This window comes from Bombina bombina, chromosome 5, assembly GCF_027579735.1.
Source record: "Bombina bombina isolate aBomBom1 chromosome 5, aBomBom1.pri, whole genome shotgun sequence".
In the NCBI taxonomy this organism is placed as follows: Eukaryota; Metazoa; Chordata; class Amphibia; order Anura; family Bombinatoridae; genus Bombina; species Bombina bombina.
The window spans coordinates 1,027,201,281-1,027,489,638 of NC_069503.1; the positions used below are offsets into that span (position 1 = coordinate 1,027,201,281).

Here is a 288,358-nt window from a genome sequence, read left to right on the forward strand (position 1 = left end):
ATGTGGCACTGTATCAAATGCCTTTGCAAAATCTAAGTATATCACATCAACTGATTCCCCTTTATGCCTCAGCAGTATTCAATTTCAATGCTTAAGCACTGCTCCTGAAGGTGACCCATAAATTAAGACATAAAACAGACAAGGTACCCTCTGAGAAAAATAATTTCTAATAACACATACAATTATATGTTTTGCTTTTTTGTTCCAAATCTTTTGACAAACTAAATTCTTACCTGCTTTTTAGAGTGATATGTGTATTAGAAATTCATGTGGAAACACGCATGTGATGATGCTATTAATGTCATACGTGACGTCCCACCAAAAATTTCCTGCCAAATTTGTTGTTATAAGCTCCGCCCCCAGCTCATTTAGTACTCTCAGAATATGCTTAGAGAGCTTTCATGCAGCATTATTTTCTGAATCAATTTTCTTTTATATAAATATTAATTTCCCATTGTCTCAAGCTTATAATATATAAATAATATATAGGAGTATGGATATACATTTGCAGAATTAATAAAAAAAATTGATTTTATTTGCAATTATGTCTCAAACTGAACCTGCCTCTTATGTTACCATAGGATTTGAGGATTTGCCTGAACACGTATCTACCAAAGCTAAGTGTGTCTGTTGTATAAAGCTGATCTAAATTCTTCAGCACAATTATGTGGTTCTTGTTTTGACAATTTGATAAATGCTGATCATATAGCTATGAATACAAATGCACCCACTGTTATTCCATCTCAGTCTAATGTACATAGCATTCCTGCAGAAATGAAAGATTTTTTTGCTGCAGCTATATTTGAAGGCAGAATAGCAGTCATTGCCTTCTTTAAACATAAAAGGGTTTTGCATCATTTTCCTAAACCTAGTGAATTAAGTTCTAACCTTCAGCATACTGATGTATCCTCTACTGATGGGGTTTCCTCTGATTCAGAGGGCGCCATGGCAGAGACAGATATAGACAATCATCTTTTTTATTTAATATAGAATATACTCGCTCTCTCTTAAAGGAAGTTTTGTTTACGTTGGGTATTGAGGAGTCTAAACCTCCTGATGAAAAAGCAGGTAATCGTCTAAATTTTGTATTTAAGACTACTGTTATTACTCCTGAAGTATTTCCTTTTCCAGACGCTATCTTTAATGTGATTGCTAAAGAATGGTCTAAGCCTGGTACCTCTTTTTAACCCTTCTTCTAGGTTTAAGAAATTGTATCCTTTACCTGTGGCCAATTTAGAACTTTGGGAAAGAGTTCCTAAAGTTGATGGGGCAATTTCCACTCTTGCCAAATGTACTACTAATCCTATGGAAGACAGTACTTCTTTTAAGGATCCTTTAGATAGGAAGCTTGAATATTATCTAAGAAGGGCATATTTACTTACTGGCTATATTCGTAGACCTGTTATATCTATGGCTGATGTTGCTGCTGCTTCTACTTTTTGGTTGGACAGTTTAGCACAACAGTTGTGTTCAGAATCTGAATTAGCTAACATTATTGTTTTACTTCAACATGCAAATCATTTTATTTGTGATGCTATATTTGATGTTATGAAGATCAATCTCAAATCCATGTCTTTAGCCATTCTAACTAGAAGAGCTTTATGGCTTAAATCTTAGAATGCTGACATGGCGTCTAAAACTAGATTATTATTTCTCTCTTTTCAAGGTAAAAATCTTTTTAGTTCATAATTGGATTCTATTATCTCCACTGTTACTGGGGGGTAAGGGAGATTTTCTGCCCCAAGACAGGAAATCTAAGGGTAAATTTAAAGCTCCCAATAATTTTCGTTCCTTTCGCCAGAATAGAGAACGGGAAACCACTCCTTCCCCTAAGGCCTCTGGCTCTAATTGGAGACCATCTCCAAATTGGAATAAATCCAAGCCTTATAAGAAAAGCCTTATAAGAAACCAAATCCTGCCCCTAAACCTAAATGAAGGTGCGGCCTTCTTCTGGTAGGGGGCAGACTTAAGCTATTTCAAAGAGTTTGGACAGATTCTGTCCAAAATCAGTGGATTCAGAATATAATTTCTCAGGAGTATCGAATAGGATTCAGAATAAGACCTCCCTTGGGAAGATTCTTTATTACCCATGTACCAAAAACCCCAGTAAAAGCTCAAGATTTTCTGAAATGTGTTTCACATCTAGAACTTTCAGGGGTAATTGTCCCAGTTCCACAGCAGGAACAAGGATTAGGTTTTTATTCAAATCCATTCATTGTGGCAAGAAGGAAAATTCTTTCAGAAAAATTTTGGATCTGAAAATTTTAAATCGTTGTGTAAGAGTCCCATCTTTCAAGATGGTGACTGTAAGGACTATTCTGCCTTTTGTTCAGCAAGGTCACTTCATGTTGACAATAGACTTACAGGACCCTTACCTTCACATTGTGATTCATCCAGATCCCTATCGATTTTTGAGATTTTCTTTTCTTAACAAGCATTACCAATTTGTCGCTCTTCTGTTTGGCCTTGCAACAGCACCAAGAATATTCTCAAAAGTTTTAGGTTATTGCGGTATTTCCTTATTTGGACGACATCTTTGTACTAGCTCAATCTTTTCATTGAACAGAATCTCACAGGAAACAACTTCTGTTGTTTCTTTAAAGACATGGCTGGAGGATTCCTCCTTTATTTAAACCATTTCATTACTGTCCATGAACAAGCACATTTCTCTAAAGCTAATCTGTTAATGTCCAAGAAATAGATAGATTTATACCTCAACAAACAATATCTCATAGAAAGTTATTTTTATATTTATTTGTTATATGATACTTTCACATAAATTAATGTATTTGCATTTCTAGAAGTCATGATATGCTTTATCTCATGTTTATTTATTTTTTATAAATGATTATTAATGCTAGAATTTGTACATATATCTTTGCACATACTGCATAATGTTGTCTGTCATATCTTTGTGTTTATTTATACTACAATATGTATATAGTGTAAATGTATTATTCTGAGCAGGAATAATTGCAAATATAGCATGTAATCAGGGTATCATATGTATTCATTTGCAAGCAATAGATTTTTTATGAGACTAGGGCCAGTTTTCTCTCTGTACCTGTGTAACCCCTCCTGATTGCAATCTATTTTAAATAAACACCCCTACACCACAGGTGTTATAAAATGGGCTGGCATATAAGATGACATTTCTTACTGAAAAAGAAATTCAAGAGACGGAAGAAATACACCGAAAATAGCATGACAGTAAAGAGGTGATTTTAATTTCTGCTGTATATGAATCATGACAGTTTAATGTAATGTTGGCTATCCCTTTGAGCTATCAGTTTAAAATTATATTGAATCAATTTGAATTTTAAAATCATTGTTTAAAATATTACACTGTGTGTCCTAATGTCAGCATCAATGTTTATCTTTAATACTAATTTCACATATACATACTTTCAAAGTATAATACACAATGTAACAAATAGCACTTACAAGTTCTGATGAGTGATCAATGACACAAGTATCGAGCAATTTGATTCATTAGTGATAGTTTAAAATGTATATTTGAATCAGATTGGCTGATGTCATAAATCATGTGATTATGCATATTCCAATCAAAAGTGGTTGAAAAATTCACTAGTGTGTGGGTGGTTTAGGAGTTTGCGTCATAATTGGTGTGAAAAGTGTTGCGTCAAAATTGGTGCGAAGTGGAGAGTGTGACTTGTATTACATGGCTTAAACATGGTGCACATAGATTTTTCACAAAAAATAAAAAGGAAGTTAACTATATTATGTTGTGTATTTATTTCATTGTTATCTCTATATCTATTAGTGCAAAAAGTTTGGGGCCAAACTTTTCAACAAATTTGTAGAAATAATATTGTCCCCTTGCTTTGTAATGAGAGACAAATTTGTAACATAATCCATAAGTAGTAATGTATTTTTCATTTTTATCCCTACATCTACTACTGCACCAAATGTGGAGCAATAATATTGTTTGATTTAGGAAGGGTATACAATTTTAATAGAGTTTCTAATTTACTTTTATTATGTAATATACTGCATTCTCTTGCAGCATTGAACATAAGCTTTCTGTGTTTTCAGACTCCCATTGATTTCTATGGCATCCACGGCCTCAAGAGTGGATGATTGAAAACTAGGTATGTTGTGTTGGAATAGACGCGAGCGTACCTGTTAAATGTTTGATAAATTTGGAAAAGGGTCAAACAGAGTCGAATCTGAATTCGAAACATCTGTAATGACGAAAGCATCAATCTGTGTCGGATTGAGATCGCGGGAGTGTATATTATGTCACAAATTTCAACATTTGACGATCTTGATGCTTTGATAACCTCTGCGGATCAACTCACGACAAATACGACGCCGGATTGAAGCGTATTTTAAGTTGATGCATTGATAAATTTGCCCCTTAGTCCTTAGTCATAGGGGTTTCTCTGACTCTGTGATTAACACTATGATACAGGCTCGTAAGCCTGTTTCAAAGAAAATATATCCTAACTCATAGTTATTCTAGGCATTCTTTTATAATTCCTAGGATTCTTTGGTTTCTTCGGGATGGTTTGGGTAAAGGTTTGTCTGCCAATACTTTGAAAAGGACAAATCTTTGCTCTTTCTGTTTTATTTCACAGAAAGATTGCTAATCTTCATGATGTTCACTGTTTCATACAGGCTTTGACTCGTATCAAACCTGTTATATAATTTATCTCTCCTTCTTGGAATCTAAATTTGGTATTAAAGACTTTGCAGGCTACTCCTTTTGAACCTATGCTAGGCTATGCTATGTTATTCCTCTTGGCTATCTCATCTGCTAGAAGAGTTTCTGAATTATTTGCTCTCTCTTGCGAGTCTCCTTATCTGATTTTCCATCAAGATAAAGCTGTTTTGCGGACTTGGTCTAAATTTTTGCCTAAAGTTGTGAATTCTAATCCTAATCCTAAAAATACTCTTGAAAGATCTTTACATTCTTTGGATGTGGTAAGAGCTTTGAAATATAATGTTGAAGCTACTAAGGATTTCAGAAAGACTTCTAGGGGCCCATTTATTATAGTGTGAGCGGACATGATCTTCTGTAGCAGATCATGTCTCCCTGCACATCGATAAATGCCGACAGCATACGCTGTCAACATTTATCATTGCACAAGCATTTCTAGTGAAATGCTTGTGCAATACCGCCCCCTACAAATTCGCTGCCAATCACAGGGGGTGTTAATCAAGCCGTTCGTATATGAGGGCAGATTGCTGTCCGCCGCATCAGAGGTAGCTGACGAGTTAAGAAGCAGCAGGCTTAAGACCACTGCTTCTTAACTCCTGTTTCCGGTGAACCTGCAGGCTCACACGGAAACAGATGCATGCATACAGAGCTTGATGATTCAGCCCTCTAGTCTATTTGTTATTTTTTCTGGTTTGAGAAAAGGTCAGAAAGCCTATACCATTTCTTTGGCATCTTGGTTGTAACTTCTGATTCACAAAGCTTATTTGGAGGTGGGGCAGTCTCCGTCTCAGAGAATAACAGCTCATTCTAGAAGATCAGTTGCCACATCTTGGGTTTTCAAGAATGACGCTTCAGTTGATCAAATCTGCAAAGCTGCCACTTGGTCTTCTTTGAATACCTTTACTAAATTTAACCATTTTTCTGTTTTTGCTTCTTCTGAAGCAGCTTTTGGTAGAAAGGTTCTTCAGGCAGCTCAGGGCCGCCATCAGGGGGTGAAAGGGGTGACTCCTGCCATGGACCCACTGGGATGAGGCAAGCACAACTATTTTTAAAAAAAAATATATATATTTTTTTAAATTTTGGCAGCCACCAGAGGGCGCTACAGCAGACTGCTATTGAGCACGGGAAATGTCATTACAAGGAGTAAAGCATTAGCAATTGAGAGGATTTCTAAATGTGCACTAAACCACTATGCACAGTGTGAGATACACTTGGCACTTGTTTGTACAGTGTGTGCCTGTGTCAGATGGCAGATCACTTTCATTTGCAGTTTCGAATTCTAACTTCAGTGTGGTAGTTATATGGTGGGGCCAGGGGTATATAAAAACACAATTTTTTTTTTATTTGACAATGCTGTAGAAATTCTATATTTAAAGCCATGCAGAAATGTTTCCTCCTCAATACACACATGGTAGGTGCCCTTTTGACAGCTATGATATATATATTTATTTATTTTAATTATATTCCAGTTTACTGCCCCTTTATGCAAGGACTTTCCAGATGCCAGGAGGCATTTTATTTAGGATTTTTTACATCTGCATAAAATGTTATACTCTCAGGCTAAGATTACTCAGTGTTTGAAATGAGACAGGTTAACTTAACACTGTTCAGTTTACACTACAGCTGACTTAATTTTGAAATACATACAAACAAGCCTAAATCCTGCATTTAACTAGATCTAATGCTATGAGACTGAGTACCACAGCTTATGGTTCCACCAAGACCATATAGAGTACAGCATTTTCAAACCCATAAGTGCAGCTGACAGATGGGAACATTTGTACACTGGATTTTAAGTGGTGCTCTTGGTTGGGGAAAATTGGGTAAACCCCCCCCCCCCAAAAAAATATATGTCAACCTTTCAAAAGTACTTTACTTTATCTACCCATGCTGACAGATCATTAATGTACAATTTTGACTTCACAGAAGTATTTTTGTTTGCACATTTGCAACTACGATTCTTTAAAAAGTGATCTCTTAATTTCTGCAATTTTTTTTATCATGCATGTCACACACTGTTAATTTAGGGGATGGCAATGAGCATACATTTTACCTCCTGTGAGTGTTTTTGTGGGTGTCTGTGTTTATGTCTTTGTGCTATTGTTGGTGTCTCTATGAGTGTGTATGTATTTTGTTTTTCTGAGGGTCTCTCTGTGAGGATGTGTGTGTCTGTCTTTGTGCATTTTCTGTGGATGTCTCTGTGAGGGTGTGTGTATGTCTTTGTGCATTTTCTGTGGATGTCTCTGTAGGGGTGTGTGCGTATGTCTGTGCATTTTCTGTGGGTGTCTCTGTTGGAGTGTGTGTGTATGTATGTCTGTGTATTTTCTGTGTATGCCTCTGTGAGGGTGGGTATGTCTTTGTGTGTTTTTTGTGGATGTCTATGTGAGGGTGTGTGTGTATGTTTGTCTGTGTTTTCTGTGGATGTCTCTGTGAGAGTGTGTGCATATGTCTTTGTGTGTTTTCTGTGGATTTCTCAGTGAGGATGTGTGTGTATGGGGCCTATTTAACATACAAATGTCTGTCCAACATGATCCGATCAGCTGTGAACTGCTGGTGCAACGCCGCCCCCTGCAGATTGGCCGCTAGCAGGGGGTGTCAATCAACCAAATTTTATTGGATTGAGTTGATTTCATGCGATCTCTGTCCGCGGCCTAAGAGCAGGTAGACAGGTTATGAAGCAGCGGTGTTTCTGGTGAGTCTGAAGGCTCGCCAGAAACACAGCCTTTCAAGTTTCATACGGAGCTTGATAAATGGGCCCCTATGTGTTTGTACATTTTCTGTGGGTGTCTCTGTGAGGGTGTGTATATGTCTTTGTGCTTTTTCTGTGGATGTCTCTTTGAGGGTGTTGTGTGTATGTATGTCTGTTTTTTCTCTGGATGTTTCTGTGAGGGTATGTGCATATGTCTTTGTGCATTTTCTGTGTGTGTCTCTGTAAGGGTGTGTGTGTGTATGTATGTCTGTGTGTTTTCTGTGGTTGTCTCTGTGTTGGTGTGTGCATATGTCTGTGTATTTTCTGTGGGTGTCTCTGTGAGGGTGTGTGCATATGTCTGTGTGTTTTCTGTGGGTGTCTCTGTGAGGGTGTGTGTATGCGTATATCTGTGTGTTTACTGTTGGTGTCTCTCTCTCTGTGTATGTCTTTGTGCTTTTTCTGTGGATGTTTCTGTGAGGGTGTGTGCGTATTTCTTTGTCCATTTTCTGTGGGTGTCTCTGTGAGGGTGTATGTGTGTATGTATGTCTTTGTGTGTTTTCTGTGGATGTCTCTGTGAGGGGGTGTATGTGTGTATGTATGTCTGTGTGTTTTCTTTGGGTGTCTCTGTGATGGTGTGTGCATATGTCTGTGTATTTTCTGAGGGTGTCTCTGTGAGGGTGTGTGCATTTGTCTGTGTGTTTTCTGTGGGTGTCTCTGTGTGGGTGTGTGTATGTGTATATCTGTGTGTTTACTGTTCGTGTCTCTCTGTGTGTGTATGTCTTTGTGTGTTTTCTGTGGGAGTCTCTGTGTGTGTCTTTGTGTGTTTTCTGTGGGTGTTTGTGAGTGTGTATGCCTTTGTGTGTTTTCTGAGGCTGTCTCTGTGGGTGTTTCCTTGGGTGTATGTGCAAGTTTGTGTTTGTGTGTGTGTCCATTGTCTGTTCCTTTTTAGGACATTTTGACCTTACTACAGATTATTTATTTCTACAGACTTTGAGACTAATGAGACCTTTCTGGAAGTCACTAATCCACGACTTAACATTTAAATTATTGTTAAGGCAGCTCAGGGCCCTTCCATTCAGCCACTGCATATCATCATATAGTTGGCATCTTCCTTGACAAAAAGATACTCAGAACTCCATATTTTGTCTTGTAAATCTCCTTTTTTGACAAAACTGTAGTCTACCTCATTACTTGTCATGTCAATGTAAACAAGTGCTGAGTGTCTGGGTGTCTGAGTGTGTTTGTGTGTTTCTTTGCGTGTCTGCTATATGTGAATCCTTATGTGTGAGTGTGTGTTTCAGTGTATGAGTGTGTCTGTGTGTTTCTGTGTTTGTGTGTTACTACCTTTACAACATTTCCAAGTTTGACTACACTTAAAGGGACATTAAACCCCAAACTTTTCTTTCATTATTCAGATAGAGAATACAATTTTTAAAAAGTTTTCAATTTACATCTATTATCAAAACATTTTCATTTTCATGTTATTCTTTCTTAAAGAGATACCTAGGTAGGTAGCATGCACATGCCTGAAGCACTACAGGACAGGAAAAAGTGCTGCCATCTAGTGCTACTGCTAATATATAACATTGTTGCAAAACTGCTGCTTTATAGTACTGCAGACACGTGCACACTCTTGAGCTTACATTTCTGCTTTTCAAATAAGGAAAACAAGAAAACGAAGAAAATTTGATAAAAGAAGTAAATTAGAAAGTTGTTTAAAATGTTATGTTCTATCTAAATCATAAATCAAACACTCACAACACAAACTCCGGATCACAGTTCAATTCAAAACTCGTGTATAAATAAACCACATTGGCAACAAGGTAATAGTCAATTAATGGAGGAATCGGGTGAAACACAGGGTGCCCCGGAGGGGATTCTCATCAGCTGACAATAGCACGATACAACCCACTGTTGCAATAGCCAATCTTACCGGATTTCAGTAGAATTTACGATGCACAGGTATTTCCCTGTACCTCTCCAAGTGCTTGTCTATCTTCTCCGGCGTGGCTTAGCGTCCTCGTGGAACTGCTACGTGTCTTCAACGTCACTGGGTCACACCCCTTACCACATCATCGATCCTGTTCACCTATGACTTGCCAAGTTGCAGCTCACACCTCCTCAAAGCCGTTATCCACGGTCAGGCTGGCAAAGTAATGTACAGCCAAACAGTATAGAATTGCCAGAAATTGGTTTCCTATAAGCTTTAGTTTTAACTGTACTATTAGGTAACCCTATTATAGTTAGATCCAGATAGTTAATAGTATGTACATTAAATTCATAAGTGAATTTTAAACCCATCTGATTGGAGTTTAAATAAAGGCAGAAATCTCTAGCCTCAGACTGTGAACCTGTCCAAATGAATATCAAATCGTCTATGTACCTCTTATACAGAGATACATAGCTACGGAAGGGATTATTATCCCCAAAAATGTGGAAAAACTCCCAATAGCCAAGAAATAAGTTGGCATACGATGTTGCGAACTTCGCCCCCATCGCTGTTCCACATTTTTGGAGATAATAGATCCCCTCAAACATAAAATAATTGTGGGTAAGAAGGAAATCCACCACCTTGACAATAAATATCTTAAATGTCTCTGTGTACTCAGTGAAGTTTTCAAGAAAAAAGCATATAGCTTCAAGGCCCTTGTCATGAGGTATACAGGAGTAAAGGGAGACTGCATCTACAGTCAACCACTTGGATTAAGGTGTCCAACTCACCTCTTTGATTACTTGTAAAACATGCTTAGTATCACGTAAATATGATGGTAAAGAGGTAACAAGTGGCTGTAGAATGCAGTCTATCCATCCCGAAAGATTACACAATAATGAATCTACCCCACTGACTATAGGGCGTCCCTTCACATCTATGAGTGACTTGTGGACCTTTGGAAAGGGGTGGAAAAGGGGTATCTTGGGATGTTCAGGTAACAGGTATAAAGAGGTGGCTGAATTTACAAACCCCTGCTCCACACCTTCATCCAAAATGTCCCTTAGCTCTACTGCAAAGATAGAGGTAGGGTCTGCTTTGAAGATAGAATACTCATTGCTATTGCTGAGTTGTCTTAAAGCCTCAGCAACGTAGCAATCCCTGTCCAAGACTACAATCATGCCACCTTTATCAGCCTTACGTATTGTTATCAACTGATTCTCCTTGAGCTCCTTCATATGGCTCAAGTTAAGTTTGTTTTTGTTTTTATTCGCTTTGAGGGCTACCAAGTCCCTCTCAACTCTGTTGTAGAATGTAGAATGTCTCAATAATATTCCCATGAACTTGAATGGGATAAAAAGTGGACTTACTCTTCAGCAGTGGACCTCTACTACACTGGCCCTGATTATCATCTCTGGATTCTATCTGTAGTTGTTGTAGGGTAACCACATCACAAGAATTTATAAAAGTAGTTGGTTCTGATTGTAGGGAGGACTGCAGAGGTGTAAGGGGTACTGGCTCTGAGGTGCTAGCAAAATATTTCCTCAGAGTAACATTTCTCACAAATTTGTTCAAATCTAGCAGGGTATGAAAAATATCAAATTCATTAGTTGGTGAGAAATTAAGTCCTAAGCTTAAAACTCTTAATTGATCTTCAGTCAAAGATACTGAAGACAGATTTATAAAATTATCATGTATGGTATTCATTTGTATTTGGACATGGGCTTCACTGTTCTCAGCTGATATCTCGGCTGACCCTGCGATTTGGTGGAATCATGAGTTATAGTGGTGCCCCCTCCTATGACTTGGCAAGTCATAGGAGGAACAGGATCGATGATGTGGTAAGGGGGTGTGACCCAGTGACGTCGAAGACACGTAGCGGATCCACGAGGATGCTAAGCCACGCCGGAGAAGATAGACGAGCACTTGGAGAGGTACAGGGAAATACCTGTGCATCGTAAATTCTACTGAAATCCGGTAAGATTGGCTATTGCAACAGTGGGTTGTATCGTGCTAGTGTCAGCTGATGAGAATCCCCTCCGGGGCACCCTGTGTTTCACCCGATTCCTCCATTAATTGACTATTACCTTGTTTCCAATGTGGTTTATTTATACACGAGTTTTGAATTGAACTGTGATCCAGAGTTTGTGTTGTGAGTGTTTGATTTAAGATTTGGGTACATTGCTGGTGGTACTGACACTCTGGATTTACATCTCAGCTCACACCTTATCTAATCCCCTCAGCATTATGGAGGAAATAGCGCAATCACCATTACAACCATCTACCTAGCTATACTACTCACTTATGCCTTATACCGCAAGACATGCTGGTGCTGTAGACTGTGATATTATCTTTTTAGAGGATAAAAGTGTTTTAGCACTTAGAACTTTATTTGAGATGATGGAAAATCTGTTGGTTAAGGAATCGAAAGTACAGTGGGATATCTGGACTTTGGAAGAGTATAAATCTTTGAGAATAGTCCCAAGAGGTCTACGCATCTTTAAGTTCCCCACTTTTGATGTGGATTGTAATGATAAGGACTTTGTGGAACTGTGGAACAATGTATTAACAGAATGCTCTCTTAATCTAATGATGTTATTGATTCAATTTAAAACCAAGCTCTTAGATCAAGTCAAGAAGGATATAGCAGATTTACAAGCAGAATTAAATACACGGAGTGCAGCAGCAGAGTTTGCAAAGTTTGATAGCATTTTAAGGGGTATTCTAGCCACAAGTAGATCTAATATTATGGAAAGGAAATGCACCAAATTCTTAAGAGATAAGTGTGATTACACGACTAATACAGTATACATATGGAACAAGAAACAGAGAGGCACATAAAGACAGATACAGCCTAGGTTTGGGAGGAGGAGACGTGGACAGAGAAACAGAAATAACAATAATAAAAATAACAAAAACGTTACATTCTCAGGCAGTGACACTGATTATAGCACTGATGAGAACCAAGAAGAATTTTCTAACATTAATTCCACTAACATTAATGGCAGTTCCAATAATTCCACTCAAGTACCCATTTCTAATGAAAATGCAAATTATTCTAATATTCCTAATACCAGTAATGTGATTCCCTTAGTACCGCAGATTAGTGGATCACAACAGGTAGTTAGACCTAGACAAACTGACAGTTATCAAACTATTAGTGTACCAATAACTAATTGTGTACCTACACCTACACATTATACAGGCAATCAGGGCCTAATAGAGCAGGTTTTTCCCCAGGAACAGACCAGTCACAAAGGAGGGGGCACCACTATAACTCACGATTCCACTAAATTGCAGGGTCAGCCGAGATATCAGCTGAGAACAGTGAAGCCCATGTCCAAACTCAAATGAATACCATACATGAAAATGTTATTAATCTGTCTTCAGTATCTTTGACTGAAGATCAATTAAGAGTTTTAAACCTAGGACTTAATTTCTCACCAACTAATGAATTTGATATTTTTCATACCCTGCTAGATTTGAACAAATTTGTGAGAAATGTTACTCTGAGAAAATATTTTGCTAGCACCTCAGAGCTAGTGCCCCTTACACCTCTGCAGTCCTCCCTACAATCAGAACCAACTACTTTTATACATTCTTGTGATGTGGTTACCCTACAACAACTACAGATAGAATCCAGAGATGATAATCAGGGCCAGTGTAGTAGAGGTCCACTGCTGAAGAGTAAGTCCACTTTTTATCCCATTCAAGTTCATGGGAATATTATTGAGACATTCTACAACAGAGTTGAGAGGGACTTGGTAGCCCTCAAAGCGAAAAAAAAAAAAACTTAACTTGAGCCATAGTGAGAGACTAGCTATGAAGGAGCTCAAGGAGAATCAGTTGATAACAATACGTAAGGCTGATAAAGGTGGCATGACTGTAGTCTTGGACAGGGATTGCTACATTGCCGAGGCTTTAAGACAACTCAGCAATAGCAATGAGTATTCTATATTGAAAGGAGACCCTACCTCTATCTTTGCAGTAGAGCTAAGGGACATTTTGGATGAAGGTGTGGAGCAGGGGTTTGTGGATTCAGCCACCTCTTTATACCTGTTACCTGAACATCCCAAGATACCCCTGTTCCACCACTTTCCAAAGATCCACAAGTCACTCATAGATGTGAAGGGACGCCCTATAGTCAGTGGGGTAAATTCATTATTGTGTAATCTTTCAGAATGGATAGACTGCATTCTACAGCCACTTGTTACCTCTTTACCATCATATTTACGTGATACTAAGCATGTTTTACAAGTAATTAAAGAGGTGAGTTGGACACCTGAATCCAAGTGGTTAACTGTAGATGCAGTCTCCCTTTACTCCTGTATACCTCATAACAAGGGCCTTGAAGCTATATGCTTTTTTCTTGAAAACTTCACTGAGTACACAGAGACATTTAAGATATTTATTGTCAAGGTGGTGGATTTCCTTCTTACCCACAATTATTTTATGTTTGAGGGGATCTATTATCTCCAAAAATGTGGAACAGCGATGGGGGCAAAGTTCGCCCCATCGTATGCCAACTTATTTCTTGGCTATTGGGAGTTTTTCCACATTTTTGGGGATAATAATCCCTTCCGTAGCTATGTAACTCTGTATAAGAGGTACATAGACGATTTGATATTCATTTGGACAGGTGTACAGTCTCAGGCTAGAGATTTCTGCCTTTATTTAAACTCCAATCAGATGGGTTTAAAATTCATTTATGAATTTAATGTACATACTATTAACTATCTGGATCTAACTATGATAGGGTTACCTAACAGTACAGTTAAAACTAAAGCTTATAGGAAACCAATTTCTGGCAATTCTGTACTGTTTGGCACTAGCTGCCATCCGAAACATGTTCCCCAGGCCATAGCTAGAGGGGAGTTCATCAGACTTAAACGCAACTGCTCCGATGACAATGACTTCAGGCAATTAGCCACTGATTTGGAGGCTAGATTACATCAAAGAAAATATCCACATAATGCTATCTGGAAAGCCAAACAATCTATGGGTACTAGATCAAGAGAGAGTCTACTCCAGTCATATGGGTCTCACAAGAATACAACTAATCAATTTAAAGGGGTCACATTTGTAACTACGCATAGCAGCCAATATAAACAGATATGCTCTATCGTTCGCAAACACTTTCAGATACTTAAAGCTGACGACAGACTGGTAGAGACAGTAGATAATGGACTGAGGTGTTCATATAAAAAGGGTCCCACCTTAGGATCCCTGTTATCTCCAACTATGTTGCCTGTGAAGGATAGTAAAGCTAGCTCATGGATTAAGCATCAGGGAATGTATAAATGTGGCCATGCCAAATGTAAACCGTGTGAATATGTGAAAATTTCCAACACTTTTTCCAGTTGTGTCACTGGGAAAACATATAGCATCAAATCATGTTTAAACTGTACTTTTAGGTACGCGATCTACCTGTTGGAGTGCTCTCAATGTAGAGTTCAATATGTGGGGCTCACCTCTAGGGATGTCGACACCAGAATTAGAGAGCATCTCTCTTCTTTCAAGGTGGCTAGGGCTACCACTCCTGTTGTACAATATTTTGGAGTTTTCCATGGTCGTAATCTTGCTACCTTCTCTTGGTGTGCAATTGAAAGAGTTGTGAAACCCAAAAGAGGTGGCTCTCTGGATCGTATTTTGGAGTTGAGGGAAGCTTTTTGGATTTTTACATTTGGAACTAAGATTCCTAAAGGCCTCAACTCCAAATATGACATAATGAACATTTGGAAATAGTTCCACTATTATCTCTGATAATAGGCTAATGGTCTCAGCATAAAGCCATTATAGCATTTAGGAGTGTGCCTTTTCCTGTGATGTTCTATTATTGTCATCATCATGTTTCTGCTAGTATCAATTGGCTATGTCAATTATCCTTTCCAATTATTGGATTTGTTTCATTATATAGAAATGGCTTAGAAGTCTCTTGTTTGTCATATTAAGTTATTATGATAACATTGGTAACTTATTCTTGTTAAACTATAACCCCTAATATGATTTGTCTTTGTTATTTTATCTATCAATTTGCTGCACTCTATTTAAGGCCATTGGGTAAGCAGGTATTTTTAGATGGTAAAGTATGGGTTAGATGGTTTGCACGTAGGAAAGTGGGTGTTGTTTTTTATCTTTTAATTAACCAATTGGATCATGTGTGTGATTATTTAAACTGGTGTGACACTAAGCACTGCAGGCTATGATTACGGCTTGATGCCGAAACGCGTAGGCCATTAGTGCTACACCAGCTTTTCTATGTGCATTTTCCTGATCAATGGTTAAGTGAGGGGCCCCAAAATTTCTAGTGGCGGCCCTGGGCAGCTGTCTCAGTTTGGTTCTAGTGCCTATGATTTAAGTTTTTAGAATTTTTTAGAAAACAATTATTTTTTTTGGATTTAATTTCTCAGCGGAAATAGCTGTTTTTATTTTATCCCTCCCTCTATAGTTATTCATGGACTTCCACATCTTGGGTATTATATCCCATCAGTAACTAGCTTGTGTACTCTCGCCACCTATATGAAAGAAAACATAATTTCTGAACTTACCTGATAAATTAATTTTTTTCATGGTGGCGAGAGTCCACAAGACTCACCCATTTTTTGGGGGTAATGATTTTTTTGTATAATGCACATTATTTATCCTGTTCCTCTTTTTTATGCTTTTATTACTTATACACCTCACTAACTTAGCTATATGTTAAACTGAGGTATGAGTGAGGTGGGAGGTGAATTTATAGGCATTTGAGGTTTGGGAAACTTTGCCCCCTCCTGGTAGGAATGTATATCACGTCAGTAACTAGCTTGTGGACTCTCGCCACCATGAAAGAAACTGATTTATCAGGTAGGTTCTTACATAAATTATGTTATATATATATACAGGGAGTGCAGAATTATTAGGCAAATGAGTATTTTGACCACATCATCCTCTTTATGCATGTTGTCTTACTCCAAGCTGTATAGGCTCGAATGCCTACTACCAATTAAGCATATTAGGTGATGTGCATCTCTGTAATGAGAAGGGGTGTGGTCTAATGACATCAACACCCTATATCAGGTGTGCATAATTATTAGGCAACTTCCTTTCCTTTGGCAAAATAGGTCAAAAGAAGGACTTGACAGGCTCAGAAAAGTCAAAAATAGTGAGATATCTTGCAGAGGGATGCAGCACTTTTAAAATTGCAAAGCTTCTGAAGCGTGATCATCGAACAATCAAGCGTTTCATTCAAAATAGTCAACAGGGTCGCAAGATGCGTGTGGAAAAACCAAGGCGCAAAATAACTGCCCATGAACTGAGAAAAGTCAAGCGTGCAGCTGCCAAGATGCCACTTGCCACCAGTTTGGGCATATTTCAGAGCTGCAACATCACTGGAGTGCCCAAAAGCACAAGGTGTGCAATACTCAGAGACATGGCCAAGGTAAGAAAGGCTGAAAGACGACCACCACTGAACAAGACACACAAGCTGAAACGTCAAGACTGGGCCAAGAAATATCTCAAGACTGATTTTTCTAAGGTTTTATGGACTGATGAAATGAGAGTGAGTCTTGATGGGCCAGATGGATGGGCCCGTGGCTGGATTGGTAAAGGGCAGAGAGCTCCAGTCCGACTCAGACGCCAGCAAGGTGGAGGTGGAGTACTAGTTTGGGCTGGTATCATCAAAGATGAGCTTGTGGGGCCTTTTCGGGTTGAGGATGGAGTCAAGCTCAACTCCCAGTCCTACTGCCAGTTTCTGGAAGACACCTTCTTCAAGCAGTGGTACAGGAAGAAGTCTGCATCCTTCAAGAAAAACATGATTTTCATGCAGGACAATGCTCCATCACACGCGTCCAAGTACTCCACAGCGTGGCTGGCAAGAAAGGGTATAAAAGAAGAAAATCTAATGACATGGCCTCCTTGTTCACCTGATCTGAACCCCATTGAGAACCTGTGGTCCATCATCAAATGTGAGATTTACAAGGAGGGAAAACAGTACACCTCTCTGAACAGTGTCTGGGAGGCTGTGGTTGCTGCTGCACGCAATGTTGATGGTGAACAGATCAAAACACTGACAAAATCCATGGATGGCAGGCTTTTGAGTGTCCTTGCAAAGAAAGGTGGCTATATTGGTCACTGATTTGTTTTTGTTTTGTTTTTGAATGTCAGAAATGTATATTTGTGAATGTTGAGATGTTATATTGGTTTCACTGGTAAAAATAAATAATTGAAATGGGTATATATTTGTTTTTTGTTAAGTTGCCTAATAATTATGCACAGTAATAGTCACCTGCACACACAGATATCCCCCTAAAATAGCTATAACTAAAACCAAACTAAAAACTACTTCCAAAACTATTCAGCTTTGATATTAATGAGTTTTTTGGGTTCATTGAGAACATGGTTGTTGTTCAATAATAAAATTAATCCTCAAAAATACAACTTGCCTAATATTTCTGCACTCCCTGTATATATACATACTTACACACACACATGCATACATACATACTGTACATATACATCTTTAGAGATGTATATGTATGTATGTCTATGTTAAAGCCCTTTGCTTGCCTTTTTTTCTAATACCTGAGACCTCCTATCTTTGAGCCCTTATAACTTTTGTGTGCAATTTTTTTTAATAATTTTTATTAGGTGGTGTTATTATTGGTGTAACTGTACTTTGTAATGTATTTTTGATGTGTTTTGTGAAACAGTTAACCACCACAGCTCTAAAGTTAGAGTAATCATTATAGCGCCAATCGCGATTGTACTTATGAGATCGCGTTTACGCTCAACTCATAATACGAGTGCAATTTTACTTGTGCATAAACAATCTGAAAACCCACTGTCGCTTGCGGGCAAACACTCAGTCAGATTAAGAGTTTTGTGTTATGAGTATAACGCTGCTTTTTCCCTACTGCTGCTATTACGAGTCTTGTAGGTATAGGTGTACCGCATACTTTTTTAGCCGTCACGCAACGTCAGTACTGCACTTTTAAAAAAGTCCTTTTTCAATGGGACTTCCATAGCGCCAGTATTACGAGTTTGACTGCCAAAGATTCATACCGCCATCTGAAAGTCAGTAGTTATGAGTTTTACGTTACAAGCTGTACCATAAAACTCCTAAACCGAGACCCTCCCGCATCGCAAATAATAAAATAAAATTATTAATCCCTAATCTGCCGCTCCGGACATCACCGCCACTTAAAAAATGTATTAACCCCTATTCCACCACTCCCCGACATTGTCGCCGCTATGATTAAATTATTAACCCCTAAACCGCCGCCCTCCCGCATCGCAAACACTATTTAAATATTATTAACCCCTAATCTGCCGTCTGCTTACTCCACCGCTATAATAAACCTATTAACCCCTAAACCTAACCCTAACATAACCCTAACCCTAACACCCCCTAACTTAATATAATTAAAATAAATCTAAATAAAACCTACTATTAATAACTAACTAATTCCTATTTAAAACTAAATACTTACTTACCTGTAAAATAAACCCTAAGCTAGCTACAATATAACTAATAGTTACATTGTAGCTATCTTAGGTTTTATTTTTATTTCACAGCTAAGTTTGTATTTATTTTAACTAGGTAGACTAGTTAGTAAATAGTTATTAACTTATTAACTATTTACTAGCTACCTAGTTAAAATAAATACAAAGTTACCTGTAAAATAAAACCTAATCCGAGTTACACTAACACCTAACATTACAATAAAATTAAATAAATTAACAAAATACATTTATCTAAATTACAAAAAAAATAAACACTAAATTACACAAAATAAAAAAAGAAATCATCAAAAGTAAAAACAAATTACTCCTAATCTAATAGCCCTATAAAAAAAAAGCCCCACCCATAAATAAAAAAAACCCTAGCCTACACTAAACTGCCAATGGCCCTTAAAAGGGAGTTTTGCGGGGCATTGCCCCAAAGAAATCAGCTCTTTTACCTGTAAAAAAAAATACAAACAACCCTCCAACAGTAAAACCCACCACCCACACAACCAAACCCCCCAAATAAAATTCTATCTAAATAAACCTAAGCTCCCCATTGCCCTGAAAATGGCATTTGGATGGGCATTCCCCTTAAAAGGGCATTTAGCTCTTTTATATTGCCCAAAACCTTAAGCTAAAAATAAAACCCACCCAATAAACCCTTAAAAAAAACCTAACACTAACCTCCGACGATCCACTTACAGTTTTTGAAGACCGGACATGCATCCTCATCCAGGCGGCAGAAGTCTTCATCCAAGCGGGCAGGAGTCCTCCTCGAAGCCAGCAGAAGTCTTCATCCAAGCGAGCAGAAGTCTTCATCCAGACTTCTGCCGGGTTCGAGGAGGATTTCTGCCCGCTTGGATGAAGACGTCTGCCACCTCGATGAGGATGGATGTCCGGTCTTCAAAAACTGTAAGTGGATCACCGGGGGTTAGTGTTAGGTTTTTTTAAGGGTTTATTGGGTGGGTTTTAATTTTAGCTTAGGGTTTTGGGCAATGTAAAAGAGCTAAATGCCCTTTTAAGGGCAATGCCCATCCAAATGCCCTTTTCAGTGCAATGGGGAGCTTAGGTTTATTTAGATAGGATTTTATTTGGGGGGTTTGTGTGGGTGGTGGGTTTTACTGTTGGGGGGTGTTTGTATTTTTTTTACAGGTAAAAGAGCTGATTTCTTTGTTGCAATGCCCTGCAAAAGGCCCTTTTAAGGGCCATTGACAGTTTAGTGTAGGCTAGGGTTTTTTTTATTTGGGGGGGGGCTTTATTTATTTTGATAGGGCTATTAGATTAGGAGTAATTCGTTTTTATTTTTGATAATTCCTTTTTTTATTTTGTTAGTTTCTACGCTGTTAGTTTCAAAATATCTAAACATTTGTATCTAATTTTTATATATATCAAATGTATTAATTGTTTACTATTTGATGCCGACATCTTCTTTTAATTTATTTTTTATCTGTCATATTAAATAACCATCTTATTTGACATATTCGTTTTTGCATATATTTCAGACAATTACTCCATTTACTTGTTATAGCTACGATACTTCATTGTAATCATTTGCATTTAACCACATCATATTTATGTGCATGTAACCACATTTCTATATATATATAGTACTTCATACACTTTAGAGTTTAGCTATACCACTTGTTTCTATGTGCACAGACACATTGCTATATATATTTTTCTATGTGCACAGACACATTGCTATATATTCTTATACTTTATAAATCTCTTTAGCTGTATAGCACTATCCCCATACTTTTTATGAGCCACTAATTTGGGTGATCCTTTTGGAGGTTAGGTCACTGATACGGGATTAGCCAATAAGAGACAAGAGTGTAATATCTTTAAATCACACCCCTTTTTCATTCAAATAAAAATAAAACCTAAGATAGCTACAATGTAACTATTATTGTAGCTAGCTTAGGGTTTATTTTACAGGTAAGTACAGTATTTAGTTTTAAATAGGAATTAGTTATTAATATTAAGTTTTATTTAGAATTATTTTAATTATATTAAAGTTAGGGGGTGTTAGGGTTACGTTAGGGTTAGGATTAAATTTAGGGTTATGTTAGGGGTTAATATATTTAGTGTTAGTGATGTGGGTGGCCAGAGGTTTAGGAGTTAATAACTTTAGTATAGTGGCGGCGACACTGGGGGCATCAGATTAGGGGTTAATAAGTGTAGGTAGGTGGCGGCGACATTGGGGCGGGTTAATAAGTGTAATGTAGGTGTCGGATATGTCGGGGCGGCAGATTAAGGGTGTTTAGACTCGGTGTTTATGTGTGTGTGTGTGTATATATATATATTTATGTGTGTGTGTTTATATATATATATATATATATATATATATATACATATATATATATATATATATATATATACACACACACATATATATATATATGTATGTATTGCAGTATACTGTTTATGTGTGTGTGTGTGTGTATATATATATATTTATGTGTGTGTGTTTATATATATATATATATATATATATATACACACACACATATATATATATATATATATATATATATATATATGTATGTATTGCAGTATACTATATATATTTATATATGTATTGCAGTGTATATATATATATATACACACACACATATATATATATATATATATATATATATATATATATATATATATATATATATATTAATATAAATACACAAATGTGTACAAAGCACTAGTCCAGGCAAAGATGTAAAAAATAGAAAAGCTTTATTCCAAAATTGATTAAAAGCATAGAGTGAGTTGAACCTTACACATCGCATAGATGCAAGGTATACAGAGTGAAGCCGTGCTCCTCAACAGATATGTTGCGTGCTCAATGCACTTGTTCACTGCATAGAGGAGCAACAGCTCTTCCCGGCCTTTTATTCACTTCAAGACTTAAAGAAACAGTACAAATAATTAATATACACTCTATGCATTATACCAAAAACGTCTAGACTACAATATTTGAAACTAATTCAATTCAAAGTTTATAAATTGTAACATTTATTTCCTCTTACTTTGAGGTTAATGATTATGCATGTAAAAATTAATTCTACCTTTTATTCCTAACTCATTAGTAGTTCCTTAGGATATATAATATCACTACGCTAACCAGTCTGATGTCTACACTTGTATTGTGTCATCTATACATATAGATCTATATATCTCCTAAAGTTTAGACCATCCGGAATGTAGGTATTGAGAGTAAATATCCAGAAGACCTCTCTAAGATGTAATTTGCTCTCCCTATTACCACCCCTTCTCTAATACACACACATATATTTATACTGCTATATATATAAATGCTATGAAATAAAAAAAGAAAAAAAAAGTCATTTTAATTTCTGAGAAAAAACACATAGTTAAAATAGCCCTAAAAGGGTGGGGGCAGCATAATTTTGAGTGCCTAGGGCAGCACAAAACCAAAATACACCACTGGCTTGAGAGAAGCCCTCTGTTGGTAACAAATGTGTTTGGGTAAATTATTTTAGTTTTAGCCAGTCTGTAATTCTTTAATTCATGCCCTTGAGACTAGAGAAAGACAGTCTGTAATATATCACATCTGAAAGGAAAGGCAGCTAGAAGGGCAGAAAATGCAGAAGTAGGTTCTTTCTGATCTTCATTGCCTAGAAAACCAATCAACCTTTCCCTTAAGCAGAGGGAATACATTTGCAGATACAAAGGGCAAAAAGAAAAAGCAGTTTTATCCGTGGAGGGTGAATACACCTTGCAAGTAAAGGGTAGAAAAATTGTAGCAATGGCAAGAAAAGGCCACAAGATGGCGGCAGAGAACATTCTAATAGTGACTACATCATGCATCAAACTATTGTTGCATATGCACATCATACAGATATTAGTATGAATAATAATAATAATAATAGCTGGTTTATAGAATTAATTGCATCACCACCACACACATGTGCAAATATTTTAGTTTTTCAAAGAAATAAACAGTATTGGTGAGTATAGATAACGGCAGCAATAAAAAAAATAAAAAAATAAAAAACAGTTAAAGAGAAATAAACATAGCTTTGAAATAGCAAGATCCAATTGCTAGATGTGATACTTCATGAGTGCAATAGTGTCTTGAACATTGGGTTTAAAAACCAAACCATCCTCTGAAGCCAGCACCTGAAGACACCTGTCATTCTATCCAGAGAGACTACTTTACCCTAATAAACATAAACCATTTTGCAATAGTGTTTCCTAAATGTTGCTGTTATAATTATTGTCTTTCCCCGTTGCTGTCTGTTTTCATTTGATATATGAGATATTATGTATTGGGTATCACATGCAGCTATAGATGTTAATCATAGTAACATCCACTAATAAAAAGCTGAAAATATAGGTAAGTGAATATAGGTAAGTGAACGAGATCATCTTTTTTTTTTATCAAAGTGATTGCAACCTTTTGAAGGAAGGCCAGTCCAGGAGGGAGTCCACGGGGTAGTCCAGACAGTTACAGTGGGGGTCAACATGCTCGAAAAAGGATGAGAGGAAGGAACACAGGGACACCAGGCAAGGCTCAGAGGAAAGCGCCTAAAGAAATAAAGCAATGAAAGCTATAGACATGTGGTAGAGGGGGACACATGGCACAAATCCAACAATCCCATGTAGGGAGCCATCTATATAGGAGGAGGAGGACAGGATTAACAGGACTTCAGGATTTGTTAGCATATGGTATATAACACAGAAGTACAGCAGTTCCACCCCTTGCTCTCTCTCTATCCCCCCTCTCTTCTGCTCTCTCTCTCCCCCCTCTCTTTTGTTCTCTCTCTCTCCCCTCTCTTTTGCTCTTTCTCTCCCCTCTCTTATGCTCTCTCTCCCCCCCCTCTTATGCTCTCTCTCTCTTCCCTCTCTTTTGCGCTCTCTCTCTGCCCTCTTTTGCCGTCTCCCCCTTTCTTTTGCTCTCTCTCCCCTCTCTTTTGCTGTCTCTCTCCACTTTCTACCCCCCTTTTGCTGTCTCTCTCCCTCACTTTTACTCTCTCTATCTCCCCTCTTTTGATCTCCCTCTCCCCTTTCTTTTGCTCTCCCTCCCCCCTCTCTTTTGCTGTCTCTCGTCCTCTCTCTCTCTATCTCGCCTCTTTTGAGCTCTCCCTCCCCCTCTCTTTTGCTGTCTCTCTCCCTCGCTTTTGCTCTCTCTATCTCCCATCTTTTGATCTCTCTCCCCCCTTCTCTTTTGCTGTCTCTCTCTGTCTCTTTTGCTCTCTCTCCCCCCCTTCTCTTTTGCTGTCTCTCTCTGTCTCTTTTGCTCTCTCTCTCTCTCTATCCCCCCCTCTTTCGAGCTCTTTTGAGCTCTCGTCACGGCCCGCCTGGCCCCACCAACGGCCCGCCCGGCCGCCCCAATCACGGACCGCCTGGTCCCGCCCATGTCACGCCCCATCACGCCCACACCACGCCAGGCCACGCCCCCCATTACTCACTCTGCAGTGTTGAAGGCCACGTGTGTTTATCCTTGCACGCAGTGTCTACTGCGCATGACAGCTTCAGACAAACACACTTGGCGTTTTATTATATAGGATGGTGTTTTGTAGATTTATTTTTTATATTCTTAACCACTATGCCTTGTTACCTCCAACCACAATTATTCTTAACTGCAACCCTCCACCCCGTTACTCCAATGCAAATACTCTCTAAACACTTTTAACCCTAGACCCCTTAACCAAAATACCACGTACCACAATTAAAACCGTAACAACCACACTTTAAACATTCTCCCCAAAACTTCATTTCAAATCACCCCATAAATCCTCAATTCACTAGTAAAATAAACTTACAAATAAAAAAAAGTTTAATAAACACATTTTCTCAAATTATTTAAAATAAATTACTTACTATGTGATGTCTTCTTTCTTCCTAACATTAACCACAGGGCCCAATTCACCCAATCCCCTAGCATGGTCTAGCTCCTCCTCTGTGAATACCCGGTATAAATAACAGTGGTTGGACATGGGCATGCTCAGTTCAGCTTGCCCATTATACCTAAATGGTTAAAGTGATTTTCAATAAGGCAATAATATTAGTGGGAAGTATTTAAGGTGGGGCAATAGTTTTTAAAGAGGATATATATATATATATATATATATATATATATATATATATAAAGTGTGCTATATTTTTAAGGGGAAGTGCAGTATATTCTCAAACACAGACAAGTCCAGAAAAGGCAGCATATATCAAGAATGATTTATTCAAGCAAAAAGTGTCAATAGACAAAGCAACGTTTCGGGAGTTGTTCCCTTAAAGTGCCATAAAACAGGGTGAAATCTTTGCATATCCTAAAAGGGCTAATTAATTAAAAAATAGTTTGCATAAAAAAATTGTTTAAAAATTGCTGGCAAGTATTTTAAAATAATTTTCAAAAAAATGCAAATATACTTACTTAGCCATGATGTCTGGAACACTGTGCTCCACCTCCACCCCCCCTATTCAGTGTTTAGACACAGGCATTGTATTTCAACTGAGTTACCAGCTTCTAGGCATGCTCCAGCAGTTTTCTACCAAAACAACCATAGCTATAGAAACAGACATAGAAGGAAATGTGTGGGGGGGAGTTAGAGCTTTACAATTCGGAAACTAAAAAGAACGGGTTAATGACAAAGCACTGCAGTATAAATTTGTAGGTAATGTAATTAAAGTACATATTATATTATTTTGCCTCTCTCCCAACTTGTTTTATGTCCCTTTAATCATGCCAACTCCTGAAACATTGGAGTGTACTGGGTCAAGTGAAGAGATAACCAGTGGTGAGGAAGGGATTTAGGAATTGTTATGCTGGGGAGGTCTTGTTAGGCTTCATTTACTCAGGGTGATTGTAATGGGGGCTGCACCAAGAGTACAGAAATACATTTGCTCAGGGGAGAGTTTGTGACAGCAACTTTTAAATTTCCCCAGCTAATGTGAAATGACTGCATAAGGTAAAACCGTAAGAAAGAGATACAATTTCATGATTTATGTTATGAACAAATATATATTTCTCATGCACTTTGGTTATTAAACTTGTTGGCAATGTAGTTCAACTCATAGGGCTCCATTTATTAAGCAGCGGATGCTACTTCGGAGGCCCCTCATTTCATGCTCACCTGAAACGGAAGTTAAGAAGCAGTGGTCATAAGACAGTTGCTTCTTAACCTGTCCGCCACCTTTTAAGGGGCAGATTGAAATCATCCCAATACAATATGATCGGGATGATTGACAGCTAAAGCTAGTGGACAATTGGCTGCTAGTGATCAGGGGGCAGCATTGTGTAAGAATTTCACTAAAAATGCTTGTGCAATGATAAATGCCGAAAGTGTATGCTGTTAGCATTTAGCGATGTCGAGCAGACTTTAGTAAATCTACCCCATAGACTCAGGATTGTACTGATTACTGAAATCTGTCAATCAAAACTCAAAACCAGCTTAGTACAGACAAAGGTTTAGAGGCAGAACATGCTGTGAGGTCTTTTCTTTTCAATAAGTCCATACTAGCATCCTGTTTAGAATACTCCCGGGCCTTTGTGTACCCAGCCTTTCTTTCTATATGTACATAACTACAGAACCCTGAGACAGTAATTCAAACCCTCTTTTTCTACTTTGCCAGAACAGAAATTAGAATGGGAAATGGCACTAAATTATATCCTAAGTAACCTGATTTACTGACATTTTTATACATGAATCTGATGAATTATTTATCTCAAATCTGATCTCTAAATAATGTTGTAATGATGGGAGTTTTTTCTAAATTCTCTCATGCATGAATTATTCCTTTATTGACAAATAATGACATTATTACTAATGCATGGCCTGTACAATGTGATTCTTGTAGACAGAGATTTTTAGTAAACATTATTGTTTTTATATTTCAGTGAACACAGTCACTCCAATATTTATGCACACTGCAAGCAAACATTGATCCAGTCAGTTCGGAGTCCTTTTATAACTATGTCACTTGAGGTCATTTTTTTTCCCCATTTATTGCTTTTGTAGTTTAATAGAGCTGGGAATCAGAGTTATCTGTTTATGTACAGTATTAATTTGTTACCTTATATATTAACCTCTTAAGGACATATGACGGAATTTTTCCGTCATAAAACAATTGAGCAAACAGAAAGCTGTGTCCTTAAAGGGTTAATATAAAACAAATATTGTATTATGATAACCAGCTAGAATCTAGATTTAAATAAACATGTTCAAAATGGAGTGCAAAATATTAAAGCAAGAAAGTCTCTTTTCCGCTTTTATGTGACAATAACACATACTGCAGAAGATCCGGTGTTCTATAGCTGTTAGGCCATTATCTGAAACATTGTTATTTTCTTTGACCTGTGGGCAAATAAAGGTAAGTTTTGTAGTAAGATGCTGCATATTTAGATATCATTATGTCATGTGACTCTTGTGGCACTCACAAACTAAAGTAACCACTAACTAACCTTACTATATTCACTTACTTGGCTACGAACTAACCATTAGTTGGAGGATCCAGCAACAGACATTCAAAGCCGATTCGCTTTAAAATATGTTGACATACATTGGGCCAAATTACAAGTGGCACACTAACAGTTACGCATGAGCGATATCGGATTTAGCACTCGCATTACAAGTTGAAAGTAAACACGTTCGCATGAGTGCAATTGAATTTAACGCGTGCCGGGATAGCGTGGCCTCAGAGCTCTGTTTAACTTTTTCACAAAACAAAAGTGTCACAAAAACACATCAAAAATAAATTTAAAAATGCAGTTACTCTCATAATAACACAATCTAATAAAACATTTTTTTTAAATTATACAAAAAAATTATAATGGCTAAAAGATATAGGTCTCAGGTTTTAGAAAAAAAAGGCTGCAATGTCTAAACGTATATGTCTATATATTTGTACATATGTAATTATATGTGTATATATGTATTTATATGTTTATATTTGTATTTATATGTGTATATATGTATTTACAGACATACAGTAAGTACTGTGCAAAAGTCTAAGTCAATCATTAGATTTGGTCTTTTAGCAAAGTTTTAATGACCATCCATATTTATTTTGCGGTCTCCTTATTAAGACACAAACAGAAAATGTAAAAATATGTACACAAAATATAAAAAAACATAATTTTAATAACAAAATGGCTTCTTTGGGCAAAAGTCAGTATTTATTCTGACCTCCCTTAGCACTAAGCACATCTTGAACACTTTTGGAAAGACTGTCCTGAAGTTTTCTGAAGTAATCTTCTGGTATATTATACCAGGCTTCTTTCAGCAATTCCCAGCGTTCTTCTTTAGATTTCGGTTGTCTTTTATTTCTTTCTCTGTCCAGGTGATCCCGTACTGCCTTTATAATATTCAGGTCTGGACTCTGTGAAGGCCAGTCCATGACTGTCAGTGTTTTATCTGCTGTTTTTCTCTCCAAATATGATTTCACTGCATTAGCAGTGTGCTTGAGATCGTTATTATGCTAAAAAAGAAACCATTCCCAATCAGGTGCTTTCCAGAAGGAATGGCATATTGGATTAAAACCTGTCTGTACTTTTCAGCATTCATGGTCCCATCAATTCAGACAATATCGCCAACACAACTGGCAGAAATGCAGCTCCAAACCAGGACAGACTCTCCACCATGTTTTACTGAAGCCCTCATTCTTCCATCTCTCTCCACCTTTTCTATTCACATATTGTCGACGATTGGACCCAAAAATGTCAAACTTGGATTTGTCACTTCATAATACTCTTTTCCACGGATCTTCATTCCAATCTTTGTGAGTTTTAGCATATCTGAGCCTTTTCACCCTGTTCCCCTTCTGAAAAAGTGGTTTCTTGGATGCTACCCTTCCAAAAAGACCATTACTGATCAAGCTTTTTCGGACTGTAGAAAGGTCAACTTGGCATCCCGATGAAGCTACCAGATGCTGAGCCAGGTCCTTGCTGGACTTCTTCTGGTGTCTCCAAGAAGAAACTGAGAAGCTTTTCATCAGATTTTGAAAGTTTTCTTGGCTGTCCAGTCCTTTTTTTTTGTCATTGACCTCCCATAATTCTTCAAATTTCTTTAGCAAAGAAAGGTAAAGAACAGTAACAAATGGCAGTGGGGCAAATCTGTCAGGGGCTCCACACAAATCCCACAGAGAAATGACTAAGGACTAGAGGTCCAAAATGTTGTCCTTTTCTTCACTTTGGTGTCCCAATAAACCTGCAACTTTTTTGAATTGGTGAGTGCTGCTGTTTTTCTTGGACTTCAAATTTCTTTGTAACAGTTTGTATACCACATCTTGAGTATCCAGTATGTTTGCTGATTTCCTTTTGAGAGTGGCTTTGCTGATGCAAAAGTGTGATTTTATGTCTGTCAAATTTTGTGATCTTTGGCACTTTGAATGGAATGATGTGATTGAACGTTGGTCTTATTAGCAAGCTTCCAATGAATTAAACTCATAATGGAATGATGTGATTGAAAGTTGGTCTTATTAGCAAGCCTCCAATGAATTAAACTCATACCACATGTGTATGTAATGCTCAAGCATGTCTTTCACATACCTGGTATAATAGAACTTTTCACAGAGATCATTTTGACAAGAAATAGTAGGACAAATACAGGTGTTAGCAATGACATTAATTAGGGTTCCATTCTGTTTAGGTTTATGAGAGCCAGGTTCCTGCTATTGCTCAAGTGTAAGGGGAGGTCACACTAAATACTTGCCAGCTGTGTTTTCTGATTTTGTTCTGTTTTTTAATACTGCATAAAAATATCCTGTATTTTCTAGTTGTATTCTAATAAAGAGACTGAGAAAAAATGACATATGGTCAACTCATTATACTATTTCTAAAACAACAAATCTAATGGTTGCCTAAGACTTTTGCACAGTACTGTATATACATTATAAACACACACACACACATATATATATATATATATATATATATATATATATATATATATATAAAAGTGCATTGGAGTCCTTTGCAGTCAAGTAAATGAAAACATGTTAAAGCATATTTATGCAATATTCATATTTAATAGAGTGTTAGTGTTCATTTACTGTAAATATTTGACATTCCAATGTTCTGCACATAGCAGAATGTTTTTCGTATGTGTAAATAGATATTTCTATATATCTATACCTATATATAATCACACACATACATATATATACAGGGCGTACCTCTGAGTTATTGCGGGTTCGGTTCCAGACCACCGCAATAAAGCGAATATAGCAATAAAGTGAGTCACACTAATTTGTTCATTCCCAGTGAATATAAAAGTTATATTTACACTATAAAATAGTCTATTAAGTTTGCCTACGTTATAGGGCACAGAGAAATATTAATAAGCTTTGGTTAACATTTTTAACCATCCACTTGTAATATCAGATTGTGCGTTATTCTTTGCACAAGGCAGAGAGCAAGAGGCCAATCATAGAATGGGACTTGATAAACAGTATCGCTTGACCTCGTTAACATTAGCATGCAACTTGATATTACAAGTCAGTGATAAATCACATTTACTAGAGAAGGGTTAGCGTGGCTGACATCAATCTAGCACAACCAATATTTTCAATGGAGATCAAGACTGCGCAAACAGAAATTGCGCTTGAATATTTAGCACGACTTGGAGACTTGAACTTAAAGGGACAGTCTACAATATAATTTTTATCATTTTAAAAGATAGATAATTAAGATAAACAGTTAAAAATTAACACTTTATTAAACATGTATACTGAGACGAACAAATTACTTAAATCAGTCACTCAGAGAAATGGGTAATGACCATCCATTTCTATATAATTAATTGAAATGATCCGACTATAAGTTAAAAACAAATCTAAAATAAGGGGCTGTGTTGCCTAGCAAGTGCCACAGTACTGTATGAAGCTAGTATGAGGGGATAGGTATGTGTAGTATAGGGAGATAAATATCCAAACTCTGCACACAGACTATGCGCTCAAAGGCGTCCTCCTGCCTGCGTACTGCTGGGATTTAACCCAGTCAGCCGATTGCTTGCTAGAGTCCCTATTATTTAGCACAACACATCATTCATACAATAGTGTAATCAATTTCAGATTAGTCTTCTTGCAACAAGAAGAGTATCACTATTTTCTCATAATCGCCCCTCTATGGCTTGTTTATAAAGTGTTTGGTACAAACTGGTACAATGTATCAAAATGTGTCAATATATGACACGCATTAAAGCCTATTATTAACAATTGTTTCCAGTTTACATGCGTATGTGTCTACTCAGCCAACAGTTGGCTGTACTACAAATATTATTATCAATTCAAATCTGCGTATATCTCAACACCACCTAACGAGTGCTAGAGTTAGGCAGTTTCAGATAAACACTTATTGCATAATATCGCTTATATCGTAAAACCAATAGCACTGAAAAAATCAAGTTTATCTTAGTAGTAATAGTGTGTAATTCAGCACTTGGCTTCAATGCCACAAATCCTTTGAATTTCCCCTAATCTAGTAAAAAGAGAGATAATCCCTTTATTACCCATTCCCCAGTTTTGCACAACCAACACAGTTATAATAAACTTTTTACCACTGTAATTACCTTGTATCTAAGCATCTTCTGACAGCCCCCTAATCACATTACTTTTTATTTATTATCTATTGATTTGCATTTTAGCCAATTACTGCTGTGTTGTGCTGACTCTTAAATAACTCCATGGGCATGAACACAATGTTATCTATATGACCCACATGAAATAGCAGTCTTCTGTTGAGAAAAGCTAATAAAAAAGCATGTGATAAGAGGCTGTCTGTAGTAGCTTAGAAACAGGCAGAAATTTAGAGGTTTAAATGTTATAAAGTATATTAATATAACAATATTGGTTGTGCAAAGCTGGGGAATGGGTAGTAAAGGCATTATCTATCTTTTTAAACAATAACAATTTTAGTGTTGACTGTTCCTTTAAGTATGATGCCCTGATATTCAAAGGTTCTCCAGCTTGGAGATAAATTGCAGTTTAGACTTCACAGGGGCTGAACTCACTGAATATTCAAAAGAAAAAGGGCGGAACTCTCCAGCACTGTAAGATCTCTCTCATTTCTATATATGGAGAGACAAGCCCGGTGCAATATAGCACTGCGTAATATGAGAGTTTTGTTACACTTCTGTTACTTTAAAAAATTAGAATCATACATTGTATATTTCTGTTTATATATACTCAATTACATTACACCTTGAATTTGCTGCATTGGAAACCTACAGCTTCAGAAATTGGGAGGGACAGGGCTGTTCCATGGGATGAAAAGGGGATTTCCCAGGCTGTCTGAAGCTCTCTCACCAGTCTTTTGAAAATGTCTAAGCATTTTAAACAAGCTGGTCTCACTGATTTGTCTAACTAATTTGTTTCACCGATTTGTCTCACCAGCTGTAACAGGGGACGTTTGCTCAAAATTCACAATACAGTTGTTTTAACTAACACAAAAGTAATGTATACTAAAATATAGACAAAATCAAGTTAAATTGTAGTGAAAAAATTTCAGTTTAATTTGGAATTGATGCAAACTCAGCCTTTCTAAAAGCCCCAGGCGTTCTCCAGTAATGTTCTTTCTTCCATGTGAAATTTTGTATCCCAGAGAGCTTTTATTACTTCCTATCGGCAAGATTACAAGTTGCACGGTACGGCAATACCGCTGAAAAATTGGCCATTGCGCGCAGAATATGCAGCTATACCGCTAGCATTTTAGCCTTTATGCAACTCTCCATACCGCAGTCAAAAATATACTTTTGAGTGTGTAATTTTGAGGTATCCCGTATTACAGGTTGTGTGGTCCGGCTATTTTGTTAGCGTTGTAGCTTATACCACCACGATCCATTCCGTGATCTGAGACCAGTAGTTATGGATTTTGCGGGGGACGGCAGTTTAGAAGTTAAAGGGACACTGAAATTTTTTCTTTCGTGATTCCGATAGAGCATGCAATTTTAAGCAACTTTCTAATTTACTTCTATTATCATTTTTTATTCTCTTGCTATCTTTATTTGAAAAAGAAGGCATCTAAGCTTTTTTTGTGTTTCAGAACTCTGGACAGAACTTTTTTTGGTGGATTATTTTATCCACAAGAACAACCCAGGTTGTTCACCAAAAATGGGCCGGCATCTAAACTTACATTCTTGCATTTCAAATAAAGATACCAAGAGAACGAATATATTTGATAATAGGAGTAAATTAGAAAGTTTGTTAAAATGTTATGCTCTATCTGAATCACAAAAGAAAAAATTTGGGTTCAGTTGCCCCTTTAATAGTTTTATTTAGTGTCAGCGATGTCAGGGATGGCGGATTAGGGGTTAATAGTTTTATTTAATGTTGGCGATGTCAGGGCACGGCGGATTAGGGGTATTTAGACTAGGGGTTTATGTTAGGGTGTTAGGTTTTTACATAACTTTCTTTTTCCCATAGACATCAATGGGGTTGCGTTATAGCGATCGCCAGTGTTAGTTTTTTTCTCTCCATTGATGTCTATCTGGGAAAACGTGCACAAGAATGTAAAGTCAGGCCTTGGCTTTTGTGCGGCATAGAGCTTAACGCGCCATAAAGCACAGCACAAGAAGTTTTTTCTGTAACTTGTAATGGCAGCTCTATGGAAATTGCCATACCGCTCATTTTTTGCGTTATTTACGCACCAGGTTTAGCGCACAACTTGTAATCTTGGTGTATAAAAGGCATCTCTCAACTCCCTGGGATTTCCAGGTTCCTCCCCTTTTCTTTTCAGTAAGTTCTGCCTCTGTGAAGTCTACGCTATAATCAGAATTTGTAAAATCACAATCCTAAATACACTGCTGTACACAAAATAAAAAACAAAATAGAAAGTGCAAAGTTTAAATGTAATAAAATTTAATATCAAGTGCAAAGTGATATAAAATAGAAATCACAAAGTGTAAATGAAGCAGAACTCTAATGTCATTCAGTGCTATATTGCATTGGGCTTGTCTCTCCTTCACATACAGAAATGCAGGGAACGCCCCTTGAAGAAGTAAAGCAAAATCTGACTTTTGAAAATTTCACTAAGGATCTCGCAGTGCTGGAGGATCATTTTACAATATCTTACCTGATATATACACTATATATATATATATACACATACTCCTGAGCCCTTCCCAGTCAAATACCTTATATATAGGATGAAGGAAGGCACTCACTGGTCTTTTAATTAAATATTTATTAAATCAAGCATGATGTTTCGGGGACACACTCCCCTCCCCCCGAAACGTCACGCTTGATTTAATAAATATTTAATTAAAAGACCAGTGAGTGCCTTACTTCATCCTATATATTTACCTGCTGGCACCCTGGCATCTACAAACTTTGGAAGTGAGAGTGCTATACAATAACAATATCTATCTATTTATATTTGTTTATATTTATATAGATCTATAGGTATATATATATATATATATATATTACAAAAATTACCATATATATATATATAGAAATATATATTTAAAAATAAAAAGAATATTTTCTTTTAGTGAAAAACATAGGAATGTGAAGTATTCCTATTAAACCTCTTGCTTAGAGTTAACACCCGATCAATAACTAAAAAAACTTTTTTTAGAGCGCACCATACGGCATAATACTATATGGCTAGCATGGCTATTAGCCAAGAGGTGGAAACATCAACTTATTGAAAAAAAATAGCGTTTTGCTGTGTGCGGCCGTTGCTGCTCAGCTAGGTAAAAAAAAGGGCTTCTGAATCTGGCCTAGATAATTTGTTTAGGTATGTTTTTTAAAACCCATTTAACAAACATGAATTCAAAACAGCATATTTAGGGCTAAACTATAGGTGAGGCACAAACAGTTTTTTGCAAGTGAAAAAGTTATGTATATGTATATATAAATATATATATATATGTCTATATATGTATACATATGTATCAATGTATTATTATGTGTATATATGTATTTACACACATATATACACATAAATACATTAATATATATGTATACATATTTGTCATGTCCGGTATACACATATTACAGTATGCAATAATTTTTGGAATATTACAGTATGCAATCGGGTATGCACATATTACAAAAAACATGTTAAAGAACATTGGAATATGAAATATTCATATTTTCATGTCGGGTTAACGCTATTGCAAATGTCCTGGTGTTTGCGCGAGAGAGTGGGTGTTCGGTTTTTTCAACTTTTTTTTCTCCATTGACTTGGGGGAACAGGATAACCCGATCAAGATTTTGGAATTTCAACTTTACGTGCAATTTGAGTTACCGCTAGCACAAAATATTTTTTTTAAAAACTTGCAATACGAGTGCAACTCGACTTTCGCAAAAAGCTTAACTCTAGCGAGGTTTTCGTGATCACAAAAAAATATATACCAATCCACTTGTAATCTAGCCCATATTGTATAACCAGATATCATTCAGCACAGAGTAACAGGCATTTATTGAGACTTGATATACTTTAGAAAAATCAAGAAAATTGTTTTCAGAAGTGTTTTTTTACAGTGGTAATGTCTCTTTAAATATTGTGTCCAAAAAACGTATCATAAATTAATCTCAGCATAACTTTTATTGATGAAATTCCATTTAAGTTTTGCAGAAAATCGTATTTTTTTACAATGTTTTATATCCAATCTTCAACCAAAATTATTTAACTGTGTAAAAACATATCATTTTTGTTTAGTTTAATTAAGGGACACTGTATTCAAATATATATATGGCCATTCAATATTCAAGCAACAATATTTACAGAATGTTCTTAAAGGGATATTTAAGTTGAAAATGAGAAGTGCATGAGTGCATTTTCATTTTGAATAGAAGCATTTCTGCACTATACTTATATTATCAAAAATATAGTAAAAGCTATCTAAAATGTGCAAATAGAAGTATATTGAAACATTCTTCTATACAAAATTGAAATGCACTTAGACACATTTCAGTATTGACTATTATGTCTCATTAAGAAGTGATTATGTGATAAACATACATTGCCTTGTTTCCCACTGCAGAAAGGAATCCACAGTAAACAATATTTGTGTTGTCCATATGAAATAGCATAATTTAAATGTGTTGACATTTAAATTATGCAAAATCTGTTTAAATTCATAATCGTATACCAGCGTCAGTAGTGCACCTCCTTATAATGTTAATAACCATATACAGTTGCAAGAAAAAGTTTGTGAACCCTTTTGAATTACATGGATTTCTGCATTAATTACTCATAAAATGTGGTCTGATCTTCACCTAAGCTATAATTATAGACAAATACAATCTGAGTAAACTGATAACAAAAACAGTTGTATTTTTATTTTTTTGAAGATGTTGAGTAATCATTCACAGTGCAGGCTGTAAAAATTAAATGAACCCTTGAATTTAGTAACTTGTAGTTTTTCCTTTAGAGGCAACAACCTCCACCAAATGTTTCCTGTAGCTGCTTAAAAAACTTGCACAGTGTTAAGGATGAATTATGGACCCCTGCGCCCTACATATCTGTTTCAGCTCATTAATATTTCTGTGTTGTCTTGATGCCACAGTATCTCAACTGTGTTAAAATTAAGACTCTAATTTGGCTATTCTAAAGATTGAATCTTCTTTTTCAGCCATTCTTTAGTGGATTGGGTCTTTGTCTTGTTGCATCATCCAAACTCTCTTAAAGTGAATGTCAATTTTGATGAATTAGTGCCCAGTTTTAAATAATAATAATCCTATTAAAAACAAGGGCACTTTAGGTCTTTCCTAAGACCTGGCTGATGAGGAGGAGTGGCCATTCCTCTTCTCATCTTTCTTAAAGGGAAGATGCTATTATCATTGTTTTTATTGTTTAAAATGTTCAGTTCTTTTGTTCACTTTCAAGTGTTATTGTTACTCTACTTAGTAATGTGTTATACCTCCACAAGCTATTTACTGTTTTGGTTTAAATTGTTATGTTCTAATATTGTTCTGGACTGGGCACCCACACACCACATTTATCAAGGTCTCTCCCCACAACCACTTCTCACTACGTCTCTCAGATTACTTCCTATTCCAATAACCCACTTATTTCATGGCTCTACAGACACGTAAAGTAATCGACACTAGATCTATAAACTTCATTTCTATCAATTCAAAGGGACTTAATTCCCCCAGAAAAAGGACAACAGCACTCACAGATTTTAAACACAAGAAGGGAGATATAATACTGCTCCAAGAGACCCATTTTTTAAAGGGGAAAGAACCCAAAACATTTCATTTTAAATTTGGTAAAAGTTACTTCGCCTCTCGCTCCCAGAAAAAAATCCAAGGAGTGGGGATCCTAATAAAAGCAGAGATACCATTCCAAGAGATCTCAGTACATAGGGACAGGGAGGGAAGATATATTCTAGTCACTGGATTGCTTTACGGCCTTCCCATTACAATAGTCTCACTATACGCTCCGCACACAAAGCAGCACTCATTCCTCAAAAAAGTATCAAATACCATAACAGAACATCAAAAAGGCATGCTGTTGATAGGAGGAGACTTCAACCTGACCCTCAACCCACTCTTAGATAGCTCCTCACATACCTCCTCTAACGCTAAATCAAGCATAAAGAAGTCCAATAATATTCTAAAACAACTTTGCTGTTTAGACGTGTGGAGAACCCTACACCCAGATTCTATAGACTACACGTTCTATTCCTTCCCCCACAAGACATATAAGAGAATTGATTATATATTCACTGACATCACCAGTATGAGCTTGGCAAGATCAGCAAAGATCTCCCCAATAACATGGTCAGATCATGCGGGAGTACAATGTGCTTTCAGCTGGCCTTCCAAACCCCAGAAACAATATATTTGGAAATTAGACGATAGCCTGTTATCTGACCCCTCCATTACCACAAAACTTCAAACTCGTATAGATGAATTCTTCCTTCACAACAAGCATACAGACACCTCCCCACAAAACAACTGGGAAGCACATAAATGCACCATAAGAGGCGAGCTCATAGCTCATAAAGCTCATCTTAATAAGCAAAAAAGGGAAGCAATTACCACCCTCATTAAAGAAATAACACAACTTGAAGAAACCCATAAAAAAAACACTAAAGATGACACCATACTACAAACTCTTCAAGCTAAACGTTTTAATTTAGCCTCTATCCTTAATAAAGAACAGACTAGATACGCCTTCCTGTCTAGACAGCACTCCTACATGGACCAAAACAAACCAGGACGCTCTATGGCTAGATACATAAAAAAGAAAAAATCCACCTCCAACTACATCCTCCACATAAAAGACGACAAAGATAAATCTCATAGATCAACATAGGCCATAGCGGAGTCATTTAGGGACTATTACCAAAAATTATATAACTTACCTAAACTACTCCCCAGTCCGATTTCAGACGTCACCTCCCGCCATACAATGATAACGGAATATCTCGCCAATTTGAGTCTCCCCAAACTGACCTAAGTGCAAAAAGAAGCATTAGATCAACCCTTTACACTAGAAGAGCTACAATTTGTGATTAAAAATCTCCCTAACAACAAATCGCCAGGCCCAGACGGCTTTACATATAAATACTACGCTGTATTCGCAGAACAGCTAGCGTTACACCTCCTGCATTATTTTAATTCAATAGATCTTACTCACCCCTTCCCGGACTCAGCACTAGAAGCCCATATTACCACCTTACTGAAACCGAATAAATCCCCTGATTTAACTGCGAGTTACCGGCCAATTTCTCTTCTAAACTCTGACACCAAGATATATTCTAAACTATTGGCAAACAGAATTAATGGCTTATTACCGGATCTTATACACCCCATCAAGTGGGGTTCGTGGTGGGGAGAGAAGCAAAAGATAACACAGTAAGGGCCCTTAATACAATCTTTTTTGCACAAAATCGGAAACTCCCACTAATCATGCTTTCGGTCGATGCCGAAAAGGCCTTCGACCGGATAGCATGGGACTTCCTGCAACTGACCCTACAAGCATTTGGATTTGGGGAAGGCATATTGCAAAAGATATTTTCTTTATACACCCACCCAAGTGCAAAAATACTAATAAATGGCACCCTGTCCAATTCATTCAAAATATCTAATGGAACGAGGCAGGGGTGCCCATTATCCCCTTTATTATTCGCCTGCGTAATAGAGACTTTAGCGATTAGAATTAGATCCCACCCTGGGATCGAGGGAATCACCATAGATGATCAAAAGTATGTTATCTCTCTGTTTGCAGATGACATACTATTTACACTAATAAACCCAGAAACATCCCTACCCTTGTTAATACAAGAATTTGACAACTTTCACACCCAATCGAACTTCCTAATCAACATCCCCAAATCAGAAATTCTTAATATAACACTAGATTCTCAAAAAAAGAAGATAGCTGAGACACTTACCCCATTCAAATGGAATACACGTTCCCTTAAATATTTAGGAATCGCTCTAGCCACATCTATAGCGACAATATACGATCTCAACTATGTAAAAATCAAAAAAGAGATTATAAGAGACCTATCGAGTTGGAGATCCAAAAACCTATCTTGGTTAGGGCGTATTAACCTGATAAAAATGAATATATTTCCTAGAATCTTATACATTCTCCAAACATTACCAATTCCTCTGCCATAAAAATTTCTAAACTTACTTCAACGAGCGCTTAGCGACTTCACTTGGCACAAGAAACACCCTAGAATTAACAAACAACTTATGTCCCTTCCCAAAACACAAGGAGGACTAGGTATACCTAACCTAACATACTACAGATACGCAATATTCTTACAAAGAATAGTTGACTGGAATATACATAGAACATTTAAACGGTGGGTTGACATGGAACATGGAATAACTTGCACAACAAATCTTAGCAGATACTGCTGGACATTTCCATCATTCAAATTTAAACTACCACATACTAATCCCATTATATCAGAAACATACACGATGTGGAGCAAAATAATGATATATTTCCCAAATCTCACTTCTAGACCCTCCCCGCTTACGTCCTTAGTGGAAAATGGTGAATTTGACCTAGGCCCAAGCATAGAGAGACACTGTTACCCTTCTCACATTAAAGATTTCCCAATACACTGGCTCATACAAAATGAACAGATTAAATCACAAACCAACTTAATTGAACAAGGTTTTTCCTGCCTCACTAACTGGTTCACATATAGGCGCATCCACAGCTTTATCACACTCCACCAACAATCCCCAAACATGACCAGACCGTTGACTAATTACGAACAATTATGTGTCCGATGCCCACCGACTCGCCACACACTTTCGACGATATATAAGATATTGATCACCCCATTCCCAGGTCAACCCTTACCATACCTAGATAGCTGGGAAAAAGACATAGGAATAACAATCCCACTACATGTGGGCAATAAGATAGTCCAATCCACTCTAAAAACCTCTATCTCCACAGCAGCATTAGAAATTAACCTGAAAATTCTCCATAGGTGTTATTATACACCCCAAAAAATCCACAAATTATATCATAGATCTAATAATAAGTGCTGGCGGTGTGGCCATTTTAATAGTGGCATGACCCACATGTGGTGGTGGTGCACGGTTATCCAAGATTTATGGAGGACTGTGATTACTGAAATAGAGGACATTTTAGAAACCCAATTTCCCCTGGACCCTTTGCTGTGGCTACTAAACAAACCTCCTAAGATAAAACATAAGCCCTTTCTTAAATTATTCTATATTATGGTTAATAGCGTGAAATTTTTAATAGCTAAAAATTGGAAAGCTAAAGACCCCCCCACAAAAGTAATGTGGATACAAAGAGTATCTGAGTCTATCCACCTCGAGGAACTATACTATATGAAACGTGACAGAATGGACATGTACTCTGACATCCTGACAACTTGGGAATCCTATATTAAAGATATATAATCTAACCTCTAACCCATACTCGAAAGTACTAGGTATAGTATCAACACGCAGAGTAACCACATAATCCCTTCACTGTCTAGTGATTCAACGAATGTAAGCAGTAGAGATCCCTTATATATCTCATAAAACTACACATGAATAATTAGATAAAGTGGTTTTACTCAGACGTGGGTTGCACCAGTCCAAAGTTAAATTGTTTTGTTGAAACTAATTAGCCAAAAAGCCTTTTTACATATTGTCAAGCTATTCATGTATAAATATATGGAGCTGCGCCTCCAAAAATTGTAAATCCCATCTTTTATTATACATAATAAAGCTAATTTAAAAAAAAAACAAAAAAAAAAACAAGGGCACTTTAATTCATCAAAATTGACATTTCACTAATTTTCTTCAAAAACTTACCTTTTAATCCTGGCAGCCGCTCCAGCACTTCCTCCGCCCGTCGCAAGCCGTCTTCGCGGGTCCAAAATGATGAATCCGGCTTCCTCCAATCACTGCGTTGCATCAGGTCAAGATTCCCCCGGGGGAAGCCATGATTGGAGGAAGCCGGATTCGTCATTTCTGACGTCACAGAGGCTTCCGACGGCCAGAAAAGAAAACTAGTGAAATGTCAATTTTGATGAATTAAAGTGCCATTGTTTTTAATAGGATTATTAAAAAAACGGACACTAATTCCTCAAAATTGACATTCACTTTAAGCTTGAGGTCATGGATTGCTGTGCTGACATTCTACTATAAAGTGTATTGATACATTTTTATAATGATTGCAAGGCATCCAGGCCCTGAGGAGCTTCAACCATGAAGCTATCTCCACTATGCTTTACAGTTGGGATGAGGTTTTGGTGTTGGTGTGTAATGCCTTTTTCCTTCCACACATAACATTGTTCATTTTTGCCAAAAAGTTTAACTTTTGTCTTAGCAGTCTGATAGTGGACACCAGAACAAAGGCTTTCACAGCTTGTAGTTTTCTGTAGTGTTTGCTGTTACCATTGAGTAATTTGTTACATCTTTCAGGATTGCCCATGAGCGGTGAGTAATCTTTGCAGGATTCCAGTACTGAATTTTGTACATTTGTAGACAATTTGCCTTACCATGGATTAATGCAGGTCATTAGCAATGTAACCTTTTCTAGCTTTGTGCATCTCTATAATGCATCTTTTAAGGTCCCGTTTGAAGTTGTTGGGAAGAAGACATGGTTCACTTTAAACCTATCTTTCTTGAGAAGAACAGATTTGTCAATAGTCAGGCTTTGTGCGCCTTTATTTAAAGGGCAGGACACCTGTGCAACCCACACTTCCAATCTCATCTGCTCAATTGGAACACCTGACTCCAAATAATCTTTATTATAGGAAACCTCATAAACATGTAACACGAAGTTGAACAGAGGTTCATTTATTTATTAAAGCCTGCACTGTGAATGATTAATGAATGTGAAAAGTGCAACCATTTTTGTGTTTTAGTTTAGTCAGATTGTGTTTGTTTATAATTGTGACTTAGATGAAGATCAGACCACATTCTGAGTAACCAATGCATAAATTCAGGTAATTCCAAAGAGTTCACAGACAGCTTTAACAGGAATTGCCTATCAAGCAATGATTAGTCAACGAGCATTAGTAGAAAGTACAATACAGCTGTATTAGCTTGAATTTAAATATAAAAAAGTTTTACTCATATTTACACATATTTACATAATAGAACGTTTTTGAGTACAGTTCCCCATTAATAGCCTTCCAAACAGAAATCTGAACTTTGACACATGCAATGTGCACACCACATGGGTAGCAAGGGTTATGTACATTTTTTAAAGCATTATTATTTCTGGGTTAGTAAAAAAAAAACCTCAACAGATATAGAACTGATTATTTCCCTTTAAGCTATTATGTCAATTGTTTCTTCCTGCACTAATGTGTTTTCATTTCCACCAGACTTCGAATGGTTAAAATTAATAGATCCATACAATTTTGCAGAGTCTTTAGCTGCTAATGCTTTCCTTCTGTATAATTCCCCTTTCCATAATGACACCATTAATAACACTGATAACACTACACCACCAAGTGTTAAAAGGCAGAGCCCTGCGATTACACATCTATCCAAATGTGCTCCAATTCTAGCATTTTCTTTTTCAATCTTTTCCATTTCTCTGGCTGATGTCAGGTTTGGATCTGATTTTACGTCCTTAGGGACAAGGTATGAAATGATTACAAGTAAAATCCCAGTAATTAGGAAAGTAACTGCACTGATGAAGCCATAATCAACCGACTTTCCTGAGGCTTCTGACACAGCTTCATCATCTGACATTATGGAGGCTTCATGTATCCCTTCTGGATGAATTTCTGTCTCAGAGTTGTGGTATAGATTCTCATTGTAGTTGTTATTGGAAAGTGGATGGGTCACAAGTTCTATATTGACATTCTCATCAACATATGTAAATGAGGTTTCCAGTTCTTCAACACAACATGTGTTTTTTCTTCCTTTGGAGTAATCATCTTGAAAGGATTTGAGATGCTCTGGTCCTTCAAAAGAGGGTCCTAATGGTATTGATTCATACTGATCTGGTGAAACTGCAGAAGCCAAAAATTGATTGTCATAACATTGAGCACTGGAATTTTTGTCATCGTTCTTCCAAGTGTTATAACTCCAGTCCACATTGTTACATTCATCAAGTGTCTGTGTCTTTGCTGAGATGTGTAATAGCTCCATGCGAGCAGTAAGTTTATTCTACATGTCAGTGATGGGGCTGGTACAATCTATTCACAGCTGTGCTGAAAAAGATGGAATACTTAATGTTAAGTTTGGCAAAAATATAGAGATAAACAAACTATGCAAAAAGGGCCAAATAATGTAACAGACATAGAAACACAACTATAGCTAAAAAATAAATAATGATAACAATAGCTATAATTTAATTCATAATTGGAATACAATGCAGCATATAGAAATTCTCACTATTTTTTTACAATTTAACAAGGGTCACGGGAAAGATCAATACCCAAGTAGTTTACAGTAAGTCAATTATTTGAATTAGGGCTCCAAAATACAGAATTCTCACACAATTGTGCAATGTTGTCATAGTCAATCATTGTTATCTAAAGTAAATCAGTACAATGTGCTTGATCTCATCTTCACCATGGCTTGATAACCATGCGTGGCCGACAAATTAGGCAACTGGAAAATTGTCTTGTGCCCTTCTTTTTGTAAGGCAGGATGTGATACGTTGACCAGTGCATCCCAGGCAATGCTGTTCATCTCTTCTATCTGGTTGCTACATCTCACATAGCACCTAGTGTTAGTATTTCCTCATTCATCTACTTGGAAATTATGTTGGTAATGCTAATCAGCAATCATTAAACCGGCTTATTTGCTGGGATAGCCTGAGACACTGAGAAGCATATAGGGCTACACTGAGAAGCATATAGGGCTTATAAATTCTACCTGACATTGGGTATGGATCATGTTATGGTTTATGCTGTATGTCACACCTGTGAGAGGGAAGTAGCGTATGAATAGAACTCTGTGGTGCAATTAGTGAGTGGTGCTCAGTGTGAGGCAGCTGGATGAGGGTTGGCTTCTAGAGGAAAACTCTGTGCTGCAGATGAGTGTGTTTTAGTGTGCTTGAAAGGGAATATGGCTGGTAATGTAAGAGTAACCATATGACATTCATGGGTAACTTTGTATAAGGAGATAAAATAATGTAATGATTCTTGTAGCATAAGTTCAAAGTTGCTTGTATGCCCTGTTAAAGGGATATGACACCCACATTTTCTCTTTTATGATTCATGATTGTAATTTTAAGCAACATTCTAATTTATTCCTATTATCATTTTTTCCCGTTCTCTTGGTATCTTTATTTGAAAACGCAAGAATGTAAGCTTAGGAGCCAGCCCATTTTTTGTTCAGCACCTGGGTAGCAATTGTTGATTGGTGGCTACATTTAGACATCAATCAGCAAGCACTACCCAGGTGCTGAACCAAATATGGTCCGGCTCCTTCTTGCTTTTTCAAATAAAGATACAAAAAGAAAAATTAATAATAGAAGTAAATTAGAAAGTTGCTTAAAATTGCATGCTCTATCTGAATTATATAATTTTAACTGGAAAGGGCTCCAATGCGATTATATATATGTGTACATATGTATTAATGTGTGTATATATATGTCTGTAAATACATATGTACACACATATAAATACATATGTACACATATATAAACATATAATACAAAAGAGTTTATATTCTGCGGCTTTCTTCTGTGGTAAAATAAATGTTATGGGGTAATATCTCCCCTATACCTAGGGACTTACTTCAAGCAACCTCAATCCGTATGAAGTAAGTAATCACCATATATAGATTTCTCTCCAGGATCAGTATTGATTGTCATCCGTTGTCTGATTCACTGGTGTAAGTAGAAAAATGTATCCAATGTGCTGTAGACCAAGGTTGAATGCAGAATCCTCGCCACAGAGTATGATGTCTCAAGATATGTATGCGAGAAAGGGAACAGACAAAAGGGCCAGAAAATAGTGAAGTACGCCTTTATTAAGGACAAACATAAACATAAGCCACAGATGTCAGCCCACTCACACAATATGACCTCAATCGTTATGAGGTAAGTACAAGCCAAATAAAATCATCAAAATAGCGGTAATCGAATACTGCAACAGCCTCAGAGATATTGATCACTCAAACTGTACCCGTACTGTGTCCCTGATGCGTTTCAAAGTCGCCTTCTTCCTCAGAGGGGTAGAAGTACAGAATAACTTACATAAAGCAGCGATGAGCGATTTAAAACCAGTGGTGTGTGACCACAAACGTAATTCTCGTTCTCTGATTGGTCACACTATCTCGCGGTTCATTGGATCAGCCTTCCGTTACGTGATTGGTCTAAAAACGGTCACGTGAGTTAATCACGTGACCCCTTGATCCGTGCTTGTCAGATTTTTAAGGTGGACCAATATCGCAACGGGAGGATTATAGCACAATTGGATAATCAAAGGGTATAAAAATATAAAAGTTGATCTCGAATTCCAACAATAAAGAAGTAGAGATAAATACACTTGTGAACTGTAGAACTGACTTTGTCGTATATCTACTCCAATGTGGGTGTGGCCTACAATACGTAGGGCGCACGACACGCCCCTATAAAAAACGCCTACTAGAGCATATTACAAATATAAAAAATGGGGAAAAAATCACACAATTTATCTGCACATTACATGTCTTTTCATAATAAAGATCCATATCGTCTTAGAGGTGCAATTATTGAATTCATTAATTTTGTTCCAAATGAAGATAGGGAACTGACTTTAAGGAAACGAGAAACATATTGGATCCATACCCTAGATACCAAGATACCAAAAGGTCTTAATAAAGACATTGATTTGGCTGCTTTCTTAGTATAAGGTGTATTATGTCTGATCCCACCTCAAATGAAAACATATATTGTATTATAGAGAAACTTAATTTTCGTTTTAATTACCTTTTATAATAGCTATTTTATGTTTTTATTGGATGTATTACTTATGTCTACTTAGTATTTATAAATTTTTACTTATGTTTTTATATATGAACAGATAATATGTAATTTTTAAGAAATACATGTATTGATTAGAGGATTTTATCTACTGGAACCGTTTAGTGTTTTATCAATTTTATAATTACATTTAAGATCGTTTTATTGTATCTTATTGTATGTTACTTATTGCTACACATGAAATACCCCTATTTAATATCAGTATTTATATTTAAATCTACATTTATTTATGTCTACGCTTATTGCACTAAGTGGTATAGAGTGGTCACTTTGTTTTTATATAATTTTATATTTTTATACCCTTTGATTATCCAATTGTGCTATAATCCTCCCGTTGCGATATTGGTCCACCTTAAAAATCTGACAAGCACGGATCAAGGGGTCACGTGACCGTTTTTAGACCAATCACGCAACGGAAGGCTGATCCAATGAACCGCGAGGTAGTGTGACCAATCAGAGAACGAGAATTACGTTCGTGGTCACACACCGCTGGTTTTATATAGCTCATCGCTGCTTTATGTAAGTTATTCCGTACTTCTAACCCTCTGAGGAAGAAGGCGACTTTGAAACGCGTCAGGGACACAGTACGGGTACAGTTTGAGTGATCAATATCTCTGAGGCTGTTGCAGTATTCGATTACCGCTATTTTGATGATTTTATTTGGCTTGTACTTACCTCATAACGATTGAGGTCATATTGTGTGAGTGGGCTGACATCTGTGGCTTATGTTTATGTTTGTCCTTAATAAAGGCGTACTTCACTATTTTCTGGCCCTTTTGTCTGTTCCCTTTCTCGCATACATATCTTGAGACATCATACTTTGTGGCGAGGATTCTGCATTAAACCTTGGTCTACAGCACATTGGATACATTTTTCTACTTACACCAGGGAATCAGCCAACGGATGACAATCAACACTGATCCTGGAGAGAAATCTATATATGGTGATTACTTACCTCATACGGATTGAGGTTGCTTGAAGTAAGTCTCTAGGTATAGGGGAGATATTACCCAAAACATTTATTTTACCACAGAAGACAGGCGCAGAATATAAACTCTTTTGTATTATATATTTATATATGTGTATATATGTATTTATATGTGTGTACATATGTATTTATATGTGTGTACATATGTATTACAGAAGAAGAAGGATGGAGTCCCAGGTTATAATAAAACAAATTCTTTTATTCGATTCTTTTAAAAGTTGAAGTGAGACACAGCTCACACAGACACAACATCAGCCAAAAAGTAAGTGGAGAGATGAGCGTAGCACCAGTGGCTTACATGTTTCGGCGAAATGCCGTAATCATAGCCTAAGGTGCTATACCTGTGCAGTGTTTAAAAAGGAGGTGTGAAGTGATTCAATTGGCTAAAAACACTTTCAAAGAAAAAACAACAAACGCCCATTTCAACACATTTAGCATGAACATAAAAGTTAACCCTATACATGTCAGTATATATTTTATAGCAAGGGGGTAGGTAAAAGAAAGCAAACATATATGATGTATAAGTAAAGAGAAGACGGAAAAGAAGAGAAGAAAGAAACTGGAAAATCAGCAAATGGATAGAGGGAACAGAGAAGCAGCAATATGGGACACTTAAAGTGTTCACATGGAAAAAAGTATATAGTCACAATATATGTAAGATAGTATGCAAGATACTTAATGTTATTAAATAATGTTATTAAATGATTGCCAAATAGACAATGCGTGAACATAGGCGAAAATATCGATATAATGATTTAAACACGCAATGTCGCTATGCAAAAGAAAAGAAGAGAAAAAGAGAAGAATAGAGAATAGAAAGGGGGTGGGGAGGGGGAAAATTAAAAAGGAGAGAAAGAAAGAAAAGAGAATAAAGAGACTAAGAAGAAGAGAGAGGGAAAAATAGAGGGGACTAATGAATACACATATAGCACATATATAAAAGTATATGTGTACGATATCGCATACACCCTATACAAATTAGGGTGCTGTAATTAGTCTGATAAAGACAAAAAGAAAAAGAAAAATGTTGTGTACACAAACTGTAATACTATATTTTTGTATATATATAATATATTAGATTAAAGATTATGTCGGAAGAATATAAAGGAACCACAGCAGATTCTAAGTATAGATGAATTGCAGCTATGAATCACACTATATGAGACATATGGTACATGCGATATGGGCACTATAAACAAGAATCAAATGGACAGCAATATATTGAAGAATAGAAAGTACATTGAGTATGCATGTATTAACAATTAGTCCCAAATGAAAATAGTCAGGGTTAAGGACTACGGACATATGTACTTGAATGTGAATAGGACAGTAGAGGAAGATTGATTTGTCAAAATATATATTATGAATTGACCTATACATTGACATATAGACATCTACTCCCAAAAGTTGATCAAATCAAATTTGGAGTTAAGCCCTTGAGGAAGTCTGGTTTTTAATTGGAAAATCCAAAAGGTTTCACGTTTAGCTAGAACTTTGTCTATATCTCCCCCTCTCATAGGGACTTTGGCTTTTTCAATGGCTGCCCATCTAAACGAATTAAGGCAGTAGTTATGTTTGGTGGCAAAATGTTGCACTAAAGGAGTTGTAGCCGTACCCCTAGTCAGGGAGGAGATATGTTCTCTTATTCTAGAGTTAACGTCCCTAGACGTGAGACCAACATATTGAATATTGCAAAGGATGCAAGTGACAAGATATATGACATTGGTGCTGGTACAGTTTAGACAGGATTTTATAGGATAGATGGTCCCAGTTACAGTGGATCTAAATTCTGTCGTAATTTGAGCATAGTCACATGGCTTGCACTTTTTATGACCACATCTATACATGCCCTGATGTCTCAACCAAGAGCTACTAGGTTGTGTTGTAGATCTAAGTTGTGTAGGTGATAGAATTGAAGCCAAAGTGGCACATTTTTTGTAAGAGCATCTAATGCCATTTTTCACTACATCTGTGAGCTTGTCGTCTGCAATTAGAAGAGGAAAATGTCTTTTGATAATGTTGCAGACCTCGGTGTATTGAGCACTGTACTCTGTGACGAAGTGAATACCCTGAAAATTGCTTGTTGTATTCTTGTATTTATCAAGTAGCATTGACTCTCTGGGGATGAGGTTAACTTGTTGTCTTGCCTGTTTTATTTGTCTTTTAGGATATTTTCGCAATTTTAGTCTGTTTTCCAATAGGTTAGCTTCATGTTCAAAATCTTCCTCCCTACTACAATTTCTTTTAATGCGCATAAATTGGCCTTTGGCCACAGCAAAAGCAGTATTTGTGGGATGACAAGATGTAGCATGTAAAAGTGTATTGCCTGATATTGGTTTACGAAAGACCTTGGTGGAAATGGTGCCATTACAGTTACCAGTAAGTGTGAGATCAAGATAATCTATATTGACTGGATCAGAGGTGAAGGTAAAACTGAGATTCAACTCGTTCTGATTCAGCCAAGAAATGAATTTGGGCACATCTTCTGAAGGACCTGACCAAATACATAGCAGGTCATCTATATATCTTTTATAAAAATATATAGAGGACCTGTAGGGATTGATGTCTCCATAGATGTAGTAAATCTCCCAAAAGCCTAAGTAGAGATTAGCATATGAGGGGGCAAATTTTGCCCCCATAGCTGTACCCCTTTTCTGAAGATAGAAATTGGACTCAAAACAAAAGAAATTGTGAGTGAGTAAAAATTCCAATACACGAATTATGAAGTTTTGAAAGTCCTCAGTATACTCTGTATAATTGGCTAAAAAGAATTTTATAGCCATGATACCTTCTGTGTGGGGTATGGAAGAATACAGGGAGACTGCATCTATTGTCACCCATACAAAGTTGTCATTCCACTTGTGTTTAGCCAATAAGTTGATAATATGTTTTGTGTCCTTGGTAAAGGATGGTAAGGTGTTCACCAAAGGCTGTAGAATACTATCAAGCCAGGATGAAAGTCTTTCTAGTAGGGAATCAACTCCACTAACAATGGGGCGACCCTTGACATTAATAAGGGATTTGTGGACTTTTGGAAAAAGGTGGAACATGGGTATCTTAGGATGTTGAACATATAAGAATGAAGCAGTTTGCTCATTAAGAAACCCATGTTCAACACCGTCATCCAAAATTCCAAGAAGATCCTTTTTGAATCTAGCTGTTGGATTTGTCGTAAGGGGAGTGTACTCTTGTGGATTATTCAATTGGCGATAGGCTTCTGCCACATAGTCCGATCTATTTAGAACAACAATGCTGCCACCTTTATCAGCCGGGCGTATGACAATATTAGTGTTATTTTGTAGTGTACTCATAGCCTTTTTTAGTCTGATAGGCAAATTGTGGGTGTAACCTGTAGAATTATCATTGAGAATCTGTAGATCTCGTTCCACCCGAGAGTGAAAAGTCTCAATAATTTGTCCTCTGGACTGGATGGGATAGAATTTAGACTTATCCTTAAAGGTGGCAGCATTGTTGATGGTGCCCTGACTAGAAGAAGATTCAGAGTATAGGTGTTCTAAATTAAGAACATCACAGGCCTCAGTAAAGGACTCCGTAATGTGTGAATTGAAAACTGTGTTGTCATTGTAAGAAATGCATTCAGAGGTGTTGGATGTAAAATGCTTTTTTAAAGTTATATTTCTGATGAGACGATTAACATCTATCATTGTCTGAAATAGGTCAAACTTTGTTGTAGGGGCAAAACCTAATCCTAGGCCAAGCAATTCTAGCTGATCTTTGTTAAGCTGAAGGGACGATAGATTTATAACTGAATCTACTTGTATTTCGTTTGAGTGCGATTGCCTCTCACTGGGTACCTGTCTTGGTTTTGTAGATTGGAGTGTCGTGAAACCCCTATCCCCTGTGGCATCTGTCCTAAGGGAAAAACCTGTTCCAAGGTTGATTGATCACACACATTATCATTAGTACTCATATGTGTGTAAGGAGTATATGAATGAATGCCTGTATTTGTATTGGTCGCAACATATTTAGTGTTAGATGCACCCACTTGTTTCTTGTCTATAGGGTTTGTGCCCTGTATGGTACCATTAATAAGAGAAGTATGTGGAGGAGCTGTTTTTAGTATAGTACTTGGCTGTTGATTGGTTATAGTATTAGTTCGTGTTAATATATCTACCTCTTCCTCACTAGCAGAGAGATTTTCATCAGACGATTTGTCTGATCTATCTGTATCGCTGTCTGTAAAAGTTACAGATTTGTGGTGTCTATTGCGATTTCTGCGTTTATTTTTCTGTTTATTGGATTTAGGTGTATTGCGTCTATATTCCCTACGTTGTTTCTTATTCCAGAGGTAAACCGAATCTTTAGAGTAGTCAGTTTTGTCCCTAATAAATTTAACATGTTTGTTTTCCATTATCACTTGTTTACCCTTAGCTAAAGATGTTTGTAAAATAGCATCAAATCTAGAGAAGTCAGGGTCTGTACTGCGTTTGTTAAGTTCAAGTTGTAATGTATCTATCTCACTTTTGATGTCATTAAGATGTTGTGTTCTAATTTGTATTAATAATTGCATAAGCTGTAATGAACAATCTGTTAGTACATTATTCCATGCATTCACAAAATCTTTATCATTTATATCAACTTCAAAAGTAGGAAACTTCAAAATGCGCAGACCCCTTGGGATCATTTTGGCTTTTATATAGGATTGGAATGTCCAAATGTCCCATTGTGCTTTGATTTCCTTAAATAGGAGATTTTCCAGGGATTCAAACAATGTAGATAAGGATAAAGTCCCTTGATCATCAGAAAATATAGTGTGATTCATAGCTGCAATTCATCTATATCTATACTTAGAATCTGCTGTGGTTCCTTTATATTCTTCCGACATAATCTTTAATCTAATATATTATATATATACAAAAATATAGTATTACAGTTTGTGTACACAACATTTTTCTTTTTCTTTTTGTCTTTATCAGACTAATTACAGCACCCTAATTTGTATAGGGTGTATGCGATATCGTACACATATACTTTTATATATGTGCTATATGTGTATTCATTAGTCCCCTCTATTTTTCCCTCTCTCTTCTTCTTAGTCTCTTTATTCTCTTTTCTTTCTTTCTCTCCTTTTTAATTTTCCCCCTCCCCACCCCCTTTCTATTCTCTATTCTTCTCTTTTTCTCTTCTTTTCTTTTGCATAGCGACATTGCGTGTTTAAATCATTATATCGATATTTTCGCCTATGTTCACGCATTGTCTATTTGGCAATCATTTAATAACATTATTTAATAACATTAAGTATCTTGCATACTATCTTACATATATTGTGACTATATACTTTTTTCCATGTGAACACTTTAAGTGTCCCATATTGCTGCTTCTCTGTTCCCTCTATCCATTTGCTGATTTTCCAGTTTCTTTCTTCTCTTCTTTTCCGTCTTCTCTTTACTTATACATCATATATGTTTGCTTTCTTTTACCTACCCCCTTGCTATAAAATATATACTGACATGTATAGGGTTAACTTTTATGTTCATGCTAAATGTGTTGAAATGGGCGTTTGTTGTTTTTTCTTTGAAAGTGTTTTTAGCCAATTGAATCACTTCACACCTCCTTTTTAAACACTGCACAGGTATAGCACCTTAGGCTATGATTACGGCATTTCGCCGAAACATGTAAGCCACTGGTGCTACGCTCATCTCTCCACTTACTTTTTGGCTGATGTTGTGTCTGTGTGAGCTGTGTCTCACTTCAACTTTTAAAAGAATCGAATAAAAGAATTTGTTTTATTATAACCTGGGACTCCATCCTTCTTCTTCTGTGATGATTTGACCAGCTTTCGAGTCCAGGTTAACACTCCTCATAACCGCTGGGCCGGGTGAATATACAGTTTGCCTACATACACACCCCCTCCTGACGTCACGCGGTGACGTTCATTGAGCTGCAGACCGGGTTTGCATAGAGGCGGAAGCAAGAGAAGTCGGCAGACACGCTGCCATCGGATATCGTTCCGTATATATACAGGATTTCTCCCTTCAGTGCACAAGGTACACCTCTCATATTGGCTCACTTGTACTGTGTTTTTTTGGGGGGGTGTTCATCGACCTAAGTCCCGGTGCCTGGCTTGGCAATCTCTGTCTACACATGGTCAAAGTACAACTACTTTTCCTTGCCTTTGTACATATGTATTTACAGACATATATACATATGTACACATATATATAAGAACATTGGAGCCCTTTCCAGTTAAAAGGATATAATTCAGATAGAGCATGCAATTTTAAGTAAGTCCCTAGGAATAGGGGAGATATTACCCCATAACATTTATTTTACCACAGAAGAAAGGCGCAGAATATAAACTCTTTTGTATTATACATCTTTTATTGTGGAGACATATTGGGAGTCTTCACATACCTTTACTTCAGCTGCCTTACTTTATATCTAATTGATTTGTGGACTGCTGCTATTATGCACATTTGTATTTAATTTATGTTTCATATTATTTACCTCCACAGGTAATTACTTTATAACATTTGTAGCTTTTAAATTAAATTTTAATTTTTGTATTCTCATTTGGTATACACCACTGAGTTTAGTCAGGACAGTGCGGATATCATATCTTTTTTATATATAAACATATAAATATATATATACAGTGGGGCAAAAAAGTATTTAGTCAGCCACCAATTGTGCAAGTTCTCCCACTTAAGAAGATGAGAGAGGCCTGTAATTTTCATCATAGGTATACCTCAACTATGAGAGAGAAAATGTGGAAACAAATCCAGACAATCACATTGTCTGATTTGGAAAGAATTTATTTGCATATTATGGTGGGAAATAAGTATTTGGTCACCTACAAACAAGCAAGATTTCTGGCTCTCACAGACCTGTATCTTCTACTTTAAGAGGCTCCTCTCTCCTCCACTAATTACCTGTATTAATGGCACCTGTTTGAACTTGTTATCAGTATAAAAGGCACCTGTCCACAACATCAAACAGTCACACTCCAAAGTCCACTATGGTGAAGACCAAAGAGCTGTTGAAGGACACCAGAAACAAAATTGTAGACCTGCACCAGGTTGGGAAGACTGAATCTGCAATAGGCAAGCAGCTTGGTGTGAAGAAATCAACTGTGGGAGCAATAATTAGAAAATGGAAGACATACAAGACCACTGATAATCTCCCTCGATCTGGGGCTCCACGCAAGATCTCACCCCGTGGGGTCAAAATGATCACAAGAATGGTGAGCAAACATCCCAGAACCACACTGGGGGACCTAGTGAATGACCTGCAGAGAGCTGAGACCAATGTAACAAAGGCTACCATCAGTAAGACACTACGCCGCCAGGAACTCAGATCCTGCAGTGCCAGATGTGTCCCCCTGATTAAGCCAGTACATGTCCGGGCCCATCTGAAGTATGCTAGAGAGCATTTGGATGATCCAGAAGCGGATTGGGAGAATGTCATATGGTCAGATGAAACCAAAGTAGAAACACAACTCGTCGTGTTTGGAGGAGAGAGAATGCTGAGTGGCAACCAAAAAACACCATACCTACTGTGAAGCATGGGGGTGGCAACATCATGCTTTGGGGCTGTTTCTCTGCAAAGGGAATAGGACGACTGATCTGTGTACATGAAAGAATGAATGGGGCCATGTATCGTGAGATTTTGAGTGCAAACCTCCTTCCATCAGCAAGGGCATTGAAGATGAAACGTGGCTGGGTATTTCAGCATGACAATGATTCCAAACACACCATTCGGGCAACGAAGGAGTGGCTTCTTAAGAAGCATTTCAAGGTCCTGGAGTGGCCTAGCCAGTCTCCAGATCTCAACCCCATAGAAAACCTTTGGAGGGAGTTGAAAGTCAGTGTTGCCCAGCGACAGCCCCAAAACATCACTGCTCTAGAGGAGATCTGCATGCAGGAATGGGCCAGCATACCAGCAACAGTGTGTGACAACCTTGTGAAGACTTACAGAAAACGGTTTGACCTCTGTCATTGCCAACAAAGGATATATAACAAAGTATTGAGATGAACTTATGATATTGACCAAATACTTATTTTCCACCATAATATGCAAATAAATTCTTTCCAAATCAGACAATGTGATTGTCTGGATTTGTTTCCACATTTTGTCTCTCATGGTTGAGGTATACCTATGATGAAAATGACAGGCCTCTCTCATCTTCTTAAGTGGGAGAACTTGCACAATTGGTGCAAACAAGTGCTTAGTTGTTGAGTATTGTTTGCTAAAACCAGTGCTCTGTTTCTTATAAGCTACATTCTTATCAAGAGAAGATTTACTTTTACTACTATAACATTTGGATTACAAATACCAGCTGCAGTTTGGTCTCATAAAGGGACTAATAACAACTAGTCTCATTCATCCTGAAGTTTACTATTCCAAGAAGTATTAATTTATTTCAACTCTTCCTCTCTACAGGAATTGCTACTTAATTTCCAACAGAAGGATTCTACCTACTACCACTACGGTATTTGTATCAAATCTAATTTACCTTGGAAGCCTAAAGTAACGGCTAATTTCAAATGTCATGTTTTCTCTTGAACTTTTCTAAATTGACTTTGTCTCTCAGATATTACTATCATTTGCAACGTATGTTTCATGTTAATGATATAAATTTTTTTTGATTCATTCTCATACCGGACAGTAACGGACTTTACGTGACGTCACACAGCTACACTCATCTCAGCGTGCTATACAGCTCCTTGCAACTCAGCGTGTCTCACAGCTCTTATTACACTCACTGGTCTGTGTTCAGATATCCACGCTGCAAGCATTATTCAGTGTGCTGTGTCTCGCAGCAGGACATGCCCCTGTCAGCACCTGCAGTCTGTGTGTCTCATATCTCTCACGCTTCAGTGCTTATTACAATGAACACTATACCAATAATATATAACCATATAAGGTCTTACTGCCTTTCCTTATAAAAATCACTCTGAGTAAAACAGTCTATGCTGATGTAATAGCCTGTACTTCAGTTGTGAAACAAATATAATTTATTTAGACTCTGCAGTTGTGATTCAAATAACCAAGGAACCTGATATAACAACTAAGCCCTATATAATGGATCCAGCAGAGCTTCCTCAAATTGTTTATAATTTAACACAAAGAGTTGACCAACTTAGCCAAGCCTTTAGAGAGTTACAATTAGAAAATGAAACTTTAAGAAAAGTAATAAAAGACACTGTCTCTACTAAACAGAGCCTTCCTGACAATCTGTCAGAACCATTTATTGCACCTCCAGATTTTTTCAATGGAGATAGGAATTTATACCGTCTATTTAAAAATGCTTGTCTGCTTAATTTCACCCTTAAACCTAGAACATACCCAAATGATAGGGTTAAAGTCCTTACAATGATAAGCTATTTAAGAGGTGAACCTCGCATTTGGGCAGACACTCTATTTGAGACAAATAATCCAGTTCTCTCATCTTTTTCATCTTTTCTGGATATCATGGATGAGTTATACTATGATTCTAACCTACAGTATACTGCTGAGAAAAAGATGAGGAACCTAAAACAAGGTATCAAACCTGTTGAATGTTACATAACAGAATTCAAGCAATATTCTATTGACTCTCAATGGAACGCAATTGCCTTAAAAAACCAGTTCAGGCTTGGACTCTCTGATGCAGTAAAAGATGAATTAGCCCGAACTGAGTTGCCTGAAACATTGGAAGGCCTTATGAAGCTCAGCAGGCAAATTGATAGGAGATTACGTGAAATTGTTTACAAGAAGGATAAGGTTCTAAACCATCCCACTTCTAACAGTTCTCATACTGGTTCAACTGGTGCTGAAGCAATGGATATAAGTTTTATTAGAGGACCTCTAACTCCTGAAGAATGCATCAGAAGGAAGACTAGAGGCCTCTGCATGTATTGCGCATCCTCATCTCATACTTTAAAGGATTGCCCCTCTTTGCCACAGAACAAGAAGAGTAAGTACCATACCAATCTTTCTCTCCAGTTAAAGCATAACAACCCTCTTTATTGTTCTTTACTTCTTTCTCTACAGTGGGCAAATAAGCAAGTGACCATTCCAGCCATCTTGGATACAGGAGCACAAGGAAACTACGTTGACAGTTCTCTGGTTTCAAAAAATAAAATACCATTGATAAAAAAGTTGTCTCCTATTTTCCTTCGTGTGGTTGATGGCTCTGAGATATCATCAGGGCCCATTACACATCACACCATCCCACTCTCTGTCACCACATTAAAAACACATCATGAACATCTCACCTTTGATGTAATCACTTCTCCATTATACCCAATAGTACTTGGGCTAGCTTGGTTACAGCTACACGAACCTGATATTAATTGGAAATCCTTAAATGTTCAATTAAATTCTGATTTCTGCCAACAGACTTGTCATAGAATCTTTTTTCACAGTTTATCCTCCACATCAAAAACTCTGATACCAGAAATGTACAAGCAGTTCTCTGAAGTCTTCAGTAAGAAGGAAGCAGACACCCTTCCCCCACACAGAATCTATGACTGCCCTATTGAATTGAAACCTGGAACCACACCACCTATCGGACATTTATACCCACTCTGTCAACCAGAACTGGATCATCTAAAGACTTACCTAGATGAAAATCTAAAGAAAGGGTTTATCCGTCCTTCGGTTTCTCCTGAAGGTGCAGGAATGTTTTTTGTGCGGAACAAAGACCAATCTCTTCGGCCTATCATTGACTTCAGACAATTGAACAAAATCACCATAAAAAAACGATACCCTCTCCCCCTCATTCCTGAACTCATAGAAAGACTCAGGCATGCTCAGATTTTTACTAAATTAGATTTGAGAGGGGCGTACAATTTAGTGCGTATCCGAGAGGGGGATGAGTGGCTTACCGCTTTTAGAACTAGGTATGGGTTGTTTGAATATCTAGTTATGCCCTTTGGCTTAACCAACGCACCCGCAACTTACCAGTTCTTTATTAATGACATTTTCCATGATCTCCTTGACACATGTTGTTGTCTACCTAGATGACATTCTAATCTATTCCACAAATCTAGAAGAACATATCAAACACGTTAGTTGGGTTTTAGCAAGACTCCAAGTCCATCGGCTCTACGCCAAATTGGAAAAATGTATTTTTCACACCAACAAAATAGAGTTCCTGGGTTACTCCATCAGCCCAAATGGGATTCAAATGCAAGATAACAAAGTGGAAGCAGTAAAATCCTAGCCCACACCTTCAACACGGAAAGTACTACAAAAGTTTCTTGGCTTCAGTAACTATTACAGAAAGTTCATTCGCAATTTCTCAAAAATTGCGAACCCTCTGACTAAATGAACTAGTGCTAACTGCACTTTCCAGTGGACTAAAGAACAGGATGATGCTTTCAACTTCCTGAATAATTCCTTTTCATCTGCTCCCATTCTGAAATATCCTGATCCAAACCTTCAATATACCCTAGAGGTGGATTCTTCAGATTATGCTCTTGGCGCTGTCCTCTCCCAAAGACAGTCTCCTAAAGAACCACTACACCCAGTTGGGTTCTATTAAAAAATTATGACTTCAGCAGAGATCAACTATTCCATTGGGGACAAGGAACTTCTAGCCATTAAAAGAGCCTTTGAATTCTGGAGACATCTTCTTGAAGGTACCTCACTACCTATAGTGATTTACACTGATCACCGGAATTTGGAATATCTACAAAATAACAAAACTTTATCTGGACGTCAAGTGAGATGGAGTCTCTACTTTAGTCATTTCAATTTTCAAATCATGTACAGGCCGGGATCAAAAAATGGGAAGGCAGATGCACTCTCTCGACGAGATTCAAGACCTGTACAAGAAGACTCTCCTACTAGCATTCTTCCCCCTACTCGTTTCCTTGCTATCTTATCTCAACAAGATAAGGAATACCAATCTGATCTATCTTCAGAAGACCAAACCCTACTAGATAGCCTAAGCCTCCAGAATGGTTTTTACTTTCATGGTTCTAAACTATATATTCCAGAATGTTTCAGACAGAAAATAATCAAAGAACATCATGACCCCCCACTAATTGGGCATCCAGGTATCAAACGTACTCATGAGCTCATCGCCAGAAGTTACTGGTGGCCATCGATGAAAACCAGTATAAAGGAATATATACAACATTGTACAACCTGTACAGTATCGAAACCAGAAAGGAGACCTCCCTATGGCTATTTGATTCCTCTGGAAGTACCAGAATCTCCTTGGTCTCATTTGGGAATGGATTTTATAGTTGATTTACCACCTAGTTCCGGACAAACTACCATTTTAGTTGTTACAGATCATTTTACTAAAATGGCACATTTTATTCCTTATCACAAGTTACCCACTTCCATTGAAACAGCATACTTATTCCTAAACCACATTGTACGATACCACAGGTTACCCTCCATTTTAACTACTGATAGAGGAACCCAATTCACTTCACGCTTCTGGAAAGCACTCACTAAAGCACTCCAAATCGATCAAAGGTTAAGCACAGCCTTCCACCCTCAGACTAATGGCCAAACTGAGAGACTCAATCAGTGGCTTGAGCAATATCTACGTTGCTATTGCTCATATCATCAAAATAAATGGACTTCTTTTCTCTCTATGGCTGAATTTGCTTATAATAATACCATTAACAGCACTACAAATTACTCTCCCTTTTTCGCCAATTATGGTTTTAACCCAAGATTCACTATCCAAACGACCTCTACACATGATTCACCATCTGTTGATGTGTTGAAACAAAACATAGCTGAAAATTTCCTACACTTACGTGATAACATCAAACAAGTTCAGGCTTCTCAGAAGAAATTTTATGATTTACGACGTAGAGCTTCTCCAAAATATTCCATAGGGAACTATGTTTGGTTATCTTCCAAAAACATTAAAATGCACTTACCAAGTAAAAAATTGGCTGGGTTGTTCCTTGGCCCATTCAAAATTCTACACATCATCAATGAAAATGCCGTCCGGCTTGACCTACCTGATTCTTTACCCATCCACCCAACTTTCCATGTATCATTATTGAAACCCTACTTAGGAGATAAGCCTGATGCACCTCTTTTACCCCCTTCTCCTATTCAATTGGGCACTGATGTCTATGAAGTTTATGATCTCTTGGACTCAAGACATTATAATGGAGAATTACAGTATCTGGTCCGATGGAAAGGGTTCGCCCCAGAGGATGACACTTGGGAACCTCATGCACACATTAATGCTCCGAAGCTTATTGCTCGTTTCCATAGACGCTATCCAAGTAGACCTAAATTTCAACCCGGGGTCGGCTTGCTTGAGGGGGGGGGATCTGTAAGGATTCCATTTCTGCTTTTACCTTTTGCCTCAACTCACCTTCCTCACCTGTACTTAAGGCATCACCCCGCCCCAAACAAGTGCTTAGTTGTTGAGTATTGTTTGCTAAAACCACTGCTCTGTTTCTTATAAGCTACATTCTTATCAAGAGAAGATTTACTTTTACTACTATAACATTTGGATTACAAATACCAGCTGCAGTTTGGTCTCATAAAGGGACTAATAACAACTAGTCTCATTTATCCTGAAGTTTACTATTCCAAGAAGTATTAATTTATTTCAACTCTTCATCTCTACAGGAATTGCTACTTAATTTCCAACAGAAGGATTCTACCTACTACCGCTACGGTATTTGTATCAAATCTAATTTACCTTGGAAGCCTAAAGTAACGGCTAATTTCAAATGTCATGTTTTCTCTTGAACTTTTCTAAATTGACTTTGTCTCTCAGATATTACTATCATTTGCAACATATGTTTCATGTTAATGATATAAACTTTCTTTGATTCATTCTCATACCGGACAGTAACGGACTTTACGTGACGTCACACAGCTACACTCATCTCAGCGTGCTATACAGCTCCTTGCAACTCAGCGTGTCTCACAGCTCTTATTACACTCACTGGTCTGTGTTCAGATATCCACGCTGCAAGCATTATTCAGTGTGCTGTGTCTCGCAGCAGGACACGCCCCTGTCAGCACCTGCAGTCTGTGTGTCTCATATCTCTCACGCTTCAGTGCTTATTACAATGAACACTATCTCTCACATTTGGGCTTGAGTTATACCAATGTCAAAAGTTGTTATTAATAATAATAATTATTTTCAGTATCTTATTATTTATATGGTATACCAATACAATAATATATAACCATATAAGGTCTTACTGCCTTTCCTTATAAAAATCACTCTGAGTAAAACAGTCACTCTATGCTGATATAATAGCCTGTACTTCAGTTGGGAAACAAATATAATTTATTTAGACTCTGCAGTTGTGATTCAAATAACCAAGGAACCTGATAGTAATTGATAATATTTGCCAACAAAACCGGAGTCCAGATCGACACCTGCACACACACACTGTTAAAAGTAGCTTAAACTCACAACCAGTTATATATATTATGTACAATGTATTCAAATGGCATTAAATAAATATCACTCTTATGAGGTTTTTACCATTGAATTAAATGTCAATTGAAATGCAAACGCAGATAAAAGCAGTAACAAAATAAATATTATCTATTGTTATTATAGAAACTGATACATTTGATTCAATGTCAAAAGTTAAATAGTCACTTAACTAAAATCCTGTGAGTCAGTTTCTATGACGATCACTTATGATTCAATATTGATACATGTGTATCAGTTCAACAACAAGGTATATGTTTATCTCAAATCAGTTGCTTTTTGTTGGTAAAATTGCCGATGGCAGTGATAAACGTTAATTAACATGCAAGTCTCGTGTTTATCAATGGCAGCTATAATATAACATAACTTGCTAGTACCAGGCTAACAAAAGCCCACTTATAAAGTGTTATTAATTGGCCAAATGATGTTTGTTATAATCTGGTAATGTTGGAACATTAAAAATTATTGTAGATTTAAATAATGCTGAAAAAAACAGCCAACATTTAACGGTAACTATTGATCCGACCACTAGCCAGTACTGAATCTAAATATAGATACTTGCAAAGATTATTTTACATCAATGGTAAGTATGCCACAGTATTTGGGAGTGTATTTTTTATAATAAATATCCCTTACGCTGTAAATACAGCCAACAATTAGTAATTATCAATACAGACACTGCCACTGCTGAAATTGGTAAAGACATGCACACACACTATACTGAAAAAAGTCCCTTCTATAGCGGGGACTTGTATTACTTTTATTTTAACTGCTAATGTATTCAAATGGAATATAAGGTTATAGTACTGAGCAAGCAATTTTAAAAGAGAGGAGGTGCTATGACCTCGTGAGAGTGCCCCTGACGCGCGTTTCACATAACGCTTCTTCGGAGGGGTACGCACTGGCTGGACAAGGCGGTTTATCTCACATCAATGTGCCTGCCTCTTTTGCAGGATAGGATACATTTTTCTGAATCGTTCCTCTCTCATTGGGTATATACTTTGTCAGTTATTGATCGATATCCAGTGGGAGGTATGTTGTAACGTCATCACTTCTTTAGCCAATTGTAAACTGGCTATACAGACTTCTCTTGGATATTGAGAATTCACGTTGCGTATTAATAGGTATATTGTATGGATATACTATATGGGGTTAAATAAAGTCATATAAACACAAATACCTTAATATGGTCACAGTTTATATATAATAATTATAGATACTGAGCTCGCAAAACTCATAAAACTTGAGTGCAAACATAAATTTTATCGCTCTAAATAGACTTTGAGATTGACGTATAGAGTCGACATAAATATTGTTTATAAACATAAGTATTAAAAATGTCTGCTAATTTATAGCTTAATGTTTGCAATTAGAAACATTAATGACAAAAACAAAAGAATGTGAAAAGAGGGTGGACTGTTTGATGATACAGTCGGAGATTAAAGTGAATAAAAAAGTGATCTGATTTACATTGTATCATAAAGAAGGAATTACCTTACCTATATACACGAGGGTGTTCAATAAGAATAAAGTAGTGACAATCTTTAGGTTCTAACATGTAAAGTAAACATGGACATGAACATTCCTGGATAACAGTTTTATTAAAGGATCAAACAAACACTGTGTGAATGATAAGGTATGGTGAAGTGAATTGTGCAAAAGAAAATTATATATAATATATAAATAGATTGTATAATACTATAAATTGGTATGCATGAAAATACATCCAATATGTATTCTTATTTGTGGTTCAATTTCATCAGACTTTATTATTTTGTAAAAGATCTAGTTATAAATAAACCCCATAATTATTATATTCATTTAGACCTAGCGGTTGCACTGCATGTAGTAAATGTATCCATTTACGTTACCACCCCATATTCCCAGAGATACTTTCTGTACCACTGTAAATTTAAGATGATCATATTTGCCCTTATGTGCATGTAAGTGTCTTGCTACACTTGTTATTTTTTTCCCTTTTGAAAGATCACTTTCGGTATTTTTGATGTTTTTGTATGTTCTAAAATTCTTACACGTGCTTCTCTGCTAGTCATACCTACATAGGCTCTCTCACATTTGCAGTATAAAACATAGATTACTCCAGAGGATCTACATGTAAGATGTTGTTGTAGTTTATGAATTTTGCCAAATTTATCTTTCAATTCTTTGCCTTTCTTAACTAAGGGACATACTGAACAAGCGCCACACATGAAGCAAATTTACAAAAAAATACATTTTCTTGATTTAACAATAATCAAAAAGGAAGATGGGACTATTAATACCAAAGTCTTCAGAAAAGAAACATCGACCAATACACTTTTGCATAATACAAGTGCTCACCGACAAGGAACACTAAAGGCTATGGGGCATATTTATCAAGCTCTGTATGGAGCTTGATGCCCCGTGTTTCTGGCGAGCCTACAGGCTCACCAGAAGACCGCTGCCCCATAACCTGTCCGCCTGCTCTGAGCAGGCGGACAGACATCGCTGGAAATCAACCCGATCGAGTACGATTGGGTTGATTGACACCCCCCTGCTGGTGGCCCATTGGCTGCGAGTCTACGGCGAGCGTATTGCTCGGCATATTCAGCGAGGTCTGGCCGACCTGATCCGCATTGTCGGATCAGGTTCGCCATACTTTCATAAATAGGGGCCTATACCTTATGGTGAATTTTTAAGACTTAGGAGAAATTGTTCGAATATTGATATATTTGAAGAAGAAAACAAAGCATTAACAGCTAGGCTATTATAAAGAGGCTATAGCAAAAGATGTGTTAAAAAAGCTACATTCAGGGGCGGAGCTTGGCCGCGCTGGGAGATGGCTGTCTGACTTGTTAGCTCCTAGGCCCCACTACCCAAACCGAATAAAAGTAACCTTAAATAGTTAGAACAGCCATTTGGGGATTAAGCCATAAAGAGCGGAGCCTGCAGAGAAGTAACCCATTTACAGAAATAACTCCTCCAGCACAAGTTCCCAGGACATACCTGTGGCTGCAACCGGGACCACGCCGTAAGCATTTTGGAGTGTGGCTTACCCGGAACGTGCATAAGGAGAGTGTGAACACACCGGCATCATAGGAATCCAGCCACCGTAATCGCCCACACATACAGGCAACAAAAGGGGAAAGGAACGAGTTGTTGCCGGGTGCCGGTTTCCATAGGCAGTTACGTCATCGGGCCTAGCAAGAACGGCCTAGTGTGACAAACTTCAGAGTCACGTTCCGGTGGGAAATAAAAGAATAAGCAGCAGGTAAAAGGGGAAAGCACGCTGGGTATCACACAGCAAGCCTCCACATTACATAAAAAGAGGACAAGAGGTAAAAACAATAATAAAACTAAATCCCATAGACACCCTCAGGTTACAGCAATTTCTACACCGGGATAAAGCAGAAGCCAAACCTGCAGAAAACCCAGACCAAATCGTAAGAGCTGTGAGTTAGGTGCGCATAGCACAAAAGTACCTACGTAAACACTCATAAGTAAGAAGCTAAACAAAGAGCAGGCAGCAGTACCCAGACAGACAAAATATACCTTAATACCCCTATAACTGGCTATGCCAGGCCTCAGACGATAAACCGGATAACCAAAGTAAAACAAAGCTAATACAGCAATATCAATATCAATAGGGGAAGTAAAGAACTGGTATGGAGAAATAAAAAAAGACATTTCAAAAGTTTCCAACAGAGTAACAGCACTGGAAGAACACCACAATACCACATATAATGATGTACAACACATATCAAAAATGGTATATGACCAACAGGAATCAATACATCATTTACTAGAAAAAGTAGAGGACCTAGATAACAGGGGCAGGTGCAATAATCTGGCATACGTGGCATCCCTGAATCAATTCAACCATCTGCAATTGAGGGGTGTTTACAGGACCTATTTCGCACATGTAAAGGCATAAACAGTGCCCCGGATATAAAAATTGAAAGAGCTCATAGAGCCCTGAGAGCTAAGCCACCCCGAAGGCGTCCCCTCGAGATATAATTCTGAAGCTCCTCAACTTTAAGGACAAGGAGGAAATCCTCCGACATGCGAGGCAAAAACAGAAGATCATGCACGCAGGCAATCACATACAGGTCTTTGCTGACTTGAGCCCTGCTACTTTGCAAAAAAAGAGAGAATTACACTTTATCACATCAGTCCTTAGGGACAAGAATATACCATACAGATGGGGCTTCCCAGTGAGTGTCATTGCAACGAAAGGAGGAACCACGGCAGTGTTTAGGAGCCTAGATGACCTCTCCAACTTCAATGAAGCTCTACAACTCAATATCCCAGACCCTGAGGAAGATCATCATAGAATGAAGGATAAACAACCCTCAAACGACAAAGTGAAAGACTCACAGAAGGGGAACTTACAATCAAATGCTTCAACAGGCTCACAAGAAAAAGACTCTACAGACAAATGACTTGGCTCCCCGGGAGAGCTGGACAGTATTTTCAATCGTTATAATAAGGTTAAAGGTCGTATAACATATTACTCTTAGAGGGTTTTTTCTTCCCTTTTATTTTTTATAACATAGGTTTGTGGGTGGGGATACTACTCTTAAAATAACTGTTTGATACTATTTGGGTGAACTGTTACTTGTTTCAAAATAGAGATAGGAATCTCTGACATAGTAGATAGAGAAAAGTTATAACCCAAATAGGGAGAATTAAAAGTTCAATATCTCTAAACTGTTAATATTTTGTAAATTCAGTTGTAACTAATTGTTATCAGCATTGTATTATCTTGTTCTTAGTAATCTTCTGACTGTTGTATTGTGGTCTACACTTGTTGGCATTTAATCACAAAATGTATTTACATTAAAGCAGTACAACCGAGTATAACCACAAAAAATGGCTTCACGCATTCACACGCTTTCTCTCACTACAGTAAACGTAAAGGGTCTGAATAGCCCTGAAAAAAGGTCTATAGTCTTCAGGGACTTATACAAAAATACGGGAGATGTCCTGTTTATTCAGGAAACGCACTATAAGAAAGGCAAATAACCAAAAATATTAAATCACAAATACAAAACAGCATACCTGGCCTCAGGCCCCCTCAAAAAGGGGGGGGGGGGGGTATCCTGTTCAAAAAACTCTGTACATTTTAAAGCTACATATATAGAAAGGGACAAGGATGGCAGATATTTAATTATAGTGGGTCTTTTATTCAATAAGCCGATCACATTCACGAATGTGTACTTACCAAATAAGGATCAGCACATATTTAGAACCATATTTCAATCCTTACTGGTCCATGCCAAGGGAACCCTATTCATTGGTGGGGATTTTAATTTACCACTAGACCCTATTATGGATACGTCAACTGGAAATACTAGTACATCCAAAAAAGTGATTAAGTCAGTTAAAAATTACATACAGCAACTGAGACTACATGATGCGTGGAGGACACTTAACCCCACATACCAGGGACTATACATTCTACTCCCATCCTCACGCATCATATACGAGAATAGATTACATACTTTCAGACCAAACTGGATTAGCCATGATAGCAGACACTAAAATTCTACAGATCACATGGTCGGAACAGCCACCTGTACAATGTGTGATTGAATGGCCAGACTTGCCACAGAAACCATATATTTGGAGGCTTGATGATTACATGTTAGAACATGCACTGTCTAATGCAGCAGTAGAGAAAACACTGACAGACTACTTTAAAGAGAACACCACAGAGGAAATAGCCCCATCTACCATATGGGAAGCTCATAAAAGTGTACTGAGGGGCAAATTTATAGCCTTAAAGGCCAGGGAAAAAAAAGGAGAAAAGACAATATTTAAATTCCACATTGGCGCAAATTGGTTATTGGGAAAAAACAGCACAAACAAGATCTGCAGTCCACGACTATTTTAGAATCCCTGACTAAAGCCAGACAGTCCCTTAAAAACTACCTCTCAAAAGAACACCAACTCAAATCTGCTTTACTTAAACAGAAATACTTTGATGTGCAGGAAAAGACGAGTACCTCATTAGCCAGGGCCCTTAGGAAACAGCAGCTAAATGCATACGTACAGAACATTTCAGATGGTCAGGGTAACACACAAAGAGATAGCAAGAGTATTGCCGAGGTTTTCCGGCAATATTATGCAACACTATATAACATACCAGAAGCGGCTACGTCCCAATCTATTGAGCAATACTTGACAGATCTAGACCTCCCCACATTAGAGAAGGAAGACACAGACAACTTGGACTCCCCCATCACATTAGACGAATATAAAAAGCAGTACATGATATGCCGAGTGGGAAGAGACGGCTTCGGTATGAAATACTATAAAAAATATATAGAACACCTAGTAACGCCTTTGGCAAATTTATTTAATTCATTCACACCAATAACAGGCTTTACAGAAAATATGCTAGAGGCTCACATAACTGTCCTACAGAAGCCAGGAAAACAACCAGATAGGCCTGAACATTACCTGGATTCGGACATCAAAATTTTTGCAAAAATTCTTGCTAATAGAATAAATCTACATTATTATTATTATTATTATCGGTTATTTGTAGAGCGCCAACAGATTCTGCAGCGCTATTAACAAAGGCGGAGTACAAAAAAAGACAAAAAACAGTTATAGGGATCAAATCGGTAGAGGGCCCTGCCAAGAGTTGCACTGTTGTAGTCAGCTCTTAAGAAGGTGATCTACTAACAGCTGGACTCTTAAGCTTACATGCTAGGGGGGTTCAGGGGATAGCAATGGAGGAGAGGAACTGGTATAAAGTAAGGTTAGCGTAGGTTGTATGCATCCCTAAACAGTAGAGTCTTTAGGGAGCACTTGAAGCTTTTAAAACTAGAAGAGAGTCTAGTGGAGCGAGGCAGAGAGTTCCACAAGATGGGAGCCAGTCTGGAGAAGTCCTGTAAACGGGAGTGTGATGAAGTGACAAGAGAGGAGGAGAGTAGGAGGTCTTGAGCAGAGCGAAGGGGACGAGAAGGAGAGTATCTGGAGACAAGATCTGAGATATAGGGGGGAGCAGTGCAGTTGAGGGCTTTGTATGTCAGAGTGAGAATTTTGTGTTTGATCCTAGAGGCAAGACGAAGCCAGTGAAGAGATTGGCAGAGAGGTGCAGCAGATGAAGAGCGACTTGTAGGGAAGATGAGTCTGGCAGAGGCATTCATTAAGGATTGTAAAGGAGCTAGGCGGTAGGTGGGGAGACCAGAGAGGACAGAGTTGCAGTAATCGAGGCGGGAGAGGATGAGAGAGTGGATTAAAATCTTAGTTGTGTCTTGTGTAAGGAAGTGTTTAATTTTAGAGATGTTTTTAAGGTGGAAGCGGCAGGCTTTAGCCAAAGACTGAATGTGAGGAGTGAAAGAAAGATCTGAGTCAAATGTAACCCCGAGACATCGGGCATGTGGGGTAGGGGTAATGATTGAGTTGTCGACAGTTATAGAGAGATTGGGGGTGGAGAGTTTTGAAGAAGGGGGGAAAATAAGGAGCTCAGTTTTGGAGAGATTTAGCTTGAGATAGTGAGAGGACATCCAGTTGGAGATGTGAGAAAGACAGTTAGTGACACGGGTTAGCAATGAAGGAGAAAGGTCTGGTGCAGAGAAGTAGATTTGGGTGTCGTCGGCATACAAATGATATTGTAAACCATGGGACTTTATTAGGGAACCTAGTGATGAGGTGTAGATAGACCCCACCCTATCTTTCTGAGGGTATTTAAAGAGATCTGTTTAGCTCTGCTAAACATTTAGCTCTGCTTCTTAGCAAAGAGATCAAACTAAAAAAGGATCAAATACATAAGGATATTTGAGTTATTTCAGAAAGGTATATAACAATTCTCTTTTAAATTGTTGTTACTTGAATAGTTTGTACTTTCAGATAATATATTTTGTAATTTCTATTAACTTTATATTTTGTTTTTTTCATAGGTGGTAGACCTGAACTGTGAATTAGTTTCAATACAGAAATTGAATAGTTAAAGGTGGTAGACCTGAACTGTGAATTAGTTTCACTACAGAAATTGAATAGTTAAAGGTTTGAGTTAATTTACATTCTTTTGTATTCTGGTTTTTAGTATTGCATTAGATAACAATTAGATGTTTGCATAGGTGAGCAATTAGGAGGGACCCCACCCTATCTTTCTGAGGGTATTTAAAGAGATCTGTTTAGCTCTGCTAAACATTTAGCTCTGCTTCTTAGCAAAGAGATCAAACTACAAAAGGATCAAATACATAAGGATATTTGAGTTATTTCAGAAAGGTATATAACAATTCTCTTTTAAATTGTTGTTACTTGAATAGTTTGTACTTCAGATAATATATTTTGTATTTCTATTAACTTTATATTTTGTTTTTTTTTATAGGTGGTAGACCTGAACTGTGAATTAGTTTCACTACAGAAATTGAATAGTTAAAGGTGGTAGACCTGAACTGTGAATTAGTTTCACTACAGAAATTGAATAGTTAAAGGTTTGAGTTAATTTACATTCTTTTGTATTCTGGTTTTTAGTATTGCAATTAGATAACAATTAGATTGTTTGCATAGGTGAGCAATTAGGAGGGACCCCACCCTATCTTTCTGAGGGTATTTTAAGAGATCTGTTTAGCTCTGCTAAACATTTAGCTCTGCTCCTTAGCAAAGGAGATCAAACTAAAAAAAGGATCAAATACATAAGGATATTTGAGTTATTTCAGGAGTTATTCAGGTTATTCAGAAGTAAATAATACTTTTATTTTCTTATTGTTAAAGTGTTGGCATAGTTTAAAATGTCTCAGATACAAATGCAATGGGTTGTTTTTGCACCTTTTTAATCGTTCTACTTTTTGGAGATTTAGGGGCCTGTCCCTGTTTGTAAGCAGTTTTCCCTGTTAAGGGAGGAAATAGCTAAACTTCAAGCTAAGGTAAGTAAAATACCTGTTACCTCTACAAAGCTGCCCTCAGAAGAAGCCCCTCTACCCCAGAGATCAGCAAGGAGAGGCAGATGGATCACTGTAGGCTCTGGAAGAATTAGAACACGTAGACCAGAAGCATTGCCCCACATCCTCTGCCATTGCAAAACTCCTATGCTGCTCTTGCCGAATTCACTTGTGATGAGGGAGATTGCTGTTTCTGAGCCCTCTGAAGCTGTAACAGGTAATTTAAATCTATTGGTACCTGATTCTCCAGGTAACATAAACAGGAAAGAACTGCAGATGTGTTTTTGAGAAAAAGATAGCTATAACAGAAACATGGTACAATGATTTGCATGACTGGGACATAGTCATACCTGGATACAGGTTATTTAAAATGAACAGAGTAGGAAAGAAAGTGGAGGAGTTGCTTTGTATGTAAATGAAAATATAAAAGGTTACTGAAATTGTAGGAACAAATGATGAGGTGGAAAGTATTTGGGTTGACTTTGGAAATTGGAGATAAAATGTTTTTAGAATAGGGGTTGTATATAGGCCTCCATTGCAGGATGAAAAAACTGGACAATCTGTTATTAGATTGAAATAACCAAAATGACCCATGAAGGTAAGGTTTATAGTACTGGGGGACTTTAATTTGCCAGATATAGACTGGAAGATCTCCTTCTGCTAGATCGGCTACTAGAAGCAGGTATATTCTTGAATCTCTGCTAGGGGAATCACTCTGAACAATTAGTCAAGGAACCAACTCGTAAGGAAGCTATATTAGATCTAATACTTTACAAACAGTGATACAGTTTCAGATGTGTCGTAGGTGAGAACTTAGGATCCCAGTGATCATCATCTGTTTGGTTTAGTAATTCATGTTCAGGAAACTGTCCACCCAGACTAAACAAAAGTTTTAGACTTTAGGACGGCAGAATTTTTCTTTAATGGGAGAATACTATAAAACTATTTAAAGGGGAAAACTCTTATTACAGGGGTTCAAGAACAGTGGGAATTCTGTGAAAGGTGCCATTTTAGATGCAACCGCACACTGTATTAGAATGTCCTGTAAAGTAAAAGAAAGCGGAAACCAATTTGGTTTTCCAAAGAAGTAGCACATGCTGTAAAGACAAAAAGATAGCTTATAAAAAATTACAGACACACACAAGCAGATGATGATATGAAAATATGGAGACTCCAACAAAAAAAAGACTAAGCAGTTAATTAGGAAGGTTTAAAGCTCATGCAGAAGAGAGAGATAGCACAGTCAGTAAAACATGGGGACAAAACATTCTTTAGATATATCAGTGAAAGAAGAAAAATTAAGGTAGGAATAGTAAAATTGAAATCAGTTGATGGTAGAATAATAGAAGGAGATTAAGCAGATTGCAGACTGTCTCAATGATTACTTCTGTTCTGTTTTCACTAAAGATTGTGAAGATACAATGTCTACATTAAGGGATGATACGCAAAATAGAAACAAGCTTAACAGTAATATTTTTACAGAGGATGAGGTTTTGGTTAGCATTATCAAAAATAAATGTTACAAGGCAGTGGGTCCTGATAATATTCATCCAAGGGTTTTAAAGAACTTCGATCAGTGCTAACTGTCCCATTAACTGATCTGTTTAACTCAGTCACTATTAACAGGAGCTGTCCCAGATGATTGGAGAATAGCAAATGTAATACCCCTTCATAAAAAGGGCAGTAGAGAAGAATCTGGCAACTACAGGCAGTTAGTTTAACTCAGTAGTAGGGAAATTAATGGGAAAGCCCTCTTAAAAGAAAGAATTATGACTTACATAAAGACAAAACAATTTAGAGGACCAAAATCAGCATGGTTTTACTTCAGGGAGATCATGTCAGACTAATCTAATTGACTTCTTTGATTATGTAACAAAAGTATTAGACAAGGAGGAGCAGTTGATGTAGCATATCTAGATTTCAGCAAAGCATTTGACACCGTCCCACACAATAAACTTATTCACAAACTATATCTCCTTGGTCTCAGATTCAAAAATTGTGAATATGGGTGGAATGCTGGCTTAAGGACAGAAAACAAAGTGTCTTAGTAATGGAGTTCATTCAGCAGAGGGGGCTGTTACTAGTGGTGTTCCTCAGGGGTCAGTTCTCTGGGGCCTGTTTTGTTTAACATATTTATCTGCGATATCAGCAAAGGGCTACAGGGGAAAGTATGTCTCTTTGCAGATGATACAAAAAATTTGCAACAGAGTGGATGTTCCAGGGGGGGTGGTAGACAAAATGAGAAGTGATATACAACAATTGGAGGATTGGAACAAACGACTGGGATCTAAAGTTTAACACAGCAAAAGTGTAAAAAATGCATTTAGGGAAGAAAAAATCCAAATGTTGATTACAGACTCAATGAACTTTACTGACTGTTACAGACGAGGAACAGGACTTGGGAATTATTATTTCAGATGATTTAAAACTTAGTAAAAAATGTAGTAATGCAGCGAGTAAGGCTAGCAGAATGCTTGGATGTATTGGTAGAGGTATTTGCAGCAGAAATAGTAAGGATTCTTATGCCACCTTTATAGATCATTAGTTAGGCCTCATCTTGAGTATTGTGTGCAGTTCTGGAGACCATATCTTCAGAAGGATATTAAACAAACTCTGAATCTGTGCAAAGGAGGGCTACAAAATGGTACATGGTCCTAAAAATAAAACTTACCAGGAAGGCTCAATGGACCTAAATATGTATAGATTAGAGGAGAGAAGGGAAAGAGGTGATATGATAGCAACTTTTCAAAGTACATTTACAGGGTTTAGTAAAACTGAGGCTGTGGGTATTTTACATAAAATGGAAAATTCAAGAACAAGGGGTCATGAGCTCAAGCTAAAGGGTAGTAGATTCAGGAGTAATTTGAGGAAGCATTTCTTTACAGAAAGAAGTGATTGATTTATGGAATAAACTTCCTCAAGAGGTAGTAGCAACAAACACCTGTGGGGGACTTTAAAAATGCAATGGGACAAGCATGGGCTATCCTACGAACTAGATAAGTTTATACTGTTAGGTAAGGTCGGGCAGACTTGTGGGCCTATGGCTCTTATCTGCCATCATATCTATGTTTCTATGTTTCTATGAGAAGAGAAGGGGGACCGAGGACAGAGCCTTGCGGTACTCCGACAGAAAGTGGTGACGGGGCAGAGGAGGCCCCAGAGAAGGCTACACTAAAGGTACGGTTTGACAGGTAGGAAGAGAGCCACGAGAGGGCTGTGTCACATATGCCGAAGGATTGGAGGGTTTGAGCAAGAGAGGGTGGTCAACAGTGTCAAAGGCTGCGGACAGATCAAGGAGATAAGCAGAGAGAAGTGGCCTTTGATTTTGCTGTAAGTAGGTCGTTGGTAACCTTAACAATTGCTGTTTCTGTGGAGTGATGGGGACGAAATCAGATTGCAATGGGTCAAGGAGGAGTAGTTTATTGTAAGGAAATGGGAAAGGCGTGCATAAGCTAGTTTTTCGAGAAGCTTTGATACAAGAGGGAGGAGGGAAATAGGGCGGTAGTTGGATGGGGAGGTAGGATCAAGGGAAGGTTTTTTGAGGATAGGTGTGACCAGTGCATGTTTCAGCGATGAGGGGAATTATACCGGTGCTGAAGGAGAGGTTGAAAGGTGTGTGTGAGTATAGGGGTAAGGGTGGCAGAGAGGGAGGGGAGTAGCTGTGAGGGATAGGGTCAAGGGGACAGGTAGTGATGGTGAGAGCGCAGTGTAAGTGCCGAAACTTCATCCTCAGTAACAGGGGAGAATGAGCTAAGTTTAAGGTTATGTGGGTTGTGGTGATTGAGAGCATTTGAGGGGGTGAGGGAATGGAATTATGTTGAGAGACGATTTCATTTCCTAATGGAGTTGATTTTGTTATTGAAGTGGTTGGCAAAGTCCTTGAGCTGACAGAGAAGTTGTATTAGGAGGTGGGGGGGGAGGGCGGAGAAGGTATTGAAAGTGGAGAACAAACGTTTTGGGTTTGAAGAAAGATTAGAGATAAGAGTAGAGAAGTAGTGTTGCTTTTAGGTACATCTACTAAATTGATTACTACTGACCAGGTGGGTTTGTGCCAGGAAGAGAAGCAAGGGATAACACGATTAAAAGCCCTTCAAATAATATTTTATTGTCAAAATTAACAAAATCCAGACGGTGTTGGTCTCTACAGATGCTGAAAAAGCAATTTGATAGGGTTAATTGGCAATTCCTAAAAGCAACCATGCAAAAAATGAAATTTGGCAACAAATTTTTAGCCCATGTCTTCTCTCAGTATGCACACCCCACAGCTAAAGTAAAAGTAAACGGCCTTCTTATCAGATACATTTACATAAAGAATGGGACGAGACAGGGGTGTCGCTCTCCCCAGTACTCTTCTGCGTTGACTATAGAGACACTAGCACAGAAAATAAGAAACAACAAACAAGTTACAGGCGTCTTTAATAGGTAATAATGAACACAAGCTGGATCTTTATGCGGACAGACGTACTGCTCACACTCACAAATGTAGAATCAGCTCTGCAAAAGAAATCAAATTGTTTCGTGAGTTCGGGCCTGGTCTCCAACTTTTTAGTCAACACTACCAAATCAGAAATGATAAACATATCATATGACGATAGACACTAAATTCCTGACTGTCCTCTAAAGAAGCAAAATTTGAAACTTAAATATTTAGGTATTTACCTTGCACCAGACACAAAGACTATATTCCAGGCCAACTTTAAAAAAAATGGAGGAGACCTTGATAGCAGACCTCTCTAGTTGGAGAAACAAATGCCATCTCAATGGTGTGGGCAGAATAAATGTAATAAAAAATGAAAGTTTTACCAAGAATACTATATCTGCTCCAATACACTTGCCAATTCACTACCTAACTCGCATACAAACACTGATTGAACAATTCATATGGCAGGGAATTAGACTGAGAATCGCGAAACAAACTATGTATCTACCTAAGGAGAAGGGAGGACTGGGGGTCCCTAATGTACACACATACAAAATAGCCATAACCTTGCACAGGCTGATTCGAATGGTGAACAAAACAGCGAACACAAGCAATGGGTCCAAATTGATAGGTACATCATGGGAGTAAGTAACGCTGGAACAACAGCATGGGTTCATAACAAACAAAGACCTGAACTGATACATCAATATCCCATATTGTCATAATTTTTTGTAACATGGGACAAACTGCTGGCCACTTCCACAAATATTTCAAACATACTCTCACCAATGCTACCTATATGCCATAACACAACATTCCCTTGGAACCACAAAGACAAACATACACAGAAGGGTAGTCACATTAAAAACAGTATTATAGCAATATTTTTCCAGGATGGTAAAGTCAGGACACTGGAAAAACATCAAGGAAATATACCAGATATAAAGGAAATTATACCCAGATATAAACATGAATTGGTACTCATACACGCAAATTGTGCCACCTTCATAAAAACATATCCGCACAAACAGCAATTTACTAGAAGGATAACGCCGTTTGAAAGCTTATGTCTCCTAAAAAAACACACCTAGACACGAAATTTTCCATTCTATACAAACAACTAACAACAAATGACGAACTAGAACTTCCGACATAACTAGAGCCTGGGAGAAAGAAGTAGGATTCAACATAACACCACTAAGGACTGGCACAGAGCATTTTAGGTAACTAAAAAAATCAATCCATTTCCACAGGGTTTTGGAGACAAACTACAAATTCTTAAACTAGGTGGTACCTCACTCCAAGCAGGCTCCACAAGATATACAAGACAGCGAGTAACATGTGCTGGAGAGGGGTAGCTAAGGAGGTGGGAGACCCCCACACATATATGGTGGAGGTGCGATAGATTGGACACATTTTGGGTGGAAGTACTCAAACAAGTGTTGTACATAGTAGGGTACCAGTTACCTAACGACCCTCTAATCCTTCTCTTCATGGCAATTCCGAAACTAACTATAGGCATAGCAAACAACCCTACTGAATACTATAATCAACTGCGCCAAAATGCTAATTCCAAAACATTGGAAAACCAGCATAGTACCCACGGTAGTAGAATGGAGGGAGCAGGTAGAAAACCTAATTCAATTAGAGAGATATCACCATAGAGACACATGAGTTAATGTTAGATATGTGGAAGCAATATACCCAAGACATGTCAAATCAGAACAGCACTCCACCAAACCTACCTACGGGGGAGACCCATTCACCTGAATACACCGAATGGCCACTTAACATTGCACACGTGGGTGTAGTCTACAGGTAATTTATTACCACTGTCTTCATTAATTATTATAGGCTTAAAACCGGGGTAAAATTCAAATGTGTTATGTATTGTACAGGGTACAGGTCTTTGTGTTGTATTGTTATCTTACCTCTCTGACTCACATGTCAATCTTACAAACTCTGGGCTTACATGTGTCCCATATGGTTTAGAAGCAAACTAAATCATGGACACTGAGGAGGTCCCTCCTTAACTGAAACTTGGACATTATTAGAAACATTTTATTGTGGAGAGAATACTTAAATAAGCGAAGAGAAGTGACTCTTGATGTGTGTCACTTGTACACGTTTGGACACTAGTTATGGGCTGACTGAAGCTTAAAACTACTATGTTACACCTTTGCTAAATGCTTTATACATTTAATTATTGTTTTGCATGTATAAATGTTTTCAATAAAGCTCCTTTGAAAATAAAAAAAGCTAAATTTCAGGAGCAGTTAAAAACAGAAAGACAAAACGTCTTCACCCTAAAAGTAAAATGATTAAAACAATATAACCATGATTTGATAACCACCTATAATCCCCCAGATGTACCAGGTAGTTAACATCTTAAATGAGAATTGGCATATTCTCCAAAGTGATCCTGATCTCAAAAGAAATAATTGGTGACAGAGTAATATTGGCTACCGGAGACCAAGAAATTTAAAGGATCAACTAGTGCGAAGTCATTATGTGCACTGTCTTAGAAAAATTGACACCAACCATGGCATGTACCCGTGTGGCACTTGTTCAGTATGTCCCTTAGTTAAGAAAGGCAAAGAATTGAAAGATAAATATGGCAAAATTCATAAACTACAACAACATTTTACATGTAGATCCTCTGGAGTAATCTATGTTTTATACTGCAAATGTGAGAAGCCTATGTAGGTATGACTAGCAGAGAAGACCTGTAAGAATTTTAGAACATAAAAAACATCAAAAGGGAAAAAAAATAACAAGTGTAGCAAGACAACTTTTTACATTCACATAAGGGCAAATATGGGGGCCTTAGACATTCATGCAATAGGAAGATGTCCATTAATAGCTCTCATTATAGAATTTAACAGGAAGAGTCGTGGGAGGTCTGTGTACCGATTTCTCTCTGAGGCTGCACGTTTAGAATAATCTAATTAATATCATAGTCCTCTTTTAAGTTTTTTGTCTTCCTATGTTACGATCAATTTATTCACAAGATTCTGAATATTATTTTTCAAGGCATTCTACTTTTTATCTAATTATCACTTTCTCTGGTTGCTCTGTGATTAGTATGTATGTGTTTCCACAGTTTTTGTCAGTACATCAGCATTATTATCACTGCAGAGTGTGTCATATTCTATTTTTATCACATATTATCACCTCTACATGGACACACAGCTATACATATTTCCAGTGAACACACTTCTTGTCAGTTTCCTTTCCCGCAAAGATACATTTATCATCAACTCTTGGCTCTTCTTCAAAACCAGAAAAGTGATATAATTAATGTCTTCTTAAGGCTAAATGTTAGCTGGCAGATTTAGGGCATGGTTAGAATAAGAATGACACATAAAACAAGGAAATTGTATATATAAATTTGTAAGTGTGTTTATATATATATATATACACACTGTATATATAGGGCCCGATTACGAGTGGAGTGCAAAGTTATGCGCGCAAGCAATGTCGGGTTTTTCGCGATCGTTTGTGCGCAGGTTAAATTGCGCTCATATTACAAGTTGAAAGTAAACACGATCGCTTGAGCGCAATTCAAACTTAACACTCATTGGGTTTGCATACACTTAGAGCTGTGGTTAACTGTTTCGCAAAACAAAAAAGTCTCACAAAACATCAAAATACAATACAAAATACAGTTACACTCATAATAAATATATAATAAAAACTATGAAAATAAATTGCACACAAAATTAAGTATGAGATGCGGGCGGAGGAACGGTACGATATTTACCATCTCTAAATGGTGTATATTTTTTCAAAGGAATCGTTCTTTAAAAAATGTAATGAATTAAGTGCCCCTGTTTTATCAATAATCTTTATTACTGTGTATGAAATACTTAAAGTTTACAATCACTTTAAATAAATTAAAACATGTAAAATCGTATTTATGCAATAATCATTTTTAATAAAGTAAGTAACATAGTAGATGAGGTTGAAACCTATACAAATCTAAAATATTTACAAAAAGCTCTGGTAAGGCTTAAATAATCCCTCAGAAATATATTTATATAAAGTAATCATTGTCACCTCTCAAGCGCCTTTTTTCTAAAGAAAACAGACACAGTTGGCTAGCCTCTCCTAATAGATTAAATTATCCATTACCCTACTTAGCTTTGTGGCACTTCTCTGAACTTTTTCTAGTTCTGCATTAATTTTCTTTTGCAATCGGTCCCCCAGAACTGCACCTCCATAGTGTTAGATCTTACCAGGGCTTTATATAGTGACAGTATTATGCTTTCCTCCCTTGAATCAATTCCTCTTTTAATACATGTAGTATCTTATTAGCCTTTGTAACCGCTGCCTTGCATTGTGCACCCATCTTTAGCTTGTTATCTATTACTATTCCCAAATCCCTTTCCTCCTCTGTTTGGCTAAGTCTTGTATCATTTAAATAATATGTTGCCTGCTTATTTTTAATTCCAAAATGTAGAACCTTGCATTTTCCTGTATTAAATCTCATTTTCCATTTACTTGCCCATACTTCTAATTTTTGTAACAAACGTTCATCCTGATCTGACCTAATGACCTTACTTAACTGATTATCATCTGCAAAAATAGAGATGTCGCTATTTAATCCTTGCTCCAAGTCATTTATAAAAATATTAAAAAGAACCAGGGCCCAGTACTTATCCCTGTGGGACTCCACTGATTACCTTTGTCCAATTTGAGTATGATCCATTCACTCATTGCTCCCCTATCTTTTATCCAATTATTTATCCATGAGCTAACATTTTCAGCTATTCTCAGTTCCTTAATTTTGTGCATTAATCTCTCACGTGGCACTGTATCAAATGCCTTTGCAAAATCTAAGTATATCACATCAACTGATTCCACTTTATCTATATTTTTACTTACTTCTCAAAGAAACATAAATTATGCTTACCTGATAATTTTATTTCCATCAATGGGGAGGAGAGTCCATGGCTTTATTCATTACTTGTGGGAATTAAGAACCTGGCCACCAGGAGGAGGCAAAGACACCCCAGCCAAATGCTTAAATACCTCCCCGCTCCCCTCATCCCCCCAGTCATTCTGCCAAGGGAACAAGGAACAGTATGAGAAATTTCAGGATATAAATGGTGCCAGAAGAATATATTAAAATTTAGGTCCGCCCAATAGAGAAACGTGCGGGGGCCGTGGACTCTCCTCTCCACGATGGAAATAAAATTATCAGGTAAGCATAATTTATTGTTTTCCATCTAAAGGGAGGAGAGTCCACGGCTTTATTCATTACATGTGGGAACATATACATAAGCTTTTAGAGGACACTGAATGAAACCGGGAGGGTAAAAGGCGGACCCTTAATCTGAGGGCACCACAGCCTGTAGAACCTTTCTCCCAAAAAACAGCTTCTGCAGAAGCAAAAACATCAAATTTGTAAAACTTAGTGAAGGTATGCAAGGAGGACCAGATAGCTGCCTTGCAAATCTGCTCCATATAAGCCTCATTTTTGAAGGCCCAGGATGAAGACTACCGCTCTAGTGGAATGAGCCGTAATCCTCTGAGGAGGCTTATGTCCCGCTGTATCATAGGCCAAGCGGAACAAGCTCATCAGCCCAAAAAGACAAAGAAGTAGCAGAAGCCCTCTGACCCCTGCGCTTCCCTGAATATACGACAAATGATATTTAGATTGTCTGAAATCCTTTGTGGCCTGAAGATAGAACTTCAAAGAGCGAACCACATACAGATTATGAAGTAACCTCTCCTCAGGAGAAGAAGGGCTAGGACGTAAAGAAGGAACAACTATCTCCTGACTGATGTTATGGTTAGACACCACCTTGGGGAGAAACCCCAAACCTGTGCGAAGAACAGCCTTATCTGCATGAAACACCAGATAAGGGGGCTCATATTGCAAGGCCGCCAGCTCAGGGACTCTGCGTGCCGAAGCAATGGCTAATAGAAAGAGAACCTTCCATGAGAGATCCTTTATGTCAAGAGAATGCATAGGCTCAAACCGAACCCTCTGTAAGACCTTAAGTACCAAGTTTAAGTTCCAAGGGGGAGCAGCCTGCCTAAAAACAGGCCTGATTCCAGACAGGGCCTGAACAAAAGATTGGATGTCAGGGAGATCAGCGAGTTCAACAGAACAGATAAAGCCCAAAATTTGTCCTTTTTAGAGAACTAGCGGCGAGACCCTTCTCCAAACCCTCTTGGAGAAAGGACAAAATCCTGGCTACCCTCACCTTGTGCCCAAGGGTAGCCATAACTCTTATACCAGGACAAGTAGGTCCTCCACACCTTATAATAGATGCTTTGATGTGACCGGCTTTCTTGCCCTGAACTAGAGTGTCAATCACCTTCTCAGAAAAAAACCTTTTTGCCAAAACTAAGCATTTAATCTCAAAGCAGTCAGCCTCAGAGAATCTAGATTTTGATGCAAAAAGGACCCTGCTCCAGCAGATCCCTGCAACAGGGTAACCTCCACGGTGGAGAAAATGACATCCCCCACCAGATCCGCAAACCACGTCCTCCTCGGCCACAAGGGAAGCAATCAGAATGGAGGACACTCTCTCCTGCTTTATACGAGCCACTACACGGGGAAGAAGCGGTAACGGAGGAAATATGTATACTAGACCGAACCCCCAAGCATCGCCAATGCATCTATTAGCTCCGCCTGGGGGTCCCCTCGACCTGTATCTGAGAAGCTTGCAATTCAACCTTGACACCTTGAGATCGATCCCCCATCTTTGGGGTGAAGAGACTATACCACGGATGAAAAGTCTGCCTGCTGAGAAAATCCACTTCCCAGTTGTCCACACCCGGGATGTGGATCGCAGGGAGGCGAACAGTTGTGGGTCTCTGCCCACTCCAGGATCCGAGACACCTCCCTTATTGCCAGGGAGCTCCTCGTGCTCCTCTGGTGATTGATGTAAGCCACCGAGGTAATGTTGTCCGTGTTGAACCTGATAAAGCTGAAGTCCCCCAGACGAGGGGGGAGATCGCTCAGAGTAGATCGTTCAAAGTTCCAGAATATTTATTGGACGAAGAGACTCTAAGCGAGGACCACTTCCCCTATGCCATCCTGGCACCCCAAACAGCTCCCCATCCCGCCAGACTCGCGTCCATAGTCACAATCTCCCAGGACAGTCTCAGGAAGGATGTCCCCATGGATAGGTGATCCGTGCGGATCCGCCAGGAGAGGGAAATACAAGTTTGCGCATCTATGTATATCGGCCTGTGACAGATCAGAATGATCGCTGTTCCACTGTCTCAACATGCACAATTGAAGAGGTCTGAGATGAAACCTGGTGAATGGAATGATGGCCATGATGGAGACCATGAGCCCAATCATTTCCATGCACTGAGCTACAGATGGTCTCACTGTAGACTGAAGGGCAAGACAGGTAGATGCCATCTTTGTGAGTCCGCTTGTCCGTGAGAAAGATCTTCATGGACACAGAGTCTATGATCGTGCTCAAGAACTCCACCCTCGGTACTGGGAACCAGAGAACTCTTCTCGAGGTTGACCTTCCAACCATGAGATTGAAGTAACTGCAGCAATACCCCGGTGTGAGCCTCTGCCAGTTGGAATGACGGTGCCTGAACCAGGATGTCATCCAGGTAGGACGCCACCGCAATGCCCTGGGATCTGGCTACTGCTAGAAGGGCCCCCAGGACCTATGCAAAGACTCTCTGGGCCATCACCAGACCGAAGGGGAGAGCCGCAAACTGGAAATGCTGATCCAGAAAAGCAAATCTGAGGAACCTGAAATGGTCCCTGTGAATCGGAACATGAAGGTAGGCATCCTTCATGTCTATCAAGGTCATTAGCTGCCCCTCTTGAACTAGGGGCAGAATCGATCTGATCGTTTCCATTTTGAATGATGGAAAAGACAGGAACTTGTTTAAACATTTGAGGACCAGCATCGGGTGGAACGTGCCCTCCTTCTTTAGGACCACAAACAAATTGGAGTAATACTCTAGACCCTTTCTGCATGGGAGACTGGTACGATAACCCCCAGAGCGGAGAGATACCACACACAAACCCAGAAAGGCATCTCTTTTTTCTGGCCTTGAGGACAGGTTTAACAGAAGGAATCTGCCCCTGGGCGGAGAAGACTTGAACCCTATCCTGTAACCCTGGGCTATTACCTCCAGAACCCAGGGGTCCTAAACATCCTGCAACCAGTTGTCTAAAAATAGAGGACAATCTGCCCCCCACTTGGTCCGCAGACCAGTCGGGGGCTGCCCCCTTCATGCGGACTTAGTCTCAGCGGGCTTCTTGTTCTGCTTAGACTTGTTCCAAGCTTGGGCAGGCTTCCAGGCACCCTTTGGTTGGTCCGCTTTCGCTGTGGGCTGTTGGCGTTGCGCCTTATCCCCACAAAAGGGATGAAAATTAGAAACCCTTAGGTTTCGCCTTCTTATCCTGGGTAAGGTAAGGCCGAACAGGATTTTTCCCTTAAAGGCAAAGACAGCAGCCTTGACTTAGAGGTCATGTCTGGCAACCAAGATTTTAGCCACAGAGCCCCTGCGTGTGCTAGAACGAAAACCTGATACTATAGCATTCAGGTGGATAATTTGCATATTGGCGTCACGAATGAAGAAATTGGCCACCTTTAGGGCCTTAATCCTTTCCTGCACTTCCTCAAAAGAGGGTTCACCCTCAATCATATCAAATAAGGCATCGCACCAATATAACGCAGCTCCAGCAACCGCGGCCAGGGCCGGTGATAGGATTTTTGGCTACCACAGGCGAAGACACATTTTGTGGCCCCCCCATAAATTTATCATCATGATATAAGACAGGCACCCCTTATAACCACCAATGGCCGGGGCACTCACCACCTCCTATGATCCGGACTGCAGAAACCATTCGTCTCCTCTGTCGCAGATCAGACCGGAAGTAAGGAGACCCCAGAGAAAACGTGCCAAAAAAGACTGCGCAAAAACTCCCGGAAGAGAACCTGTTAGTTCCACAAAAAATACCAGAGCCGCGTCCCTGCACATAACACAGCCATCACATAATACACTTATCATGTACATATCCGCACAGTTCAATAATCCCCTTATAGGAAGCTTGAAGGGCTACTTAAACTCCTGTCCAATAGCGAAAGGTAGAACCTCTCATAAGAGACCTCTGATTTTCTGGCACCTCTCTGCCACCTCCTGTGATGAAAGTCAAAGAATGACTGAGGGATGAGGGGAGTGGGGGAGGTATTTAAGCCTTTGGCTGGGGTGTCTTTGCCTCCTCCTGGTGGCCAGGTTCTTAATTCCCACAAGTAATGAATGAAGCCGTGGACTCTCCTCCCCTTATTATCTTATTAGATTAGTTTGACATGATCTATTTCTCATAAAACCATGCTGATTTGAACTCATAATCTTGTTCACACAAATGAGCTCATCAATATAATCCCTTATAATCCCTTCAAATATCTTCCCCACTATTGATGTCAGACTAACTAGTCTATAGCTTCCTGGATCATCCCTGCTGAAAAATTAAGAGTACAGGTTTGTCTATAACAGTGCTAAATTCCCTTAACACCCTTGGGTGTATTTCATCTGGGCCTGGAGTTTTATTTACCTTAATATTATCCTTTTTTTTCCTGATATCCTCTATACATAACCCAGTTAATGGTATGGGCTGGCATGTTCTAGATTGTTCCAAAGTATCGTCCATTGGTTCCTGTCTTGTGTATACTGAAGAAAAAAACTGGTTTAGTACATGCCAGCCCATACGATTATAAGTCTATAATTAAGGCCACAAGCCGAAACATGTTAGACCATTTTTCACTGAGCTGTTTTCTATTTTAAGCTGTATCATTAAAATTTTGGATTTTATAAAGAAGATTTGTGCCGACTTCTTTCATCTATTTATATATATATATATATATATATATATATATAATATATTACACATACATACACACACCACCAGCAAAAAGGACTATGGGGTAGATTTAACAAACCCCTGTAGTTTCCAGATTGCTGGAAACAAGAGTTAAGAATCAGCGGTCGTAAGACCGCTACTCCTTAAAGGGATACTGAACCAAAATTTTTTCTTTCGTGATAGAGCATGCAATTTTAAGCAACTTTCTAATTTACTCCTATTATCAAATTGTCTTCATTCTCTTGGTATCTTTATTTGAAATGCAAGAATGTAAGTTTAGATGCCAGACCATTTTTGGTGAATAACCTGGGTTGTTCCTGCTGATTGGTGGATAAATTCACCCACCAATCAACAAGTTCTGTCCAGCATACTGAACCAAAAAAATAGCTTAGATGGCTTATTTCTCAAATAAAGATAGCAAGAGAACAAAGAAAAATTGATAATAGGACTAAATTAGAAAGTTGCTTAAAATTGCATGTTCTATCTGAATCATGAAAGAAAAAAATTGGGTTCAGTGTCCCTTAACTCATTCCGCCACCTCTGAGGTGATTGACACCCCCTGCAAGTGGCCGATTGGCCGCAAATCTGCAGGGGGCGGCATTGCACAAGCATTTCACTAGGAATGTTTGTGCAGTGTTAAATGCCGACAGCATATGCTGTCGGCATTTAGCGATGTCAGACAGACATAATCCGCTACAGCATCCGTTCAACATTTAGTAAATCGGCCCCTATAACTCACTCTAGGCTCAGATGATGGTTAGCATTTTTTTGCAATAAAGTATTTTTTAATTAAGGTATGTATAGTTTTTTTTTAGACATAATGCTGTTGCACACTTAATAGACTACAGTAAAGTGTAAACATAACTTTTATATACACTGGGAAAAAAAAATAGTGTGACTCACTTTATTGCTATCCTGGTGTAGGGCTGCAGACAAGGGGGGTGGCATCGTCATCCAGGATAAGGTTGATTACTTGAAGGAGGCTTTCAACCTTTTGTCTGATACAGACACATATGAGACTCTGAATGGCAATCCCACCCACCGTTATCTGGAGGAATATAAAGCACATATTGATACAAGGATACAAAAACAAAGTATTGAATTAGAAAGAATGAAAGTTTTTGGCAAGTGATGAACCGAATATAGCCATATTCTATCACTTGCCAAAAATCCACAAGGACCAGAAATGTCCTCTGGGTAGACCCATCATATCGGGCATTGACTCATTGACAGCGAGACTGTCTGAATATATAGATGGGTTCTTGAGGTCAATGGTAAGTGACCTCAGATCACACCTACAAGATACACCCCAACTATTACAAATAATACGAGATATAAGTTGGAAACCAACCTATAGGTGGGCAACTTTAGATGTATCGGCCCTCTACACATCCATTCCCCATGGCGGTGGTATAGAGGCAGTGAGATACTTCTTGGAGAAATATGGGGATTACCCTCTAATCCAGCAAAATTTTCTGGCAGAGTCTATAAGATTTGTCCTGGAAAGTAATTATTTTCTCTTTCAGGGCAAGTTTTACCTACAGAAGAAAGGCACCGCCATGGGGACAAAATTTGCACCAAATTTTGTGAATTTGTATGTGGGAAATCTAGAGGAGCAGATGATCTATGAGAATGAAACCTTTAGGAATGAACATCATATTTTTTGGAAAAGGTATATAGATGACGTGCTGGTCATCTGGGATGGGGATTCAGTAAGCTGGTCAACATTTATGGAAGAATTAAATTAAAACAATATGAATCTAAGATTCACTGGTGAATCGAATGAAAAGGAGATCAACTTTTTGGATCTTGACAAGGTAGGCACAAGAGGCTATAGAAAAGAGACAGACACCAGGGGTTTTTGGATGCCCGAAGTGGTCATCACCCTAGGTGGATTGAAAATGTGCCCTTTGGGCAATTTCAGAGGATAAGAAGAAATTGCAGCCGCCTTGAAGATTTTGAGGTTGAAGCCAGTAGGTTAAAAGCTAGGTTTGAGGCCAAACACTTTAGACCAGAAAATATTGAGAAAGCCTATAAAAAAGCAAAACACCAAGACAAGAATGATTTAATTATGGGTAAAAAAGATACAAAAGCTATTACAAATAGGGAGATACAAGGGAAACCCAATAGGGAGTTTAAGAGTTTAAAGAAGGAAAATAAAAGAAGCCTCAGCTTTGTTACCACCTTCAACACAGGTTATACACAGGTCAAATCTATTTTCAAAAAACATTGGAATATACTTTTGAAGGACCTCCTATTAAAAGAAGCCTTGGGGGGATATACAGAAGTCATCTTCAAGAAAAATAGATGTATCAAAGATGTTCTAGCTCCCAGTATTATCAGAGAGCCAAGCAGAGAGAACAATAATAGGGGCATGCCTCAAGTACAGGGATTTTTCAAATGTTTAAAAAAAAACTGTGTATGCTGTAGCCACACACATCCATCAAAAAACTATAACAAAAATACTGATATAGGAGGAGAAGATCAATTAAATTTAATAAAAGGGAAGTTGAATTGCAAATCAGATCATGTTGTATACATGCTAGAGTGCAAATATAAGACCCCATTGAGATATATAGGAAGAACAAAAAGAATTTTGAAAGTGAGATGCCTCGAACACATGAAAAACATAGAGGCTGGAAATTTTACAAAACTCCACTAATTAAACACTTCACAAATGTACATAAAAAAAGATCCTTCACAGTTCTACATTAAGGCCATAGAGCAAGTACAGGTGGGTCCCAGAGGTGGAAGTAGACTTTTGGAACTCAGGAGGAGAGAGACCTTTTGGATCCACGCTTTGAAGAGCTTGGATCCACAAGGCTTAAATAAAGATATAGACTTGGCCGCTTTCTTGTAAATAAAGGATAAGTAGTGAGAAATAAGCATATATACAACAGTTAAACACATAGTAGAAGTGACTGAAGGAGCAATAACAGTAAAAGTAAAAATAAAATAAAACCAAATATAATGGTCACAAGTGTATGAAAGCATATGTGGAAAAGGAAAAAATACTCCAGGGTTTGGAAAGAATACATGATCCAAAAAGTAAAGATGCAAAATGTGTACACTTGTATAGCTAGATATGATAACGGTTGTAACTCTAAACAAGCATTTTAACAACAAATAAGAGCATAAATATATGTGTTTTTAAGACAACAATATAATTTTTAAACTGATGTTTTAGATTGATTGTAAGGTTTGGAAAGAACACACGATCCAAAGAGGAAAGATGCATAATGTGTAAACTTGCATAGCTAGATATGATAATGGTTGTAACTCTAGATGTGCTGTGTAAAGATAAGCATTTTAAAAAATAGATAAGAGCTTAAATATATGTGTTTTTAAGGTAACAATATATATATGTTTTTAAACTGATGTTTTAGGTAAATATAGTAAGGGGTTGCAGTGTGATTCTGAGTAAGCAAATTTGCCCTTAGAAGAAATACACTGAGTGCTAAGAAAACAGAATTTATGCTTACCTGATAAATTACTTTCTCCAACGGTGTGTCCGGTCCACGGCGTCATCCTTACTTGCAGGATATTCTCCTCCCCAACAGGAAATGGCAAAGAGCCCAGCAAAGCTGGTCACATGATCCCTCCTAGGCTCCGCCTACCCCAGTCATTCGACCGACGTACAGGAGGAAATATGCATAGGAGGAAACCATATGATACCGTGGTGACTGTAGTTAGAAAAAATAATTCATCAGACCTGATTAAAAAAACCAGGGCGGGGCCCGTGGACCGGACACACCGTTGGAGAAAGTAATTTATCAGGTAAGCATAAATTCTGTTTTCTCCAACATAGGTGTGTCCGGTCCACGGCGTCATCCTTACTTGTGGGAACCAATACCAAAGCTTTAGGACACGGATGAAGGGAGGGAGCAAATCAGGTCACCTAAATGAAAGGCACCACGGCTTGCAAAACCTTTCTCCCAAAAATAGCCTCCGAAGAAGCAAAAGTATCAAATTTGTAAAATTTGGCAAAAGTGTGCAGTGAAGACCAAGTCGCTGCCTTACATATCTGGTCAACAGAAGCCTCGTTCTTGAAGGCCCATGTGGAAGCCACAGCCCTAGTGGAATGAGCTGTGATTCTTTCAGGAGGCTGCCGTCCGGCAGTCTCATAAGCCAATCGGATAATGCTTTTAAGCCAAAAAGAAAGAGAGGTAGAAGTTGCTTTTTGACGTCTCCTTTTACCAGAATAAACAACAAACAAAGAAGATGTTTGTCTGAAATCTTTAGTGGCCTCTAAATAGAATTTTAGAGCACGGACTACGTCCAAATTGTGTAACAAACGTTCCTTCTTGAAACTGGATTCGGACACAAAGAAGGTACAACTATCTCCTGGTTAATATTCTTGTTGGAAACAACTTTCGGAAGAAAACCAGGCTTAGTACGCAAAACCACCTTATCTGCATGGAACACCAGATAGGGCGGAGAACACTGCAGAGCAGATAACTCAGAAACTCTTCTAGCAGAAGAAATTGCAAACAAAAACAAAACTTTCTAAGATAATAACTTAATATCTACGGAATGTAAGGGTTCAAACGGAACCCCTTGAAGAACTGAAAGAACTAGATTAAGACTCCAGGGAGGAGTCAAGGTCTGTAAACAGGCTTGATTCTAACCAGAGCCTGAACAAACGCTTGAACGTCTGGCACAGCTGCCAGCCTTTTGTGAAGTAAAACAGATAAAGCAGAGATCTGTCCCTTCAGAGAACTTGCAGATAATCCTTTCTCCAAACCTTCTTGTAGAAAGGATAGAATCTTAGGAATTTTTATCTTGTTCCATGGGAATCCTTTAGATTCACACCAACCGATATATTTTTTCCATATTTTATGGTAAATTTTTCTAGTTACAGGCTTTCTAGCCTGAATCAGAGTATCTATTACAGAATCTGAAAACCCACGCTTTGATAAAATCAAGCGTTCAATCTCCAAGCAGTCAGTTGGAGGGAAACCAGATTCGGATGTTCGAATGGACCTTGAACAAGAAGGTCCTGTCTCAAAGGTAGCTTCCATGGTGGAGCCGATGACATATTCACCAGGTCTGCATACCAAGTCCTGCGTGGCCACGCAGGAGCTATCAAGATCACCGAAGCCCTCTCCTGATTGATCCTGGCTACCAGCCTGGGAATGAGAGGAAACGGTGGGAATACATAAGCTAGGTTGAAGGTCCAAGGTGCTACTAGTGCATCTACTAGAGTCGCCTTGGGATCCCTGGATCTGGACCCGTAACAAGGAACCTTGAAGTTCTGACGAGAGGCCATCAGATCCATGTCTGGAATGCCCCATAATTGAGTTATTTGGGCAAAGATTTCCGGATGGAGTTCCCACTCCCCCGGATGGAATGTCTGACGACTCAGAAAATCCGCTTCCCAATTTTCCACTCCTGGGATGTGGATTGCAGACAAGTGGCAGGAGTGATCCTCCGCCCATTGAATTATCTTTTATATTCCTCCATCGCCAGGGAACTCCTTGTTCCCCCCTGATGGTTGATATATGCAACAGTCGTCATGTTGTCTGATTGAACATGTCTGATTCAGTTCCAGAATGTTTATCGGGAGAAGAGATTCTTCCCGAGACCATAGACCCTGAGCTTTCAGGGGTTCCCAGACCGCGCCCCAGCCCACCAGACTGGCGTCGGTCGTAAAAATGACCCACTCTGGTCTGCGGAAGCTCATTCCCTGTGACAGGTTGTCCAGGATCAGCGACCAATGGAGTGAATCTCTGGTCCTTTGATCTACTTGAATCGTCGGAGACAAGTCTGTATAATCCCCATTCCACTGTCTGAGCATGCACAGTTGTAATGGTCTTAGATGAATTCGTGCAAAAGGAACTATGTCCATTGCTGCAACCATCAATCCTATTACTTCCATGCACTGCGCTATGGAAGGACGAAGAACAGAATGAAGTACTTGACAAGAGCTTAGAAGTTTTGATTTTCTGACCTCTGTCAGAAAAATCCTCATTTCTAAGGAATCTATTATTGTTCCCAAGAAGGGAACTCTTGTTGACGGGGGACAGAGAACTTTTTTCTATGTTCACTTTCCACCCGTGAGATCTGAGAAAGGCTAGGACGATGTCCGTATGAGCCTTTGCTTTTGACAGAGACGACGCTTGAATCAGGATGTCGTCCAAGTACGGTACTACTGCAATGCCCCTTGGTCTTAGAACCGCTAGAAGGGACCCTAGTACCTTTGTGAAAATTCTCGGAGCAGTGGCTAATCCGAATGGAAGTGCCACAAACTGGTAATGCTTGCCCCAGAAAAGCGAACCTTAGGAACTGATGATGTTCCTTGTGGATAGGAATATGTAGGTACGCATCCTTTAAATCCACCGTGGTCATAAATTGACCTTCCTGGATGGTAGGAAGGATCGTTCGAATGGTTTCCATTTTGAACGATGGAACCCTGAGAAATTTGTTTAGGATCTTGAGATCTAAAATTGGTCTGAATGTTCCCTCTTTTTTGGGAACTATGAACAGGTTGGAGTAAAAACCCCATCCCTTGTTCTCCTATTGGAACTGGATGAATTACTCCCATCTTTAACAGGTCTTCTACACAATGTAAGAATGCCTGTCTTTTTATTTGGTTTGAAGATAATTGAGACCTGTGGAACCTTCCCCTTGGGGGTAGTTCCTTGAATTCCAGGAGATAACCCTGAGAAACTATTTCTAGTGCCCAAGGATCCTGAACATCTCTTGCCCAAGCCTGAGCAAAGAGAGAAAGTCTGCCCCCCACCAGATCCGGTCCCGGATCGGGGGCCATCCCTTCATGCTGTTTTGGTGGCAGTGGCAGGCTTCTTGGCCTGCTTACCCTTGTTCCAGCCTTGCATCGGTCTCCAGGCTGGTTTGGGTTGAGAAGTATTACCCTCTTGCTTAGAGGATGTAGAATTAGAGGCTGGTCCATTTCTGCGAAAGGGACGAAAATTAGGCTTATTTTTAGCCTTAAAAGACCTATCCTGAGGAAGGGCGTGGCCCTTTCCCCCGGTGATGTCTGAAATAATCTCTTTCAAATCAGGGACCAAACAGTGTTTTACCCTTGAAAGGGATGTTAAGCAATTTTTGTCTTGGAAGACACATCCGCGGACCAAGACTTTAGCCAAAGCGCTCTGCGCGCCACGATAGCAAACCCTGAATTTTTCGCCGCTAATCTAGCTAATTGCAAAGCGGCATCTAAAATAAAAGAGTTAGCCAATTTAAGTGCTTGAACTCTGTCCATATCCTCAAAATACGAAGATTCTTTATTGAGCGACTTTTCTAGTTCTTCGAACCAGAAACACGCTGCCGTAGTGACAGGAACAATGCATGAAATTGGTTGTAGAAGGTAACCTTGCTGAACAAACATCTTTTTAAGCAAACCCTCTAATTTTTTATCCATAGGATCTTTGAAAGCACAACTATCTTCTATGGGAATAGTAGTGCGTTTGTTTAGAGTAGAGCCCGCCCCCTCGACCTTGGGGACTGTCTGCCATAAGTCCTTTCTGGGGTCGACTATAGGAAATAATTTCTTAAATATAGGGGGAGGAACAAAAGGTATGCCGGGCCTTTCCCACTCCTTATTTACTATGTCCGCCACCCGCTTGGGTATAGGAAAAGCATCGGGGGGCACCGGAACCTCTAGGAACTTGTCATCTTACATAATTTCTCTGGAATGACCAAATTGTCACAATCATCCAGAGTAGATAATACCTCCTTAAGCAGTGCGCGGAGATGTTCTAATTTAAATTTAAATGTTACAACATCAGGTTCAGCTTGTTGAGAAATTTTTCCTGAATCTGAAATTTCTCCCTCAGACAAAACCTCCCTCCTGGCCCCTTCAGATTGGTGTGAGGGTATGTCAGAACCGTTATCATCAGCGTCCTCTTGCTCTTCAGTGTTTAAAACAGAGCAATCGCGCTTTCTCTGATAAGTAGGCATTTTAGATAAAATGTTTGCAATAGAATTATCCATAACAGCCGTTAATTGTTGCATGGTAATAAGTATTGGCGCACTAGATGTACTAGGGGCCTCTTGTGTGGGCAAAACTGGTGTAGACACAGAAGGGGATGATGCAGTACCATGCTTACTCCCCTCATTTGAGGAATCATCTTGGGCAATATCATTATCTGTGGCATCATTGTCCCTACTTTGTTTGGACACTATGTCACAATCATCACATATATTTAAATGGGGAGAAACCTTGGCTTTCATACATATAGAACATCGCTTATCTGATGGTTCAGACATGTTAAGCAGGCTTAAACTAGTCAACAAAGCACAAAAAACGTTTTAAAATAAAACCGTTACTGTCACTTTAAATTTTAAACAGAACACACTTTATTACTGAATATGTGAAAAAACATGAAGGAATTGTTCAAAATTCACCAAAAATTTCACCACAGTGTCTTAAAGCCTTAAAAGTATTGCACACCAAATTTGAAAGCTTTAACCCTTAAAATAACGGAACCGGAGCCGTTTTTACATTTAACCCCTATACAGTCCCAGGTATCTGCTTTGCTGAGACCCAACCAAGCCCAGAGGGGAATACGATACCAAATGACGCCTTCTATAAGCTTTTTCAGTGGTTCTTAGCTCCTCACACATGCATCTGCATGTCTTGCTTTACAAAAACAACTGCGCATTAGTGGCGCGAAAATGAGGCTCTGCCTATGACTAGAAAAGGCCCCCATCTGAAAAAGGTGTCCAATACAGTGCCTGCCGTTTTTTAACAACAATCCCCAAGATTATAATAACTATTAAGAGTTATAATCTGCCAAATATGCTTAGCAAAGTAATCGTTTTAGCCCAGAAAAATGTCTACCAGTTTTTTAAGCCCTTATAAAGCCCTTTATTCTTTTACTTAATCTAAGAAAATGGCTTACCGGTCCCCATAGGGGAAATGACAGCCTTCCAGCATTACAAAGTCTTGTTAGAAATGTGGCCAGTCATACCTCAAGCAGAAAAGTCTGCCAACTGTTTCCCCCAACTGAAGTTACTTCATCTCAACAGTCCTGTGTGGAAACAGCAATCGATTTTAGTAACGTTTGCTAAAATCATCTTCCTCTTACAAACAGAAATCTTCATCTCTTTTCTGTTTCAGAGTAAATAGTACATACCAGCACTATTTTAAAATAACAAACACTTGATTGAAGGATAAAAACTACATTTAAACACCAAAAAAACTCTTAACCATCTCCGTGGAGATGTTGCCGGTGCAACAGCAAAGAGAATGACTGGGGTAGGCGGAGCCTAGGAGGGATCATGTGACCAGCTTTGCTGGGCTCTTTGCCATTTCCTGTTGGGGAGGAGAATATCCCGCAAGTAAGGATGACGCCGTGGACCGGACACACCTATGTTGGAGAAAACTCCATTTTCCCAAAACAAAGATGGAGTTGGTGAAATATTTGTGACGTTTATATTACATAAATAAGAGGCTAAGGGGGGGGCGTACCCTACCTCTGATGAAGCGACCAATCAAGTCACAAAACGCGTCAAGCCACGCCCCCTCACCAGCCGGAATTTGAAACAGAGTGCTACAGCACGATTTTGCATCACTCCAGGATTGCTGCAAGTATATACATATTTTTATCACAGATCGAATGTAGGGTGTATGTACAAGGATTGCCGTGAGTGTTTCTTATATGGTACATATGATATATATGCAAAAGCCGTTTTGTTTTTTACTTGGGGCAACTGATTTAGCCCAATTAAGAACTGCATAAGAATAGGATCGTATTGCATGAGACTCTGCAGCATTGCATCCAAGTTTTAACCAAGTTTTTTAATGGTTTTTTAAGCAAGGGTATTTGTATGAATTGTCAATTTAATAAAAGCACGCTTTTACACATAAAGCTCAATTGGTGCTCACAACCATTTTTTTGACCACCCCCTGTGCAAACCTGGTATAGTACTTCCACCTAAAAAAACTGTGCTGACATCTTTTTGAAGTGGTTAATTTTCTGCTGGAAAGGTGAACACACTGTCTGAGGAAAGAGAAGGAAGCTGAAAGCATAAGGGGATTGGATTGCCTTCCCTAGTGGATATTCATCATTCTGTGTCTTATCGATACCTCATAAGGCTGAGGTTGTAGCATGTGAGTGCTCATTTGTCTCTACATCACACAACATAAAACAAGTATTCTGACATACTACACCAGGAGGTCTTTTTGCTGTGCGCCCTTCCCTCTTCTGTTTTAGATTTGTTCAAAGAAGAAGTTTTCCTGTCCACAGGGGGACTTCGTTTTCCGTTGGGATTAGGCTGCTGGTAGAAGAAAGGAAACTTTTTCTACCTCCAGGGATCAACAAATTGGTGTTACTGGAAGATAACAGGGAGATCTACACATATAGGACATTACTGGTACTTTTTTGATTGGGACTTTCCACATTTAAAGCGCTGTATTATCCTGTTTGTTTTATATATATATATATATCATTTTATATATATATAGTACCAAAATACCATCTGATATATATAGAAATATGTATTTTTCAATAAATAGAACATATTTTGCTATGTGAAGAACATTGAAATGTAAAATATTCATCTCTTCATGTCGGGTTAGCGCTCTTGAGAACAGGAGTTCGAGTTAGCACACCAGTAGGGTGTTAGTTTTTTATGACTTCTATGTGGAAGTAAGCTGTTTGCGTGTGTCGGGTTAGCACGAGCGCAATAACTTTTTACTTTCAACTTGTAACACAAGCGTAACCTGACGCTCGCAAAAAAATTACTTCTAGTGCAATTCGCGCTCTAGCGAAACTGCTATATAGTGCTCCACTCGTAATGTGGCCCACAATGGGAATTCAGAATATGTTCTTTTACACGTGTAAAATAGATCTTAACTGTGTAAAGAAAAAAATCTGATAATCATTTGAAAGGTGTGATAGTGTTTCATTAACATATAACATTGTGAATAAAATGATTGATAGGAGTCCAGTTACAAAGTGCATTTCGGCAAAGATTTTGAGCACAGCTTCAAAAAGAAAAAAATGGTAAGGTCATCAATTCAATTGTAAATAAAAAAAATACAGGCTAGTGGTTGATGCCAATCTTTCGGATTATCTCTTACATTATCATTATTTTTTGTTTTGTTTTTAATCAAAGCAATCAAATTCAATGATTCTGGAGATGGGAATGTGAGGCGGTAACAAGAGAGGAGTGAAAGGGGGTCATGAGCAGAACATAGGGGGTGGGAGGGAGAGTATCTGGAGACAAGGTTAGAGATCTAGAGTGAAAAAGTGTGGTGTTATTATGGTCAGGATTTAGTATTTTATTCTGGAGGTTAGAGAAAACAAGTGAAGGAATTGGCAGAGAGGTGCAGCAGATGGTATGTGATGTGTTAGGAAGATTAGCCTGGCATTCATTATGGATTGTAAAGGAGATAGACGGTAGCTAGGGAGACCAAAGAGTATAGAATTGCAATAGTCACTGTGGAAATGATGAGAAAGTGAATTAAAATCTTAGTTGTTTGAGGAAGTGGTAACTTTTGGAAATGTTTTTAAGGTGGAAGCTGTAGGAATTGGCCAAAGACTAAGGTCCTCATGATCGAAAGTGCTGCGAGGCGCCAAAATATTACAAGGGATTCCACCGCAAATTATTCCAAGCTACCGACATTTTACTGTACATCTTAATGGGCGGCGATGCTGGCAAAATTAATTGGCAATGTATAGTAAAGAATCTCTTTGTAATATATTACACAGAGCCTAACAAATATACCTATGTACCCCTAAAATGCCAATAGCCCACTGCAACAAACCATCTACCTTATTAACCCCTAAACGGCCAATAGCCCAATGCATCATTCCCCTACTAACCCTTCTTAACTCCTACACCGCCACAACTCCCTAACACAAGCCCCCCATCTTATAAACCCCTACACCACCACAACCCTTATCGCAATAAACCCCCTAACCTTTCAACCCCTATACCACCACAATCCCCACAACCTATACCTCTACACTACTTAAAGGGATACTAAACCCACCCAAATTTTTTCTTTTATGATTCAGATAGAGCATGCAATTTTAAGCAACAATCTAATTTACTCCTATTATCAAATGTTCTTCATTCTCTTGCTATCCTTATTTAAAAAAGCAAGAATCTAAGCTTAGGAGCTGGCCCATTTTTGGTTCAGCACCTGGGTAGTGCTTGCTGATTGGTGATTACCTTTAGACACCAATCAGCAAGCGAAACCCAGGTGCTGAACCAAAAATGGGCTGGCTCCTAAGCTTACATTCTTGCTTTTCAAATTGTAAAGCTGAAAACATATACAGCAGTGTTATGGTACATAACCAACCTTGAACTCGGCATCTTATTATTGCCCAAAGTTCCTGTGTAAAGCCAGTGAGAGAGTTCCAATAGGTTAATCTGACACGTGTTTCGCTTCTGCTTTGTCAAGGATATCCTTGATGCTGTATACATTTTGAACTTTACAAATTAAGATCTGAATCGCGTGAGTAACAACTTGTGAAGTTGCAACAATCTATTAAGAAATTTAACAAGATTGCACTATTGTGTACCTTTTTCTCTTTTATGTGTTTATGAGGAGAAGCTTTGGATTAAAGGGACACTAAATCCAAATTTCTTTCTTTCCTGATTCAGATAGAGCATGCAATTTTGAGCAACTTTCTAATTTACTCCTATTATTAATTTTTCTTCGTTCTCTTGCTATCTTTATTTTTAAAAAAGGCATCTAAGCTAAGCAGCCAGCCAATTTTTGCTTCAGACCCTGGACAGCAGTTGTTTATTGGTGGGTGAATTTATCCACCAATCAGCAAGGACAACCCAGGTTGTTCACCAAACATGAGCCGGCATCTAAACTTACATTCTTGCTTTTCAAATAAAGATACCAAGAGAATGAAGAAAATTTGATAATAGGAGTAAATTAGAAAGTTGCTTAAAATTGCATGCTCTATATGAATCACGAAAGAAAAAAAATGTGTGGAATCAGAAGGAAAGGCTCAAAAAGACTTTGGACACTGTATCCTCTTTTGAATATATCTAAATATACCACTTATACTACCTTATTTATTTATTCATATTTTTTATGTCACATTGCACATTGGTATTTTTTGACTTGTGATTTATCAGTTACACGTTTACATCAAAAATAAAATGAACAAGCAAAATATATCAAGAAATAATACTTAGTTTTAGCTTTCAACTAGAATACCAAGAGAACATACTGATAGCTCCGGTTCCGGTGGGAGGAGCTAACGCCGCACGAGGAGAGCTGTGTGCTGGCGTTGAGAGCTCGAGACGACCTGAAACCCTGCTTTCCAGCCCGTTGTTGTAGGCTGCTTGCCTGCCTAGGGCTTCTTGCACCCGGAGTATAGGTGCACAGCACGGATTGCCGGAACAAGCTGAGTGGCTCAGTTTCTGGAGCCAGACACGCAGCACTGCTGCTTTTTATTGTTGGCCACTTGCTGGGAGGTCCGCTGCCGGCAACGGATCAAGACGCTGTCTGCAAAGCTGCCTTTGATCTAGAGTTGCAGGGCGGGGAGCTGACAAGCCCAGTGGCCCGGTATTCGGATTAAGTGGAAGAACCAGCCTCCATGATTGCCCTGGTAGCAGGAGACTGAGCACCTGGATGAAATCCCAGCAACCACCCGGTAAAGATTCCTGGGAAACCACAGAGGGGACACCTGGAAAAAGTTTCTGCAGTGGTGTGTCATCTGATTTTTCTATCTTTCCTGGTGCTACCTGACTGGCAGATTGTAAGTAGAAACCCAGGTCCATATAAACTGAGACTGTTGCTAAGAGGGAGAAATAAGCTGAAATAAAGAGTGGAAGTAAAGGGAAAATAAAAGCCCTCAATATATATATAGAGACGCTTTGCTGTACAAACCCCTAACCAAAAAACTCTCTATTATAATTCAAAGCAAGGGAAGGGGAAAGGCAACGTTAAGAAAAGGGAAAAAATTCTAGAGAGGATCATCTTTAAAATTAGTTTCCTGTTGTGGCACACTGACTCTCTACCTAGCTCAGGCCTACAGTATTATTTGGGCCACTGGAAACTAAGCCGGTGGCTATACATTTTCACCCCTCTTGTCTATATTTGGCCGGAGACCGGTAACAAGAGACATTTCACCTTTGGAGCCCCCAGAGGGTTATATGTGTCTAGAATATTTCAACTAGTCTCTCCTCTTTCTTGGTTCACAGCTTAGAGGAGAAAAGGAAAGAAAAAAGAAAAGAGGAGAGAAAAGAAGGAAAAGGGGCAAAGGAAGGGAGGGGGCAAAAAGAAAAAGGGGGCGCTTATTTTGTTCCTATAAATTTAAAGGACTATTTTGCTGCAACATTTTTCTGAGACTATAAGTGTTGAACTTTTTAAGATCATGTTTTTTTTTTTTTTTCTCAGAAATGTAAATACTAATCATTGTAATTGCATGCCTAACAATTTGTGGATACATTCCTCTAAAGCGTTGATACAGTTAAGACTGATATGGTCCTAGGGAGGATCTGCGGCTTGGTTGCAGAAAGTTGCTAACAGTTTGTCTGTGTAGATTTTGCACACTGATTCACACAATACAACACCATTATTAGCCTTTTTACAATACTCAGCTGTAATAAATCAGTAAGTAATCCAGAAACCATTCCCCTTGGTTTTAGATCTAAGTGGGTGATGTTTGATTAGCCCTCAGTAGCACTTTTTATTATATCTTTGAGAGTATACTGTTAGATTATAACAGCTAAAAGCAAAGGAGCTGACTGAGGGTTCTGGCCCTATGATCGGGTTCTTTAAATTCTGCACACTAGCATAACTGAGTTACACTGTTTTGCTGACATGTTTGGTCAGGAAAATTCATGTTTCACTTTTTCCTTCTTATATTATTAAGGTCACTTTCACACTTGTAATTTACATGAAAAGGCGGAGATAAATCGCCTTTACTGCACTAATTACACTTGTCACTGTATTATTGGAACCCTTTTCTTTTTTTCTTTTTTGGTTCCCCTCTGTCACATTTTTTTTTTTTTTTCTCACATACACTTGCACTGAAAGCACATGGACAAATATATCTCTAATATCAAAACAAACTCTCCAAGCATGCCTCCTAAACAGAAAGATAAGAAAGTACGCACTTCTGACGTGCACACAGATACTGCTAGTGAGTCAATATTGAATAAATTAGATACCCAACCATTAGTAACCCAGATGTTGGACCTTTTTTTGCCGCAATTTGAGTTGTTAAAAACTCAAATGACAAACATAATGTCAGAACTTAAGCAATTTTCCAATCGACTCGTAGAGGTAGAAAATAGGGTATCGGCAAGTGAGGATATAATATATAAGCAAGAACAAGATATAGAGGAGAATACTAAAACGTTGAAAATGCTGCAAGCAAAAATATATGAACTAGAAGATCGCTCGCGGCGAAATAATCTTAAAATAATTGGTCTCCCCGACAACGGGGATTATTTAGATTTAATTTACTTCGCTAGTACTATGCTCCCCCTGGCTGTTGGAATTGCACAAAAAGATCTACCAATGCCAGTAGAAAGGGCACACAGACTGGGCCAAATTAGGGACTCCACTAGAGATAAGAACTATAATAGACCGGTGATGGTCAAATATCTTAACTATCAGGATAAGACGAATATCTTAAAATTTTACAGAAAAATGGATAATTTATATATTGGTCAAAGTAAAGTACTAATATTTCAAGACTACTCTAGTGAGACGGCTTTTAAAAGAAAAGAGCTAGCCCCATATTGCACCAAATTGATTAACGCTGGCCTTAAGGCCAGATTAGTTTATCCGGCAAAAATTGTAATTGAGGAACAAGATGGTAAATGTACTCTGAATAATACGATAGAAGCTAGGGAATTTTGTAAAAATAAAAAAGTAGTTTGACAGTATTCTAGGCATTGAATCACCAAACCACAAACATACATGAGTAGCATGACCTCTTTTCCCTTTTTTCGCAACGTTTTTAGTAACTTGTTGAGGCTAAAAATACTGAACTTTTTGTGTAAAGTTCATATCAGTAGCTGGTCCACAGTTCAGAGGGCCTGCGGGCTGCTGTGTGTTTTTTGTGTTTTTAGTATTATTATTATTTTTTGTTTTAACACCCTCCCCTTTTTTCTTCTTTTTTTCTCTTTTTTTTTCTCTCTTCCCTTCTCCCCCCCCCCCCCTCCTTCTTCTCCTTTATTACCTATCTCCTCCAGTGCTCCAATGGTGATTAGATATGCTTTGGTAGTTTTCCACTTGAATATATAGTATAATGGTAGACAAACTTAAATACCTCTCTTGGAACATTGGTGGAGTAACAACTCCTAGCAAAAGGAAAATAATTATTAGGCAACTTGCTAGACATAAACCAGACGTCGTCTGGTTGCAGGAGACGCATCTAAAGAAAGTAGAGATGGAGAAATTTAGGTGTAAATGGATAGGAGAGGTTATTGCTTCAGATTGCCACAGGAGGAGGAGGGGCGTAGCTTTCCTTATCAATAAAAATTTACAATACAACATCCAGAACATTCAAATCGACCCACAGGACAGGTGGATAATTTTACATATAGAGATTGCTGGCGTTTTATATGTACTCGCCAATATTTATGGGCCCAATAATGTAGATCAGGTCTTCTGGGACAAAGTTACTATTAAATTATCTTCGGACTTAGACCAGAAGATCATAGTGGCAGGCGACTTTAACTTAACGGCTATGCCTGCTTTGGATAGATTCTCACCTAAACAGTCTACCCCTTCGCCCCAAAAAAATCGTATATTTCGTCAGATTTGTAAAAATCTTAAGCTCCATGACATTTGGCGCATCCAACATCCCGATACTAAAACATATACGTGTGAGTCTAAATCTCACAGATCCTTCTCTCGGATAGATTTTTTTCTAATTTCCAGTTCCCTTCTTAAAGTTAGAACTAAGGCTCAGATAAATGAGATTGTGGTCACAGACCACGCTATAATTTCTCTGGAAATTGAACTTCGCTCCCCCTTGGCAGGAATAACAAATAATTTCTACTTTCCGAAACAACTAATAAATAATACGCCATTTCAGCACTGGCTTCGACATAAATGGCAAGAATACAGTTCTGATAACTGTCTTTATTTAGACAAACCCGAAATTTTCTGGGAAGCCGCAAAGGCTTTTTTTAGAGGGCAGATTAAAGCCTATATGATTATAGCCAAAAAGAAGTATAAAGAACGCGAATTGCAACTAGCAAACACTGTTACGAACACTTATAGAAAATATGTAAATACTCCGCTAAAAAAACTATGGGATAAATATAATTTAGCTAGACAAGAAATGCTAGATGAAGAAATGCGAATGAATGCCCTTTTCACCGGTCACTATGGTAAATCTACCAAATATCTTGCCAGACTTGACAAAGTTAGAAAGAAGAATAATACGATCGAGCAGATTGTAGTTGGAGATAAGAACTATACTTCATTAGAAGATATCAAGAGTGTTTTTTTTAACTTCTATCAAAAGATCTATGCAAATGCCGTATTTCAAATTAGAAAAAGGGACACGACAGGGATGTCCTCTCTCTCCCCTCCTGTTCAATATTTCCATAGAACCCCTGGCAATTTATCTCAGACAGGAACTGTCCGGAATAAAGTTTGGATTGCAATCCTGTGTTCTTTCACTATATGCTGATGACCTGTTACTGTATTTTAAAGATACTAAAAGAAGCATACCTAAAGCACTAAAAATTTTAGAACAGTAATAAGTGAATGCTCTTAAATCAGAGATATTATGGATTCACAAACACAAGGAGAGCTTTACGCAGCATAACTTCAGAGAAGTAGAAAGTTTTAGATATTTAGGGATACAATTGCATAAAGACCCTAAGCTATGGTATAAACTCAATTATACTGTATTTTTCTCTAATATTACTTCTAAATTTCATCGCTGGAGTCTCTTTCCACTCTCAGCAACTGCTAAGATTATGCTCATTAAATCTATACTCTTTCCTCAATTACTATATATTATGAATAATTTGCCGTTATTTATTCCGGACAAGGACATTAAGTTATTTAATCGAGCCTGTGCGAATCTTATCTGGAACAAAGGTAGACATATGCTCTCTATTAGAAAGCTTTGCCAAGCTAAGGAGTTTGGAGGTCTAGCGCTTCCGGATATTAAGTCATACAATATAGCTATTCTCGCACGGTTTGGAGTAGATTGGTTACTTTCTTCTGATTATCTGACAAACAGTAAATCAGAGGAAAATCTCATAAAGCCCTTCTCCATTATAGCGGCTCTACACTGTCCTCATAAGCGACTTCCTGGAAAAATTAAAATATTGACTAGTATATATAATGTTGTTAAAGCCTGGCAACAATTCTGTCTTCGATTTAAGATTAATTTTCATTTATCCACCTTTCTCCCAATTAGAGGTAACCCGGAATTCCAGCCGGGACTTCAAAATGCAATATTCAGTGGGTGGGCCAGCAAGGGTCTAACTTTGATAGCACAGCTACTAGATGATGGCCTTGGGGTGCGCACCTTCGAGAGTATAGCCACGCAGTATAATCTCTCGAACAAATCCTTTTATGCCTATCTCCAGATACGGCACTTTATACAGGAAAAGTTACAGTTGGGGCCCTGGCATGGGAAATATGATAGAGTTGGCGACTATATTAATCTATACAGTCAGGGGAATCATTCAATCTCGCTACTCTATAAAATTTTGCTTGCAAAACAGGGCCAGTTAATTCTGGATCTATGTTTAGTATATTGGACCAAATACTTTGATGGGATGGATGTTGAAACAATTAGTAGAAGTATTAAGTGGGTGAACAATGCTCTCCTTCCCTCCTCCTGGAAAGAATCTCACTTAAAACTTCTTAATAATGCGTATATTTCACCTAAAAGGCTTATATGCTGGTCTCCAGAAACGCAAGGCCAGTGTTATAAATGCCATTTTCCTGCAGCAGATTTACTCCACTGTTTTTGGTTTTGTCCGAAAATAAATCAACTATGGTGTAAGGTAAATCACTGGTTAAATAAAAATACAAAGGAGAATCTAGTGCTTGACCCAAAGTTCATAGTATTCTTAGTATCGGATGTAGCATCTCATAATTTAGCTAATACTGTTATTCTTATAGTTCGGAACTTAATTCTGAAGAACTGGAAAAATAATAAACCTCCTCTTTTTAGTATATTTTTAAATGCGGTTAAAACACAGATTATGTTTGAGCAATACAATATATGTAGTACATGTGATAAACAAATACAAAGCTTCTTTAACAAATGGCTGAAAATCATAAAGTCATATCCTCTCTCCACACAATATATACTCACTAAATCATTCCATAAGTCTACATACTTCGAAGGCTTAATCTTACGTGACATTTTTCCAGTAGCATGGTATTAACAAGGGGAAGGAGTGGAGGGAGATGGTGGAGTGGAGGAGACATTTTTATTTTCCCCTTCTTCCTTGTTCCTTTTTTTTTTTTTATTAGGATTTTGATAGAGAAATGATGTTAGTAATATTTCTAAAAATCGAAAGATCTGCCTAGGCCCACTACTTCAGTTATTGGGAAGATATAACCAAGCGTGCCTCAGTAATGTCATATATAGTTTGGAAGCACATATTCTGTTTTTTTTTCATTTTTTTTTTTTTTTTATTATTTTATTTTTTTCGACCTCAAAGTAAGAGGCTTATAATTATGTTTAGTATTAGGGGTTAGTCCAGTATTGAAAAAGTTAAAATAAGAGAGATTGGGTATTAATCAAGTGAGAAAAGATCTGATGTCTGGGCCGGTCAAGCATAGGTTGTAATTAATTGTACTATTATGGAATTCACTGATTGACAACTTAATACCTGCTGTGAAGATATTCTGTATCATTACATTTAATTTTGAATTATATGCATGTAATTGTTAATATGTTGTAAACCTGAACTCTCTGTAATAAAAATATATTTAAAAAAAAAAAAGAAACAATACTTAACATAATAAGCATTATACATGACAATGCATATCATTTTAACTTTGTACATAAATTTAGCAACATAGCTCCTATAGTTATAATAGGGAGGGTTTATTTTGTATATTTTATTAGTCAGGTAGATTGCAGACATGACGTAGGTATAGGTGTTCTGTGGGAGTTAGCCTGACGTTCCAGGGGAGTAACCTGCACTTTGATTGGGATACATCGCCAGTAGTGCAATATATTCCAATCTCTGAAGTACATGTTATGAGTAGGGTGTCAGCCATGTTTGTCTCGCCACCTTTTCAGTGCAAAACTTTACAGTGTGAGGCAGGTAGTGTAGGTTTAGGGAAAGTAAGGTCACACATGCATCATTTGAAGAGTTCCGATACAGAAAACGTTGCAGACAGATCAAGAAGATCAACAGAGAAAAACAGTCTTTATATTTTGCTGTAAGTAGGTAACCTTAATGATTGCAGCCTGTGGAGTGTTGTAATGGATCAATGAGGGAGTTTGATGTGAGGAAATGTGATAGACATTTATATTCAAGGCTTTACAGATGTTTTGAGGCAAGGGGGAGTAGAGACATATGGTGGTAGTTGGAGGGGGTTGGATCAAGAGGTTTATTTGAGGATAGGTGTGACTAGTGCGTGTTTATTGGATGAGATTGCTGAGAGACAAATAGAAGATATGTGTAAAGATTGGAGTAAGAGTAGGAAAGAAGGAGGTCAGTGGTTGTGAGGGGATGTGATTGAGGGGGAAGGAAGTGAGGTAGGAGTTTAATATAAGGGCAGAAAATTCATCCTCAGTAACAGAGGCAAAAGAGCTACGTTTCTGGCTATGTGGATTTTGGAAGTTTGTGAATGGTTGAGGGGCTGGAAATTGGTACTGGCAAAATCTTGAGCTGAGAGAGAAGTGGTAATATGAGGTGTTGATGGGCAGAGAAGGGAATTGAAAGTGAAGAACAGACATTTTGGGTTTGAAGAAAGAGTAGCTATAAGAGTAGAGAAGTAATCCTGCTTAGACTGGTTAAGAGCAGAATAGTAGGAGCGCAAGATAAACTTGTAGTGAACAAAGCTGAAAAGTCTGACTTTCTCCAATGTTGCTCAGCAAGTATACTAGGGCTGAGGATGAGTGCATGATTTGATAACTATAGTAAGAGGGGCCAAATTGTCAAGGACCGACGTAATAGTAGAGTTGTAGTGACAGACAGATGGGTCAGGGCAGGAAAAGAAGGTGATAGAAGAGTTTGAGAGATTTTGCCGATCTAATGTCTTTTGTGGAATTTGGTGTGGGGTTTAGTTAGTGGCAGAGTAGTAGAGAGTGCTGTGGTGACATAAGTGAGGAGATGGCAGTCAGAAAGAGGAAAAGGGGAATTTGTGAAGTGTAAGAGATTGCACCAAAATCTTAAAATCAGATTAAGGAAGTGTCCATCTATGTTAGTGGTAGAGTCAGTCCACTGTGACAGATGATAAGTGGAAGTGAACTGGTGAAATTTTGCTCCAGAGGCAGTTGGATTGTCAACAGGGATGGTGAAATCATTGAAAATGTGAGTAGGGGTGTCTGAGGAGAGGAAATAAGGTAGCAAGGCAGAAAAATGATCAAGAAATTGAGTTGCGGATTTAGGGGGCCAATATATATAACTGTGACTCATGAAGAGTTTGTAGTACTGCAGTTTTCTTGATAATTGGGCAGCACTACCCAGTAGTTTACAGGTACGGCTTAAAGTATACAGGCTCATTTTCATTTAACCACTCACTGTTCTGTGCTAAGGAGAGAAGAAACCTATACAGTTAAAACCTGGGAATCTCTATTTACATCCCCAAGACAACACAAACTGTGGGTCACAAAAAAAAATAATCACATGAATATATATGTCTCATGCTATATGATTAAAAATGAAGCCTTATTTCATGATGGGAGTACTTTGTACTATAATGTATCTTAAAAAGAAAACTTTCTTTAGATTTTTTTTTTTACTTAAATAAAATATTAAAAAAAGAAGTTGTTTATGATTTTTTTTTTTAATCATTGATTTGTATCCACCCTGCCTACAATTAATTATGGTGCTGGACATATTCAGGATTTTGGAAGCTTTACCTATTCTAGTGCTGGTGACTCGCACAAGATCTACTGCACCATTGACCAACCAAAGTACCACAATTTTTCAGAAACAAGTCATTGCTTTTGGCTTGGGTTGTAGTTGTGTGGAAGAGGATTAATTTTCCAACAGGACAACAATTCTAAAGACATATCAAGGCTGTTCAAACAGTATCTTAATTTCACACTATGGCCCCTATTTAAGAAAGTCTGGCAGACCTCATCCGACAGTGCGGATCAGGTCCGCCAGACCTTGCTGAATACGGCGAGCAATACGCTCGCCATATTCAGCATTGCACCAGCAGCTCACAAGAGCTGCTGGTGCAACGCCGCCCCCTGCAGACTCGCGTCCAATGGGCCGCCAGCAGGTGGGTGTCAATCAACCCGATCATACTTGATTGGGTTGATTTCCAGCGATGTCTTTTTGCCTGCTCAGAGAAGGCGGACAGGTTATGGAGCAGCGGTCTTTGTGACCGCTGCTTCATAACTGCAGGGGTCATCAAGCTTCGTTCGGAGCTTGAAAGATAGGCCCCTATGACATATCTAGTCACTCTCTGTGATGTTCTAAATGAGTGCTGGAATGATGTGAATTATAAAATTATAAAAACCTGTAGAATCAATGCTAGACAGAGGTAAAGCATCATTAACCCCTTAATGACCACAGCACTTTTCCATTTTCTTACCGTTTGGGACCAAGGCTATTTTTACATTTCTGCAGTGTTTGTGTTTAGCTGTAATTTTCCTCTTACTCATTTACTGTACCCACACATATTATATACCGTTTTTCTCACCATTAAATGGACTTTCTAAAGATACCATTATTTTCATCATATCTTATAATTTACTATAAAAAAATTATAAAATATGAAGAAAAAATTGAAAAAAAGACACTTTTTCTAACTTTGACCCCCAAAATCTGTTACACATCTACAACCACCAAAAAACAACCATGCTAAATAGTTTCTAAATTTTGTCCTGAGTTTAGAAATACCCAATGTTTACATGTTCTTTGCTTTTTTTTGCAAGTTATAGGTCCATAAATACAAGTAGCTATTTCCAAACCATTTTTTTTTTCAAAATTAGCGCTAGTTACGTTAGAACACTGATATCTGTCAGGAATCCCTGAATATCCCTTGACATGTATATATATTTTTTTAGTAGACAACCCAAAGTATTGATTTTTCACAAATTTTTTCACAAACTTTCAGTTTCTCACTAAAATTATTTACAAACAGCTTGTGCAATTATGGCATAAATTGTTGTAAATTCTTCTCTGGGATCCCCTTTGTTCAGAAATAGCAGACATATATGGCTTTGGCGTTGCTTTTTGGTAATTAGAAGGCCGCTAAATGCCACTGCGCACCACACGTGTATTATGCCCAGCAGTTAAGGGGTTAATTAGGGAGCTTTTAGGGAGCTTGTAGGGTTAATTTTAGCTTTAGTGTAGTGTAGTAGACGACCCCAAGTATTGATCTAGGCCCATTTTGGTATATTTCATGCCACCATTTCACCTCCAAATGCGATCAAATTAAAAAAAACGTAAAATGTTTCACAATTTTAGGTTTCTCACTGAAATCATTTACAAACATCTTGTGCAATTATGGCACAAATGGTTGTAAATGCTTCTCTGGGATCCCCTTTGTTCAGAAATAGCAGACATATATGACTTTGGCGTTGCTTTCTAGTAATTAGAAGGCCGCTAAATGCTGCGTCTCACACGTGTATTATGGCTAGCAGTGAAGGGGTTAATTAGGGAGTTTGTAGGGAGCTTGCAGGGTTAATTTTAGCTTTAGTGTAGAGATCAGCCTCCCACCTGACACATCCCACCCCCTGATCCCTCCCAAACAGCTCCCTTCCCTCCCCCACCCCACAATTATCCCTGCCATCTTAAGTACTGGCAGAAAGTCTGCCAGTACTAAAATAAAAGGGTTTTTAAAAATAATAAACATTTTTTTAGCATATTTACATATGCTACTGTGTAGGATCCCCCCCCCCCCTTAGCCCCCAACCTCCCTGATCCCCCCAAAACCGTTCTCTAACCCTCCCCTCTGCCTTATTGGAGGCCATCTTGGGTACTGGCAGCTGTCTGCCAGTACCCAGTTTGCAAAAAAATATGTTTTTTTTTATTTTTTGCCCGGTTTTTCTGTAGTGTAGCTTCCCCCTCCCCACAGACCAACCCCCACCACCTAACTGATTGCTTTTTTATCCGATTTGTTTATTTTTTTATACAATTTTTTTCCATTTTCCTACACTATTTTTTCTGTGTGTAGCGGTTCCCACCCACTCCCTCCCCGTGCACGTGCCCGCCCCCACCCTCCCGTGCACGTGCGCGCGTCTGTGCGCCCCCTGGCATCCCCGCCCACGATCCCGCCCCCCTCCACACCACTAGGGCCATCGATGGCCGCCACCCGCCTCCCGGTCCGGCTCCCACCCACCAACGCTGTAAGCCACTGATCTCCGGTGCAGAGAGGGCCACAGAGTGGCTCTCTCTGCACCGGATGGCTTAAAACGGTTATTGCAGGATGCCTCCATATTGAGGCATCACTGCAATAACCGGAAAGTAGCTGGAAGTGAGCAGGATCGCTACCAGCTGCTTTCCACACCGAGGACGTGCAGGGTACGTCCTCAGGCGTTAACTGCCTTTTTTTTTGAGGACGTACCCTGCACGTCCTCGGTCGTTAAGGGGTTAAGACCATTTCAAATATTAAGAAGTTTTCATCTTTAAGTGTATACAGGTAGAAAACCCTTTATCCAAACTGTTTGGGATCAGAAAAGGTTTGGATTTCTGAATAGTTTATATTTTTCTGAATATTTGAATCTTTAAAATGGGAAAGTTTGGAGAGGGGATGGAACCAAGTGTAAACAACAATATCTTATGTCATTTAGGCAATATTTACATGTCATTATACAGCTACTAAAGGTAGTTTTATATCATTTGTTAATACTTTTGTATAGATATTACCATCAGAAAGATAGTACTGTAATCAGAAATGTAATATTTGTTTTAAATAAATATATTACCATGGCAACACTATTGTGATGAATTGAAAATTACCACAAAGTAAAATAAATTTTAGGTCTACAAACTAAATTGCATGACCAGATGCAGAGCATAGAGAATATCAAGATAATAAAATAAAGTGTGTGTGATGGTAATATAGAAATAAGTCATAAAGCAGCAGCAAATAACTATGATCTATTTGTGACTGTTAAATTAACAATTGTAGGCAATACAGTGAAAATGCTACATACAACTATGTGTAGCATAAAATAGAAAAATGAAGCAAATATAAACAGGGGGCACAGGCTATTTTTATTATATATATATATATATATATATATATTTATATATATATATAAATATATATATATGCTGTATATATATATATATATATGTGTATATATAAATTGTTTTAGAAAACTATGATGTTAAATATAAATTGTAAATAAAAGGTGTATATAATATAAATAAATGCCAATAATAGACCAGAATATAATAAATATCCACAAAGGATGAGTTAGATGGACACTAAACACATTGTAATGATAATACATTTCTTTTGTGTTGCTGTAAAATAACATCAGCCAAGTCTAAACATTTTTAAAACAAATTAACATCCTTTATACTGCAATTGTTTATCAATAGTCAAACTCCAGCCACCATTTACTTTATTTGGAGGAGCTTTAGATAACAAGACTAGTCCAGAGTGCATTATTTTGCAGTTGCTATTTGACAAAGCCAATGAGGGACATATATGTAGCTGAGTTACCCATGAGATGTCAGCAGGGTGCATTCCAAGTTCTTAGAATTAAAAATTGCTCAACTCTCAGATCTAAATTACACGAAAAGGAGACAAAATAAATAATGAAAGTATATTGCAAAGCTGTTCCATTATGCATAACAAAACAATTTAGGTAAAAATATCAAAGGGTTTACTGTCCCTCTAATAACCAATGACATTGGAGTCATCAAATATATATATATATACTTTCTTTGGAAAGGGACAAATGTCTCTGCATTTTGCTATGGGTTCTGGCATAGCTGCAGTATCTGCAAAAAGCAGCCAATTACAGTGCTTTTTTTCTTTCGCCTTCCCTCTTCAACTCTCTGCATGCATCTGTGAAAGAAGCAGCATAATACACTTAATTGTGAAGGTAAAGGTCAAATCATTGCTGCATGTGTTCCGAGCATCAAAGGGATGAATTTACTGGTGTTTTATGCAGTAGTTATATAAGCCGTTGATTGCCCAGGTATGTTCTTGACAAGCAAGGGTTAAGTCACTGCTGTGTGGGTGTTCCTAGGCATTAACAAATTTTATTATCTTTTACTGAATTCCTTGGTTATAGACACATGCACGAAAGGGTAATTTAGCCCCTTTGTGTCAGAAATAAGCACAAAATGGTAATCCAATTTACAGTAATGTATATCTTGGTTACAAGTAATACAGTGATTTAACCTTTTGAGTGTGAAAAACACACACAAACACAGTAAAGTGACATACAGCTAGGGTTTACTTAAACCGCTTTAAGAATATTATTGGCACTACGAGCTATAGTAAGAGGAAAGCCCTAATCTATAGGACCGGTGCTACCCTTCGAATTTACATACACAAATACCTACTTAAAGAAAGCAGGGCAAAGATAGGGTTTGTAGCACTCACCCTCTAACTGAAATATAATATATTAAGATTTAACTTTTAATTACAACATTTTAAAAAAGTAGTACAGGACCAAACATGATACTTTCATAGATACTTATAATTTAAGTGTGAACACAATTGCTAACATTATATTTTGTGATCGAGGATTCTGACATAATCACTGCAGTAAATTAAAGCTGTCAGACATGTACGGCAATAGTCAGACTGTGAAGGAATTTTTACTCTAACTGAATAACCAATCGAAATGAAGGGGGCGTGTAAGACTATCGCTTTATGTTTATTACAATAAACATGACGCAACCACCTTGCTGAGCCAAAAGACTTTGAGAAAGCCTACACAGCAGACACTACTGACGATGTTCTGAATTTAATAGCAATATTAATACTATACACATTGATATGCAATTGCATACTTGATTATGAGACATCGAATGTGAAAGACATCATAGCAACACACATTATTACTTGATTTGGTAAACTTACAACCTATTGAATAACGGACGGTAAAACATACACTCGCACCGGTGAACCTATGGGAATGAAATGGGCGTGTTAAACAACCGATCAACCAATTAGGAGCAAAGAGGTATGACAAGTTATTGGGTGATTGGCTGCTACCTATTTCATAGGGTATTTAAGGTCAGTTTGGTAATGGCTCGGTTTGCTCACATTTTATTAGTCACAATAACATTGAGAAAGGCGTGTTAAACGTCAAAACGCGTTTGTGTAAATCCTCTGGTTCTCACACTTCTGTCACCTGATGCTGGTGTATGCAGTTACCGGCTAGGAAACAGGGAAGTGTGGAACTATTTGAATGAATGATTGTGTGTGTGGTGGGGCTTAGTACTAGGCATGTTTGGTCCTGTACTAATTTTTTAAAATGTTGTAATTAAAAGTTAAATTTTAATATATTATTTTTCAGTTAGATGGTGAGTGCTACAAACCCTATCTTTGCCCTGTTTTCTTTAAGTAGGTATTTGTGTATATAGCTAGGGTTGCCAGGTGTCCAGTTTTCAACCGGGCAGTTCAGTATTTTAGTAAGTTGTCCAGTAAAATGTTTATAAAATTGGATATTTTATGTTTCCATTATTTTTGTGAAGTCCATCAGTATTAGCAAAATGTAAAATACCTGCTATGCTTCAATACGTTACAAATAGAAAGCAGAAATAATTGAGGGCAGCCAAGGGGATCAAATCACTGTCAGAGAGGTAACATTATTGATTTGCTTGTTATTCACAGCCAAGGGGTAAAATGGTTGTTCAGTTCTGAAAAATATACATGAGTGGTGACTAAGGTACAGATTTTGGAGGTGGTATTGTATGATCTTACATGCCATAATGCCCAGTCACTTATAGATTGTAAAGTATTTTTATGGGAGACAGCTGGCAATCCTACACACAGCAGTGATTTAACCCTTTAATTTCCACAAACACACATAGCTGTGAGTTAACCCCTTGGCTGGATAACCATGGCAATTAAGAAATAACCCAGTGGCGTTTTAAACACCTGTTTTGGCTATAACAAATGCAGCAGCAATTTGTCCCTTGATTTGTCCTTACTTTTTCAGGCTATCAAGCTGAGTCAACCATACCTGTATCTATCAGTGCTGCATATAGGAAGATGAAAGAGAGGGAAAGTGGCAGACACAAGGAAGTGATGCTCAGCTGTGCAGGCGCACACTGCAATGGGGAGAGGTGCAGCTGGGAGCCACTCCCTAGCAAGCCAGGGACAAATAAAAATAAAGCCATTTTACCAGATGCAAGGACACATTTTCTAGGCACTATGCAACTTTGCTCTTTGTCAAGCCCTGGTTAAAATCTCTAAGTAAAGTAGAATTCAACTGTAAATGTAATGTTTAATTTATATTAACTTCTAGATGCAAATATTTTAAATATGATATTTACGTTTTCTGCTATCTATAAATTCAGAAATTAATTGACAAGACTAAATGATCTCACAGGCTTCATGAATTTGCTGAGAGCAATAAAATAAGACTATGAGAATCTTTAAATCAGTACTTAATGCATATCTAAAAATAATTCTTGGTAAGAACATTGCTTTAATTGAAAGTCCTCAGCGAAAATGCCTTAAGGAAATATGATAAGGTACATTTGACTTAGAATGTGCCTCGGATATGCACCTCGTTGGTCTCTCTGTCTTCTAGTTCATTTCTTTCAGGTTATTTATTTGCATTTATAACTCAGTGAACTTTTTTAAACATGAAACCAGTGAGATATTTTTCCACTCAATCTGTTTTCCAATTAGCTCCAAAAAAAAACAAAAACGAATGTTTCTTGGCATAAATTGCAAAGAACAAATCATCTTCCCTATGCAAATTACTCATAACAAGACCTGGTTATTCACATTTATATGATTACAATCTGGTATTATGTATTCATATTCTGGTCCGCAAGACATTTCTTAAAGGGACAGTATACACTCATTTTCATATAACTGCATGTAATAGACACTACTATAAAGAATAAGATGCACAGATACTGATATAAAAATCCAGTATAAAACAGTTTAAAAATGTACTTAGAAGCTTTCAGTTTAGCTCTGTTAAAAAGGTAGCTGGAAAGCCCACTGCAAGTGGCAAATAAGACACTCCTCCCTCCCCCTTCTTTTGCATATGAAAAGACCCTTTACACAAACAGGAGCAAGCTGGAGAAGGTAGCTGACGGTATTCAAATAAAACTTTGGGGCTTGGTTAGGAGTCTGAAAATCAGAGCAATGTTCTTTAAAAATAAGCAAAATTATACATTTTTTTAAAAAACAAACTTTATGGGCTTTATAAATAGATCATATACAAAACATTTATGCAAAGAAAAAATGAGTGTATAATGGCCCTTTAAATATGCCTCATAATGTTTATTTTGTGATTCAGACACAGGATACAATTTTAAAAAGTTACCAATTTACTTCTATTATCAAATTTGCTTTGTTCCCATGCTATTCTTTTTTGAAGAGACTTCTAGGTGAGTGTCTGGAGCGCTTCATGGCAGGAAATAGTCTCTTGTAAATGGATAACATTCTTGTAAAACTGTTGCCATGGTACACGTCCTTGAGGTTACGTCCCTGCCTTTTAACAAAAAGATACCAAGAAAATGTAGAAAATATGATAATAGAAGTAAGTTCTGTAAAATTGCATGCTCTTTCTGAATCATGAACGAAAACATTTGGGTTTCATGTCCCTTTAATAGATGAACAAAAAAAACTGTACGGTGCAAGTGAATTCATTTTCACACACAAAGTTGCAATGCTTTTCACTGTGTTAATAAAAGTAAAAAAGAAACCTCATTACACAAACAAATTAAATGCAAATAAAATGCACTGAAAGCCTTTACAGGTTGCTATGTGGATGTTTCAATTATTTATTCATGATTCTGTATTTAGAGCCCTAAATAATATCCGTAGAGAATCTGTTGTTTATATTCAAAGAGCTTCGGCCTTGGCAAGAGGCTAGAAAGTGTCTTTTTGGCTCTCAAAACCTAAAATAGATTAAAAACATTTTGTCATTAGATGGTTTCTCATTAATTGCGGGTAAAGGTCTATAGTTTATTAAATGATTTATCTGACAATTTGTATCAACCTTGAGATTTTTGCAAACATTTAAAAGCAAAGCTTCTATGATTTCAGTGACCGAAAACGCAAGAACGCTCCTTTATCTACAGTTCTTCTATAGTTTACTTGTTGTTTATGAATTCATCTATACATATAAATAAATATACACACACACACACACACATATATATATATATATATATATATATACACATACATACATACATACATACATACACACACACATATACATACCAGATCTCCAGCTGGGCAACAGCAAGCCACCTTACAAACTCAATTGTGTGCCACACCAGTGATTAAAGGGACATGAAACCCAAAATTTTGATTCCATGATTCAGATAGAATATGTAGTTTTAAACAACTTTCTAATTTTCTTCTATTATCAAATTGTCTTTGTTCTCTTTGTATCCGAAGAGCAGGGACCAAAGCTCAGAAACGTGCACGTGTCTGGAGAATTATATGGCAGACACTAGATGGCAGCACTATTTCCTGCCATGTAGTGATCCTGAAACCTACCTAGGTATCTCTTCAATAAAGAATACCAAGGTAACGAAGAAAATTTGATAAAAGAAGTAAATTGGAAACTTTTTAAAATTGGATGCTCTGTCTCAATCACACAAGAATATTTTTGGGTTTCATATCCCTTTAACAAGCTCCTGAAGTAAACCCTGGCCTGGACAACCCAATCCTTCTATCTAGATACTTAACTCCAGGAATCCAGATGAAGTTGGACAGCATCTTAAACTTAAATAAATTAAAATAAGTAATTAATGATACTAAATAGGCCAGCAGTACAAACAAAAAAGTCATATACCATATCCTTTTAATTCTGCCACAAAACATTTTTTTCATTTATAAACATTTGTTTCATAAGTATAAAGTGTAAATGCAACTTAAATCCTTTATTTCCATAGCATTTTCATGTGTTTTGTTAGGCAAACTAGCAAGCGATAATGGTTTACTTCAGGACTCAAAAAGCACTAAATTTTAACGCGGTAATTTGGATTTTATCATTACTTGTAATAAAAGCGCAATGAACAAGCTAACATCACTTCCTTTACTACTAGGGATGCACCGAAATGAAAATTCTGGACCGAAACCGATACCGATACCGAAAATTCAGGATGCCCCTGGCCGAAAACCAAAACGAAACCGAAAATGACTTTTTCTTTTTTTACTACAGTGTGTGTGTGTGTGTAGCTGAGGGAGCTTGTAGGTGGGAAAGCTCCAACAAATGGGCGTGATCTGCAGTGAAACTGGTGGAGCTCTACAAGGGAGAGCGTAGTTATAGCCAGACAAAAATACGAGGTGGACATGTTGTGTTTTGTTTTTGGGTGTAGTTATCCGTGCGATGGGTGTGGCTGCACCTGATCGTCTGATCGCATCTCCGCCTAGTTCCTGATACGGGTCTCACACTGACCCATCAGATTATATGTCCGGAGCCCCAAATGGAGTCTGCCTGTCACCTATCACCAGGACCACCGGACTTAGCTACGACCTTATGTGCAAGGTGGTTATAGAAAGTTACTGTGCTTTTTTTTGTATACACTGTCTGGTGGGTGCCAATTTGTACCAACTGTGTGCGAGCTTGGTACTTATGCATATATAGTGTGCATGCATATTTGCCTCTGGCGAATAGAATGTCTACGCACATGAGGCTGATGTATGAGCACTGTATATAAGGCTTATACATATTTACTGTGTGTGCTTAGGGCTGTGTCTGATAATATCAAGTGTTTATAAACATGTTACTTATCCTCCTTTGAATACTGTATTCAGAACTTTGGTTTCCTTCTAAAAAAAAAAAAAAAAAAAGGGCACTGCTGGTTTCAAATATCCTATCATGTCATGGTACTTATGTGTGTGCTCTGTGTACCATGCCAGTGCTGTGCTGCTCACCTTATGCTAAGGATAGACATGTAACTCAATAGAACAGGGGAGGGCTGTACATTTTTAGCCATTTTTGGTCCTCTTTGGGCCGAAATTGGAATTGCACATTTTCAACAGCCCAAATTTTGGTGCATCACTAGTTTTATTCTTTATTTAGTTCTGTGTAACAGAATCAGATTTAACCATTTTTTTTACCAATCATCCAAATAAAGTATAGTCCTAGAAAACTATTATTATTTGCAAAACAGTAAGTCAAGTAATGAACTCAAACAACAGCTCTAAGCTGGCATCAAATTTGAAATATGCTACACAATAATTTTACCGAAAATAAAAGGAAAATAAACCGAAAAACCGAAATAACCAAAAAATGCCATTTTTGGCCGAAACGTTTCTGCAGCCGAAATTTCGTTGCATCCCTATTTACTACTAATTAAAAGTATAGAGTGCACTAAAAAAGTTTGGCCACACTAAGATGTTTTGGTTAAAATATTTAACCAACCACTTATAATACCAGATTATGCGCTACTCTTTGCACTGGACCGAGAACAAGATAACACACCCTGTGCTATCGATTGTGCTTCTCTGGTAATCTAGGTTAATCTGTTTAATCCCTGAGAACACATAGGTGCCGTTACCAATCTTGATGGTCTCATCTGCTTTGGAGAAGAATTTACCTATGTGTTTATTGGGGTTAAACACATACACCTAGATTACGAGTTTTGCGCTAGGGTGCGAAACTAAACACCAAAAAAAGTTGCATTATTTCACTCTCCATAGCGCTGCTATTACGAGTTACTGAAAAGCCTTGTTGTGCTGTGCGATATGGTGGCGTTAAGCTCCATACCGCACAAAATAAAAGGGCTGCTTTGACATGCTCGTACACACTTCCCCCATAGATATCAATGGGGAGAGAGTGTTAGAAAAAAATCTAACACCTGCGATCGCGGACTGGAGATCGCCGTAACGCAACCCCATTGATGTCTATGGGGGAAAAAAGTTACATTTAAACCAAACACCCTAACATAAAGAGTTCAAAAAAGCGGGGCAGCAGATGTAAATGTTTAAAAAATAACTTTTATTAGGTCATTAAAAACTTCGCACAGATCAAGAGGCCAGTGCTGCACTGGCCTCTTGATCCTATTTGTGCAAAGTTTTTAATGACCTAATAAAAGTTATTTTTTTAACTTTTACATCTGCTGCCCCGCTTTTTTGAACTCTTTGTGTTGAAATTGGATTGGGACTCCACAAAGCGGTTTGCAAGCGGATGTTTTTTTGATTAAGAAAAGTGGGTGGAGCCCAGCCCTGAGCGTGGAACATGGAGACGCTGAGATCGTTTGGCATGATACCGCAGTAAGTTGTGGGGTAACGAGGGGATCGGAATTCTGAGCAGGACCAAAAGAGAGCATGCCCAGCAAGTGAAAGTAAGTCTTTTGAGATTAAGATTGACTGACTTTGTTTCTGCTGATATTGGCGCCCACGGGGAATGGGATAACGCAGAGAATTCCTAACCACACGAAAATAGACTGAGCGCAGTGCGCTGTGTTAAAGGGAAAATTGCTTGCGTTGAATACCCTAACATAAACCCCAAGTCTAAACACCCCTAATCCACCGCCCCCGACATCGCTGACACCTAAAGTTATTAACCCCTAATCTGCCACTCCTGATATCGCTGACACTATAATAAAGTTATTAACCCCCTATTCCGTCGCTCCCTGACATCGCTGACACAATAATAAAATTATTAACCCCTATTCCACCACTCCCTGACATCGCTGACACTATAAGTTATTAACCCCTAGTCCGCCGCTCCCCGAAACTATAATAAAGTTATTAACCCCTATTCCGCCGCTCCCCGACATCGCTGACACTATAAGTTATTAACCCCTATTCTGTCGCTTCCCGACACTATAATAAAGTTATAAACCCCTAAACCTCCGGCCTCCCACATCGCCGCCAGTTAATAAACCTATTAACCCCTAAACCTTCGCCTCCCACACTGCCGCCACTAAATAAACCTATTAACCCCTAAACCTCCGGCCTCCCACATCTCCGCAACCAAATAAACCTATTAACCCCGAAACCGCCAGCCCCCCACATTGCAAAACACTAAATTAAACTATTAACGCCTAAACCTAACACCCCACTAACTTTAAATTAAAAATTACAACTGTATAACTATATATAAATAAATAAAAACTTACCTGTGAAATTAAAAATAAACCAACCATTAAACTATAAATTAACCTAACATTACTATTCTAATATAATAAAAAAATACTACCAATCTCAATTACAAATTTAAAAAAATCTAAAAATTACAAAAAATAATAAAGACTAAATTACCAAAATTCAACGACACTAAGCTTACAAAAAATACGAGAAAAATTAAAAAAATCTAAAATTACAAAAAATAATAAACACTAAATTATGAAAAATAAAAAACACTAAGCTTACAAAAAATAATAAACAAAATTATCACAAAAAAAAACGATTACACCTAATCTTATAGCTGATTTTAACAGCCAATGGATGAAGATGTCGCCGCCTGGATGAAGACTTCTCACTTCCTGGATGGAGAACCGTGAGTAGATATTCTGGGTTTAGTGTTAGGTATTTTTTTTATTTTTTGGGGTGTTTTTTTTTCAGATTAGGGTTTTGGCAATTTGAAAAAGAGCTAAATGCCCTTTTAAGGGCAATGTCCATACAAATGCCCCTTATGGGACAATGGGTAGCTTAGTTTTTTTTTTTAGAGTTAGGTTTTTTATTTTGGGGGGTTGGTTGGGTGGTGGGTATTACTGTTGGGGGGACTTTGTATTTTTTTTTTACAGGTAAAAGAGCTGTTTAACTTAGGGCAATGCCCTACCTATAAATGGCCCTTTTAAGGGCTATTGGTAGTTTATTGTAGGCTAGGGGAGGGGTTTATTTTGGGGAGACTTTTTATTTTTATAGGGCTATTAGATTAGGTGTAATTGTTTTTATTTTTGATAATTTCGTAATTTAGTATTTATTATTTTTTTGTAATTTTAGATTTTTTAATTTTTCTCGTAGTGTTAGGTCTTTTAAATTTGTAATTTAGATTTTTTTTATTGGTAGTATTTTTTTATTTTATTAATATAGTAAGTTAGGTTAATTTATAGTTTAATGGTAGGTTTGTTTTTATTTCACAGGTAAGTTTTTATTTAAAGATAGTTATATTGTAATTTTAATTTAAAGTTAGGGGGGTGTTAAGATTAGGGGTAATAGTTTCATTTAGTGTTTTGCAATGTGGGGGGCCGGCAGTTTAGGGGTTAATAGGTTTATTTAGTTGCAGAGATGTGGAAGGCCGGAGGTTTAGGGGTTAAGGAATGAGAGAAAGAGGGGCGCCTCATGTGCAGAACCACCAAACAGATGTATAGGCACGGTATTCTAAATGAGCCAAATGGATACTCGCATATCGTTGAAGCACCCTAATGTGCTGGTAGATACAGACTGATGTACTTCCGGGTGTATCAGCTTACCCACTCCAGAGGATCCCCGTGTGCTACAAGTGGAAAGTGAAACAGAAAAGCACTACATGTGCAGATCAACCAGAGTCAAATGGCCAGTATAATAATGATACCATGTGCTAGTAGAAACAGACTGATAGATTTCAAGGGGCGTATCAGCTCACCCACCCCAGGTTCTCCCAATGGTCAGGATGGTCAGGATACAAATGCAGAACAAAGCTAATGTTTGTGTTCCAATCAGTATTAAGTGAACACAAACAAGTAAGATGCTCCCACTAAACTTGAATTGTTTAAAAACATACGTTTATTTAAAAATAATATAAAACACAACAAGTAGTGGCTAAGGGGGTATCTAGGTATCCTCCTTGGTAAGCAACTCGTTTCTCTGCACTAAAAGGGCCATTTCATCAGGCATAAAATCACCTTGCTAACTGTCCTGCTATTTAAATCTTTAAAACACCACTCAGAAAATCCTATCAGAAGACCACGCCCATAAAGGGCATAGCTTTCAATTAATTATATGCACATACAAACATTTGTGAAGCTTGTTATAAAATAGTTTAGGGGTTAATAGGTTTATTTAGTTGCGGAGATGTGGGGGGCAGACGGTTTAGGGGTTAATAGGTTTATTTAGTGGCGGCGATGTGGGAGGCCTGAGGTTTAGGGGTTAATAGGTTTATTTAGTGGCAGAGATGTGGGAGTCTGGAGGTTTAGGGGTTAATATCTTTATTATAGTGTCGTCGATGTCGGGGAGCGGAGGATTAGGGGTTAATAGCTTTATTATAGTGTCGGCGATGTCGGGGGGGGGGGCGATTAGGGTTTTAATACGTTTTAAATAGTGTTTGTGATGCAGGAGGGCGGCGGTTTAGGGGTTAATAGGTAGTTTATGAGTGTTAGTGTACTTTGTAACAGTTTAGTTATGAGTTTTGTGAAACATTTTTGTTACACAAAACTCATAACTACTGGTCTCAGATGACGGTACGGATCGTGTCGGTATAGGCTGTAATGCAAGCATTTTAGGCTCACCGCATAACCTGTAATACCGGCGCTATGAAAATCCCACAAAAAAAACGTCATTTTTTTGAGTGCGGAATGGACGTTGCGTTACAGGCTAAAATGCTTGCGGTATGGCAATACCGACATGAATCGTTATATGCGTTCCTGGCCATTACGCTGGAATTGCCATTTTTCCAGTGTTAAAAGTCGTAAAGTAAAACTCGTAATCTACCTGATAGTTATTTAGGGTTAAAAAGTGCATGCTTTTATGAATTAAAGCACATCATTTTTGTACTAGACTGTCCCTTTAAAAGGACATGATTATCTGTTCCATTTAGAGAGAATAATTAAAAAGCATTACAGCACTCTTATACTGTTTTGTTGATCAATGGATGGATAAACCAATTTATGTGCGAGTTGTCTCTATCAACCAAAGAGCAAGAGTACCAGGACTCTAATATACACTGTTCTGTACTTCCTATTAGTTTCACCTTATATTTTAAACATTTTTTACTTATTTTTTTGTAAAAAAAAAAATAATTAAATAGTTATTTTAATGTTTAACTGTGTCTAATTGATAAAAAAAATGCATGACACGATTTTGTTGCATAATATGTCCCTTTAATGCAACAATTTCAAAATTAGAAAAATAATACAAAGTACATTGGTTTATACATATTTATTTACATTTATTGTTAATAGTTGAAGAGGGGCATTCAAATGATATTTAAATTGTTATTTATGCCCCAGAAGTATAATTTAATATAAGATAAAATTGTTGGCGGCACCACTATCTCCCCATCACCCCAAGTCCGCTGCCTTGGAGTCACGCTTGACTCAAATCTGTCCTTCATTTCCCACATCCAATTGTTCTCTTCATCCTGCCGCAACCACCTACGCAATATCTCTAAGTGCTGAAACTACTAAACAGCTAATCCACTCCCTGGTAATTTCCAGACTTGACTACTGTAATAACCTACTAACTTGCCTCCCTCTCTCCCGCCTCTCTCCCCTGCAATCCATCCTAAATGCATCTGCCAGCTAATTCACCTCTCTCGACGCTCTGTTTCTGCTGCACCTCTCTGTGAGTCCCTTCACTGGCTCCCCATTCACAACAGAGTTAAATTCAAAATTCTCACCCTGACCTACAAAGCCCTCACCAATGCTGCCCCACCCTACCTGTCCTCACTTATCAACAAATATACTCCAACCTGCCCCCTAAGATCCAACAATGACCTGCTTCTTGCGTCCTCTACCATCACCTCCTCTCATGCTAGACTACAGGACTTCTCTCGTGCGCCACCAACCCGCTGGAACACACTTCCTTGAGCTGTCAGACTTGCCCCTAACCTCTCCTCCTTTAAACGTTCCCTAAAGACCTTTCTGTTCAGGGAAGCTTAACACCCGACTTATTAACAAACTAACTTCACTTAAAGGGACATGAAACCCACATTTTTTCTTTCATGATTTAGGAAGAGAATGCAATTTTAAATATCTTTCTAATTTACTTCTATTATCTAATTTGTTTTATTCTCTTGATATTCTGTGCCGAAAAGCATATCTAGATATGCTCAGTAGCTGCTGATTGGTTGCTGCACATAGAAGCCTCGTGTGATTGGCTCACCCATGTGCATTGCTTTTTCTTCAACTAAGGATATCTAAAAAATGAAGCAAAATAAATAATAGAAGTAAATTGTAATGTTGTTTAAATTTGTATTCTCTATATGAATCATGAAAGAAAGATTTTGGGTTTAGTGGCCCTTTAACTAACAGCGGCCCTCTATCTCCTCACTAATATTCTCACCTTTGCAGTCCCCACCTCATGTTTCCCATCCTCCTACCCATCTAGATTGTAAGTTCCCACGGGAATAGGGCCCTCAATTCCCCCTGTATTTGTCTTAAAAATGTTGTCTTTTATCGTATTATTTCTCCATTGTACTGTTATCCTTGTACCCATAGGCAGCGCAGTGGAACCTGTTGGCGCTTTATAAATAAAAAATAATACTAATAATAATAATAATAATAAAACACTATGGTTTTATTTTTTTTCTTGGTGTTTGCTAATAGGGGTCTTCAAATACGTAAGCATAAAATTAGCAGGTTACAAAACGGAAAGACAGATAAAAAACCGTTCAAGTTAAATATAACAATTTATTTGCTACAGGTTTTAAAAAAGATTGCATTTAATCAGCAGAAATCTAAATAACTTGAAATCCAAAGCAAATGTCATCTGATCTATAAGGGCACATTCTTGACCTTGCATGTACAGACTGTAAATCACTGTAACATACAGCTAGCCTTTCAGTAGATGGATGGTGGATTATATGCCTTATGTATGCTATAGAGGAAACACTTTTTTTTTTATTACAGCAATTTTATGAGTAAAGCAGTTACAGGGACATAATATGAATTCCCATACATTATTTAGTTATGTGTAGCAAAAACTGCAATGTACTTTCATTATTTATTCTGGCTGCTTTTTTCTTTAACGTAGCTCAGAAAATTGTGTGTGTATGGGGAGGTTTCTTTATTTTTTACTGCTCCCTTAGAGGTTAAGGCACATGCTGCAGGATACAGAATGCCAATACCACAACATTCTGCACAGTGTTTGCTTGATATTAGAAACATTCTCTATAACTACAATGAATAAGATATAGTGCTATTGTTTGTCAAGAAGTATTTCGATGTGTAAGCAGTGATTTCCATATTGCCTAGAACTTTCAAAAACATGGGGGGCACAGATAAAATAAAAACCTTAAAGGATTACATTTATATTTATGGCAATCAAACACACAAATAACTATCTGCTAGATTACGAGTTGTGCGTTATAAGTTAAAAAGCAGCGTTATGGCTCTTTTTCACTACCGCTGGTATTACAAGTCTTGTAGGTACAGCTGTACCGCACACCTTTTGGGCCGTAACGCAACGTAACAACCGCACCTTTCAAAAAGTCATTTTTAAATGGGACTTCCATAGCGCCGGTATTACGAGTTTTGCCTGGGAGGCCAAAAAGTGAGCGGTACAGCCTATACCGACAAGATTTGTACCGCCATTTAAAGTCAGTAGTTATGAGTTTTACGTTACAAATCTGTAACATAAAACTCATTACTAAAGTGTTACAAAGTACACTAACACCCATAAACTATCTATTAACCCCTAAACCAAGGCCCTCCCGCATCGCAGACACTATAATGAAAATATTAACCCCTAATATGCCGCTCCGGACATCGCCGCCACTATAATAAACATATTAACCCCAAAACTGCCATACTCCCGCATCATAAACACTAGTTAAATATTATTAACCCCTAATCTGCCGCCCCCAATGTCACCGCCTCCACTATACTAAAGTTATTAACCCCTAAACCTAACCCTAAGTCTAACCCTAACACCCCTAACTTTAATATAATTAAAATAACTCTAAATAAAAATTACTATCATTAACTAAATAATTCCTATTTAAAACTAAATACTTACCTGTAAAATAAACCCTAAGCTAGCTACAATATAACTAATAGTTATATTGTAGCTATCTTAGGTTTTATTTTTATTTCACAGCTAAATTTGTATTTATTTTAACTAGGTAGACTAGTTAGTAAATAGTTATTAACTATTTACTAACTACTTAGTTAAAATAAATACAAATTTACCTGCAAAATAAAACCTAACCTGTCTTACACTAACACCTAACATTACACTACAATTAAATAAATTACATTAATTAAATACAATTAACTAAATTACAAAAAACCCCCACTAAATTACACAAACTAAATTACACAGAAGAAGATGCTCCGTGCCGGATGTCTTGAAGATGGAGAAGATAGAAGATGCCGTCTGGATGAAGACTTCTGCCCACCTGAAGGACGACTTCTTATTGCTTGGATGAAGACTTCTCCCGGCTTTGTTGAGGACTTCTGCCCGCTTGGATGAAGACTTCTCCCGGCTTCGTTGAGGACTTCTTCCCGCTTGGATGAAGACTTCACCCGGCTTGATGAGGATGGATGTCCGGTCTTCAAAAACTGTAAGTGGATCTTCAGGGGTTAGTGTTAGGTTTTTTTTAAGGGTTTATTGGGTGGGTTTTATTTTTAGATTAGGGGTTTGGGCAAAGAAAAAGAGCTAAATGCCTTTTTAAGGGCAATGCACATCCAAATGCCCTTTTCAGGGCAATGGGGAGCTCAGGATTTTTAGATATGATTTTATTTGGGGGGTTGGTTGTGTGGGTGGTGGGTTTTATTGTTGGGGGGGTTGTTGTATTTTTTTTTACAGGTAAAAGAGCTGATTTCTTTGGGGCAATGCCCAGCAAAAGGCCCTTCTAAGGGCTATTGGTAGATTAGTTTAGGCTAGGTTTTTGTTTTTTTTTATTTGGGGGGGGCTTTTTATTTTAATAGGGCTATTAGATTAGGTGTAATTAGTTTAAATATTTGAAAATTTCTTTTTTATTTTGTGTAATTGAGTTTTTTTTTTGTAATTTAGTTAATTGTATTTAATTAATGTAATTTATTTAATTGTAGTGTAATGTTAGATGTTAGTGTAAGACAGGTTAGGTTTTATTTCACAGGTAAATTTGTATTTATTTTAACTAGGTAGTTAGTAAATAGTTAAGATATTTATTTAACCTAGTTAAAATAAATACAAACTTAGCTGTGAAATAAAAATAAACCCTAAGCTAACTACAATGTAACTATTAGTTATATTGTAGCAAGCTTAGGGTTTATTTTATAGGTAAGTATTTAGTTTTAAATAGGAATTATTTAGTTAATGATAGTAATTTTAATTTAGATTTATTTTAATTATATTAAAGTTAGGGGTGTTAGGTTTAGCGGTTAATATATTTATTTAGTGTTAGTGATGTAGGAGGCCAGAGGTTTAGGGGTTAATAACTTTAGTATAGTGGCGGCAGCAGCAAAGTTGGGGGCGGCAGATTAGGGGTTAATAAGTGTTGTTAGGTGACAGCAACATTGGGGTGGCAGATTAGGGGTTAATAAGTGTAGGTAGGTGACGGCGATGTCGGGGGCGGCAGATTAGGGGTTAATAACTAATGTAGGTGTCGGCGATGTTGGGGGCAGCAAATTAGAGGTGTTTAGACTCGGGGTTTATGTTAGGGTGTTAGGTGTAAACATAATTTTTTTTCCCCATAGGAATTAATCGGTCTGCGTTACGGAGCTTTATGCTCATTTATTGCAGGTGTTAGGCTTTCTTAGCCGGCTCTCCCCATTGATGTCTATGGGGAAATCGTGCACGAGCACGTAAAACCAGCTCAAAGCAGCGCTGGTATTTGTGTGTGGTATGGAGCTCAACGCTGCCATATTGCCTGCTAACGCCGGGTTTTTGCAAACCTGTAATAGCAGTGCTATTAAAGGTGAGCGGTGGAAATAACTTGCAAGTTATTACCGAGCCGCTCATAACGTAAAACTCGTAATCTGGCCGAATGATAATAATAATATATGTCCTAAAAATGCTGATTAGCACAGGATCACATTAAGGTAAGATTGCAGGTTACCTTTTTATCTGCTGTTCTCCCCTCATTTTCAGTTCCATGTTTTATGGGGGCCACAAATATTAAGGCATTCTTTATTTTTGCATTTCCACAGGGGCTGGAAAAAATAATGTTGAGCCAAGTCTTCAAAGATGACGCTGCAGCAAACATGTGGTGACATCAAAAAGGGGCGGGATTAGTGTAGCAATAAGGGAGCTGGATTAAGGGAGGTGATTTCAGCTCCCTTAGAAGTTACAGCAAATCAAGCACCATCACTTGACAGATAATCAGCTGTTATTTTGAAGGGTAGTTGTCTTGATAATCACCAAGCCAAATGTAAAAAATAAATAAAAATAAAATTAATTACAGGGGGTTTTAATGGGGAAAGGACCTATAGTGAAACCAGCTGGGTAGAGCAACAATGTGTTCTGTGTAGGAACATTTCAAATAATGCATACGTAAACTTAGTTTCACTGTACATGCTATCGATTTCTCTCACTGGAAATTCTTGCCACTAAAAATGTGTATCTAACATAGAGGGCAGTGCTTTAAATATTACAAACTCATAGCGATGTTTCCCTTTTAAAATACAGGTTACTCCCATGAAACGCCTATGTATGTTATGTCTGTGACCAACCGTGCTAGAAAGACAGCAAAAAAAACTTCCTATTAAACCTATAGGAGCTGTGGGGATACCTGTATATGTTAAACAAAATGGGGGAGAAATGAGCATCCATTTGGCACACTCGCTTTTGACTATAAGGCCTCACAATTATAATAAAGAAAGCCACTCACGCTAAAACTTAACTTTTACTATAGCACATCTAAAACAAAAGAGTGTAACACACCCCATGTAATAAAACACAAGTAAAAAGCCACACACTGCCCCACTTCTCTGCATAATAACCCAATAGTCACAATTAAATAATATCCTAGATAAAAGAGATGTTACTATAATTATTATACTGAGGATAGCACAACCTGGGTAACTTTTCCCATTGTCAGTAGACATCAAAGTACAAAAGATCCCTTAATAAATTGCCCTTAATGTTTAAAAAAAACAAAAAACAAAAAAAACATTCCTTTAAAGGGACAGGATACTCCAAAATTTGCTTTCATTTTTTGAATAGAACATACAATTTTAAACATCTTTTCAATTTACTTCTACTATCCAATTTTATTTATTATCTTGCTATTATTTGGTGAAGGAAGAGCAATGCACTACTGGCAGCTAGCTGAACAAATCTAGTTAGCCATTCACAAGAGACAGATGTGTGCAGGCACCAATCAGCAGCTAGCTTCCACTAGTGTTGGATATGTACGTATTATTTTTCAACAAGGGATACAAAAAGAACTAAGCACATTTGAAAATAGAAGTGTGTCAGGAATACCTCATGATTTAGATGCTAATGGGTTAATTTTCTTTAGCTTGTGTGCTAAAAACATTTGTTTTTTCAGAAGAAATATGTGGCTGTGTTTTCCCTTAGAGAAGCCAGAACCCCTCATAAATAGTTTCTAAGTTCCATTTGACCAAATGTTATTGCGTATCTATTGATGTATCAAGTGTCACGCCGCTCCGTTCCTTGTGGCCATTGCCATGGACGAAGGCGGCTATTTCCGGTTGCCATGGCTCTGGGCGCACTTGCCGCAACGTCATTCCTCTGAGCCTCCTGGTACTGTTCCTTGGCGCAAACCTGGGGCTATGTAAGTACCTCTGTTCCTTACTTACATTGCCCAAGTATAGGTGTTACTGTTTGTGCTCCTGGGTGCATATTTTTCTAAACTAAACTGCGGATTGTCTTATTGTTTCTGAACTCTGCCTGTCTCAAGACTACTCTACTGATTAACCCCTGAACTGCTGATTGCCTTATTATTGCTGAACGCTGCCTGTCTCAAGACTACTGATTAACCACTAAACTTCTGACTGCCTTATTGTTGCTGAACTCTGCCTGTCTTAAGACCAATCTTCTGATTAACCCCAGAACTGCTGTTTGCCTTATTGTTGCTGAACTCTGTCTGTCCCAGAGCTCTCTACTGTTTAACCCCTGTACTGCTGGTATTCTGGATTGCCTTGTTGTTGCCAAACTCTTCTTGCCTGACTACTCTCCAGTTATCCTCTGTAGTGCCGTGAAGGATTGCCCTCTCTACTGTGAGTACTGTTTACCTCATTTACTTACCTGTTTACCTCATTTACTTACCTGTTAAGAAGACTACTGGCCAAGTTTGGTCTGATAGGGAAATATCCCACAAGCATTACATCAAGCAAGTAAAATTGTCAGCACAAGAGACAAAAAGCAGTGCCTCTAACCAGAGCTAGATAAGGTCGATCAGAGGACAGTAGTACCACTTGAGACATGTTTTTCCCCATATCATGACACTAGATGATGCAAATATGACAACCATGTCATATTTGGTACCAAATTAATTCTCATGATGTCACTGGAAAATTGCTTATATAGGTGTATGTGCTGAGTATGTAAAACATAAGTTATAAGGTGTTCTATAATTTCAGCCAAAGACTCTGAACTTTATGTCATGTCGAAAAATGAGTGGAGTGGATATTTCTAGCAAAAGAGGGGAGTGGATATTTCTGGCCCCTCTGTAAGAGGTTGGGTCAAGCAATTTGATATCAGAGAAACAGGTATAACATTTTGTGTTTAACAATACAAGTTGTTCATTCTTCATTGGAGGCTGTATACTACAAAGTGAGTGACCATCTTTTCCTGCCATCTCCCTGGCACACACAACTAAAGCTAGTAAAGTATAAGATTTCTGTTATTTCTCCTTTTTATTTTATAACTGTTTGCTTGTGTATAATTATATTTGTTAACATCTTTTTATTAAAAATGCATTGTGTAACATTTTTGGCATAATAAATATTCACTTATTAAGTTTTTGCCTGTGTCTAATATTTGAACCACATTACTGAAAGAGACTGGTAGTATTTATACTGTGATTTTAGGTTATTTTTTGCTAATATTGTATTCTGGTATTTAATTTTCAGGGTTTTCCATAAGATTTCCCATATAATTAATCTTAAGAGGTGGCAGCTTAGAGAGCTTTAGTGTGGGTGGCATTAAAGGGGAGTTTGGGCATTTTATCTAAGTCTAGGACAGTCTATAGAGTGTTGTTAACCCTTGCACCCGTGTGACGTGGCAGGCTGACTGTGAGAGAGGGCAGAGGAAAAGTGTTGACCAATCTGTGCCAGAAGCAGCAGTGAACCAGAATCCAGAGTGTGTGGGGTAGGAGGGTACAGGTTAGTCCTGGGGTAGGAGGGTACAGGGTACAGAGACCCCAGTAACCTCAGCTGTGACCTTTAAGCAGACTGCACAGACTAGGGAACAGAGACTGACAAATACTGCAGATACAAGGCGGAGAAATACAGAGAAGTGTATTTGCACAGCACAAAGTTCCATTCAGCACATACACTGATAGGAGTGCAGAGTCAGAGTTCCCAGCTGGTCCAGCAGATAAGCCCCACAGTGGAGAAAAGGGGGGCAGTTAGGCAATCCCCTACCAATCATAACAAGGTGCAGGAGTACAAGGATTCTACACCAGTGGAAGGGAAAGATCCCTGGCTAGTTAATCAAGGTGACAAAACACAATATGTTCAGAGGGTTTGGCAAGAAACTAGGCTTCACAGACACCTCTGTAATGGGGTATAATGTACATTTCAGGGACAAGATGCAAGCCTTATTGGGGGAGGTACCTGCACAACTCAAAGCTGCCAATGCCATATTCATACAAGAACATATTCAGTATTCTACTACCAGAGAGGGAGTGTATGAGATGGGGCAGAATGTTCTGGTACTTACACCCATGAGGCAGAACAAGCTACAGTTTGCATGGGAGGGTCCCTTCAATATATTAAACCAGTTGGGTAGAGCAAATTGTGTCATTTTTAAATGGAGGGCATCATGATGGCAAAACTGCTATGTGCAATTTGTCTGGGAATGGTGTTATCACATAAAGGGGAAGCTCCCTTTGAAACAAAGCTGGAGTGGCTTCTGTGCCACCTCCTTTTGCATCTCTTATTTGGGGAAGGTGTCATGAATACCTGATGATTTAGATGCTAATGGGTTAATTTTCTTTAGTTTGAGTGCTAAAAACATTTGTTTTTTCAGAAGAAATATGTGACTGTGTTTTCCCTTAGATAAGCCAGAACCCCTCATTAATAGTTTCTAAGTTCCACTTGACCAAATGTTAGTGCGTATCTATTGATGCATCAAGCAAGTAAAAATGTCAGCACAAGAGACAAAAAGCGGTGCCTCTACCCAGAGCTAGATAAGGTTGATCAGAGGACACTAGCACCACTTGAGACATGCTTTTAACTGTATTATGACACTAGATGATGAAAATACGACAACCATGTCATATTTGGTACCAAACTTATTCTTATGATGTCACTGGGAAATTGCTTATATAGTTGTATGTGCTGAATATGTAAAACAGAAGTTATAAGGTGTTCTATAATTTTAGCCAAAGACTCTGAACTTTACGACATGTCGTAAAATGAGGGGAGTGGATATTTCTATCAAAAGAGGGGAGTGGATAATTCTGGCGCATCTGTAAGAGGTTGGGATAAGAAATTTGATATCAGAGAAATAGGTATAAAATTTGGTGTTTAACAATACAAGTTATTCATTCTTCTTGGGAGGCTGTATACTACAGAGTGAGTGACCATATTTTCCTGCCATCTCCCTGGCACAGACAACTAAAGCTAGTAAAGTATAAGGCCTAGATTTGGAGTTTGGCGTTAGCCGTGAAAACCAGCGTTAGAGGCTCCTAACGCTGGTTTTAGGCTACCTCCGGTATTTGGAGTCACTCAAAATAGGGTCTAACGCTCACTTTTCAGCCGCGACTTTTCTATACCGCAGATCTCCTTACGTCAATTGCGTATCCTATCTTTTCAATGGGATTTTTCTAACTCCGGTATTTAGAGTCGTGTCTGAAGTGAGCGTAAGACATCTAACGACAAAACTCCAGCCGCAGGAAAAAAGTCAGTAGTTAAGAGCTTTCTGAGCTAACGCCGGTTTATAAAGCTCTTAACTACTGTGCTCTAAAGTACACTAACACCCATAAACTACCTATGTACCCCTAAACCGAGGTCCCCCCACATCGCTGCCACTCGATTAAATTTTTTTAACCCCTAATCTGCCGACCGCCACCTACGTTATACTTATGTATCCCTAATCAAACTGTTACTTGTTTTATCGTCTTTTATTGCTCTTGAAAAAGACGCTTAAGCGTTGAAACGCGTAGAGCTACAATAAACCATTTTTTATCTTACATATTTCGCAATTATTTCGCTGTGACGAGCCGGACTTGCTATTTTGGATAAGTAAGTTACTACTTGTTTCTTCAATTTAAAGTTTCACTTTACTGCTGATGAGGTTCCAATCCTTTTCCAGCCCCTTGTTGAAAACCTCCTTGTTGTTGCCTTTGGAGAGGGACATATTACAGAGGGATATACCATAGAAGCAGGACTCACGTTACTTAAGGAGTGAGTATATTGCACATTATTGCAACAGATTTTAACTTGCACATCAAGTCCATTTCTATCTATTATTAGAAACTTATCATTCTGCAAGACCAGCGCCATCCATTTCGTTTTGTCTATTGCTTATACAGTCCTTGGGGAGAGACTGAGGAAGGGCAGCGGTCACTTTATTTAACAAGGAGAGTATTGTTTTTAGTACATTGTGTTGAGCATATTCTTTGTTAACATCTATTTGTTTGCTACACACATCTTTGCACAGTTGTACACTCTAAGTTACACAATCACTCAAGAAACACACACACACACTTAAGGGTGTACATGTGTATGTATATATATATATATATATATATATATATATATATATATATATAGATAAATATTTAACCAAAAATAAGCTGAAATCACCCATTATGTAATCAAGAAATAGGAATCACGATAGGAAAGGTAATAAATCCACTTTAGAGGTCCTGGAAGGACCAGAAGAAAATATTTCACAGAGCACAAATAATGAAGAATTAATTAGACAATTAAATGCACTTTTTTCACCAAAGTTTGATTTAATTCAAAGTAGTATTAATGAATTATCGAATGAAGTTAAACACTTCGCATCTAGGATCACCCACGTAGAGCAGAGGGTATCAGACATCTAGGATAGAGAGATACAAAGAGATCAAATGACCCAAAACATGTCAGTACAAGTAGAGGCAATCAAAGCAAAACTGGAAGACCTTGAAATAGTGAAATAATGTTTGAAGGGAAAAAGATATTGTTATGTAATGACTATTCATTTGAAACATCTAACAGAAGGGGGGTTATGGCACCGATATGTACGAAACTTATACAGGCAGGGTGGAAAGCTAGATTACTATATCCAGCCAAAATAAATGTTCAAACCAAAGAAGGAAATAAACTATTTACAGAAGAAGCAGAAGCTAACTCTTTTTTAGAGAAAAATAAGGTTGGAGGGAATCTCATTCAATAAGATGTATAGTATGTTAGGATGTTTTTATACTCTTTTTTTTTTATGAGGAACTATCGATTAAAAGTCAGGGAATTGGCCGATCTTTATAACAGTGGCAAAAAAGGGCTTGAGGAGGTTAAAAATGTAACTCTGGACCTATGTCCTAAAAATGCATACATATAGATTAAAATGTCTTTTAAAATTATATCATGGAACATAGGAGGAATTACCTCCCCTATTAAGAGGAAGGCCATATTGAAACATGTAAGGAAATTAGGTGCTCAGATAGTTTTTCTCCAGGAAACGCATTTAAAAAATGAAGAAACAATTAAACTAAAAGGAGGTTGGATAAAGGAAGTGATTTTTACCCCATGTAGAAGTAGGAAAAAGGGAGTAGCAATCTTATTCAACAAAACGTTAGATTATTCCATTAATAAAATTATCTTAGACCCAGATGAGAGGTTCATTATTTTATCAGTTAGAATTAAAGATAAGGAATATACTTTGTGTAATATCTACGGCCCCAACAATGAAGATCCAGAATTCTGGAAAAAAATAAGGGACCAAATGATTATGTTCGCAGACCAACCCATAATAATGGGTGTAGATTTTAATCTCACACCGAATCTACTTTTGGATAGACAAAAAGAGATAAGGTTACAAGAGATCAAGAGGTTGGGATCTAGGGGGAGTATGCGATATAGAAGGAAGAGGGAAAGTAATATTCTTAAAAATATGAAAAAGAGCTGAACATTCAAGATATATGGAGAACACTTTAAACCTGACAGAAGGGAATATACATGTCTCTCCAGATTAACACATTCTTTATCAAGAATAGATTTCTTTCTGATATCAGATAAGTTGGTTAATGTAACTCAGGAAGAATTGAACAGATCACGCTATCTGATCATGCTCCAATTAGTATTAATCTGAATGCACGCCCAGCAAAACAATTTGGAACATTTATCTTCCCAAGATACTTGTTAAATAATCCCAAATTTATTAACTTCCTAAAAGAAAAATGGAGGGAATATGATAGATTTAACAATAATTATCGAAATAAAACTAATATTTTCTGGAGCACCGCTAAAGCAGTACTCCGGGGCGAAATTATTTCCTTTACAATTAATTTGAAGAAGAAAATGAACCTTAGAAAACAACAAATAAATAAAACATCAATCAACACATATACAAGATTTTTGGATAGCAGAACTAGAGTTAACTGGGAAAAATATATCAGGGCAAAACAGAATAGAGATAACATCCTTATGGAAAATGAAGTAAAAGAAGATATGAAAAAATGTTCTAAATTTTATCGATTTGGCAATAGAGCAGGGAATTAGTAGAGGTTCCAAAATTAGATCTAGACCAATTGAATAAACTTAATGAACAGATCTCAGAAGTGGAGGTAACACAAACAATTAAAAAGCTAGCTAACAACAAGGTCGCGGGTCCTGATGGACTTCCCTCAGAATTTTATAAATTATTAATAGATGAAATTACACCTACATTAACGTTGCTTCTGAATAAATATTGGACAGGACAACTTACGCCCCCTAGAGAATTTAATGAATCCACAATAATCATCATACCAAAACCTGGGAAAGAACCTCAATTATTAGACTCATACAGACCAATCTCACTCTTGAATATTGATTATAAAATAATAACAAGTATCATGGCCAAAAGACTACAGTTAATATTAGAGGGATTAGTCCATCAGGACCAAACAGGCTTCATGAAAGGCCGCTCATCTAACATAAATTTGAGGAAATTATATTTAACAATAGCAGATGCATGGTATAACAAGAAGTATAATAAAGAACCCAAAAAGACAGATCTAGCGATAATAGCATTAGACGCACATAAGGCGTTTGACTCCATTGTCTGGGACCACATATTTACAACAATAAGCAAATTTGGATTCTCTGGAAATTGTTACAATATGATTGAACTATTATACAAAAAATCGCAAGCTGCCCTTATTATAAATAAAAATAAAACGGCAAGCTTTCCACTTCTAAGAGGGACGCGACAAGGATGCCCCTTATCTCCCTTAATCTTTAATTTAGCCATGGAACCACTCCTTAAAATACTTAGAACAAGGATAGCAGGGATACATATTCAGAATAAGGAGATTAAATTAGCTGCATATGCAGATGATTTACTGATTTTTACTAAACAATCCTCAAAAAACTTTAAGCTAATATGTCACTTAGTAGAACAGTTCGGATCATTTTCTGGCTATAAAATTAATAAAAACAAATCAGAGGTACTATGGATACATAAAAACAAAGACTCAGATAATCAAACTTTTAGAGAAATCAAACACTCACTCATCTATCTTGGATTAAAATTTTCAGAAGACCCAGAAGAAATTTATAGGTTAAATTTGATAAATGCCGTCAGGGAGTTCGCAGACACTCTTAAGAAATGGGAAACTCTCCCCTTATCTTGATACGGTAAAATTAACTTACTGAAAATGATAGCACTACCCCGGTTACTTTATATATTCCAAAATATCCCTCTCTTATTGAAGAATGTAGAAAAGAAGAAAATAAATTTCTCTATCAAAACCTTTGTATGGGGTAATAAGAAAGTAAAACTAAAGTTATTGGGAATGGCACTACCAGATGTAGAGCTATATAATTTAGTGGCAGTAGGGAAAATAGCGATTGACTGGATGTTAGATATAGGTCATTTTTCCATATTGGAGATCGAAAAGCAGTTAGCTAAACCTCTCTATTTAAAAAATATATTGCATTTGGAAGCTAAGAAGTTGCCCCTGTATTTCAAAAGAATAAGTGTACTAAGAGACACAATAATAGCATGGCACAAAATATGTAGCAAATTGAACTTGAAATATGCAGTCTCTAAATACCTTACAATTAAGGGGAATCAAGAATTCCAATTGGGCTTCCTAACAGATGTGGGTACAAGGTGGGAGGAACAGGGTTTAGTTAATGTGACACAAATGATAAATTGGGAACAGGCTAACCGAAAGGTCATAAATTTCGAGGTGGCCCAAGGACATTTTCAGTGTAAGAATGAGCATCTTTTTGCATATATCCAGCTAAGAGATTATTGCATGAACCTTATAAGGTTATATCGGAATGACTGGGATTATTCAATACTAACAGCTGTGTTAAATGCATATAGGAATAAGAAATTTTCTATTTCATTTTTATATAGCACCATAAAACAAACAGAATATAAGGTCCAAGTGGATAAATTAATATTAAAATGGCAAGACACTTACTTCCCAAATCTAACATTAGAGATTATTCTAAAAAGGTAATAGGTAATTCCTATACAGTTGCTAACGATTTTTTGTTTGCACTGCAGCCTAATGTATTAGCCTTAATCGTTTCTAAGAATTACCACTTACTTATTTCTTCCTTGCGGTTCAGTTTCTTCTCTTCTATCCGTAAGTAATGATGGTAGTGCAAAGGTTTACCTTTTTGTGTTCCCCCTCAAAGAAATCCGAACTGGTGGTTTATTTTATTTGTTCAGACTGACCAATCTAATTTGTCTGTAACGTTCAGTGTAGACTGACAGTTTAGGCTGGGGTACACAACAGATTGCAAGCTATGTCTGGGTGAACTGAATATACTTATGTAACGTTACAGACAAATTAGATTGGTCAGTCTGAACAAATAAAATAAACCACCAGTTCGGATTTCTTTGAGGGGGAACACAGAAAGGTAAACCTTTGCACTACCAGCATTACTTACGGATAGAAGAGAAGAAACTGAACCGCACACTGCTTCACAGAATACAGTGACTGCCGGAGACTAAGTTCACAGTCCCCATGCAGTGCTAGCGGCGCAATGCGCATGTGCTAAATCGGGAGAGTGGAAATACGAGACTTGCAGAGTTACAGCAGGACACTGAACAAAACCAGAGGATCATGATGACGAAATATGGGAGGGGGCTGGCGGGCATTTTAAACTGCAAGGAAGAAATAAGTAAGTGGTAATTCTTAGAAACGATTAAGGCTAATACATTAGGCTACAGTGCAAACAAAAAATCGTTAGCAACTGTATAGGAATTACCTATGTGAAAATTTAGGTTGACTGTCCCTTTAACCTCTTTGTCAGATGGAAAATACAGCCCCGACTGGTTTTGCCAGTGGAACAGGATGTGTACCTACTCTGGTTTGAGAGAGTTAAATTTAATGACCAGGGCAAAATAAATGATAAAGTATATAGTGCCTTTACACTGCAGTCTATGGGAACTGTGAGTTCCCTGTAAATATACATGTATATGTGACTTACCCCATTTGCTGTGCTACGTTCTCATGCCATGTCTCACATTGGAGCATATGTAAGGACGCGTTTACATTGCGGCTAACTTGTAATACTAGGAGCATAAATATCTCTTTCGCAAAAGCGATGTTTGCGCTCCACTTGTAATCTAGCCCTTAATATTGAAATCTCGAAAATGTATTTAAAACAATAGAACAATAGACTGCTCTAGTACATTAGAGTATTGTATTATTGCTCTGATTGTATTAACATGACCATATAAAAAGTGTTATACATACATATATATATATACACATTAGGGTTGCCAGCTGTCCTTCAAAAAAATACTGGACAGCCAGCAGATAACGGGGGGGGGGGGGGGGGGGGTCGGTACACACATACACATACATTTATTTGAGATTTTATATATATATATATATATATATATATATATATATATACAGTGTGTATATATATATATATGCATACACAGTATATATATACTGTGTGTATATATATATATATATATATATATACACACACACACAGTATATATATATATATATATATATATATATATGTATTGTCAATTATTAAAAAAGACAGTCACATTCTTCACATACCTCATTGTTTTATTAATAATGAATAATGACAGCTAACAGTCTGTCTCACTGTCTGAGTTCTCTCAGTCCCTCCCTGGCTGGCTGGCTGCTTCAATGATTTGTGACAGTGTATAGATAATTTATGTGACTTATTCAGGCACACACACACACTTGCCTTCACAGTCAGTGTCTGTTAAATTAAAATAAGAGCCGAGTTAAATATCAGACATTATTATTTCACAATTCAAATTCACAATTTTTCATAAGGGAGGGATTGGGAAGCAGACTAGCACAGCACGCACTATTAACTTATTGCTGGGCTAGTGCCTGGCTCTGGGCGGGCTGGCTGGCAGTACTCAGTAGTCACTCTGACTCAGACTCTCTCTCTGCCTCTGCGGCGCCTGCACGCAATGACAGTCAGACTGAGCTGCTGAGAGCGGGTCTTCTCTGGCGTGATGACGTCACGCTCACGTGACCCGCATGATCACGTGACGACGTTGGTCCGGCCCCACACATGCACGCAGCAAGACTCTGCAGTAACAACACGGCAGGCAGCACAGAGAGAGGCCCCGACTCAACTCCGGCTCCGCACACTGTCAGGATCAGAAAGATGATGATCCGATCAGCTGAGCAGAGCCTGAGTAGAGAAAGAAGAGACACACACGGGGTATATTAACTAAAGTAATTTAAACAGGGGCTGGACTGGCTAGGTTAAGTTAAGCAGCTAGCAGCCAGGCATAAAAAAATTGTAAACAAAACTGCAAAGGCTATGTCCGGTTTTTTTAAAATAAAATTACCGGGCAGTAGCCTGAAATACCGGACAGTCCGGTCTAATAACGGACACCTGGCAACCCTAATACACATACACACACACACACACACACACACATATATATATATATATATATATCATCCAATAGATAGGAAGGCACTCACACGGTCTTTAGTCGAAGAAATCTATTTATTCATTGACGTTTAGGGGTCTCCCCCGTTTTCAAGACCCCGAAACGCCAACAAATAAATAGATTTCTTTGACTAAAGACCCTGTTAGTGCCTTCCTATCTGTTGGATGCTGTATACTATTTTGAAGTGCACCTTGGGCTAGTCAGGCTGTTAGCCTCATCATTATTACCAGGAGTGCTTTTACCTTGCTGGACTTATATATAGTATATAGATATATATTTACATTTACATACATACATACACATACATATATATACACATACACATACATACACACAGATATATATATAAAAGTGTGAGTAGTATGGCCAATGATGGAAATGCCAGTATTCTGTACACATAGCCTGTGCATGCTTTTGTTTTTCAGTCATCTGTTTTTATGAAATATCCTATTAAATTATACAGAACTGCTGGGTACTACATAAATAAGGGAAAATAATAATTATGGTTTCTCTGTTTGTGGTTCAGCAGTTTAATTCTGAAACGCAACTGATTATCATGCGCTACTTAATACCAATTATTTGTAATAGCAAAGCATTTTGTATATTTGAATGTAAATGAATAATTTGAGCAAGTAATTTAAATAAACAATTTTTTAAACTGCCTTTGTGTAACAAATTAGCAGTAAAGATAATAAAACCTGCTGTGAAAATGTTTAACATCAAACAGTTTATTAGATAGGGAATAGTTATCTAATAAAAACATTTAACCCTGTTTGGGCATAATCCATTCATTGGGTGCAATAACACTTAATTAACATACACAATGCAGTTGCTTAGCAGAATAAGCCAATAATGTGAAGAAAAAGAAAAAAAAAAACATTTCTTGAATTTTAAAAGATCGATTTTGGTCCATCAATTTGTATACTGGTTCCAATATACCAGCAGATTTTGAATTCTAACTGTATTAACTAATTACCAAATTAACACTTAAAAGGACACATTACTCAAAAAGAGCAGCATTAACTAATTACCAAATTAACACTTAAAAGGACATATTGCTCAAAAAGAGCAGATATTAAAGGACCAGCCAACACATTAGATTTGCATAATCAACAAATGCAAGATAACAAGACAATGCAATAGCACTTAGTATGAACTTCAAATGACTAGTAGTTTTTTTTATAACAAATTTCAAAGTTATGTATATTTCCACTCCCCCTGTACCATGTGATAGCAATCAGCCAATCACAAATGCATATATGTATAGTCTGTGAGTTCTTGCATATGCTCAGTAGGATCTGGTGACTCAAAAAGTGTAAATATAAAAGAATGTGCACATTTTTTTTAATGGAAGTAAATTGGAAAGTTGTTTAAAATTACATGCTGTATCTGATTCATGAAAATTTAATTTAACCTGAGTGTCCCTTTAAACACATCAAAATATTCTTTCAGTGCAGAAAAAAAAACTTAAAGGGACTGTATACAGTAAAATTGTATTTTCAATGACTTGCTGCAGAGTATAGAACGTATGAAAATTTGCATTTTCAGGTTTATTTGTGGATATGAAATTTCTAGTTTTGTGCTTTGAAACCATGAGTTGACCCGGCAGGTAAAATGAGATCTCATTATGTTATCACTTTGTGTACACACACTTGCTTCCTTGTCTTATATCTGTTTGTAAACTAAAGCCCAATACTTAGAGAGAACAATGGAAAATTATTTTATTAGTTATCTCTTCTACCATTCACCAGGAGTGTAATTTATTCTGCTGGCTGTGTTTACATTGCCTGTCAATAGCCCCTGGACTTAACCCTTTGATGACAGGGTTAATTTGTTTACATCGGAGCAACGTTCCGATGTAAACAAATAGAAATCCCGCAATCGTGCACACGATCGCGAGATTTCAATGATGGGATCGGGTCAGGGGGGTCGTCCGTATGATCGTGATCGCATCCTGGAAGTGCCGTTGGCTTCAGGACAGCCAAACGGCTAGGACGTTCTATTCCGTCCTAACGGTGCTAAAGCCCGGCACTGTTAAGATGGAATAGAACGCCATAATGGCGGAAAAAGGTTAAAGGGACAGTCTACACTAAAATTGTTATTGCTTAAGATAGATAATGCCTTTACTACCCATTCCCCAGCTTTGCACAATCAACATTGTTAGATTAATATACTTTATAACATTTAAACCTCTAAATTTCTGTCTGTTTCAAAGGCACTATAGACAGCTTCTTAATCACATGCTTTTGTATTTGCTTTTCACAACAGGAGACTGCTAGTTCGTAGCTAAAAATGTGTTCACACCCGAGAAGTTATTTAAGAGTTAGCACAACACAATACTAAATGCAAGTCAATCCTTAGGCTTTAGAGTCTACCTGATCTGCTGTTTGCGGCATGACAACGGTGGGCAGGAGTGGGCATGGCCGGACGTGAGCAGGCATGGCCGGGCGGGGTGGGGACGGGCTCGGTCACGCACGTGCAAGAGAGACAGATCAAAAGAAAGGGGGGAGAGAGCAAAAGAGATGGGAAAGAGGAAAAGAGAGGGGAGAGAGAGCAGAAGAGAGGGGAAAGAGCAAAAAGAGAGGGGGAGAGAGAGAGAGCAAAAGAGAGGGGGAGAGAGAGCAAAAAAGAGAGGGGGAGAGAGAGAGCAAAAGAGAGGGGGAGAGAGAGAGCAAAAGAGAGGGGGAGAGAGAGCAAAAGAGAGGGGGAGAGAGAGCAAAAGAGAGGGGGAGAGAGAGAGCAAAAGAGAGGGGGGGGGAGAGAGAGCAAAAGAGAGGGGGAGAGAGAGCAAAAGAGAGGGGAGAGAGAGCAAAAGAGAGGGGAGAGAGAGCAAAAGAGAGAGGGGAGAGAGAGAGCAATAGAGAAGGGGAGAGAGAGAGAGCAAAAGAGAGGGGGGAGAGAGAGCAAAAGAGAGGGGGGAGAGAGAGCAAAAGAGAGGGGGAGAGAGCGCAAAAGAGAAGGAGGAAAGAGCGCAAAGAGAAGGGGGAGAGAGAGCAAAAGAGAGAGGGGAAAGAGTGAAAAAGAGAGGGGGAGAGAACGCAAAAGAGAGGGGGAGAGAACGCAAAAGAGAGGGGGGAGAGAGAGCAAAAGAGAGGGGGGAGAGAGAGAGCAAAAGAGAGGGGGGTTGAGAGAGCAAGGGGTGGGACCACTGTACTGCAAATGGCCCGTATGAACGGGCTTTAGGACTAGTAGATAATAAATAGTCACAGCCATGTGAGCAGGGGGATGTCAGAAGATGCTTAGATACAAGGTAATCACAGAGGTAAAAAGTATATTAATATAACAGTGTTGGTTATGTAAAACTGGGGAATGGATAATAAAGGTATTATCTATCTTTTAAAACAATAAAAATTATATTGTAGACTGTCCTTTTAAGTCCAAACACTTTCAGTGTAGGTGGGGATACCACAGGCTAAATGAGCTATTTCAAATGCCAACATAACATAAGGGTAAACAAGCTACTTGTAAACAATTTAATACACTCCAGCAGGTAAAATAGATTATATGGACCAAATTAAAGAGGATAATTTTTTTGGGTAAACTATCCCTTTAAAAAGGACTGTAACTTTATATATTTTTTTTTACATTATAGTGCAGTAAAGAAATTCTTCATTACAATTTGTACTCTCCCTCATCATAGTCCACCTGTCTGCCAGGTTTTTTTGTTTTGTTTTGTTTTTTTAATGGTGTCACAGGATTTGCACAGATCTTCCAGATCTCCAGTTCTGAGAAATTATATTGCACATGGCAGGCATCACAAGCCTAACCCTACCACATATCTGTCCCTAATTGGCTTGAGCAGAAATAATAAGATAAGAAATGAAAACAGTGGAGAGTTTTTCTAACCATGACTGTGGCTAACCTTGTCTAGTCCAGTCTGGATTGGTTCCTCCAGATAAGGCAAGTGGTAGGAGGAGTTTGGCTACTGAAAAAACAATTGCAGAAAACAAAGTTATAAAAATTTGCCCCTCATGTTAGTTTGTTGCAAGACTGCAGACAATGCTGTAATTACAGATGTACTGTTTATTTAACTTGTTTAAAAAATGATCTTTTGTATGCATGATAGATGTTTGTAGTGTTTAAAGGGATATGAAACAGTGCTCCTACAGTAAAAAAAATATGTTAAATCAAAGTAAACATAAAAACAGCAAACAGCTTACTTGTTTTCTTGCTAAATGAGCAAGATAAACACACAGAGATGACAGAATTTAAAGGAAGATTAGACTTTTTTTTTTCTTTCATGATTCAGATAGAGAATACAATTTAAAAAAAGTTTCCAATTTACTTCTATTATCAAATTTGCTTTGTACTCATGTTATTCTTTGTTGAAGAGATATCTAGATAGGTAACATGCACACATGCCTGGAGCACTACATGACAGGAAATAGTGTTGTCATCTAGTGCTCTTGCTAATGTATAACATCCTTGCAAAACAGCTGCCATATAGTGCTGCAGACACGTGCATATTACTGAGCTAACCTCCCTGCTTTTCAACAAAGGATAACAAGAAAACTAAGATAATTTGAGAACAGAAGTACATTGGAAAGTTGTTTAAAACTGTATGCTCTGTCTGAATCATAAAATAAAAATATTGGGTTTGATGTCCCTTTAAGTTCTATTGTCACATGGTTTTTGCTGTAAAAGTCCTCAACTGAGCATGGGCAATCAACTGATTGCACCCAAATTAGATGTCTCCTAGCAACACTAGTAAAAACTGCTACTTTGCCTTCCAGTAGAGACCACTGCCCCTCCCCCCACCATGGGGGTGTCACAGGAAGTAATTGACCCTTCACAAATGAAGTTAAAAAAATAAGAAATAAAAAAGGTAAAAATCATTTTCATATGATAACTAATACACACCGTACAGTGCCTCTAAGCTTGGTTTATGCAGCACAGAATTCCTGGTAAAAACAGCTGTGTGCTCTCCATGAACATTGCTATGAAAGTATACAGGGGTTGTTTCTCAGATGTATTTAGATTTCTAGTGAGTCACAATACAATTATGCCAGGCTAGTTTTTTCTATTTATTCTATCATCATATTTAGCTGTTTCTTTCCATTTGGGCAGTCACTGATGTTTATTTTTAAACAAACTCCTTTCTTTCACTATGTGTTTAAACAAAGGGGTAAAGTAAACGTTTTGCTAATGTGCCACTTCCGATCAGAATACAGTATATAGCTCATGGTCTAATTAGGAGCAGGAAAACATGAATATATGGCCAGTGACTGAAAAATACACATCTGTTGCAGAAATGGGATACAGAAGGGGTTAAATCAAATGCATAGTGAAATAAAGGGATTTGGTGAAAAAAAAAATCTGTAACAAGACAGAGCATTTTAGTTTTGAACTACAATGTACCTTTAAACACATAGTCAAAGTCACAAACTTGGCATGCTCCCAATAAAGATAAGATTGAGCCAATCAGGAGCAGGATGCAAAGGTATGCTCCAATCACCAGGCAGGTCGCCATCTTGAATGACACAAGGGCATTCTAGGACTTTATCCTTACTTATGGGTCAGCAGGAGGAGGCAAAGAGCATCACAGCAGAGCTATATATATAGCTCCTCCCTTCCCTCCCACTCCAGTCATTCGACCGAAGTTAGGAAGAGAAAAGAAAAGCCAAGGTGCAGAGGTGCCTGAAGTTTAACAAAAATAAAGACCTGTCTTAGAAAATGACAGGGTGGGCCGTGGACTTGTCATATCGTAAAAGAAATAAATGTATCAGGTAAGCATAAAATTTCCTTTTCTTTTACAAGATATGACGAGTCCACGGATTTCATCCTTACTTATGGGATACAATACCAAAGCAATATGACACGGATGAAAGGGAGGGACAAGACAGGAACCTAAATGGAAGGCACCACTGCTTGAAGAACCTTTCTCCCAAAAACAGCCTCGGATGAGGCAAAAGTATAAAATTTGGAAAATTTGGAAAAAGTGTGAAGAGACGACCAAGTTACAGCCTTGCAAATCTGTTCAACAGAAGCATAATTTTTAAATGCCCATGAGGAAGCCACAGCCCTAGTAGAATGAGCCGTAATTTTTTCAGGAGGCTGCTGACCAGCAGTCTCATAAGCAAAACGGATGATACTCTTCAGCCAAAAAGAAAGAGAGGTAGCCGTAGCTTCCTGGCCCCTACGTTTTCCAGAAAAAACAACAAATAATGAAGATGATTGACGAAATTCTTTAGTCGCCTGCAAGTAAAACTTTAGGGCACGGACCACGTCCAAGTTATGTAACAGACGCTCCTTCTTAGAAGAAGGATTAGGACACAATGAAGGAACAATAATTTCCTGATTAATATTTTTGTTGGAAACAACCTTAGGAAGAAAACCAGGTTTGGTATGTAACACTACCTTATCGGAATGAAAAATAAGGTAAGGAGAATCACATTGTAATGCCGAGCGCTCAGAAACTCTGCGAGCAGAAGAAATAGCAACCAAAAATAAAACTTTCCAAGATAACAACTTAATATCTATGGAATGCATAGGTTCAAACGGAACCCCTTGAACAACCTTAAGAACTAGATTCAAACTCCAAGGAGGAGCAATAGGTCTAAACACAGGCCTGATCCTAGTCAGAGCCTGACAAAAAGATTGAACATCCGGAATATCTGCCAGACGTTTTTGTAGCAAAATAGATAAAGCAGACATCTGTCCCTTTAAGGAACTTGCTGATAACCCTTTCTCCAATCCTTCTTGGAGAAAGGACAAAATCCTAGGAATCCTAATCTTACTCCATGAGTAGCCCTTGGATTCGCACCAATAAAGATATTTACGCCATATCTTATGGTAAATCTTTCTAGTAACAGGCTTACGTGCCTGGATCAAGGTATCAATGACCGAATCAGAGAACCCTCGCTTAGATAAAATCAAGCGTTCAATCTCCAAGCAGTCAGCTGCAGAGAAATTAGATTTGGATGATGGAAGGGTCCCTGAATGAGAAGGTCCTGCCTCAATGGAAGCTTCCACGGCGGCAGAGAGGACATGTCCACCAGATTGGCATACCAAGTCCTGCGAGGCCACGCAGGAGTGATGAGAATCACTGAAGCCCTCTCCTATTTAACTCGAGCAATCACCCAGGGAAGGAGAGCAAACGGTGGAAACACATAAGCTAGGTTGAACGACCAAGGCACTGCCAAGGCATCTATCAGTTCGGCCTGAGGATCCCTGGACCTGGATCCGTATCTTGGGAGCTTGGCATTCTGATTAGATGCCATAAGATCCAGCTCCTGTCTGCCCCATGTGAGAATCAGATTGGCAAAGACCTCCGGATGGAGTTCCCATTCCCCCGGATGAAACGTCTGTATACTCAAAAAATCCGCTTCCCAGTTGTCCACTCCTGGGATGTAGATTGCTGACAGATAACAAGAGTGAGCTTCCACCCACCGAATTATCTTGGATACTTCTGTCATCACTAAGGAACTCCTTGTTCCTCCCTGATGATTGATGTAAGCCACAGTCGTGATGTTGTCCGACTGAAATCGGAAGCCAACTGAGGCCAAGCCTGAAGCTCATTGAATATTGCTCTCAACTCCAGAATATTGATGGGAAGTAGAGACTCCGACCGAGTCCACACACCCTGAGCCTTCAGGGAATTCCAAACTGCACCCCATCCTAGTAGGCTGGCGTCCGTTGTCACTATCACCCATGAGGGTCTGCGGAAGCACGTCCCTTGGGACAGATGATCCGGTGACAACCACCAAAGAAGAGAGTCCCTCATCTTCTGATTCAGATCTATTTGAGGAGACAAATTTGCATAATCTCCATTCCATTGTCTGAGCATGCTCAGTTGTAGAGGTCTGAGATAAAAACGAGCAAACGGAATGATGCAGCCACCATCAATCCAATTACCTCCATGCACTGAGCCACTGATGGCCGAGGATTGGACTGAAGGGATCGGTATGTATTCAGAATCTTTAACTTTCTAACTTCTGTCAAAAAGATTTTCATGGATAGTCTATTAGAGTTCCCAGGAAAGGAACTCTTGTCTGTGGAATTAGTGAACTCTTTTCTAGATTCACCTTCCACCCGTGAGTCCTTAGAAAGGATAGAACAATGTCGGTATGAGACTTTGTCAGTTGATAAGACGATGCCTGGATCAGAATATCGTCCAGATAAGGCACCACTGCAATGCCCCACGGCCTGAGAACTGCCAGCAGAGACCCTAGAACCTTTGTGAAGATTCTGGGTGCCATGGCCAGCCGAAAGGAAGGGCCACAAACTGAAAATATTTGTCCAGAAAGGCAAACCTCAGGAACTGGTGATGATCTCTGTGGATAGGAATATGAAGATATGTATCCTTTAAGTCCACGGTAGTCATATATTGACCCTCCTGGATCAATGGAAGAATTGTCCAAATTGTCTCCATTTTGAAGGATGGAACTCTGAGAAACTTGTTTAGACTCTTGAGATCTAAAATGGGTCGGAAGGTTCCCTCTTTTTTGGGAACCACAAAAAGGTTTGAGTAAAACCACTGCCCCTGTTCCTGTATTGGAACGGGACAAATTACTCCCATAGTGGAGAGGTCTTTTACACAACGTAAGAAAGCCTCTCTTTTTATCTGGTCTACAGACAATCGTGAAAGAAGAAACCTTCCCCTTGGGAAGGAATTTTTGAGCTCCAACTGATACCCTTGAGACACGATTTCTAGTGTCCAGGGATCCTGAACGTCTCTTATCCAAGCCTGAATAAAGAGAGAAAGTCTGCCCCTTACCAGATCCGGTACCGGATCGGGGGCCGCCCCTTCATGCTGTCTTGGGAGCAGCAGCAGGCTTCTTGGGTTGTTTACCCTTGTTCCAAGCCTGGTTGGGTCTCCAGGTGGGCTTGGCTTGTGATTAATTCCCTTTCTGTTTAGCGGAAGAGGAAGGGGGGACTCCTTTTAAATTACGAAAGGAACGAAAATGACTCTGTTGTCCCCTTTGCTTAGATGTTTTGTCTTGATCTGCACAGTCTAACTATGCGTAACATTTTAGTGACAAACTTTAGCACTTGCACCTCGCCACAGCTCTGCTGCGATGCCTACCTGCTCCCACGAGTCACTTAATGATACTCCGTGAGCGGCGCTCCTAAGACTGCTTGTGAAAGTTGCAGACACAAGCTGACTTAGGCCACACCGGAGCCTATAGACCTGCTGCCGATCGAGGATCCGGATAACAACTGCGCGGCTAAGTGCGCAAAAGCTAAGCCCCGCCCATCGTGGGCGGAAACTAAGTCCCCGGCAAAAGGAAAACCGCATGGGGATAAAAATGTTGTTTTTAACCAACGCAAGCAATTATAAAGTGTACCGCCAATGTGCCCCTCAAACAAACAACACACTCCCCTGTCCTGTCATTAGCTTAACCACAGTTAACATTAGGACACTTGGGGAATAACTCTCAATCTCCCAGCGTCAAGCCCACTAACAGATTATACCCACCGGGTTAATTACATATTACGGCACTGAAAACACAGTTGACTGCACCTAATAAAGAGGGGAAACCCATGCACACCACTCATGAACTCTGTGCCCCCTTCCCGGTATAGGAAATAAATGCCAGTCTGTTCTGAGATACCTCAGTCTCCCCAGAAGCAAATGACTGCACATACCTTAATGCTGAGCGCAGCATGACATGGTCCCACACAATGAAGATGTTCTTTTCATCACCTTCAGTCGATCTGTGGGAACAAACAGGGTCTTAGATAATATTTGCTAAGACCATCATCATCAGGGCAGCAAATAACATGGGAATTACAGAACGAAGATCTCCCCGGTCCCTTGCTGAAAAGCCTGTAGCTCTACCCTGAGAAAAATAGTACTCACTGGTACCATTTAAAATAATAAACTCTTGATTGAAGAATCTAAACTAACACCTCACTTTACCTCTTCCTATCACTAACACAGGCAAAGAGAATGACTGGAGTGGGAGGGAAGGGAGGAGCTATATATACAGCTCTGTTGTGGTGCTCTTTGCCTCCTCCTGCTGACCAGGAGGCGATATCCCATAAGTAAGGATGAAATCCATGGACTCGTCATATCTTGTAAAAGGAAAAGAATACTAGAAGATCCCTTTAATCTTAGCTGTTGAGTGTTGGGATACAAAAAAAGTAATATTTTTATTGCAGTTTTATTATCAATTGCCTAGATTATGAGTTTTGCTCTAAACAGGGTGTGAAAATAAAGCCAAAAAAATTGCGTTATTTCACTCTCCATAGCGCTGCCATTTACGATTTACTGAAAAGGCTCCTTGTGCCTTGTCCATACCGCACAAAAGCCAAGGGCTGAGTTTACGTGCTTATGCACGCTTTCCCCCATAAACATCAATGGGGAGAAAGTGTTGAAAAAAAAATTAACACCTGAAGGGCGGAATGGCAATTTGCAGTAACGCAACCCAATTGATGTCTATGGGGAGAAAGTTACATTTAAACTTAACACCCTAACATAAACCCCAAGTCAAAATACCCCTAATCCGCCGCTCCCGACATCAGCCACACTAAATAAAGTTATTAAACCCTAATCCTCCTCTCCCCGACATCGCCGCCACTAAATAAAGTTATTAACTCCTAATCTGCCGCTCCCTGATATCGCCGCCACTAAATAAAGTTATTTACCCCTAATCCGCAGCTCCCCGACAATGCCGACACCTAAATAAACCTATTAACCCCTAAACTGCCGCCCCCACATCGCAAAACACTAAATTAAACTATTAACCCCTAAACCTAACACCGCCTAACTTTAAATTAAAATTTCAATATAACTATCTTAAAATAAATAAAAACTTACCTGTGAAAAAAAATTAACCTAACATTAAACTATAAATGAACCTAACATTACTATTCTGATAAAAAAAAAATAAACTACCATTAAAAAATCCTAAATTACAAATTTAAAAAAACCTAATCCTACGAAAAAATTTAAAAATCTAACAATACAAAAAAAATTACAAAAAATAAAAAACACTAAGATCACAAAAAATAATAATAATAATAAACGGAATTATCAAAAATAAAAAAAATTACACCAAATCTAATAGCCCTATAAAAATAAAAAAGCCCCCCCCCAAATAAAAACACCCCCAGCCCAAAGCCCTAATCTAAAAAAAAAAAAAAAAAAAACCCATAAAATCTACTCATGGTTCCTGAATAGTCGCTATGTGGGTGGGCGGCAGATTAATAAATTTTAAATAGTTAAATAATGTTTGCGATGCGGGAGGGCTGCGGTTTAAGAGTTGATAGGTAGTTTATGGGTGTTAGTGTTACTTTGTAACAGTTTAGTTATGAGTTTTGCAAAACATTTTTGTTTAGCAAAATCCATAACTACTGCTCTCAGATGGCAGTATCGGTCGTGTCGGTATAGGCTGTAACGCAAGCATTTTAGCCGGACCTCACAACCTGTAAATACTGGCGCTATGGAAATCCCACACTCAAACGTATTTTTTTTGAGTGCGAAATGGACGTTGCTTTACAGGCTAAAATGCTTGTGTTACAGCTATACCGCCGCGACTCGTAATATGCGTTCCTGGCCATTCCATGCGCAAAATTTATAATCTAGCCGAATGTAATTAATATTACTCTTATCACAAAATGTGAAGAACTATCATTATCAGTTTCTTTATATTTGCTTTTAGGGAACTGAAATCTCAACACAATACCAGTTATATATTTCTTGACACTATGATATATTTAATAGATTTCTATGGCAACTTCCTTATCAAATCTTACTTTCTTCATTCAGAAGTCATTTTAAAATTTGCTAAATTACTGTGATGAAATAATCTATATGATGTTTTGTATTTTAATGCTGTACTAAAGTAATGGCCTGAATTGTGTCACATAATTAAAACTTATCTTACCCTTTCAGAAAAGAGCTTTCTTTGCTTTATTCAGCGCTAATGGCTTTGCTTAGTTAATACCAAGAAAATAAATGTATGAGAGGTAAAAATGTCTGTAGATGATAAAAAACAATATTGGTTGCTATGAAGTACTCACACATAGTACAATAGCTTATTATGTGCTACATACAGTTGTAATCATTTGAATCATTTTGAGACTGTAGAATTCATTAAAAGTTGAATTTTCAGTTGAATTTGGAGAAACCACTTGAAGCATTCGTTGTGTAGAGCTATTTAAATTGCTTTTGTTTGATTTGTTCATTGCAAACAGCTTAAATGGACACTAAACCCACATTTTTTCTTTTGCGATTCAGACAGAGCATGCAATTGTAAGCAACTTTCTAATTTACTCCTACTATCAAATTTTCTTCAGTCTCTTGGTATCTTTATTTGAAAAGCAAGAGTGTAAGTTTAGATGCCGGCCCATTTTTGGTGGTTCTAGCTGATTGGTGGATAAATTTACCCACCAATAAACAAGTGCTGCCCAGCATACTGAAACAAAAATTGGCTGGCTCCTTAGCTTAGGTGCCTTCTTTTTCAAATAAAGATAGCAAGAGAACGAAGAAAAATTGATAATAGGAGTAAATGAGAAAGTTGCTTAAAATTGCATGCTCTTTCTGAATTACAAATCACAAATGCATAGTTACATTATCTGATTGGTGGATCTCTTCCTTAGAAAGTATTCACCTTGTTCTATGTTTTTAATAATGGATCAGTAAAGTTTTGTATACTTTTATGTTCTTTTGGAAAAGGAAATATTCTATTGCTTAGTCTCTGGTGCATTTCATCAAAAGTTCTTGTTTAATAAATCATTACATTTTTTTGAATACAAATAATATTAATAACAACTGTATACCTCCCAACCATCCCAGATATTGTGTGATTACCATGAATTGGAAAGTCTGTTCCCCATCATGGCAAAAGTACCAGGGACAACCAGGGGGTCGATCCGATATAAATCGTCGCCCGCAAAAGCCGGCGACGCCAATATTTGCGCGGGTTTGGTATCACATATACGGCGTAACCTAGAAGTTACGCCCGTATATTTCTGCCGTCGCCCGCAGTTTTTTGGGCCATAGGCAGGTATACCAAACCCGCGCAGTTTGGTATCCAATATGCAGCGTAAGGACTTACGTGGCGAAAATGGAGAAAACTTACTCCATTTTCACCTCGCCACAAAAAGCAGCCGTAAGAAGCCTTACGCTGACTATTGGAGCCCCGTAACTCCCTAAACTAACTAGAAAATAAACCTAACACCTAACGCATGCGCAATGTCTATCTCCCTGTCAACCGCGATCTGCTAAAATAAACCTAACACCTAACGCATGCGCAATGTCTATCTCCCTGTCAACCGCGATCTGCTAAAATAAACCTAACACCTAACGCATGCGCAATGTCTATCTCCCTGTCAACCGCGATCCCCCCCCCCGAAATCCCTAATAAAGTTATTACCCCCTAAACCGCCGCTCCCGGACCCCGCCGCCATCTACATAAACTAACCCCCTACTGTGAGCCTCTAAAACCGCCGCCATCTACCTTATCTATCCCCTAATTAGAACCCCTTACACCGCCGCCACCTATATAAAAATTATTAACCCCTAATGTAAGCCCCTTACACCGCCGCCTTTTATCTATTAAAATGATTAACCCCTAATTTAATCTACCTACCCCGCCGCCAGCTATATTATCTATATTAACCCTAAGTATATTATAGTTAATATAGGTATTACATTATATATATTAACTATATTAACCCTAATTATATTAGGGTTAATATAGTTAATATAGTTACTATAGTATTTATATTAACTATATTAACTCTATCTAACCCTAACTAAATTTATATTAAATTAATCTAATTCATTTATAAACTAAATTATTCCTATTTAAATCTAAATACTTACCTATAAAATAAACCCTAAGATAGCTACAATATAATTAATAATTACATTGTAGCTATGTTAGGGTTAATATTTATTTTACAGGTAAATTGTTAATTATTTTAACTAGGTATAATAGATATTAAATAGTTATTAACTATTTAATATCTACCTAGTTAAAATAATTACCCAATTACCTGTAAAATAAATCCTAACCTAAGTTACAAATACACCTACACTATCAATAAATTTAATAAACTACAAACATCTATCTAAAAATACAATTAAATTAACTAAACTAAATTACAAAAAAAAACAAACACTAAATTACAAAAAATAAAAAAAAGATTACAAGATATTTAAGCTAATTACACCTATTCTAAGCCCCCTAATAAAATAATAAACCCCCAAAATAAAAAAATGCATGCCCCAAAGAATTCAGCTCTTTTGCATACAACAAATACAATACCCCCCCCCCCCATTACAACCCACCACCCACATACCCCTATTCTAAACCCACCCAAACCCCCCTTAAAAAAGCCTAACACTACCCCCCTGAAGATCTCCCTACCTTGTCTTCACCACACCGGGCCGAACTCCTGATCCGATCCGGGCGATGTCTTCCTCCATGCGGCAAAGAAGAATTCTTCCTCCGGCGATGTCATCCTCCAAGCGGCAAAGAAGAATTCTTCCTCCGGCGACGTCTTCCTCCAAGCGGCAGAAAAGTCTTCATTCTTCCGGCGGCATCTTCAATCTTCTTTCTTCGCTCCGCCGCCGCGGAGCATCCATCCCGGCCGACTGCTGAACTTGGAATGAGGTACCTTTAAATGACGTCATCCAAGATGGTGTCCGCCGAATTCCGATTGGCTGATAGGATTCTATCAGCCAATCGGAATTAAGTTAAAAAAATCTGATTGGCTGATTGAATCAGCCAATCAGATTCAAGTTCAATCCGATTGGCTGATCCAATCAGCCAATCAGATTGAGCTCGCATTCTATTGGCTGATCGGAACAGCCAATAGAATGCAAGCTCAATCTGATTGGCTGATTGGATCAGCCAATCGGATTGAACTTGAATCTGATTGGCTGATTCAATCAGCCAATCAGATTTTTTTAACTTAATTCCGATTGGCTGATAGAATCCTATCAGCCAATCGGAATTTGGCGGACGCCATCTTGGATGACGTCATTTAAAGGTACCTCATTCCAAGTTCAGCAGTCGGCCGGGATGGATGCTCCGCGGCGGCGGAGCGAAGAAAGAAGATTGAAGATGCCGCCGGAAGAATGAAGACTTTGCTGCCGCTTGGAGGAAGACGTCGCCGGAGGAAGAATTCTTCTTTGCCGCTTGGAGGATGACATCGCCGGAGGAAGAATTCTTCTTTGCCGCTTGGAGGAAGACATCGCCCGGATCGGATCAGGAGTTTGGCCCGGTGTGGTGAAGACAAGGTAGGGAGATCTTCAGGGGGGTAGTGTTAGGCTTTTTTAAGGGGGGTTTGGGTGGGTTTAGAATAGGGGTATGTGGGTGGTGGGTTGTAATGGGGGGGGGGGGGGTATTGTATTTGTTGTATGCAAAAGAGCTGAATTCTTTGGGGCATGCCCCACAAAAGGCCCTTTTAAGGGCTGGTAAGGTAAAGAGCTTTGAAATTTGTTGAATTTAGAATAGGGCAGGGAATTTTTTTTATTTTGGGGGTTTATTATTTTATTAGGGGGCTTAGAATAGGTGTAATTAGCTTAAATATCTTGTAATCTTTTTTTTATTTTTTGTAATTTAGTGTTTGTTTTTTTTTGTAATTTAGTTTAGTTAATTTAATTGTATTTTTAGATAGATGTTTGTAGTTTATTAAATTTATTGATAGTGTAGGTGTATTTGTAACTTAGGTTAGGATTTATTTTACAGGTAATTGGGTAATTATTTTAACTAGGTATAATAGATATTAAATAGTTAATAACTATTTAATATCTATTATACCTAGTTAAAATAATTAACAATTTACCTGTAAAATAAATATTAACCCTAACATAGCTACAATGTAATTATTAATTATATTGTAGCTATCTTAGGGTTTATTTTATAGGTAAGTATTTAGATTTAAATAGGAATATTTTAGTTTATAAATGAATTAGATTAATTTAATATAAATTTAGTTAGGGTTAGATAGAGTTAATATAGTTAATATAAATACTATAGTAACTATATTAACTATATTAACCCTAATATAATTAGGGTTAATATAGTTAATATATATAATGTAATACCTATATTAACTATAATATACTTAGGGTTAATATAGATAATATAGCTGGCGGCGGGGTAGGTAGATTAAATTAGGGGTTAATCATTTTAATAGAGATGGCGGCGGTGTAAGGGGCTTACATTAGGGGTTAATAATTTTAATATAGATGGCGGCGGTGTTAGGGGCTCACTTTAGGGGGTTATAGATATAATATAGCTGGCGGCGGGGTACGGGAGCGGCGGTTTAGGGGTTAATAACTTTATTAGGTTGCGGCGGGGTAAAGGAGCGGCGGTTTAGGGGTTAATAGCTTTTTTATTGTTAGGCTAGTGAGGGGGGATAGCGGATAGAGGGTTAGACAGTGCGGGCTATGTTAGGGAGGCGTGTTAGACAGTGCGGGCTATGTTAGGGAGGCGTGTTAGACAGTGCGGGCTATGTTAGGGAGGCGTGTTAGACAGTGCGGGCTATGTTAGGGAGGCGTGTTAGACAGTGCGGGTGTTTTAAACTTTAGTCAGGTTTTATAGGCGCCGGCAGTTTCTAACGTGCCGCAAGTCACTGGCGACGCCAGAAATTTGTACTTACGCAGATTTCTGGACATCGCTGGTTTGTGAGACTTACGGCACGTTAGCATCTGACGGTGACTTATATGGGATGGCTCGAGTTGCGAGCTGAAACTGCGGGCGACGCCGGTTCCCTCGCTTGCGCCGCAAACTGCGATCGATATCGGATCGCGCCCCAGATCTCACCTTGACTCAGTGGTACTCCCAGTCTCCCAGCCCAACCAACTATATATTAATGGTCTCATTCCACCTATTGCAGTACCGCCCACAAAACACCTGTATTCTGGAAATGTTGGGGAGGGGGGGGTGGTATGCAGCTGCCAATGTGCAAAGTTAGAAACATATTTCTGAAAGTGGGTAAATGATAAAAAATATTTTAAAAACTAGAAGCTTTCAGTTTAGCAAAGTTGATAAAGTTAGGCTGCAACACCCAGTGAAAGTGGCTGGAAAATCAGGAAGAGCAGACACTCCCCCCTCCCCTTCCCTGCATATGAAAAGACCCTTTAGACAAACAGGAGCAGCAGGAATATGTAGACTTGGGTTTATTTCTGGTAATTTGGGGCTTGGTTAGGAGTCTGAAAATCAGCACAATGTTATAAAAAAATAAGCAAAATGATACATTGCTACAAAAACACTTCTTAAGTAACTGTATCTACAAAACATTTATGCAAAGAAAAATCTATTGTACAATGTCCCTATAACATCAGTCCCTGTGATTAAAATGTAATTCCGCCTATGGTCACACCACCCTAAATGCGCCCTATCTTGTCTGATCTTGGAAACTAAGCAGGGTTTGGCCTGGTTAGTGCTTGGATAGGAGACTGCCTGGGAATACCAGGTGCCGTAGATTAAAAAAAAAAGTAGTTAAAATGTTCAATCAGCCTTTATGAAGGAAGATATTGCAATGTGACACAAATCTGCCTTACACAAAAACAATGTTATTCTACAGTGACCCAATCAGTAGCATTCGTCACTGTGCCGCTGCTGATCTCAGAATAAGCGACTCCTGAGCTGTACTTTAAATGCAGTAGAATTATTTTATCAACAAATGAATAACAATACAATGCAATAGCACTTACTTTGAATTTTTTTCTGACAAATTTCAGAATTTGCTTATATGTCTTACCCCCTATATTATGTGACACCAATCACAATACACAGATATGTGTACTGGAAACTCTTGCACATGCTCAGTAGGGATGTGAATATAATATAGTGTACAATGTGATAATAGAAATAAACTAGAAAGTTTTTTTAAAAATTGCATGCTCTATCTGAATAAATAAAGTTTAATTCTGACTTTAGTGTTCCTTTAACTATGTGTTTAACCACTTTGCAAGAGTCAAACACAAAGAATTGCAGGGCTGTTGGTTCTAAAGTTATTACTGTTATAACAAATTAGAGCATGTCATTTCTTTCCTTTAAATTCTTTGTAGTATGTATATATTTGAACGTTCCAGAAAATAGAATGGCAAAACAAAATGTGGCAGTTTTTTGTTTATCAGGTATATTTTGAATAATGTGCATAAGACCAATTAGTTAAGGGCATTCAGTGCTTACTTTACAAGATTTTAAAATGTCTATATTTAATGTTTGTATCAGCAGCAGTTTCTTTTCCAATAAAAAAATAATTGCTGGGACTTAAGAAATAAAAATAGTCTGTGGCACTCAGTAAAATGCCCTGTGACGTGGGGGGAGGGGCTCACTGCTGCTCCTTTCTCCTGTGTTTATAAATTCTGAACAGTGGCTACATCTTATTCTGACCAGTAAAGGCTTAAAGGGACATTCTAGTGTAAATCAGGGGTGTGAATTCTGATTCTTCGTGAGGATCCGAAAGTGGAAGAGGACGGCCGCTCTTTCTGGAGCTGCATTTATTATTGTGAAGGTTCAACACACTAGGATATGTGCAACTCCAGAGCCTAGTGGGTTGAACTGTCACAAGAATAAATGTGGCTCCAGAAAGAGCGGCCGCCCTCTTCCACATTCGGATCCTCACAAAGGACCCCAATCCACACCCATAGTGTAAATATATTTTATTAGGGCTATTTAGATTTAAACCTATTCACTTACTTTACTTTGTATTTAACTCCTTCAAAAGTTTAAATAAACATTTGAACACCTTAATTATGCTTCAAATTCTGCGGGTGATTGGTGCATACACATAGTTGTGCGAAACAGATTGGCTTACCAGCTGTATCCTAATATGAAGTGGCATAGGAGCACAGGTCTGACTAGCTCCTAAATTACTTGAGTTGGCGCCTAGGGGCGCGATCCGATATAGATCGTAGTTTGCGGCGCAAGCGAGGGAACCCGCGTCGCCCGCAGTTTCAGCTCGCAACTCGAGCTATCCCATATACAGCGCCGTCAGATGCTAAAGTGCCGTAAGTCTGACAAACCAGCGATGTCCAGAAATCTGCGCAAGTACAAATTTCTGGCGTCGCCAGTGACTTGCGGCACGTTAGAAACTGCCGGCGCCTACAAAACCTGACTAAAGTCTAAATCACCCGCACTGTCTAACACGCCTCCCTAACATAGCCCGACAAGTCTAACACGCCTCCCTAACATAGCCCGACACGTCTAACCCTCTATCCGCTATCCCCCCTCACTAGCCTAACAATAAAATATGTATTAACCCCTTAACCGCCGCTACCTAATAAAGTTATTAACCCCTAAACCGGCGCCAGCTATATTAAATCTATAACCCCCTAAAGTGAGCCCCTAACACCGCCGCCATCTACCTTACCTACCCCCTAAAGTGAGCCCCTACCCCGCCGCTATCTATTTTAAAATTATTAACCCCTAATCTAATCCCCCGCCCCCGCCGCCATCTATATTAAATTATTCAACCCCTAAAATACTAAACTATCCCTACCACTAAACCTAAGTCTAACCCTACAAATAGCCCTTAAAAGGGCTTTTTGCGGGGCATGCCCCAAAGTAACAGCTCTTTTGCCAGCCCTTAAAAGGGCTTTTGGCGGGGCTTTGTCACAAAGTAAACTGCTCTTTTGCCTACAATCTACATCCCCCTACACCGCGGCCACCTATAATAAATGTATTAACCCCTAATCTAATCCCCCTACACCGCTGCCAGCTATATTAACTATATTAACCCTAATTATATTAGCGTTAATATAGTTAATATAGTTACTATAGTATTTATATAAACTATATTAACTCTATCTAACCCTAACACCCCTAACTAAATTCTTATTAAATAAATCTAATTCATATTATAAACTAAAATATTCCTATTTAAATCTAAATACTTACCTATAAAATAAACCCTAAGATAGCTACAATGTAATTAATAATTACATTATAGCTATGTTAGGGTTTATATTTATTTTACAGGTAAATTGTTAATTATTTTGACTAGGTATAATAGCTATTAAATAGTTATTAACTATTTAATAGCTACCTAGTTAAAATAATTACCCAATTACCTGTAAAATAAATCCTAACCTAAATTACAAATACACCTACACTATCAATAAATTAAATAAACTACAAATATCTATCTAAAAATACAATTAAATAAACTAAATTACAAAAAAAAACAAACACTAAATTACAAAAAATAAAAAAAAGATTACAAGATTTTTAAGCTAATTACACCTATTCTAAGCCCCCTAATAAAATAATAAAGCCCCCCAAAATAAAAAAAATTCCCTACCCTATTCTAAATTAAAACAAGTTCAAAGCTCTTTTACCTTACCAGCCCTTAAAAGGGCCTTTTGTGGGGGCATGCCCCAAAGAAAACTGCTCTTTTGTCTGCAAAAAAAAACACAATACCACCCCCCAACATTACAACCCTCCACCCACATACCCCTAATCTAACCCACACCCCCCTTAAATAAACCTAACACTACCCCCTGAAGATCTCCCTACCTTGTATTCACCCAGCCGGGCCGAACCGATCCAGGCGATGTGTTCCAGCAAGCGGCAGTGAAGTCTTCATCCATTCGGGCGATGTCTTGAAGCAAGCGGCAGAGAGTCTTCTTCCATTGTCGACGTCTTCAAGCAAATCGGCATCTTCAATCTTCTTACTTCGCTCCTCCGCCGCGGAGCATCCTTCCGGCACGACGACTTCCCGACGAATGAGGTTCCTTTAAATGACGTCATCCAAGATGGCGTCCGTCGAATTCCGATTGGCTGATAGGATTCTATCAGCCAATCGGAATTAAGGTAGAAAAATCTGATTGGCTGATTGAATCAGCCAATCAGATTCAAGTTTAATCCGATTGGCTGAACCAATCAGCCAATCGGATTGAACTTGAATCTGATTGGCTGATTCAATCAGCCAATCAGATTTTTCTACCTTAATTCCGATTGGCTGATAGAATCCTATCAGCCAATCGGAATTCGGCAGACGCAATCTTGGATGACGTCATTTAAAGGTACCTCATTCGTCGTTCAGTCGTCGGCCGGGATGGATGCTCCGCGGTGGCGGAGCGAAGAAAGAAGATTGAAGATGCCGCTTCATGGAAGATGCTGCCGGAAGGAAGAAGACTTTGCTGCCGCTTGGAGGAAGACGTCGCCGGAGGAAGAATTCTTCTTTGCCGCTTGGAGGAAGACGTCGCCGGAGGAAGAATTCTTCTTTGCCGCTTGGAGCAAGACATCGCCCGGATCGGATGAGGAGTTCGGCCCGGTGTGGTGAAGACAAGGTAGGGAGATCTTCAGGGGGTTAGTGTTAGGCTTTTTTAAGGGGGGTTTGGGTGGGTTTAGAATAGGGGTATGTGGGTGGTGGGTTGTAATGGGGGGGGTATTGTATATGTTTTTAAATGCAAAAGAGCTGAATTCTTTGGGGCATGCCCCACAAAAGGCTCTTTTAAGGGCTGGTAAGGTAAAGAGCTTTGAACTTTTTTTAATTTAGAATAGGGCAGGGAATTTTTTTTATTTTGGGGGGCTCTATTATTTTATTAGGGGGCATAGAATAGGTGTAATTAGCTTAAAAATCTTGTAATCTTTTTTTTATTTTTATTTTTGTAATTTAGTTTAGTTAATTTAATTGTATTTTTAGATAGATGTTTGTAGTTTATTTAATTTATTGATAGAGTAGGTGTATTTGTAACTTAGGTTAGGATTTATTTTACAGGTAATTGGGTAATTATTTTAACTAGGTAGATATTAAATAGGTAATAACTATTTAATAGCTATTAGACCTAGTTAAAATAATTAACAATTTACCTGTAAAATAAATATTAACCCTAACATAGCTACAATGTAATTATTAATTATATTGTAGCTATCTTAGGGTTTATTTTATAGGTAAGTATTTAGATTTAAATAGGAATATTTTAGTTTATAATATGAATTAGATTAATTTAATATAAATTTAGTTAGGGGTGTTAGGGTTAGATAGAGTTAATATAGTTAATATAAATACTATAGTAACTATATTAACTATATTAACCCTAATATAATTAGAGTTAATATAGTTAATATATATAATGTAATACCTATATTAACTATAATATACTTAGGGTTAATATAGATAATATAGCTGGCAGCGGGGTAGGTAGATTAAATTAGGGGTTAATAATTTTAATATAGATGGCGGCGGTGTAAGGGGCTTACATTAGGAGTTAATAATATTAATATAGCTGGCGGCGGTATAGGGGGATTAGATTAGTGGTTAATAATTTTTATATAGGTGGCGGCGGTGTAAGGGGTTCACATTAGGCGATAGATAAGGTAGATTGCAGCGGTTTTAGGGGCTCACAGTAGGGGGTTAGTTTATGTAGATGGCGGCGGGGTCCGGGAGCGGCGGTTTAGGGGTTAATAACTTTATTAGGGATTTCGGGGGGGGGGGGGATCGCGGTTGACAGGTAGCTAGACATTGCGCATGCGTTAGGTGTTAGGTTTTATTTAGCAGATCGCGGTTGACAGGTAGAAAGACATTGCGCATGCGTTAGGTGTTAGGTTTTATTTAGCAGATCGCGGTTGACAGGTAGAAAGACATTGCGCATGCGTTAGGTGTTAGGTTTTATTTAGCAGATCGCGGTTGACAGGTAGAAAGACATTGCGCATGCGTTAGGTGTTAGGTTTCTTTTCTAGTTAGTTTAGGCAGTTACGGGGCTCCAATAGTCAGTGTAAGGCTTCTTACGGCTGCTTTTTGTGGCGAGGTGAAAATGGAGTAAGATTTCTCCATTTTCGCCACGTAAGTCCTTACGCTGCATATTGGATACCAAACTGCGCTGGTTTGGTATACCTGCCTATGGCCCAAAAAACTACGGGCGACGGCAGAAATATACGGGCGTTACTTCTAGGTTACGCCGTATATGTGATTCCAAACCAGCGTAAATATTGGCGTCGCCGGCTTTTGCGGGCGACGATTTTTATCGGATCGACCCCTAGATGTTGCACATTTTTGTGAGCCCTGCTATAAAAATGTTAAAAGGGACATTTTACTGTAAAAGGTTTTCCGCTTTAATGTGTTCCCAATAGTCTATTTTACCTGCTGGAGAGTAGTAAATAGTTTAGAAATAGCTGGTTTATCTTTATTTTGTCATTTGAAATAGCCAATTTTGTCTGTTAAAACCACCACCTATTAGGGTTGCCACCTCGGCCCTATTTTCCTGGACACTTATGAGTGTGTGCAGGGCGGAACATGTATTGAGCCTCTGGACATCACATGAACAGTGCTCATGAACAGCATAATACATATTCCTCCCTGCACACCCTGCAGCATGTGTAACTCATAAGTGTCCAGGAAAACATGGCCGAGGTGGCAACCCTACCACCTATACTGAAAAAGGCGCTTCAATTGTTCTCTCTGAGTTTCAGCCTTTGTGTTAGACAAAGAGATAAGCAAATTTATGCATAGAAAATTTGATAGGATACGGATTTCTGCTCTTTCTACAAGCTGAGAAAATGTAAATGTTTTTTTTTCCAATGAGCAAAAACTGATATTCAAATACAAAAATAAACCTGAATGAACATCTTCCCATACATTTAATAATGTGCGGGTATAGCAAGTAATTGGAAACACATTAAGGGAAGACCAGTGTCCCTTTAACACTTTAAAATGTTGATATAAAATATTGCTGATCTTTGAGCAATAAGATGCTCTATTATAAACACTCCTAATTATTCATATTTGTTATTTATGGAATAGAGATCACCTCCTTCATGCAAAACTTTCTTGTATACCAAATGAGTCGAGCAGGTCACATACGTATACATTGACTATTTGTTGAAACACAAAGTGCTGGCCACGATAACTTTTCTATAAAGGATATTGCAAACCTATTTCTAAAGGAATTTAAAGAGATATGAAAGTCAAATTTACCTTGTTATCTTAGTATCTTTGGTTGAAAAACATACCTAGATAGGCTCAGTACCAGCACTGCACTACTGGGAATAAGCTGATGATTGGTGGCAATATACAAATGCCTGTCATTGGTTGGCCAGATTTTCAGCCAACTTCACTTATATGGAAGCAACAGCACAACAATAAAATTATGTAACACATTACAACATTATCTGTTGCATTTTTAAATCCTTTTAAAATTAGAGCCATGCATGATGTCTACTTAAAGGGACATAAAACCCATTTTTTTTTGTCATGATTCAGACACAGCATTCCATTTTAAACAACTTGCCTTTATATCCTTTGTTAAAAAGTAGAAAAGGTTCAGAAGCTGCTGATTGGTAGCTGCACATATATGCCTCTTGTCGTTTGCTTTCAGCTACCTCCCAGCAGTGCTTTACTCCTCCTTCAACAAAGGATAACAAGAGAATGAAGCACATTTCATAAAAAAAGTAAATTGGAATGTTATTTTACAATGGTATGTTCTATCTAAATCATGAAAGAAAACATTTGGGTTTCATGTCCCTTTAAAGGTATAGGAAAGTCAAAATTAAACTTGCATGATATAAATAGAGCCTGATATTTTAAGACACTTTTAAATTAACTTCTATTTTTAAATCTGCTTTGTTCTCTTGCTATTCCTTGTTGAAAAATAATATACACATATCCTACACAAGTGGTAGCTAGTTGCTGGTCCTTGCACACATTTATCTCTTGTGATTGGATAACTAAAATAACAGTCAAACAGGTAAAACTGATACTAGTCTGGATAATCTCTACAATCTAATACGATTGTTCTATTTTACTGAGTTTGGTCTATAGGATATTTCACATCTGTAGGCTGTTAAACAGATCCCTAAACTACTCCTGACCCTGGACTCTAGTAGACTGGGGTACATTTAACTGATAACAGCTCTGCTAGGATAGTGGCTTTTTAAGATTAATTGAAAATGTAGCAGTTTCCTCAATAATATTTTCAGTACTTTTATCTGATACATCTATCACAACCTTTTAAATGTATATACAGGTACAGAGTCCTTTATCCAAACTGCTTGGAAGCAGAAAAGGTTTGGATTTTAAAATATTTGTATATTTGCATCTGTAAAATGACAGCTTGAAGAAAGGATGGGACCAAGGGCCTGACGCTCTAATAGGTCTCCGGGCTGGCGAGAATTATTAAATAGTGCGCACTAGTATTTTCCTGGTGGAATTTTATAATGCAGGGTGTCTTACTAAGGGGCATATACTGCATTTTTGTATGGGAAGAAGATGCATACCTTACAAAGGTTTACAATAAAATTTGTATTTTAAACATTTTACAAAATCAATAATTGAACCATTCACAGAGAAATATGCAGGAAAAAAATATTGTTAAAGTGATAATAAACCCATCTTTTTCTTTCATGATTCAGATAGAGCAAGTTATTTTAATCAGCTTTCTAACTTATTCCTATTATCAATTTTTCTTCGTTCTCTTGCTATCTTTATTTAAAAAAGAAGGAATTTAAGCTAAAGCGCCGGCCCATTTTTTGTTCAGCACCCTGGGTAGCGCTTGCTGCTTGGTGGCTACATTTAGCCACCAATTAGCAAGAGCTACCCAGGTGCTGAACCAAAAATGGGCCGGCTCCCAAGCTTAAATTCTTGCTTTTCAAATAAAGATTCCAAGAGAATGAAGACACATTGATAATAGGAGTAAATTAGAAAGTTGCTTAAAATTGCATGCTCTATCTGAATCATGAATGAAAACATTTGTGTTTAGTATCCCTTTAAGGTTGATCAAAAATCATAACAATATTCTTCACCAAAAATCGTATTTGATAAAAAATGTAAAATGTATTGGTAAATTACACAGGAATAAATCATATTAAATATGCACAGCATAAATCGTAATTTAAGTATACTGGATTTTCAAAAAATACAGAGAAATTATAAGTACAAAATACAAAGGGCTAGATTACAAGTGGAGCGCTAAATAACTGCTCTCTTGCAAAAGGGCAAATTTGTCTGTTTGCAAGAGTGCAATATTTCACCAGCCATTACAAGTTATGCTGATGGCAGCATCTATACATGGGCATTCTATGGGAATATATGAAATTGTCTCTGTAAAGATTTTTGCACTGCGGATCTCACAGTTTTTTTTGCAAACTAAAAGGTGTCAAGCTTTTTACAAAACCCTCAAAATACTTATAACCATAATAGAAAAACACAGGCAAATAAAAATATAGGCGACTGAAAGATGTTGTACGCAGACATTCGTTTAATGTGATTTATATTAGCTGCGAGGATCAGCGAGAAAACCACATCTGATTTGGCAAAGTTTAGATCATTGGGCCCCAAGTAACAACAATATCTCATGTCATTTAGGCAATATTTACATATTATAATACAGCAACATAAAGCTAGTTATATATAATTTGTTAATACTTATGTAGGCATTGTACTATCAGAGAGATACAGTACTCTGATCAGAAAGGTAATAGACGTGTATCACTGGCGTATTTATGTTTTGTGCTGCCCTAGGCACTCAAAATTCTGCTGCCCCCCACCCCTTAAAGATTTTAGGCCTTTTTCCACTTAATATTTTTTTGGGTCAGTGTGTAAAATGTTTTTGTTTTGTTTGTTTTTTCATAACAATTCAAAAGAAAATGGGCTAGTAAAACACTTCCATACAGGTGAGTTGAATTGCATGCATCTCATACCATTTTCTCCCTGAGAGAAGGGAGAGAAAAGAAGGGGAGGGGGAAAAGAGAAGGAAAGTAGGAAGGAAGGGAGAGAGAGAGAGAGAGAGAGAGAGAGAAGAGAAAAGTGGTGAGGGAAAGAAATGAGTGAAAGAAGGGAGCAAGGGAATGAGTTGAGAGAAAGAAGGGAGGAAAAGTAATTCAAGTAATGAAACTTTTTAAGTGTCCTTTTACTATTTACTCAGTGGGTTCATGAATGCAGAGAAAGCTAGCTATTAGAAGCTAACATACATTAGCGCTGAGAGTTTATGATTAGACATCACAAGCTGATCTAAGCAGTGCACAGACGCATCCAGTCTGTTAGCTGCTAAGACCTGCAATAAGCACTGCGCTCGCAGACCCACCACAGCTGATAAGGGGAGGCAGCATATCGGCATAAGGTCTTCTCCTTCAGCCTCACCTTGGAAGCATATCCCCGGTCAAGTTTCTCACCAAGCATGCTTCCACTGCAAAAATGCTGGCGGCTCTAAATGAAGCAACAGTTTAAAGGAGCACTGTCTGGGAAGAGTGACCTTAATCAGTGCACGTGCCTTGTCTTCTCTGTAAAAGCCTGACTTTATCGCTCACTGTACTGTGTGCTGGCTGTTACAGAGAGGATAGGGCAGATGTGCTGCCCCTCCCAAATCTGCTGCACTAGGCACCGGCCTTGTTGGCCTAGGCCATAATACACCCCATAGATTAGCATTTCAATTTTAGAACCCAAAATTTAAGCCAAAGACACAGACAGAGAAGATTGTGACTTACTGGTTGAGAAAAAAAGCCATATTTAATCTTTTTTTTTAAAGTGAATGTAAATTTTCATGAATGAGTGCCCCGGTTTTTAAAATACTATTAAAAACTCTTTCCTTTGTGAAAGTTTACATTGCAGCGGTTTTGTAAAAATACCTTTCTTTTCTTCCAAGCTGGACCAGCGATCCCCCGCCCGCTTCTCATGTTGTACTTAGATCAGCAATGATGAAACCGGCTTCCTCCAATCACGGCGTGGCCTCAGGAAATGTTTGCTCTGGAGGGGGAGCCATTATTGGAGGATGCCGGATTCGTCATTTCTGACATCAGTACAGAGGGACTGCGGGCGTGGGGGATCGCTGGTCCGGCTTGGAAGAAGAGAAAGGAAAGTATTTTAACAAAACCGCTGCAATGTAAATGTTAATAGTATTTTTTTTAAAAAAACGGGCACTCATTCATGAAAATTTACATTTACTTTAACTGTATAACTCTGGAATAATACATTTAATTTCCTATTTTTTAAATTACATAAAAAAGTAAATTTAAGGAAAACTAATGTAGTGTAAACTAGTATAATACCCTATAATGGTTTATACTATTTAGATATAAAGCAGAAATTAAAAGGGACATGAAAGCAAAAATTCAACTTTCATGGTACAGAGAGCATGCCATTTTAAAGGGACAGTCTACTCCATAATTTTTTTTTTTTTTTTTTTTTGGTTTAAATTTTTTATTGAGGTTGAAAAAGAACAGGCATACAAAAAGAAAAAGTATACATTGAAATATCACAATAAGATCAATGAGAAACTAACAGTATAGTACTAAGCAGTGACAATATACAAGACATTAGTGTTCAAGTAATCTGCCTGATATACGGTATACCTCCCAATAAATAAATGTGGCCACTCTTGGACCTCAAGAAAGACTAATCAAGGTATGGAAGGTGTCTCAGCTAAAGAGATCACATTTGGACCTCCATTATCAAACCTCATTTTTTCCTAGTTTTTAACATTACTATACAAAAGGTAAATAGAGTTACGGTGTGGTTCACAATATGAACAACTGGCATTTTATAGCTGTAATTATAATGATAGGGTAGGGCGCGGTATAGACAAGACAAACCGCTAAGTTAAATCTCCTTAACAAGGAGGTATATTATGTATGGGGGGGGGGGGAGGGAGGAGGTGGTTATTGAGGTGCGGTAAGTAACTAATTAAGTAACTATAAATTGGGCTAAAGTTACACCTAATTCAAGCAAGCCTCAAGTTCTAAATTCACAGGGCTGACATAGCTTATGAAGCTTACTCAGGATACGTAGGAGAATAAAGGTATAAGTAATATTAGTAATGTAGGACCTGCCTACATCAGGGCTATCGTGGTGAGCTTCTAGTTAAAACTATGCATTGCATTATGTCTATGTGTGCCCCAACAAGTTATGGATTTGCGCCTTATAGTTTAAATTAGACCGGAGGAGCACCTAGTAAGATACTTGTGGGCTAAAGAGTCAAGCTTAACAAGCGGATTGTAACTTCTCACCTCTTATAAACCTGCCAAGCTCTAATAATAATAATAATTGAGATGTTATTTTGGGTTAAGTTTAGCAAATATAATGTGCTCTATGACTCAACTTTAAATGTGTAACACGATCGGCACGTGTGGTATACAATATCACGTTCTGATAACACAAAATGGTAATACAATATAACCTAAGTAACTAATGGAACAAAAATGAGGCTAATACAGCGTTGAGATAAAAATATAGATAAAGAATAAAACAGTGACCAGCAAGTCGCAGATTTCAACATACACAAAAACAGAGATGTATATTTCAATCTTATGTGTATAAAATCTACTGATAGTCTAATGATATTATCATGCAGCCCCCGTATACTATATAAGGTGGGTCTAAGGGTAGTTCTATACTAATAGATAGGACTAGTCTGCTAAGTAGGTTCCATATGCTTCATCTAGATAAACCAGAGTGCTCACAGACTCCTAGTAAAGAATCTATATTTATAAGGTGTAGTGGCATATCTACTTCTATACAAGCAATAGTATTGTCATGTGGCCTTCGCTGGTGTTAAGTAGAACAGAAGGATAGTTATAATCTAATTGAAAAACACATATTTACTATGTACTTAGTAGAGACCTGGTGATTGGGCACGGGCCCTATGCCCATCACGCATGATCCCACATAGGAAAAGGCTACAGATATATGTAAGAGAAAAGAAAAAGAATTTGGAGGAGCCAAGCACACGTGCGAATATACTAAAGGTTAACAGAGAGAGCAAACAGTAATACACTGAGGCCTTAATGTTGTTACCATTATATACCCCCCCAACATAGGATAAGTGAGCATTAAAGAGGCAATATGTGGAGGATATGGCCGCCCATTATATCTAGGCTACATTGCTAAGATTAAAAAAGCACAAGATCGGAAGGCCTGACACAGTTATCATCCCTTTATATAGTGGCCATATAAGTCTACAATGAACTGAGTAAAAATGAGCTTCAGGTAATGTGGTAAATTTCAATCAATATTGGGATGAGCACATTAACAAGCCAAGAACATAAACTGTAACATACTATTATACACAACAAAGGAACTGCATGTAAACAGAGCCAGCAACTCAGTACACGTCAAACAGTCTAGAAAAAGTCCAGGGGAAATCAAACAAGGCTTCTTCAAAACTTAAGGCACTCGCAATACCGTAGGAAACATATTGGTCTTAGTGAGATGTATAACAGTCCAGTTAGCCAATACCTCTTAGGATCGTTACCACCATGTCTGGCAGCAGACACTGCTCCACATATCGAGGGATGGCATTTGACTGCGCTCGCATGATCCGTCTCAGAGCCCCGTGGCAGCGAGCCTTTCTAAGAATGTCCGCCATGTTCATGCTGTAGCCCCAACCCGAAAGAGATATTCTCACAAGAGGGGGTTGAACCGCATATGCCTCCCCATACACTGCGATGCTCCGCTCCTGTGTAATGTGGCTTAGTAGCGATTTATTGTAATGAGGCCTCTGTGATGTTAGGTGAAGTCCCTGAACGGGAGACGCTGCAGCTAGCTGGAGGTTGGCTGACAAAGGAGGTGTGCATAGGGATTCCGTCTCACTGCGATGAGTCGTTAGGGACGATGCACTTAACGCACCAAGTTGAGCATCAGAGCATAGGGTCTCAGGCTTCTCTACTTCCATATCTGTTCGGTCCATATTTTCAGCTGCGCCAGTTGTCTGGGATGTAGATTTGAACAGATTCTCAAAGTCCGCTCGATAATCATCCAGGAGGTTTTTAAGCTCCGCAAGAATAAATGTTGAAATATCCATGCTGAGGGCTTAAGGTAACGCCTGACCCCACTATTACAAAAGGGCACCAAGTAGCTAGGTTCTCGCTCTCCTTTGGCTCTTACATGGGAAAAAAAACATGGCTGCTCCCAAAGTCAATGAGCGGTAGAAGGGTAGATATCAGAGCGGCAGAGTGTCAGTCACAGAATGGCCCTCAACTTAAAGTGTCAAGCCCTTAGGGTTTCTGGACTCTGAAAAGCACTGAAATGGTATATTATGAAAGGTCTGAACGGTCGCCAAATTTGATCTTTATGTGATAGTTAACTGGAGCTGCTGCGATGTGCGACCGTTCACCTTCAGAGTTGGCTCCTCCCCCCCTACTCCATAATTTTTATTGTTTAAAAAGATAGATAATCCCTTTATTACCCATTCCCCAGTTTTGTTTAACCAACACATTTATAATACTACACGTTTTACCTCTGTAATTATCTTGTATCTAAGCCTCTACAGACTGCCCCCTTATTTCAGTTCTTTTGACAGATTTGCATTATAGCCAATCAGTGCTAACTCCTAAGTAACTCCATGGGAATGAGCACTATGTTATTTATATGGCACACATGAACTAGCAGTGTCTAACTTTGAAAAACTGTCAAAATGCACTGAGATAAGAGGTGGCCTTCAAGGGCTTAGAAATTAGCATATAAGCCTACCTAGGTTTAGCTTTAAACAAAGAAGACCAAGAGAACAAACACATTTGATGAAAAAAGTAAAATGGAAAGTTGTTTAAAATTGCATGCCCTAACTGAATCATGAAAGTTTAAGTTTGACTAGACTGTCCCTTTAAGAGACTTTTCAATTTACTTGTGTCATTAAATGTACTTCGATTTGTTGGTCTCATTTGTTAAAAATAATATTTAGTTGGTCTTAGGAGCAGTAATGCACTACTGGGAGCTAGTGATTGGTGGCTACATATATTGGCCTCTTCTTATTGGCTCAACATATGTGTTCAGCTAGCTCCCAGTAGTACCCTACTGCTCTGGTGTTGGCAGAATTTAAACACAGTTATATGCAAGTAATAATTAGAACATTTTCTTATGGTACTTTTAAGACCCTTTATATTGCATGTGCAATATTTTACCTACAGAAACAACTGTTCAAGTTGTTTATTTGACTAATTATTGCTATAGATTAACCCCCAACATTTTACAGAGGCTTCCAGGGATATGAGAGGTTAAATAACTTGTTGATAGTGCTCCACTAATATTTTTTTGAACAAGGCCTCATTGAGAGGGGCAGGGGCTCCTCAGGAAGGCGGAGTCACAAGCAAACAGTGTGGTGTCTGAGTGGGCTGTGAGCATATCTGGGCAGAGCCTGGGAGTGGCTCATGTAGTCCCTTAAAACCTGACCCCAAAAGGCTGCAGGAGGGAAGTGGGCCAGACCATCAAACTGGTGACAATCTCAAATGATGCACGATTGTGCTATATGTAAAACTAACGTTGCAGACTGTACTGCTCAAAATAAAAACTTATAATTCTTACTATTGTTATTAGAATAATAATTGAATAGATTAATGAGAAATGGCTATTTTTTAGAGAGGTCTCTAGAAAGATATGGCTATATTTAGAATTCTACAGCTGCTTCTCCTGTAACAGCTGAATTGCTAACAATTCATTTTTTTTCAACCGCAAATTCAAGTCTGACTCTTCCTTAATGAGTACTTCTTCAAATAAGGATCAGGGTGATTGCCAATAAAAAAAGATTCTTCGATAGGCAGCTTATGGCTGTGTACATTCAAGGAAAGGGTCAGTCAAGTCCAAAAAAAAACCTTTCATAATTCAAATAGGGCATGTAATTTAAACAACTTTCCAATTTACTTTTATCACCAATTTTGCTTTGTTATTTTGGTATTCTTAGTTGAAAGCTAAACCTAGGAGGCTCATATGCTAATTTCTTAGACCTTGAAGGCTGTAGTTTTCAACACTAGAGGGCGTTAGTTCATGTGTTTCATATAGATAACATTGAGTTCATGCACGTGAATTTACCGAGGAGTGAGTACTGATTGGCTAAAATGCAAGTCAGTCAAAAGAGCTAAAATAAGGGGGCAGTCTGCAATCTGGGTGGTGGGTTTTACTGTTAGGGGGGAACATAGATTTTTTTTTTTAAATGCAAAAGAGCTGTTTAACTTAGGGCAAAGCCCTACAAAAAGCCCTTTTAAAGGGACAGTCAAGTCCAAAAAAAACTTGTTTCAAATAGGGCATGTAATTTTAAACAACTTTCCAATTTACTTTTATCACCAATTTTGCTTTGTTCTCTTGGTATTCTTAGTTGAAAGCTAAACCTAGGAGGTTCATATGCTAATTTTTAAGTCCATGAAGGTCGTCTCTAATCTAAATGCATTTTGTTAGTTTTTCACCCCTAGAGGGCATTAGTTCACGTGTTTCATATATATAACATTGAGCTCATGCACGTGAATTTACCATGGAGACAGCTCTGATTGGCTAAAATGCAAGTCTGTCAAAAGAACTGAAATAAGGGGGCAGTGTGCTGAATCTTAGATACAAGGTAATTACAGAAGTAAAACGTGTATAATTATAACTGTGTTGGTTATGCAAAACTGGGGACTTGGTAATTAAGGGATTATCTATCTTTTAAAACAACAAAAATTCTGGTGTTGACTGTCCCTTTAAGGGCTATTGTTAGTTAAAAGGAAACTGAACCCACATTTTTTATTCCATGATTCAGATAGAGCATGCAATTTTAAGCAACTTTCTAATTTACTCCTATTATCAATTTTCCTTTGTTCTCTTGCTATCTTTATTTGAAAATCATGAATGTAAATCTTAGCAGCCAGCCCAATTTCGGTTCAGCACCATGGATAGCGCTTTCTTTTTGGAGGTTGACATTTACCCACCAATAAGCAAGCATAACCCAGGTTCTCAACCAAAAATGGGCCGGCTCCTATGCATCACATTCCTGCTTTTTAAATAAAGATAGCAAGAGACGAAAAAAAATTGATAATAGGAGTAAATGAGAAAGTTGCTTAAAATTGCATGCTCTAGCTTAATCATTAAAGAAAAAAAATTGTTTAGTGTTCCTTTAAGCATTAGATTAGTGGGTGTTTTTATTTTGGGGGGCTTTATATTTTGATAGGGATTAGGTTAAAAAAAATAATTTTTGATAATTTGGTTTATTATTTTATGTAATGTTAGACTTTTTTATTTTTTGTGATCTCAGATTGATTACATGTTTTATTTTTTTATTTTTAAGAAATGTTAGCTTTTTTATTTTAATTGTAACTTAGTATTTTTTAATTTAGGTAATTGGGGTTAATTTATGGTGTGTTAGGTTAGGGAGCTTAGTAATTTAATTAGTTATTTGCGTTGTAATCAAATCAGCCAATAGGAATGCAAGGGGACGCCATATTTAAACGCGTACCTTGAATTCACTATTCAGTGTATGGCTGCGATCGTACGAAGAGGATCATCCGCGCTACATGGCTCCGCAGTCACTGGTCCTGCTCCGCGCTCATCTCCGCTCCGCGTCAGCTTGGTCCTGGATGAAGAAGGAAGTGGTCCCCGCTTGGAAGAAGATGTCGGCCGCATGGAAGAAGACTTTACCATCTGGAACAGGACCTTCTCCGCCAGACTTCAGGAACGATGAGTACCTCTATTTATTGGGCCCTCTTAAAAGAGCTGAATGCCCTTTTAAGGGCAGTAAAACAGCTAAATGCCCTTTTGTTCCAAACAGCCAATAGAATGCGAGCTCAATCCTATTGGCTGATTGGATCAGCCAATAGAATTGAAGCTCAATCCTATTGGCTGATTGCATCAGCCAATAGGATTTTTTCACCTTTAATTCCGATTGGCTGATATAATTCTATCAGCCAATCGGAATTCAAGGGACGCCATCTTGGATGACATCACTTAAAGGAACCTTCATTCTTCAGTCGCCGTGGAAAGAAGAGGTTGCTCTGCGCCGGATGTCTTCAAGATGGAGCCGCTCCGCGCCGGATGGATGAAGATAGAAGATGCCGTCTGGATGAAGACTTCTGCCGGCTTGGATGAAGACTTCGGCCCACTTTGATGAAGACTTCTGCCGGCTTCGATGAGGACTTCTGCCGGCTTCGATGAGGATGGATGTCGGGTCTTCAAAAACTGTAAGTGGATCTTCGGGGTTTAGTGTTAGGTTTTTTTAAGGGTTTATTGGGTGGGTTTTATTTTTAGATTAGGGCTTTTGGGCACCGAAAAAGAGCTAAATGCCCTTTTAAGGGCAATGCCCATCCAAATGCCCTTTTCAGTGCAATGGGGAGCTTAGGTTTATTTAGATAGGATTTTATTTGGGGCGTTGGTTGTGTGGGTGGTGGGTTTTACTGTTGGGGTGTTGTTTGTATTTTTTTTACAGGTAAAAGAGCTGATAGGTAGTTTAGTTAAGGCTAGGGTTTTTTTTATTTGGGGGGGGGGCTTTTTATTTTGATAGGGCTATTAGATTAGGTGTAATTAGTTTAAATATCTGATAATTTATTTTTTATTTTGTGTAATTTAGTGGGGTTTTTTTTTGTAATTTAGTTAATTGGATTTAATTAATGTAATTTATTTAATTGTAGTGTAAGGTTAGGTGTTAGTGTAACTCAGGTTAGGTTTTATTTCACAGGTAAATTTGTATTTATTTTAGCTAGGTATCTAATAAATAGTTAATAACTATTTAGTAACTAGTCTACCTAGTTAAAATAAATACAAACTTGCCTGTGAAATAAAAATAAAACCTAAGATAGCTACAATGTAACTATTAGTTATATTGTAGCTAGCTTAAGGTTTATTTTACAGGTAAGTATTTAGTTTTAAATAGGAATTATTTAATTAATGATAGGAATTTTTTATTAGATTTATTTTAATTATATTAAAGTAGTGGGTGTTAGGGTTAGACTTAGGGTTAGGTTTAGGGGTTTATAACTTTAGTATAGTGGCGACGACGTTGGGGGTGGCAGATTAGGGGTTAACAACAGTAATGTAGGTTGCGGCGATGTTAGGGACAGCAGATTAGGGGTTAATATTTAACTAGTGTTTGCGATGCGGGAGTGCGGCTGTTTAGGGGTTAATATGTTTATTCTAGTGGCGGCGATGTCCGGAGCGACAAATTAGGGGTTAATCATTTTATTTTAGTGTTTGCGATGCAGGAGGGCCTTGGTTTAGGGGTTAATAGGTAGTTTATGGGTGTTAGTGTACTTTGTAACACTATAGTTATGAGTTTTATGCTACAGCTTTGTAGCGCAAAACCCATAACTACTGACTTTCAGTTTACGGAATGGATCTTGACGGTATAGACTATACTGCTCACTTTTTGGCCTCCCAAGCAAACTCGTAATACCGGCGCAAAGGAAGTCCCATTGAAAAAGGACTTTTTGAAAGCTGCGGTAGTTAAGTTGCGTTACGGCCAAAAAAGTGTGCGGTGCAGCTAAACCTGCAAGACTCGTAATACCAGCGGTAGTGAAAAAGAGCCATAACGCTGCTTTTTCACCCATACGGGCAAAACTCGTAATCTAGCCGTTTGTTATTTGCATTGTGGCACATTTCTGGACATCGCTAATTTATCCAATTTACAGCACTTTATGAACTGCCAGCGCCGTATATGTGATACCCCGATATGCAAGGTGAAACTACGGATGGCACGGGTTTCGGCAGTTACGCTGAAGCTTGCGCCGTATATGTAATCTCGCCCCAAGTGGGGAGTAGGAGACAGAAAATTCTAAAATGTTCATGTGCAATTGTTCTTTTTAAGTATTGTATAAAGACAGAGGTAAGAAAGGGAAGCATTTGAGTGATAAGATAAGGATATCTGATCTCCCATCAAGCTTAGCCTATTTTGATGGGTTATGGTTTTAAAGAGCAAATTCAGCTATTTTATTGACAAATAGAAACATAAAGAAGCAATTTATCATGCATTTTATACTCTGCAGCAATTGGGAACATATTTAGGAGAAACCAATTTTACAGTATACTGTTCCTTTAATTTTGACATTCAAGTCCCTTTAAAAACATTTAATAACCTATGTAAAGAGCTTTTCCAATTGGTTGGTATATCATACCACAAGACAACTATAGCTACTGCATTATTACTTTTTTCATATCAAGTAATATTCATTTGAAACATTTTAAATTATCATAAATACTTTAACACAAAGTTTAACAATACCGGGACCTTTTTTTCTATCTTTATGTACTATTTACATTAACCTGAACCTTAAAGGGACAGTTCACTGTAAAATTGTTTTTACCTGAACGTGTTCCCCATGACTAGTTATACCAGCTGCAGCATATAAAATAAAATGTATGAGAAATTGCTTATTTTTGCTTATTTTTACAAAATAAATAGGTGGATTTGCTCTTTGAAACCACAGCTTATCAAAATAGGCTTGGCTTTCTGACAGATCAGATCTTGTTATCTTATTACTCAAATTTCTCTGTCTCTGTACAATACTTAGAAAGGACAAATGAAAATGTTTGAGATTTATCTCTTCCAACTCCACTGTGAGTGTAGTTTCCTAGGTATAGAAACTTTCGGTATAGGTAGGGATACTACAGCCTAAATCAGCTATTTCAAATTTTAATATAAAGGCTAAAGAGTTATTTGTTAACAATTGAATACACTCCAAAATAGAGCATTGGGAACAAATTAAAGGAGAGAATTTGTTTGGGTAAACTGTCCCTTTAAATATACCTGTCACACTGGTAAAACCCCTGCTGAGTGACAAATTACAGAATTAGTAAAAGAAATGATGGATACCTGTGGCAATATCTTGGTATAAATAAAAGAGTGGGGGAAAAAAATTTCTAAGTCAAATTGAAGCCAAAAACTTGATCTTGTTAGAGAATAAATGGAACGAAAGCCTGGACAGGGAGGACCTGACGGTAGTGATACAACAGAGTATAGAGAATGTTAAAAGGGCGACATTATCCATGACCCTTAGAGAATCCCAGATTAGAATGATACATAAAGACTATATTATCCCACGGAGGTTATCTAAATGGGACTCCAGGGTGGTAAATGAGTGTAGTAAGTGTAGAATTGGTGACCCAGATCTTCTTCACTACTTTCTTGCTTGCCCACATGTTGGGCAGTTCTGGGGTAAGATTACCTTTTGGATCACTAATGTCATTAAGCTCAGAGTCCAGATCGACGTGGAACAAATTTGCTTTTTGGAATGGAGAGAACAGAGTCCCAGACTTGTCCCTTTGCTTACCACCATAATCTTGATAGCTAGGAAGGTTATCTTGAGGGTGTGGACAGAAAGTGCTGCCCCTGCCTTTAACATGTTTAAACACACCCTACACAAACAACTGCTCATAGAGCAATTGGATACTAGGATGGACACTAATAAAAGACTCAAACACTTCATAAATAAATGGCGGGAATACATTGTGACATTGAGCTTGGACTCCCAGAGACAAATACTGACTCCTTTCGCACAAACTGAATACATGCTCTCAGCCTCTTTGAGGGGTGAGTGGGAATTCCTATACCAGACGCGAGATGGTGCGGGGGGAGGGAGGGAGAGAATTGCTATATAGTGTATATAATGGACAGATTCTATTTACCTTTTCCTATCCCCCCCCCCTTTTTTTTCCCCCACAAAGAGCGTACCAAAGACCTATGCACTCCGCTTTGATGGATTAATCATTACCTAGTTGAAAAGTTCAATGTTGTTGGTTGAGTTTTGTTTAAGTTAAATATATTTGTGTTACTCGCTATTCTATAGAAAGAGGAAGGATGATAAAGATAAAAGAAAAGGGGACTGAGACGTTGATCCATGGCTTTATTACTGTATGCATTGTGATGTACAAAAGATGATTTTGTGTTATTATGTTTCCATGGATATATTATTCCAAATTGTACTTGCTAACCTTCTCTTTTCCTCAATAAAAACAGTATTTAAAAAAAAAAAAACTCAAGCTACAAAATATCTTTTTTATAATATATAGCAAAGCAGACCCACAAATCAATGTAGTATTTAATAAATGCTCTAAACTACAAGAAAAAGTATCTCAACACTGTTTGCTAGAGAATTATAATTAAAAATGAAACTGCTTAACAAGAACAAAAATGTACCCTTATTAAAATTGCCATAAAATACACTTCCAAGATTGGATTCTGTATATGCCAGAAAAAAGTGACTTATGGAAACAGAAAGAATAACAAGTACTTAATACTGAAGGTTCTTGCCAGATAGCATAACCTTATATAGAAAGACTGGTAGATGGATGTTAAAATAGAATCTATTGCAGTGCCTAGACCTAGTATCTATAGGATTTGATTCATTGGTTGAATTGACATAGGATATCATAACATCTCTCATCAGAATACACAAGAGGGAAGAAACAAGCATTTTACAGTTGTAGGATCTGTGGTTTATTCATTCATATGTCTAAATTCCAACTGGTAATCAGCCAAGCTCATCTAAGTGCTTCTGTTCAATAGACTACAGCGGTCATGGCAATAGAAAAATCAGTGAAACTAGTTATCTAATCAGCCAAAATGCTACACATGTCTCCTAAATGGTATAATATATCTACTATACATGGTTTAATGTATCTGACAATAAGCATATCATATATCTGGATTCCTATGTTGATAGATAGATAGATAGATAGATAGATAGATAGATAGATCAGTAATTCCAGCTTAATAAATACCTTTTTTGTTCCTAATAACCTGTTATACAGAACTATTTTTCTCCACTTTTAGGCTTTACAATAAATAAAGGGAATCCTTAAAGGGACACGAAACCCACATTTTTTCTTTCATGATTCAGATAGAGCATATCATTTTAAACAACTTTCCAATTCAGTTCAATGATCAATTTTGCTTTGTTTTCTTTGTATCCTTTGTCAAAGGAGCAGCAATGCACGACTGGGAGCTAGCTAAACACATTGGTATGCGAATGCCAAGAGACATATGTGTGCAGCCACCAATCCGCAACTAGCTCCCAGCTCTTGAGCCTACCTAGGAATGCTTTTCAACAAAGGATACTGAAAGAACTTAGCAAATTAAATAATAGAGGTAAATTGGAAAGTTATTTCAAATTGTATGTTCTACCTGAATCATGAAGGATAATTTCTGGGTTTCATGTCCCATTAATACTTTGTATGTGTCTAAAAGGAATCCATAACCTTTTACATTAATCCCAAAACACCTTGAGACAGTCCAACATCTAAAAATTGCACCTGTATAACTTTTTTTTTTTTTTACTGAAGCCCTAACTGAATAAAAAAAAAAACTAGCTTAACACCATATTCATTTTCAAACCACTCCACACAACATTGATTCCTACAATGGGAACCTACCAACCTAGGTTCAGTCCTGGATACTGGATGCACATGTCTTTTGCACTTAGATAGAATCAATTTCTATTTTAAAAGCATATGTCTGATACACTATTTCATTATGTTAACCAGGACACTGAACAGTCCTATGTAATGTGAATGCTATAAAAATAAAATATATGAGTAATATTATAAATGAAACTAAGAAATGGAATCGATTTTTATAAAGGTTATTTTTATGTTATATTAAAGAAATAAAGTTGGATGTTAAAAAAGAAGGAAACTCAATAAAAAACCCTCTGATTTATCAGCAAAGCCAAATCACTCTGAAAATCAGGATACATTTAACCTTCAAAAGATCAGATCAATAAAGCAGGCATTTAACAAACGTCTGAAAAAGAAATATGCACTGACTAATCAATGTAAAATAAATAAAGATAACCAAATACTATTTGAAAACAGTGTTGTGATTTGTGAATATGTCTTTATTAAATAAGAGTATACCCAGTCAAGAGGCTAAAACTACAAATCCTGCTTAGCAGGTTATTGTAACCCAGTGAAGCTCAAGATATTCTCATAGGAAATTTGATAATCCCCAGGGAGATGCAGTTCTTCAACTGCAGAAATAAGGAATGATTATGACCATCTCTAATTAAATTTAGATACAAATAAATTCAGAATCTGAATTCAGTAGCATTCTATAAATTTTATATTTCTATCATCATAATTGTTCTTAAAATACAGCCTATATTTAAAATGTATCATATAATTAAAATTAAAGAATTTAATTGCAAATAAAATGTAATATGTATTAAACTGTAAAAGTCTTACAAATCTAACCACAATAAAAGAGTGCTATTTAAATGATTTGACTGAGATATCATAGAGCTGTTTAATTGTAATTAATTGCAAAACACTGTGTGCATTGTACAGTCAGAAAAAACAAAGCAGCTGCATGTAAATCCTCATTTGCAAACAGATTGTTTCTGAAGCTAGAAAGATACGTACCCTTTCAGATCAGCTGGGATTCCCTGTCCCGTATTGCGATAGGAAAGTGTGGTACAGGACCAAGCACTTGTAGACCCAGTCTGTAATCTTCTGATCTCGATCTTCAAACAGGGATGATCTTAGCTGGGAGTGGTTGGCTGCGGAGCCTGCTGGGAATTGTAGTTTACACAGGATGCTCATGTTCTTTGTAAGCATGAATGAATGAACAAGCAAAGAGCTCCTTGACTAGAAGAGAATTACGGACTTGCATATTAGTAGTATATATTTCTCTTGATTCCTTTTTTATGTTTATTTAAAGATAAATGATGACACATTTTAAAGAAAATTTACGTTTGAAAAATAGAAAAAAAAATATTTGTAGATTCATGTCATTGTCAAATCATTTTGATGCGGTATTGGCATTTGATGTTTTTATTAATGGAAAGTTACACATCTAACACATACTTTTCTTACATAGATATATAGATAGATCGACAGATGATAGATGATATAGATTGATAGATGATAGATATATGATAGATTAGATATAGATAGATTGTAGATAATTGATAGATAGACAGATAGATAGATAGATAGATAGATGATAGATAGATGATAGACATATGTTTTATATATTTCCTTAATGTATTGGAATGTGCAGAATTATGTAACATTATATTTTAAGTTTACTGTATGTTTAAGATGCTTATGCTATGGTTAAAAATGTTGTAATAGCAGATTATGCGTTATTCTTAGCAAGAGACAGCGTGGAAGATCATTTATCCAGAGCTATTAATAGCACTCCACTTGTAATCTAGTCCTTATTGTGTAGATCTTAATTACTGATATAGGGCTAGATTACAAGTGGAGCGGTAATTACCGCTCCTGCTCGCACACTAACTATGCTCGACTTCTGCTCTTTGTGCGCATCTTGTAGATGAAGTATTATAAATTGAAAGTAAATATTTTTCAATGGTCCGCTAACGATGCACAAGGAGAAGAAATTAGAATATTACGACTGCATTAACATACTCTCCCATTGACTTCAATGTAGAGAGAAAAGTGGAAATAAACACTATTACTCGCGTGCTAACCCAAATCGCCATAAGAACCCTGCTCTAATAACTTCTAACCCGGTCCCGCTGCATAGGCCATCGCAAAGTCCACACTATACTATTAACCCCTAACCCGCCACATAGCCCATCACAAAGAACCAACTACACTATTAACCCCTAAACCGCCACAACCCCATCGCAAAGTAACCCACTACACTAAGAATCCTTAAATCACCACAACCTTTATCCCAAATTAATCCACTATTTACCCCTAAACCGCCACAACCCCCTTCGCAAAGTAACCCATTACACTATTAACCCCTAAACCGCCACAACCCCCCCTCACAAAGTAACCCACTAACCTAACACCCCCTAAGACTAACCTAACCTATAATAATAATAAAACCTAACAATACCCTTAAAAAACTTACCTGAAAAACTAAAAAAAAACTAACTTTACCTTTAAAAAAAAAAAAAATAACCTTACCGTAAAACTAGTAAACCTAACAACACTTAAAAAATAGCCTAACATTATAAAAAGAAACAAAAACTATTACTTAAAAAAAACTACCATTACAAAAACAACAAATTACAAAAATAAAAGTTATGCCTATTCTAAAACCCCACTTAAAAAAACACCCCAAAATAAAACATCTATACTAACACTAAACTATAGAAATAGTCCTTAAAATGGTCTTTTGTAGGGCATTGCCCTAAAGTGTCAACTCTTTTTCTGAAAAAAAGTCTACAAATCTCTACAATTAACCCCCCCCCCCAACCCCCTCCAAAAAAAAGACTATCTAAAAAAACTATTTAAAAAATTGTCCTGAAAAAGGCATTTGGCTGGACATTGCCATTAAAAGGGCATTTAGCTCTTTTACTGCCCAGGAAAAACAAACCTTAATCAAAAAAAAAAATCCAGGAATTTTTTTTTGTAGTGTTAGGTTTTTTGTTGTAATGTTTATTGGTTATTTTTTTAAGCAATGTTAGGTTTCTTAGTTTTAATGTAAGGTTACGTTTTTTGTTTTTTGTTTTCAAGGTAAGGTTAGGGTTTTTACTTTTTTCAGGTATCTTTTTCTTTTAAATTTTTTTAAAGGTACTGTTAGGTTGTATTTTTTTTACAGGTAAGGTTAGTCGGTTTTGGTGTAACTTAGGGGGTAAAGGGGTTATGAGTTGAATGTAAACTCTTTTCACTCACACACTAACCTGCCGAGCTCAAAAAGCTGAACTTAGAATATTGTGTGCACATTCATGTATTCCCCCATAAAAGTCAATAGAGCAAAACAAGTGTGAACACAAACTAACACCCTACTCGCGCGCAAACTCGATCCCATATTCTCAATGCGTCAACCTTATATGAAAATAAGAATATTTCACATTCTAATGATCTTCACATGGCAGAGTATGTTCTATTTATTCATAAATACATACATATATATATATATATATATATATATCATGGTATTTTGGTACGATATAGATATAAACCTATATATATATATATATATATATATATATATATATATATATATACTGTATATATATATAGATATACTGTATACAGATACAAATATATATATATATCAATATCTGTTTAGAAATACTGTACTTAGAACATATTCTGCAAAGTACAGAACCTTGGAATGTAAAATATTTACAGTAAATACATAGTTAAAACACTTTTCCATCCATGTTTTCCTCAACTTAACTGCAAAGGGCTCCAATTATATATATATATATATATATATATATATATATATATCTGAACAAAAAGACTTGCACTCTTTGGTCTTTTTAAAAAAACTCTTTACTGTGAAAAGTAGTGACGTTTCGGGGGCCGAATCCCCTTCCTTTTATATATATATATATATATATATATATATATATATATATATATATATATATATATATATATATATATATATATACAGGGAGTGCAGAATTATTAGGCAAGTTGTATTTTTGAGGATTAATTTTATTATTGAACAACAACCATGTTCTCAATGAACCCAAAAAACTCATTAATATCAAAGCTGAATAGTTTTGGAAGTAGTGCAGAATTATTAGGCAAGTTGTATTTTTGAGGATTAATTTTATTATTGAACAACAACCATGTTCTCAATGAACCCAAAAAACTCATTAATATTAAAGCTGAATAGTTTTGGAAGTAGTTTTTAGTTTGTTTTTAGTTATAGCTATTTTAGGGGGATATCTGTGTGTTAAGGTGACTATTACTGTGCATAATTATTAGGCAACTTAACAAAAAACAAATATATACCCATTTCAATTATTTATTTTTACCAGTGAAACCAATATAACATCTCAACATTCACAAATATACATTTCTGACATTCAAAAACAAAACAAAAACAAATCAGTGACCAATATAGCCACCTTTCTTTGCAAGGACACTCAAAAGCCTGTCATCCATGGATTCTGTCAGTGTTTTGATCTGTTCACTCCACCTCCACCTTGCTGGCGTCTGAGTCGGACTGGAGCTCTCTGCCCTTTACCAATCCAGCCACGGGCCCATCCATCTGGCCCATCAAGACTCACTCTCATTTCATCAGTCCATAAAACCTTAGAAAAATCAGTCTTGACGTTTCAGCTTGTGTGTCTTGTTCAGTGGTGGTCGTCTTTCAGCCTTTCTTACCTTGGCCATGTCTCTGAGTATTGCACACCTTGTGCTTTTGGGCACTCCAGGGATGTTGCAGCTCTGAAATATGGCCAAACTGGTGGCAAGTGGCATCTTGGCAGCTGCACGCTTGACTTTTCTCAGTTCATGGGCAGTTATTTTGCGCCTTGATTTTTCCACACGCTTCTTGCGACCCTGTTGACTATTTTGAATGAAACGCTTGATTGTTCAATGATCACGCTTCAGAAGCTTTGCAATTTTAAGCGTGCTGCATCCCTCTGCAAGATATCTCACTATTTTTGACTTTTCTGAGCCTGTCAAGTCCTTCTTTTGACCCATTTTGCCAAAGGAAAGGAAGTTGCCTAATAATTATGCACACCTGATATAGGGTGTTGATGTCATTAGACCACACCCCTTCTCATTACAGAGATGCACATCACCTAATATGCTTAATTGGTAGTAGGCTTTCGAGCCTATACAGCTTGGAGTAAGACAACATGCATAAAGAGGATGATGTGGTCAAAATACTCATTTGCCTAATAATTCTGCACTCCCTGTATATATATATATATATATATATATATATTTTTATATAAGTTGTGCCAGCACCCCTAGTTTAATAAATGTCACAGTTTTATATACTGAGATAGGATATCGTGTGTCCTATATAGGGCCACACTTCTCAGTATAGTGCACGGATAAGGGTATTTAATTAGTATACATTTAAACAAGAAAACATAGACCCTTATTTCTCCAGCACCCAACCATGTCTGAAAAAATATATACTTATAGACAAGGAAAGATTATAGAGTCAATAATACACATACTATTTGAAAATGCGTTATAATAAGATTTATATATTGATACAAAAACAATGGGGCTCTACTATATCTAAGTAGTGTGTCCAGAAATAAGGTGCGCCTAATTTATGCTATTTCAAAAAAGTGATAATATGGATAGATCCTAAGTTTTATATCTTACAAAAAATAAACAATATGAACTGTATAATTATAAATACAAATACATAACAATAGTCACCACAGTCATATGGTTAGGAAATATACATCCATAGATGCAAGTGAAAGTCCCAATATAGAGTGATGTCCAATCTGGAAATGATGTCCCAAACGATAGCTGCTCTCTCCAAAGATGTTGAAAAAGAGATGACTGCGTTCTGTATAGAAACAAAAAAAGAAGAGGCGCTCTGGTGCAGATGATCCTTGGCTACAAATGATTCTAAACTCAGCATTACAATAAATCATAAGCATGACCCCCAAATAATAAAGTTCAAAGTCCACAACCCGGGTTGTTAATGGAAGTTAGTGAGTTGGTCCGTTCATTGACCAGTATTAGATAATTTCAAAATGCCTGAATTGTGGCACATTTGTAATCCCAGAATTGGAAACCAACGTTAATGCAAGGACAGCACCAATTATTGTGTAACACTAACACTGCAGGTGTAACTTGTATCTTCGTACTCCCAATGCAAATTGTAACTGTATCACTTTCAGCAGAAAAAATGGCAACTCTTCCATACCACATTTAACTCGCTGTGACAGTTCTATGTTGCGTGTAGAGATATAATGAACAAGTACCTGCTTCCTCGATGTTTTGATAGTGACATATTATGGTGCCATATCTACCTGCTCGTTGCTTCCAATTATTTCGATTCAAACCAGGTTTGGAGATATCACCTTTGCTTTTTCCTCCGTGCTTTCTTGGCTCTTTCAGTGCATCCGCACGCCTTAGCTTACACCGGAGTATGATTATCTTTGAGAGTCAGCTGTTGGACGGTGCTCAGCTGCTGCACCACTCCAACCAAACAAACAAGCAGCTACGCGCGTTTCACCCGGGTTCCATTCGGGCTTCTTCCGGCTGTGTATGATTGGAGATTACTCTCCATAACATTTAAACAGTATGCTCCGCCTTCAATTGGCTTTTTCAGACACACAGTATATTTTAGCCGTTCAGGTGAAATGTTAGACAATTGTAAATATCTATATTGCTATGCTATTAACATTCATAAAATCTCACATTTTCTATATACGATATTCCAATTTTGTTAGTTCATACATTACAGAGTCTACAATATTAGTATTTTATTTTATTTTGTATTCCTTTGAGGGAATGACTTTGTTTGTTATGGGTAATTTTGATGAGATACCTTAATAATGGTATTCTGTATTTATTGCTTCAGTCTCCCAGAAATGAGCCAAAATTTAACTCTTCATTTAGGCCATCTGGTTTTAGACTTTTTAGGTTAAAGATCCATTTGCTTTCTTTACATAGTAGAATCTTATCTAGATTTCCTCCTCTACCTTTCAAGTCTACTTTTTCCAAGCCTCTGAATTTTAGAAGTCTTTTGTCACTATTGTGACACTCTGCAAAGTGACGTGCTACACTGCTAGTTTTTGTGCATTTGTTTTTGATATCCCTTTTATGTTCCTTTATTCTTTCTTTGAGCTCCCTATAGGTTTTACCTATATAATATTGGGGGCAGTTGCAGGAGACCATATAAACTACTCCTTCACTTTTACAGGTTATACGTCCCTTTATTGTATGGAAGGACCCAAATTTATCACAAAAGTTCTTACCTACTAGCATATTGGTACAAACTGAGCAGTGTAAGCACTTAAAATTCCCATTCTTTTTATTGGTTAGCCAGTTCCCTGTATTTTTATTCTCAAAGTGGCTCTGAACCAGAAAATCCTTTAAATTTGGTGCTCTTTTTGGAGTCATTAGTGGAGATTCTCCTACAAATTTCCCTATTGATTTATCAATCCACAATATGTGCCAGTGTTTATTTAGGATTGAACGGATATCCTGCCATTTTTGATTGTAAGTTCCTATGAATCGAACTAAAGATGATTCTGATGTATCATCTGATTTTTCATATAGCAGGTCGTCCCTGTCCTTGCTTTTGGTCTTATTAAATGCTTTTTTTAAACATTGTTGTGTATAACCTCTTGCTTTGAATCTTTTATTTAGAGTACCTGCTTCAATTTTAAATTGTTCTATATCTGAGCAGTTTCTTTTATGTCTCAGAAATTGGCCATAGGGGATATTTTGTATTAATTTTTTAGGGTGGTGACTGTCAAATGATAGTAATGAATTTCCTGCAGTGTCTTTGCGAAATGTTGCTGTTTTTAGGCAGTTTTTATCATTGATAATGCGTAAATCTAAAAATGTAATCTCATTTTTACTATAAGTGTAGGTAAATTTTAAGTTCCAATCATTGTTGTTTAGTTTTTGCATAAATTCTATCAGTTTCATCTCTGTGTCCTCCCATAGGAGGAACACGTCATCGATGAATCTTAGCCATAAAGAGATGGAGTCATTTATCTCAGCACTATTTAAAATTTGATCAGATTCCCATTTTCCTAGGTAGAGGCAAGCAAATGTGGGGGCACAGCAAGTCCCCATTGCTGTTCCTAGATTTTGTTGGTAACATTTATTTCCAAAAACAAAGTAATTATGTTTTAAAATGAAGGATAACAGTTCCAATACAAAATTTGTATGCTTGTCATATTCTGAACCTCTTTGAATTAGGAAAAAGCAAAGGTGATATCTCCAAACCCGGTTTGAATCAAAATAATTGGAAGCAACGAGCAGGTAGATATGGCACCATAATATGTCACTATCAAAACATCGAGGAAGCAGGTACTTGTTCATTATATCTCTACACGCAACATAGAACTGTCACAGCGAGTTAAATGTGGTATGGAAGAGTTGCCATTTTTTCTGCTGAAAGTGATACAGTTACAATTTGCATTGGGAGTACGAAGATACAAGTTACACCTGCAGTGTTAGTGTTACACAATAATTGGTGCTGTCCTTGCATTAACGTTGGTTTCCAATTCTGGGATTACAAATGTGCCACAATTCAGGCATTTTGAAATTATCTAATACTGGTCAATGAACGGACCAACTCACTAACTTCCATTAACAACCCGGGTTGTGGACTTTGAACTTTATTATTTGGGGGTCATGCTTATGATTTATTGTAATGCTGATATCAATATATAAATCTTATTATAACGCATTTTCAAATAGTATGTGTATTATTGACTCTATAATCTTTCCTTGTCTATAAGTATATATTTTTTCAGACATGGTTGGGTGCTGGAGAAATAAGGGTCTATGTTTTCTTGTTTAAATGTATATATATATATATATATATATATATATATATATATATATATATATATATGTCTGTCAATACATAAATATACATATAAATACATATGTACACACATAAACATATATATACAGTATATACATACACACATACATATACGTCTTTAGCCATGTGTAGATGTATCTATAGGTTAACAGACCACATATCTTTAAACCCTTATAAAACTTTTTTGTGCAATATTTTTTTAATATAATTTTTATTAGATAGTGTTATTATGAATGTAACAGTACATTGTAATGTATTTTTTATGTGTTTTATGACACTTCTTTGTTTCACAAAACAGTTAACCAGAGGACGTAGTAATCATTCTAGTCTAAATCGCGATTGCGCTCAATCGATCGCATTTACTATTAACTTGTAATACCAACGGTAAACCAGATGCGTGCAAACACCTGTGAAAAAAACCTTATCCCTTACGCATAACTGTTAGTGCTCCACTTGTAATCTGGCCCATATATACATATATATATATATTTATTTCTTGATCTTTAACCCTTTTACTGACAAGCTATATCACACCTCATGCTAAAGCTGTTTGAGCTGTTGGCCCTCATTTCATTTACACATAAATTGAATAAAATTCATCTTTTTTTTTTTTTTTAAGTAGAACAAGCATTTTTAGCAAATAACATTAGTTTCCTAAAATACTATTATACGGGAAAACACAACCTTATGAACAAAAAAATAAAATGAAAAATATTCTTTGGGTCATTAAAAATGATCTACATTCTAAATAGCAATTAATATCACAAACACACTTTTTATGGTCCACATTTAACACCTTAAAATGCCAACATTTAGGATTTATTTCTATGTTGTTCAATAAACATTAGTAATGGAAAATCAGAAAATAAAATATAATAAAATAATAATAAAATATTTTTTGTCACTTTGCACTGTCTTACAATGTATGCAGAAAATTATTAGTTCTACGTCGAACCAAATTTTAGATTCATTTTAAAATTACACTAAATTCTGATTTCTTAAAGGGATGGCTTTACCCACTGTGACTACATAAATTCCCCTACGCTTGTCCAAACTCACTCAGAGTAGCAAAAAATGATGAAATAAATAACTAAAATAGTTACATTTTACAAAGTATCATTCATTTTCACACTAACCCATTTATTCTGACAACAGCTAAAGCTTTTTTATTAGTTTATAGAAACATAGATCAAGTTAATTATTATTACTATGATGATCACTTGATAGCTGTAAGGACTTCTTATTTGAATGGTGGAACTAAATGCCTATGGTTCTGTCAGGGAATTACTGTTGCTATGGTGATTAAAGAGGGGTCGCTTGTCCTGTTGTAGTACTTAATTTAGAATGCTATGATCCCTTTTAAAGCCTAGAGAGTAACGGGAACCTAATATACAGGTGATTGCAATGTCATTAATTTGATATCTAAAGGAGCATTAAACCCATCTATAATGTGAGGGAATTTTTGTATTTTTTATTTATTTTGTCTAGAGGATGCTGGATATTTTGGAACTATACTCTTCCATTCTGAGGCCTTATACCCTTCTGTGTTTTCAAGAGGGGGATAAGGGCTCTAAAATCTTCCCTTTCCCCTTATCAAACACTGCACAGGTATGTATTTGGGACAGACAATATCCATTATCATAGTGATCACATGAAAATTAGAGGGGTGTGGCCTCTCATTTAAAAGAGGGGACTTCCCTCTTTCAGTTGATGTATCTCATACCCCTCTAATTAATATAATATAATTAATTTATATACCCTGCCCCACCACACAAAATGACCTAAGTTTTAGTGAGACGGGTGACCACCATTTTTAACTGTAAACCAAAATAGAAGGGGGGGGGGGGGACCTCCAGGATAACAACGCATTGTTTTCCTTACATTCAAGAGGTTAAATGTTAGAATTATACACCAGGGTATAAAAGATCAAATCATATTTAAGGTGGTGTTTTTTGCAATCCTGTTGAACTGGAATAATTTCAGTTACAATTTATCAAAATAAACTGAATAAATGTCTCAAACTATGCACATAGTAACTGGTACATGGAAACTAGGTAACAGAAATATCTTTTTTTAGATCCATGTAAATAATATGTTTCATAAATGCTGGCAATTAGTCATTAGAATCAACAGTGAAAATGTTTAATTTAAAGTAATGTGACCAAATGTTTTAGAAAAGCAATGTACTGAAAGAGTTAACAGATTAAATTCTACTAGTTCTTCATGCATGATTTATAATTATAGTAATATATTATTACTTCTTTGTTTTTTAGGTTTAGGAGGTATGAGATAAAAGGACAGGTTTATAAATAAAGGATACCATGACAGGGAAATTAAAATTGGCCACAATTTTCAGAGTTAAACTACCGGACAAATGGGGACAAAATAATTAATTAAATTATACTTCAAAGTTTTTTTTTTTACTACACATAATTAACCCCTTAACTGATAAGCCATTTTCACCCTTGTGCTGAGCGGTTTTGTAGTTTTTAGATGCGGCTCACATTTATGCCTATTGTAGGCAATATTTCACTTAGAAAGCCACACATATTGGGCTAGATTTTAAGTGGAGCACAAGTGATATTAGCGCTTCACTGACTAATGTGCACTAGTATTGCAAGTAAAGTGTAATGCGAATGCAAGCTTGCGTTCACATTGCTAGGAAGCCTTACGCTTATGAGAGCACGCTTCCATAGGCTCCAATGGGAGCCTCGTTCTGATACCGTCAGAGACGGTATTAGAACCTCGTTCAGCGAAGGGGGTAAGTCGCGCAGCAATGGCAGCATTTTTAAATATATATGTATATGCTTATATACACTGCACATATATATTTATGTGTTAATATGTGTATATACACATATTAACACACACACACATATACAGGTATATATATATATATATATATATATATATACACACATATTTACTGTAGACCACAATGTAAAGGCACTTTTCAGTGCCGTTCTTTTTCTAACACCCCACACCCGCCAACTTTAAAGCCCCAAAACTGCCTAGTGGCAATAAAAAATGTAATGACCTCTATTTTGAGGACATTTATGACACTTTTTAAAAATTATCCAGATATCTAATCTCTGGCTAATTTTCTGAGAATTAATTGCTACCGTAATCTAGCAGTAGCAATAATCAGCCACTTAATGGATGGTTACTTATCGCGTGCCCGCAAACAGGCTAATTTGCCTGTTTGCAGGCGTGCAATAATTTAGCACTCCACTTGTAATGTAGCCCTTTATATATTGTTTTTTTTAGCAGACCCAGCACATAACTACTATATAGCTATTGTATGTAAATATAATTACATGTAAGAACAAAATGTGTGAACAAATGTATATTATTAAAATTTTAATTAACACGTTTGTAAAAAAATGTGTATGTGTTTTTAATAAACTCTTTAGTTAAAGAAAAAGGGGTTATGCACATATAAATTAGTCCCTTTTGGTAAAAGTACTAACACACAGGGGTCCCCATGAGCTTCTACTCAAATAAAAGCACATTTAATATCCATGCCATTTGGTTAGTATTACCACAATGACCACCTAGCTATTATAACTAATATAGGGGTTTAAATTTAAAGAGGGGCTTCTGGGCTTGAAAACAATGGGTCTTGGGATCTCATTACCTTTTTGTTGGCCTATTTAATAATGCCTAGAGGTTCCCTCATTAAAAATGTATTACAATTTTAATAAACAAGGTTGTGTGTGTGTTTTTCTAAATTCTCAAATAAATTTAAGTTTATTCATGCCAAGTGATCATCATTAGCACAGTGATCACCTGTTATTAAAACTTATAAAGTGGCTTTATTTTTAAAGAGGGGCTTCTTTCAACGGGTTTTGGGGGTTTCTAGGGCTCAAGGGAGCTAAGATAAAGCGGTGGGGTATAACTTCAATACTATGCTTAAAAAATGTATTTAGTGCTTAACGTCCCTTTAAGCCTCCCACAGCAGCCCGCAATTTCCGGGTTTCTGGGGCTTGGCAACATCCAGCGATGCTGGGCTACTTGGCCAACGCAAAGTGCCCCTGTAAGTGGGGGACACTATTAGCTCCTAAAGCCACCCAGGATGTCGACATGTGGTCATCATCCACTTAAAAGGAATTTTGTGTTAAGGGGTTAAACATGTTATATTACAATGTTATTGTTTAAGAGAAAAGGCTAACAGTCTAGGGATTTGATAATGCTGACAGGATAGGATTGCAGCATTATGGGTATGATATGATACAGGTATGTGGCTGATAGACTAGCTGCAGCACCAGGGATCTGATGTGGATATGAAGGTCAAGTAGGGGCTGCAGGAATTGGATCTAATCTGAGTGGGCTGCAGGTTAAGTGGGTATGTGGCTGACAGAGAAACTGCAGGGCAAGTGGTCTAACCGGCCTTGGAATATGATCCGAGTTCTGATTTGGTTATGTGCCTTATTTAAGGGCTGCTGGGTCAGGTTTATTGTCTGATGAGGTTATATGGCTGACAGAGAGGCTTAGGTCTGGCCTGGGGTCTCATGTAATTATGTGGTGTGTACATATCTCTCAAAATTTCCCAAATGCTTTCCGGGATGTGGGAGGTTAAAGAGATTGTGGACATTAGCCAACCAGCATTTTGTGGGTCTGGCGACATCAGTAGAGGCAAGAGCACTTGTGGAATGTGGGCGTGTTTGGGTGCAATGTTTCCATGTCTAAACGGTTATGGGTTGGGGCTTAGCTAGTCCCTTAAAACCGGGAAACTGAAAGGTTAAGGGCAGGTAGTGGATTAGAACCCCTACCCATGACAATCTCAGGAGATATGTTTATAGAAGGGCTGCTGGGATGTTGAGCTTGTTCTGACTTCTGAAGTAGGCATGTGACTTTTAGACGGGTTGCTGTATCATAGGTCTGATTTGAGGACTCATATTATTATTATCATTTATTTGTAGAGTGCCTACAAATTTGGAATGAGACTTATAGAGGGGCTATGCGTAACAAGCAAAAAGAAGAGCCATTAGTCAAACCAAACCTTTAACCCATTTGCTGCCAGAGCTAAGTTGCGTTTCTGACCTTTTTTTAAAAAAAAAAAATCTTCACAGTTAGTTCATTTAAGAGTTAGCTGGTCAGCAAACCCGCTCCAGAGCAGTCAGTTATCTGGCACAATTCTTCCTAATGCAGAATATATACCCAGTGTAGGTGTACCTGCATTTACTTATGCCCATAAAAGGGTCAAGAACCTGAGGGATCATCTTATACACACAGATATAGGGTTAGGTAAACAATCTAAACAATTGGTATTGAGTAACAAAAACATGGGGACTTTCCCGTGTCTTAATTGCATGAGTTGCATTTCTGTCATTAGAGGGGCTAACTTCCATCATCCTCATAGTGGAAAAAAGTTCGGTTTAAAGGGCTTCTATACTTGAGAGACCACTCACGTAGTCTATTTAAAGGGACAATCAACACCAGAATTTTTGTTGTTTTAAAAGATAGATAATCCCTTTATTACCAATTCCCCAGTTTTGCATAACCAACACAGTTATAATAATACACTTTTTACCTCTGTGATTAACTTGTATCTAAGCATCTTTTGACAGACCCCTGATCACATGACATTTTATTTATTATCTATTGACTTTCATTTTAGCCAATTAGTGCAGTGTCTGCCACAATCCACGGGCATGCTCACAATGTTATCTATAGGGTTTACCTGAACTAGCTCTCCCCTGCTGTGAAAAGCAAATACAAAGCATGTGATTAAAGGCGGCCTTCAAGGGCTTAGAAATTATCATATGAGACTTCCTAGGTCTAGATTCCAACTAAGAATACCAAAAGAACAAAGCAAAATTGGTGATAAAAGTAAATTGGAAAGTTGTTTAAAATTACATGCCCTATTTGAAACATGAAAGGTTTTTTTGGACTTGACTGTCCCTTTAATCAAGTGTTCGTGCTCTATGGTCTACATAGGGGAAACAACCCGTAAAGCTAGGGACCGTATGAGCCAGCACCGTTCAAATATCAGATGTAGGAATGTTTAAGCCCCTGTGTCAGGCCATTTCCTTGAAAAAGGGCACAGCATCAGCCAATTAAGGTGGCAAATAATAGATCATATTTCCCAAAACAGGATGGGTACCAATAGAGAGCGCCTTTTAAAGATTTTAAGAGACTTCTATTATCAAATGTTACTTTGTTCTCTTTGTATCCTTTGTTTAAAGCATACCTAGGTAGTCTTAAGAGTGGAAATGCACTACTGGGATCTAGATGCTTATAGGAAACACACATATTACTCTACTGGCTTACTAGGGGCCCAATTCTGTAAAGCTCACTGACGAGACTCTATAGATGCCTCATCGGTATAATGAGGCCCCTTAGGGATTGTTTTAAAAGCAATTTCTTGAGTACAATCGGGTTGATGGACACCTCCCTGCTGGCGGACAATTGGCCGCGAATCTGCAGGGGGCGGCGTTGCACCAGCAGCTCACAAGAGCTGCTGGTGCAATACTGAATACGGAGAGCGTATTGCTCTCCGCATTCAGTGAGGTCTGTTGGACCTGATCTGCACTGTCGGATCAGGTCTGACAGACCTTTGTTAAATAGGCCTCATAATCTTTATGTTAAAGGGACATGACTCAGATATACTATACAATTTCAATCAACTTTCAACTTTCTAATTTACTTATTTTATCTAATTTGCCTCATTCTCTGGTATCTCTTTGTTGAAAAGCATACCTAGGTAGGTTTAGAAGCAGCAATGCACCACTGGGAACTAGCTGATGATTGGTGGCTGCACATTTATGCCTCTTGTCATTGGCTTATTAGATTTGTTCAGCTAGCTCCCAGTAGTGCACTGCTGCTTTTTCAACAAAGGATAGCAAGAAATTGAAGCAAATGTTGTAATAAAAGTAAATTGGAAAGTTGTTTTAAATTCTATGGTCTATTTGAATCATGAAATAAATCTTCTAGGTTTCATGTCCCTATAAAGAAAGACTCTTACATTGCAATATAGTGCTCAGAAAAAAACAACCGGATGATTTCTCTTCATGCTGGTGAGTTTTTACGAATCAGACCATAAATGTGTTCAGCTAGCTCCCAGTAGTGCATTGATACTCTAGAGCTGAGTTTCACTATGTTTTTAGACTCTTTGCAGGCTTAAACGCATATCGCTAGATTACGAGTGGAGCGGTAATTACCACTCACGCTCGCAGGCTAGCACAGCTCGATTTTTCCTCTTTGCGCAATTTGGGTCGTATTACAAGTTGAAAGTAAACAATTATCGCTTGAGCTCTGCCTCTAACCCAGAACTTAGCATATAGCGATCGCGTTAATGTACTCTCCCATTGACTTAAATGGAGAGAGAAAAGTGGGAAAAAACCTAATCACCATAAGACCCGAATCACTATAAGACCCCTACTCTAATAACCCCTAAACCACCACATAGCCCACTGAAAAGTCCACACTACACTAGTAACCCCTAAATCGCCATCCCCTCATAGCGCAAATTAACCTTCACTATTAACCTCTAAATTGCCAGCCCCCATATCACAAATTAGCCTACACTATTAACCGGTAAACCTGCAGCCCCCACATTGCAAAGAAACCTACACTATTAACCCGCTCCATCTTCATCCTGGCGGTGGTCCATCTTCATTCCATCTTCATAAGAGCTATCTTGTAGTTTAGTGTTAGAATTTTTTTTAATTTTTTTAGGGTTTAATAGTGTAGAGAGGTAGTTTGCTATGTGGGGGTGGCGGTTTAGGGGTTAATAGTGTAGTTTAGTGCAACTGTTTCCTCCGGACAAACAGAAAGGTTGCGTTAAAAGCTTGAGCGGTAAATGTGATTGCGTTCGAACAATCGCATTTACTTTCAACTTGTAATATAGTGCACATTACCGTTTAACGCTGCCGACTTTATGAGACACCTTCTGTTCAGCGAGACTACTTTACCATAACAAAACAAACATGCACATATACAACAATTACAGACATTTACATAAAACAAGTGCGCATTGGAAGTGTTGCAGTTGAATATATAACTTCTGCAGTGCTAGTGGTTCACATTAAACGTTGAAGATGTCATGTATTGTATAGATGTTAATGGTAGGAACAGCCACTAAGAAAACCATTGAAATTATAGGGGAAGAGATGCCCAATACATTTATTTAAATGATTTTATCTTTACAATGAGGGCCCTTGGCAATTCCACAACTAAGCCAGCGGGCAAGAGAAGTGCTTTGCAATCCTTTATATCAGCACCCAAGCCACTTACAGGGACAAGTCACCCCTTTTTTTAATAGAGTGGAGTCTGCCCTGTTGCAGAGCACTGCTGATACTGAGTGGATACAACCACTTATCCAATCAGCAGAGCTAGTCACACAGCTCCGGCAGTATTGATCAGTGGGAGTTTCCGCTTGGGCCCTGTAAGGCTCTGCGAGTCCTGAGCAGTACATCTACTATGGGTTTAACCCTTTTGCATTGGTTAAACACTTACACCTAGATTACGATTTTTGCGGTAACAGGGGTGCGGTGCTAACGAGCAGTTTTCCCTCACCGCTCACTTACAGACAGCGCTGGTATTACGGGTTTTTACAAACCCGGCGTTAACCGCAGAAAAGTGAGCATAGAGCAACATTTTGCACCACATCTCACCTCAATACCAGCGCTGCTTACGGTAGCGGTGAGCTGGGAAAGCGTGCTTGTGCACGATTTCCCCATAGGAATCAATGGGGTAGAGCCGGCTGAAAAAAAAACTAACACCTGCAAAAAAGCAGCATTCAACTCTTAAAGCAGCCCCATTGATTCCTATGGGGAAATACATTTTATGTCTACACCTAACACCCTAACATGAACCCCGAGTCTAAACACCCATAATCTTACACTTATTAACCCCTAATCCGCCGCCCCCGACATCGCCAACACCTACATTATATTATTAACCCATAATCTGCCGCTCCGGACACCGCCGCCACCTACATTATACTTATTAACCCCATTATACTTATTATCCCCTAGCCAATAGGATTTTTTCTACTTTAATTCCGATTTGCTGATGGAATTCTATCAGCCAATCGGAATTGAAGGGAATTGAAAGGAACCTTCTTTCTTCAGTTGGACGTCGTTTGAAGAGGATGCTCCGCGTCGGATGTCTTAAAGATGGATCTGCTCCGCGCGGGATGGATGAAGATAGAAGATGCCGCCTGGATGAAGACTTCTGCCCGTCTGGAGGACCTCTCCTTCCCGGCTTGGATGAAGACTTCTGCCCGTCTGGAGGACCACTTCGTCCGGCTTCGTTGAGGACTTCGGCCCGGTTGGGTGAAGACTTCTCAAGGTAGGGTGATCTTCAAGGGATTAGTGTTAGGTTTTATTAAGGGGGTATTGGGTGGGTTTTAGAGTAGGGTTGGGTGTGTGGGTGGTGGTTTTTAATGTTGGGGGGGTATTGTACTTTTTTTACAGGTAAAAGAGCTGATTACTTTGAGGCAATGCCCTGCAAAAGACCCTTTTAAGGGCTATTTGTAATTTAGTGTAGGGTAGGGCTTTTTTTATTTTGGGGGGCTTTTTTATTTTGTTAGGGGGATTAGAGTAGGTGTAATTAGTTTAAAATTCTTGTAATTATTTTATTATTTTCTGTAATTTAGTGTGTTTTTTTTCGTACTTTAGATAATTTTTTTAAATTGTAATTGTATTTAGTTTAGGTAATTCATTTAATTATAGTGTAATGTTAGGTGTAATTGTAACATAGGTTAGGTTTTATTTTACAGGTAAATTTGTCTTTATTTTAGCTAGGTAGTTATTAAATAGTTAATGACTATTTATTAACTATTGTACCTAGTTAAAATAAATACAGAGTTGCCTGTAAAATAAAAATAAGCCCTAAACTAGATACAATGTAACTATTATATTGTAGCTATCTTAGGGTTTATTTTACAGGTAAGTATTTAGTTTTAAATAGGAATAATTTAGTTAATGATAGTAATTTTATTTAGATTTATTAAAATTATATTTCAGTTAGGGGGTGTTAGTTTTAGGGTTAGACTTAGGTTTAGGGGTTAATAACTTTATTATAGTGGTGGCAATGTTGGGGGCGGCAGATTAAGGGTTACTAAATGTAGGTAGGTGTCGGCGATGTTAGGGCAGGCAGATAGGGGTTAATAATATTTAACTAGTGTTTGCGATGCGGGAGTGCGGCGGTTTAGGGGTTAATATATTTATTATAGTGGCGGCGATGTCCGGTTCGGCAGATTAGGGGTTAAATAATTATTTTAGTGTTTGCGATGTGGGGGGGCCTCGGTTTAGGGGTTAATAGGTAGTTTATGGGCGTTAGTGTACTTTTAAGCACTTTAGTTAGGAGTTTTATGCTACGGCGTTGTAGTGTAAAACTCTTAACTACTGACTTTTAAATGCGGTACCAGGCTTGACAGGAGAGGGTCTACCACTCACTTTTGGTTAGACTCATAATACCGGCGCTATGCAAGTCCCATTGAAAATATAGGATACGCAATTGACGTAAGTGGATTTGCGGTATTTTCGAGTCTGGCCAAAAAAGTGAGCGGTGAGCCTGTCATTTCAAGACTTGTAATACCAGCGGGCGTTAAAAAGCAGCGTTGGGACCTCTCAACGCTGCTTTTTAACCCTAACGCACAACTCATAATCTAGCCGATAGTATTGAAGGGTCGTTTGTCTTCCTATGTTAGGACTAAGGGGTTTATTTATCAAAGCGTCAACTGATAATACGCTTGAATTCCGCATCGTATTTGTCGCCGTAGTTATCAAATCATCAAGATCGGCAAATGTTGAAATTTGTGATGTAAATTACAATCCCGCAATCTCAATCCGATGCAGATTGATACTTGCGTCATTACAGATGTTTCGAATTTACATTTGACTCTGTTTGACACGTTACCTAATTTACTAAACATTTAACATGTACGCTCGCGTCTATTCCGACGCAGCATACCTAGTTTTCAATCCGCCACCCTTGAGGTCGCGGATGCCATAGAACTCAATGGGAGTCTGAAAACACAGAAAGCTTATGCTCGATGCTGCAAGAGAATGAAGTATATTACATAATAAAAGTAAATTAGAAATTTTATTAAAATTGTATACCCTTTTTAAATCAAACAATATTATTGCTCCACATTTTGTGCCCTAGTAGATATAGGGATAAAAATGAAAAAATACATTACTACATATGGATTATGCTACAAATTTGTCTCTCATTACAAATCAAGGGGACAATATTATTTCTGCAAATTTGTTGAAAAGTTTTACCCCAAACTTGTTGCACTAATAGATATAGAGATAAAAATGAAATAATACACAACATAATATAGCTAATTTCCTTTTTATTTTTTGGGAAAAATCTATGTCCACTATGTTTAAACCATGTAATACAAGTCCAACTCTCCACTTCGCACCAATTTTGACGCAACACTTTTCGCACCAATTATGACTCAAACTCCTAAACAACCCACACACTAGTGAATTTTTCAAACCACTTTTGATTGGAATATGCATAATCACATGATTTATGACATCAGCCAATCTGATTCAAATATACATTTTAAACTATCACTAACTAATTAAATTGCTTGATACTTGTGTCATTGATCACTCATCAGAATTTGTTACATTGTGTATTATACTTTGAAAGTATGTATATGGGAAATTATTATTAAAGATAAACATTGATGTTGACATTAGGACACAGTGTAATATTTTAGACAAGGATTTTAAAATTCGAATTGATGTTTGATTCAATATAATCTTAAACTGATAGCTCAAAGGGATAGCCCACCTATCATTAAACTGTCATGATTCAGATACAGCAGAAATTAAAATCACCTCTTTACTTTCATGCTATTTTCAGGGTAGTTCTTCCTTCTCTTGAATTTCTTTCTCAGTAAGAAATGTCATTTTATATGCCAGCCCATTTTAGAACACCTGTGTATGGGTGGTTTTTAAAACTAGATTGCAATCAGGAGGGGTTACACAGGTACAGAGAGAAAACTGGGCCAGCTCTTAAAATATCCATTGATTGCAAATAAATACATATTATACCATGGTTACATGTTATATTTGCAATTATTCCTGCTCAGAATAATAATAAATCTACACTATATACATATAGTGGTATAAATAAACACATATATATATATAATAAGTATGTGCAAAGATATATGTACAAATTCTAGCATTAATATTCATTTATAAAAAAAAAAAGTTCTAGAACTACAAATACACATTCATTTATGTGAAAGTATCATATAACAGATTTTTTTGTATAACAAATATATATATATATATATATATATATATATACCAATAACTTTCTATGAGATATTGTTTGTTGAGGTATAAATGTAGCTATTTCTTGTACATTAGCAGTTGAAAAATAAAAGATTAGCTTTAGAGAAATGTGCTTGTTCATGGACAATAATGAAATGGTATAAAGAAAGTTGGGAAAAACCCAAATAACCGCAACATCGATGACTGTTAGTTAACAACAGTCCGATGCTCTTCGCACCGTATTTGATGCACATGTTTTTAACGGCTTTTTGGATAAATAAGGATATCGTATTCAGATTTGCATCAGCGATGTATGGCGAGCATATTGACGCCAGCAAATGCCCTGAGATTGACGCTTTGATAAATTTACCCCTATGTGTGTAAGAAATTATACAATCAGACAAAGCTTTATGTTACATAGCTACATGCATTAGCATCAATATGATTAAATCACATTACTATGATTATGACAGTATGAACAGAACTTGCAAGATTTCACAGAATGCACAGTGCTTTAGACACTTCATTAGAGAGGAATGTTATGTTGCGTGATTAAGTGCCAAGGATATGTCAGTTTAGCTCCTCTGTTTAGAAATCAAAATATAAGTGATTTAGTTAATCATTTTTCATTGTTGACATCTACAGTGCAGATAGAACATTTGGTTCCTGCGAAATATAAGACGTTTCCTACAGTGTTATAGATATGTGCACATAATGGGCTAGATTACAAGTGGAGAGCAAACACTTGCGTCTTAGCGATAAGGTGTATATCACGAGGGTTTGCGCTCATTGTGTTTACTGCTCATATTGCAAGTTGAAAAGTAAACTCGATCGCTTGAGAGCAATCATTGTTTACGCTGTTTCGAAGCTAAAAAATTGCACAAAACATATCAACAATACATTGCAAAGTACAGTTGCACTCATAATAACACCATCTAATAATAATTATTTAACAAAAATATTGCACATAAAAGTTATAAGGGCTCAAAGATAAAAAATCTCAGGTTTTAGAAAAAAAAAAATGCAGGCAAAGGGTTTTAACATTGAAAAACATACATATACACGTCTAAATATATAAATGTATGTATGTATATATATACATATATATATATATATATATATACTAGTCCTAAAGCCCGTTCACACGGGCCGTGTTGTGTTATTGATCTCTCTCTCTCTCTCTCTCTCTCTCTCTCCCCTCTGTCTCTCTCTCTCCCCTCTGTCTCTCTCTCTCCCCTCTGTCTCTCTCTCTCTCCCCTCTGTCTTTTTCTCTCTCTCTCTCTCCCCTCTGTCTCTCTCTTTCTCCCCTCTGTCTCTCTCTTTCTCCCCTCTGTCTCTCTCTTTCTCCCCTCTGTCTCTCTCTCTCTCTCCCCTCTGTCTCTCTCTCCCTCCCCCTCTGTCTCTCTCTCCCTCCCCCTCTGTCTCTCTATCCCTCCCCCTCTGTCTCTCTCTCCTCTCTGTCTTTCTCTCTCTCCCCTCTGTCTCTCTCTCTCCCTCCCCCTCTGTCTCTCTCTCCCTCCCCCTCTGTCTTTTTCTCTCTCTTTCTCCCCTCTGTCTCTCTCTTTCTCCCCTCTGTCTCTCTCTCCCTCCCCCTCTGTCTCTCTCTCTCTCTCCCCTCTGTCTCTCTCTCCCTCCCCCTCTGTCTCTCTCTCCCTCCCCCTCTGTCTCTCTATCCTGCCCCCTCTGTCTCTCTATCCCACCCCCTCCCCCTCTCTCTCTCTCTCTCTCTCTCTCCCCTCTGTCTCTCTCTCTCCCCTCTGTCTCTCTCTCTCTCCCCTCTGTATTTTTTTCTCTCTCTCTCTCCCCTCTGTCTCTCTCTTTCTCCCATCTGTCTCTCTCTTTCTCCCCTCTGTCTCTCTCTTTCTCCCCTCTGTCTCTCTCTTTCTCCCCTCTGTCTCTCTCTTTCTCCCCTCTGTCTCTCTCTCTCCCCTCTGTCTCTCTCTCCCTCCCCCTCTGTCTCTCTCTCCCTCCCCCTCTGTCTCTCTATCCCTCCCCCTCTGTCTTTCTCTCCTCTCTGTCTTTCTCTCTCTCCCCTCTGTCTCTCTCTCTCCCTCCCTCCCCCTCTGTCTCTCTCTCCCTCCCCCTCTGTCTTTTTCTCTCTCTTTCTCCCCTCTGTCTCTCTCTTTCTCCCCTCTGTCTCTCTCTCCCTCCCCCTCTGTCTCTCTCTCTCTCTCTCTCTCTCTCTCTCTCTCTCTCTCCCCTCTGTCTCTCTCTTTCTCCCCTCTGTCTCTCTCTTTCTCCCCTCTGTCTCTCTCTTTCTCCCCTCTGTCTCTCTCTCTCTCTCCCCTCTGTCTCTCTGTCCCTCCCCATCTGTCTCTCTCTCCCTCCCCCTCTGTCTCTCTATCCCTCCCCCTCTGTCTCTCTCTCCTCTCTGTCTTTCTCTCTCTCCCCTCTGTCTCTCTCTCTCCCCTCTGTCTCTCTCTCTCCCCTCTGTCTCTCTCTCTCTCCCCTCTGTCTTTTTCTCTCTCTCTCTCTCCCCTCTGTCTCTCTCTTTCTCCCCTCTGTCTCTCTCTTTCTCCCCTCTGTCTCTCTCTTTCTCCCCTCTGTCTCTCTCTCTCTCTCCCCTCTGTCTCTCTCTCCCTCCCCCTCTGTCTCTCTCTCCCTCCCCCTCTGTCTCTCTATCCCTCCCCCTCTGTCTCTCTCTCCTCTCTGTCTTTCTCTCTCTCCCCTCTGTCTCTCTCTCTCCCTCCCCCTCTGTCTCTCTCTCCCTCCCCCTCTGTCTTTTTCTCTCTCTTTCTCCCCTCTGTCTCTCTCTTTCTCCCCTCTGTCTCTCTCTCCCTCCCCCTCTGTCTCTCTCTCTCTCTCCCCTCTGTCTCTCTCTCCCTCCCCCCCTGTCTCTCTCTCCCTCCCCCTCTGTCTCTCTATCCCTCCCCCTCTGTCTCTCTATCCCACCCCCTCCCCCTCTCTCTCTCTCTCTCTCTCTCTCTCTCCCCTCTGTCTCTCTCTCTCCCCTCTGTCTCTCTCTCTCTCCCCTCTGTCTTTTTTTCTCTCTCTCTCTCCCCTCTGTCTCTCTCTTTCTCCCATCTGTCTCTCTCTTTCTCCCCTCTGTCTCTCTCTTTCTCCCCTCTGTCTCTCTCTTTCTCCCCTCTGTCTCTCTCTTTCTCCCCTCTGTCTCTCTCTCTCTCTCCCCTCTGTCTCTCTCTCCCTCCCCCTCTGTCTCTCTCTCCCTCCCCCTCTGTCTCTCTATCCCTCCCCCTCTGTCTTTCTCTCCTCTCTGTCTTTCTCTCTCTCCCCTCTGTCTCTCTCTCTCCCTCCCTCCCCCTCTGTCTCTCTCTCCCTCCCCCTCTGTCTTTTTCTCTCTCTTTCTCCCCTCTGTCTCTCTCTTTCTCCCCTCTGTCTCTCTCTCCCTCCCCCTCTGTCTCTCTCTCTCTCTCCCCTCTGTCTCTCTCTTTCTCCCCTCTGTCTCTCTCTTTCTCCCCTCTGTCTCTCTCTTTCTCCCCTCTGTCTCTCTCTCTCTCTCTCCCCTCTGTCTCTCTGTCCCTCCCCATCTGTCTCTCTCTCCCTCCCCCTCTGTCTCTCTATCCCTCCCCCTCTGTCTCTCTCTCCTCTCTGTCTTTCTCTCTCTCCCCTCTGTCTCTCTCTCTCCCTCCCCCTCTGTCTCTCTCTCCCTCCCCCTCTGTCTTTTTCTCTCTCTTTCTCCCCTCTGTCTCTCTCTTTCTCCCCTCTGTCTCTCTCTCCCTCCCCCTCCCCCTCCCCCTCTGTCTCTCTCTCTCTCTCTCTCTCTCTCTCTCTCTCTCTCTCTCTCTCTCTCTCTCCCCTCTGTCTCTCTCTCTCCCCTCTGTCTCTCTCTCTCTCCCCTCTGTCTTTTTCTCTCTCTCTCTCTCCCCTCTGTCTCTCTCTTTCTCCCCTCTGTCTCTCTCTTTCTCCCCTCTGTCTCTCTCTCTCTCTCCCCTCTGTCTCTCTCTCCCTCCCCCTCTGTCTCTCTCTCCCTCCCACTCTGTCTCTCTATCCCTCCCCCTCTGTCTCTCTCTCCTCTCTGTCTTTCTCTCTCTCCCCTCTGTCTCTCTCTCTCCCTCCCCCTCTGTCTCTCTCTCCCTCCCCCTCTGTCTTTTTCTCTCTCTTTCTCCCCTCTGTCTCTCTCTTTCTCCCCTCTGTCTCTCTCTCTCTCTCCCCTCTGTCTCTCTCTCCCTCCCCCTCTGTCTCTCTCCCTCCCCCTCTGTCTCTCTCTCCCTCCCCCTCTGTCTCTCTATCCCTCCCCCTCCCCCTCTCTCTCTCTCTCTCTCTCTCTCTCTCTCTCTCTCTCTCTCTCTCCCCTCTGTCTCTCTCTCTCCACTCTGTCTCTCTCTCTCTCCCCTCTGTCTTTTTCTCTCTCTCTCTCTCCCCTCTGTCTCTCTCTCCCTCCCCCTCTGTCTCTCTATCCCTCCCCCTCTGTCTCTCTCTCCTCTCTGTGTTTCTCTATCTCCCCTCTGTCTCTCTCTCTCCCTCCCCCTCTGTCTCTCTCTCCCTCCCCCTCTGTCTTTTTCTCTCTCTTTCTCCCCTCTGTCTCTCTCTTTCTCCCCTCTGTCTCTCTCTCCCTCCCCCTCTGTCTCTCTCTCTCTCTCCCCTCTGTCTCTCTCTCCCTCCATCCCTCTCTCTCTCTCTCTCTCTCTCTCTCTCTCCCCTCTCTCTCTCTCTCTCTCTCTCTCTCTCTCCCCTCTGTCTCTGTCTCTCTCTCTCTCTCTCCCCTCTGTGTCTCTCTCTCTCTCTCCTCTCTCTCTCTCTCTCTCGTCCGCACGCTGCTGGTTGCAGGGGTGCGCGTGCGAGCAGCTGTGCTCTTTGCCCGGTCCTCGCGCTGCTGGTTGCAGGGGTGCGCGTGCAAGCAGCTGTGCTCTTTGCCCGGTCCTCGCGCTGCTGGTTGCAGGGGTGCGCGTGCGAGCAGCTGTGCTCTTTGCCCGGTCCTCGCGCTGCTGGTTGCAGGGGTGCGCGTGCGAGCAGCTGTGCTCTTTGCCCGGTCCTCGCGCTGCTGGTTGCAGGGGTGCGCGTGCAAGCAGCTGTGCTCTTTGCCCGGTCCTCGCGCTGCTGGTTGCAGGGGTGCGCGTGCGAGCAGCTGTGCTCTTTGCCCGGTCCTCGCGCTGCTGGTTGCAGGGGTGCGCGTGCGAGCAGCTGTGCTCTTTGCCCGGTCCTCGCGCTGCTGGTTTCGTCGGGTGGGTGCACGTGCGATCAGCTGCTGTCTAAGGCCAAGTGTTTGTCTGAACTGCGCATGACGGCTTCAGACAAACTCTTGTCTTTTATAATATAGGATATTATTAGATCTCTCCCTCCCCCTCTGTCTCTCTATCCCTCCCCCTCTGTCTCTCTATCCCACCCCCTCCCCCTCTCTCTCTCTCTCTCTCTCTCTCTCCCCTCTGTCTCTCTCTCTCCCCTCTGTCTCTCTCTCTCTCCCCTCTGTCTTTTTTTCTCTCTCTCTCTCCCCTCTGTCTCTCTCTTTCTCCCCTCTGTCTCTCTCTTTCTCCCCTCTGTCTCTCTCTTTCTCCCCTCTGTCTCTCTCTTTCTCCCCTCTGTCTCTCTCTCTCTCTCCCCTCTGTCTCTCTCTCCCTCCCCCTCTGTCTCTCTCTCCCTCCCCCTCTGTCTCTCTATCCCTCCCCCTCTGTCTTTCTCTCCTCTCTGTCTTTCTCTCTCTCCCCTCTGTCTCTCTCTCTCCCTCCCTCCCCCTCTGTCTCTCTCTCCCTCCCCCTCTGTCTTTTTCTCTCTCTTTCTCCCCTCTGTCTCTCTCTTTCTCCCCTCTGTCTCTCTCTCCCTCCCCCTCTGTCTCTCTCTCTCTCTCTCTCTCTCTCTCTCTCTCTCTCTCTCTCTCTCCCCTCTGTCTCTCTCTTTCTCCCCTCTGTCTCTCTCTTTCTCCCCTCTGTCTCTCTCTTTCTCCCCTCTGTCTCTCTCTCTCTCTCTCCCCTCTGTCTCTCTCTCCCTCCCCCTCTGTCTCTCTCCCTCCCCCTCTGTCTCTCTCTCCCTCCCCCTCTGTCTCTCTATCCCTCCCCCTCCCCCTCTCTCTCTCTCTCTCTCTCTCTCTCTCTCCCCTCTGTCTCTCTCTCTCCCCTCTGTCTCTCTCTCTCTCCCCTCTGTCTTTTTCTCTCTCTCTCTCTCCCCTCTGTCTCTCTCTCCCTCCCCCTCTGTCTCTCTATCCCTCCCCCTCTGTCTCTCTCTCCTCTCTGTCTTTCTCTCTCTCCCCTCTGTCTCTCTCTCTCTCACTCCCCCTCTGTCTCTCTCTCCCTCCCCCTCTGTCTTTTTCTCTCTCTTTCTCCCCTCTGTCTCTCTCTTTCTCCCCTATGTCTCTCTCTCCCTCCCCCTCTGTCTCTCTCTCTCTCTCCCCTCTGTCTCTCTCTCCCTCCCTCCCTCCCTCTCTCTCTCTCTCTCTCTCTCTCCCCTCTCTCTCTCTCTCTCTCTCTCCCCTCTGTCTCTCTCTCTCTCTCTCTCTCTCTCTCCCCTCTGTGTCTCTCTCTCTCTCTCTCTCTCTCCTCTCTCTCTCTCTCTCGTCCGCGCGCTGCTGGTTGCAGGGGTGCGCGTGCGAGCAGCTGTGCTCTTTGCCCGGTCCTCGCGCTGCTGGTTGCAGGGGTGCGCGTGCAAGCAGCTGTGCTCTTTGCCCGGTCCTCGCGCTGCTGGTTGCAGGGGTGCTCTTTGCCCGGTCCTCGCGCTGCTGGTTGCAGGGGTGCGCGTGCGAGCAGCTGTGCTCTTTGCCCGGTCCTCGCGCTGCTGGTTTCGTCGGGTGGGTGCACGTGCGATCAGCTGCTGTCTAAGGCCAAGTGTTTGTCTGAACTGCGCATGACGGCTTCAGACAAACTCTTGTCTTTTATAATATAGGATATTATTAGATCTCTCCCTCCCCCTCTGTCTCTCTATCCCTCCCCCTCTGTCTCTCTATCCCACCCCCTCCCCCTCTCTCTCTCTCTCTCTCTCCCCTCTGTCTCTCTCTCTCCCCTCTGTCTCTCTCTCTCTCCCCTCTGTCTTTTTTTCTCTCTCTCTCTCCCCTCTGTCTCTCTCTTTCTCCCCTCTGTCTCTCTCTTTCTCCCCTCTGTCTCTCTCTTTCTCCCCTCTGTCTCTCTCTTTCTCCCCTCTGTCTCTCTCTTTCTCCCCTCTGTCTCTCTCTCTCTCTCCCCTCTGTCTCTCTCTCCCTCCCCCTCTGTCTCTCTCTCCCTCCCCCTCTGTCTCTCTATCCCTCCCCCTCTGTCTTTCTCTCCTCTCTGTCTTTCTCTCTCTCCCCTCTGTCTCTCTCTCTCCCTCCCTCCCCCTCTGTCTCTCTCTCCCTCCCCCTCTGTCTTTTTCTCTCTCTTTCTCCCCTCTGTCTCTCTCTTTCTCCCCTCTGTCTCTCTCTCCCTCCCCCTCTGTCTCTCTCTCTCTCTCTCTCTCTCTCTCTCCCCTCTGTCTCTCTCTTTCTCCCCTCTGTCTCTCTCTTTCTCCCCTCTGTCTCTCTCTTTCTCCCCTCTGTCTCTCTCTCTCTCTCCCCTCTGTCTCTCTGTCCCTCCCCATTTGTCTCTCTCTCCCTCCCCCTCTGTCTCTCTATCCCTCCCCCTCTGTCTCTCTCTCCTCTCTGTCTTTCTCTCTCTCCCCTCTGTCTCTCTCTCTCCCTCCCCCTCTGTCTCTCTCTCCCTCCCCCTCTGTCTTTTTCTCTCTCTTTCTCCCCTCTGTATCTCTCTTTCTCCCCTCTGTCTCTCTCTCCCTCCCCCTCCCCCTCCCCCTCTGTCTCTCTCTCTCTCTCTCTCTCTCTCTCTCTCTCTCTCCCCTCTGTCTCTCCCTCCCTCCCCCTCTGTCTTTTTCTCTCTCTTTCTCCCCTCTGTCTCTCTCTTTCTCCCCTCTGTCTCTCTCTCCCTCCCCCTCTGTCTCTCTCTCTCTCTCCCCTCTGTCTCTCTCTCCCTCCCTCCCTCTCTCTCTCTCTCTCTCTCTCTCTCCCCTCTCTCTCTCTCTCTCTCTCTCTCTCTCTCTCTCCCCTCTGTCTCTCTCTCTCTCTCTCTCCCCTCTGTGTCTCTCTCTCTCTCTCTCCTCTCTCTCTCTCTCTCGTCCGCGCGCTGCTGGTTGCAGGGGTGCGCGTGCGAGCAGCTGTGCTCTTTGCCCGGTCCTCGCGCTGCTGGTTGCAGGGGTGCGCGTGCAAGCAGCTGTGCTCTTTGCCCGATCCTCGCGCTGCTGGTTGCAGGGGTGCGCGTGCGAGCAGCTGTGCTCTTTGCCCGGTCCTCGCGCTGCTGGTTGCAGGGGTGCGCGTGCGAGCAGCTGTGCTCTTTGCCCGGTCCTCGCGCTGCTGGTTTCGTCGGGTGGGTGCACGTGCGATCAGCTGCTGTCTAAGGCCAAGTGTTTGTCTGAACTGCGCATGACGGCTTCAGACAAACTCTTGTCTTTTATAATATAGGATATTATTAGATCTCTCCCTCCCCCTCTGTCTCTCTATCCCTCCCCCTCTGTCTCTCTATCCCACCCCCTCCCCCTCTCTCTCTCTCTCTCTCTCTCTCTCTCCCCTCTGTCTCTCTCTCTCCCCTCTGTCTCTCTCTCTCTCCCCTCTGTCTTTTTTTCTCTCTCTCTCTCCCCTCTGTCTCTCTCTTTCTCCCCTCTGTCTCTCTCTTTCTCCCCTCTGTCTCTCTCTTTCTCCCCTCTGTCTCTCTCTTTCTCCCCTCTGTCTCTCTCTCTCTCTCCCCTCTGTCTCTCTCTCCCTCCCCCTCTGTCTCTCTCTCCCTCCCCCTCTGTCTCTCTAACCCTCCCCCTCTGTCTTTCTCTCCTCTCTGTCTTTCTCTCTCTCCCCTCTGTCTCTCTCTCTCCCTCCCTCCCCCTCTGTCTCTCTCTCCCTCCCCCTCTGTCTTTTTCTCTCTCTTTCTCCCCTCTGTCTCTCTCTTTCTCCCCTCTGTCTCTCTCTCCCTCCCCCTCTGTCTCTCTCTCTCTCTCTCTCTCTCTCTCTCTCTCTCTCTCTCTCTCCCCTCTGTCTCTCTCTTTCTCCCCTCTGTCTCTCTCTTTCTCCCCTCTGTCTCTCTCTTTCTCCCCTCTGTCTCTCTCTCTCTCTCCCCTCTGTCTCTCTGTCCCTCCCCATCTGTCTCTCTCTCCCTCCCCCTCTGTCTCTCTATCCCTCCCCCTCTGTCTCTCTCTCCTCTCTGTCTTTCTCTCTCTCCCCTCTGTCTCTCTCTCTCCCTCCCCCTCTGTCTCTCTCTCCCTCCCCCTCTGTCTTTTTCTCTCTCTTTCTCCCCTCTGTCTCTCTCTTTCTCCCCTCTGTCTCTCTCTCCCTCCCCCTCCCCCTCTGTCTCTCTCTCTCTCTCTCTCTCTCTCTCTCTCTCCCCTCTGTCTCTCTCTCTCCCCTCTGTCTCTCTCTCTCTCCCCTCTGTCTCTCTCTCTCTCCCCTCTGTCTTTTTCTCTCTCTCTCTCTCCCCTCTGTCTCTCTCTTTCTCCCCTCTGTCTCTCTCTTTCTCCCCTCTGTCTCTCTCTCTCTCTCCCCTCTGTCTCTCTCTCCCTCCCCCTCTGTCTCTCTCTCCCTCCCCCTCTGTCTCTCTATCCCTCCCCCTCTGTCTCTCTCTCCTCTCTGTCTTTCTCTCTCTCCCCTCTGTCTCTCTCTCTCCCTCCCCCTCTGTCTCTCTCTCCCTCCCCCTCTGTCTTTTTCTCTCTCTTTCTCCCCTCTGTCTCTCTCTCTCTCTCCCCTCTGTCTCTCTCTCCCTCCCCCTCTGTCTCTCTCCCTCCCCCTCTGTCTCTCTCTCTCTCCCTCCCCCTCTGTCTCTCTATCCCTCCCCCTCCCCCTCTCTCTCTCTCTCTCTCTCTCTCCCCTCTGTCTCTCTCTCTCCCCTCTGTCTCTCTCCCCTCTGTCTTTTTCTCTCTCTCTCTCTCCCCTCTGTCTCTCTCTCCCTCCCCCTCTGTCTCTCTATCCCTCCCCCTCTGTCTCTCTCTCCTCTCTGTCTTTCTCTCTCCCCTCTGTCTCTCTCTCTCCCTCCCCCTCTGTCTCTCTCTCCCTCCCCCTCTGTCTTTTTCTCTCTCTTTCTCCCCTCTGTCTCTCTCTCTTTCTCCCCTCTGTCTCTCTCTCCCTCCCCCTCTGTCTCTCTCTCTCTCTCCCCTCTGTCTCTCTCTCCCTCCCTCCCTTTCTCTCTCTCTCTCTCTCCCCTCTCTCTCTCTCTCTCTCTCTCCCCTCTGTCTCTCTCTCTCTCTCTCTCTCTCTCCCCTCTGTGTCTCTCTCTCTCTCCTCTCTCTCTCTCTCTCGTCCGCGCGCTGCTGGTTGCAGGGGTGCGCGTGCGAGCAGCTGTGCTCTTTGCCCGGTCCTCGCGCTGCTGGTTGCAGGGGTGCGCGTGCAAGCAGCTGTGCTCTTTGCCCGGTCCTCGCGCTGCTGGTTGCAGGGGTGCGCGTGCGAGCAGCTGTGCTCTTTGCCCGGTCCTCGCGCTGCTGGTTGCAGGGGTGCGCGTGCGAGCAGCTGTGCTCTTTGCCCGGTCCTCGCGCTGCTGGTTTCGTCGGGTGGGTGCACGTGCGATCAGCTGCTGTCTAAGGCCAAGTGTTTGTCTGAACTGCGCATGACGGCTTCAGACAAACTCTTGTCTTTTATAATATAGGATATATATATATATATATATATATATATATATATATATATATAAATATATACAGGGAGTGCAGAATTATTAGGCAAATGAGTATTTTGACCACATCATCCTCTTTATGCATGTTGTCTTACTCCAAGCTGTATAGGCTCGAAAGCCTACTACCAATTAAGCATATTAGGTGATGTGCATCTCTGTAATGAGAAGGGGTGTGGTCTAATGACATCAACACCCTATATCAGGTGTGCATAATTATTAGGCAACTTCCTTTCCTTTGGCAAAATGGGTCAAAAGAAGGACTTGACAGGCTCAGAAAAGTCAAAAATAGTGAGATATCTTGCAGCGAGATGCAGCACTCTTAAAATTGCAAAGCTTCTGAAGCGTGATCATCGAACAATCAAGCGTTTCATTCAAAATAGTCAACAGGGTCGCAAGAAGCATGTGGAAAAACCAAGGCGCAAAATAACTACCCATGAACTGAGAAAAGTCAAGCGTGCAACTGCCAAGATGCCACTTGCCACCAGTTTGGCCATATTTCAGAGCTGCAACATCACTGGAGTGCCCAAAAGCACAAGGTGTGCAATACTCAGAGACATGGCCAAGGTAAGAAAGGCTGAAAGACGACCACCACTGAACAAGACACACAAGCTGAAACGTCAAGCCTGGGCCAAAAAATATCTCAAGACTGATTTTTCTAAGGTTTTATGGACTGATGAAATGAGAGTGAGTCTTGATGGGCCAGATGGATGGGCCCGTGGCTGGATTGGTAAAGGGCAGAGAGCTCCAGTCCGACTCAGACACCAGCAAGGTGGAGGTGGAGTACTGGTTTGGGCTGGTATCATCAAATATGAGCTTGTGGGGCCTTTTCGGGTTGAGGATGGAGTCAAGCTCAACTCCCAGTCCTACTGCCAGTTTCTGGAAGACACCTTCAAGCAGTGGTACAGGAAGAAGTCTGCATCCTTCAAGAAAAACATGATTTTCATGCAGGACAATGCTCCATCACACGCGTCCAAGTACTCCACAGCGTGGCTGGCAAGAAAGGGTATAAAAGAAGAAAATCTAATGACATGGCCTCCTTGTTCACCTGATCTGAACCCCATTGAGAACCTGTGGTCCATCATCAAATGTGAGATTTACAAGGAGGGAAAACAGTACACCTCTCTGAACAGTGTCTGGGAGGCTGTGGTTGCTGCTGCACGCAATGTTGATGGTGAACAGATCAAAACACTGACAGAATCCATGGATGGCAAGCTTTTGAGTGTCCTTGCAAAGAAAGGTGGCTATATTGGTCACTGATTTGTTTTTGTTTTGTTTTTGAATGTCAGAAATGTATATTTGTGAATGTTGAGATGTTATATTGGTTTCACTGGTAAAAATAAATAATTGAAATGGGTATATATTTGTTTTTTGTAAAGTTGCCTAATAATTATGCACAGTAATAGTCACCTGCACACACAGATATCCCCCTAAAATAGCTATAACTAAAAACAAACTAAAAACTACTTCCAACTTACTATTCAGCTTTGATATTAATGAGTTTTTTGGGTTCATTGAGAACATGGTTGTTGTTCAATAATAAAATTAATCCTCAAAAATACAACTTGCCTAATAATTCTGCACTCCCTGTATATATATATATATATATATATTTACAGACATACAGTATATACACATATAAACACATAAATACATATGTATACATATATAGACATATATAGAAGTGCATTGGAGCCCTTTGCCGTTAAGAAGATGAAAACATTTAAAAGCATATTTATGTATGTATGCTTATATAAAGGGCCATGATACCCAAATGTTGAAACACTTGAAAGTGATGCAGCATAGCTGTAAAAAGCTGATTAGAAAATATCACCTGAACAGCTCTATGTAAAAAAGAAAGATATTTGCCATCAAAAGATCCTCAGTAGCCACATCCCATTGTAAAGGACTGCTAAGGAGCAAATCAGTATATCTGTCCCAGGACAGGCAAAGGAGCGAGCTTCGTGCACTCTCATCTTATTTACCTATTCAGTTTAAGGAAGTTTAATGTGAAATCTCATGAGATCAGAGTAAGAGAGTTCATGACCTCAACACTGCTGATGCTGATTGGCTGCTGACCTTTTCTTCATTTTTTTTTTTTTTTAACCTGCATCTGGGCAGCATCCGAAGTCTAACTTTTTACACAGAACTTTCTCTACTGAGCTGAGGAAGTTGTGAGGTAAAATATCTTCCTTTTTTACATAGATATGCTCAGGTGATATTTTCCTGTCAGCTTTTTACAGTTATACTGCATCAGTTAATGATTTAATGTAAATATTTCACATTCCAATGTTCTGCACATAGCAGAATATGTTCTAAGTATTTATAAGATATTCTGATATATATCTGTATATATCTATACCTATATATAATTATATATATATATATATATATATATATATATATATATACATACATATATATATATATATATATATATATATAATTATATATAGGTATAGATATATACAGATATATATATATATATATATATATATATATATATATACAGTATATATAGGTATAAATATATATTTTACCAAAATACCATTAGGTAAATATTTATTTATGAATAAACTAGTACTAAAGCTCGTGTACACGGGCCATTTTTGAAGTACAGCGGTCCCACCCTTTGCTCTCTCTCTCTTCCATTTATTTTGCTCTCTCTACCCCTCTCTTTTGCTCTCTCTCTCCCCCCTCTTTTGCTCTCTCTCCCCCCCTCTTTTGCTCTCTCACTCCCCTCTCTTTTGCTCTCTCTCCCCCTCTTTTGCTCTCTCTCCCCCCTCTTTTGCTCTCTCTCCCCCCCACTATTGCTCTCTCACTCCCCTCTCTTTTGCTCTCTTACTCCCCTCTCTTTTGCTCTCTCTCCCCCTCTCTCTTGCTCTCTCTCCCCCCTCTTATTTTTTGCTCTCTCTCCCCTCTCTTTTGCTCTTTCTCCCCCTCTCTTTTGCTCACTCTCCCCCTCTCTTTTGCTCTCTCTCCCCCTCTCTTTTGCTCTCTCTCCCCCCTTTTGCTCTCTCCCCTTTTGCTCTCTCTCACCCCTTTTGCTCTCTCTCTCCCCTTTTGCGCTCTCTCTCCCCCTCTCTTTTGCTCTCTCCCCCCTATTTTGCTCTCTCTCCCCCTCTCTTTTTCTCTCTCCCCCCTCTTTTGCTCTCTCTCTCCCCCCTCTATTTTTCTCTCTCCCCTCTCTTTTGCTCTCCCCCCTCTCTTTTGGTCTCTCTCTCCCCCCTCTTTTTTGCTCTCTCTCTCTCCCCTCTTTTTTGCTCTCTCTCCCCTCTTTTTTGCTCTCTCTCTCCCCTCTTTTTTGCTCTCTCTCTCCCCTCTTTTTTGCTCTCTATCTCTCCCCTCTTTTTGCTCTTTCTCCCCCTCTCTTTTGCTCTCTCTCCCCCCTCTCTTTTGCTCTCTCTCCCCCTTTTGCTCTCTCTCCCCACTTTTGCTCTCTCCCCTTTTGCTCTCTCTCCCCCTCTCTTTCGCTCTCTCTGTCCCCTCTCTCTTTCTCTCTTCCCCCTCCTTTGCTCTCTCTCTCTCCCCCCCTCTATTTTTCTCTCTCCCCTCTCTTTTGCTCTCCCCCCTCTCTTTTGGTCTCTCTCTTCCCCCTCTTTTTTGCTCTCTCTCCCCTCTTTTTTGCTCTCTCTCCCCTCTTATTTGCTCTTTCCCCCCTCTTTTTTGCTCTCTCTCTCCCCCTCTTTTTTGCTCTCTCTCCCTTCTCTTTTGCTCTCTCTCCCCTTCTCTTTTTCTCTCTCTCCCCCTCTGTTTTTCTCTCTCTCCCCCCTCTCTTTTGCTCTCTCTCTCCCCTTTTGCCCTCTCTCTCCCTTCTCTTTTGCTCTCTCACCACCTCTCTTTTGCTCTCCCCCTCTATTTTGCTCTCTTTCCCCTCTCTTTTGCTCTCTCCCCCTCTTTTGCTCTCTCTCCCCCTCTATTTTTCTCTTTCTCCCCTCTCTTTTGCTCTCTCTCCCCCTCTTTTGCTCTCTCTCTCTCCCCCCCTCTATTTTTCTCTTTCTCCCCTCTCTTTTGGTATCTCTCCCCCCTCTTTTTTGCTCTCTCCCTTCTCTTTTGCTCTCTCTCCCCTCTCTTTTTCTCTCTCTCCCCTCTCTTTTTCTCTCTCTCCCCCCTCTCTTTTGCTCTCTCTCCCCTTTTGCCCTCTCATTCCCTTCTCTTTTGCTCTCTCACCACCTCTATTTTGCTCTGTCCCCTTTCTTTTGCTCTCTCCCCCCCCTCTATTTTTCTTTTTCACCCCTCTCTTTTGCTCTCTATCCCCCCTCTCTTTTGCTCTCTCTCTCCCCCCTCTTTTTTTGCTCTCTCCCCCCTCTTTTTTGCTCTCTCTCTCCCCCCTCCTTTTTTGCTCTCTCTCTCCCCTCTCTTTTGCTCTCTCTCCCCCTCTCTTTTGCTCTCTCTCCCCCTCTCTTTTGCTCTCTCCCCCCTTTCTTTTGTGCGCTCTTCCCCCTCTCTTTTGTACTCTCTCCCCCATTTTTTGCTCTCTTTCTCTCTCCCCCCCTCTATTTTTCTATCTCTCCCCTCTTTTGCTCTCTCCCCCCCTCTCTTTTGCTATCTCTCTCCCCTTTCTTTTTTGCTCTCTCTCTCTCCCCTCTCTTTTGCTCTCTCTCTCCCTCTCTTTTGCTCTCTCTCTCTCCTCTTTTGCTCTCTCTCTCTCTCCCTTCTCTTTTGCTCTCTCTCCACATTCTCTTTTGCTCTCTCCCCCCCTCTCTTTTGCTCTCTCTGTCCCCTCTCTTTTGTTCTCTTCCCCCCTCTTTTGCTCCCCCCCCCTCTTTTTTGCTCTCTCTCCCCCCCTCTTTTTTGCTCTCTCTCTCTCTTCCCTCTCTTTTGCTCTCTCTCCCCTTTTGCTCTCTCTCTCCCCTTTTGCGCTCTCTCACCCCTTTTGCTCTCTCTCTCTCTCTCTCTCCTTTTGCTCTCTCTCTCTCCCCCTCTCTTTTGCTCTCTCCCCCCTCTTTTGCTCTCTCTGTCCCCTCTCTTTTTCTCTCTTCCCCCTCTTTTGCTCTCTCTCTCCCCTCTCTTTTGCTCTCCCCCCTCTCTTTTGGTCTCTCTCTCCCCCCTCTTTTTTGCTCTCTCTCCCCTCTTTTTTGCTCTCTCTCTCCCCTCTTTTTTGCTCTCTCTCTCTCCCCTCTTTTTTGCTCTCTATCTCTCCCCTCTTTTTGCTCTTTCTCCCCCTCTCTGTTGCTCTCTCTCCCCCTTTTGCTCTCTCTCCCCCTTTTGCTCTCTCCCCTTTTGCTCTCTCTCCCCCTCTCTTTCGCTCTCTCGGTCTCCTGTCTCTTTCTCTCTTCCCCCTCCTTTGCTCTCTCTCTCCCCCCCCCCTCTATTTTTCTCTCTCCCCTCTCTTTTGCTCTACCCCCTCTCTTTTGGTCTCTCTCTCCCCCCTCTTTTTTGCTCTCTCTCCCCTCTTTTTTGCTCTCTCTCCCCCCTCTTTTTTGCTCTCTCTCCCCCCTCTTTTTTGCTCTCTCTCCCCTCTTATTTGCTCTTTCCCCCCTCTTTTTGTTCTCTCTCTCCCCCTCTTTTTTGCTCTCTCTCCCTTCTCCTTTGCTCTCTCTCCCCCTCTCTTTTTCTCTCTCTCCCCCTCTCTTTTTCTCTCTCTCCCCCCTCTCTTTCGCTCTCTCTCCCCTTTTGCCCTCTCTCTCCCTTCTCTTTTGCTCTCTCACCACCTCTCTTTTGCTCCCCCCCTCTCTTTTGCTCTCTTTCCCCTCTCTTTTGCTCTCTCCCCCTCTTTTGCTCTCTCTCTCCCCCCTCTATTCTTCGCTTTCTCCCCTCTCTTTTGCTTTCTCTCCCCCCTCTTTTGCTCTCTCTCTCTCCCCCTCTATTTTTCTCTCTCTCCCCTCTCTTTTGGTATCTCTCCCCCCTCTTTTTTGCTCTCTCCCTTCTCTTTTGCTCTCTCTCCCCTCTCTTTTTTTCTCTCTCCCCCCTCTCTTTTGCTCTCTCTCTCCCCTCTCTTTTGCTCTCTCTCTCTCCCCTTTTGCCCTCTCTCTCCCTTCTCTTTTGCTCTCTCACCACCTCTCTTTTGCTCTCCCCCTCTATTTTGCTCTCTTTCCCCTCTCTTTTGCTCTCTCCCCCTCTTTTGCTCTCTCTCCCCCTCTATTTTTCTCTTTCTCCCCTCTCTTTTGCTCTCTCTCCCCCTCTTTTGCTCTCTCTCTCTCCCCCCCCTCTATTTTTCTCTTTCTCCCCTCTCTTTTGGTATCTTTCCCCCCTCTTTTTTGCTCTCTCCCTTCTCTTTTGCTCTCTCTCCCCTCTCTTTTTCTCTCTCTCCCCTCTCTTTTTCTCTCTCTCCCCCCTCTCTTTTGCTCTCTCTCCCCTTTTGCCCTCTCATTCCCTTCTCTTTTGCTCTCTCACCACCTCTATTTTGCTCTGTCCCCTTTCTTTTGCTCTCTCCCCCCCTCTATTTTTCTTTTTCACCCCTCTCTTTTGCTCTCTATCCCCCCTCTCTTTTGCTCTCTCTCTCCCCCCTCTTTTTTGCTCTCTCTCCCCTCTTTTTTGCTCTCTCTCCCCCCTCTTTTTTGCTCTCTCTCCCCCCTCTTTTTTGCTCTCTCTCCCCTCTTATTTGCTCTTTCCCCCCTCTTTTTTGTTCTCTCTCTCCCCCTCTTTTTTGCTCTCTCTCCCTTCTCCTTTGCTCTCTCTCCCCCTCTCTTTTTCTCTCTCTCCCCCTCTCTTTTTCTCTCTCTCCCCCCTCTCTTTCGCTCTCTCTCCCCTTTTGCCCTCTCTCTCCCTTCTCTTTTGCTCTCTCACCACCTCTCTTTTGCTCCCCCCCTCTCTTTTGCTCTCTTTCCCCTCTCTTTTGCTCTCTCCCCCTCTTTTGCTCTCTCTCTCCCCCCTCTATTCTTCGCTTTCTCCCCTCTCTTTTGCTTTCTCTCCCCCCTCTTTTGCTCTCTCTCTCTCCCCCTCTATTTTTCTCTCTCTCCCCTCTCTTTTGGTATCTCTCCCCCCTCTTTTTTGCTCTCTCCCTTCTCTTTTGCTCTCTCTCCCCTCTCTTTTTTTCTCTCTCCCCCTCTCTTTTGCTCTCTCTCTCCCCTCTCTTTTGCTCTCTCTCTCTCCCCTTTTGCCCTCTCTCTCCCTTCTCTTTTGCTCTCTCACCACCTCTCTTTTGCTCTCCCCCTTTATTTTGCTCTCTTTCCCCTCTCTTTTGCTCTCTCCCCCTCTTTTGCTCTCTCTCCCCCTCTATTTTTCTCTTTCTCCCCTCTCTTTTGCTCTCTCTCCCCCTCTTTTGCTCTCTCTCTCTCCCCCCCCTCTATTTTTCTCTTTCTCCCCTCTCTTTTGGTATCTCTCCCCCCTCTTTTTTGCTCTCTCCCTTCTCTTTTGCTCTCTCTCCCCTCTCTTTTGCTCTCTCTCCCCTCTCTTTTTCTCTCTCTCCCCCCCTCTCTTTTGCTCTCTCTCCCCTTTTGCCCTCTCATTCCCTTCTCTTTTGCTCTCTCACCACCTCTATTTTGCTCTGTCCCCTTTCTTTTGCTCTCTCCCCCCCTCTATTTTTCTTTTTCACCCCTCTCTTTTGCTCTCTATCCCCCCTCTCTTTTGCTCTCTCTCTCCCCCCTCTTTTTTTGCTCTCTCCCCCCTCTTTTTTGCTCTCTCTCTCCCCCCTCCTTTTTTGCTCTCTCTCTCCCCCTCTCTTTTGCTCTCTCTCCCCCTCTCTTTTGCTCTCTCTCCCCCTCTCTTTTGCTCTCTCCCCCCTTTCTTTTGTGCGCTCTTCCCCCTCTCTTTTGTACTCTCTCCCCCATTTTTTGCTCTCTTTCTCTCTCCCCCCTCTATTTTTCTATCTCTCCCCTCTTTTGCTCTCTCTCCCCCTCTCTTTTGCTATCTCTCTCCCCTTTCTTTTTTGCTCTCTCTCTCTCCCCTCTCTTTTGCTCTCTCTCTCCCTCTCTTTTGCTCTCTCTCTCTCTCCTCTTTTGCTCTCTCTCTCTCCCTTCTCTTTTGCTCTCTCTCCACATTCTCTTTTGCTCTCTCCCCCCCTCTCTTTTGCTCTCTCTGTCCCCTCTCTTTTGTTCTCTCCCCCCCTCTTTTGCTCTCCCCCCCCTCTTTTTTGCTTTCTCTCCCCCCCTCTTTTTTGCTCTCTCTCTCTCTTCCCTCTCTTTTGCTCTCTCTCCCCTTTTGCTCTCTCTCTCCCCTTTTGCGCTCTCTCACCCCTTTTGCTCTCTCTCTCTCTCTCTCTCCTTTTGCTCTCTCTCTCTCCCCCTCTCTTTTGCTCTCTCCCCCCTCTTTTGCTCTCTCTCTCTCCCTTCTCTTTTGCTCTCTCTCCACATTCTCTTTTGCTCTCTCCCCCCCTCTCTTTTGCTCTCTCTGTCCCCTCTCTTTTGTTCTCTCCCCCCCTCTTTTGCTCTCCCCCCCCCTCTTTTTTGCTTTCTCTCCCCCCCTCTTTTTTGCTCTCTCTCTCTCTTCCCTCTCTTTTGCTCTCTCTCCCCTTTTGCTCTCTCTCTCCCCTTTTGCGCTCTCTCACCCCTTTTGCTCTCTCTCTCTCTCTCTCCCCTTTTGCCCTCTCTCTCCCTTCTCTTTTGCTCTCTCACCACCTCTCTTTTGCTCTCCCCCTTTATTTTGCTCTCTTTCCCCTCTCTTTTGCTCTCTCCCCCTCTTTTGCTCTCTCTCCCCCTCTATTTTTCTCTTTCTCCCCTCTCTTTTGCTCTCTCTCCCCCTCTTTTGCTCTCTCTCTCTCCCCCCCCTCTATTTTTCTCTTTCTCCCCTCTCTTTTGGTATCTCTCCCCCCTCTTTTTTGCTCTCTCCCTTCTCTTTTGCTCTCTCTCCCCTCTCTTTTTCTCTCTCTCCCCTCTCTTTTTCTCTCTCTCCCCCCTCTCTTTTGCTCTCTCTCCCCTTTTGCCCTCTCATTCCCTTCTCTTTTGCTCTCTCACCACCTCTATTTTGCTCTGTCCCCTTTCTTTTGCTCTCTCCCCCCCCTCTATTTTTCTTTTTCACCCCTCTCTTTTGCTCTCTATCCCCCCTCTCTTTTGCTCTCTCTCTCCCCCCTCTTTTTTTGCTCTCTCCCCCCTCTTTTTTGCTCTCTCTCTCCCCCCTCCTTTTTTGCTCTCTCTCTCCCCCTCTCTTTTGCTCTCTCTCCCCCTCTCTTTTGCTCTCTCTCCCCCTCTCTTTTGCTCTCTCCCCCCTTTCTTTTGTGCGCTCTTCCCCCTCTCTTTTGTACTCTCTCCCCCATTTTTTGCTCTCTTTCTCTCTCCCCCCTCTATTTTTCTATCTCTCCCCTCTTTTGCTCTCTCTCCCCCTCTCTTTTGCTATCTCTCTCCCCTTTCTTTTTTGCTCTCTCTCTCTCCCCTCTCTTTTGCTCTCTCTCTCCCTCTCTTTTGCTCTCTCTCTCTCTCCTCTTTTGCTCTCTCTCTCTCCCTTCTCTTTTGCTCTCTCTCCACATTCTCTTTTGCTCTCTCCCCCCCTCTCTTTTGCTCTCTCTGTCCCCTCTCTTTTGTTCTCTCCCCCCCTCTTTTGCTCTCCCCCCCCTCTTTTTTGCTTTCTCTCCCCCCCTCTTTTTTGCTCTCTCTCTCTCTTCCCTCTCTTTTGCTCTCTCTCCCCTTTTGCTCTCTCTCTCCCCTTTTGCGCTCTCTCACCCCTTTTGCTCTCTCTCTCTCTCCTTTTGCTCTCTCTCTCTCCCCCTCTCTTTTGCTCTCTCCCCCCTCTTTTGCTCTCTCTGTCCCCTCTCTTTTTCTCTCTTCCCCCTCTTTTGCTCTCTCTCTCCCCTCTCTTTTGCTCTCCCCCCTCTCTTTTGGTCTCTCTCTCCCCCCTCTTTTTTGCTCTCTCTCCCCTCTTTTTTGCTCTCTCTCTCCCCTCTTTTTTGCTCTCTCTCTCTCCCCTCTTTTTTGCTCTCTATCTCTCCCCTCTTTTTGCTCTTTCTCCCCCTTTCTGTTGCTCTCTCTCCCCCTTTTGCTCTCTCTCCCCCTTTTGCTCTCTCCCCTTTTGCTCTCTCTCCCCCTCTCTTTCGCTCTCTCTGTCTCCTCTCTCTTTCTCTCTTCCCCCTCCTTTGCTCTCTCTCTCCCCCCCCCCTCTATTTTTCTCTCTCCCCTCTCTTTTGCTCTACCCCCTCTCTTTTGGTCTCTCTCACCCCCTCTTTTTTGCTCTCTCTCCCCTCTTTTTTGCTCTCTCTCCCCCCTCTTTTTTGCTCTCTCTCCCCCCTCTTTTTTGCTCTCTCTCCCCTCTTATTTGCTCTTTCCCCCCTCTTTTTTGTTCTCTCTCTCCCCCTCTTTTTTGCTCTCTCTCCCTTCTCCTTTGCTCTCTCTCCCCCTCTCTTTTTCTCTCTCTCCCCCTCTCTTTTTCTCTCTCTCCCCCCTCTCTTTTGCTCTCTCTCCCCTTTTGCCCTCTCTCTGCCTTCTCTTTTGCTCTCTCACCACCTCTCTTTTGCTCCCCCCCTCTCTTTTGCTCTCTTTCCCCTCTCTTTTGCTCTCTCCCCCTCTTTTGCTCTCTCTCTCCCCCCTCTATTCTTCTCTTTCTCCCCTCTCTTTTGCTCTCTCTCCCCCCTCTTTTGCTCTCTCTCTCTCCCCCTCTATTTTTCTCTCTCTCCCCTCTCTTTTGGTATCTCTCCCCCCTCTTTTTTGCTCTCTCCCTTCTCTTTTGCTCTCTCTCCCCTCTCTTTTTTCTCTCTCCCCCCTCTCTTTTGCTCTCTCTCTCACCTCTCTTTTGCTCTCTCTCTCTCCCCTTTTGCCCTCTCTCTCCCTTCTCTTTTGCTCTCTCACCACCTCTCTTTTGCTCTCCCCCCCTCTATTTTGCTCTGTCCCCTTTCTTTTGCTCTCTCCCCCCTCTATTTTTCTTTTTCACCCCTCTCTTTTGCTCTCTCTCCCCCTCTCTTTTGCTCTCTCTCTCCCCCCTCTTTTTTTGCTCTCTCCCCCCTCTTTTTTGCTCTCTCTCCCCCATCCTTTTTTGCTCTCTCTCTCCCCCTCTCTTTTGCTCTCTCTCCCCCTCTCTTTTGCTCTCTCTCCCCCTCTCTTTTGCTCTCTCTCCCCCTCTCTTTTGCTCTCTCCCCCCTTTCTTTTGTGCTCTCTTCCCCCTCTCTTTTGTACTCTCTCCCCCCTCTTGTTCTCTCCCCCATTTTTTGCTCTCTTTCTCTCTCCCCCCTCTATTTTTCTATCTCTCCCCTCTTTTGCTCTCTCTCCCCCTCTCTTTTGCTATCTCTCTCCCCTTTCTTTTTTGCTCTCTCTCTCTCCCCTCTTTTTTGTGCTCTCTCCCCTTTCTTTTGCTCTTTCTCCCCCTCTCTTTTGCTCTCTCTCTCCCTCTCTTTTGCTCTCTCTCTCCTCTTTTGATCTCTCTCTCCCTTCTCTTTTGCTCTCTCCCCCCTCTCTTTTGCTCTCTCTGTCCCCTCTCTTTTGTTCTCTCCCCCCTCTTTTGCTCTCTCCCCCTCTTTTTTGCTCTCTCCCCCCCTCTTTTTTGCTCTCTACCCCCCCTCTTTTTAGCTCTCTCTCTCTCTTCCCTCTCTTTTGCTCTCTCTTCTTTTGCTCTCTCTCTCCCCTTTTGCGATCTCTCACCCATCTTGCTCTCTCTCTCTCTCTCTCTCTCTCTCTCTCTCCTTTTGCTCTCTCTCTCCCCCTCTCTTTTGCTCTCTCCCCCCTCTTTTGCTCTCTCTGTCCCCTCTCTTTTTCTCTCTTCTCCCTCTTTTGCTCTCTCTCTCCCCCCCTCTATTTTTCTCTCTCCCCTCTCTTTTGCTCTCCCCCCTCTTTTTTGCTCTCTCTCTCCCCCCTCTTTTTTGCTCTCTCTCCCCTCTCTTTTGGTATCTCTCCCCCCTCTTTTTTGCTCTCTCCCCCCTCTATTTTTCTCTTTCTCCCCTCTCTTTTGCTCTCTCTCCCCCCTCTTTTGTTCTCTCTCCCCCCTCTATTTTTCTCTCTCCCCTCTCTTTTGGTATCTCTCCCCCCTCTTTTTTGCTCTCTCCCTTCTCTTTTGCTCTCTCTCCCCTCTCTTTTTCTCTCTCTCCCCCCTCTCTTTTGCTCTCTATCTCCCCTCTCTTTTGCTCTCTCTTTCCCCTTTTGCCCTCTCTCTCCCTTCTCTTTTGCTCTCTCTGCTCTCTCACCACTTCTCTTTTGCTCCCTCTCCCCTCTATTTTGCTCTGTGCCCTTTCTTTTGCTCTCTCCCCCACTCTATTTTTCTTTTTCACCCCTCTCTTTTGCTCTATCTCCCCCTCTCTTTTGCTCTCTCTCTCCCCCCTCTTTTTTTGCTCTCTCCCCCTCTTTTTTGCTCTCTCTCTCCCCCCTCCTTTTCTGCTCTCTCTCTCCCCCTCTGTTTTGCTCTCTCTCCCCCTCTCTTTTGCTCTCTCTCCCCCTCTCTTTTGCGCTCTCTCCCCCTCTCTTTTGCTCTCTCCTCACTTTCTTTTGTGCTCTCTTCCCCCTCTCTTTTGTACTCTCTCCCTCCTCTTGTTCTCTCCCCCATTTTTTGCTCTCTTTCTCTCCCCCCTCTATTTTTCTATCTCTCCCCTCTTTTGCTCTCTCTCCCCCTCTCTTTTGCTATCTCTCTCCCCTTTCTTTTTTGCTCTCTCTCTCTCCCCTCTTTTTTGTGCTCTCTCCCCTTTCTTTTGCTCTTTCTCCCCCTCTCTTTTGCTCTCTCTCTCTCCCCTCTCTTTTGCTCTCTCTCTCCTCCTTTGCTCTCTCTCTCTCCCTTCTCTTTTGCTCTCTCTCCACATTCTCTTTTGCTCTCTCCCCCTCTCCTTTGCTCTCTCTGTCCCCTCTCCTTTGTTCTCTCCCCCCCCCTTTTTTGCTCTCTCCCCCCTCTTTTTTGCTCTCTCCCCCCCTCTTTTTTGCTCTCTCTCCCTCCCTCTTTTTTGCTCTCTCTCTCTCTTCCCTCTCTTTTGCTCTCTCTCCCCTTTTGCTCTCTCTCTCTCTCCCCTTTTGCTCTTTCTCACCCCTTTTGCTCTCTCTCTCTCCTTTTGCTCTCTTCCCCTCTCTTTTGCTCTCTCTCCCCCCTCTTTTGCTCTCTCTGTCCCCTCTCTTTTTCTCTCTCCCCCCTCTTTTGCTCTCTCTCTCTCCCCCTCTCTATTTTTCTCTCTCCCCTCTCTTTTGCTCTTCCCCCTCTCTTTTGGTCTCTATCTCTCCCCCCTCTTTTTTGCTCTCTCTCTCTCCCCTCTTTTTGCTCTCTCTCTCTCTCCCCTCTTTTTTGCTCTTTCTCCCCCTCTCTTTTGCTCTCTCTCCCCCTCTCCTTTGCTCTCTCTCCCCTTTTGCTCTCTCTCCCCGTCTCTTTTACTCTCTCTGTCCCCTCTCTCTTTCTCTCTTCACCCTCTTTTGCTCTCTCTCTCTCTCCCCCCTCTATTTTGCTCTCTCCCCTTTCTTTTGCTCTCCCCCCTCTCTTTTGGTCTCTCTCTCCCCCCCCCCTCTTTTTTGCTCTCTCTCTCTCTCCCCTCTTTTTTTTGCTCTCTCTCCCCTCTTTTTTGCTCTTTCCCCCCTCTCTTTTGCTCTCTCTCTCTCTCCCCTCTATTTTTCTCTCTCCCCTCTCTTTTGGTATCTCTCCCCCCTCTTTTTTGCTCTCTCTCTCCCCCCTCTTTTTTGCTCTCACTCCCTTCTCTTTTGCTCTCTCTCCCCCTCTCTTTTGCTCTCTCTCCCCCCTCTCTTTTGCTCTCTCTCTCCCCTTTTGGCCTCTCTCTCCCTTCTCTTTTGCTCTCTCACCACCTCTCTTTTGCTCTCCCCCTCTCTTTTGCTCTCTTTCCCCTTTCTTTTGCTCTCTCCCTATCTTTTGCTCTCTCTCCCCCCCTCTATTTTTCTCTTTCTCCCCTCTCTTTTGCTCTCTCTCCCCCCTCTTTTGCTGTCTCTCTCCCCCCCTCTATTTTTCTCTCTCCCCTCTCTTTTGGTATCTCTCCCCCTCTTTTTTGCTCTCTCCCTTCTCTTCTGTCTCTCTCCCCTCTCTTTTTCTCTCTCTCCCCCTCTCTTTTGCTCTCTCTCTCCCCTCTCTTTTGCCCTCTCTCACCCCTTTTGCTCTCTCTCTCTCCTTTTGCTCTCTTCCCCTCTCTTTTGCTCTCTCTCCCCCCTCTTTTGCTCTCTCTGTCCCCTCTCTTTTTCTCTCTCCCCCCTCTTTTGCTCTCTCTCTCTCCCCCTCTCTATTTTTCTCTCTCCCCTCTCTTTTGCTCTTCCCCCTCTCTTTTGGTCTCTATCTCTCCCCCCTCTTTTTTGCTCTCTCTCTCTCTCCCCTCTTTTTGCTCTCTCTCTCTCTCCCCTCTTTTTTGCTCTTTCTCCCCCTCTCTTTTGCTCTCTCTCCCCTCTTTTTTGCTCTTTCCCCCCTCTCTTTTGCTCTCTCTCTCTCTCCCCTCTATTTTTCTCTCTCCCCTCTCTTTTGGTATCTCTCCCCCCTCTTTTTTGCTCTCTCCCCTTTCTTTTGCTCTCTCCCCCCCTCTATTTTTCTTTTTTGCCCCTCTCTTTTGCTCTCTCTCCCCTCTTTTTTGCTCTCTCTCTCCCCCCTCCTTTTTTGCTCTCTCTCTCCCCCCTCTCTTTTTCTCTCTCTCCCCCTCTCTTTTGCTCTCTCTCCCCCTCTCTTTTGCTCTCTCTCCCCCTCTCTTTTGCTCTCTCTCTCCCTCTCTTTTGCTCTCTCCCCCCTTTCTTTTGTGCTCTCTTCCCCCTCTCTTTTGTGCTCTCTCTCTCTCTTCCCTCTCTTTTGCTCTCTCTCCCTTTTGCTCTCTCTCTCTCTCTCTCTCTCCCCTTTTGCTCTCTCTCACCCCTTTTGCTCTCTCTCTCTCTCCTTTTGCTCTCTTCCCCTCTCTTTTGCTCTCTCCCCCCTCTTTTGCTCTCTCTGTCCCCTCTCTTTTTCTCTCTCCCCCCTCTTTTGCTCTATCTCTCTCCCCCTCTCTATTTTTCTCTCTCCCCTCTCTTTTGCTCTTCCCCCTCTCTTTTGGTCTCTCTCTCCCCCCTCTTTTTTGCTCTCTCTCCCCTCTTTTTGCTCTCTCTCTCTCTCCCCTCTTTTTTGCTCTTTCTCCCCCTCTCTTTTGCTCTCTCTCCCCCTCTCCTTTGCTCTCTCTCCCCTTTTGCTCTCTCTCCCCCTCTCTTTTGCTCTCTCTGTCCCCTCTCTCTTTCTCTCTTCCCCCTCTTTTGCTCTCTCTCTCTCTCCCCCCTCTATTTTGCTCTCTCCCCTTTCTTTTGCTCTCCCCCCTCTCTTTTGGTCTCTCTCTCCCCCCCTCTTTTTTGCTCTCTCTCTCTCTCCCCTCTTTTTTTTGCTCTCTATCCCCTCTTTTTTGCTCTTTCCCCCCTCTCTTTTGCTCTCTCTCTCTCCCCCCTCTATTTTTCTCTCTCTCCTCTCTTTTGGTATCTCTCCCCCCTCTTTTTTGCTCTCTCTCTCCCCCCTCTTTTTTGCTCTCACTCCCTTCTCTTTTGCTCTCTCTCCCCCTCTCTTTTGCTCTCTCTTCCCCCTCTCTTTTGCTCTCTCTCTCCCCTTTTGGCCTCTCTCTCCCTTCTCTTTTGCTCTCTCACCACCTCTCTTTTGCTCTCCCCCTCTCTTTTGCTCTCTTTCCCCTTTCTTTTGCTCTCTCCCTATCTTTTGCTCTCTCTCCCCCCCCTCTATTTTTCTCTTTCTCCCCTCTCTTTTGCTCTCTCTCCCCCCTCTTTTGCTGTCTCTCTCCCCCCCTCTATTTTTCTCTCTCCCCTCTCTTTTGGTATCTCTCCCCCTCTTTTTTGCTCTCTCCCTTCTCTTCTGTCTCTCTCCCCTCTCTTTTTCTCTCTCTCCCCCTCTCTTTTGCTCTCTCTCTCCCCTCTCTTTTGCTCTCTCTCTCCCCTTTTGCTCTCTCTCTCCCTTCTCTTTTGCTCTCTCAGCACCTCTCTTTTGCTCTCTCCCCCCTCTATTTTGCTCTGTCCCCTTTCTTTTGCTCTCTCCCCCCCTCTATTTTTCTTTTTTGCCCCTCTATTTTGCTCTCTCTCCCCCCTCTCTTTTGCTCTCTCTCCCCCCTCTTTTTTTGCTCTCTCCCCCCTCTTTTTTGCTCTCTCTCTCCCCCCCTCCTTTTTTGCTCTCTCTCTCCCCCCTCTCTTTTGCTCTCTCTCTCCCCCTCTCTTTTGCTCTCTCTCCCCCTCTCTTTTGCTCTCTCTCTCCCCCTCTCTTTTGCTCTCTCCCCCCTTTCTTTTGTGCTCTCTTCCCCCTCTCTTTTGTACTCTCTCCCCCCTCATGTTCTCTCCCCCATTTTTTGCTCTCTTTCTCTCTCCCCGCTCTATTTTTCTATCTCTCCCGTCTTTTGCTCTCTCTCCCCCTCTCTTTTGCTATCTCTCTCCCCTTTCTTTTTTGCTCTCTCTCTCCCCTCTTTTTTGTGCTCTCTCCCCTTTCTTTTTTGTGCTCTCTCCCCTTTCTTTTGCTCTTTCTCCCCCTCTCTTTTGCTCTCTCTCTCTCCCTCTCTTTTGCTCTCTCTCTCCTCTTTTGCTCTCTCTCTCCCTTCTCTTTTGCTCTCTCTCCACCTTCTCTTTTGCTCTCTCCCCCCTCTCTTTTGCTCTCTCTCCCCCTCTCTTTTGCTATCTCTCTCCCCTTTCTTTTTTGCTCTCTCTCTCCCCTCTTTTTTGTGCTCTCTCCCCTTTCTTTTGCTCTTTCTCCCCCTCTCTTTTGCTCTCTCTCTCTCCCTCTCTTTGCTCTCTCTCTCCTCTTTTGCTCTCTCTCTCCCTTCTCTTTTTCTCTCTCTCCACCTTCTCTTTTGCTCTCTCTCTCCCTCTCGTTTGCTCTCTCCCCCCTTTCTTTTGTGCTCTCTTCCCCCTCTCTTTTGTACTCTCCCCCCCCCCTCATGTTCTCTCCCCCATTTTTTGTTCTCTTTCTCTCTCCCCCCTCTATTTTTCTATCTCTCCCCTCTTTTGCTCTTTCTCCCCCTCTCTTTTGCTCTCTCTCTCCCTATCTTTTGCTCTCTCTCTCCTCTTTTGCTCTCTCTCTCCCTTCTCTTTTGCTCTCTCTCCACCTTCTCTTTTGCTCTCTCCCCCCTCTCTTTTGCTCTCTCTGTCCCCTCTCTTTTGTTCTCTACCCCCCTAATTTGCTCTCTCCCCCCTCTATTTTTCTCACTCCTCTCTCTTTTGCTCTCCACCCTCTCTTTTGGTCTCTCTCTCTCCCCTCTTTTTTGCTCTCTCTCCCCTCTTTTTTGCTATTTCTCCCCCTCTCTTTTGCTCTCTCTCCCTATCTGTTTTGCTCTCTCCCCCTCTTTTGCTCTCTCTCCCCTTTTGCTCTCTCTCTCCCTTCTCTTTTGCTCTCTCTCCACCTCTCTTTTGCTCTCTCTTCGCCTCTATTTTGCTCTCTCTCCCCTCTCTTTTGCTCTCCCTGTCCCCTCTCTTTTGCTCTCTCCCCCCTCTTTTGCTCTCTCTCTCTCCCCACTCTATTTGTCTCTCTCTCCCCTTTTGCTCTCTCTTTCCCTTCTCTTTTACTCTCTCTCCACCTCTCTTTTGCTCTCTCTCCGCCTCTATTTTGCTCTCCCTCCCCTCTCTTTTGCTCTCCCTGTCCCCTCTCTTTTGCTCTCTCCCCCCCTCTTTTGCTCTCTCTCCCCCCTCTATTTGTCTCTCTCTCCCCTCTCTTGTGGTATCTCTCCCCCCTTTTTTTTTGCTCTCTCTCTCCCCCCTCTTTTTTTGCTCTCTCTCCCCCCTCTTTTGCTTTCTCTCCCCCTCTCTTTTTCTCTCTCTCCCCCTCTCTTTTTCTCTCTCCCCCTCTCATTTTCTCTCTCTCCCCCTCTCTTTTTCTCTCTCTCCCCTTTTGCCCTCTCTCTCCCTTCTCTTTTGCTCTCTCACCACCTCTTTTTGCTCTCTCACCACCTCTCTTTTGCTCTCTCCCCCCTCTTTTTTTGCGCTCTCTCTCCCCTCTTTTTTTCTCTCTCTCTCCCCCTCTTTTTTGCTCTCTGTCTCTCCCCTCTCTTTTGCTCTCTGTCTCTCCCCTCTCTTTTGCTCTCTCTCTCCCCCCCCCTCTTTTTTGCTCTCTCTCCCCCCTCTTTTTTGCTCTCTCTCTCTCTTCCCTCTCTTTTGCTCTCTCCCCCCTTTTGCTCTCTTTCTCCCCTTTTGCTCTCTCTCACCCCTTTTGCTCTCTCTCCACCTCTCTTTTTTCTCTCTCCCCCCTCTATTTTTCTCACTCCTCTCTCTTTTGCTCTCCACCCTCTCTTTTGGTCTCTCTCTCTCCCCTCTTTTTTGCTCTCTCTCCCCTCTTTTTTGCTATTTCTCCCCCTCTCTTTTGCTCTCTCTCCCTATCTGTTTTGCTCTCTCCCCCTCTTTTGCTCTCTCTCCCCTTTTGCTCTCTCTCTCCCTTCTCTTTTGCTCTCTCTCCACCTCTCTTTTGCTCTCTCTTCGCCTCTATTTTGCTCTCTCTCCCCTCTCTTTTGCTCTCCCTGTCCCCTCTCTTTTGCTCTCTCTTCCCTCTTTTGCTCTCTCTCTCTCCCCACTCTATTTGTCTCTCTCTCCCCTTTTGCTCTCTCTCTCCCTTCTCTTTTACTCTCTCTCCACCTCTCTTTTGCTCTCTCTCCGCCTCTATTTTGCTCTCCCTCCCCTCTCTTTTGCTCTCCCTGTCCCCTCTCTTTTGCTCTCTCCCCCCTCTTTTGCTCTCTCTCCCCCCTCTATTTGTCTCTCTCTCCCCTCTCTTGTGGTATCTCTCCCCCCTTTTTTTTGCTCTCTCTCTCCCCCCTCTTTTTTTGCTCTCTCTCCCCCCTCTTTTGCTTTCTCTCCCCCTCTCTTTTTCTCTCTCTCCCCCTCTCTTTTTCTCTCTCCCCCTCTCATTTTCTCTCTCTCCCCCCTCTCTTTTTCTCTCTCTCCCCTTTTGCCCTCTCTCTCCCTTCTCTTTTGCTCTCTCACCACCTCTTTTTGCTCTCTCACCACCTCTCTTTTGCTCTCTCCCCCCTCTTTTTTTGCGCTCTCTCTCCCCTCTTTTTTTCTCTCTCTCTCCCCCTCTTTTTTGCTCTCTGTCTCTCCCCTCTCTTTTGCTCTCTGTCTCTCCCCTCTCTTTTGCTCTCTGTCTCTCCCCCTCTCTTTTGCTCTCTCTCCCCCTCTCTTTTGCTCTCTCTCCCCCCTCTTTGGCTCTCTCCCCCCTCTCTTTTGCTCTCTCTGTCCCCTCTCTTTTGCTCTCTCTCTCTCCCCCCCTTCTATTTTTCTCTCTTTCCCCTCTCTTTTGCTCTCTCTCTCCCCCCTCTTTTTTGCTCTCTCTCCCCCCTCTTTTGCTCTCTCTCTCCCCTCTCTTTTGCTCTCTCTTGCCCCTCTCTTTTGCTCTCTCTCTCCCCTCTCTTTTGCTCCCTCTCCCCTCTCTTTTGCTCTCTCCCCCTCTCTTTTGCTCTCTCTCTCCCCTCTTTGGCTCTCTCCCCCCCTCTCTTTTGTTCTCTCCCCCTCTTTGGCTCTCTCCCCTCTCTTTTGTTCTCTCTCCCCCCTCTTTTGCTCTCTCTCTCCCACCACTATTTTTCTCTCTCTCTCCCCTCTCTTTTGCTCTCTCTCTCCCCTCTCTTTTGCTATCTCTCTCCCCCCTCTTTTTTTGCACTCTCCCCCTCTCTTTTGCTCTTTCTCCCCCTCTTTTGCTCTCTCTCTCCCCTTTTGCTCTCTCTCTCCCTTCTCTTTTGCTCTCTCTCCACCTCACTTTTGTTCTCTCCCCCCTTCTTTTTTGCTCTCTGTCCCCTCTCTTTTGCTCTCTCCCCACTCTTTTGCTCTCCACCCTCTCTTTTGCTCTCTCCCCTTCTCTTTTGCTCTCTCTTCCTCCTCTCTTTTGCTCTCTCTGCCTCTCTCTTTTGCTTTCTCTCTCCCCCTCTTTATTGCTCTCTCCCCCCTCTTTTTTGCTCTCTCTCTCTCCCCTCTCTTTTGCTCTCTCTCTCCCCTCTCTTTTGCTCTCTCTCTCCCCTCTCTTTTGCTCTCTCTCTCTATCTCCCCTCTCTTTTGCTCTATCTCTCTCTCCCCTCTCTTTTGCTCTCTCTCCCCTCTCTTTTGCTCTCTCTCTCCCCTCTCTTTTGCTCTCTCTCTCTCTCCCCTCTCTTTTGCTCTCTCTCCCCTCTCTTTTGCTTTTTCTCCCCCTCTCTTTTGCTCTCTCTCCCCCCTCTTTGGCTCTCCCCCCTTTCTTTTGCACTCCCTTCCCCCTCTCTTTTGTTCTCGCTCCCCCTCTTTGGCTCTCCCCCCTTTCTTTTGCTCTCTCTCCCCGCTCTTTTGCTCTCTCTCCCCTTTCTTATGTGCTCTCTCCCCCCTCTTTTGCTCTCTCCCCCCCCTTTGGCTCTCTCCCCCCTTTTTTTTACTCTCTCTCCCCTCTTTTGCTCTCTCTCCCCTCTTTTGCTCTCTCTCCCAACTGTTTTGCTCTCTCTCTCCCCCCTCTTTGTCTCTCTCTCCCCCCCTTTGGCTCTCTCCCCCCTCTCTTTTGCTCTCTCTCCCCCCCTCTCTTTTGCTCTCTCTCCCCCTCTATTTTGTTCTTGCCCCCTCTCTTGCTCTCTCTTCCCCTCTCTGGCTCTCTCTTTCAAACCCTTTGCTATCTCTCACGGCCCGTCTGACCATGCCCCCATCACGGCACACCACTCAGCCATGCCCCCATCGTGGCAACCCACCCTGGCCATGCCCCCATTGCGACGCTCCTGCCGGCCTTGCCCCCTGACACAACACTTTAGCCTTGCGCTGTTCTCTCTGCTGTCAGAATTCAAATGGCCAGATATGTTTGTCCTTGTGCAGTCTCTACTGCACATTACTGCATCTGACAAACATACTTGGCCGTTTATTATAGAAGATATTCTGTTATGTGCAGAACATTGGAATATGAAATATGAAAGAACGTGCACACAATATTCTAACTTTTGATTTTTGCATAGTCGGGTTACCGCTAGAGCAAAAACAGTTTACTTTTAACTCGTAAAATGAGTGCAACCTAACAAGAGCAAAAATCTTACTTCTAGTGAAATTAACGCTTGTGCGGGAGCTTTAATTTATGCTTCACTGTAATCTAGCCCAGTATATTTAAATAACCCTGTGTGTTATAAAATGTAAGTTTTCACGTTTTTCATTACTAGGCATGTAGAATTAAACATTTTTACCTGTTGCAAACTATCAGAATTCCAATACCAAGTGCATCACAAGACATTTCACAAACTTTTAAAATTCAGAGTAATTCCAATCCATTTGAAAACACTGCTATAACCATTTATCACAAGGTTTTTTTAATACATTTATGGAGCAATAATACCCCCTGTTCTTTGCATGTGAACAATTCCTAGGCAACTTTTCAAGGGATACTTAGAATTTTCATTTATAGCAGCCCTGACCTCTTGAAAATTCAAGTAGGCCTGTTTGGAATGGCAGAATTATTAGCATTTGCTCTTTCTACCTTAATTTAGTCATTGTTACTGTAAGCTGTAAAGGGCCTTGCATTCAATAATAGATATCAGTAAAGCTTCAGTAAAGATTGGCTGTACATCCAGGCATTGCACCCAGTCTATATATAGGCACGTGCAGAATGTATACAATCCTAATACAGAGGAGCCTTTTATTACTTCAGGTGCAGATCGGTTTGTCCATCTTTCTATCTATCAGTCTGTCTGTCTTAGCAGCATGTATATTAAAACTATTGCTTTCTGCTGAGTTCCCTTTGGGGGTCCCAAATAAATTTTGCACCAAGACCTCTGTTGAGTAGGTCTGTTACTGCAGCCATGCTTGAAAAAACATTACAAAGAACAACTGGGGATTGGGGCATAGAGCGGTTAAGGTAAGTGTTGGTCTGCTAGGAGACTGTTATTAACAGGGCCCGCTCGGGGCATTCGGCTCTTTTCAGAGCTGAATTTCTTCTTGTGAAAGTGCAACACATTTGGATTTGCACAGTGATGTACTTTCACAAGAAGAAATCTGGCTCCATAAAGAGCCGAATACCACAATCTTCTTCCACATTTGTAAGCTAATAAGATTGCTGAATAAACATGCCTAATTATTAACCAAAATGAATTGTATATTGAAGGTCTTCTGTTGTATGACCTCTGTTTCGGGTTCCTTTAAAGAGACACTGAACCCAAATTTTTTCTTTAATGATTCAGATAGAGCATGCAATTTTAAGCAACTTTCTAATTTACTCCTATTATCAATTTTTCTTCATTCTCTTGCTATCTTTAGTTGAAAAATAAGTCATCTAAGCTTTTTTTTTTGGTTCAGTACTGTGGACAGCACTTTCTTTTATTGGTGGATGAATTTATCCACCAATCAGCAAGAACAACCCAGGTTGTTCACCAAAAATGGTCCGGCATCTAAACTTACATTCTTGCATTTCAAATAAAGATACCAAGAGAATGAAGACAATTTGATAATAGGAGTAAATTAGAAAGTTGCTTAAAATGTCATGCTCTATCTGAATCACGAATTAAAAAAATTTGGGTTCAGTGTTCCTTTAAGTTTGTCTATGGGTTTCTAAGAAATATGAAACAACATGACAACAAACACTTCCTGGTTGACAAACAATAATGGTCTAGATTACGAGTGGAGCGCGGGTTGAAAGTAAACACGTAAACTAAAATTTAACCATGATTTAAGCTCTTCGGGTTAGTCCGACTTGAAAGCTTGTGTAAAGGGTAGGGGAAGAAAAAAAACACAGGTTAATAATGTAAAAAAACAACATAAATACACAAAGTACAGTTACACTCATGTAAACACTATCAGATAAAAATTATTTAAAAAATAATAATAATAAAAAAGTTATAAGTGCTCAAAGATATGTGGTATAAGGTGCTTGGAAAAAAAACGTCTGCAAAGGGCTTTAACATATATATGCTTATATAGACGTCTAAATATGGGTATGTATGCAACTTTATGTACATAAGTGTGTACATTATGTATTTATGTATTTTTCTGTACATTTACTGTACACATTTAACATTCCAGTGTTCTTAACTTACAGAACAATTTACTTTTTACTGTAAATACACATTTCTATATTATATATATCTATCTATCTATCTATCTATCTATCTATCTATCTATCTATCTATCTATCTATCATCTATCTATCTATATCTATCTTTCTATCTATCTATCTATCTATCTATCTATCTAGCTATCTATCTAGCTATCTAGCTATCTAGCTATCTATCTATACAAACCTATACCTGTATATCTATTCCTGTATATCTATTTAACATTAATGGCTCTGTACTTCTCTTTATACAGGTTAAAAAACTGTTCCTTATTTTTTGCCTATCTGAAAACTGCACAAAGATGCCTCATTCATGTATATTTCACACAATTAACCCTTTAAGGACACAGCTTTCAGTTTGCTCAATTGTTTTATGACGGAAAAATTCCGTCATATGTCCTTAAGAGGTTTAAACAGTCAGATATATCTAGATGTTCCAAACATTTTTGCTGATGTATTTCAGCTGGCCTGAAGTATTGATATGCTTTGTAATTCACTGGCAACATTATTAAAATAGGAAGTGATTCTTTAGAACTTTAGAAACTTAAAGATCCAAATATATCCCTAGGAAGGAAGAATTTTGCATGAACGCAAACTGTGTACTTGGAGTATAGTTGCTTAGACTCATTAAAGTTTGCAGGTTTTAAAAGCTAGCAGATCTAGCAGATTGTGAACCTCACAGAGGCCTAGATTTAGAGTTCGGCGGTAAAAGGGCTGTTAACGCTCCGCGGGCTTTTTTCTGGCCGCACCATAAATTTAACTCTGGTATTGAGAGTTAAAACAAATGCTGCGTTAGGCTCCAAAAAAGGAGCGTAGGGCATTTTTACCGCAAATGCAACTCTCGATACCAGAGTTGCTTACGGACGCGGCCGGCATCAAAAACGTGCTCGTGCACGATTCTCCCATAGGAAACAATGGGGCTGTTTGAGCTGAAAAAAAACCTAACACCTGCAAAAAAGCAGCGTTCAGCTCCTAACGCAGCCCCATTGTTTCCTATGGGAAAACACTTCCTACGTCTGCACCTAACACTCTAACATGTACCCCGAGTCTAAACACCCCTAACCTTACACTTATTAACCCCTAATCTGCCGCCCCCGCTATCGGTGACCCCTGCATTACACTTTTAACCCCTAATCTTCCGCTCCGTAAACCGCCGCAACCTACGTTATCCCTATGTACCCCTAATCTGCTGCCCTAACATCGCCGACCCCTATGTTATATTTATTAACCCCTAATCTGCCCCCCACAACGTCGCCGACACCTACCTACACTTATTAACCCCTAATCTGCCGAGCGGACCTGAGCGCTACAATAATAAAGTTATTAACCCCTAATCCGCCTCACTAACCCTATCATAAATGGTATTAACCCCTAATCTGCCCTCCCTAACATCGCCGACACCTACCTTCAATTATTAACCCCTAATCTTCCGATCGGAGCTCACCGCTATTCTAATAAATGTATTAACCCCTAAAGCTAAGTCTAACCCTAACACTAACACCCCCCTAACTTAAATATAATTTACATATAACGAAATAAATTAACTCTTATTAAATAAATGATTCCTATTTAAAGCTAAATACTTACCTGTAAAATAAACCCTAATATAGCTACAATATAAATTATAATTATATTTTAGCTATTTTAGGATTAATATTTATTTTACAGGCAACTTGGTATTTATTTTAACTAGGTACAATAGCTATTAAATAGTTAAGAACTATTTAATAGCTACCTAGTTAAAATAATTACAAAATTACCTGTAAAATAAATCCTAACCTAAGATATAATTAAACCTAACACTACCCTATCAATAAAATAATTAAATAAACTACCTACAATTACCTACAATTAACCTAACACTACACTATCAATAAATTAAATAAACACAATTGCTACAAATAAATACAATTAAATAAACTAGCTAAAGTACAAAAAATAAAAAAGAACTAAGTTACAGAAAATAAAAAAATATTTACAAACATAAGAAATATATTACAACAATTTTAAACTAATTACACCTACTCTAAGCCCCCTAATAAAATAACAAAGCCCCCCAAAATAAAAAAATCCCTACCCTATTCTAAATTAGAAAAGTTACAAGCTCTTTTACCTTACCAGCCCTGAACAGGGCCCTTTGCGGGGCATGCCCCAAGAAGTTCAGCTCTTTTGCCTGTAAAAGAAAACATACAATACCCCCCCCCAACATTACAACCCACCACCCACATACCCCTAATCTAACCCAAACCCCCCTTAAATAAACCTAACACTAAGCCCATGAAGATCTTCCTACCTTGTCTTCACCATACCAGGTTCACCGATCCGTCCTGGCTCCGATATCTTCATCCAACCCAAGCGGGGGCTAGACATCCACTGAAGAAGTCCAGAAGAGGGTCCAAAGTCTTCCTCCTATCCGGCAAGAAGAGGACATCCGGACCGGCAAACATCTTCTCCAAGCGGCATCTTCGATCTTCTTCCATCCGGTGCGGAGCGGGTCCATCTTGAAGCAGGCGACGCGGATCCATCCTCTTCTTCCGATGTCTCCCGACGAATGACGGTTCCTTTAAGGGACGTCATCCAAGATGGCGTCCCTCGAATTCCGATTGGCTGATAGGATTCTATCAGCCAATCGGAATTAAGGTAGGAATTTTCTGATTGGCTGATGGAATCAGCCAATCAGAATCAAGTTCAATCCGATTGGCTGATCCAATCAGCCAATCAGATTGAGCTCGCATTCTATTGGCTGTTCCGATCAGCCAATAGAATGCGAGCTCAATCTGATTGGCTGATTGGATCAGCCAATCGGATTGAACTTGATTCTGATTGGCTGATTCCATCAGCCAATCAGAAAATTCCTACCTTAATTCCGATTGGCTGATAGAATCCTATCAGCCAATCGGAATTCGAGGGACGCCATCTTGGATGACGTCCCTTAAAGGAACCGTCATTCGTCGGGAGACATCGGAAGAAGAGGATGGATCCGCGTCGCCTGCTTCAAGATGGACCCGCTCCGCACCGGATGGAAGAAGATCGAAGATGCCGCTTGGAGAAGATGTTTGCCGGTCCGGATGTCCTCTTCTTGCCGGATAGGAGGAAGACTTTGGACCCTCTTCTGGACTTCTTCAGTGGATGTCTAGCCCCCGCTTGGGTTGGATGAAGATATCGGAGCCAGGACGGATCGGTGAACCTGGTATGGTGAAGACAAGGTAGGAAGATCTTCAGGGGCTTAGTGTTAGGTTTATTTAAGGGGGGTTTGGGTTAGATTAGGGGTATGTGGGTGGTGGGTTGTAATGTTGGGGGGGGGGTATTGTATGTTTTCTTTTACAGGCAAAAGAGCTGAACTTCTTGGGGCATGCCCCGCAAAGGGCCCTGTTCAGGGCTGGTAAGGTAAAAGAGCTTGTAACTTTTCTAATTTAGAATAGGGTAGGGAATTTTTTATTTTGGGGGGCTTTGTTATTTTATTAGGGGGCTTAGAGTAGGTGTAATTAGTTTAAAATTGTTGTAATATATTTCTTATGTTTGTAAATATTTTTTTATTTTCTGTAACTTAGTTCTTTTTTATTTTTTGTACTTTAGCTAGTTTATTTAATTGTATTTATTTGTAGCAATTGTGTTTATTTAATTTATTGATAGTGTAGTGTTAGGTTAATTGTAGGTAATTGTAGGTAGTTTATTTAATTATTTTATTGATAGGGTAGTGTTAGGTTTAATTATATCTTAGGTTAGGATTTATTTTACAGGTAATTTTGTAATTATTTTAACTAGGTAACTATTAAATAGTTCTTAACTATTTAATAGCTATTGTACCTAGTTAAAATAAATACCAAGTTGCCTGTAAAATAAATATTAATCCTAAAATAGCTAAAATATAATTATAATTTATATTGTAGCTATATTAGGGTTTATTTTACAGGTAAGTATTTAGCTTTAAATAGGAATAATTTATTTAATAAGAGTTAATTTATTTCGTTATATGTAAATTATATTTAAGTTAGGGGGGTGTTAGTGTTAGGGTTAGACTTAGCTTTAGGGGTTAATACATTTATTAGAATAGCGGTGAGCTCCGATCGGAAGATTAGGGGTTAATAATTGAAGGTAGGTGTCGGCGATGTTAGGGAGGGCAGATTAGGGGTTAATACTATTTATGATAGGGTTAGTGAGGCGGGTTAGGGGTTAATAACTTTATTATAGTAGCGGTGCGGTCCGCTCTGCAGATTAGGGGTTAATAAGTGTAGGCAGGTGTCGGCGACGTTGAGGGGGGCAGATTAGGGCTTAATAAATATAATATAGGGGTCGGCGGTGTTAGGGGCAGCAGATTAGGGGTACATAAGTATAACGTAGGTGGCGGTCGGCAGATTAGGGGTTAAAATTTTTAATCGAGTGGCGGCGATGTGGGGGGAGCTCGGTTTAGGGGTACATAGGTAGTTTATGGGTGTTAGTGTACTTTAGGGTACAGTAGTTAAGAGCTTTATAAACCGGCGTTAGCCAGAAAGCTCTTAACTCCTGCTATTTTCAGGCGGCTGGAATCTTGTCGTTAGAGCTCTAACGCTCACTGCAGAAACGACTCTAAATACCGGCGTTAGGAAGATCCCATTGAAAAGATAGGCTACGCAAATGGCGTAGGGGGATCTGCGGTATGGAAAAGTCGCGGCTGAAAAGTGAGCGTTAGACCCTTTAATCACTGACTCCAAATACCAGCGGGCGCCCAAAACCAGCGTTAGGAGCCTCTAACGCTGGTTTTGACGGCTACCGCCGTACTCTAAATCTAGGCCAGAGTTTGCAGCAGGATTCACAGGAAAAAATGCTTTACTTCAAATTTGCAAGGAACTGCAAACTGCTTTCTATTGAATATGAAAGATTATGTAGGACCCCTGGGGTTTAACACATTTTCAAGGGAAATACAAATCAAAAGAAGTTATTTTAAAATATATCGCAATTTGCTCTTTTAAAAAAAATGGATGTTCCTTTCCTGAATAAATATTTTTTTGATTGTGTGTCTCTGTACAAGAATAGAGGTGCTGTGATTCTCATTGTAAATTATTAAAGGGACACTAAACCCACTTTATTTCTTTCATGATTCAGATAGAGCATGCAATTTTAAGCAACTTTCTAATTTACTCCTATTATCAATTTTTCTTTGTTCTCTTACTATCTTTATTTGAAAAAGAAGGTATCTAAGCAAAGGAGCCAGCAAATGTTTGGTTCAGAACCATGGACAGCACTTTTTTATTGGTGCTGTCCAATCAGCAAGGACAACCCAGGTAGTTCACCAAAAATTAAACTTACATTCTTGCTTTTCAAATAAAGATACAAAGAGAATGAAGCAAATTTGATAATAGGAGTAAATTAGAAAGTTGCTTAAAATTGCATGCTCTATCTGAATCACGGAAGAAAAAAAATTGGGTTCAGTGTCCCTTTAAGCAATAGATACTTAAGTATCATATGTATATTCATGCTAATTTCAATATAATTTTAAATAGCTTTACATTAACTTTTTTTTTTTAAAGTTTAGGTGCCGGCCCATGAGCTCAATGTGCATGAGCTCAATGTTATCTGTATGAAACACATGAACTAATGCCCTCTAGTGGTCAAAATGCATTCAGATTAGAGGCAGTCTTCAAGGTCTAAGAAATTAGCATATGAATCCCTTAGGTTTAGCTTTCAACTAAGAATACCAAGTGAACAAAGCAAAATTGGTGATAAAGGTAAATTGGGAAGTTGTTTAAAATTGCATGCTCTATTTAAATCATGAAAGGTTTTTTTGGACTTGACTGTCCCTTTAATAACTTTCTTTTCTTGATTTTATCTTTGTAACAGAATATTTTAGCAGTTTAGCTAACTGTTTCATATTTCTAGAGATTGTAAAATCACAGTTGGACACACAACTCAGAAAATCCAGCATATGTAAAGTAGTAAGGATAATGGATACAGTGCCAAAAAACGTACAGATCTTGCAGCAGGAATCACAGAAAAAAAATGTTTTACTTTAAGTTTCCCAGGAACTGTAAACTAATTTCTATTGAAAATAATAGACTATCCTTTTTCAAATAAAGATAGCAAGAGAATGAAGAAAATTGATCATAGGACTAAATTAGAAAGTTGCATGTGGTTTAGCACATTCTTCTCAAGGGATATACAAATCAAAATAAGTTATTTTTATAACATATCACAGTATTTTCTTTAAAAAAAATGGATGTTCTGGTCCTGGTTATTTTTTTGTTTGTGTGTCTCTGTCCGTGAATAGAGGTTTGGTACCTCTCACTGTAAGTCATTCAGCAATTAATACCTGAGTATTAACAAAAGAATATCCATTTTAAATTCAATACTACTGTAAATACTTTTATGTTAACTTTCTCATACAAACAAAAAACATTGATATATTATGCCTGCACTTTTGCATAGGAGCAAATTAGAAAGTTGCTTTAAATTGCATGCTTTATCTGAATCATAAAAGAAAAAATTTGGGTTTAGTATCCCTTTAAACTTAAAAATATTCTGCAATCTATGCAAAAGTGCAGGAATAATATATCTTTTTTTTTTTCTCACTGAAGCTGTCTGTTTTATTTTAAATAGCAGGAATACAAAGTTCAATGCATTTGTAAAACATAATCAGAATTTGTAAAATCACAATCCTAAATACACTGTTGTATATCTATATGCATTAAAATACTAAATAGAAAGTGTAAAGGTTAAATAAGTCTAAAGTAAAATAAATAGAAAAACACAAAGTGTAAATGTAGCAGAACTCTCATGTCATGCAGGGCTATATTGCAGGGAACACCCCTTGGCAAAGCTTTTTTTTAAAAAAAATACGTTTTTTATTGAGGTTATCAAAGCATACAAGAAGTAATATGGCTAAATCATTCTAAAGACATGTTACATTTAGACAAGTATAAGGAAATCCACATTCGACAACAAATACATTGATAACATTTATAGCTTTTAACATTTATAGCTTAATAGTATACATCAAAAAGCAAAAATCTGTCTCTGAATTATAATTTGGTCCACTAATGGAGTGTGCTATGAACATTAGTTTCAGCAAGGAAACAATGAGTAACAGTCTCAAATAATGTTGAGCTTAAGTAAGTGAAACCTCATTTTCTATAGTATATATTGTATTATGGTAACTACAGCTCAGGTTTCTTGTGGAGTAAATATATATGGTGAGCTGAGTTATTAAGTGGGGAATTGGGTAAGGGGGATACAATGGACAAAAGCTGCTCGAATAGAAACAGGGGGTTTTAGTAGTAGTGAGCAGTTGCAATTGAAATAATATAAAATAAAAATGTTTAGATCAAGCAAAATGAAGAACTAGCATATAAGCCAATAAATACATATTCTCACAATGATATATGGTCTTAGCAGAGGTTAACAACAAAATAATAAAGACAAGCATACACATGACAATTCTATGTAAAAGTACAGATCACCAACCACAAAATAGAAGCGTCACTCTCTCTCTGGAGTAATTGGTCACCAGATATCTACAGGTAGGATCAATATGTAGTTCAATAATTGCATGAAAACAACCATATTAAGATATGTACACTAAGCTTGTCTGTTGGGCAGCCTCAAAACTTCCTCATCAGCTATATAGGGCAAAGAGAGAAAACATATAATATATCTAGCCTTCTGTTAATGATCTATTTATATTGATTAGCAACTATTAGTAGGATATTACATAAACATAATAGTAAAATAATTCACAACCCTGGTGTTAAGTTTTCGGCAAACCAATATGGTAAACATAAAAGAGGATTAAGTCGGGAGGTATGAGCTGGAAATAGAAGGTTGTTACACCTTTGGAACATGGTGTATTGTAGCTCGAGGAGAGGGGAAGAGAATGTACCAGAGGTAAGGAGAATTATATCTTGAGCATAAATTTCTTGACCCTTTTTACAGTAGATCTGTTGTCTGAGACCAAATGTATGACTCTGCGTTGTGTAAGGTATGCTATTATTTTCAATTAAAAGGGTTATACTATCCTGTGTAGCATATAGTTTAGCATTCCTGACTAAGCTCATTTAAAGTAGTGCAGTGGTTAAAGATAGATTGCAACATGAGATGTATTGGTGACAGAGTTCAATTAGTATACAAGCAAAGACCTAAGAAATCAGATACTCCAGTCTTCATGCTAGGTCAAGTTGTCTAGAATTATCTTGTATCATATGAAATCATGGCATAACTTCTCAACAACTGGTGAGTGTTGCACCTGTATACAGTGAACAGTTTAGCCTATTCCCCTTTTATACTGAGAGAACTTCCATACTTGCTCTATGTACCAGTTGGGACTAAAAGCTGTTATATGGCGTGGAACGGCATCAATTCCAAGTCTGCCAGCCTGAGCATGAGCTGTGTAAGATGTGGCAATATTTGGTGCCGAATTATCTGGTAGCTGCGTACAAATGTCCACTTCCTGCGGCTTCCTCCATGCTGGGCCTCTCCTGAGCCTAAGTTTTGCAAGTGTCTCATACTTATCACCCTCAGATATAGTCACCGTTTGCTGATAGGAGCCGTCCGCACCAGGCTCAGAAGGATCGGCCGACTCCCTCTCGGCCAGCATTGGCTGTAGAAGTTTCTCTGTTTCTCTATGGTTAGCAAGAGGGTTAGTAGGGATTTGTTCCTTGTAGATAGGTCTCGAGTGCAGTTGGGGTAGTATGTTGTGGATATGAGAGCTCTATTCCTCTGCAACAGTTAACTCGTGATGCAATGCTTTGTCTTCGTGATGCGATGCTTTGTCCCGATGTCTTCAAGTGAGGCATGTATCTTTAGATACGATTCCTCCATAGTCAGTAGAATCAATATATAACCAGTTAAGTAGGTATGTGAATTGCGCAATGAGATTTAAACTGCATGACCCTGCAGTTTGGGGGGGGGGGGGGTTGGAAGTTTGAGAAGTAGGCCGCCAGCTAAATTGCCATTCCCCCGACTGGAGGCTTCAGAATCAGCTAATCTCCTAATTGAAATTTATCTGCTGTCCGGGTACGATCAGCGCAAGACTCAGGAACTTCTAGAATTAGAAGTGTCCAGTTGGAGTAGTTAATACGTGGCAAATTATTTATTTTAAGTCAGGAGCTCTTAGGTAGTGCGACCCGCCATTTCTGCTGCTTGGACACGCCCCCGGAATAATATATCTTAATGTTTTTTATTTGTTTTTTAAATTGGGTTTAGTATCCCTTTAGAGACCCTTTATCTTGTTTGCATCAGTTTAGCAAACTGTCTCATATTTCTAAAGTTTGAAAATTAAATAAATTGATTGAAAAATTAAATAAAGTGAACACACAAATCAGTTGTTAGGGATAAGGAATACAGTCCCAAAGACAGGTTTTCAAGACTAAATTAGAAACATCCAAATATCCTGTACAACATCTGTTTGAAATGAGTTTTCTGATACATAGCATTATTTTAATAAGGAATTGATTAAGCTAAACTGAAGCCACTGTATGTTTTCAAATATGTTTCTAATGGATTGCATTGGCTCCAAATTTGAAAACCATGAGAAAATCTATGCAAGACACTCAGCACTGCTCTCATGGATTTTATACAGGTAGGGCCATTGTCATGTTATGGGCGGGGCATGAAGAGTTTGGTGTGTCACAGTTGGAGCCAGGGCAGTCCCTCAAAACTGACACTGACAGAAAAGAGGCAGATATTTTTTATGACATTGCTGGGAAGGTTGGGAGATCTTGGATTTTTTACTCAGATGGGTCTCAGACTTTTCTTTTTCTTGGTATAGAACTGAAAAAAGGGACAGTGAGAATTGAACGTTTCTGGTTACTCTATTACCCACCATATACATTTGTTACCATTGGAAGACTGCATATACCATCTTTGCGTGTCATGTTCCAAATACTCCACTGTGAAAATATTCACTATCTCACTGTCTTGCTTTAAATATTAAAGGGACTTAGACAGAGCATATATTTTTTTAAATGTACTTATAATATCAAATTTAATTTCTTCTCTTTGTATTCTTTGTTGAAATGTAGCATCTGTCCATGACAGCATATATGAGGTTACCTCAGGGAGCTCCGCTCCTGGTCCGGCTCCCTGGTCTCGGCTAATACGGAGAATGATTGCTTCAGTCTTGGCGTCCGTCCACCAGACTCAACTCCTTCTGATGCTGAAATTCTCCTAGGCGAGTGCAGAGATTTAAAGGAACCATGTCCTAATTACCGGATTCCCCACCTGGAGGGCTCGGGTGTGTGAGTTTCTATAAAAGCTCACTCAAGCCATTATTTCCTCAACAAGGTTTGCTGTACTTACTTGGTATCCTGTGACAGTCTCACCAACAGTACCCGCTGTGAATCCTGTACATGCTGAGTATCCTGTGTCTGCTAAACCAGTGACATCTTTCCTCAAACCAGCTGTATCTGCTGTACCTACCTGGTATTCTGTGAGCACCTTCTACTGCACAATTCAAACATCAGTATCCACTGGACTTTGTTACTGAAACCTACTTAAGTATTCTGAACCTTGTATTGGACTTTAGTGTTCTGTATTGGGCCTATGTTCGAACTTGCTGTTTCTGTGATCTTTAATTGGAACTATCAACTGTTCTATTGCTTATCAATCAGTAAAGCTTTTAGAAGACTTTTGTTGTTCCAGGGAGTTCCACACACCCTAACCTCCTCATAGTACACTTAGGTAGGCTTATGAGTGTCCATGATTCTTGAGTACGACATGACAGGTGCACACTCATGAGCTATGCTATCATGAAAAGTTTTAACAAAGGATATTACCAGAAAAAAAGTTGTGTTTTCTACCCAAATTCTGTTTGTCTGATTTCCATTGCTTTTTAAATCAAGAGTAGTAAAAATATTTATATTCAATGGTTCTTTATATGATGTTGCTCTGATATACATGTTGATTGAGTTAAAATATTTATTTATGTCAATATATTAAAATGTAGTATTTTTAAATAAAATGAAAAATATTAAGTAAAAGCAAAGATGAATATATTTCAGTTATAGAGTTTTTTTTCTGAAAACTGTCTTTTTTTTAAGCCATGTCTTTAAACACCACGATTCCATAGCAACGCATTCATAGCAGATGGCAAGGTCAGATTCACAACCTTACGCTTTGAAAAAAACCTAAAAACCTGTGATTCTATGTTACAATTTACAGTTCAGCCAATTAGCAACAATGCTTTAAATACATTTTTTTCCTTTAGTTAAATAAACATGATGCATTAAGGTAAGGCATTTCTGACACTATTAAATATTGCAATGTACATATGTGGGGGTATAATGCCATGTTTATATATAGAATATGGTACCCAACAGCTATTTATCTAAAAAGAATAAAATCCATACTAATTAACTCACATGTCCTTAAACCAATGAAAGTAACATTTAGTTTGTGATTACACTAAAAGGTTAGTTGTTTGCATAAAGCATGTTGTATATTGTATTATTGTATCTCCAAATTATCTGAGCTCTAGACCACTGGTTTTCAAACCTGTTCTCAGACTTCCCTAACAGGCGACATTTTGAGGATATCTGAACTAGAACACAGGTGAAACAATCAGCTGATTAGTAACCATGGTTATTTTATCTGATTTCATCCAAGGTAATCCAGAAAACCTGGACTGTTGGGGAGGCCTGAGGATAGGTTTGAAATCTAGTGCTTTAGACCAGTGATGGCTAACCTGGCACCCGTGATGTTTTGGAACTACATTTCCCATGATGCTCAACTAGACTGCCGAGTGCCTAAACATCATAGGAAATGTAGTTTCAAAATATCTGGGGTGCCGAGGTTAGCCATCACTGCTCTAGACAGTGATATTATTTATAGATTCTTACAATGAGACAGTCATATCTGATTTTTAATTAAGGGCCTGTTCTGTTGTTGCCAGGTGAGGCACTAGCCAGTGGCGTCACTAGGGGGGTGCAGTGGGTGCGGACTGCACCGGGTGACACCTTGGGGGGGAAGTGACACCAACCCCCAAGTAACACCACCGTGAAGTAAGCTAAGACTAGCATTAGAGGAGGGTGAGCGAGTGGGGCAGTGACTAACACAGGGAGGTAAAGGGAGGAGGAGAATAGAGTATAGTCTGAACCAGGTCCGCCCTTTGAGCGGGGTGAGCGGGGCCGCACTCAGGAGATCACAGACAGTGCAACAGACGGCAGCAGCTGGGAAACCATCAATAAAAGCACACCAGTGCAAAGCATGAGTTCTATTCTTTCTTTCTAGCCCATTAGATTTTGCCACTGGTGATACTGTGCAAAATCTAACGGGTAGCAAAAAAAGATAGAACACCAGCACATCACCCTCACTCATCCTGGGAGAGGCAGCTCAGTGCATGTATGTGACGTGCTGGGGCTGGACTATAGAGAGCACTCCTCTGTGGCGGCAACTGCAAGTGGCATGTGGAGATCTAAGAGGGTGAGTGAGATTACGGCAGAATGCACCTCTCAGGTTCATCACATTTCTTTCATAGGATCTGTCTGCTACTTCAAAGGCAATATCAGTGCTGTCACTGAAGCTTCCCCCAGAAACGTAAACAACACTGAGGCATGCAGAGAACAATTTAACTCATTGGCTAACAGAAAGGACTAGTTTATTCCCAAGCAGTGCATCCCAGCTCTTTTTGGTAGCTATGGAGTTAAATTGTACTCTGCATGCTATCGCTGTGAAGGTTGTAGGGCAAGAGGTTATGAAAGAGGGGCTGATCGTGGTTAGTTTTGTCTATGTGAAGCAGCCAGTTTAGAGTTACACCTCTCAGCAGAGCAGGCACTTCAGTAATTCTCTTTAATATACTTAACAACATAAAATGTGTATGTGTGTGTATGTCTGTATGCCTGTATGTGTGTGTGTGTGTGTATTTCTATGTGTGTGTATGTCTGTATGTGTGTGTGTGTGCGTGTGTATGTATGTGTGTGTGTATGTCTGTGTGTGTATGTGTGTTTGTCTGTATGTGTATGTGTGTGTATGTGTGTGTGTGCATGTGTGTGTGCATGTGTATGCCTGTGTGTGAGTGTGTATGTCTGTATGTATGTGTGTGTATGTATGTGTATGTATGTGTTTATGTATGTGTGTGCATGTATGTGTGACTGTGTGTATGTCTGTATGTGTATGTATGTCTGTGTGTGTATGTCTGTATGTGTGTGTGTGTATGTCTGTATGTGTGTGTGTATATGTATGTGTGTGTGTGTGTGTGTGTGTGTATGTACCCAGTTGTCATGCTCGGGGGTGACACAATGAGTTACCGCACTGGCACTAGCAGAAAAAAAAAGGAAGCAACGACAAAATCAGCAGCCACCACTCCACAATTAAACATGATGACACATAGGATTTGATAATCAAAAACTCCCCAGACCTATCTAAAAAAAGACATCTAAGAATCAAAATGCATATCATGCATTATATTGTGTTGGCAAGTCTGCTTCATATCTCTGAGCAAGCTAGATAAGACCTATAGACTGCTAGTTTTGTCAACATTAGTGCCCTTAGTCATACCAATTCTAGGATAGTTGACAATTCTGTTTTGATTGGTTAGTTATGTTATTTTACATGATTTAATCAGTAGTTACAGCTAGTATCCTAACCTGGATACTAGCTGTTTATATACCTAAGGAACAGCAAAAATATCCCCTTGCAGCGCTCAGTGCAAAGCTGTATTTGCAGAGTGATCTGTTGCTAGTACTTAGCATTACCGTAGCATATCACTGCAATTAGGTTCCCTTATGTAGACATGATGTAACACATGAATTAAACAGTAAAAATAGAGAGATGTGGGCATATTTATCAAGCTCTGTATGGAGCTTGAAGCCCCGTGTTTCTAAAGACTGCTGTTTCTAAAGACCGCTGCTCCATAACCTGTCCTCCTGCTCTGAGGAGAATGACAGAACTCGCAAGAAATCAACCCAATCCAATACGATCGGATTGATTGACACCCCCTGCTAGTGGCCGACTGGCCATGAATCTGCAGGGGGCGGCATTGCACCAGCAGTTCACAAGAACACTGTCTGCATTTATCGATGTGCGGTGGACATTATCCGCAATATTGGATCATGTCCGTCCTCACCTTGTTAAATAGGCCCCATGGACTCACACTGTAATGATCCTCTCCTTATGTGACAGCTCATTCTGTGTCCCTTGTCTCCCAGAGAAAGCAGCTGCTATTATATCTTTGAAACAAAACGCCTTGCACAAGAAAGTCTCGGCGCACACAGCTCATCAGCTCCTCCTCCAACTCATTCCTGTCCCCTGCTAACCGCCAGTGGAATACCTGTATTTCAAGTAAATGAACCAATGCAAATGAAGAAAAAGTGAGGCAGTGGGACAGGTATAAAGTTTAAAACATCACAATTTATTAAAGTAAAGGGGTAAAAGATACTAACAAGTATCACATCGCAAGTATAGAAAGCCGGTGTAGCAGAGGTCTTACGCGTTTCAGCTTACGCCTTCCTCATAGACCGTGCTACACCGGTCACAAATGGTAGTTTAAATAGGCTCATAATTACATGTGAAACAGCACCTGTGCCTAGCATCAACGTCAGAGGGTATAATGACCATACTCACTTAAAGAGACAAAGTCCTTCTACTGAACCATAATAAGTTATACTGAAAGTACTGAGACCATCAAATATAATTTATCAATCAAAGCATAGATCATAATTCCTTATCAAATAGTACAGTTTAGATGTTGACTAATAACACAGAATAGTATACATTACTTAGAATCCATAGCATACATAGTGTATAGATAGTAACTTATTTAGGTCTTTATATTAGTGTCCGTTTAACAGAACGGCTTGTGAGAGCTTATATAATACCTTATTAAAGAGACCTCTTATTTTTATTATCAAAACTTAGCCATATATTAAAAATAAATTTACCACGGACTGTAAATAGATAAAGACTGAAAAATAAGTACATGAACAAGAATGCTCATGTTGTCCCAAATGTGACCATTATTTACTGTCAATATTATGCTAAAAAGAGAAAAGTAAACAATTCTTGAAAAATATATAGAAAAATATGCATATACAAAAGAGGACAAGAAGTCGATTAATGAGGTCTGTCTGGATATTAAGGCCTTCTGGTACCCTGGATTTTAACTTAAATTTCCAGAAAGCCTCTCTAGTTTGCAGTAGCTTATCCCTATCTCCTCTTCTCCATGGGGTCTTAAATTGTTCAATTACCTGCCACTTTAGATACTCTGTACTACCATCATGCAGTCTTTTGAAATGTAAGGCCACCTGAGAATCCGGGGAGTCAGATTTTACATCCCTAAGATGCTCTTTGATTCATTTTCTAGTCTCCCTAGTGGTCAGCCCCACATATTGTACATTGCATTGGGTACCTGTAACCAAGTAGACTACATATGTGAAACGACAATTTGTACATGTATTATGAGAGAAAACCCTCTGTGTTACTGATGACTGAAACTGTTTTCCCACCTGTATATATGTGCATGCCTTACAGCTGCCAGTTCCACATCTATAGTGCCCCTTACACTGTAGCCAACTGCTACCCTGCTGTTTTTTTAGTTTTAATCTCACTGGGGGCCAGTGTAGCACGGTGTATGAGGAAGGCATAAGCTGAAACGCATAAGACCTCTGCTACACCGGCTTTCTATACTTGCGATGTGATACTTGTTAGTATCTTTTACCCCTTTACTTTAATAAATTATGATGTTTTAAACTTTATACCTGTCCCACTGCCTCACTTTTTCTTCGTTTGGAATGGTTATATACCCCCTTTACATGATGGGTGCTGAGTGACTAGTTTGTTACAATTCTCAAGATAATTAGTCTGATTAATTCTGCTTTACATACCTCTAGCTGACCGTGATTCAGTCTTATTAATATTGATACTATTCTATCTAAATCTTTCATTGATTTGATAGATATTACTTTCTGACATTTGAAGGTTCATTACATTTTTTTTCTATTTTAAACTCTATTTAATAAATAATACAGTTTACCTTTTACTTTGTTGCTGAAACCTTAACAGGAAATGCAGCCTCCTTTGTAATGTAGGACTTCTGACACTATTAAAGAGGACATTAAACTGCTGGGTACAAATACTATTACTACTAGTACTGCTACTACCAGTGGCTGCGTTTCTTTATAGTATTCCTGAGGGCTTTTTATATTGTGCAAGCTAATTAATCCAAATTGAAAAGTGCAGCTGTTAAAAAGTCAGCAACGGCGGAGCTAGCTAGCTGTTAGAGAAGACGTGTTCATACATAGCTCCTGCCATATATGTATATAAAATAGCTAAAAAGTCATAATTTTGCCTTCAAAGGATAGAATCTCGCCTTGCCTACAATCCGGAGAGCAGTTGGGTTATTAATTGCTGCAAACAAGAGAATTATAAGTGTTTGTTGACTTCGGTCACATTGCAGTACCGGGCCTAAAAGTCAGGACTGACACAGCAGAGGTGGCCTTTCCTCCTGCTATCATTGTTACAGCTGAGCCGTTTGTGCCGGAGGGCAGATATTGAGCAACGGAGGGTCACCCAGAGCATGGGCGGCGAAGAAATGGGCATCTGACCAGTCGCTTGGGTAATAGCCCCGTGAGTAGAACCTCTCCTAACACCTTCTGGTGACACTGTCAGCAACGACACTTACCATATCGATAGACCTCCCGTACTTGACTTCCCTGACATGGGGCGTGAGTTGGAGTGACAAACAGCCTGGAGGGGGAAGGAGATAGAGGATAGCTGATTGACGGCCTGGACGACACCTAGCACGAGTCGCCATTTTGGTTCAGCAAGTAAGTGCGTAGTGAATCACACGCTAATACAGGGCTCAGACCATGGAGGAGTTCAGCGCATTATTTGTGAGACTTATGGCCGACTTCGAAAGGAAGTTCTGCGAGAGAGCTGATAAAATTATTGCTGCACAACAGAGAAGTGCCCGGACTTGCAGCCCATTGCCTGGCCCTGGGGAGGAGGAAGTAACTACAGGGGTGAGAGATACCCCAGGCCGGCAGACAGTGTCATTAGGCATTATGTTATCCTCGCAACCCATATGTAAACCCAAGTCAGAAGGAGAAGGTGTAATAAGGTGGGAGCTGCAGACCATAGTGGACCTCTGCAATCCAGTTGCATGGCAGGGGAATGGGATCTCCACTAAAGCATGGAAAGATGTGTGTGGTCAGCATATTGACATTGCAAAGCTGTATGAAACACAGGATGGGGACTATTGTGAACAAGCACTGCTTGTCCTCAATCTACATTGGAACTGCACCTATAGATCTGGCATAGGGTAAACATTCCCCCATTGATGTGACTTACCATTGAGAGCACAAAATGTTTTAACTTAATGACGGCCTCCAAGCTTGATATATCTGTTTTGTGACTTATGAAAGTGGCCTGCTTTTCCCTTAAGAAGTGCACTGTGTATACTCACCTTTTTTTTTTTTTTTTTTTTTTTTTGACACTTGCCATTTATCTGACCAATTGTTTTGCAGCATCAGGGTTAGTTTTAGACAGATATATTTTCAGGATCAGCCTTTCATAAACTATTGGGTCTACCCTGTTAAATACATATTCTCTACTATTTGTTTAACACTGGGTCTAACTTATGTATTTCATAGGGCTAAGGTATTAAGCAGCAGCTATTTTCTTACAATATCTTGTATATACAATTGCCTCTCTGTCATCTGCGGCCGGGATGATGGAGTCGCAGAGGCTGCCTAGCCTAACCCTTTTGATAATATATTGCAGATGGCATGTGCTGTATCTATAAGTAGCTTGTAATTTAATGTTTGCCTTCTGGGTTAATGAGGAGAATTACATGATCAACTTCTCTAGAGCAAGTGACTACTAAAATTTGGGCACTGCCTCCTATGTTTGCTCTAACCAGGGTGTAGGTGTTTCAAGAAGTATAAAGTTATATTAGACATTAAATGTGAGTAATGCTCGAGTCCCTGTATGCTTATGTCTATTATTAATAGTGAGGTTAGTGGGGCCTGTGGGGAGGTGTGAGTGTATTTCCCTCTACTTGTGTATGTATCTAACTCTGAAATTCAGACTTTTTGCACCCTATGGTTGACTTATACCTGGTTATTTATGTATATTCCTTGCATATGATTTTATGTATAAAGTTTTATATTTCTTACAGTATACACAGAGAATCTCTATATAGACGGAGCAGGCCACATACTATATTAGTTTCCGCCCCCCCTACTAATTTTACTTGTAGGGGATGGAGGTGACTTGTCACCCTCCACAATCTCGGGCAGATCTGGGAAGTCTCTGCCCATCCTTGTTATTATGTTTATAAATGGCCCACTTATGTAGTTTTTTTTATCATAGACCTGTAAATGTTCCACAGGGGGCGAGCACAAGATTTCCTATAGAGCTTTTCCAGCCTGTTAAAAGGCGCCTCCCCCTGAAGCTCATACTCATTACTCTCTCTCTGGCGCTACCTACCTGTGGAGTGTATATGTTTGCGATCTATTTCATTGAAGGTCATGTAAGGGCCTATTGAGTCTTCCTCCGACTGAATACTATTAAAGTGAATGGAAGTCCATAAGTGACTTCGTACTATGTGGAGGATGCACGTCAGATTAAAATGGTTGAAATAGAAAAAACCGAGGTAATATTTTATATGTTCTCCTGTGTGTATGATAGGCATTGCTACTTATATTTCAAGGGCTCCAGCCCCACATTGTTTTTTAGAGGGTTCTGCTTCAACTTGGTATATTATAGCATATCTCACTTGTTAGGTTTATTCAATCCTGGTATTGAATACTGTATATTGTGTTTGAGATTCCAAGGAGTTTATACTGGAATGTTGATACTTTGATACTCTGATTTCATGTCTGATATATATTGAAAATGTATAACTCTGGAAAATATGTAATTTTTGCTTGAAGCGTACTCTCTTATGATTGTAGCAATGTCTATGCATTTACCTCAATAAAAAAATAATTAAAAAAAAAAAAAAAGTCAGCAACATCACTGATCTGTGAAATCGCCACGATGCATACCAAGGCCTCCATTACATATAGAGCGTCGCCTGCAAAAGCCGGCGACGCCAGATTTTACGCGATTTTGGTATTACATATACGGCGTAGCATACAAGTTATGCGCGTATATTTCACCCTTCGGCCGTATTTTTTTTAGCAATAGACTAACAAAGAACAGGCGCGCAATTTGGTATCCAATATACAGCGTAAGGACTTACGCACGCAGAATTCAGAAAATCTACTCCATTCTCATCTCGCCACATATTGCAGGCGCAGCAACCCTTGCACTGACTAAAAAAGCAACGTAACTCCCTGGAAGCCTTAACAAGCACATACATTTAAGCAGCATCTCAAGGTTAAAGTAACAGTATACTATGATATTGGTTTTTTAAGGTTTATTTGTGTATTTGAAATAGTTTCAAGCCACAACATAATCAAATGGATTGAGCTTGTAGGTACTTTATCACATTGTGGACATATACTTGCTTATTTACTTTAAATTGTATTACCTTCATCTCTTTAGAACCCGCTGGAGTGTAATTTATTCTAATTTTAAATAGGGCATGTTATTTCAAACTACTTTCAGATTTAATTATAACACTTGCTTTGTTCTCTTGGTATTCTTAGTTGAAAGCAAAACCTAGGATGGCTCATATGATAATTTGTAAGACCTTCTTGAAGGCTGCCTCTTTGCAATTGTGTCAAACCAATCACAGACACCACAACCTCTCACCTGCAGACTTAAAACACCTGATAATGCCCACCCTATCAGTAACATCACTACTATATATACCAATGTGTCAATTTATATTGGATGTGAGATACATTGATTTACATCTTAGAAGTGAATATTACTATATGTACCCTTCATAAACAACTATTGTGGATGTGAGTTATAGTACAAGAATATAACATAAACAGGATAATATTACCTTTTTTTGCCATTGCCACACAATTATATGGTAAATAACAGAGGACAAGATTTATGGTGAACTATAAGAATATTTATCTCTTTTTTGGCTTCTTTGATGAGGGAGCTGAGGTGACTGTAGTGGATTGCTTTGTTCTCCTGGTTTGAGAAGATTCTGATGTTTCTGCTGGTGTGCTGGCCACAGATGATAGGCTGGAGGCAATGTCCTGCTGGTGTGTAAAGTGCTCAACCAACACACCCAAGAGTTGATTTTGTTCTCGCCATCTATTGTCCATCTGGATATCAGACAGAATTCGCATCATCTGTGATTGGTTATGAACACTTGCACTTAACGATGCTGCCATGTCCCTCTGTAGCTCTATGCTACGTTGTTGTCTCCTCTCTTGGCTCCTGAAGAACCTCTCTTGGCCTCTTTGTCTGCTCTCAGAGCTTGTTATGAGCCTCCTCTGGAGTGCAATGTATTCCTCACCCAGGGGAGAATACAATGCATCCACAGGTTCTTGAGCAGCAGGGCTTCTAGTTGCCTGAGGTGCAGGTTCAGCTGCATCTGCTGGTTCTGTTGGGACAGGTTCAGCTGCATCTGCTGGTTCTGTTGGGACAGGTTCAACTGCATCTGCTGGTTCTGTTGGGACAGGTTCAGCTGAATCTGCTGGTGCTTGAGTACTTTCAGCTATATTTTCATCTGCAGAGGGTGGAGCTCTCCCAAGTGATGAGGATGGTGGAGCTCTCCCAAGTGATGAGGATGGTGGAGCTCCCCCAAGTGATGAGGATGGTGGAGCTCTCAGGGTGGATTGATAGTCCCATTGATGACCAGTGTGTGACCACTCAGCCTGTCCAGTTGCCACTTCTTGTGACATAGTCTGTGCGTAAAAGCCATGACTGCCCTGAGATTGTGTTGGGGGGGGGGGGGGTAAATACATGGAACCTTTGTGGCTGTCTTGGCTCCCCCTCAAAGCCAAAAGAAGAATATTCCTCTGGCCAGGAATCTTGCCAGGGGTTATATGGTAATGGTGGTGGCATCACTCCCGGGACCTCAACTGAAGCCATCCAACCATGCTCATGCCTGGGAGCATACTGTTCATGTGTTTGCCTGAAGACTGGTGGTGGTGGCTGCATGCCTGTGACTGGTGGTGGTGGCTGCATGCCTGTGACTGGTGGTGGTGGCTGCATGCCTGTGACTGGTGGTGGTGGTGGTGGTGGTGGCGGCATGCATGTTTGTATCCTCGTGACAGGAGGTTCTGTGGAGGAGACAAAAGATGAGAGGGATTAGTATAGTCATATATATGTCCATGTGGGCATACAATGTACATTGATACATGCTAGGGCCTATACTGATTCTCATGTCAAACTCTATAACATGCATGTGCACATTGTGATTTGTGATATGAGGGATTTTAATATGCACAGTATACAGGTATGTGTTTCATACAATAGTTATGTGTACATGTCAATGATGGAAAAAATGTGTTCTTTAAGTGACACTATGGTCACACAATTTACTTTAGCCTGATGTAGGCACAGAACCTGCATTCTTGAGCTAAAAGTATTGTGATGGCTATAGTGTCCATTTACTGAAAACTCAATATGTGGCTTGTGGCCTGTGTTACTCTGAGACATGTTAGTATTGCACTATTCTACCTCATATCATGAATTGCATTGTGTTAAGTAGCATTAATGTCAAATATAATTGTAGATGTTTTTGTTAGTAGGCCAAATACCATGCTCCTCATTGTGTACATGAATGTGTGATATTAAAGGATGTTATATCTCAAATACATATAATACTGGTGTGTGGGATGTTACTCCCAGCATGATGTGCTGTGGTTGCAGCCCCTGAGTCACGAGCCCCTGGAAGTCCACGGACTGCTGTGATACTCAGGGACCTGCGTATCATCTCCTGCCAGGTGTTATATTCTATGTCCCCTCCTCCCCTCCGCCCTACCTCTCCCTGCCATCCTCACAGTACACACACTCACACACTCACACTCACTCCCAGTTCAATCACACACAATCACAACCAAACACTCAGCCTATCACACTGTAAAATTGAAATAAAATGTGTGAGGTGTTAGAAAAAAAAGTGTGGTGTATTTGTATATGTATGTATGCAAAATGTATGCAATATGTAAAAATATGTGTAAGTGTACAAGCTTAATCAAACAACAATGCGACCTAACTAACTCCTCTGTTTCCGCCTCTCTCTCTGACTAATCCTCCACTCCACTGTAGTGTGCTGTAGCTCAAAGAACAATCCAAACACACTGAAGAAAATGGCGGCTGAGCATGGGTTTATATATGAATTTTGAATAGCGTAATTACGTGTCGCATTTTTTCAAACCTGCGCCGTATATGTGGTCGCGGCCCAAGATGGCGGCACCCAGTATAAAGATGCAGAGCTTTACCAACTAACTTCTTTAGGGCTAGTTTACAAGTGGAGCACTAAATTATCACACACCCGCAAACTGGTAAATTTGCCATTTTCGGGCACACAATAATTGACCACCCATTACGAGTGGCTGGTTATAGCTACCACAAGCTGGCGGTAGAAATTAGTACTCCGAAAATTAACCAGAGACTCGCTGTGCGAGATTCTGATGCCATCTCTGACGGCAACAGAATGAAGCTTCCAATGGAACCTATCAAAGCACGTTCTCATGATGCAATGCTTGTCAGCAATGCGAATGTGAGCTAGCATTCACATTGCTGTTAACTTAGCATACCAGTGCACATTAGTGTGGGCTAGGGTTGCCAGATGTCTGCGACAAAAATACAGGACAGATAAGCGGTGGTGGGGGGTGTAAAAAAAAAAAGTGGGTGTGCATATATATATATATATATATATATATACACTGGGTGTATGTATATGTATATATATATATTTATATATATATATATATATATATATACACACGGTATGTATATATATATATATATATATATATATACACACACACAGTGTATATATATATATATATATATATATATATATTTAAGGATTAGAGGCAAGAGAGAAAATAGAGAATATATATATTCTCATAAAAAGGCAGGGATTTCAGCCTTGATTCAAGATTTATATATAATTTATAGACTCTGCAGACAAAAACTTCCAAAAGGATGTGTCTGAGCTGTAATAAATATATTACCATAAATACAATGATGTCACATGTATTATATGTAGAAAAACAAGCAAATAAAATTAAAAAGCATAGCCAGCTTATAATCAATATATGTAGATTTATGTGCATATAACCAACGCCAGATGCAACACCCCTTCCAGAGGGTGTATGTAGCAACCTCTGTCACACGCTGTGCACTGTATCATGTACACCACATTAGCAGATGAGCACGAATTTAATAATTTTGCGCACTCCTACTCTGGAAGGAGTGCGCAAAATTATTAAAGAGCTACAACCACTAATTTCAGAGGACCCCACACTCAAAAAAATATTTCCTGAAACCCCCATACTAGCATTCAAACAACCGCCTAATCTAAGACAGAGATTGGTCCGCTGCAAATTAACCACAGAACAGAAGCTTACACAGAATGGCACTACAAGATGCAACATATCACTCTGCAAACTGTGTCAACATATATGTGACAACAACACAGCCAGACACAACAACGCGTCATACAATATTAAAGGATCCTATTCGTGCTCATCTGCTAATGTGGGGTACATGATACAGTGTACAGCGTGTGACAGAGGTTGCTACATTGGAGAAACTGGCCTAAAGCTGCATCTCAGAATGAATCTACACAGACACTCGATCAAAAACCACAAGGAAAATGAATATTGTACCCCTGTTGGTCATCACTTCACCCAGACTTCATCCTTAACCTCAGGATTAAAATTCTTAAAGGGAATTTCAAAGACTCTCATGAACGAAAGACGTTTGAGATGAAAATGATCACACATTTCAATGCCAGAAATGAAGGACTTATTGTAGACTCTGGCTTTCTCACACACTACCATAACTTTCTATAATCTCTCATCTTATTGTCCTATATTGGTTTCTTTTTCCTTTTGTTTTTCCTCTCATCTGGCCTATTTACTCTCCTCTGTTTATTTACTCTTTCTGGCTATTCTCAGCTATTTTCTCCTTCAGACACATTCTCTGCTTTTATGACAATCTCTCACCCCCCTCCCTCCCTTCCATTTGTTGTATGTGATGTGTATCTATATCAGAATGATTAGTATTGCTTCAGACCTGAGGAAGAGAGGAAAACTCTCGAAAGCTTGTCTTTTAAATATTATGTTAGTCCAATAAAAAAGGTATCACTGCATACTGCAATACTTTGTTTTTTGAGCACATATATATATATATATATATATATATATATATATATATATACATATACAGTATATATATATATAGAGTTACAATAATATAATATATATATATAGTTAACATAATAAAGAAACATGTTAACTGGCAGTATTTAAAAATCCCCAAACAGTAGGTCCTATCATGCTGCCGGTGTTCTGTAAATATTTTCCTACCTTTTTACGTTGAACACCGGCTCTGACTGAGTGAATTCACGGTCACACAGGCTCAGCAGCATAGACACTGTAGGCAGTGCAGCCCACGGATCTTCTTGCTATCGTGACATCACAAGCGTGATCACGTGACGTCCGACAGTTTCACAGGCAGCACGCACGGCGCAGGCAGAGGGGCGCCGCACAAACACCAGGATCCTCTGTAGACTAGTAGCGTAGGGCTAGAAGGAATTCTGGTGGACACGGGCTGTCAGGGCTGGGCTAATGGGTAACTAACTGTTACTGCTGGTAGGTAGGTTGGCCCGGATGCGGTTTGGACTCCGGCCACGGACATTCATAGTAAAAATCAAAAGCAAACTAAGGCTATGGGTCCCATTTATCAAGCTCCGAACGGAGCTTGTGAGCCCGTGTTTCTGGCGAGTCTTCAGTCTGAAGACTCGCCAGAAACAGCAGTTTCTAAAGACCGCTGCTCCATAACCCTGTCCACCTGCTCTGAGCAGGTGGACAGGAATCGCCAGAAATCAACCTGATTGAGTACGATCGGGTTGATTGACACCCCCCTGCTGGCGGCCCATTGGTGAGCTGCTGGTGCATTGCTGAGCGTATTGCTCTCCGCATTCAGCGAGGCCTTGCGGACCTGATCCGCACTGTCGGATCAGGTCCGTAAGACCTTTGATAAAAAGACCCCTATGTCTGTTTTTTTAAAAATAAAATTACCGGGCAGTAACTTGAAATAACGGACAGTCCAGTCTAATACCAAACACTTGGCAACCCTATCGTGGGCTGGTATTACACAGTGGAAAGCAAATATCACTTTCATGAAAGCAATATTTAGCGCTCCACTTGTTAACTGGCCCTTAATGGGTTAGCATAAGAGAATAACTTTACAGAGAGCTGCAGGTACAGGAGGGGAAGCAATAGCATGGCAGTGGCGCTGTAATGTCAAAGATATTATGTTGTAGTATACAATAATTTAAATGAATCACAACTGCTGAGAGTATAGGAATTGTAGCAAGGTTTAAACTGGATAATAACATAAATTACTAAAAGAAGTAATGTCAGAATCCAAGTATAAACTTAGCAATTTCTTATAAGGAAAAATAGCATTAGATATTTCTATAGTTGTCTCAAGTAAATGAATACTGGAGGAACAACAGAAAAACCGTGTCTATAACCAGAGAAAAAATAAACAGTGTTAACACAAAAAATAGCTACTATGTCAAGGTAGAGCTGACACATAAAATATCATAAGTATATGAGTAAATTAGGGTAGGAGATATTGTAGCAGAGATAGCAGCTTGAAATAAGGCAAGCGGTTACTAATAGTACCTGGAGGGTAAACAGAAGTTTTGGAAATCTGTAGAGAAATCTCACAGCTTGTAGCGGAGAAGCGTTTGCAGTGCTGGAGCCGACAGGTTGGCGTGTGACGTCACAGCTCCACGATGCAGGCGGAAGAATCAGCTGTTTTGGAGCAAGCTGACAGCAACGGCTGAGCAGAGAGTCAATCCGATATCAGGAAAGGTAGGTCTGTTACAGCAGGAGGAGTTGGTGAATCCGGAAAGGTTGGTATTTAGTTGAATTCCCAAGAGGTAATAAAATACAAGAGCTCCGATTGAATCACACTATGGTTAGTGGAAAACAATAACAAGCAAAGTGGAGAGGGGGGTGGAGGCTTAAATAGCGTAGCAGGTGAATTGATCAGACAATTAAAGGCATAGTCTCAGTGAAAGTAACAGGGTTTTTGTTAGACAATATGTAATCGTGACAGGATGCTCCCCCAAATGAGCCACTCTGTGGATCAAGGATGTGGACGATCCGGATTCTGCTGATGGAAGCGCGAGATGAGTCTGGGGGCAGAAATATTAACAGCGGGCTCCCAAGAGTCATGTTCTGAGGTGTAGCCTTTCCAACTTATCAGATATTGTAAGTTACCCCGAAACAGTCTAGAGTCGAGTATGGATTTAACCTCATATTCAATATTGGGATCGATGGAAACAGGTGGTATACATTGGCGTGAAGTGGCATCTCGTACAGATCGGTAGGGTTTCAGTAGGGAAACATGAAAGGTAGGGTGTATTTTCAGAGTGCTGGGTAAGTGCAAACGAACGGCATTCTCATTTATGATTTTGATTATCTGAAAAGGACCAATGAATAATGGTGAAAGTTTCTTGCTAGGAGTATTGAGATGCAGGTTTTTGGTTGACAACCAAACTAGATCTCCAAGGGAGTAATGTGGTGGAGCCATCCTTCTTAAGTCGTAATAAAGTTTCTGTTTGGTTTTTGCTTGTTCAATAGCTGTGCTGACTTTTGCAAAATTGGAAGTGATGGAACTTGATAGATCACCGATATATGGTAGCGAACTGATTTGGGGTAGTAGTTGAAATGTTGGATGGAATCCATAGTTAATGAAGAATGGAGTCTGGTTGTGGAATGTACTGTGTTGTTGAAGGTAAATTCAGCATAGGGCAGGTGTTGAGACCAAGAGTGTTGGTCGGAATGACAGTAAGACCTTAGAAATTGTTCAATGCTTTGATTAGACCTTTCAGTCTGACCATTAGTCTGAGGGTGATAAGAGGTTGAAAGTCTTTTGTCAATACTGAAAATCTTGCAAAATTCCGTCCAGAGAGAACTAGTAAACTGCGAGCCACGGTCTGTTAAGATTCGTCGAGGGAGACCATGAAGTCTAAAGACGTGTAGTAGGAGCAAATGTATAGTTTCGGCAGCAGTAGGTAGCTTGTGGTAGGGTATCAGATGTATCATCTTACTGAACAAGTCAACAACGACAAGGATAGTAGTGTTATTAGAGGAGATTGGGAGATCAACGACATAATCCAAGGCTATGTCTGCCCAAGGTCGTGTTGGAGTGGGTAAAGGCATGAGTAACCCATAGGGCCTATGTTTCGATCTTTTAGTGGTGGCGCAGACTGAACAGGTGTTAATGTACTTCGTTATGTCGGTATTCATATCAGGCCACCAATAGGACCTTTTAATAAGCTCCTGGGCCTTATGGATTCCAGTGTGTCCAGCGAATAAGGATTCGTGAGTGGAATGTAATATCAAATCTCTAATAGAAGGGGGTACATATAACTTCTCATCAAAGTAATAGAGGGAATCCTGTTTCACTTGTAGCTGTTGGAGAGGCTTGGTTTGATCTTTATGTTGTTCTTCTCTTAAGTATGGAATGGAATCAATGAGAAACAATAGGTATTTGTTCTCGGGAATTACAGATTCTTTTGGAAGAGAGAGAACCGAAGGAGTAGGCAGGCGTGAGAGAGCGTCTGCCTTCTTGTTCTTAGTAGCAGGTCTGTAAGTGATGAGGAAATCAAATCTGGAAAAATAAAGATTCCAACGAACATGTCGTGCAGTGAGGGTTTTAGTACATTTTAGGTACTGTAAGTTCCTATGATCGGTATACACTATGGTCGGATATGTGACTTCCTCAAGGAGATGACGCCACTGTTCAAAGGCAACCTTGATAGCCAGTAACTCTTTATCACCCACAGGGTAGTGCAACTCAGGAGCTGTCAAGCATCTTGAATAAAAAGCTACGGGGTGTAGAGGTTTCTTCAGGTGTTCTCTTTGTGAAAGAACAGCTCCAATAGCGTAATTGGAGGCATCGACCTCCAATACGTATTGGAGTTGGTTATTTGGGTAGCGTAATATAGGTGCAGAGGTGAATTTCTGTTTTAGGAGATCGAACGCCTTTTGGGAGTCAGCAGTCCAGAGGAACTTAATGTTTGATTTTGTGAGGTTGGTAAGTGGTTTGGCAATTGCTGCGAAATTGTTTATAAATTTTCTGTAAAAATTTGCAAAGCCTAGAAAGCTTTGTACCTGTTTCTTATTACTTGGCTCTGGCCAATGTCGAATGGTAGTGATTTTAGAGTCGTCCATCTGTATGCCAAATTCCGAAATCTGATAACCAAGAAAGGTGATATGTTTTGTATGAAATATACATTTTTCGGCTTTAGCATATAAAGAATGAGAGCGTAGGCGTGATAATACCTGTCTGACGTGTTTTGTGTGTTCTTCTAGTGTTTTTGAATAGATCAAAATATCGTCGAGATAGATCACTATATAGGTGTCAAGAATATCTTTAAAGATATCGTTAATAAAGTGCTGGAAGGTTGCCGGGGCGTTGCAGAGACCGAATGGCATGACGGTGTATTCGTACAAGCCATAGCGAGTACGAAACGGCGTCAGCCATTCGTCTCCAGCCCTCATACGAACGAGATTATACGCGCCTCGAAGGTCAAGTTTAGTGAAGACCTTGGCACCTTCCAAACGCTTAATTAGCTCTGGGATAAGGGGCAGAGGGTACTGGTTTTTAACAGTAACCTTGTTCAACTGACAGTAATCCACTATGGGTCTTAAACTGCCATCTTTATTTTTTACGAAAAACATACCGGCAGCAGCGGGGGAAGTAGATGGTCTTATGAAACCCTTCTCTAGATTTTCCTCAATATAAGATTTTAAGTTTTCCAGTTCAGGTTTAGACAGCGGGAACACATGACCGCAGGGTATGACTGCACCTGGGAGTAAATCAATAGGGCAGTCATATTTACGATGTGGTGGTAGGTTTTGGGATTCTTTTTTACTGAAAACATCTATAAAATGGGCATAAACATCAGGTATCTCTATATCAGTGGAAGATTGAGGAGGTTGTAAGAGAAGAGTAGGGTAACAAGTGGATAAGCAGTAATCAGAATTAAGCTGTACAGTGAGATTGGACCATGATATCAGAGGGTTATGTAGTTTTAACCATTGCAGGCCTAGAATAAGAGGGAAGACAGGTGATGTAATGACATCAAAGGAAATGTACTCCCTATGGTGGTCTTGTGTGGATAGGAGTAGAGGTATTGTTTCGTAAATCACTGGTCCAGAGGACAAAACCTCCCCATCAATTCCCCTTAAAGGTACAGGAGCCTTTTTTTTTATAAGTGGGATTTTATTCTTTGTGGCAAAAGACACATCAATGTAAGAGGCTGAAGCACCAGAGTCAATTATCCCTGAAACGTTCACTCGAAAATGATCCCACTGCAAGAGAAGGCATAAGTTACAGTAGTTTGCAGAATTAGATACAGCGTTTAATGAATAATAAGGATGGGAGTTCTTACCCTTATTCTGTTTTTGGAGAATGGGACAAGCTTTAACAGTATGCTCTTCTGATGCACAGTACATGCATAAATCCTGGGAGCGCCTTCTTAACTTTTCTTGGTTACTTAAAGGGCCTTTAAGAAAACCAATTTCCATAGGTTCAGTGGTGTTTTTAACATGTGAGTGTGTAGGTAGAGAAGGATTTTGTTTCTTATGTGTTGACTCATGATAAACTTTCTCGTGTTGTCTCTCTCTAAGCCTTCTGTCAATACTGATACTGAGATTAATTAGTTCCTCCAATGTGTGAGGAATTTCAATGCGAGTGAGCTCATCTTTGATGGATTCTGACAACCCCAATCTAAACTGTTTTTTTAGCGACAAATTATTCCATTGGGTGTCAGTAGCTAGCCTCTTAAAGTCTGCAATATAATCTTCTACATCCCTTCTTTTCTGCTTAAAGGGACAGTCTACTCAAAACTAAACTTTCATGATTCAGATAGGGCATGCAATTTTAAACAACTTTCCAATTTACTTTTATCATCAAATTTGCTTTGTTCCCTTGGTGGTATTTTTGAAAAGCTAAACCTAGCTAGGCTCAAACTGATTTCTAAACAGTTGAAAACCGCCTCCTAGCTCAGAGCATTTTGAAAGTTTTTCACAGTTAGACTGTGCTAGTTCACATGTGTCATATAGATAACATTGTGCTCACTCCCATGAAGTTATTTAGGAGTCTTCCCTGATTGACTACACTGCATGTCTGTCAAAGGCACTTAGATAAGGAGGCAGTCTGCAAAGGCTTAGATACAAGGTAATCACAGAGGTAAAAAGTATATTAATATAACTGTGTTGGTTATGCAAAAACGGGGAATGGGTAATAAAGGGATTATCTATATTTTTAAATAAGAAAAATGTTGGTGTAGACTGTCACTTTAAGAGAGCACATTGCAGTTAAAGCGGTTAGTTGTTTGTATGGGTCATCATAAAGCTGACCTAGGGCAGAAAAGAAGGAATCTAGAGAGTTAAGTATATCATCATTTGTCTCCAGAAAGGAATTAGCCCAACTTCTGGGTTCTGCTCTTAAATAGGAAATGGTAGTCATCACCTTAACTCTGTCAGTGGGATATGTGTATGGTTTTAGTGCATACAGCAAAAGGCAAGCGTTTTTAAAGTCTCTAAATTGTTTTCTATCCCCTGAGAATAAATCTGGGAGACTAACTTGTGGTTCCTGAAAACGAGTTCTACTATCTACAAAGTCTTTAATATATGTTTTTAGTCCCTGGTTTTCTTGTTTGAGGGTATTGAGGCCTTCAGTTAAAGCATCCACTTTTTGAGAGAGAGTTTGTATATGAGTAGTCATCTCAGCTGGATCCATGTTTAAATGGCTTGTTATTCTGTAATGTCAAAGATACTATGTTGTAGTATACAATAATTTAAATGAATCACAACTGCTGAGAGTATAGGAATTGTAGCAAGGTTTAAACTGGATAATAACAAATTACTAAAAGAAGTAATGTCAGAATCCAAGTATAAACTTAGCAATTTCTTATAAGGAAAAATAGCATTAGATATTTCTATAGTTGTCTCAAGTAAATGAATACTGGAGGAACAACAGAAAAACCGTGTCTATTACCAGAGAAAAAATAAACAGTGTTAACACAAAAAATAGCTACTATGTCAAGGTAGAGCTGACACATAAAATATCATAAGTATATGAGTAAATTAGGGTAGGAGATATTGTAGCAGAGATAGCAGCTTGAAATAAGGCAAGCGGTTACTAATAGTACCTGGAGGGTAAACAGAAGTTTTAGAAATCTGTAGAGAAATCTCACAGCTTGTAGCGGAGAAGCGGTTGCAGCGCTGGAGCCGACAGGTTGGCGTGTGACGTCACAGCTCCACGATGCAGGCGGAAGAATCAGCTGTTTTGGAGCAAGCTGACAGCAACGGCTGAGCAGAGAGTCAATCCGATATCAGGAAAGGTAGGTCGGTTACAGCAGGAGGAGTTGGTGAATCCGGAAAGGTTGGTATTTAGTTGAATTCTCAAGAGGTAATAAAATACAAGAGCTCCGATTGAATCACACTATGGTTAGTGGAAAACAATAACAAGCAAAGTGGAGAGGGGGGTGGAGGCTTAAATAGCGTAGAAGGTGAATTGATCAGACAATTAAAGGCATAGTCTCAGTAAAAGTAACAGGGTTTTTGTTAGGCAATATGTAATCGTGACAGGCACAGAGAGGACTCAGCAGTCTAATATCCCTTTAACCCCTTAACAACCAGTGCCGTACCCTGTACAACGCTGGTTGCTAAGGGGTTAAATATATATGTACAGGGTACGTCGCTGCAGTCCTGGGCTTCTCTCTGCCGTGATCTCATTCAAAATTGTAAGATCGCACTATTTCTGTATGCCTAGGGTGACCATATTGCCGCTTTAAAAAGGCACACATATGAAATATACATATGTCAGGGTTGTTTATAGAAATGTTTTGTATAAGAGCCCTGACATATGTATTTTTCATATGTGTCCCTTCTTAAAGCGACAATATGGTCAGCCTATGTATGCCCCACGGACAGTGGTGGGACCGATCGTTGGTGGGTGGGAGCGTAAGAAGGGAGGCGGGTGGGTGGCCCCTTGCTGGAGGAGGTGGGAGGAGGGTAGGAGTGGCCAGGACCACTCGACCACGCTACAGGGGGAAAAAAAAAACTCCAGCTGCGTGATTGAGGGGGAAGGAGGGAGGAGGGGCAATGAGGGGGATTTAAAAAAAATGGATCTGGAAGAAAAATGAGCATTATATATTCAGTACTCATATCCTGTAGTAGATCAGACTGACCCTCGGCTAAGAGACATTTCAAACCTTTGTAACTCTTTTTATAAAATATATAAAATGTTTAACTATACAGGGTACTTAGCAAAAATATTTTGTAATATATTTCTACTCTGCCCCATTAGTCTGCTATTTCACTCTAAAATGTGTGAGTTTTCCAAATCAAGATATGGGAACTGCACACTGAGCACTTCAGAATCATAACCTTACTGAATTTTTCACAATGATGACTTGATCACGGGAATAGCTCATTTATATATATGTCCCTAATTAACTCCTGCCAATGAGACAAAATAAGAGTCTTTTAAAGCGTATTAGAAAGTAATGCATTTTTTTGATAAAGGCATATGAAACTTAAATTGTTTCTTTCATTATTCAGATAGAGCTTGCAATTTTAAGCAACTTTCTAATTTAATCCTATTATAATTTTTTGCTCTCTTGGTATCTTTATTTGAAAAAGCAGGAATGTAAGCATAGGAGCCAGCCCAATTTTGGTTCAGACCATTCAAATAAAGATACCAAGAGAACAAAGAAAAAATTATAATAGGATTAAATTAGAAAGATGCTTAAAATTGCATTGAATTATGAAAGAAAAAAATTGGGTTTCATATCCCTTTAACAAGATAGCAGTTTAAATGCTTTTTAAACTTTTATTTTGTATCTAGAACTTAAAATGTACTGTTTAAGTTGTTGTGTTGCTGGTGTATTTAAATCAATGATGCTATACACTGTTGCAAACACTGATGCCCTCAAGACGTGTGTACACTTCTGAGCATAATTATCTAGCTCTCTTGTGAAAATAGTAGGGTGAAATCATATTAATTATTCATCTCACTTCAGTTTCATCACACCTCAAACACTCGGAGAAGGTTTTTGCTTAGCTGTTGGAGTCTGGAACAGAAGCCTTTGTAAAAGAGTTAGCACAAACAGTTGATAAAACAGTATGAACTAACATACGTTTCTAAATATATAATGCAGCCAAAGCTTACCTGCAGAAAGGTTTCTATTTTAACCTCCATTAACCCCTTTAATTCAGGCTTAGGGGCCGATTTATCAAGGGCCGAACTACCCCTGAGGCCCCTGTTTCTGTGCGAGCCTTCAGGCTCGCTGTAAACAGCAGTTATGAAAAAGCAGTCTTAAGACCGCTGCTCCTTAACTGGTCCACTGCCTCTGAGGCTGCGGACATCAATCCGCACGATCCTATACGATCGGGCTGATTGACACCCCCTGCTAGCCGTTACATTATCCCCTTGGAAACGAGCAAGCCACTTAGCAATAAACAACTCCCCTTGCTGGCGTAAGTAATTATCCTCACATGCACACTTTGTTATTATTATTATTTTTTTAATCTTTATGTATGAGTGAATAAATAGCAGTTTACAAATCATATACAATTCATTGTATCTCTTTTACAGCACATACATCTTATACAGAAAAATATGAAGAGCCGAAAGGTTGCTTAAGATCATTCCATTCAAGGAAAATAAAAGGAAATTTATATACAACCAAGCATTATTTAATCGTTATCTAAATGAAACACTTCTTTTTTTAACGAATCTGCTATTTAAATGTTTTATACTTTTACAAAACACACACACACAAAAAATACAATAGAACTAAATCTTTGGGTAGTATTTCTGAAGCGTGTCGCCGGCTGGACGCCTTCCTCTTTCAGACCCACTGCTATCTGTCACTTTTGGTTGGCTAGTACGGCTTGTCACAAATTCCTAGTTGAAACCAGGACACTTCAGCAATTTCTCTGTTTCTGGGCCGTGGTCCATCTTTGTGTCGGGCCCCGGTGTTCAGACGAACAAACACAGCGTCATCATTTGACTCGTTCAAGGTCCCACCTCCACAGGAAGTTTCTCGTAATGCCCACACTTTGTTATATGATAGCAAAAGGTTTGGACTAGGACACTGATAAAGCGGTGGAGCAGGCTACACTTGGCAACAATAAAGTGTAAGTAATTTTGCAGATTTTTGGAAATGTTATTAAAATACTTATAAGCTTTTTTTTACCCTTTTTTTCACTGTTTTACCTCGGTTGACCCATTTATAATATGCACATAACTCAAAATGTTTTATGGCTTTTTATGCATGTGCAGTAGTTCACAGCTCACACATATATATGAATATATGTTTGGCCAACGACTGTAACATAATACAAGGAACAGGCAAATTAAAGGAAACTTCATTTCTAGTGATGTCGCAAACAGAAAAATTTGAGTTCGCGAACGGCGAACGCGAACTTCCACAACTGTTCACGAACCGGCGAACTGGGCGAACCGCCATAGACTTCAATAGGCAGGCGACAATAGTGATGGAAAAGTTGTTTCAAGGGGACTAACACCTGGACTGTGGCATGCCGGAGGGGGATCCATGGCAAAACTCCCATGGAAAATTACTTAGTTGATGCAGAGTCTGGTTTTAATCCATAAAGGGCATAAATCACCTAACATTCCTAAATTGTTTGGAATAACGTGCTTTAAAACATCAGGTATGATGTTGTATCGATCAGGAAGTGTATTATTATTATTATTGGTTATTTGTAGAGCGCCAACAGATTCCGCAGCGCTATAAGCAAAGGGGGAGTACAACAAAACAATTATAGGGATCAAATGGGTAGAGGGCCCTGCCAAGAGTTGCACTGTTGTAGTCAGCTCTTAAGAAGGTGATCTACAAACAGCTGGACTTTTAGGCTTACATGCTAAGGGGGTTCAGGGGATAGCAATGGAGGAGAGGAACTGGTATTAGGAAAGGTTAGTGTAGGTTGTATGCATCCCTGAACAGTAGAGTCTTTAGGGAGCACTTGAAGCTTTTAAAACTAGAAGAGAGTCTTGTGGAGCGAGGCAGAGAGTTCCACAAGATGGGAGCCAGTCTGGAGAAGTCCTGTAAACGGGAATGTGATGAGGTGACAAGAGAGGAGGAGGAGAGTAGGAGGTCATGAGCAGAGCGAAGGGGACGGGAGGGAGAGTATCTGGAGACAAGGTCTGAGATGTAAGGGGGAGCAGTGCAGTTGACGGCTTTGTATGTAAGAGTGAGAGTTTTGTGTTTGATCCTAGAGGCAAGAGGAAGCCAGTGAAGGGATTGGCAGAGAGGTGCAGCAGATGAAGAGCGACCTGTTAGGAAGATGAGTCTGGCAGAGGCATTCATTATGGATTGTGAAGGAGCTAGGCGGCAGGTGGGGAGACCAGAGAGGACAGAGTTGCAGTAATCAAGGCGGGAAAGAATGAGAGAGTGGATTAAAATCTTAGTTGTGTCTTGTGTAAGGAAGTGTCTAATTTTAGAGATGTTTTTAAGGTGGAAGCAGCAGGCTTTAGCCAAGGACTGAATGTGAGGAGTGAAGGAAAGATCTGAGTCAAATGTGACCCTGAGACATCGGGCATGCGGGGTAGGGGTTATGGTGGAGTTGTCGACAGTTATAGAGATATGAGGGGTCGAGATTTTGGAAGAAGGGGGGAAAATGAGGAGCTCAGTTTTGGAGAGATTTAGCTTGAGGTAGTGAGAGGACATCCAGGAAGAAATGTGAGAAAGACAGTTAGTGACACGGGTTAGCAAGGAAGGAGATAGGTCTGGTGCAGAGAAGTAGATTTGGGCGTCATTGGCATACAAATTATATTGGAAACCGTGGGACTTAATTAGGGAACCTAGTGATGATGTGTAGATTGAGAAGAGAAGGGGACCGAGGACAGAGCCTTGCGGTACACCGACAGAAAGTGGTGACGGGGCAGAGGAGGCCCCAGAGAAGGCTACACTGAAGGTACGGTTTGATAGGTAGGAAGAGAGCCATGAAAGGGCTGTGTCACAGATGCCGAAGGATTGGAGGGTTTGGAGCAAAAGAGGGTGGTCGACAGTGTCAAAGGCTGTGGACAGATCAAGGAGGATAAGCAGAGAGAAGTGGCCTTTTGATTTAGCTGTAAGTAGGTCATTGGTGACCTTAACAATAGCTGTCTGTGGAGTGATAGGGACGAAATCCAGATTGCAGCGGGTCAAGAAGGGAGTTTAACGTAAGGAAATGGGATAGGCGTGCATATACTAGTTTTTCGAGAAGCTTTGAAGCAAGAGGGAGGAGGGAAATAGGGTGGTAGTTGGATGGGGAGGTAGGATCAAGGGAAGGTTTTTTGAGGATAGGTGTGACCAGTGCATGTTTCATCGATGAGGGAAAGGTACCAGTGCTGTGGGAGAGGTTGAAAATGTGTGTTAGTATAGGGGTAAGGGTAGTAGAGAGGGAGGGGAGTAGCTGTGAGGGGATAGGGTCAAGGGGACAGGTAGTGAGGTGAGAGCGCAGTATAAGTGCCAAAACTTCTTCCTAAGTAACAGGGGAGAATGAACTAAGTTTCAGGTTAATGAAGTGACTGGCAAAGTCTTGAGCTGACAGAGAAGTTGTATTAGGAAGTGGGGGAGGGCGGAGGAGACTATTGAAAGTGGAGAACAGACGTTTTGGGTTTGAAGAAAGATTAGAGATAAGAGTAGAGAAGTAGTGAAGTAGTGTTGCTTGTGGAGATTAAGGGCAGAGTAGTAGGAGTTCAAGATGAATTTGTAATGAATGTGATTTTCTCCAATGCCGTTCAGCACTACGGGAACATCTGCGTAGGTACCGTGTCAGAGGAGTATGCCAGGGCTGGGGATGAGTGTGTGATTTCCAAGCAGTGGTAAGAGGGGCGAGATTGTCAAGGACGGATATAAGAGTGGAATTATAGTGGCAGATAGATTGTTCAGGGCAGGAAAAGGAGGAGAAGGATGAGAGGAGCGGTTTAAGGGAATTAGCAAGTTGTTGCTGATCTAAAGACATAATGCTTCTGTGAAGTTTGGTGTGAGGAGTAGAAGGTGTGAGAGTTGTAGGAAGGGATGATATGTTGCAGGTAAGGAGATGGTGGTCGGAATGAGGAAAAGGGGAGTTTGAGAAGTTTGAGAGAGTGCATCGATAGCTAATGATCAGGTCAAGAGAGTGACCGTCTTTGTGAGTGGGAGAATCAGTCCATTGTGACAGACCGAAAGAGGAAGTGAGTTGCAGAAGTTGTTTAGCAGATGAGGCAGTGGGATTGTTAAGGGGGATGTTGAAGTCGCCAAGAATGAGGGCAGGGGTGTCTGAGGAAAGGAAATAGGGTAGCCAGGCAGCCAAGTGATCTAGAAATTGAGTTGAGGAGCCAGGGGGTCGGTATATGACTCCAACACGTACAGAGAGAGGAGAGAATAAGCGAATCATGTGGGTTTCGAATGAGGGAAATGTGAGGGAAGAGATAGGATGTATTTGTTGAAAGGTGCAACAAGAGGAAAGTGAAATACCTACACCACCACCTTGTCTATTACCAGACCTAGGAGTGTGGCTGAAGTGGAGACCCCCATGTGACAGAGCAGCAGTGGATGCTGTGTCTAGGGGAGAGAGCCAGGTTTCTGTTAGGGCCAGAAGGTTGAGGGAGCGGGAGATGAAGAGGTCATGTATAGAAGTGAGCTTGTTGCAAACAGAGCGAGAGTTCCAGAGTGCACAAGTGAAAGGGGTAGTGGCTTTAGATGCAAGAGGAATGTGAGTAAGGTGTGCAGAGTTTTGTTTTCTGAGTCTATGGGATGGTACACATGGATGTGCACGGTTTGTCAGTGGTTGGGGACCAGGATTAGGGGAGATGTCACCAGCAGTAAGTAGAAGCAAGAGGGAGAGTGACATGAGATGAGATACAGATTTGCAGTAGTGAGGCTGCTTTTGAGATGAGCTGCAGGGGAGAGAGAGAGTGTTTAGAAATAGGTAAAGTTCATGAGTACAAAAGTAAGGTGAGTTTAAGAGAGATGGGCTAATAAACAGTGCAGGTGGAGAGGGAGAAGGAGTAATTGAATAGTATAGTTTGTTATAGAGAAAAAGGGTAGCAAAAAGGAAAATGAATATATTAAGCATTTTACAGAATTGGGAACCAGTAAAAAACATAAGACACAGAATTACTGTAACAATTGCATAAGGGAACAAAAGGTATATGAAACATAATATTACAAAAGTACTGTGTATTCTATAGGGTTAAGGGAATGTAAGGATGTGCTGAGCAGTGTTTGCACTTGTCATTTCAGGAGAGTGAAAGTTGTGTGGGAGACTATCTATAAATGAGGAAATGAGCTTGGGGTGGGAGGGAAGCTGTTTTCCAGAAGGCTACCTGTAGTAAGTTAGAGGGCAATTGAAGCAGTTGAGTGTAAAAGTCTGTGTATTTCCTCTGAGTTCTGAGAAAACATGTGTTTGAAATCAAGCTGAAGGAGAGAGATATATTGGTTAATGATGGCCCAGCAAAAGTGTGTTAAATGAGTGGGAGGGTACATTTATGGACATTTTAAAGCTAAGGGTCAATCATGCAGAAACAAAAAAAAAAGACATCAAAAAACATAATATTACAGACATTAGACTGAGACATACAAGGGGTGAAATAAAACCATAAACAAATAGACAGATAAATGGACACGAGCTGCTTAAACTTTGCAAATTATGACTAGCACAGCCTGTAATATATACATTTAAAATAGAAACAAAACAAAAGAAATTATCACTAAATATACAAACACATACAATAAAACAACTTAGTAGGTAAAATATAATGAAGCTGTTTTCCAGAAGGCTACCTGTAGTAAGTTAGAGGGCAATTGAAGCAGTTGAGTGTAAAAGTATGTGTATTTTCTCTGAGTTCTGAGAAAGGATGTGTTTGAAATCAAGCTGTAGTTAGTTAGAGGGCAATTGAAGCAGTTGAGTGTAAAAGTCTGTGTATTTTCTCTGAGTTCTGAGAAAGGATGTGTTTGAAATCAAGCTGTAGTAAGTTAGAGGGCAATTGAAGCAGTTGAGTGTAAAAGTCTGTGTATTTTCTCTGAGTTCTGAGAAAGGATGTGTTTGAAATCAAGCTGTAGTAAGTTAGAGGGCAATTGAAGCAGTTGAGTGTAAAAGTCTGTGTATTTTCTCTGAGTTCTGAGAAAGGATGTGTTTGAAATCAAGCTGTAGTACGGTCCTAGTCCAAACCTTTTGCTATCATATAACAAAGTGTGGCAGTTAGTGACACGGGTTAGCAAGGAAGGACATAGGTCTGGTGCAGAGAAGTAGATTTGGGTGTCATCGGCATACAAATGATATTGGAAACCGTGGGACTTAATTAGGGAACCTAGTGATGATGTGTAGATTGAGAAGAGAAGGGGACCGAGGACAGAGCCTTGCGATACACCGACAGAAAGTGGTGACGGGGCAGAGGAGGCCCCAGAGAAGGCTACACTGAAGGTACGGTTTGATAGGTAGGAAGAGAGCCATGAAAGGGCTGTGTCACAGATGCCGAAGGATTGGAGGGTTTGGAGCAAAAGAGGGTGGTCGACAGTATCAAAGGCTGTGGACAGATCAAGGAGGATAAGCAGAGAGAAGTGGCCTTTTGATTTAGCTGTAAGTAGGTCATTGGTGACCTTAACAATAGCTGTCTCTGTGGAGTGATAGGGACGAAATCCAGATTGCAGCGGGTCAAGAAGGGAGTTTAACGTAAGGAAATGGGATAGGCGTGCATATAATAGTTTTTCGAGAAGCTTTGAAGCAAGAGGGAGGAGGGAAATAGGGCGGTAGTTGGATAGGGAGGTAGGATCAAGGGAAGGTTTTTTGAGGATAGGTGTGACCAGTGCATGTTTCATCGATGAGGGAAAGGTACCAGTGCTGTGGGAGAGGTTGAAAATGTGTGTTAGTATAGGGGTAAGGGTAGTAGAGAGGGAGGGGAGTAGCTGTGAGGGGATAGGGTCAAGGGGACAGGTAGTGAGGTGAGAGCGCAGTATAAGTGCCGAAACTTCTTCCTAAGTAACAGGGGAGAATGAACTAAGTTTCAGGTTATGAGGGTTGTGGTTGAGTGAGAGCATTTGTGGGGGGGAGAGAATGGAATTATGTTGAGAGCTGATTTCATGTCTGATGGAGTCAATTTTGTTAATGAAGTGACTGGCAAAGTCTTGAGCTGACAGAGAAGTTGTATTAGGAAGTGGGGGAGGGCGGAGGAGAGTATTGAAAGTGGAGAACAGACGTTTTGGGTTTGAAGAAAGATTAGAGATAAGAGTAGAGAAGTAGTGAAGTAGTGTTGCTTGTGGAGATTAAGGGCAGAGTAGTAGGAGTTCAAGATGAATTTGTAATGAATGTGATTTTCTCCAATGCCGTTCAGCAGTACGGGAACATCTGCGTAGGTACCGTGTCAGAGGAGTATGCCAGGGCTGGGGATGAGTGTGTGATTTCCGAGCAGTGGTAAGAGGGGCGAGATTGTCAAGGACGGATATAAGAGTGGAATTATAGTGGCAGATAGATTGTTCAGGGCAGGAAAAGGAGGAGAAGGATGAGAGGAGCGGTTTAAGGGAATTAGCAAGTTGTTGCTGATCTAAAGACATAATGCTTCTGTGAAGTTTGGTGTGAGGAGTAGAAGGTGGGAGAGTTGTAGGAAGGGATGATATGTTGCAGGTAAGGAGATGGTGGTTGGAAAGAGGAAAAGGGGAGTTTGAGAAGTTTGAGAGAGTGCATCGATAGCTAATGATCAGGTCAAGAGAGTGACCGTCTTTGTGAGTGGGAGAATCAGTCCATTGTGACAGACCGAAAGAGGAAGTGAGTTGCAGAAGTTGTTTAGCAGATGAGGCAGTGGGATTGTTAAGGGGGATGTTGAAGTCGCCAAGAATGAGGGCAGGGGTGTCTGAGGAAAGGAAATAGGGTAGCCAGGCAGCCAAGTGATCTAGAAATTGAGTTGAGGAGCCAGGGGGTCGGTATATGACTGCAACACGTACAGAGAGAGGGGAGAATAAGCGAATCATGTGGGTTTCGAATAAGGGAAATGTGAGGGAAGAGATAGGATGTATTTGTTGAAAGGTGCAACGAGAGGAAAGTGAAATACCTACACCACCACCTTGTCTATTACCAGACCTAGGAGTGTGGCTGAAGTGGAGACCCCCATGTGACAGAGCAGCAGTGGATGCTGTGTTTAGGGGAGAGAGCCAGGTTTCTGTTAGGGCCAGAAGGTTGAGGGAGCGGGAGATGAAGAGGTCATGTATAGAAGTGAGCTTGTTGCAAACAGAGCAAGAGTTCCAGAGTGCACAAGTGAAAGGGGTAGTGGCTTTAGATGCAAGAGGAATGTGAGTAAGGTGTGCAGAGATTTGTTTTCTGAGTCTATGGGATGGTACACATGGATGTGCACGGTTTGTCAGTGGTTGGGGACCAGGATTAGGGGAGATGTCACCAGCAGTAAGTAGAAGCAAGAGGGAGAGTGACATGAGATGAGATACAGATTTGCAGTAGTGAGGCTGCTTTTGAGATGAGCTGCAGGGGAGAGAGAGAGTGTTTAGAAATAGGTAAAGTTCATGAGTACAAAAGTAAGGTGAGTTTAAGAGAGATGGGCTAATGAACAGTGCAGGTGGAGAGGGAGAAGGAGTAATTGAATAGTATAGTTTGTTATAGAGACAAAGGGTAGCAAAAAGGAAAATGAATATATTAAGCATTTTACAGAATTGGGAACCAGTAAAAAACATAAGACACAGAATTACTGTAACAATTGCATAAGGGAACAAAAGGTATATGAAACATAATATTACAAAAGTACTGTGTATTCTATAGGCTTAAGGGAATGTAAGGATGTGCTGAGCAGTGTTTGCACTTGTCATTTCAGGAGAGTGAAAGTTGTGTGGGAGACTATCTATAAATGAGGAAATGAGCTTGGGGTGGGTGGGGTTAGGGGTAGGGTGGGAGGGATGCTGTTTTCCAGAAGGCTACCTGTAGTAAGTTAGAGGGCAATTGAAGCAGTTGAGTGTAAAAGTCTGTGTATTTCCTCTGAGTTCTGAGAAAACATGTGTTTGAAATCAAGCTGAAGGAGAGAGATATATTGGTTAATGATGGCCCAGCAAAAGTGTGTTAAATGAGTGGGAGGGTACATTTATGGACATTTTAAAGCTAAGGGTCAATCATGCAGAAACCAAAAAAAAAAAGACATCAAAAAACATAATATTACAGAGATAAGACTGAGACATACAAGGGGTGAAATAAAACCATAAACAAATAGACAGATAAATGGACAAGAGCTGCTTAAACTATGCAAATTATGACTAGCACAGCCTGTAATATATACATTTAAAATAGAAACAAAACAAAAGGAATTATCACTAAATATACAAACACATACAATAAAACAACTTAGTAGGTAAAATATAATGAAGCTGTTTTCAAGGATACCTGTAGTAAGTTAGAGGGCAATTGAAGCAGTTGAGTGTAAAAGTCTGTGTATTTTCTCTGAGTTCTGAGAAAGGATGTGTTTGAAATCAAGCTGTAGTAAGTTAGAGGGCAATTGAAGCAGTTGAGTGTAAAAGTCTGTGTATTTTCTCTGAGTTCTGAGAAAGGATGTGTTTGAAATCAAGCTGTAGTAAGGTCCTAGTCCAAACCTTTTGCTATCATATAACAAAGTGTGGCAGTTAGTGACACGGGTTAGCAAGGAAGGAGATAGGTCTGGTGCAGAGAAGTAGATTTGGGTGTCATCGGCATACAAATGATATTGGAAACCGTGGGACGTAATTAGGGAACCTAGTGATGATGTGTAGATTGAGAAGAGAAGGGGACCAAGGACAGAGCCTTGCGATACAACGACAGAAAGTGGTGACGGGGCAGAGGAGGCCCCAGAGAAGGCTACACTGAAGGTACGGTTTGATAGGTAGGAAGAGAGCCATGAAAGGGCTGTGTCACAGATGCCGAAGGATTGGAGGGTTTGGAGCAATAGAGGGTGGTCGACAGTATCAAAGGCTGTGGACAGATCAAGGAGGATAAGCAGAGAGAAGTGGCCTTTTGATTTAGCTGTAAGTAGGTCATTGGTGACCTTAACAATAGCTGTCTCTGTGGAGTGATAGGGACGAAATCCAGATTGCAGCGGGTCAAGAAGGGAGTTTAACGTAAGGAAATGGGATAGGCGTGCATATACTAGTTTTTCGAGAAGCTTTGAAGCAAGAGGGAGGAGGGAAATAGGGCGGTAGTTGGATAGGGAGGTAGGATCAAGGGAAGGTTTTTTGAGGATAGGTGTGACCAGTGCATGTTTCATCGATGAGGGAAAGGTACCAGTGCTGTGGGAGAGGTTGAAAATGTGTGTTAGTATAGGACTAGCACAGCCTGTAATATATACATTTAAAATAGAAACAAAACAAAAGGAATTATCACTAAATATACAAACACATACAATAAAACAACTTAGTAGGTAAAATATAATGAAGCTGTTTTCCAGAAGGCTACCTGTAGTAAGTTAGAGGGCAATTGAAGCAGTTGAGTGTAAAAGTCTGTATATTTTCTCTGAGTTCTGAGAAAGGATGTGTTTGAAATCAAGCTGTAGTAAGCTTAGAGGGCAATTGAAGCAGTTGAGTGTACAAGTCTGTGTATTTTCTGAGTTCTGAGAAAGGATGTGTTTGAAATCAAGCTGTAGTAAGTTAGAGGGCAATTGAAGCAGTTGAGTGTAAAAGTCTGTATATTTTCTCTGAGTTCTGAGAAAGGATGTGTTTGAAATCAAGCTGTAGTAAGGTTAGAGGGCAATTGAAGCAGTTGAGTGTACAAGTCTGTGCATTTTCTCTGAGTTCTGAGAAAGGATGTGTTTGAAATCAAGCTGTAGTAAGTTAGAGGGCAATTGAAGCAGTTGAGTGTAAAAGTCTGTATATTTTCTCTGAGTTCTGAGAAAGGATGTGTTTGAAATCAAGCTGTAGTAAGGTTAGAGGGCAATTGAAGCAGTTGAGTGTACAAGTCTGTGTATTTTCTCTGAGTTCTGAGAAAGGATGTGTTTGAAATCAAGCTGTAGTAAGTAAGAGGGAAATTGAAGCAGTTGAGTGTACAAGTCTGTGTATTTTCTCTGAGTTCTGAGAAAGGATGTGTTTGAAATCAAGCTGTAGTAAGTTAGAGGGCAATTGAAGCAGTTGAGTGTAAAAGTCTGTATATTTTCTCTGAGTTCTGAGAAAGGATGTGTTTGAAATCAAGCTGTAGTAAGTTAGAGGGCAATTGAAGCAGTTGAGTGTAAAAGTCTGTGAATTTTCTCTGAGTTCTGAGAAAGGATGTGTTTGAAATCAAGCTGTAGTAAGTAAGAGGGAAATTGAAGCAGTTGAGTGTAAAAGTCTGTGTATTTTCTCTGAGTTCTGAGAAAGGATGATAGTGTAAGGGTTACACCCGCTTCACAGTGCGCAGTGTAGGTGATATACCTGCCCTGACCATGCTTTGCAGACCAGGTATCAGTGGTCAGATGGACCCTTGCCCCAACACTGTGTGCCAGACATTCCATTATAGCAGACTTATATGGCTTTGGCGTTGCTTTTTGGTAATTAGAAGGCTGCTAAATGCCACTGCGCACCACACATGTTTTATGCCCAGCAGTGAAGGGGTTAATTAGGGAGCATGTAGGCAGCTTGTAGAGTTAATTTTAGCTTAAGTGTAGTGTAGTAGACAACCCAAAGTATTGATCTAGGCCCATTTTGGTATATTTAATGCCACCATTTCACCGCCAAATGCGATCAAATAAAAAAAATTGTTCACTTTTTCACAAACTTTAGGTTTCTCACAGAAATTATTTACAAACAACTTATGCAATTATGGCATAAATGGTTGTAAATACTTCTCTGGGATCCCCTTTGTTCAGAAATAGCAGACTTATATGGCTTTGGCGTTGCTTTTTGGTAATTAGAAGGCTGCTAAATGCCACTGCGCACCACATGTGTTTTATGCCCAGCAGTGAAGGGGTTAATTAGGGAGCATGTAGGGAGCTTGTAGAGTTAATTTTAGCTTAAGTATAGTGTAGTAGACAACCCAAAGTATTTGTAAGGGTTAATCTTCCAGTCACCTAGTAACTCCACCCCTTCTCCCTATTTCAGCACCAGCACACCTGCAGACAAGTGCTTGGTAATTTGTTTTGCTATTGAATTGCACGCTGTGTATCTGGAGTAACTTTGATTGCTTCTATCTACCTAATTTGGATTACAAATATAGGACGTCCTATTCTACAAATTACACTGAGCCTCAGTGTCTAAGGTATCCTGTTCTAAGTTAATATACCTTTACAAGAAGAATTTAATTAACCTTGGTGCAGCTCTCTACATTGGATGTTCAGCTGTTACACCTCTCCCTGCAACAGACTCTGCAGCTGACCTCACCGCCTTCACACAGGCAAGTGCTAACAGGCAGTTCCACACAGTGTACACAGAGATAGGAGCTGCGCTCTCACAGCCTTCACGCTGACAATTGCTAACAGGCAGTTCCACTCAGAGTACACAGAGATAGGAGCTGCGCTCTCACAGCCTTCACGCTGACAATTGCTAACAGGCAGTTCCACTCAGAGTACACAGACATAGGAGCTGCGCTCTCACAGCCTTTGCTGCAATTGCAAGCAGGCAGATTCACACAGAGTGCTCAGAGAGAGAAACTGCGCTCTGAATCTTTACTCTCTCCAGTAACCCCTACTGTGCTGGATTTGCTTTATGTTTGCATAACCTGTTTCTACCATATCTCCTTTGTATTAGCTTGGAATCCAAATTCTTACAATCTTCCTCTACCCTAACTGTTGTTTATACCATCTGACAAATATTCAGACCTGTGTATTAACCACCTATTATTAAATCACTTCTTAACCTGTGTGCACCTGAGCAATAGGTGCGCTCCTTAAGGAAGTGAAACAAGCACCACTATTCCAAAACAATTCTGCAGCTGTGGTCTACGAATCCAGATCCATTCTCACATATTACCAAGCCCATAAAAATGGACCCAGCAGAATTGCCACAAGTGGTGTATAACCTATCCCAGAGAGTGGACCAACTCTCACAGGGACTCAGGGAGCTTCAAGTTGAGTACCAGACCTTAAGAGGAATAATTAGGGACTCCCTCACTTCAAAACCACCCACTACAGAGACTATTATAGAACCTCAAGTGTCGCTGCCTGATACCTTCTCAGGTAATCGCAAGTATTACAGACATTTCAAAAATGCTTGCACTCTGCTGTTTCAATTGAAGCCAAAGACCTATAGTACAGATAAAATCAAAGTGTTAACTATGATATCATTCCTACGAGGGGAACCTAGGGTGCGGGCAGATACGCTGTATGAGGCCAATGATCCAGTCTTATCCTCCCTCCCTCAGTTCCTCGCTACCATGGATGAACTTTACGTTGATTCAAACCTACAGTTATCTGCAGAATCCAATATGAGAGGCCTCAAACAAGGCCAACGTCAGGTTGAAGAGTATATCACAGAGTTCAAACTGAATTCAACCGACTCGCAGTGGAATGCCATCGCACTAAAAAATCAATACAGGATTGGACTCTCAGATCCTATAAAGGATGAGTTAGCCCGAGTAGAACTTCCCGATACCTTGGAAGGATTAATGAAGCTAACAATACAAATAGATCGAAGGCTGCGAGAAAGGAGAACTGAGAGGGGTACCCCAGAAAGCTCATCTAAACCCTCGACTTATGTTACACCAGCAACTACCAGCAGGAATACAGTAGAACCTATGGACATAGGTGTGATTAGAGGTCCTCTTACCTCGGAAGAACGGAACCGAAGGAGAACACAGTACCTCTGTATGTACTGTGCAAATCCCAGCCACACCGTAAAAGAATGTCCAGTACTTCTTAAACCAAGAAAAAATAAGTTCCATCACATTCACTCTGCACATGCCTGTCAGAGCAATGGGACCAAAACAGGCTGACGACTAATGCCATAGTTGACAGCGGAGCCTATGGAAATTACATAGATAAAGATGTTGTAGTTGTCAATAAAATTCCTTTTGTGAGCAAGAAACAACCTGTGTCTATTAGCCTTATTGATGGTACCAATATCTCCACAGGTCCCATTACACAGCAGACAATACCTTTACAGGTAAAAACACCATCAGGGCATACCGAATATCTCACATTCGATATAATACCGTCACCTTTGTTCCCTATAATCTTAGGCCTAAGCTGGCTGCAACAACACCAGCCACAAATTAATTGGAAGGACCTGTCGGTCGATCTCTCATCCAGTTATTGCAAGACCACCTGCTATCCACATCAGGGTATGCTCCTACAACTTCAAGAAAACGAACTCACACTTCCTGAAGAATATTCCAATTTCATTGACGTATTCAGCAAAAAGGAGGCTGAAGCACTACCGCCACATCGAGTCTATGACTGCCCGATAGATCTCCAGCCTGGAGCAGTAGTTCCTTATGGTCATTTGTACCCTCTAAGTAAGCCAGAATTGGATTACTTGAAAACATACCTGGATGAAAACTTACGTAAGGGCTTCATACGTCCCTCCACCTCTCCAGCTGGAGCAGGAATTTTTTTTGTTAAAAACAAAGATTCATCTCTACGTCCCATAATAGACTATCGGGAACTTAATAAGAGGACAATTAAAAATAGGTACCCTCTCCCGTTAATTCCCGAACTTATAGAAAGATTGCATCAAGCTACTATTTATACAAAGCTTGATCTGCGAGGAGCCTACAATTTGGTCCGCATTAGAGATGGTGATGAATGGCTCACCGCGTTCCGTACCAGGTACGGCCTCTACGAATATCTTGTGATGCCATTTGGGCTTTGCAACGCCCCCAGCATCGTTTCAATTTTTCATCAACGATATTTTTAGAGATCTCTTAGACATATGTAATCTATTCAAAAAATATATCCGAGCATATTAAACATGTCCGGTGGGTCCTCTCCCGCTTACGTACACATCACTTGTACGCTAAGCCGGAGAAATGTGTGTTCCACACAAACCAAATATCGTTCTTAGGATATCATATTTCTCCTGCTGGAATTGAGATGGAACAAAATAAAGTGCAGACAGTCATTGATTGGAAAATACCAACAACAAAAAAGGAGCTCCAACGTTTCTTAGGATTTGCCAATTATTATCGCAAATTTATTAAGAATTTTTTGAAAATTGTGAAACCTCTCTCAACACTAACCGGTTCTATGCAATTCCGCTGGAATCCTCAAGCAAACAATGCATTCCTAGAATTGAAGTCCCGTTTCACTTCAGCTCCAATCTTGAAGTTTCCCAATCCTGATCTACCATACACTCTGGAGGTGGATTCTTCGGATTACGCCATCGGAGCGGTCCTATCACAACGAGAGACACCAGCCACACCACTCCATCCAGTAGCTTACCTGTCCAAAGTCATGTCACCTTCTGAAAGAAACTATCCCATTGGTGACAAAGAACTCCTCGCAATAAAGAGATCTCTAGAACATTGGAGGCATCTTCTCGAGGGCACTCTCCATCCAGTGGTGATCTACACTGATCATAAAAACCTGGAGTATCTGCAAACCAACAAGACCCTTTCTGCAAGACAGGTGAGATGGAGCCTGTACTTCTCCAGGTTCAACTTTAATATAATCTATCGTCCAGCAAACAAGAATGGCAAGGCAGATGCCTTGTCACGAAAAGAAGACAAACCCCCAGAAACCCCAACACAAAATTCTATGATACCACCAGAACGCTTCCTAGGAGTTATATCATCCTATTCAAAAGAAATCATGGAGGCACTGAAGACTGATACCACTCTTCCAAAGGATCAGGTCTCTCTACAATCCAATGGCCTCTACTACCACAATGATAAATTGTATATCCCAGTCAGTCTCAGACAATTGATTCACTTGTTCCATGATACTCCTCTATCTGGACATCAGGGAGTGAGACGCACATCAGAAAAAATTACAAGAGAATTCTGGTGGCCTGGCTTAAAGGACTCAATAAAGGAACACATAAGTAGTTGCGTTATCTGCACCACCTGTAAAAACGAAAATAAAAGTCAGTTTGGACTTCTGATACCTTTACCCATTCCAGATAAACCATGGCAACATGTTGGTCTAGATTTTATCGTAGAGCTACCTGTGTCGAATTTACAAACAACAATCCTAGTTGTCGTAGATCATCTTACTAAGATGGCACACTTCGTACCTTATCATAAACTCCCTACAGCATCAGAGACAGCAGCTTTATTCATCAAGCATATAATCAAATTACATGGAATCCCTTCTACACTGTATTCGGACAGAGGGACACAGTTCACGTCCAACTTCTGGAGACATCTTTGTAGAATTCTGCAGATCGATCATCGTTTCTCGTCATCCTATCATCCACAGACGAACGGACAGGTGGAAAGAACGAACCAATGGCTCGAGCAGTACCTCCGGTGTTACTGTTCACAACATCAACATGATTGGGAGGAATACTTACCACTCGCTGAATATGCCTATAATGATGCAAGTAATGCCAGTACTAAGATGTCACCTTTCTACGCCAATCATGGGTTTCATCCTACATTCTCATTAGCCCCAGGTGTTGTCTCAGATTCCCCACTGGTGGATCAGCAGACTAATTCCATGCTGGAGGTCTTCAAGACTCTTCAAGATAACATCAAACAGGCCCAAGACTCTCAAAAGAAATATTATGACCAGAGGAGAAGACCATCTCCAGTATACTCTGTTGGAGACCTCGTATGGCTCTCAACCAAAAATCTCCGTTTGAACATTCCTGCAAAGAAACTAGCCAGGAAGTTCATAGGGCCTTTTCCCATAACTAGATTGGTAAATGAAAATGCTGTCACTCTTGCTCTACCTGCTAGTTTGCACATCCACTCCACATTCCATGTCTCCCTGATAAAACCTACTAGACCGATGAGGGACACCACTATTGTTCTTCCTCCGGACCCAATTCGGGATTTACCAGACGAATTCGAAGTTGAAGCACTAGTAGATTCCAGGCATCATAACGGAGGAATTCAGTATCTGGTTCGCTGGAAGGGCTACTCCAGCCAGGATGACTCCTGGGAACCTTCTGCAAACATCCACGCACCGAGATTGGTTGCCTTGTTCCATCAGCGACATCCGGATCGCCCCCGTCCGCAAGCCGTGGACGGCTTGCCTGAGAGGGGGGACCTGTAAGGGTTAATCTTCCAGTCACCTAGTAACTCCACCCCTTCTCCCTATTTCAGCACCAGCACACCTGCAGACAAGTGCTTGGTAATTTGTTTTGCTATTGAATTGCACGCTGTGTATCTGGAGTAACTTTGATTGCTTCTATCTACCTAATTTGGATTACAAATATAGGACGTCCTATTCTACAAATTACACTGAGCCTCAGTGTCTAAGGTATCCTGTTCTAAGTTAATATACCTTTACAAGGAGAATTTAATTAACCTTGGTGCAGCTCTCTACATTGGATGTTCAGCTGTTACACCTCTCCCTGCAACAGACTCTGCAGCTGACCTCACCGCCTTCACACAGGCAAGTGCTAACAGGCAGTTCCACACAGTGTACACAGAGATAGTAGCTGAGCTCTCACAGCCTTCACGCTGACAATTGCTAACAGGCAGTTCCACTCAGAGTACACAGAGATAGGAGCTGCGCTCTCACAGCCTTCACGCTGACAATTGCTAACAGGCAGTTCCACTCAGAGTACACAGACATAGGAGCTGTGCTCTCACAGCCTTCACACTGACAATTGCTAACAGGCAGTTCCACTCAGAGTACACAGACATAGGAGCTGCGCTCTCACAGCCTTTGCTGCAATTGCAAGCAGGCAGATTCACACAGAGTGCTCAGAGAGAGAAACTGCGCTCTGAATCTTTACTCTCTCCAGTAACCCCTACTGTGCTGGATTTGCTTTATGTTTGCATAACCTGTTTCTACCATATCTCCTTTGTATTAGCTTGGAATCCAAATTCTTACAATCTTCCTCTACCCTAACTGTTGTTTATACCATCTGACAAATATTCAGACCTGTGTATTAACCACCTATTATTAAATCACTTCTTAACCTGTGTGCACCTGAGCAATAGGTGCGCTCCTTAAGGAAGTGAAACAAGCACCACTATTCCAAAACAATTCTGTAGCTGTGGTCTACGAATCCAGATCCATTCTCACAGTATTGATCTAGGCCCATTTTGGTATATTTCATGCCACCATTTCACCGCCAAATGCGATCAAATTAAAAAAAAACTTAAATTTTTTCGCAATTTTAGGTTTCTCACTGAAATTATTTACAAACAGCTTGTGCAATTATGGCACAAATGGTTGTAAATGCTTCTCTGGGATCCCCTTTGTTCAGAAATAGCAGACATATATGACTTTGGCGTTGCTTTCTGGTAATTAGAAGGCCGCTAAATGCTGCTGCGCATCACACGTGTATTATGGCTAGCAGTGAAGGGGTTAATTAGGTAGTTTGTAGGGAGCTTGCAGGGTTAATTTTAGCTTTAGTGTAGAGATCAACCTCCCACCTGACACATCAGACCCCCTGATCCCTCCCAAACAGCTCCCTTCCCTCCCCCTCCCCACAATTGTCCCTGCCATCTTAAGTACTGGCAGAAAGTCTGCCAGTACTAAAATAAAAGGTTTTTAAAAATTGTTTATTTTTATTTTTTTTAGCATATTTACATATGCTGTAGTGTAGCATCCTCCCTTAGCCCCCAACCTCCCTGATCCCCCCAAAACAGCTCTCTAACCCTCCCCATCTGCCTTATTGGCGGCCATCTTGGGTACTGGCAGCTGTCTGCTATTATTTCACAGTCAAAAAAGTGTTGTTTTTTTAAATGTACACTACTGTTACACCAGATATGAGTGGTGGCACTGGGCAAGTGGGCACAGTATACGCTGTGAGCCTGATACACACGCTGGCAGGCAGGCAACTGCAATTAGATTACACAGGGAAAAAAAAAAAAAGCAGACTGATGTTCTAGCCCTAAAAAGGGCTTTTTGGGGTGCTGTCCTTACAGCAGAGATCAGATGAGTCCTTCAGGACTGTAGTGGACACTGTATACACTAGCCTAGCTATCGATTTCCCTATTAAATCAGCAGCAGTTACACTGTCCCTCCTTTCACTAAGAATGCAGTTCCAAATGAATCTAAAATGGATGCTCTCCTGGAGGTGGGAGGGTCTGGGAGGGAGGGTCTGCTGCTGATTGGCTGTAATGTGTCTTCTGACTGTGAGGTACAGGGTCAAAGTTTACTCAATGATAAAGAATAGGGGGCTGACCGAACATCGCATATGTTCGCCGTCCGCGGCGGACGAGAACATGCTATGTTTGCCGGAAACTATTCGCCGGCGAACTATTCACGACATCACTATTCATTTCATAAGAAATAATGTAAACACTTTCAAATTATGCACAGCCTTTATATTTACACATTTCCTGAGGCATCAACTCTTACTGAGCATGTGCAAGTGATCACAGTGTATTCATTTATGAATCTGTGATTCACAGATGGTGGTCACATGATAAAAGTGGCATGGAAATTGAGGATATTTTGAATTTTTTCTGAAAAACATTTACTGCTCATTTGAAATTCAACCTAAGTGCTATTACATTGTCTTTTTATTATGCATTTATTGATATTATGCTGTTTCTTATATTAAAGGGATATGAAACCCAAAAAAAAATTATTGTGGGATTCAGACAGAGCATACGGATACGATCGGGTTGATTGACACCCCCTGCTAGTGGCCAAACGGGGTGTCAATCAACCCGATCGTATCCGTATGCGTTTATCGATGTGCGGCGGACATTGTTAAATTGGCCCCTCTATCTGAATCATGAAAGAAAAATATTGAGTTTCATATCCATTTAACTAGCACAATTTTATGCTTACTGATTTTTTTCTGTCCTACAATAAATAATTGTCCTTCCTTCATTACAGCTGATCATACCTAATTAGCAAAAAAAAAAAAAAAAAAAAAAGATTTGCAACTCTCTATTAATATAATGTGATGATTGTACTTAAACTTCTGTTAGCATCCACTTGGGAGGTTAAAGGGACAGTGTACTGTAAAAGTATTTTATTCTTAATTTCTTTACAATGACTTGCTATACCATCTGCAGAGTATAAAATATATGGAAGATTGCTCATTTAGGTTTATTTTTGTAAATAAATTACTGTCTCTTGTAAATGAAACCACAACCCAAAGAAATGGGCTAATCTTCCAGGGAGAGCAGACTTACTTATCTTAGCTCCCTATAAAAAGTGAGACCAATACTTAGAGAAAACAGTGGAAAATTAGCATTTTATTATCTCTCTCTGTCCCACCACCCACTTGGAGTATGATTACTATTAAACATTCTTGTTTACATATATTTTCTATAACAATTATTTTTTTATAACCAGTATCTTTCCTAACTTCTAGTAGGAGTGTAATTTGTTCTGCTTCCTATGGCCTAGATTTAGAGTTTGGCGTTAGCCGTCAAAACCAGCGTTAGAGGCTCCTAACGCTGGTTTTGGGCTACCGCCGGTATTTAGAGTCAGTCAGGAAAGGGTCTAACGCTCACTTTGCAGCCGCGACTTTTCCATACCGCAGATCCCCCTACTCCAATTGCGTATCCTATCTTTTCAATGGGATCTTTCTAACGCCGGTATTTAGAGTCGTGGCTGAAGTGAGCGTTAGAAATCTAACGACAAAACTCCAGCCGCAGAAAAAAGTCAGTAGTTAAGAGCTTTCTGGACTAACGCCGGTTTATAAAGCTCTTAACTACTGTGCTCTAAAGTACACTAACACCCATAAACTACCTATGCACCCCTAAACCGAGGCCCCCCCACATCGCCGCCACTCTATTAAAAATTTTTAACCCTTAATCTGCCGACCGCAAACCGCTGCCACCTACGTTATCCCTATGTACCCCTAATCTGCTGCCCCTAATACCGCCGACACCTACATAATATTTATTAACCCCTAATCTGCCACCCCCGCTATCCCTGACACCTGCATATTTTTTTTAACCCCTAATCTGCCGCTCCATACACCGCTGCAACCTACATTATACCTATGTACCCCTAATCTGCTGCCCCTAACACAGCCGACCCCTATATTATATTTATTAACCCCTAATCTGCCGCACCCAACGTCGCCTCCACCTACCTACAATTATTAACCCCTAATCTGCCGACCGGACCACACCGCTAGTATAATAAATGTATTAACCCCTAAAGCTAAGTCTAACCCTAACACTAACACCCCCCTAAATTAAATATAATTTAAATCTAACAAAATAAATTAACTCTTATTAAATAAATGATTCCTATTTAAAGATAAATACTTACCTGTAGAATAAACCCTAATATAGCTACAATATAACGAATAATTATATTGTAGCTATTTTAGGATTAATATTTATTTTACAGGCAACTTTGTATTTATTTTAACCAGGTACAATAGCTATTAAATAGTTAAGAACTATTTAATAGCTAAAATAGTTAAAATAATTACAAAATTACCTGTAAAATAAATCCTAACCTAAGTTACAATTAAACCTAACACTACACTATCAATAAATTAATTAAATACAATACCTACAAATAACTACAATTAAATCAACTAACTAAAGTACAAAAAAATAAAAAAATATTTACAAACATTAGAAAAATATTACAACAATTTTAAACTAATTACACCTACTCTAAGCCCCCTAATAAAATAACAAAGACCCCCCAAATAAAAAAATGCCCTACCCTATTCTAAATTAAAAAAGTTCAAAGCTCTTTTACCTTACCAGCCCTGAAAAGGGCCATTTGCGGGGCATGCCCCAAATAATTCAGCTCTTTTGCCTGTAAAAAAAACATACAATACCCCCCCCAACATTACAACCCACCACCCACATACCCCTAATCTAACCTAAACCCCCCTTAAATAAACCTAACACTAAGCCCCTGAAGATCTTCCTACCTTATCTTCACCATGCCAGGTTCACCGATCCGTCCTCCGAAGTCTTGATCCAAGCCTCCAAAGTCTTCATCCAAGCCCAAGCGGGGGCTGGCGATCCATAATCCGGCTGAAGTCTTCTATCAAGCGGCGGCTGAAGAGGTCCAGAAGAGGCTCCAAAGTCTTCATCTTATCCGGGAAGAAGAGGAGATCCGGACCGGCAACCATCTTGATCCAAGCGGCATCTT

At 39.7% G+C, this 288,358-nt stretch overlaps 1 protein-coding gene and 1 pseudogene across 2 annotated transcripts; one reads left to right on the top strand and one right to left on the bottom strand.

Annotated features, from left to right (window-relative positions):
* Window positions 1–42,241: 42,241 nt before the first annotated feature.
* On the bottom strand, window positions 42,242–179,931 carry TMEM74 (transmembrane protein 74). Of its 2 annotated transcripts, none has more exons than XM_053713193.1 (2): window positions 179,883–179,931; window positions 42,242–43,367 (listed from the first exon to the last, which is right to left on the bottom strand). In XM_053713193.1, exon 2 carries the CDS (start codon window positions 43,303–43,305, stop codon window positions 42,475–42,477), a length of 831 nt encoding a protein of 276 aa, XP_053569168.1. In that variant the 5' UTR covers window positions 43,306–43,367; window positions 179,883–179,931; the 3' UTR covers window positions 42,242–42,474. The 2 variants fall into 2 exon arrangements, with proteins under 2 accessions (XP_053569168.1, XP_053569169.1); XM_053713194.1 differs by having other exon boundaries at window positions 42,242–43,362; window positions 179,883–179,897.
* LOC128661794 (uncharacterized) lies at window positions 156,226–156,344 on the top strand (annotated as a pseudogene).
* Window positions 179,932–288,358: the final 108,427 nt, after the last annotated feature.

Excerpts from the sequence above, each read along its gene's own strand:
- TMEM74 (XM_053713193.1), bottom strand. The coding sequence starts at position 43,305 with ATGGAGCTATTACACATCTCAGCAAAGACACAGACACTTGATGAATGT.